Source organism: Dasypus novemcinctus, chromosome 18 (genome assembly GCF_030445035.2).
Source record: "Dasypus novemcinctus isolate mDasNov1 chromosome 18, mDasNov1.1.hap2, whole genome shotgun sequence".
NCBI classification, from domain to species: domain Eukaryota; kingdom Metazoa; phylum Chordata; class Mammalia; order Cingulata; family Dasypodidae; genus Dasypus; species Dasypus novemcinctus.
This window is the reverse complement of record NC_080690.1, coordinates 34,005,026-34,254,711: the sequence shown is the minus strand read 5'-3', so window position 1 is coordinate 34,254,711 and position 249,686 is coordinate 34,005,026. Positions and strand designations below refer to the sequence as shown.

At 45.0% G+C, this 249,686-nt stretch overlaps 2 protein-coding genes across 18 annotated transcripts; both read left to right on the top strand.

The window, feature by feature from the left end:
• The first annotated feature begins 22,069 nt into the window (after nt 1–22,069).
• Nucleotides 22,070–194,361, top strand: NUP93 (nucleoporin 93). 14 transcript variants are annotated; one of them, XM_012524444.4, is made up of 23 exons: nt 22,124–22,205; nt 22,957–22,996; nt 64,904–65,096; nt 97,633–97,750; nt 155,156–155,218; nt 159,846–159,974; nt 170,607–170,681; nt 173,787–173,876; nt 175,354–175,493; nt 179,210–179,342; nt 180,784–180,941; nt 182,082–182,247; nt 182,534–182,627; nt 183,529–183,720; nt 184,295–184,421; nt 184,540–184,612; nt 184,890–184,934; nt 186,491–186,607; nt 187,343–187,461; nt 189,250–189,367; nt 189,812–189,895; nt 191,356–191,484; nt 194,084–194,361. In XM_012524444.4, exons 3-23 carry the CDS (start codon nt 64,918–64,920, stop codon nt 194,192–194,194), a joined length of 2,460 nt encoding a protein of 819 aa, XP_012379898.2. In that variant the 5' UTR covers nt 22,124–22,205; nt 22,957–22,996; nt 64,904–64,917; the 3' UTR covers nt 194,195–194,361. The 14 variants fall into 14 exon arrangements, with proteins under 14 accessions (XP_004456612.2, XP_012379898.2, XP_023444027.2 ...); XM_004456555.4 differs by lacking the exon at nt 22,957–22,996 and having other exon boundaries at nt 22,070–22,205; XM_023588256.3 differs by lacking the exons at nt 22,124–22,205; nt 22,957–22,996 and adding an exon at nt 62,582–62,604.
• A 15,717-nt stretch (nt 194,362–210,078) lies between these two features.
• SLC12A3 (solute carrier family 12 member 3) lies at nt 210,079–249,306 on the top strand. 4 transcript variants are annotated; one of them, XR_011646291.1, is made up of 27 exons: nt 210,079–210,375; nt 211,269–211,412; nt 212,785–212,860; nt 213,521–213,616; nt 213,856–213,995; nt 214,239–214,349; nt 215,296–215,407; nt 215,581–215,711; nt 222,533–222,617; nt 223,580–223,734; nt 224,082–224,189; nt 224,641–224,764; nt 226,412–226,513; nt 227,415–227,570; nt 228,195–228,294; nt 228,723–228,834; nt 229,184–229,324; nt 230,142–230,248; nt 231,692–231,774; nt 232,724–232,795; nt 233,407–233,565; nt 234,474–234,585; nt 237,195–237,281; nt 241,393–241,528; nt 242,767–242,834; nt 246,512–246,715; nt 248,865–248,989. XR_011646291.1 is itself a non-coding variant. In XM_004456551.4 (26 exons), exons 1-26 carry the CDS (start codon nt 210,094–210,096, stop codon nt 249,004–249,006), a joined length of 3,084 nt encoding a protein of 1,027 aa, XP_004456608.1. In that variant the 5' UTR covers nt 210,079–210,093; the 3' UTR covers nt 249,007–249,306. The 4 variants fall into 4 exon arrangements, 3 of the variants coding, with proteins under 3 accessions (XP_004456608.1, XP_004456607.1, XP_004456609.1); XM_004456551.4 differs by lacking the exon at nt 246,512–246,715 and having other exon boundaries at nt 233,464–233,565; nt 248,865–249,306; XM_004456550.4 differs by lacking the exon at nt 246,512–246,715 and having other exon boundaries at nt 248,865–249,306.
• Nucleotides 249,307–249,686: the final 380 nt, after the last annotated feature.

The following is a 249,686-nucleotide window of genomic DNA, read 5'->3' as shown; positions in this document are numbered from 1 at the left end:
TGTCCCCTCACGTCCCTCAGTCATTGGCTGTCCCAGGCATCTTTGGGGGGAGGCAGGAGGTCACAGGTATCAGGTGACAGTCACAGCTTTCCAGCAGCCGGGGGCCAGGTGCACACTCCTCCAGGGGACCTGGGGGGCCAGGAGCACCTACTGTAGAGGGGGGATGCCACATGCCCACACCGTGCATCGGGACCGCTTGCTGAGCCCCGTTTATGAGTCCGGCTTCATAAGGCACATCAATGCGGTGAAGGCAGATCTTCAGGCTCTTTGGATTAAACACAAAGATTTGGGGTTGGAGAGGGAGGAGGCAGGAAATGAATTTCTCCTCTTCTCATATCTGGCTGCGAAGTCGAGCTCAGGCCACGGCTAGATATGGAACGAGATGAAAGATCGGACTACATGATGGCCCAAATGGAAATTAAAAAACAAAAACAAGAGTCAGCTGACAGAAAGGGCGGTGGGGTAGAGGGAGATAGTCCCAGGCCTTGGTAGATGAGCGGGTCTTTGGAAAAAGCTGGCAGGGGGTAAAGGAACCCCTGAGGAGGGGGTGGTTAGTTTCTGGGATGGAGCTCCTCTCTGTCTGGAGGGAGGGGTGCCTGCAGGGAGGGGCAGCACGGGGCCCATCTGAGAGGCAGCCTCCCAACGCTCAGGGCCCATCAACAGTGGAGGGAGGGCTCTTAGAGGTGAAATATCCCCAGCCTTCGAAGGCTGAGGTTTGACTTTTTGAAGGTCACAGCCTGCTGTCAATCCTGCTGCAAAACAACCAGGAAGGAGCAGAGAGCAGATATTGCAATCCAGTGGACCCTGGCCTTCATCACGCCCAGAGACACATTTCCTTTGACTGGAACGCAGGCTTTAGGAATCAAGACCTTCAAAAATCTGGTTTCCCTGACCCTTGTGGGCTCAATGGGTAGATCTGAGTAGTGGCCACCCCCTTTCAACTGTGCTGCCACAGTCCTCACCACTCCCTAGTGTCACTCCCGCCCCTTCTCTGGCTTACAAGACCTGGCTGGCCCTGCAGGGCTGTTGTAAATTCCCACTTGCCAAGATGACAAAGAAGCCCATCCTCAATCATCTCCCCCCACCCCAATTATCTTTTGAGGCTCTACTCTCTACCTGCAGGTACAGCAATTTGTCCAACGTCCAGGAAAGCAAGGACGGGTGGAGGCAGTGGAGGAGGCGACCAGCACAGGGACTGTAAAGGTGCGAGCCCTACCCCGGACGAGCTGCGTGAGCTTGGCAAGTTACTCAGTCCCCCAGGGCCTCAGTGTCTCATCCACAAAATGGGGATGATGAAATGAACACAGGAAAGCTCTCAGCACTTGGTAGGGCTCAGTAAACATCGGCGGTTACGGTCGGTGCCGCGGGCGTCCTCGCGCCTCCTCCTGCTGCCCGGGGCCCTCCCAGGGCCAGGCTTCCACTGGGCATTGCTACAGCAGGCGCCAAGACCCGCTCCCAGCTGCACTCAACACTGAACGCCGTACGCGGTGAGGGGCCCTGCCTGCGCCCCCACAGCCCAGCATTAGGCGCAGCGTCCACGTGCACCCTTAAATTTCTCCCACCCAAGGGTGGCCCCTGGGGCCCCGTGTGCAGGTGTCATGGCCCCGCCCCACCTCCACCCCCACCTCTGTTCCTGCAAATCTCAGGAACCGTCTCCCTCCAGAGACACGTGGCCTCCGCCCGCCTCCCCAGCTGGAGCTGTCCTGCCCGTCGTGCACCCCCTCATCTGAAGACCCTCGGGGCCAGTTCCCGGGCTTCTCACCAAGCCTCATGGGTCAGTCTCTGAGGTCAGGGCTGGCGATTCACACACACACGCGACACACACACGACACACACACAGAAGCACACAGACATACACAGACACAGGCACGCACACGTGACTCAGGCGCACACCCAGGCCTCCACAGACACACTGGCACGCACAGAGACACAAAGACACACACATGACACACAGGCACACACAGACACACAGGAGTACAAAGAGACACAAACAGACACAGGCACAGGCACACACAGACACATATACATGACATAGGCGCACACCCAGGCATCCACAGACACACAAGCACACACAGAGACACAAAGACACACACATACACGACACACAGGCTCATACCTAGGCACACACAGACACACAGAGACACACAGACATAGAAACATACACAGAGAGAGACACAGAGAGTACTTTTTTTTTGGTTAAAGATTTATTTTATTTATTTCTCTCTCCTTCCCCTCCCCCCCAGTTGTCTGTTCTTTGTGTCCATTTGCTGCATGTTCTTGTTTTTGTCCGCTTCTGTTGTTGTCAGTGGCTCAGGAATCTGTGTTTCTTTTTGTTGCGTCATCTTGTTGTGTCAGCTCTCCGTGTGTGCGGCGCCACTCCTGGGCAGGCTGCACTTTCTTTCACGCTGGGCAGCTCTCCTTACGGGGTGCACTCCTTGCGCATGGGGCTCCCCTACGCGGGGGACACCCCTGCGTGGCACGGCACTCCTTGCACACACCAGCACTGCGCATGGGCCAGCTCCACACGGGTCAAGGAGGCCCGGGGTTTGAACTGCCGACCTTCCATGTGGTAGGCGGGTGCCCTATCCACTGGGCCAAGTCTTTTAAACAAATCAATTTTATTGATACATATTAATAAAGCACAAATCCATCCAAAGTGCACAATCAGTGGTATTCACTGTAATCACACATTTGTACATTCATCACTTCAGTCATTCTTTGAGTACTTTCATTTTTCCAATACTAACTACTAATAAACAAAAAACAAAACTCACCTCTCAATCCTCTATGCTTCCCCTGCCGTACATAGCTGCTATTCTTTTTACTTCTCTCTAGTATGTTTGTATTTATATTTTGTGGAAGCACTCTTATGTAAGCAATATCACCATCTTCCTGTTTTACATGAGGTTTTACTCTCTTATACAGTCCTGCGTTACAGTTTTTACCTATTCTCTAGTAATACACATGACCTTAGATTTCCCTTTCAACTACTGTCGTACCCATAAACAGCGCTGTTACAAACTCCTTGATATGCTTTCACCATTTCTATGCCTGTCCAAAGATTTAAAAACAACCTTTTTACCAGTTCTGCAGAGATTAACCCTCAGCTTTCCTTTCCCTACCCTCCTTTTATTTCACACAGAGTTTTTGATGCAAAATTACATTTACATTCAGGAAAATGCACAAATCTTTACTGTACAGTTTGATGAATGTTGACAAATGTACCCTCCTGCCCTGTACATAAATGATACCCTAATTAAGATATAGAGCATGTCCATCACCCTAGAAAGCTCCCTCATGCCTCATGCCCGTCACGCTCCTCTCCCCATCCTTGCCAGGCAACCACTGTTCAGATTTCTATCTCATAGATTAGTTTTGCTTTTTTGTTTTGTTTTGTTTTGTTTAGGTATGGGAGACCAGGGATTGAACCCGGGACCTCTTACATGGGAAGTCGGCACTCAGCCACTGAGCTACATCAGCTCTCCTGAGTCAGGTTGGTTTTTATGTTTGTTTTGCTTACTGTTTGTTTCTGTTTCCCTCTTTTTAAAATTTTATTTTATTTAATCCTCCCCCCATTGTTTGCACTTGCTGTCTGTTCAATGTGTGCCTCTGTGTCTGCTTGTGTTTTTTTTAGGAGGCACTGGGAACCGAACCTGGGACCTCCCATGTGAGAAAGAGGTGCCTAATTGCTTGAACCATCTCTGCTCCCTGCTTATTGTGTCTCTCATTGTATTTCCTTTATGTGTCATCTTGTGGTGTCATCTTGTTGCGTCAGCTCACCACTCCAGCCCGTCATGTCAGCCTGCTGCCTTGCTTGTCTTCTTTAGGAGGCACTGGGAACTGAACCCAGGACCTCCCATGTGGGAAGCAGGTGCTCAACCACTTGAGCCATACCCATTCGCCTTTGCCTGTTCTTGAACTTCACATAAATGGAATCATCCAATGTGTACTTTGTTTTGGCTTCTTTTGCTCACTCTAATGTTTCTGAAATTCATCCATAGTGTCATGTATATCAACAGTTTATACTCTTGAGTAGTATTCTGTTGTATGATGACACCACAGTTTGTTTATACATTCTTCTGTTCATGCACTTTTGGGTTGTTTCCAGTTCTGGGCTATTATGAATAAAGCTGCTATGATTCTTGTGTAAGTCTTTTTCTGAACACATGCTTTCATTTCTCTTGGGTAGAAATCTAGGAGTGGAACTGCTGGGTGTTCATTAGCACTTGATGAACTGCTTGCCAAATGAGTTGTGGCATTTTACACTCCCAACAGCAGAACATGAGAGTGCATTGTTTCAAACTGTAACCATGCTAGTGGGTGTGAAATATTTTTTTTAAAGATTTATTTTATTTTATTTCTTCCCCACCCCTTGTTATTTTGAGCTGTCTGCTCTCTGTGCCTGTTTTTCTTTTTTGTTGTATCCTCGTCTTTTTGGTAGGTACTGGGAACTGAACCTGGGACCTCCCTTGTGATAGGTGGGCACCCAACTGCTTGAGCCAGATCTATTTCCTTCCTTGTGGTTTTAATTTTGATCTCCCTGATGACTTAATGGCGTTGACCATTTTTTCATGTGCTTATTGGCATTTTGATACCCACTTTCATGAAGTACCTATCCAAGGCAAAAGGGCAGAAGCCCATTTTTAAAAATGAGTTGTCTTTTTAATTATTGACTTGTAGAAGTTCTTTAAATATTCTAGATTCATTTCCTTTTTTGTCATACAGACATATTGCAAACATCTCCTTTTGGTCTGTGGCTTGCTCTTTTATTTCCTTAATGATATCTTTTGATGAGAAGAAATTGTTATTTCTGATGGCCATTTTATTGTTCTGAGTTCTGAGACATGCTGCATCATGGATGAACCTTGAAAATATTATTCTCAGTGAAATAAGCAAGGTGCATGAAGACAAATATTGTATGACGTAACTTACATGAGATATCTAGAATTAGTAAATTCCCAGAGGTGGGAAAGTAGGTTAGAAGTTACCAGAGGAAGCAGGGGCTAGGGGAGGGGAAAGTTTTCTTGGTGGGCATACAGTATCTATAAATAAAAAATAATAATAAGGAAAAAGGGATGGGAAGCTCCTTCAGTCCCCATCCCCTTTCCTGTTGGCTGGAACAGGGGCATTATGGCTGGAGCCTAAGCAATCATATTGGACAGTGAGGCAGGATGCTCACTGGGTCATTGATGACAGTCGTGGAGCCACCACACCTGGTCTGGATGGCCTCTTTCCAGAGAGGAGACAGAGAAATAAAGTTCTTCTCTTGTTCAAGCCACTGGGTTGTTGCGATAATTACTGCACAATGAGGGTGAGGCAAGTGAGGTCCTGAGGCTCAACATTTAAGGAGACCCCTCCCCACCACTCAGGTGCTGACCCTGCACTTGCACGACCCTGAGAGTGAGTCTCTCTTTAAGTTTTATGCCTAGCTGCAGTGGATTCTGCAGCTCAACTCTTTCTCTAAAGAGCAGCAGCTTGCTCCTGGTGTCAGTCCTAGAAAGGGAGTGATACAGTGGCAAGACCCCGGGCTGCTGCGTTAGACCGACTTGGGTTCAAAATCCTTTTCTCGTTCCTTAATTACATGACCTTGAGAAGCTTCCTTAACTAAGCTTTCTTCCCACTTCTGAAAAATGGGGATACTTTGAAGATGTCCTGAATGATATTGCAGGGACAGATGCGAGACATTATATATCCTGCCATAACCCACTGAATGGACTGGGAGAGAGTGTAAATTACAATGTAAACTATAATCCATGCTGTGTAGCAGTACTCCAGAATGTATTCATCAAATGCAATGAAAGTGCCACACTGATGAAAGAGGTTGTTGATATGGGAGGAGTGGGGGTGGAGAGTGGGGTATATGGGAACCTCATATTTTTTAATGTAACATTTTGTGTGATCTATGTATCTTTAAAAAAAAGACAAAATATTTTAAAAAATTAAATAGCATATGAAGGCATTGTATTGAGTGAAATAAGTTGGACACATGGGGACAGATATTGTGTGATTCCACTTACAGGAAATAGCTAGAATATGCAACTTGCTAGAGACAAGGGGAGGAGGGTAGAAGGGGAGTTAATGTATAATGGGTGTAGGGTTTCTGTTTGGGCTGATGGAAAAGTCTGGTAATGGATGGTGGTGAGGGTAGCACAATTTAAAAAAAAAGGGGGAGAGGGAGAGAGATTAAAGAGAAGATAACAACTAGAGAGACAACAACATGATCCCAGACTGGATCTAATAATGGAGGAGAAAATGCCCCAAAGGACATTACTGGGACATATGAAAGGACTGGAGTATGGACTGCAGGCTTTAAATCAAGGTTACATTTCTTGAACTTGATAACTGTATTTAAGGTGGTTATGAAAGTGAATATCCTTGTTCTTAGGAAATGTATTAAGTGTACAAGAAACATAATGTGAATACAATGTTTAGGAAATGGATAAATAGATGAATGGAGAGAGAGAACGATACAGCAAACGTGACAAAATGTGAAGTTAGTGGATCTGGGTGTCTGTGTGAAGGGTAGGCTGGAGTTCTCTGAATGGGCTTAGTATTATTTTAGCAACTGTCCTGTGAGTTTGAAATTATTTCAAAATAAAAAGTTCAAAAAAAAGAAAAGAAACAGCGTAGATAACGTGTTTGGCACATGGCGCGCCTTTCCCCTAATTTTCTCTTTATTTTAATAGGGTTCTTCAGTGTTCATTGTCCCAGAGAAGAAAGAAATGGTATTAATTCCATACATATGAATGACTAGCCTTCTGTACCTACAGTAAGTGCTAGTTTAGTCACTAGTAGAGGTAAAACAACCGGACCCTGCCATCCAGTGGGAAGGAGCGGCTTCAGTGGCTCAAACACCCATGCTCCCGGCTTGCTGGATGGATGGCAGGGAGCAAAGAGCTCTGCCTGCAGAAACAGATCGCAGTAGATTCTCCACTGGAGTCTGCCACAGTGAAATGAGCCAATGGGCTAAGACAAGCTCAGTCAAACCCCAGCACAGACGTTATTTCTGTTCTCATTCATTTAACAACATTTATTAAGTACTTATTGTATGATTTGCTAGAAATGAATCTTTATCATTTTATTTCTGGTAACTAATTTCAGGAAAAACAAAACAAAAAAAAAGTTGATTTTTGCCAGGCTAGAATTTACAAAAACACTTAGAGAAAATATTGAGACCATATAGGAATAAACCCTGACCCCGGTTTTAACTGAACCAAGAAACTAAATATTAGACTTCTCATGATACAAATTCAAATGAATCATAGAAAGTAAAGACGCCGTCAAGATGCTTATGGATCAGAAAGGCAAAGAAGCAAACTTTTCCATTAAAAAATTACATCCTTGGTCAGATGGCTAAAGAAAGTTTTTTTCTTGAGTGCTCTATCTCTTTCCTGAAATTTTGCCCGTTTTTTCATATGTATCTTTAAAAAAAAAAAGAAAATGGCATCTAAGATACCTGTTAACCAGGGGGCTGTCGAGGTGTCTGGGTTGGTTTTCAGGAGGGTAAACCACGGTGTCAGTTTGCTGGAGCCAGAGCTCTGTCTGGACCAGCATTGAGCATAGTCAGTCTTATCCCTCAAGGAGGTGAGGTTTGGCCACCACTGTTTCAGGAAGTGCTTTCGGTGTCCAGTAGTACTACAGAAACGCCAAACTGGCTGACCACAGGGATGGGCCACACTTTGGAAGTGGCCATGCCCCACTTATGCCACGCAGGCAAGTATTAATCCCAGTATGGACTGATGCTTTTATTTGAGAAGTTCAGGCTCTGCCTTCAAGCACAGATGATAATTTGGGGAGTTGGAGCCTCCATTCTACATTCTCCTGGGGGATTGTTGGAAGACCTTTTCCAACTAATACTCACTGCGTGCTTCCTGGTGGCTGCAAAGTTGAACATGCCAGAAGGCTCCTTCAATGCCTTCCAGGCTAGCCAAAGTTATGGACAACTGTAATGTCCTGTGATGAGCGAGTGGGAATCAGCAGCCTTGTCCTGGTGGGGCGGGGAAACCTCTCCTCAGTTCTGGAGTGTTATGGCTCCAAGGCCTGGCCAGATAATGAAAACAGTTAACTCTTATGAGCACCCACCTATATGCCAGGCTCTGCTCTAAACTCTAAACATGCATTCATTAATTTAATTCTTATAACAGTCCTTGATGGTAGGTTAACATCCCTACAACAATACCCTCGATGTGAAACAGCTAATTCTCCCAAAGTAAACTGTGGTATTCTGGAATACAAAGAAGGAAGAATGGATGGTGGGAGGCCCCCAAATCACCACTGTCCATTACAGGTCCCCATATTTGTTTGCTGTATTACTTTTTTCCTGAGTTTGCAGAGGATGATGACATCCTTTGATTTCTAAGAGTGATAATAGCTAGAAGTCTGCTCCCATTTCCTACTTTCACTCTCAGGGACATTTTTCTTTTGCCATTTAAGCTTTTGGTGTTTTGTTGTTGTTGTTGTTATTGTTGTTGTTGTTTTCTCCTAAACCTCCAGCTGCAAATACATTTAATAATCAACCACAGCAGAACCCCTGACAGATGGGCCTTGGAACAGATGGTTCCATTGAAAAGCAGCAATTGAAAATGGAGGGTAATTTGGGCCAATCAAGAATATGGGGGGCTCTTGGAGGCAAATTTCTACAGGAACTGAAAGTATATCCCCGAAGCTCCTTTGGCGTATTTTTCATCTGCAGATTGAGCCTTCCTGGGGCTGGATCCAACTTTTTTCAACATCTGGAATGTTGAAAAGGAAGAGATAGAAACACTGGGGCCTTGTCAATCAAATTCACTTTTCCTTTGGCAAATTCAACATCAGTGACAAATTGTGTAATTTGACATAAACAAAGTTGATAGATGTCGGCAAAGCTGTTTTTAAACAGCAGCACTGGAGAGATGAGTGGGATGATTTTTTTTTTCTTCACTCCACAGTCAGTATGTTTAGTAACAAATAAAACAACCAGATGTTTAAAAAGCCCGCCACCTTCACAATGTCATCTGATCATCAGCTGCTGCTGAATAATGAGAGTGTGGGATTTGTTCCAATCCCAAATCAGAAAGTTGGCATTAAGTCCATTTAAAGACTTCGTGGTGCAGCTCCTCATTAGAATTCACAAAGACTTCTAAATTTGCCTCATTTTCTATCTTGGACTAGAAAGCAATGGCCTCAAGGTCAGAAGACTTGAGGATGGGCCCTAGTCTACCACTATTTCCCTATGAGGCCTTGAGAAAGCCATTTAATTCCTCTGGATCTTAAGTTTTCTACAGAAAAGATGATGGTAATGAGGCTAGGTTTGCCTACCCATGAGTTGTTGCAAGGCTCAAGAGGAATAACAGCTGTAAATCACTTTTTCCTTAATTTAAAATTTATTTTATCTTTCTATTAAAAAACTATTTCACCCAGTAAAATGCACAAATCTTAAGTATACAGCTCAGTGAATTTTTACCCAGGGATATACCTATATATTCACCCCGATCAAGAAACTGGATATTTCTGGTGCCCCAGAAGGTTTCCCTGTGCCTTTCCCAGTCAGCACCTACATTCCAAGAGAAACCATTCTCACCTCTATCACCATGGATTAGCTTTGCCTGTTCTTGAACTTGATGTCAATAGAATCACATAGTTTATGTTCTTTTATGTCTGGCTTTCACTTGACATAGTGTTTTTGAGATCTATTTATATTGATACAGGAATAAGTAGTTTGTTGCTTTTCATTGCTGAATAGTATTCCTCTGTATGGTTACCCATGTCGTATAGATAGGCCCCTTGGATGTTTCCAGCTGGGGTTATTATGAATAAAGCAGCTATGAACATTTTTGTACATGTTTTTGTGTAAATGTGTTTTCATTTCTCTTGGGTAAGAATGTAGGAATGGGATGGCTGGGTCTTAGGGTAGGTGTGTGCTGATATTTTTAGAAACTGCCCGTTTTCCAAAGTGGTTTTACCCGTTCGGTCTCTCCGGCAGTGTGGGAGCACTCTAGGTGCTCCCCCTCCTCCCCACGCTTGTCCCTTTAAACCACGGCGCCCTCTACAGTGCAGGGGCAGGACTGCTGCTAGGAGGAGGAGTGTAGAAAGACAGGAGGTCTGGGTCCTGGTGGAACCCTGGTTCTACTTGCCGTATGGTGTTAGGTAAGTTTACCCTTCCAGCTTCATTTTCCACATTGGTAAAATGGAAACATCAACAGCACTGCTAACAAAGAGAGTTAAATGAGATATCTTGTAGTGTCCTTAGTGCAGGGAAATGCAGAGAGTTAGTACACAAAGTTTGCTGTGCTTTTTATTTCTTTATCTACTCTTTCACAGACCACAGTTGGAGAGAATATCTCTAAGTTCCACCCATCTCTGGGGAACACCAACAGAGACCAAGGATTACAATCCTCATTATGGGGCCTCCTTGACCAGAAACAGCATCACTGCCCCAAGATGGGGTCCATCTTAGATAGCAGAGCCGAGAGATGGAAAGCCCCGAGTCCTTGAGACTTTGAGAGCTGCTGCATCAACCAACCTGACACCACCTTCTAGTTAAGCTGGATTATAAATTTCCTTAGTGTGTGAACCTATTTCAGTTGGTTATCTGCAGCTCAAATACCCTGACTGATACACTAAATGATCCCACATCCTGCAACTGAGCCTGGATTTTCCCTCAGCATCCCAAGCACAGGGCTTCTGGCGGGCCCCACCAATTAATTGCCAAGAGCCTAGTGTTCAAGTGGAAACTATTTGCCATCCCTGATAATGTCAACTCACCTTTGTGCAGTTGAAATTAAACCCACCCAAAGAGCAAAGTAAGAAACTTCCCTTTTAAGCTTTAAATGCCTTTCCAAGAACACTGCAGATCACTCAGCCACAGACCACAAAGCCTTATACAATTTGCTGCCACCCACTAAGAACCCCATCTCTGGCAACAGCAGCTCAAGATAAGGGGTAGTCGGTGGAGCTGAATTCTGCCTGTTATTGAAGGAGTATTTCTTGCTTTCCTCTCATGTACCACGTGCTGTGCCTTGTGGGGAATACTAAAGAAGTAAGACGTGGTTCCTGACTGCAGTCAGTAGGAGGGGGAAGGAATATGAATTCTGGGTAGCAACAACAGTTAATATTCCACAGGGAAGCAGAATTCTATTTATTTATTTTACTTTTTTATTGTCACATAATGAATAATATATCCATGGTAAAGTGCATGCATCGTAAATGCGCAACTCAATGAATTTTTAAAAGTGAATACATCCATGTACTTGGCATCCAGATTAAGAAATAGAACATTACCAGACCTCATAAAATTCCCTCATTTCTCTTCCCAGTCAATAACCCCTCCCCCTTATTGGACTTACCCCGGCCAGCTAATAGGGAGGTGAAGAAGGTCAACCACCACACCAGGGAGCCAAGAGTGCCTACAGCTGCAAACAGGAGAATTGCCTCCATCATCCATGTGGAATCTAAACCCCCTCTTGATAGAGAGGAGGAGTGAACATAACCATCCCAGGGTCCACAGGCTGGAGGAATAAAGTATGGATTAGAGTGGACTTACTGATATTCTACTATGGAACTATTGTGATTAGTAATGGAAGAAATTGTAGCATTAATGTGGAGAAAGTGGCCACGGTAGCTGCTGAGGATAGGGAGAGGGAAGAAGAGATATGATGTGGGGGCATTTTCAGGACTTGGAGTTGTCCTGGGTGGTACTGCAGGGACAGATGCTGGACATTGTATGTCCTGCCATGGTCCAATGGGTGGACTGGAGGAGAGTGTAAACTGCAACATAAACCACTATCCATGTGGTGCAGCAGTGCTCCAAAATGTATTCACCAAATGCAATGAATGTCCCACGATGATGAAAGAGGTTGTTGATGTGGGAGGAGTGGGGTGAGGGGCCTGGGGGGTATATGGGGACCTCATATTTTTTAATGTAACATTTAAAAAAAATAAAGAGGGAAAACAAAACAAAACAAAACAAAAACAAACCCTCCCCCATTCAAGATGACCATGATTCTGACATCTACCATGGTGGATTAGTTTTCCCTGATTTGAACTTTATATCAAGGGGCTCGTGCCTCTGTGTTTGGCTTCTTTTGCTCATATTATGTCTGTGAGATTCATTCATGATGTTGTTTGGGGGTATGGCTCATTTTTTTGTAACTGCAGTATTTTGTTTGATGGACACACCATAATTTATTTACCCATTCTTCTCTTACTAGACATTCAGATTGCTTCCTTTTTTGGGCTAGTATACATAATGCTGCTATGAACATTGTTGTACGTGACTTTTGGTGAAAATGCATGTAAATTTATGCTCGAGATAGGTAGGTAGGCAGGTGAGTAGGTAGGTAGATACATGATAGATAGATAGATAGATAGATAGATAGATAGATAGATAGATAGATGATAGATATGTAGATGATAGATAGAGGATAGATGACAGATAAGAAAGAAAGAAAAAGGAAGGAAGGAAGGAGAGAAGGAAGGAAGGTAGGTATGAAGATATTGCTGGGTCACAGTATGAGTATGAGTATATTCAACTTTAACAGACTGCTAGGTTTCCAAAGAGGATGGGCACATTTACAACCCTTCAGCAGTACGCGATGGTTCCAATTGCTCTACATCCTTCTAGCACTTGCTATTGTAAATTTTAAATTGTAGCCACTTCCTCAACAACATAAGTTGTCAGGTAAGTGAAACTTTAACACACAAGGAGATACTTGAAACACCTATTAAGATGACTCATTAAAAAAATACCAACTGTTGGTGAAGATGTGTTGCAACTGGAACTCTTACACATTGCTGATGGGAATGTAAAATGGTACAACCACTTTAGAAAATAATTTGGTAGGTTTTTATAAAGTTAGGTATATATCTATCATATGATCCAGAGCCCATTTTTAATTAGGTCATCTGTCTTTTTCTTATTGATTTATGGGAGTTCTTTATATATTTTGGATATGAGTCTTAGACACATGATTTGAAATATTTTTTCCAGTTTTTGGCTTGCCTTTTCACTTTATCAGTCTATTCCTTATAGCTAATGATTGTTGTGTCTTGTTTAAGAAATGTTCCAACCCCCAGGTCATGAAGATATTCTTACTCCTATCTTTTAGAAGCTTATTATTGCTTCTTTTCACATTCATGTTTATGATCCAGCTGGAATTTATTTTTGGTATACATTATGAGGTACAAATCAATTTTCATTCCTCCTCTGTGTCCAACTAGTAGCCTCAGTACTATTTAAAATATACCATCCTTTCCCCTTCTGAGGCACATAACTTTGGGTCTGTTTCTGGACTCTTTATTCTGTTTCTTTGGTCTATTTGTCTGTCCTTGGGCCAGTATCATCTTTTTATTTTTATTTTTTTTCTTAAATAAAATTTTATTTAAGTAAATCATTCATACATGAATATATGTAAATAATAAGTTTATAGTAAAATTTGTGAATTTACAAAACAAACATGCCTATCATAATACTATGCTTCCATAAATCTCCCCACCACAAACACTTTACATTGTTGTGAAACATTGGTTACATACTATGAAACAACATTTTCACAACATTACTACAAACTATAGCTCATATCTTATATTTGGTGTATTTCCCCCCAACCCACCAAATTATTATCACCCTACATTAGTATTATATATTTGTTATCATTGAGGAGAAAACATTCTCATATTTGTCCTGTTTTTTTAATTAAAAATTTTTTTATTACATTGGTTTTTTTTTTAAAGATACATAGATCACAAAAAAATGTTATATTAAAAAATATAAGCGGTTCCCATATACCCCACCCCCACCCCCCACTTCTCCCACATCAACAACCTCTTTCATCATTACGGCACATTCATTGCATTTGGTGAATACATTTTGGAGCACTGCTGCACCGCATGGAGTGTAGTTTACATTGTAGTTTACACTCTCCCTCAGTACATTCAGTGGGTTATGGCAGGATATATAATGTCCAGCATCAGTCCCAGCAATATCATTTCGGACAACTCTGAGTCCCGAAAATGCCCCCACATCTCATCTCCTCTTCCCTCTCCCTGCCTTCAGCAACTACCTTGGCCACTTTCTCCAGAACAATGCTACAGTTTCTTCCATTACTATTCACAATAGTTCTATAGTAGAATACCAGTAAGTTCACTCTAATCCATATTTTATTCCTCCGTCCTGTGGACCCTCGGATGGTGATGTCCACTCCACCTCTACATCAAGAGGGGGCTTAGATTCTACACGGATGATGGAGGCGATTCTCCTGCTTGCAGTTGTGGGCACTCTTGGCTCCCTGGTGTGGTCAATATCATCCTTTTAAATTACTGTAGCTTTAAATAAATCTGAAGTGTAAGTACCTCCACACACTCTTTGTTTTTCTTCTTTAAGAATGTCTCAAAAGGATATCCTTGGCCTGTTGTATTTTCAGATAAATTTTATAATTAACTTGTCAAATTCCACTGAAATCTTGTTGGGATTATAACTGGAATTGCATTGAATATATAGATCACTTTGGGGAATGTTTTAGTTTCCTAGCTGCTAAACCAAATACCATACAATGGGTTGGCTTACACAATGGGAATTTATTGGCTCACAACTTTGAGGAAAGAAGTCCAAAATCAAGGTGTCAGCAAGGTGATGCTTTCTCCCAGAAGACGGTGGCATTCTGGGGCTGCTACCAGTGATGCTTGGTCCTTGGCTTTTCTGTCACATGGCAGTGCCCATGGCAGCCTCTCCTGGCTTCTCTCACCATCTGACTTTCACGCTGCTTATAAAGGACTCCAGGAATCGGTGGAAAGCCCAACCTGATTCAGTGGGGCCACACCGTACCTGAAGCAGATCTTGAAGAGATCTTATTTACAATGGGTCCACACCCACCCGAATGTGGACCAAGACCAAGAACATGTGCAAACTGGGGTACAGAGTTCAATCCACATCAGGGAGAACTGACATGTTTTTAGTATCGAGTTTTCAACTGAAAAAAATCACGATATATCCTTACATTTATTTTAGTCTCATTTAGTGGCTCTCAGTAATGACTTGTAGTTTTCACTATCAAGTTCTTGCATGTCATTTTTATGCCAAGGTATATGATTTTTATGCTAATGTAAATGGTGGCACTCAAAAATTTTCATTTTCCAATTACTTATTGCTAATATATAGAAATATAATGAAATATGGTATATTGACCTTACAATCTTGCTAAACTCATTGATTAACTTTAATATTTTATCTGTAGATTATTTTAGAGTTCCTTTTTATTTTTTTAAAAATTTATTTCTCTCCCTTTCTCCCCCCACCCCACCCCGGTTGTCTGTTCTCTATGTCTCTTTACTGTGTATTCTTTGTCCGCTTCCGTTGTTGTCAGCAGCACAGGAATCTGTGTTTCTTTTTGTTGCGTCATCTTGTTGTGTCAGCTCTCCGTGTGTGCGGCGACATTCCTGGGCAGGCTACACTTTCTTTCGCGCTGGGCGGCTCTTCTTACCGGGCGCACTCCTTGCGCGTGGGGCTCCCTTACACGGGGGACACCCCTGCGTGGCACGGCACTCCTTGCACGAATCAGCACTGCGCATGGGCCAGCTGTACACGGGTCAAGGAGGCCCGGGGTTTGAACCGCGGACCTCCCATGTGGTAGACGGGCGCCCTAACCACTGGGCCAAGTCCACCACCTAGAGTTCCTTTTTATATAATCATGTCATTTGAATGTGAAAATGAGGGTTTTTTTTCCTTGCTGTATTAAATAGTCAAAGGGGTGCTGATGCAAAATACCAGAAATTGGTTGGTTTTTATAAAGGGTATTTATTTGTGGTAGGAGCTTGCAGATACCAGGCCATAAAGCATAAGTTACTTCCCTCACCAGAGTCTATTTTCATGTGTTGGAGCAAGATGGCTGCTGACATCTGTGAGGGTTCAGGCTTCCTGGGTTACTCTCTTCCTAGGGCTCCAGCTTAAGAGTTCAGCATCAAACTCCAACATCAAAAACCCTTAACTCTGTCCTTTGCCATGCCTTTTATCTCTGAGTCCCCAAACACCAAATGGCACAGAAGTCCCCACCTACCTACTGGCACAAAAGGTTTACATAATTACTTAATCAGTAGCCGATGGATTTGGCCCAGTGGTTAGGCGTCCGTCTACCACATGGGAGGTCCGCGGTTCAAACCCTGGGAATGGCGCCACACACACGGAGAGCTGACACAACAAGATGATGCAACAAAAAGAAACAGATTCCTGTGCCACTGACAACAACAGGAGCGGACAAAGACACAGCAAATAGACACAAAGAAGATGCAGCAAATAGTCACAGAGAACAGATAACCGGGTTGGGAGGAGGGGGAAGGGGAGAGAAATAAATAAATAAATCTTTTTAAAAAATTACTTGATCAAGTAAACCCAATCCAATATAATCTAATATGCCCAGAGGAAAAGATCAGTTTACAAATATAATCCAATATTTATTTTTTGGAATTCATCAATAATATCAAACTGCTACAGTCGCCAACTTTCATACCCAGTATTTCTCTTGTCATAGGGTACTGGCTAAGACATTCAGTGCAATGTTGGATATAAATGGTAATAGTTAACATCAGGAGGAAATGTTTGAATATTTTGTCATTAAGTGTGATGTTTGCTAAAAGTTTTTTGTAGATATCCTGTATCAGATTAAGGAAGTTCCAATCTATTCCTAGTTTCCTAAGAGTTTTTATTTTTTTTTAATTATAAAGGTATGTTGAACTGTATAGTGTTGTTTTTTTGTCTAAGATAAAAACATTTTTTCCCCAATTTTCACAGTTAATGTGTACAATTACAATGATTCTCTAAAGTTAAGATAACCTTGCATTCTTGGCAAAAAAATACATAAAGCCCCCCATTTGAACACTGCATATTACCATGTTGCTATATTGCTATATTGGGTTTGCTAGTATTTTATTTAGGATTTTTTACTTTATGTGCACTATTGCTGTTGATCTGTTTATTTCTTGTTAAGACATTTGGGTATCAAGGTTATAGTGGCCTCATAATTGGGAAGTGTTCTCATTTTTTCTCTTCTCTGGAAGAGTTTGTAAGATTGGTGATATATTGTCCTTAAATATTTGAAAGAATTCACCAGTGAAGCCATCTGGGCTTGGAGTTTTTTGGTTTGTTTGTTTGACTTTGGTGGGAAGTGGAGGGCATGCTTTGAAATCCTGTCTGTCCCAGAAGCCTTGACACTTGCTGATCCCTCACGTCTCCACATGGCTACTTCTTCAGTGATTCAGGGCTCTGCTCAAATGTCACCTCCTCACAGAGGTCCTCCATGACTGCCCCAGCTAAGGTGGTACCCACACCCCCTCAATCATCCTTTCTATTGTTTTCATAGACGCATCACTCTCTGAAATGAATTTTTCAAAAATGTCTTCCTTTGTTTATTGTCTGTCTCTCTGGTTAGAATGTGAGCTCCCTGGAGCAGGAACCCTGTCAATCTGTTCCCTTCTGAATCCCCAGAGCTTGGCATATGGCAGGTACACAATAAATATTTTTTAAGAGACTGAATGAATGAAAGGAAGCCAGATGGAGGTCCTTTCCCACAAAGTCACCAAAAGACAAGAACAATGACGAGAGATACTAACCACTGAGCCTCACTTTTTTTAGTGATAAAAATGGTCTAGGCTTTTAGTAAGACGTATATAGAAACAAAAACCTGCAGTAAGGTCCCTGCCAAGTTACAATATCATTTGGGAACAAAATGTAATCAATATGAAAATAAGACTCCCAGCTTTTTTTTTTTTTTTTTTTTGGGTAAATGGAACTATTTAACGTTATTTTTAAAAAGGTATGAAACAAAAGTGTAATCTGATAATGAAAACATTTTTATTAACATTGTTGAAAGTATCTCCCTATATTACAAGTGAAGGACAAGCACATTTGACTGGGAAAAGCTTAATAAATTCTGATTTATGGACCTTGTAACAAATATGTTAGATGAGCTGCTCCCAGGTTCAAGTAATACATCTTTCAGGATTATTATGATTGAAAGTGACAGAAAACCCAACTGAAATTGAGCAAAAAATGGAATTTTATGGCTCATGCAACAGAACATTCCAGGGATAGTGTTTGCTTCAGGTAGAGTTTGATCCAGGGGCTCACAAGACGTCACTGGAGCCCAGCCTCTCTCCCTGTCACTACATTGCTTTCTTCCATATTGGCCTTATTCCCAGGCAGGGTCTTTCTTCATGGATAATAAACAATTAAACAGGTTTTCAAAGGTTAATTTCAGGGAGTGAATATTTATAGTTCCAATTCCAGCAGAAAAGAGAACCACTGTCAGAGTAGGACATCTTGAATGTGCATTTTGTTGGTTACTCTGCTGGGTTACACCAGCCATTGTGCTGCTGTGCTCATGTCACATGCCTATCAGCTCACTCCTGGCCACCATCGAGAAACAAAGGAACTGAGAGTAGGGTCAGGGTGGGTCCCCAAGGGGGATTCAGGTGGCTAACCAGGCAAATCAGCAGATGTCCACTAGACAACCATTGTCTGGCACTACAGTCTAGGAATGCACATCAATAAATTAATCTAAACACTAAGAATATTTGAAAATGTGGCAATTCAACTAGACAAGAGTACAAGGTTTATATTTGTTTGATAACTTCATTCAGGCCAAAAAACCTGTAGAGTTATATACTTGGCATGGATATAGGATGTGCAAAATCTGTATCATATATTAGGGCTCTACCAAAGGGTTTTTTGAAAAACAGGTTCTGCTGTTAAGGAATGTTTGGAAACCAACCAACAGGACTAAATGGGGGGAAGGTAAGGATTCCCCGTTGTGCCCCACCTGCAATCCCCCCTCCCACCTTTTTTTGAGGTACTGGGGATTGAACCCAGGACCTTGTATGCAGAAGGCCGGCGCTCAACCACTGAGTCATATCAGCTCTTCTGAGTTGACTTCCTCATCTGTTTGCTTGTTGTTGTTGCTCGTTTTCTTTAGGAGGCACCAGGAACCAAACCCAGGACCTCCCATGTGGGAGGTGGGCACTCATTGCTTAAGCCACATCTGCTCCCCCCAATTTCTTTTAAGTCAGAAAGAACCTGCAATTCCCCAACTCAGACAAAAGCGTCAGGCCTCATAGGGAACAATCCTCAGCACAATCTCAGACAAAGGCACTTAGAAAGTTCTGAGCTCAGTTAAAAGTGATGTTCAAGAAAACTCTGTGTGACCAATTAACACACAGTTAGAAACAGCTCCAGCAATCACACTGATACAGACCTTGTCATCAGGAGAAAGAAACTCCTGTCTGTAGCATTTAGGCAAAAAGATGGTTCGTTTTTTTTTTCTGTCCTTGCTTCTTACTGATGGCTGTGCTGGTCCTGCTTCCCAGCATGCCTCATCACCGTGCCTTGCAAAATTGAGGAAATCAAGGACTTTGTGCTCACAGCCATGCAAAAGGTTGTCAAATCTGTGAAGATCAAGAAAGATAAGGATAATGTGAAATTTAAAGTTTGATGTGGCAGATATCTTTATACCTTGGTCATTATAGATAAAGAGAAGGTAGAAAAACTGAAGCAGCCCCTGTCCCCAGGTTCGGCAGTGAAGTAGCTGATATGAACCAGACGTGCTGATTTGAATTGCATTAAATTTTTAAAAATTCTTAAAAAAAAAAAAGTTCAAGGAGTGAGGTTGAAGATAAGTTCAGAATCCTCAAAGGAAATTCTTTGGATTGTATTCCTGGATAAATATTGGGAAGCTGATGTTTGTTATAACTCTCTTGCACACAAAACAAAACAAAAAACCCCCCAAGTTTTGGTGTATTTTTTTCTGGTTATGGAAATAATATACCATCATTTCATTGCAGACATTTTGGAAATGTACTAGCTTTTAAGATTTACCTGTGGTGCTATCATCCAGCAGAAACACTGTCTCTACTTCATTATAATTCTCTCTCCTTTGGGTGTATTTTTTTTTAAGTATACTTTTAAATTTTTTTTTAAAAAGAAACTTAGATTACATAAATGTTACATAAATCATGTATTTTTAACATAGTTAAAATCATAAACTATACTTCTATTCTGCTTTTTCCCTCTTGGGCATTTTTCCTTTATTATTCAAAAATGTTTCTATATTACATATGTATGTAACAATGTAAACTAATATAATGAACACCTGTGAACCACTAACCCAACCCAAGTACTAGAACCTATGCAGCACCTCCTGGTCCTCCCATAGCCTCTCCCATCCTGAGATAACCACAACCTGAAATTTCATACTTATCATTTCAATAATTTTTCAGTTTTATCACAAATATATCTATGCATAAACAATATATCATTTGGTTTTACTTTGTTTTTTAACTCTCTTAAAATTTTGCACTCATCCTATACTATGTATTCTTCAGGTACCTGCTTTTTTCACTTAACATTATGTTTCTAAGATTCATTGGTGGTGTTTGTAGTTGTAGCACATTCATTTTCACTGCACTGTAATATTCCATTGCCATAACACCCCACTCTTTATTTTCCCAGTTTTTTGTTAGTGGACATGTGGCCTGTTTTCTTTTCTTTTTTTTTTTTCTATTATGAAGTATGCTGCTATGAAGATTCTTACTCATGTCTTCCCTTACGCATATGTAAGAGTTCTCTTGGGCATGTCTTTTTAGATGTGGAATCGCTGAATTTTATTATATGGAAATACTCAGCTTTAAGAGATAAATATCCTGATTTTTCATTTGGCAATGTTTCACAAGCATTTGTCTGTCATTAAAAATTCCTTATATGAAGGAAAAAAGCAAGGTAAAAGTTCATGTAAAAATTCTTTACATAAAGGGATAAAAAGCGTTATTCACACGCAAGATGATGTTATTATTTTATGAATATTGTCTGACCACAGCAGGATTTGAATACATATTTAATAGCTTGAGGCCAAGGTCACATTCATACATATTGTCAATCAGCATCAATCATTTATAGAGAACCCACAGGATGTCCAAGAGGAAGGGAATGGGGAGAGTACTATTTCTCTCCTCTCTGCAATGCTTACTCCATTTACCCCATCAGGAAATGCCTCCCCTCACTCTTGCCCCTCCTCATCCTTATGGCTCAGTTAAGGGGCTGCTTACTCCAGGAAGGCCGGCGTGACTGCCTACTTACCACATTAAGCTCCCTTACCATCCTGTGCATAGTTCTGTCATGTACTTACCACATTAAATTGAAATATAATCTATTTACGTACTTGCTCCCTCACTGGATCATAAGGGCTGGGCCTTATTCATTTTTGGTACATTGTGAGCATCTAATGGATGTTGCATGGATGGGTGCTGCACAACCCTAATCTCACAACCCTTTTGCATTAAATGCTGTAGTCTCTTAGCTTCACTTTCCTGCCCGCAGTTCATTCCCTAGTGGCCAGAGAGATCTTGTACAAAGATAAGTCAGCCTCACGCCCCACCACCCCTGCTTCAAACCCTTTAGTGGCTTCCCAGAATAAGGAGTCATTTCGACTAGCTTGCCATGGTTTAAAGCACCTACGCAGTCTGGCCTCAGCCTGCGAGTCTGCTCACTGCTCTCACTCATCGTCTCCCAGCCATTCGCCTCTCCTTTCTATTCATCAAACATTCCGTTGTTTCCCCCTGTGAGCCTTCACTCTTGTTCCCTCCTCTTGGCAAGCTCTGCAGCTAGGACTTTGTAAGGCTGATCCTTTGTCATTATTCATGTTTCAGCTTAGCTGACACCTCCTCAAAGAGGCCTTCCCTGACTACCAGGTGTGCGCTCTCTCCCTTACGCTTTCTTCTTCATAGCCCTTCTTACAATCTGCAGTTATCTATTTATTCATTTATATTTTGTATTCCCCACAGCCTGGGAGCTCCATGTCAGCACGAATATTGCCTGTTATGGCCACTACCTGTGTCCCTAGCACCTAGAACAGTGCCTGGCACATAGCTGGCGCTCAGTAATGGGTAAGAAATTGGCGCAGGAAATGATGGAATCGCTTTCTCCCACCCCAGCGTGTCCTAACTCCGTTGCAGGGCTGGAGCGCTGGCCACTAGGCTGCGGGGCGAGACGGCGCAACCCCAGGCCCCGCCCATGCCCGTGTCCTCCCCCCATCGGTCTCCGTAAAGTTCCTTTGGCGCCGCGCTGCGCCGCGCGGGGGCTTCTGGGAGCGGCCGGCTTCGACCAATCAGGAGGCACGGGCGCGCGGCGCGAGTTGCGGCGGCACGTTCTCGAGCCGGGACCTGAACGGCGGAGACCGCTGCGGCACCTGGTAAGGGCGCCCCGGGCTGCGTCCTTCCGGCGCGGGTCTCGTCCTTGAACCCCGGGTCCCGTGGCTGGGCGGAGCCCCGGCCCCACGCGCCGAGCCTGGCGGCTCACACTTCCCGGTCTCCCCGGCGTCCGGGCACGCCTGACGCCGGCGGCTGAAGGCCCTGTCACATTGCCCCCCGTGACAGCGTCGGGCTGCGCCCTGGAATTTCTCTTCCCCACCCTCTTCCTGAATTCAGAGCTTTGGCGTTCCCGACCTCCCCGCACACGCGTCCCGGTACCGCGCTCTGCGGCGGCGCACGACGCCCAACCCACCGGTTCCTCGCGAGCCCACCCTTGGCTGGATCGGCGCCTCCTCCGCGCCACCACGCCCGGTCTGATCCCTTTTCAGGTCGCGCCCAGCCAGCTCGCTGGCCCCTCGCGGACACATCCTGTCGGGAGGCGTCGCCCCCGAAGGGAAGGGGGTCTTTAGGGCAGAGGGAGACGATCTTGGGAGCCTCTCCCAAATCTTGGCCAATCTCCTGTGCGGGCATCCAGGAGGATGCTTCCCCCCCCATCTAGAGGGATGTTGGTGATTGGAACCCACAGGTAGCCCGCTCTTTCTATGGGCTCACAGCACCCCATCTTCTGCAAAGGCAATCCTTTAGTTTTTTGGATCCCTGCCCCACCTCCCCACCCCATGGCTCCCTCATCTGTTTACTCGTTGTCTGCTGGTTGTTTTCGCTGAGTATCTGCTCCTTGTCTGTTTTCTTTAGGAGGCGCCAGGAACCCATCCCCGGACCTCCTGTGTGGGAGGTGAGCGCTCAACTGCTTGAGCCACATCCGCTCCCCCTGGATCCCTTTTTAAAAGTGGTGGGACTGACTCTAGGGATCTTTGGTCAATGTTTGGACGACCTCTTGGCAGTGCTGGTGGTCAGTGTTCACTCCTCAGCCAGATGTGGGAAGGAGTTTTTTTTTGGCTAAGGTGTCTCAGCACAAGCAAGGGTCACTTTTTATATTCTGTCCTCCAGTGCTGCCAGCAGAACAGTCTTCCTACATCATAGCGTTTCTAATTTGTTTCAACCATTTTTCCTTGTGCATTGCATTTATGTTTGTGACGTTTTCATCTGTCCTTCATGGTACTCTCATCCAGTCTCATAGCTCTAAATACCAGTATTTAATAGCCTAATAAGGCTAGAAGATCCAACATTTATGTCTCCAAACTGGGCCTCTCCCCTGACCTTGATGGAGCTGCCTACTTGGTATCTCCTCTGAGGTGGATGACTGACAATTCAAACTGAACATGCCAGTAGAGTTTGCAAGTGCCACACCATCTCTCCTTCCCTAAACTGCACTCCTTGTGTCTTTCCCATGTGAGTAAAATGAAAGACAAGTCCATTCTTTAGCTGGTCTGACCAATAACCTTTGAGTCATCTTTGACTGCTCTCTTTCCCTCCTATTTCACATCCAGTGCTTGCCGCCCTGGGCCAAGTCACCACTGCCTCTTGCCTGGATTATTGAAATAGCCTTCCAGTGGCTTCTGCCCTAGCCTCTATTCTCAGCCCACCATCTAGAGGGATCCTTTTAAAACATAGGTCAGATCTGCTCCAAAACCCCCAGATGGGTCCCCTTCTTATTAGTAGTAAAAGAAAAACTCCTTACAGTGAGCTCTAAGGCTTTATACAGTCTGACCTATGGTTACTTTTCTGATAACATTTTCTATTAACCACCCCTTACACATGTCAGACATGCTCTGGCCTCAGGCCCTTTGCACTTATAGTACATATCCATGTGGCTTGCTCCCTCCTCTTTAGGACTTAAGGGTCATGTAGTGAGGTTTCCCCTACTTTCTATCTTCCTTCGCTGCTTTAGATGTTCTTAGCACTTATATTTTACTTATTGTGTACTGTTTGTCTTCCTTTCTAGAATGTGAGCTCCTTGAGGGAAGGGATTTTTTTTTTTTTTTAAGATTTATTTATTTCTCCCCCCTCCCTCCATTGTCTGCTGTCTGTGTCCATTTGCTGTGTGTTCTTTTGTATCTGGTTGTATTCTCATCAGGCAGCTCCAGGAACTGATCCTGGCACCTTCTGGAGTGGGAGAGAAGTGATCATTCTCTTGCGCCATCTCAGCTCCCTGGTCTGCTGCATGTCTTATTGTTTCTCTTCTGTCTCTTTTTGTTGCATCGTCTTGCTGCATTGGCTCTCTGCATGGGCCAGCACTCCTGTGCGGGGCAGCACACCTGCGCAGGCCAACCCTCTGCGTGGGCCAGCTTGCCACACGGTCTGGCTTGCCTTCACCAGGAGGCCCTGGGTATTGAACCCTGGACACCTATTTGGTAGATGGGAGCCCAATTGCTTGAGCCACATCTGCTTGAGGGAAGGGTTTTATATCTGTTTTGTTCCCTGATGTATTTTCAGCATTTAGGCAAAGCACATGGTAGAAGCTCAGTAACTGGAAGGAATAAAAGTGCCTGGCACTGTTAAAAGTTTGGGATAGAGTGGTGAGGGAGAGGCCTGCCCTCATCAAACCAATGCTCCCACAGAGGACACCAATAATAAACATAAATATAGAATGCAGAGTCATGGCATGGGCTGCTTTATAAAGTTGGACAGGGATATTTTAACAGAGACCTCATTGAAAAGGTCACTTTAACTTAGCACTTATTTGGTGCCTGTTATGTGCCAAATTTATCAGCTGTTGAAAATTAAGAGTTGAGAAAGCTGTGGACCTTACCCTACAGGAATTCACTGTCTAGAGAGGGAGACAGATGTGGGTACGGGGGTGGGAGGAAGGGAGTAAGAGATGAGGATGGTAAGGGTGGTTAGTGCTTACTCTATGGAGGGTATCCTGTGTAGCTGTGTGAAAGGGTGAGCACTTCTTCCTGTCGGGGAGAAAGATGTCTTTGATAGCTTTAAGACGGGGAAACACTTCAGAAACATCTCTGGCCAGGAGGAGTATGGGTTGGGGGAATGAGAAGGTTTAGACTGTTGAGCAAATCCAGGGGAAAAGAGTCAGAGTAGGGGTAAGAAATGAAGGTCTAGCTTTGCGAAACATTTGGGAGGTAGACCTGGGGATTGACTGGATGTTCAGGAGGTGCAAGGGGCCTGGGATGATGCCCCAGTTGTTTCTGGCCATACTAACAGGTTGCTAATTGTTTCATCAAGAGAGGCACAATCCAGGGTGAGGAAGTGGCTCAGAGGAGAGAGACATGACCAGTTTGGTTTGGGACATATGTAATTTGAGGCACCCTTGGGTCACCCAGGAGTAGCTGTCAAGTGGACAGTTGGAAATATGGGCTGAGGAGAGAGGGCTGTGCTGGACATAGAGATATGAGAGTCACTCTTTGTTTTGATAGATCAGGGTCCTTGCCTGGGCCTAGAGCAGGGGTTCTTAAACTTTTTTGTTCCACGGACCCCTTTGCCAGTCAGGTGAAATGAATGCTACTGTAATTTATTTATTGCATGCAGTCATAAGTGAAGGAAATGTTAGATTTCAGTTAGAGGTCAGAGAAAATAAAGATAGTAAGTTGATTTTTAAAATTGAAGGTCCGCGAACCCCTGGTTAAGAACTCCTGGCCTAGAGAGTCCTCAGAGGTCCTCAGAGGGACTTTCTGGGAAGGGAAGCTGTATCCTGAGTAGAGTGTGTGTACCTGTGTATATGGACGTCAGATTCACAGAGATATCTGTGGCCATCCAGAGGATTAATAGCCACTAGGAGGGATTGTAGTTGAAGCCATGGCTGAGATAGATCTTGTCCAGGAAAAATTGGAGTCCATTGGATTTGGAATTAGGTCATTGGGGGCTGTAGAAGGATTTCAAGGAATAGGTGAGGGGCAAGCAGAAATTAGATTGGAGTGGATGACGAATGAATGAGGGTAAGAAAGTATGGCTGTTTCTTTAAGCAGAGGAAGAGAACATGGGTTTTTAACAATTTTGGAATTGTTTTAGATTTATAGAAAATTTATAAGATCGTACAGAGTTCCTGTATATCCCTCACCCGGTTTCCCCCATTGCTGGAGAATTACTTTAGGAAAGGTATGAACTCTAGGAGAAGGAGCCAGTGAGAGTGGGAATAATAATAGCTGTCACTTCCTGAGCTCTGGCTGTGTACAAGTCCCTGCCGTGGACTTTACTTGTGTGAACTAATTTCACCCTAACAGCAGCTTTCTGATGTCCAAACCTGCTCCTTCCCCAGTCTTCCTTATTTCAGGAAATGGCACCATCAAGGGCCAAGCTGCTCAGGCCTAAAATATTGGCATTGCCCGTGACTTCTTATCTGCTCTCACACTACATCAACAGTTGAAGCTATATGCAATCTATTCCTAAACTATTTACATGACTTGGACCTACTTTGCCTCTTCCACTATGATAACCTTGATGCAAGCCACTCTCGTGTCGCATCTGGTGAGATTGTGGCTTCCTGATGATTTTCTCCTTCCGTTTGCCTTCCCCTGCTTCCAGCCTGTTCACCTTGCAGCACTAGGAATGAGCCTTTGAAAAAGCTCAATCCTTCAATAGCTTCATCACATGTAGACTAAAATCCAAAGTCCCTACCTTGTTGAGTTGGGCTTCATGATCTAGTTCCTGCCAGACCCCTTCTACTGATCCATGATCAGTACTTCTACTGTCCATGATCGTATGCTTCAGTGGTATGGCCTTCCTGCTCTTCAAAATGTGCCAAACACATTTCTGCCTTGATGCCTTAAAAAAATTTTTTTGCTTTATTTATTTTTCATTTTAAAAACAATTGATCGAAGTATGCACGAGCATACACAAGTAATACAAGTGTAGTAAAAGTTGTGAATTTATAAAACTAACATGCATAACATCATACAGGTTCCCATACATCACCCTCCTACAAACACCTTGCATTATTATGAAACACTGTAACAAATTATGAAAAAGCATCGTCAGTATTACTACTAACTATAAATTATATCTTATATTTGGTGTATTTTCCCCCAATCCACCCTATTTTTTTTTTTTTTCTTAAACCATACAGTTATCTCAAGTTTATAATCAGTGGCATTTTGGTATAATCACTGAGTTGTGCATTCATCATTTCAATAAATATTAGAGCATTTTTTTACTCCCCCCCCCCGAAAAAAACCAACAAAGAACAAACTACTATCATACCCATATGTTAACTCTACTAATTTCAAATCCTATGATGTGCTTTCACCATTTCTATCCATTTCCAAACATTTATAAACAGCTTTTTACCAATTATGCACACATTAAACCTTAGCTTTCCATTCTCTAACCCCATTCTTTTCTCTGGTGACTTATATTCGAACTATTAACTCCATGAGTTTGCTCATTATATTTAGTTCATAATAGTGAAGTCATACAATATTTGTCCTCTTGTGTATAACTTGCTTCACTCAACATAATGTCCTTAAGATTCATCCCCGTTGTCTCATGCTTCACAACTTCTTACAGCTGAATAATATTCCATCATGTGTATATACCACAGTTTGTTTATCCATTCATCAGTTGATGGACACCTAGATTGTTTTCCATCTTTTAGCAATTGTGAATAATGTTGCTATGAACATTGATGTGCAGATATCTTTTCATGTCACTGCTCTCAGTTCTTCTGGGTATATACCTGGTAGCAGTATGTATATTGCTGGGTAATGTGGCAGATCTATATCTTACTTCCTTAGGAACCGCCAAATAGAAACCCACAGTAGTTGTACCATTCTGCATTCCCACCAGCAGTGAATAATCATTCCTGTCTCTCCACATCCTCTCCCAACACTTGTAGTTTTCTTGTTGTGTTAATAGTGGCCATTTTAGTAGGAGTGAAATGATATCTCATTGTAGCTTTAATTTGCATTTCCCTAATAGGTAGTGATGCTGAGCATTTTTTCATGTATTTTTTTCACCATTTGTATTTCACATTTAGAAAAATGTCTATTCAGGTCTTTTGCCTATTTTTTAGGCTGATCATTTGTTTTTTTTCACTGTTGATCTCTTTATAAATCATGCATACTAGACCTTATTGTATGTGCGATTTCCAAATATTTTCTCCCATCAAGTAAACTGTCTTTTTATCCTCTTCATGAAGTCCTTTGATGTGCAGAAGTATTTAATTTTTTTTTTTTTTTAATTTTTTTATTTTTTATTGACTTTGTAATATTACATTAAAAATATATATGTGAGGTCCCATTCAACCCCACCCCCCCACCCCCCCCTCTCCCCCCCCCAACAACACTCGTTCCCATCATCATGACACATCCATTGGATTTGGTAAGTACATCTTTGGGCACCTCTGCACCTCATATACATTGGTTCACATCATGGCCCATACTCTCCTCTATTCCATCATGTAGGCCCTGTGAGGATTTACAATGTCCGGTGATTACCTCTGAAGCACCATCCAGGGCAGCTCCATGTCCTGAAGACGCCTCCACCTCTCATCTCTTCCTGCCTTTCCCCATACCCTTTGTCCATTATGTCCAAGAAGTATTTAATTTTGAGGAGGTCCCATTTATTTTTTTCTTTTGTTGTTCGTGCTTTGGGTATAAGGTTTAAGATACCACCACCTACTCCAAGGTCTTGTAGATATTTCCCTATGTTATCTTCTAGGAGTTTTATAGTCCTGGACTTTACATTTAGGTCTTTGATCCATTTTTTTTTTTTTTTACTGTATTTTTTTTTTTTTTTTAAAGATTTATTTATTTATTTAATATCCCCCCCTCCCCTGGTTGTCTGTTCTTGGTGTCTATTTGCTGCGTCTTGTTTCTTTGTCCGCTTCTGTTGTCGTCAGCGGCATGGGAAGTGTGGGCGGCGCCATTCCTGGGCAGGCTGCTCTTTCTTTTTCACGCTGGGCGGCTTTCCTCACGGGCGCACTCCTTGCGCGTGGGGCTCCCCCACGCGGGGACACCCTTGCGTGGCGCGGCACTCCTTGCGCGCATCAGCACTGCGCATGGCCAGCTCCACAGGGGTCAAGGAGGCCCGGGGTTTGAACCGCGGACCTCCCATATGGTAGACGGACGCCCTAACCACTGGGCCAAAGTCCGTTTCCCTTTGATCCATTTTGAGTTGATTCTTGTATAGGGAGTAAGATAGGAGTCCTCTTTCATTCTTTGGTTGTGGATATCCAGTTTTCCTAGCACCATTTATTAAAGAGACTGTTCTGTTCCAGATAAGTGAACTTGTAGGTTTGTCAAAAACCAGTTGGCCTTGGAGGTGAGGTTCTATTTCTGAACTCTCAATTAGAGTCCATTGATCAATGTTTATGTCTTTTTGCCAATACCATGCTGTTTTGACCACTGTAGCTTTATAATACACTTCAAGGTAAGGGACCTTGAGTCTTCTGACTTCGGTCTTTTTTAGGATGTTTTTAGCTATTCAGAACCCCTTTCCCTTCCAAAAATTTTTATAATTGACTTTTCTGTTTCTGTAAAGTAGGCCGTTGCAATTTTGATTGGTATTGCATTGACTGTAAATCAGTTTGGGTAGAATTGACATCTTCATGGTATTTAGTCTTCCAATCCATGAAGATGGAATGCCTTCCCATTTGTTTAGGTCTCCTTTGATTTCTTTTAGCAATGTTTTGTGGTTTTCTGAATACAGATCCTTTATGTTCCTGGTTAAATTAATTCCTAGGTATTTGAGTCTTTTTGTTGCTATTGTAAATGGATTTTTTTCCTTGATTTCCTCCTCAGCTTGCTCATTACTAGTGTATAAATACACTACTGATTTTAAAAAATATATCTTTTTAAAAAGATATTTAGATTACATAAATGTTACATAAAAAATAAGGGGGATTCCCATATGCCCCGCTCCCAACCCCTCCCACATTTCCCCACATTAACAACATCCTTCATTAGTGTGGTACATTTGTTAAAATTGATGAACACATTTTGGAGCATTGCCACTAAGTGTGGATTATAGTTTACCTTGTAGTTTACAGTCTCTCCTGCACAATTTTGTAAGTTATGACAAGATATATAATGACTTGTATCTGTCATTGCAGTGCCATTCAGGACAATTCCCAAGTCCCAAAAATGTCCCCATATTACACCTGTTTTTCTCTCTCCCTCCTCTTAGAACCTTGAGTGGCCACTGCCTCCACATCAATGATAAAAGTTCTTTCATTGCTAGAATTACTGCTACTGATTTTTTGCATGTTGATCTTATATTCTGCCACTTTGCTGAACTTGTTTATTAGATCAGATAGCTTCATTGTAGATATTTTGGGATTTTATAAATATAGGATCATGTCATCTACAATAGTGAGAGTTTTACTTTATTTTTTCCAGTTTGGATGCCTTTTATTTCTTTTTCTTGCCTAATTGCTCTAGCTAGAATTTCTAGCACAGTGTTGAATAACAGTGGTGACAGTGGGCATTCTTGTCTTGTTCCTGATCTTAGAGGGAAAACATTCAACCTCTCTCCATTGAAAAAACCATATTGGCTATGGGTTTTTCATATATGTCCTTTATTATGTTGTGGAACTTTAATTCTATACTTATCTTTTGAAATATTTTTATCAAAAAAGGATGCTGGATTTTGTTGAAGGCCTTCTCTGTCAATTGAGATGATCCATGTGTTTTTTTCCCTTTGATTTGTTAAAGTGGAATATTATGTTAATTGGTCTTCTAATGTTGAAATATCCTTGCATTACCCAGAATAAAACCTACTTGATCGTGATGTAAAATTGTTTTTATATGCTGTTAGATTCTATTTGCCGGTATTTTGTTGAGAATTTTTTGTTCATTGGAGAGATTGGCCTGTGATTTTCTTTTAGTATCTTATTTTAATAATCCAGGACCTCATACGTGGGAAGCAGGCAACCACCGAGCTACATCTGCTTGTCAGTGAGAGTTAGTTTTTTGTTTTTAGGAGGTACTGGGGATCAGACGTGGGACCTCGTACACGGGAAGCAGGTGCTCAACCACTTGTGCTACATCTGCTCCCCTCTTGTAGTATCTTTAGCTGGCTTTGGTATTAGGGTGATGTTGGCTTCATAAAATGGGCTGGGTAATTTTCACTCCCTTTTAATTTTTTGGAAGAGTTTAAGCACAGTTGTTATTAATTTTTCTCAAAATGTTTGGTAAATTCACCTGTGAAGCTGTGTGGTCCTGGACTTTTATTTATTTTTCTTCATTTTTTAAAGAAGTTTTAGCATCTTTTGTAAGTGTGGTACATTTGTTACAATTGATGAACAAATATTGGAGCATTGCTACTAAGCATGGTCTGTAGTTTACATTGTGGTTTACACTTTGCACCGCACAATTTTGTAGGTTTTGACAAAATGTTTAATGGCTTGTATCCATCAGTGCAGTATTATGCAGAACAATTCCATTGTCCCCAGAATGCCCCATGTTACACCTATTCTTCCTTTTCCCTCCCCTCAGAACCTCTGGTGGCCACTGCCTTTATATCAGTGTTACAAGTTCTTCCATTACCAGAATAATAATAAGCCGGACTTTTCTTTGTTGGAAGATGTATGACTGATTCAATCTCTTTGCTTGTGATTGGTTTGTTGAGTTCCTGTATTTCTTGTAAAGTCAGTGTAGGTTGTGTGTGCATTTCTGAGTTTGTCCATTTCATCTAGGTTGTCTAATTACTTGGCATACAGATTCTCATAGTATCCTCTCATGACCCTTTTTATTCCTGTCGGGTCAGTAATAATGTTTCCCCTTTTATTTATTTACATCTCTCTTTTTTTCTTTGTGAGTCTTACTAAGGGTTTGTTGATTTTATTGATTTTTCACAAAGAACCAACATTTGGTTTTGTTGATTTTTTTTCTATTTTTTTCTTTTGTTCTTGTCATTGTTCTCAATTAAATTTATTTCAGCTCTAATCTTTGTTATTTCTTTCTTTCTGCTTGCTTTGGAATAGGTTTGCTGTTTCTTTTTCTGGTTTCTCAGTTCTTTGATTTTAAGCTCGTCTTTTTTTTATTGTTGTATTATTTAATTTTATTTTTTAATTTTTACTTTAAAAGAAGCTTTAGATTACATAAATGTTACCAAAAAATATTGAGAATTCCCATATATCCCACTTCTTCCCCTTTCCACACTTTCCCCCATTAATAACATCTTTCATCAATGTTGTACATTTGTTACCATTGATGAACACATTGAAGCATTGCTACTAAATGTGGTCTATAGCTTTCATTATAGTTTACGCTTTGCTCTGTACAATTTTGTAGGTTTTGACAGAATGTATAATAGCTTTTATCCATCGTTGCAATGTCATGCAGGACAATTCCAATGTCCCCAAAGTGCCCCATGTTACAAATATTCTTCCCTCTCCCTCTCTTCAGAACCTCTGGTGACCACTGCCTTTATATAAATGATACAGGTTCTTCCATTGCTAGAATAATAAGTCTAGTCCATAGTTGCATTCCCCTCTTAAGTTTGTTCATTCCTCAATATTGAGGATTTTGGTATGGTAATGCCCACTCTGTTTCTGATTTAGAGAGGGCTTAGATCCCATGGGGCAGATGGATGGAACTGTCTTGCTTGCAGTTGTGGATACTCTTTGTTTTTTGGGTTAGGTGTTGTTCATCTCATCCTTTCATTGTCCTGGGCGAGTATAGTGAACTGGAAGTAGGTATTGCGACTCTGCTGAGACTCAGGGCTCAACCAGCATATGAACAGACCAAAGATTTAAATCTCTTGACATACATTTAGTAAGTATAGTGCTAATTATAGATTCAAATAAAAGGGACACAAGAGCCATCTATAGGGAAATTGTAAATAAATGAGGTTAACTCTGTTACATTGAGGAGCATATATTCCAAAATAAGGCCCATGGACAGAGTGCAAATTCCTGAAATTGTTTGCCTACTATGGTGTCTAGATGTCTCTAGAGCCCTCAGGAGCTCTGCTATTTGAGGCACTTCTTTTTTAATATAAGCTTTTAGGGCTATAAATTTCCCTCTCAGCACTGCCTTCTCTGTATCCCATAAGGTTTTTTTTTTCCTTTTTTTGAGGTATCAGGGTTAGGAATTGAAGCCTGGACCTTATATGTAGGAAGCCGGTGCTCAATCACTTGCGCTACATCTGCTCTGTGTCCTATAACTTGCTATGTTGTGTTAATTGCTCTCATTTGTCTCGAGCTATCTACTAATTTCTCTTGCAGTTTCTTCTTTTTCTCACTGATTATTTAAGAGCGTGTTGTTTAGCCTTCATATATTTGCAAATTTCCTCCTTCATTGCCTGTTATTTCCAGTTTCATCCCATTATGATTAGAGAGGGTACTGTGTATAATTTCAGTCTTCTTGAATTTCTTGAGACTGTGTTATGGCCCAACAGGTGGTCTATCCTGGAGAAAGATCCATGAGCATTTGAGAAGAATGTATAACCTGTTGATTTGGGATGGACTGGTCTATGTCTGTCAGGTACAACTCATTTATCATAGTTGTTCAAGTTATCTGTTTCCTTGTTGATCATCTGTCTAGTTCTATCTATTGATGTAAGTGGTATGTTGAAGTCTCCAACTCTTACCGTAGAGACGTCTGTTTCTCCTTTCAGTTTTGCCAGAGTTTCTCTTGTATATTTTTGCGGCGGCTTGCTCGGTCGGTAGAGGTGGGGTCTAGCTGCGGACGAGGGGTCAGTCCAGCTCTGGACGAGGGGTCGGTCCCGCTTGGGACGAGGGGTCGGTCCGGCAGCAGACGAGGGGTCGGTCTCACAGGGGTTGCGCGGTTTGGCTGACGGGGTCGCCCAGCGAAGCCGGCGACGAAGGGGTCGCCTGGAGAAGCAGGCGACGAACTGGGGACAAGGGAGGCCAGGCCCTTGTCGGGGGCCCTCAGGACTGGAGGGCGCACGGCAGAAGAACTACCGCGGAGACAAGGTAAACACGCAAGTCCACTTTACTGAGGGAGAGGCAACAGTTTTATAGGGGCTGGGGAAGGCTGATTGGTCGAAGCCATGCCCTGTTCTGATTGGTTGCCGGCGAAAGGTCAGTGGGCGGTACTGGACGGGGGAGGGGTGGTGGTTAGGGATTGGCTGTCGCTGTTGCTGGGGGAAGTGGCAGGGTTTAGGGATTGGTGGCTGCTGTTTCTGGGGTAGAGGGCAGACTTGAGTTTCCCGCCCACGCCTGGCTGTTGCTGCTGTCAGAGGGAGGGAAAAGGGCAGACTGGATTTTTCCGCCCACGCCTGGCTGTTGCTGCTGTCGGGGGAGGGGAAAAGGGCAGACTGGAATTTTCCGCCCTGCGCCTGCACAGGGAGAAAGAAGAAGAAAGGTGCCGCCCCACAGGCATCGTGTGGCGCCATCCGGGAGGAGGGGTGGCCGCGGAAGCATGGCTGCCGAGAAGGAGAGACCCGAGGGCACTCTGCGCCCATGCCGAGCTCCCTTCAGGGGTGGCGGTGGGCCCGACCAACCACCCTATTATGGGGGCAGCGGCTTGGCCTGCCGCGGCTGCTCCCCCGCCAGGCCAGCAAACCACACTTCAGCCCGAGGGGTGACCGCATATTTTGGGGCACCCTGGTTAGGTGGATAGATATTTATAACTGTTACTTCTTCCTGGTGGATTGACTCTTTTATTAATATATAATGGCCTTCTGTATCTTATCACCTTTTTACATTTAAAGTCTGTTTTGTTTGACACCAGTATAGTTACTCCTGCCCTCTTGTTGGTTACTGTTGGCATGAAATATCTTTTTCCAACCTTTCACTTTCAGTCTGTTTGCATCCTTGGATCTAAGGTGAGTCTCCTGCAGACAGCTTATAGAGTGGCTCATGTTTTCTTATCCATTCTGTCTTTTGATTGGGGAGTTCAATCCATTAACATTCAATTTTATTACTGTAAAGGCATTACTTCAACCATTTTATCCTTTGATTTTCCTATGTCCTATCTTTTTGCCCATCTTTTTTTTACCTTTTTTTGTTACCCTTTTGATAGTCTTTACTTCTAAACTCTCCTCCAAGCCTCATTTTCTTGTCTTGTCTGGCTGCAGAATAGCTTTAGTGTTTCCTGTAGAGCTGGATTCTTGTTTATAGAGTCTCTTAGTTTCTTTTTATCTGTGAGTATTTTAAGCTCGCCATCATACTTGAAGGACAATTTTGCTGGATAAAGAATTCTTGGCTGGCAGTTTTCCTCTTTCAGTACTGTATTTGTATCACACCACTGTTTTCCTGCCTCCATGTTTTCTGAAGAGAAATCTACACTTAAGTCTTATTGGACATCCTTGTATGTGCTGTTTTGCTTTTTCTCTTGCTGCTTTCAGAATTTTCTTTGTTTTCTGCATTTGGTTTGTGCATATTATGTGTCTTGGAGTAGGTCTCTTTGGATTTATTCTAATTGGAGTACACTGTGCTTCTAGGACACATGTATTCATGTCTTTCATGAGAGTTGGGGAATTTTTGGCCATTATTCCTCACATATTCTTTCTGTCCCATTTCCCTTCTCATCTCCTTCTGAAATTCCTGTAACACGTATGCTGGTGTGTTTCGTGTTTTCATTCAACTCCCTGAGCCCCTGTTCAATTTTTCCTTTCTTTTCTCTCCCTATTCTTTCTCTTCAGTTTCATTTGTTGTTTCCTCTACATCGCTGTTCTTTCTTCCGTGATTTCAAATCTGCTGTTGTGTGCCTTTCTTGTATTTTTTTCTTAAGATTTATTTTTATTTTTATTTATCCCCTCCTGCCCCCACGGCTTGTTTGCTGTCTGCTCTCTGTGTCCATTCGCTGCACGTTCTTCTGCCTGTCTGCTTGTCTCCCTTTCTTGCGTCATCTTGCTGCGCCAGCTCTCTGCAGGCACAGGTGTCAGCTCTCCGTGGGCGCGGGCCAACTTGCCTTCACAAGGAGGCCCTGGGATGTAAACCCAGGACCTCCCATATGGTAGACAGGAGCCCAATCGATTGAGCCACAGCCGCTTCCCACTTGTATTTTTAATCTCATTTATTTTGTCTTTATTCCCATAAACTGTTATTTTTCTATCCAAGATTTCAAATTTTCCTTTGTGCTCACCCAGTGTCTTCTTAACATCTTTTACTTCTTTATCTGTGTTGTCCTTCAACTCTTTCAAGTCCTGTGTCTAATCTGGTGCTTTGATTTGTTCCTTTGCCTGAGTCATATCTTCCTTTTTCTTTGTATGGCTTGCAACTTTTTACTGATGTCTAGGAATCTGATTCTTTTTTTTTTCTTTATAAATTGATTTATATTTATATTTTATAAAAATGGAAACACTCTATATATTACACAATATATTTATTTTTTAAAGATTTGTTTCTTATTTATTTCTCTTCCCCCCCCCCCAACTTAGTTGTCTGCTCTCTGTGTCCATTCACTGTGGGTTCTTCTGTGACCGCTTCTATCCTTATCAGCGGTATGGGAATCTGTGTTTCTTTTTGTTGCGTCACCTCTTGTGTGTGCGGCCCCATTCTTGGGCAGGCTGCACTTTTCTTTCATGCTGGGTGGCTCTCCTTATGGGATGCACTCCTTGCGCATGGGGCTCCCCTACGCGGGGGACACCCCTGCATGGCAGGGCACTCCTTGCGTGCATCAGCACTGCGCATGTGCCAGCTCCACACGGGTCGAGGAGGCCCAGGGTTTGAACCGTGGACCTCCCATGTGGTAGGCGGACGCCCTATCCATTGGACCAAGTCTGCTTCCCTACACAATATATGTAGGTCACAGTAATGCAGTCATGCAGTATTTGTCCTTTTGTGTCTGGCTTGCTTCACCCAACATAATGTCCTCCAGGTTCATACATGTTGTCATATGCTTTACGACTTCATTTCTTCTTAACAGCTGCATAATGTTCCATTGTATGACTATAGCACAGTTTATCCATTCATTGGTTGATGGGCACCTGGGTTATTTTCAACTTTTGACAGTTGTGAATAATGCCACTATGCACATTGGTGTGCATATGTCTATTTGTGTTACTGCTCTCAGTTCTTCTGGGTATATACCCAGTAGTGATGTTGCAGGGTCACATGGCAAATCTATATTCAACTTCTTTAGGAACTACCAAACAGTTTCTCCACAGTGGCTGTACCATTCATTCCCATCAACAGTGAATAAGTGTCCTATCTCTCCATATCCTCTCCAGCACTTGTAGTTTTCTTATTAATAGTGGCCATTCTGGTAGGTGTGAAATGATAACTCATTGTAGTTTTGATTTGCATTTCCTTAATCATTAGTGATGTTGAACATTTTTTCATGTGTTTTTTTTTTGCCTTTTGTATTTCTCCTTTGGACAAATGCCCATTCAAGTATTTTGCCCATTTTTAAAATTGGGTTGTTTGTCTTTTTATTGTTGAGTTGTAGCAACTTTTTATATATCAAGGATATTAAACCCTTATTGGACTTGTGATTTCCAAATATTTTCTACCATTGAGTTGCCTGCCTTTTCACCCTTTTGATAAAGTCCTGTGAGGTGCAAAAGGTTTAATTTTGAGAAGGTCCCATTTATCTATTTTTTTCTTTTGTTGTGCGTGCTTTGGGTGTAAAGATTTATTTATTTATTTACCCTTCCCCACCGTTGTCTGCTCTGTGTATTCATTTACTGTGTGTTCTGCATTCGCTTGCATTGTCAGGCAGCACTGGGAAACTTCATCTCTTTTTTTGTTGCATCATCTTGCTGTGTCAGCTCTCCATGTGTGCGGGACCACTCCTGGGCGGGCTGCGCTTTTTTCACATGGGGTGGCTCTCCGTGCAGGGCGCACTCCTTGCGTGCAGCAGTAGTGCGCATGGGTCAGTTTACCACACAGGTCAGGAGGCCCTGGGTATCAAACCCTGGACCCTCCACATGGTAGGCAGACACTCTATCCAGTTGAGCCATGTCCACTTCCCATGTCTACTTATTTTTGTCCACAAGGCTCAGAGTCGCCCAGTGCCTACCCTGCTCACACTTGCCCCTGCACTGTCTCTATGGAGCTCAGTGTACTGCAATGGCTTTGACAGTGGGAGCCGGACACTACTGCCTCACTCTCTCCACCCTGTAACCGGATGGGTACTTTAGAAGAATGTATAACCCACTAAGTTTGGGTGCAACATTCTGTGTATGTCTGTTAGGTCTAACTTGTTTATCATATTGTTCACGTTTTCTGTTTCCTTGTTGATCTTCTGTCTAGCTTTTCTATCTAATGATGTGAGTGGTGTGTTGAAATCTCTAACAATTATTATAGAGATGTCTATTTCTCCCTTCAGTTTTGCCAATTTACCTCATGCATTTTAGGGAACCCTGGTTAGGTGTAAGATATTTATGACTTATTTCTTCCTGGTGGGTTGTCCCTTTTATTGATGTGTAATGGCCTTCTGTATCTCATAACATTTTTGCATTTAAACTGTGTTTTCTGATACAGTACAGGTACTCCTGCTCTTTTTAGTTGCTGTTTGCATGGAGTATCTTTTTTTGAACTTTCAGTTTTAGCTGGTTTATATCCCTGAGTCTAACATGAGTCTCTTGTAAGCAGCATAGGGATGGCTCATGTTTTTCAATCCATTCTGTCAGCCTATATGTTTTGATTGGGAAGTTTAGACCATTCATATTTAGTGATTTTACTGTAAATTAATTATTTACTTCCACCATTTTATTCTTTGGTTTTCATATATCATATTGCATTAGTCAGCCAAAGGGATGCTGGTACAAAATAGCAGAAGCCTGCTGGCTTTTATAAAGGGTGTTTATTTGGGGTAGGAGCTTACAGATACCAGGCCGTGAAGCATAAATTACTTCCCTCAACAAAGTCTATTTCTACATGTTGGAGCAAGATGGCTGCCGACGTCTGCCAGTGTTCAGGCTTCCTGGGTTCCTCTCTTCCCAGGTCTTTCTTCTCTCTGGGTTTAGGCTCTCTGTTTTTCTCTACGAGGTCAGCTGTGGACTTTGAGGTTCTCTAGGTTTTGCCTCTCTCCAAACGTCAGCTGTAGACTATCAGGTGAATGGCTCTGTCTCTCTTCCCAGGGTTTCTGCCATGTCTAAGGAGCCGTCTCTATTCCTCTGTGTTTTTCCTGGCTCAGTTCCTCTCTTCCCAGGGCTTGCTTTTCTTTCCTCTGTATGCTTACTTCCTAGGGGGCTCCAGCTCAAGACATCAGCATCAAACTTCAAATCAAAACTCCATCATCAAAATGCCTCCAACTCTGTCCTTGCCATCCGTTTTACCCTACTGGTATGGCCCAGTCAAAGCTCTAATCATAATTTAATCACACCCAGGTATAGACCAGTTTACAAACATAATCTAGTATCTATTTTTGGAATTTATAACTATATCAAACTGCTACACATATCTTATTTTTGTGTATTTTTACTCTATCGGTTATCTTTTCTGCTATTCTTTCTTCGTATTCTATAAGCCTGTCTCTCCTGTCTTTTTCTTTCAAGCTCTAAGGCTTCCTTTAATATTTCCTGCAAAGGTGAATTCTTTTTTGGGAACTCTCTCTTTTTCTGTTTGTGAGTCTTTTATACTCATCTTCATAATTGAAGAACAGTTTTGCTGGATAAAGAATTCTTGGCTGGCGGTTTTTCTCTTTCAGTATCCTAATTGTATCATACCCCTGTCTTCTTTCCTCCATGGTTTCTGATGAGATTCTGCACTAAATCTTACTGGGCATCCCTTGTATATGATGGGTTCCTTCTCCCTTGCTTCTCTTAGAATTTTCTCTTTCTCTCTTTTTTTAAAGATTTATTATTTATTTCTCTCCCCTTTCCCCCCCACCCCTGTTGTCTGCTCTCTGTGTCCATTCGCTATGTGTTCTTCTGTGTCCGTTTGCATTCTTATGAGCAGCACAGGGGATCTGTGTCTCTATTTATTGCATAATCTTGCTGTGTCAACTCACCGTGTGTGCAGCACCACTCCTGGGCAGGCTGCACTTTTTTCACTCGGAGTGGCTCTCCTTGCAGGGCACACTCCTTGCGCATGGGGCTCCCCTACATGGGGGACACCCCTGCATGGCACAGGACTCCTTGTGCATATCAGCACTGCGCCTGGGCCAGCTCACTACACGGGTCAGGAGGCCCTGGGTTTGAACCCTGGACCTTCTATATGTTAGGGGGATGCTCTATCAGTTGAGCCAAATCTGCTTCCCCTTCACTTTATCTTTGGCATTTGACATTCTGAGTAGTATTTTTTTTTTTAAGATTTATTTTATTTATCTCCCGCCCCCCGTTGTTTGCGGTGGCTCTCTGCTCTCTGTGTCCATTTGCTGTGTGTGCTCTCTGTGTGTGCTTAAATTGTCTTTGAGAGGTACCCGGAACTGAACCTGGGACCTCCCATGTGGTAGGCAGAAACCCAGTCACTTGAGCCACATCCGCTTCCCTCAGATGTCTCCTTTTTAAAGAGACTTCCCAGAACACCCCAGCTAAAACAGTCCTGCCTTCCACTCTGCCACCTTTCCCTGTTTACATAGAACTTATCAGTACTTGGTTTGTTTAGGAGTTCATAATCTGTCTCCTAACAGAACGTAAGGTCCTTGAGGCTGGGGACTTTATTTGGTTTGTCCACAGCTCCATCCCTAATTCCTTGAACAAACAGTACCTAGCACGTAGTATATGTTCAGTAAATAATTGTTGAAGGAAGAAAGGAAGATGGGGCTTGTTGGGGATTGAATCATGTTCTCACAAAAGGTCCTAATTCTTGGTCCTATGGGTGTGGACTCATTTGTATATAGGACCTTTGACGATACTGTTAGTGAAGGTGTGCCCAAAGTGAATGCGGGTGGCCTTAATCCAATATGGCTGAAGTCCAAAGGAAATTGGACACAGGGAGAGGGAGCCAGGAGAGCAGACAGAAGCTGGAATTTAATAGAACCTGAAAGAGAAAGGCGCGTACAACACTATATACGTTGCCGTGTGACAGAAAAGCCAAGGAACCCCAAAGATTGCCTGTCAGCCAGAAGATACTGGCCCTGGCAGGCAGTCTTGTAGCCTCTGAAATTGTGAGCCAGTAAATTCCTGTTTTTAAGCCAACCCCACTGTATGGTATTTGCTTTAGCAGCCAAGAAATTAAAATAGTTTTTGGTATCAGAAAAATGGGGTGCTGCTATTGCAAATACCTAAAAATGTAGAAATGACTTTGAGATTGGATAATGGGTTGAGACTGGAAGAATTGTGAGAAAAAGTGTAGAATACTTTGAAGAGACTGTTGGTAGAAATATGGACTCTTAAATTATTTCCAGTAAGGTATTAGAAGGAAATGAATGTGTTATTAGAATCTAGAAGGCAGGCGATTCTTGTTATAAAGTAGCAGAGAGTTTGGTGAAATTGTGTTCTGATATTGGGTGGAAGGCAGAACTTGACAGTAATGAACTTGGATATTTAGTGAGGAGATTTCTAAGCTAAGCGTAGAAGGTACAGCCTGGGTTCTTGTAGCTTATAGTAAAACGAGAGGAAAGAGATAAGCTTAAAATTGAATTCATATGCATAAAAAACCAAAAATTCATCATTTTGATAGCCTATCCAGATATTGTGCTCTGAGAGTAGGGCTAGAAGTGGGTCTATCAGGGACCTCCCAGAGCTTCTGGGGAGTCCCCAGAGAATAGGATTCCATGTGAGTATTTAACCGATCAGCTCTTTGCTAAAGAGAGTATGACTGAACATGGATCCAGCCAGCCATTTCCTTGGCAATCAAGATTAGAATTGCAGTTATCCAGGAAGGATCTGTGGAAAGTTCTATTTTCTAATGGTTTGGACCCACTTGACCTACATGCCAAGCTAACAAGCTCTTTGCAAAATTTGTATGAACTGAAGCAGTGCCTGAAAGGGACAGAGAAGGGATGAATTGAAGGAAGAATGACTTCAAGGGCAGAAACATGGAAGCCAAGGTCTGGACTGAAGAGATCTGGATCGAGAGAGAGGGTCCACTCAGGTGTGTGGAAAGGGCGGGACCATCCCTGTGCTTGGAGGGGGCAGGCCATCTGCCTCAGCACTAGGAGGGGGTGAGGCTTGCACCTGTTGTTCAGAAAGTGCTGCCGCCTCAGTGCTTGGAGATGGTGGCGCCTGTGCCCCATTGTTCATGGAGAGCCTGGCTGCCACACCAATGCTCAGAAACTAAATCAGGGCAATAACTTTTGTGGACCTTACAAGGCCAGTATAGAAATTTAGAAAATCAGGAATCATCAGACATTTTCAGTAGAGTTTGAGGAAAGTAGTTCTGGCAGTCAGCAACTATGTATTGAGAATCTAGTTACTGTTTGAGGGCACTGGTGGAGTTATTAAAAAGTGTAAAGCTATGAAATGCTTATGGGCTCTTTAGAAAAGGAATACTGGTATGAATAACCAATAATATAAAGCAAATAAATGAGTAGAAAAGAATTTAGATGAGGGGATATTTCTCAGGGGTTGGTAGTGAGGAAAACCATTTGGTGGGTAGGACTTGAATTGGTGGTGATGATAATATTATTGTTTATTAAGTGGTTACTTGTGGCCGGTGAGGGAGATACAGTTACTTTCCCATTTCACAGATAAGGCCCAGAGGGAGTAGTTGACTTGCCCAAAGTCACCCAGCTAGAGAGTGTAGGAAATGGTGGGAGCTCAGGAGGGCATGGAAGGTTGGGCAGAGTTCCTGCTTGGGAAAGGTGGCACAAATGAGGGCACAGCAGCACATGTAGGCGGATGGTCAAGATACAGAACAAATCAGGTGACAGGCAGACAGGGTCTATTTTGGGAGGTAGAAAATCAAATGCAGTGCCTCATCTGGATCCCGGTGAGTGGGAGTCATTGAAGGTTTTTGGGAAGGAAGTGGTGTTGGAAAGGGTAAGGTGGTGTTGCAAAGCAGGGTGACGTGGAATGGAAGGAGCTTGAGGAAGGGGGACCATATACTAGTCCCTGGCAAGGACCTGGGCTTTGAGGGGTAGAGGTCTGGCCTAGTGAGACAGTATAGGGGTAGGAAGCAACGTTGGCGGGCACGGCAAAAATAAATACAAATCTGTTTAGATAAAGGGAGTTTGGGTAGCAAGTTTAGAGTGCCGCATTATCTCAATGTGTAGTGTTTGGTTTCCTGAGTTTTGCATAGGGAGTAGCAATAATCTGAATAATGAGGAATACCTACCTGCTTTCTCTCAAAATATTTATCTATGTCTGTTTGGGATCTGAGTCTGGGTGGGATTGGGGTGAGAGATAACCTGTGAATGAACACTCTGAGGCCATACACAGTCAAAGCCAAGGTGAGACAGAACCTGAAAGCAAGAAGCCAGGGGACAGAGGTGGAAGAGTTGAGGGCACCCGGTGTTGGTGGTGATGTTTGGGGGAAGTAATGACTACAGTTTGAGACATACTGGCTGTGACCAGTATGTGGCTCTTGTGTGGAAATGCACAGGCAGGGCTTGGAACCTCCGGGTTGGAGTGTGTGTACACGGGGCAGGGAGAGGTGTGGGTTTGACAGCTATTGCATTGAAGATTCAGGGACAGTGAGGGAACGAGACAAAAACTCTGAAGTAAGGGGGTTAGAGCAGTTTAAAAATGAACTAATTATTAAAAATTGTATAAGGTCCCATATACTCATGGAAAAAAATTCAGAATGACAAAGGAGTATATAATGAAAAGTAAAAATGTCTTCCCAGCCCTTAGCTTGGCTTTCTGGAGGTAATGCTAAGTTAAGCTTCTTGCTATATTAATGTAAAGGATCTTGCTATTCCTTATAGAAACTCTCTGTGAACAAATCTTAAGTGTCCAGTTCAATAAATGTTTACATATGTATCACTTAGGTGACCTCCACCTAGCCTGAGATATAGAACATTTCCAAGACAACAGAACAAAAACTTCTGTTGTGCTCTTTCCCAATTATTTTTTTTTAATTATTTATTATTTTTTTTTAAATTACATTATGAAAAATATGAGGTCCCATTCAACCCCACCGCCCCCGCCCCCCACTCCCCCCACAGCAACACTCTCTCCCATCATCATGACACATCCATTGCACCTGGTAAGTTCATCTCTGAGCATCACTGCACCCCATAGTCAATGGTCCACATCATAGCCCAGACTCTCTCACGTTCCATCCAGTGGGCCCTGGGGGGATCTATAATGTCCCGTAATTGTCCGTGAAGCACTATCCAGGACAACTCCACGTCCCGAAAACGCCTCCACATCTCATCTCTTCCTCCCGTTCCCCACACCCAGCAGCCACCATGGCTACCGTTCCCACACCCATTCCACATTTTCTCTGTGGACATTGGATTGGTTGTGTCCATTGCACATCTATGTCAAGTGAGGGCTTAGATTCCATATGGGTACTGGATGCACTCCTCCCGCTTCCAGTTGTAGACACTCTAGGCTCCATGTTGTGGTGGTTGACCTTCTTCAACTCCATGTTAGCTGAGTGGAGTAAGTCCAATAAATCAAAGTGTAGGAGCTGAAGTCTGTTGAGGCTCTGGGCCTGGGTGTCATATTATCAGTCCAGAGATTCAAATCCCCTACATATATCTTAAACCCAGCACTGACTACAATTCCAATAAAGTAGCATGCAAGTCTTGTGAAAAGAGATCCCCTCTGAGTCCATTTCCATCACGCAGAAACACCAGCTCCAAAGAAGGGCCATCTGTCATGGCAGTGAACCCCTTCTGCCATGACCATAGAACCCGTGGGTCTCTTTATCCCTCAAAAGAACCAATACCTGGGGTTGTATCTACCTTATCTGTCTCTTAGACTCTGTTCAGTTGTACATAGGGGTATTCCTTCTGACAACCTCCAGACTCTTTTTTAGAGACTCACAGCCTTATAATCTCATTTCTCCTTTCCATTTCCCCCTTACATTAGGTCAAACTGCTTCCCGAAGTCATGTTATTATATGTAGACAGGTATATTCTGCTGTTCCGCATTGAATCTTTAATTCAAGGTCATTTTCTAGTTGCTTCTTCAGCTGGTATGTGGTAGTGATCCCTCGGTGCCAGGGAGGCTCATCCCCGGGTGTCGTGTCCCACGCTGGGGGGAATGCATCACATCTACACGCTGAGTTTGGCTGTGAGAGTGGCCACATTTGAGTAACATGAAGGCTGTCAGGAGGAAACCCCCAGGCCTTGTTCTTATTGCAGGTGCATAGGCTCAAAAGTGTAGCCATTAGTATCAAGAGCCCACTGTTGGGCCCTCCTTCCTTCCTGGTTCTTGCCGTTGCACCTGGAGGATTGCCGCTGCTCTCCCAGGGCCCACAACAGTGACCCCCCGGCCAGGAGCCCAGTACCCCCCCAGCTGTTGTTTTTAATTGTTTCCACTATGAGTATATATAGACATTACCATATACCCTGGGCATATGCCCTGTATAACTCCCTGTCAACCATATATATCCTGTCAATAACATCCCATATCAGTATTCCTCCACTGCCATTGTTGAACCACTCTGTGATCCAAAACTTCCCGTAAAGTGAATCCCAACATAATGTCAGCTTCAGAAGAGTCTTAGATCACCAAAATTCATATATACAATATACAGTATTTCCCCAGATCCACCAGAAAACCTTTTCCCTTCCACAGCAATAATCTTTTAACTTATTCATATCATATTTCCTGAAACTGATGTACAGATTCCGAAACTATAGTTTTCAAACAAGGTAACATTTGTGCTTACTATGTGGTCCATACTTTAGGTTGTACAGTTTTCTAAATTTTTTAGTTATCCTATGTTTTGTCTTATGGTTTTCATTATTAGTCTGTCGTCCCCGATATGTTTTTGGTGTAATATTAGCTGTTTTATATTCATCCTCGTGTACTCTCACATAACTCCTCTTTTGCCCCCTTATTTACCTTTGTTCTATCCATTGCACGTCCATTTTCCCCTCCCCTTAGGGCCCACAACGCCTGCCAATCTAATGCCCTGGGAGCCGTCCTTTCTCACGAGAGATACAGTTCTCTCTATTCGACGGCATTAGTCTTCCCCAGGATATGGGTCCACCCCACCCAATGGTAGAACCCACCTTGGCAAAATGAGCCTTCAGCTATTCCCTCCGGAGTCCGTCCCGCATCAGACCATACCCCCTGAGCGTCCTAACCAGGTGACCCTCCTATTTATACTTTGATACGTTTTACTCAACATTTAGTTCTCAACGAACTTCTGGCACTCTCCCATGTTTGTATGTTGCCCCTCCCTCCCACCTATTTCTTGGACCATATTACCCCTCTTCCCATCCCCAGCCCCCCTCAAACCCAGAAAACCCCACCCGAAGGTAACCCCTTGCCCCCATTTTGTCCCTTCTTTGTGCTCATACTTACCCCCAGCTCATCACAGATTCCACCCCTACAGACATTAACTCACATCCTTCCTCCACCCCCTGATTTCCAGTAAGCCACTTTTCCAGACTGTAGCTCTCTGAGGCAGTTAACTTATTTCATATCATTGAGGTCATATAGTATTTGTCCTTCAATGCCTGGGTTGCTTCACTTAACATAAGATTCTCAAGGTTCATCCATGTTATCACGTGCGATTGTAGTGTATTGGTTCTTACAGCTGAGTAGTATTCCATTGTGTCTATATACCACATTTTATTGATCCACTCATCTGTTGATGGACTTTTGGATTGATTCCAACTTTTGGCGATAGTGAACAATGCTGCTATGAACATTGGTGTACATATATCGGTTTGTGTCCTTGTTTTCAGATCTGATGGGTATATACCCAGCAGTGGTATTGCTGGGTCATATGGCAAATCTATGGATAATTTTTTGAGAAACTGCCAAACTGTCCTCCAGAATGGTTGGATCCTTCTGCATTCCCACCAGCAATGGATGAGTGTTCCCCTTTCTTCACATCCTCTCCAGCATTTGTATTCTACTGTTTTTTTCATGGCTGCCAATCTTATGGGAGTAAGATGGTATCTCACTGTAGTTTTGATTTGCATTTCCCTGATAGCTAGGGATTTGGAGCATTTTTTCATGTGCTTTTTAGCCATTTGTATTTCTTCTTTGGAGAAGTGTCTGTTTAAATCTTTTTCCCATTTTTTAAATGGGTTGTTTATCTTTTTGTTTTCGAGATCTATGAGTTCTTTATATATGCAAGTTATAAGTCTCTTATCAGATATATGGTTGCCAAATATTTTCTCCCATTGTGTGGGTTCCCTTTTTACTTTCTTGACAAACTCCTTTGAGGTGCAGAAGGCTTTAATTTTGAGGTAGTCCCATTTATCTATTTGTTCTTTTGCTGCTTGTGCTTTTGGTGTGATATTCATGAAGCCATTTCCTATTACAAGGTCCTGTAGATGTTTCCCTACACTGCTTTCTAAGGTCTTTATGGTCTTGGCTCTTATATTTAGGTCTTTGATCCATCTTGAGTTGATCTTTGTATAAGGTGTGAGATGGTAATCCTCTTTCCTTCTTCTACATATGGCTATCCAGTTCTCCAGGCACCATTTGTTGAATAGGCCATTCTCTCCCAGTTGAGAGGGTTTGGTGGCTTTATCGAATATTATATGGCTATATACATGAGGTTCTATATCTGAACTTTCAATTCGATTCCATTGGTCTGTGTGTCTCTCCTTATGCCAGTACCATGCTGTTTTCACTACTGTAGCTTTGTAGTATGTTTTGAAGTCAGGAAGTGTGATTCCTCCTATTTCGTTTTTCTTTTTCATTATGTCTTTGGCTATTCGGGGCCTCTTTCTATTCCAAATAAATTTCATAGTTAGTTTTTCTAGTTCCTTAAAGAAGGCTGTGTTGATTTTTATTGGGATTGCATTGAATGTTTAGATCAGTTTTGGTAGGATAGACATCTTAATAATATTCAGTCTTCCTATCCATGAACAGGGAATATTCTTCCATTTATTTAGGTCTTCTTTGATTTCCTTGAACAATCTTGTATAGTTCTCGATGTATAAGTTTTTTACCTCTTTAGTTAAATTTATTCCTAAGTATTTGATTTTTTTATTTACTATTGTGAATGGTATTTGTTTCTTGATTTCCTCCTGATCTTGCTCATTATTGGTGTATAGAAATGCTACTGATTTTTGCGCATTGATCTTATAACCTGCGACTTTACTAAACTCATTTATGAGTTCTAGGAGCTTTGTTGTAGATCTCTCAGGGTTTTCTATATATAGGATCATGTCATCTGCAAATAATGAAATTTTGACTTCTTCCCTTCCAATTTGAATGCCTTTTATATCTGGTTCTTGTCTCAGTGCTCGAGCAAGTACTTCCAAGACAATGTTAAATAGAAGCGGAGACAATGGGCATCCTTGTCTTGTTCCTGAGTTTAGAGGGAAGGATTTCAGGATTTCGCCATTGTAAACAATGTTGGCTTTCGGTTTTTCATATATACTCTTTATCATGTTCAAAAAATTTCCTTGTATTCCGATCTTTTGGAGTGTTTTTATCAGGAAGGGGTGCTGTATTTTGTCAAATGCCTTTTCTGCATCTATAGATATAATCATGTGGTTTTTTTCTCTCAATCTGTTTATATGGTGTATTACATTGATTGATTTTCTTATGTTGAACCATCCTTGCATACCTGGAATAAATCCCACTTGGTCATGGTGTATCATTTGTTTAATGTGTTGTTGAATACGATTAGCAAGTATTTTGCTAAGTATTTTTGCGTCTAGGTTCATTAGAGAAATTGGTCTGTAATTTTCCTTTCTTGTGGTGTCTTTGTTTGGCTTTGGTACTAGGGTAATGTTGGCATCATAGAAGGAATTAGGCAGTGTTCCTTCTGTTTCGATTTTTTGGAATAGTTTCAACAGGATTGGTGTTAGTTCTTTCCGGAATGTTTTGTAGAATTCACCTGTGAAGCCGTCTGGCCCTGGGCTCTTCTTAGTTGGGAGATTTTTAATGACTGATTCTATCTCTTTGCTTGTGATTGGTTTGTTAAGATCATCAATTTCTTCTTTCGTCAGTATGGGCTGCTTATGTGTTTCTAGGAATTTGTCCATTTCCTCTAAATTGTCATTTTTGTTGGAATATAGTTTTTCAAAGTATCCTCTTATGATAGTCTTTATTTCTGTGGGGTCAGTGGTGATATCACCTTTCTCATTTCTTATTTTGTGTATTTGCATCTTCTCTCTTTTTTCTTTGTTAGTCTCGCTAAAGGTTTGTCAATTTTGTTGATCTTCTCAAAAAACCAGCTCTTGGTCTTGTTTATCTTTTCAAGTGCTTTCTTATTTTCTATTTCATTTAGTTCTGCTCTTATCTTTGTTATTTCCTTCCTTCTTCTTCCTGTTGGGTTACTTTGTTGTTGTTTTTCTAATTCCTTCAAATGTGCAGTTAGTTCTTCAATTTTTGCTCTTTCTTCTTTTTTGATATATGAATTTATGGCTATAAATTTCCCTCTCAGTACCGCTTTTGCTGCATCCCATAAATTTTGGTATGTTGTGTTATCATTATCATTTGTTTCAAGGTAGTCATTGATTTCTTTTGAGATTTCCTCTTTGACCCACTGTTTTTCTAAGAGTGTGCTGTTTAATTTCCAAATTGTCGTGTGGAGTCTGGGTCTCTGTCCCTTGCAAATTTCCAGCTTCACTCCACTGTGGTCAGAGATATTGTTTTGTATGATTTCGATCTTTCTGAATTCATTAAGCCTTTCTTTGTGGCCTAGCATTTGGTCAATCTTGGAGAATGTTCCATGTGCGCTTGAGAACAATGTATATCCTGCTGTGTTTGGGTGTAATGATCTATATATGTCTATTAGATCCAGCTCTTCTAATATACTGTTCAAATGTTTTGTTTCTTTAGTGATTCTCTTTTGAGATGTTCTGTCCAGAGTTGATAGTGGTGTATTAAAATCCCCCACTATAATTGTAGATGCAGCTATTCTTTCACTTAGTTTTTCCAGCGTTTGCCTCACATATTTAGAGGCGCCCTTGTTAGGAGCATAAATATTTATGATTGTTCGATCTTCTTGACAGATTGTCCCTTTCACTAAAATATAGTATCCTTCTTTGTCTCTCACAATTGTTTCGCATTTAAAGTCTATTTTGTCTGATATTAATATAGCTACTCCTGCCTTTTTTTGGTTGTTGTTTGCTTGTATGATTGTTTTCCAGCCCTTCACTTTCAACCTCCATGAGTCTCTGAGTCTAAGATGTGTCTCTTGTAGACAGCATATAGATGGGTCGTATGTCCTTATCCAGTGTCCCAGTCTGAATCTTTTGATAGGTGAGTTTAGTCCGTTGACATTCAGTGTTATTACGTTTAGAGAGTTATTTATGGTAGCCATATTTTGGTTGGATTTGTGTTTGTTATATTTTGTTTGTATTATTTTATTTTCCCCTTCTATTTTTGTCTTTCTTGTTGCTTTTACACTCTCCTCCATCTCTGACTGCCCTGTTTTTTCCTTTCTTCCTGCAGAACTCCCTTAAGAATTTCTTGAAGGGGAGGTTTCTTGTTGATATACTCTTTCAGTTTCTGTTTATCTGTGAATATTTTGAACTCTCCATCATTTTTGAATGCTAGTTTAGCTGGATAGAGTATTCTTGGTTGGAGATTTTTTTCCTTTAGTACCTTGACTCTATCATACCACTGCCTTCTTGCCTCCATCGTTTCAGATGAGAAATCAGCACTTAATCTTAAGGAGTTTCCCTTGTATGTGATGGTTTTCTTTTCTCTTGCTGCTTTTAGAATTTTTTCTTTGTCTTGAGCATTGGATAATTTGACAAGTATATGTCTTGGGGTGGGCCTGTTGGGGTTTGTGACCAGTGGAGTGCGCTGTGCTTCTTGGATATGTACATCTGTCTCTTTCAGTAGATTTGGGAAGTTTTCAGCCATTATTTCCTGCAACAGTCCTTCTGACCCCTTTCCCTTCTCTTCTCCTTCTGGAATGCCTATAATACGTATGTTTGAGCGTTTTGCGTTATCATTCAGGTCCCCAAGTCCTATCTGGATTTTTTCTACCTTTTTATTGACCACTTCTACTATCTGTTTGATTTCCAATGCACTGTCTTCCACATCACTAATTCTCTGCTCTGCCTCTTCTAGTCTGCTGATATTTGCTGCAAGTGTATTTTTGATTTCTTGAATTGTGGTGTTCATTTCCATCATATCTGTTATTTTTTTGCGCATGTCTGCAATTTCCCCTCCAAGTGTTGTCTTCATGCTGTTAACCTCTTTCATTACTTCATCAAATTTGTCGATGATAAATGTTCTGAGATCTTTCATTGCTTGTGTGAAGTCCTGCCCCCCTTCCTGATTGGATTCAGCCATGTTTTCCTGATTACTGGTTTGGTTTGTAGATTTTTTTGTTGCTGTCTTGTCAACATTTTTTCTTGACGGGTTTAATCAGTTCCTTAGCTTCTTTGTCTAGTCTTGGAGATTAATTAGCTGTTGTTTTTGTGTAAGTGTTATATCTTCTCTTTGTCACTTTGTTCTTCTTATTCCAATTTCTTATTGCTAGTTAAGCTCACTTTAAATGAAAGTATTAGTGCTGGGGAAAGGCAATTGTGTAAGGGAGGAAAAAGTGTGAAGTAGTATTGGTGATATATGTTAACAAAGCAACAATATGAGTTCTGGGAGGATGGAGGTTAGATCATGTAAATTGTGTAGAGTTATAGTAGTAGGAAAGTACCTATAATGAGGTAGACGACTGAATATGGGAGGAATGTGGTACGTACTAAGAGGCTATTGTTTCCGTGAGAGAGGGAAAGAGAAAAGAAACGTAATAGTTTCAGGGACGAATACCAGATGGAAAACTAAACAAAGGTATTAGAAATTAAGAGTTAGACACTTTGTGGATCAAAGAAAGGGAGATGGAATATAGGAGAGATAGCAGATGGTGGAGGATATCAAGTTGTAGGGGAAAGGGGATAGTGTAGATAGGCTAAATCTATTCACAGAGAAATGTGGCAGTGGAGGGTGAGGAAACCCAGCAAATGTGAGGTATTACCTGTAGGACCTATTGTATTGTTAAGATAAAATAGTATAAGAAGAATATTGGGGACAGGAAAGAGAGGATTAAAAAAAAACAACAACAACAACAAAAATAAAATAAAATAAAAAATAAAAAAAAACAAAAAAAAAACAAAAAACAAAGAACAGAAACCCCGCCACCAGGCTCGGCTGGGCTCGGATGGGCTCCGGTCCCCTGCCCTCCGCGGCTTGGCTGGGCTTGGCTGGGCTTGGCTAGGCTTGGCTAGGCTCGGCTGGGCTCGGGTCCTCCGCCCGTCGCGGCTCAGCTGGGCTCGGCTGGGCTCGGCTTTCCCGCCCGCCGCCCGCCGCGGCGCAGCACGGCTCGGCTCTCCTGCCCGGCGTGGCGCGGCTGGGCTCGGCCGAGCTCGTCTGGGCTCGGCTCCCTCGCCCACCGCGGCTCGGCTGGGCTCAGCTGGGCCCGGCTGGGCTCGGCTTCCCTGCCCGCCACCCTCCGCAGCGCAGCGCGACTCGGCTCTCCCGCTCGCCGCCCTCCGCCGCGCGGCTGGGCTCGACCGAGCTCGGCTGGGCTCGGCCCCCTCGCCCTCCGCGGCTCAGCTGGGCTCGGCCCGGCTCGGCTTTGCCGCCCGCCGCCCGCCGCGGCGCAGCTAGGCTCGGCTGGGCTCGGCTCCCTTGCCCGCCGCGGCACAGCGCGGCTCGGCTCTCCCGCCCGCCGCCCGCCGCCCGCCGCAGCTCAGCTGGGCTCGGCTCCCTTGGCCGCCGCCCGCCGCGGCACAGCGCGGCTCGGCTCTCCCGCCCGCCGCCCACCGCGGTGTGGCTCGGATCCCCCGCCCGCTGCCCACCGCGGCCCAGCTAGGCTACCCTGGCCGCCGCCCGCCGGGGCTACGTGCGGTGCTAGCTGCCTCGGCTCTGCCTACCCAAGGAGGGAATCCTCCACACGTAGCTGGGATCTCCGTGTATATTTCACAGACGGATCCTCTCTGTTACCTTCCCTCCAAATCGATGTCCAAACACCTTGGGACCAGGAAAAATCCCGAAACAGCCCGGTCCCAAGGAGTCTCCGACGCCTCCCAGCCGATTCCCTCCAGGAGCTAGTAACCGGGAAGTTCACTCAGCCGCCATCTTGCCTCCTCCACCTCTCTGCTTTTTCTTACTCTCTGACATCCTCTCACTAGAATGACCGACTCTCTCTGGTTGCTCCGGACTTTTCCGGCTCTACCACTGAAAGTCCAGCGTTCCCAGACCCCTCTGTGTCCCAGGCAAACCCATTTGGCGTTCCTCTTTCCCAATTAATTACCACCCCCCACCCAGAGGATATCAAATGTGATTTCCAGCACTGTAGACTATAGTTTTTCCTATTCTTAAAATCCATATAAATAGGATTAGATCATGCCCCCTTTTTTTTTTGTATTTGATTTTTTTAGTTCACCATTCTATCTGTGAGACTCCTCCATGTTCCATAGAGCTGTAGTTCAGTCTTTTACATTGCTGTGTGGTACTCCAGTGTATGAATATACTATAATTTATTTGTCCTAAATAGTTAGGCTTTTTTTTAAAAAAAATGGGATAATTTTGTATATATAGTGGCTTTAAAATTATTTGGGGGTGGGGACTCAGACTATTGTTAGAATCTGATAAAAGTTACAGTGCTCTTTTTACATTAAAAAAAAATGCATCTCCTACTAATTAGTGGTGACACCTAAGTGGAAAGGGTTCTAAGGCTTACTGGTGAGTGAGAAAAACAATTTGCAGAACAATATTCATAGTATAACATTGATAACACACACACTCACACACAAACAGACCCAATATAATATTAGCCTGTAAATGTCTAGAAAAAGGTCTGAAAAGATATTATAAAATTTGAAATAATATAGGCTCTTATGCCACCACACCAGGATGCCAAGAGTGCCTACAGCTGCAAGCAAGGGAATTGCATCCATCATCCATGTGGACTCTAAGCCCACTCTTGATGTAGAGGGCACTGGACATAAGCATCCCAGGGTCCACAGGATGGAGGAATAGAGTATGGATTAAAGTGGACTTACTGGTGGTTTGCTGGGAACTATTGTGATTGGGAAGGGAAAAAATTGTAGTAGTGATGTGGAGAGGGTGGCCATGGTGGCTGCTGATGGTTGGGAGATGGAAGAAGAGCTATGGTGTGGGGGCATTTTAGGATTTGGAATTGGCCCGGGTGGTGCTGCAGGGACGGATGCTGGACGTTGTATGTCCTGTCGTGGCCCACTGGGTGGACTGGGGGAGTGTGTAGACTACAATGTGGGCCACTGTCCATGTTGTGCAGCGGTGCTCCAGAATGTATTTGCCAGGTGCAGCGGATGTGCCGCGATGATGGAAGAGGTTGTTGATGTGGGAGGGGTGGGAGGTATATGGGGACCTCATTTTTTTTAATGTAACATTTAAAAGAAAATGAAGAAACCCCCCCCCCAAAATCAGTTGATTATATAAGCATAGGTATATATCTTATTTTGTTATTCCAGAATCACAATAAATTTGTAGTCATTGGTACTGAATTTACAGGAAAAAAAAACATTGAAATAGTATTCCCCTGTAAGATTAAGGGATTTTAATAGGAAGGAGTGCTGTCAGAGAATATTTTAGTGTTACCTGTAATATATATTTTTTTCATGTTGAGAATGCAATACAGCAATGTACTACTTAATGTTGTAAAAATTGGTAAAATATATGATGCTAAAAATGACCAAAAAAAAAAAAAAGAAGTGCAGAAAACCTTGTGCATGTAGTTCTGGGGGTTCCTAGTGCCCCTGATGGTGGGGTCATGGCCTGCAGTACAAGAAACCTGGGTTTATAGCAGGGTCTCTCAACCTGGCACTATTGACATTTTGGGCTGGATAATTCTTTGTTGTGGCCACTGCCCTGTCCATTGTAGGATGTTTGGCAGCATCCCTGGCCTCCTCCCTCCAGATGCCAGTCGTACCCTTCCCCCAGTTTGTGACAACCAAAAGCGTCTGAAGACATTGGCGGATGTTCCTAGGGGGGCAAAACTGCCTTTGGTTAAGAACCACTGATGTGGAGAGAAGAGCCAGAGCATTTTAGGGGTAAGCTTGGTGATCTGCCTCTGTTTATGCCAGTCATAAGATGAGGCCACAGTCATTCCTGCACTGATGTTTTTTATACAGATAATATCCTCACCACTAAAATAGGGCTATTCCTTCCAAAGGAAGCATAAAGTGAGTTTAAGGACTGAATTAAAATTTTCCACAGTTGTAGATCTTCGTGGTGGGTAGGCCCTTAGAAATCACCAGAGCTAACCTCTGGTCTCATTGGTGGTAGAACTGGGATCAGAGAGAGAGGTAGGGCCAGCCCCAGGGTCAGAGGGCTGGGGGGGCGGGGCCAGGCTGGAACTCACAGCTCTTCTATCCCACGCCTGGCTTCTACAGATAGCTGAGAGTTCTCAGACAGGTCCCTATGTGGACAATTTATGTGTCTCTCTGATGCCAGATCTCTTCTCTTTGCTCATTGAAGATGAAATAATACAAAGTGATCTAAGTGTGATATTTTATATATCAAGAAAGCTGATACTACACATCCTTACTTTAATTTCTTTTCCATCTAGGTTAATTTATTTTAGTTCTTTGTTTTCTCCAGAAGTCTACCTTCTGAATAATGATTAGGTCTAACTCTCTTTTACTTAATCTTGCAAACTATAAAGAATTATTCCACAACAAATTTTATACCGTTCTCTTTCTCCCTCCTCCAGAGACATTTGAAACAACAGATGCCTGTCAAAATATAATTTTCATTTTGGTTGTTGTCGTAATTGACAGCTGACAGATACAGTAAAAAGTGGAATGCTGTTGTCATCTAACCATGGTTTATGTGTTCATATCACGAGAGGAGAGCAGTACTAGTCTTAAACTTTTTATATCTCAAGTGAAGCGTTTCTCCTTAATCTTTGGTATTGAATGTGAAACACTGTTCTTGTGCCTTAATCCTATTACAGTCTAATTATTAATAAAGTTTGAAGACAAAATTTTCACTTGGAATTAAATGCTAAATTTCTTTTGAATCACACCATCATTCTGGAAATTTAGGTTTTTAATAAAAGCCATATTTGGTAGTGGAGTATATAGCATATGTATAAAACTTGTAACTGCCTTCCCAAAGTACTTACTGAATGATAGAAAGTTATGACTAAATAAGTTAGAATTTAGGATCAAATATTTTCTGGAAGATGTTTTAAAACAGAGATATTTATAATTAAGTGATAAAACGATGCCAAATTGGCAGCTTTGGAACAAAGCTAAAATAATATTTTACAATAATATAAATCAGCAGGGTTTATAAAGTATTTTCTGTGTATCACCAATCCCAAGAAGTAGGTAGGGTTTATCATCTCTTTTTTATAGATGAGGAAATCGAGATGGAGAGATTTGGATCTTATTCCAGGGATAAATCAATCCACCTCTGTGAGCAAGTGAATTATCTAGCCTCAAACCAGATGTTGGGTTCAAAGTTTGGTTTTCCATTTCATGTTTAAGTATGCTTTTGGAATTTATTTTACTGTAATATCAAAACTTTTAAAAATAATAGAAGAAAGGAAGAAAATTGTTAGTTGCACATTTTAAAGAAAAAGGTATAAGTAGCAACAGCAGTCATTTCCTCTGATGTACGTAAAGTCCATCCTCTCTGACAACATCCAAAAAATATAGCAGTGCTAACTGTGCATTTGTTAGATTGTAGGATCTTTGTAGTTGAAAGAGATGATATTTGGGTACATGGTAAAACTAGAATTCCACAGTAAGTGGTAATAGGTATTTGATTATATGGAAATTCTGCAGGGAAGTTTCATGGAGTGACTAGAGAGAGGTTTCTTTAACACTGAGGAAAAGACAGATGGCATTCTCTTTAATCTTTTCATCCCTTTCCCTCAGCCCTTAGTGTTTTTTGGGTAACTGGGCTATTTGGATTGTAGGTGATAAGGGAAAGGGAAAATTTACTTGGGTTTAATGTGTTGCATTGCACTGTGCTGTACTCTAGCATCCAGTGCCTTAGGGCAAAAGAACATTTACGGATGGATTTCATTACAGATTTCTTCCCCCAAATATACTGTCCAAATAAACAGCTTAAAGAGTTTGGAAAAAGGGAATTACAGCCGACCTGTTGTGTCACTCATTTACTCTTTTTTTTTCCCCTTCCCCGCCCAGCTGTTTTTGCTGTGTCTGTTCACTCTGTGATACTCTGTATCTATTTCTCTTTTGTCTTCTCTTCTCATCTTTCTCCTTTAGGATTCACTGGGATTCGATCCTGGGGACCTCTGATGTGGAGAGAGGTTCTCTGTCACTTGTGCCACCTCAGTTCCTGGGTTCTGTTGCACCTCACCTTGACTTTCCCCTTTGTCTCTCTTTTGTTGTGTCGTCATCTTGCTGCGATTCACTTGTGTGGACATTGGCTTGCCTCAGGGGCATACTTTTTTTTACTAGGAGGCCCCAGAGATCAAACCCGGGTCCTCCCATGTGGTAGGCAGAAGCCCAATCACTTGAGTCACATCCACTTCCCTCATTTACTCTTTTTTTAAAAGATTTATTTATTTTCCCCACCTTCCACCCCTTTGCTTGCTCTCTATGTCCGTTTGCTGTGTGTTCTTCTGTGTCCACTTGTATTCTCATCCGGTGGTGCTGGGGATTTGTGTCTTTTTTTGTTGTTTTTGCATCATCTTGCTGCGTCAGCTCTCCGTGTGTGTGGCACCACTCCTGGACAGGCTGCGGTTTCACGCGGGGCGGCTCTTCTTGCGCAGGGGCCATTCCTTGCGCAGGGGGCACCCTTACACATGGGGGCATCCCTGCGTGGGCCGGCATTTCTTGCTCACAGCAGCACTGCACGTGGGCCAGCTCACCACACGAGCCAGGAGGCCCTGGGTATCAAATCCCTGGACCTCCTATATGGTAGGAGGATGCTTTATCTGTTGAGCCACATCCGCTTCCCCCTCACTTAGTCTTTATAACAGCGTTTTCACTGCTGAGGCCTAGTGAGGATAGCTTTGCCTGGGGCGTGTAGCTATTAGGTTCTTGCAAATTAATGGTGGTTTTGCATTGTTGAAATTTGCTGTTTTATATTGGCATGCATTCTTAAATGTGGTTTTGTTATATATCATTTTAATGTGCACTTCTCGCTTTATGTTTTTTGCTAATGACTTATTACTTGCTGTTTATTTATTTTAGACTATGGAAATGATGTTAGACAAAAAAGGCAAATTTGAGTGATTTTCTTATTTGAGTTCAAAATGGGTTGTAACGCAGTGGAGACAACTTGCAACATCAACAACACATTTGCCCCAGGAACTGCTAACGAACACACAGTGCAGTGGTGGTTCAAGAAGTTTTGCAAAGGAGACAAGAGCCTTGAAGATGAGGAGCATAGTGGCCAGCCATCGGAAGTTGACAATGACCAGTTGAGAGCGGTCATTGAAGGTGATCTTAAACTACACGAGAAGTCGCTGAAGAACTCAGTGTTGACCATCCTACAGTCATATGGCATTTGAAGCAAATTGGAAAAGTGAAAAAGTTTGATAAGTAGGTGCCTCATGAGCTGACCGAAAATTTTTTAAAAATCGTCTTTTGAAGTATCGTGTTCTCTTATTTTATACAACAATGAACCATTTCTTGATTAGATTGTGATATACGATGAACAGTATTTTATACTTTTATACGATTTTATACGACAGCTGGCCACGACCAGCTCAGTGGTTGGACTGAGAAGAAGCTCCAAAGCATTTCCCAAAGCCAAACTTGCACACAAAAAAAGGCATGGTCACTATTTGGTGGTCTGCTGCTAGTCTGATCCACTACAGCTTTCTGAATCCTGGCAAAACCATTACATCTGAGAAATATGCTCAGCAAATCAATGAGATTTCTAGTCTGATCCACTACAGCTTTCTGAATCCCGGCAAAACCATTACATCTGAGAAATATGCTCAGCAAATCAATGAGATGCACCGAAAACTGCAACACCTACAGCTGGCATTGGTCAGTAGGGCCCAGTTCTTCTCCACAACAACACCCAACCACACATTGCACAACCAACCCTTCAAAAGTTGAACAAATTGGGCTACGAAGTTTTGCCTCATCTGCCACATTCATCTGACCTCTAGCCAACCGACTACTACTTCTTCAAGCATCTCGACAACTTTTTGCAGGGAAAATACTTCTACGCCAGCAGGATACGGAAAATGCTTTCCAAGAGTTCATTGAATCCTGAAGCACAGATTTTTATGCTACAGGAATAAACAAACTTATTTCTCATTGGCAAAAATGTGTTGATTGTAAGGGCTCATACTTTGATTAATAAAGATGTGTTTGAGACTAGTTATAATGATTTAAAATTTACGGTCCAATACCACAATTCCTTTTGCACCAACCTAATAGTAAGCACTGATCCAGTATTGACTTATCAGCTCTAGCTCAGATAACCTAGGCCAGGGGTTGGCAAACTATGGCCTGCAGGGCAAATAAGCTAAAAATGGTTTTTACATCTTTAAATGGCTCAAAAAAAATCCACATGATGTGGAAATTGTGTGAAATTCAAGTTTCAGTGTCTATAATTAAAATTTTATTGGAGTACAGCCAAGCTAATTTGTTTATATATTACCTGTGGCTGCTTTCAGACTATACTGGCAGAGTTGAGTAGTTGACTGACCTGCAAAGCCTGAAATCTTTATTCTCCAACCCTTTTCAGGAAAAGTTTGCTGATCCTGCTCTAGGCCACCGTCTCCAGGACTAGAAACCAGGAGATAGTATGGTCTACAGGGCTAGCATGGATGGCTGGGGGGCACTGCCGTCTTTTTTGTCAGCTTTGAGACTCTGAAGGCTCTAACTTTCTAGACTATATCTTAGAAGTATTAAAAACATAAGTGTAAGTCAAGAGAACTAGTGAGTAACAGCCATTTCTGGAATGACCCCATAAAAACAGTCTTTAAAGTGGTCCCCCAGTTTGGGAATCCATGAAGCCCTGTTCAAATGAAAAGACAATTCTACTTGGGGCTAATGCTTTAAGAGAAAAGAAACTAATGAACTAATAATTAATGCCAGAAAATGGATATGTAGACATTAAATACAATAAATGTGAATATTATAAGAGACCATAGTTCTAACCACCTGTGGAATCCTGGAGGCATACTAATTTAAAACGGTCTAGAAGTCCTCAGTAGTTTGACTATTTAAGTATTTACTCTTTTCTGACTCTGTTAAATATTTACTGTGGTTATATTGAAAATATGGAAATGACTGTATTTCTCCTGATTAACTCACATGTTAATAACAAGTGAACTAAAATTATCTGATGCATTTTACTCTTTTTTTATGTTTAGTTCATCTCACCTTATATGCAATTTGAGGCTCCCCCCCAAATTTAAGAATGGTATGCTCCAAAGGGACATTTTTTTTTTCTTTTTGACCTTGAATGTCAGGTGAATGCAGAATGAGGAAATGGAAGTCTAGCCAGACCTTTGTTTTAGCTCTAGATAGAAGCTGTCTCTAAAACTGGGCTTGAATTTTTTCCTCGAGTTAATCCACTTAGCATCTTCTAAGTGTGGTGAGAAGGTCTGAACCCCGGAAATTTCTTAAGGACATTTCTTAGTTTTAACATAGTGGGGTGCCCTCCTTCAGCCTAGGAAAAGCAATGAGCCATTGTCATTTGTTTTTTTGGGGGAACTTTTTTGTTAATTTTAACAATCAAAAAAGTGCACACATCCTAAGAGTCTACCTCAGTGAGTTTTCTCAAAGTGAAAACACTGTTAACCAGCATCCAGATCAAGAAATAGAAAATTGCTATCCCCTCATGCCACTTCTGTCACTCCCCCACTCACCCCTCAAAGTAACCAATATCCTCCTGCCTTCTAACAATGGCGGTAAGTTTGTCCTTCAGTTTTAGACTTTCAGTTGCTTGAATAGTTGAGGAGGTCTATGAAGTCTCAGTAGGACTTCTGCTAAGCAGCAGGGGAGAGCAGTTAGGTGCGCAGAGGCTGGGTACCCTGTGATACACCTGTTTCTTACCATCACACTCAGAGGCTCAGGGTCCTTGCCAAGTCTATCCTCTAGCCTTTTCCTGTCCAGCTGTTTTGCTGTGTGGGCTGCTCCATATCCTGTTTCCTGAGGGTCCCCAGTATGGCTTCTTCCTGGTCCCATCCTTCATAGGTCCCTACCAGTGCAGCTGGCATCCTGTCTCTGCACTTGTCCTGGCCAGATTTTTCCAACATAAAGCTTTGACTTCAGTTTGCTTCCCCTAGATGATTTTAATTCTCTCTATTGGATAAAGCTAATAAGGTTATTTTCATGATTAGTTTTCAGTATATTGGGTCAAATTAATTAAGTGGCTTACCCTTATATTTTATGGCTAAATTGATATTTTCTGGAAGGGATAAAAAATTGTTCTTATATTTATGAAATCAAAAATAAACTATAAATTTTAATAAAATGGAATGATGACTACAGTCAAAGTGTAGATTTGGAAACTTTAATAAAACTTTTTTGTAAATTAATTGACTTGTAATGCAAGATAGATCCAGTTTTTCTTAAGTATGGTATTGTATACATGTCATCTCTCTTTCTCTCAAGTGGATGTGAAAAACTTACTATCTTTTTACCCCTACCCTGGAGTTGTATTGCAAAATTCTTTCTATATATATGCATTTATTCTTTTGGTTTGGAATTCTGTTCTACCTGAAAATTTGATGGTTGCTTCTAAAATACCACTGGTTTTTGTCTGGATATTTAGAGAAAAAGCACTAGCCTGTGTTGAGTGTGACCTGAATTCATGCCATCTATATACTGTTACTGCCTTCTGCTATGCTGCCTCATAAAGATTAGGTTTCAGTTGGTAGTTGGAAAGGAAAGTTATGCTCTGGTCTCCGCTTGTCAATGGATACCAACTTGACGAAGGAGTACAGGAAGCCTCCAAGAAGGAAAGACACTCAACACATAAGAATAAGACCCCTCCTAGTCTTTTTTTTTTTTTTTTGAGATTTATTTTATTTATTTCTCTCCCCTTCCTCCCCCCTCCCCCCCATTGTTTGCTCTCTTGTGTCCATTTGCTGTGCATTCCTCTGTCTGCCTGCATTCTCCGTGGCACTGGGAATCTGTGTCTTTTTTCTTGAATCATCTTGCTGCGTCACCTCTCCGTGTGTGTGACTCCACTCCTGGGTGGGCTGTGCTTTTCGCATGGGGCGGCTCTCCTTGTGGGGCACACTCCTTGAGCATGGGGCTGCCCTACGCAGGGGGCATCCCTGCGTGGCATGGCACTCCCTGCGTATGGCAGCACCGCACATGGGCCAGCTCACCACACGGGCCAGGAGGTCCTGGGTTTGAACCCTGGACCTCCTATATAGTGGGCAGATGCTCTGTCAGTTGAACCACATCTGTATCCCCCTCCTAGTCTTTTAACAAATGAGCACCTACTGTCGGCCTGGCATTGTTCTAGTGAACAAACCAGACAAGAATCCCTGACCTTGTATGGCTGACCTTGTAGGGCTTACCTTCTAGCAGGAGGAGATAAACAAAAAGGGAAAAGGCACAGTGCTGGGCGTAGGTGTGATTTGCAATTTAAAGAACATGTTCTAGGTAAGTCTGAAAGATAAGGTGGCAGAGGTGTAAACATGAGAGGTAGGGAATCAGCCTTGAGCATGTCTGGGCAAGGGAAAGAAGGGGTGTGTCTCAGGTAGAGAAAACAAAGACTCTAAGGCAGGACTGTGTCTGACCCTTCAGGGGTCTGGTAAGTAGACCCCAGGGTACCTGGAGCCCAGAGAGGGAGAGGGGAATGGGGCTGGAGATGGATCTGAGGGGTAAGGGAGGGAGAGTGGGATCAATTATCTCGGCTTTATTTTGTACAAAGGGCTTAAGCAGAAAGGTTGCTGGGTTGAGAAGCAGGAAGGCCAGGGAGGAAGCTGCTGATGTCCAGGAGAGTGGCTTGGATATGGGGAGGTGGTTAGGTGGCAGTGGTGAAATGACAGATTTTGGATGTATTTTGAAGTTAGATTTGAAAGGCTTTGCTGGACAATTGGATGTGGGTTTTGTGTCATGGAGGCCTTCAAGGATTTCTTTTCTCTCTCTCTTTTTAACAGAAAAGTTTTGTCATTTCTTTTATAGGGAGTGCTAAAGTTTTCCTTATGAAAGAAAAAAAATTTCCTTTTTCTTGACTCAGAGAAATTATTTTTATCTTAGAGTACAAGAAGCAAAATGGAGAGAAGAGGCAGTGTATTGCTTTCTTTCCTCTTTCTGGTGAGTGATTATATTTCTGGTAGTTAGTAGCATGTTAGTAGCCCTGTAGGTTTCTGAGGAAAAGCATTTCTTCACCAGGCAAGAGCAGTTGCTTAAAAATACTCTTCTGTTCCTTTCATCATCTGTCCCTGAAAATACTTTCCCAGTTCTGCCATTCCCATTTTTCCACATGTAGAGCTTGCCAGGTACAGCCTGATTGTGTTAGGTTAAAAAAAAAATTATGGTAAATATCTGTAAGATTTAAGTAAAGAGTTATTGTTTATATGAATCTTTGCCTGAAGATGAAAGTCAGCTTGGAACTAAAGAACACCAAAGTGTTTTCATATTTACTCCATCTGAGCTGTTTTTGTTTTAACCTTGTACTTTTGCCTTTAAAGTGAATGCTCTCTAATGCTCATTTTAAAAAGTCCTTCTACTGTGCAATTTTGGTGGTAACAGTGCCCTTTTAACAGTAACCCATGCTTCATAGCTGAGAGATAATTTTACATTACATGAACATTATAACTACAATCTTAGATCGTGGGATTTCAAAAGTAAAGTGCAAGTCGTGTTTAAAACAAAAGAATGTAACATTTGTTCAATCTAAGTATCTTTTAAAAAATAAATTTAAAAAACAGAGGAAGAAAAGTATTATCCAAAAGGGCTACTGTTTAATTTTTTTTTTTTTAAGGAGGTACTGGGCATTGAACCTTGGACCTTGCACATGGGAAGCAGGTGCTCAACCACTTGAACTACATCTGCACCCTCCCTGTTCTTTTTTTAATAAATAATTTTGTTCTTAACCTTTCAGCAATGTAAAATATTTATGATGGTGATCCTTTTAGCCTTCTATATGATTTAAAAACTTGTTCTTGGTCAAGATCCTTATGCAAGATGGTACAGTGTATATGAGATTGATAAATGCATGACGTGTGTTAAATATCAGAACTGTTAAAAGGAGTTTTCTCTATCAGTTGTTGGAGAAACAGGTGGTCTTGCTAATCGTATTCCCAGTCTGAAAGTCAGCTGCTATTTATATCAGTATAATTAACAGTAGTAATTGTATTCTAAAAAGTAGTAGGGATAGGAACAATTAAGTCTAATATCATGAATGTCATATATAACAAGCACACATGAATCTCTACCCTCAGTAACCTTGTAAGCTAAAGAAAGTGAATGGAAACCTAGACATGAATAAAAAGTGCTGTCTTTTATGTTGGTGAAGGAGCAACCTGTGTTGCTCCTCTGTCTTTTAGTCTCAGTGCAGCCACATTGCAGCAGAATATTCTGGGCACATAACTGACCTTATGTAGACTGGACTGCCTCCTCTATCAGGAACCTCACAGAAATGTTGTAGGAATCTTATGAGATAAGGGCCTTATAAATTGTCCAACACTCTGTGGATGGTGGTGTCTTTCTGAGTTGGATGGAGGAATCAGAGGGTAGGGGTGATTGCTCTTTAAGTATCATAGAGGTTGCCACCATAGCTTCCATTTCCTTGTCTGCCTTGGGTCTGTGGAAAGAGTCAGGAATTCTGGTCTGTGGCTTAATATCTTTGCGTTTGTTCTGATGGCAGAAATCAATTTTTAGGGGCTGTCAATATGTACAGAAGTGATTCTGTTTCTTCACAGTCTGACTCATTTTCTCTACCAGACCTGTTCTTGGGCTATGTTCAGGAACAAATCCTGCTTGTTGATGAGCTGTCTCTGTTTACAAAAAGTCCTAGCGTTTCATTAGTTTTTAACAGATTCAGGCAGCATTTGAAGCCTATCTTTCGCTTGATTTAGGTTTCTTCTTTTCTCTCCCCCATCAAGGATCTGCATCTCTGATGGATACTGAGGGGTTTGGTGAGCTTCTTCAGCAAGCTGAACAGCTTGCTGCTGAGACCGAGGGCATCTCAGAGCTTCCCCATGTGGAACGGAACTTACAGGAGATCCAGCAGGCGGGCGAGCGCCTGCGTTCCCGAACCCTCACACGCACGTCCCAGGAGACAGCAGATGTCAAGGCGTGAGTACTGGTGGGGAGGCAGCATTGGTACTGTGTGGTTTGGGGGCAGGATCCATTTCTTCTTTCCTGCTTGAATTTGGATTCTGTCCGTGAATAACAGAACAAGTGAGATTCTCGGGAACACAGGGAGGTTTTATAAACAGCAGCCTTGCTTTGTCTCCCTTCCTCTCAGATTTTCAGCTTTGTCTTCCTGATCAACCTATGAGCCCATATCACAGGCAGAGATGATCGGGGTGGGAGTGGGCAGAAGAGCTTTGTCATGCAGAAGCTGGTCGCAGTGGTTCCTGCTTGGGTTTGCTGAGTGTTGGGTCATAAATGGCTCCCATAAGTATGTTAGTAAATGTGGGCCACGCAGATAAGTGTTACCTTTGAAGCCAGAGAGCACTCTGTTTTTAAGAGCTCTTGGAAGAAATTGATGAGCACTCAGTGATGAGAAGCCATGTGAGTGAGGAGTGATTCTGTCTGCTTATTGTCAGGCTGCCTCAGAGAGACCTCGGAAATACAGTGCCTGCTAGTTGATTGTAGAACAGGAAAGTGGGCAAGCCCCAAGAGAGTGCAGCTGGAGAAAAGTGCTGACTGACTGTCCAGCCAGCGGCGGCGGCTGCCACATATCGATTAAACTGTTGGTTCTACAAATATATGTTTAGAGTCTCTACTGTGCCAGGCCTGTGCCACCTCTGGGACTAAAACCATAAATTAGACATGGCTCTTGCCCTTAAGGAGCTTATAATTGGGAGTGGGGCTGGGATGGGAAAAAACCATACTGCTTTCCATAGGAAATGTGATTTACTGATTCTTTCTGTGTATCAGAAACTCGGCTAGATTTAAGATTTTGCTTAATCCTTACAGTCACACTCGATGTTGCAGTCGAGAAACTTAGGCTCAGAGAGGGCAAGTAACTTGGCCATATCACACAGCTGGTGAGTGGTTTGCCAGGATTTAAACTCAGCTGACTCCAGAGTGCATGTTCCTATAACCCTGATGGAAGGGCCGTGGGAGTATGGGAGAGGAAGTTGTTGTACCCTTGGTGGATCTGGAAAGTCATGGAGATTCTGGGCAGGGGATGTGAGAGACTGTCAGTCACCTCCTCAGTCCTCATTCCTTTGAACTTGACAAGACCCAAGTGCTGGTGTTAGTGTGGGGACTTTGTTTTGGGCACTTAGTAAGTGTCACAGAAGTGAGTGTAAAGGCTACATTCTTTGCCATCTAATCTTGAAAGCTGAATATTTTGGCTGCACTGCCGAGTCAGTAAGGGTATTTGTGGAAATTCTTCTTTTAGGCCTCCCCAGCATGTTTTTTAAAAAATACTCACTGGTTTGCATTCTTTTGGCATTGTAAGCTAAGTTAGAGAATACCTGGCAGGGATTTTTAACTATCCAGCCTTGCAGCTATGTGCAACGAACTGTGCCTGCACCCTGTTTCCCAACACCCCCAGGCAACTTTTAGACATTTCTGCTAACTTGCCCCTCCTGCAGGCTCCTCAGCCACTGCTCCTGGCTGCCTGCAGTTACACTTAGTCTGGAGCATGCAGGTGCTGTACAGGGATGCTGCTGGAGTGAACAGACTATGATGCCAGCTGAGTTGCTATAGTTATAATTTAATTGCATCAGCTTTACAGCCTATTAAGAGCAAGAAGGGAAAATGTTTTCTTGGTAACAATTATCAGTCATGCTCTCTTTCTTGTAAATTTCCATTCTTCCTCATCTCTTTCTACCTTAAATTCATTATTGAGAGAATGGGTAAAGGGTGGGGCAAGGGCTTAAAAAGAAACCAAAGGGCTGATGCCTGTATTTTTCCATCTTCTTGATAGGCAGAGACATGAAGTGTGATGTGAATATTTAGTACAAGATGAGGGTGGAAGAGAAAACTGAGTAGGAAAAATTTTTTTATGTGAAATAAGTTTTGAAATAAAATTCTTTGAGATTTTAGTTAAGATTTGGTTGTAGATTTAAGATTGAATTATTTTATGCTTGGGTCATCTATTTGCTTAAATATACCTTGTTGGATTTTTCTTTATAGGGAATAGATTTGATAGCTTTAAAAAATTAAAAAAAAATTTTTTTTGAATTTTATCACTCACACATAAACATACATAAACAATAAGTGTATAGTAATAGTTGTGAACTTATAAAACAAACATACATAGCATCATACAGGACTCTCATTACTCATCCTACCACCAATACCTTGCATTGTTGTTAAACATTTTAAACTAATGGTTAAAGAGCATTGTCAAAATATTACTACTAACCAAAGTATTTTCCCCCAACCCATCCTATTATTAATATTGTCTTTATATCATTTGTATATGAACATATAAACAATAAGTGTATAGTAAAAGATGTGGTCTTACAAAGCCAACATGCATAACATTATACAGAGGTCCTATACATCAACCCTCCACCAACACCTTGCATTGTTGTGAACATTTGTTACAGATTATGAAAGAATATTGTCAAAATCTTACTACTAATTATAATCCTTATCTTATATTTGGTGTATTTTTCCCCCAACCCACCCTATTATTATTTTTTAAATATATATTTTTTTATGACAGAAGGTGTAAACTTATAAAACAGTCATGCACAAGTGCAGAATTCCTGACCAACATCCATCTATCAGCACACCACACTGTCATGGAACATTTGTTACAGATAAAATAATATCATCTGATTGTTCCCACATCCATAGTGTACATTTGGCACACATTCTCCATACTGCTGCATTATCAACGCAATACATCTTTGGCGTAGATGCAAGCATATTACATTATTACTGTTGTTGTTTTTTTTTTTTTTTAAAGATTTATTTTTATTTATTTAATTCCCCTCCCCTCCCCCGGTTGTCTGTTTTCTGTGTCTATTTGCTGCGTCTTGTTTCTTTGTCCGCTTCTGTTGTCGTCAGCGGCACGGGAAGTGTGGGCAGCGCCATTCCTCGGCAGGCTGCTCCCTCCTTCGCACTGGGCGGCTCTCCTTGTGGGTGCACTCCTTGCACGTGGGGCTCCCCTACGCGGGGGACACCCCTATGTGGCACGGCACTCCTTGCGCGCATCAGCACTGCGCATGGGCTAGCTCCACACGGGTCAAGGAGGCCCGGGGCTTGAACCACGGACCTCCCATGTGGTAGACGGATGCCCTAACCACTGGGCCAAAGTCCGTTTCCCTACATTATTACTGTTAACCACACTCCATAGGTCACTCCAATTGTATTTTCCCCATGCTCCTCCACATTCCCACAACCCTGCTATAGTGATGTACATTTGCTCTAGCTCACAAAGGGCACTTGCATCTGTACCATCAGCCACAGTTTTCATTCACCTCTTGGTTTACTGTGCTATTCAGTTCCTAGATTATTCTCTAGCATTCTGTCAATTGGCATTTACATCCCTAGACTACCATTTTCAGCCACGCTCATTTATTGTTGTTACTCACTGTTTGTTACCATCCACTCTGTACATTTCCACACTTTTACCTTAAAGCTAATTAAAACTTCTACATACATTAAACATCAGTAGTCCATCTCAGTCCTCCTCTTATCTCCTCTAAGAATCTACCACCTACCACCAGGACTTGAAGATATTTTCCTACAATTTCTTCTAGAAGCTTCATGGTTCTTGCTTTTATATTTAGGTTTTTTGATCCATTTTGAGTTAATTTTTGAATTAGGTATGAGATAGAGGTCCTCTTTCCTTCTTTTGGCTATGGATATCCAGTTCTTTCAGCTCCATTTGTGGAATGAACTGTTCTGCCTGAGCTTTTGGGGTTTGACAGGCTAGTCAAAAATCACTTAACCGTGCATGTGAGGTCTGATTCTGAACCATAAATTTAGTTCCATTGGTCTATGTGTCTGTCTTAATGCAAGTACCATGTGGTTTTTCCAGTATAGCTAGGTAATATAATTTAAAGTCTGGAGATGAGAGTTCACTTACCCTTTTTAAGATGTTTCTGGCTATTCAGGACCCCTTATCCTTTCAAATAAATTTGATAATCATGTTTTCAATTTTTAAAAAATGCTGGTGGAATTTTTATTGGGATTGCATTGAATCTGTATATCAATTTGAGTAGAATTGATGTCTTTAGGATATTTAGTCTTCCAGTCCATGAGCATGAAATGTTCTTCCAGTTGTTTAGGGCTTTTTTGATTTCTTTTAACATTTCATTGCAGTGTTCTGAGTACAAGTGCTTTACATCGTTGGTTAAGTTTATTCCTATTTGAGTTTTATCTGTCATATTTTCTCCACTCTTTTGACACTTTTGGTTACTTTTATTGATATACTCTTCATTTCTAGACTCTCTTCCAGGCCTCTCTGCTGTGTTTTATTTTCAGGCTCTAGCACCCCTTTAGTATTTCTTGAAAATCTGGTCTCTTGCTTAGAAATTCTCTCAGTTTCTGTTTATCTGTGAATATTCTAATCTTGCTCTCATTTTTGAAAGACAGTCTTGCTGGATATAAGTTTATCTCTTGTAGTATCTTAAATATATCAGACCACTGTCCTCTTGCCTCCATGGTTTCTGGTGAGAAATCAGCATTTAATCTTATTGGGTCTCCCTTATACATTATGCATTGCTTTTCTCAGGATTCTCTCTTTGTCTTTGGCATTTGACATTCTGAATAGTATGTGTCTCAGAGTTGGTCTTTTAGGATTTTTTTGGATGGGAGTACGTTGTGTTTCTTGGGCATGGATATCTAGGACCTTCAATAGGGTTGGGAAATTTTCTACCATTATTTCTTCAAATATTCCTTCTGCCCCTTTTCCCTTCTCCTTCTGGGACACCCATGACACATATGTTTGCATGTCTTTTGCTGTCTTTAAGTTCTCTGAGACCTTGTTCAATTTTTTTCCATTCTTTTCTTCATCTTTTCTTTTGTATGTTCACTTTCAGAGGCCATTTCTTCAAGGTCACCAATTCTTTCTTCTGCCTCTTCAAATCTGGTATTATATGATTCCAGTGTCTTTTGTTTTTGTTTTTATCCTTCCCCCCTTTGTGGCTTTTTGCGTGCTGTCTGCTCTCTGTGTCTGTTTGCTGTGCATTCTTCTGTGTCTGTATTTGTTTATTTTTATTTCCCCTCCCCTCTTGCGGCTTGCTTGCTGTCTGCGCTCTGTGTCCATTTGCTGCGTGGTTGTCTGTGTTTTTGCTTGTCTCCCTTTTTTATTGTTGCGTCACTTTGCTGAGTCGGCTCTCCATGGTACTTGTAGGCTGGGCGGCATTCCGCAGCGTGCGTGCAAGCCCGCCTGCACAAGGAGGCCCCAGGACACAAACCCAGGGCCTCCCATATGGTAGACGGGAGCCCAACTGATTGAGCCACAGCTGCTTTCCCCAATGTTTGTTTTTTTTTTTAAAGATTTATTTTTTATTTCTCTTCTTTTCCCTGCCCCCTCCCCCCCAGTTGTCTGCTCTCTGTGTCCATTCACTGTGTGTTCTTCTGTGTCCACTTGTATTCTTGTCAGCAGCACTGGGAATCTGTGTCTCTTTTTGTTGTATCATCTTGCTGTGTCAGCTCTCCGTGTGTGCGGCGCCACTCCTGGGCAGGCTGTGCTTTTTTCATACTGGGCAGCTCTCCTTATGGGGAGTACTCCTTGTGTGATGGGCTTTCCTACGCAGGGCCACCCCTGCATGGCACAGCACTTGTTGTATGCATCAGTACTGCATACTTGTATGACTTATCACACAGGTCAGGAGGCCCTGGGTTTGAACCCTGGACCTCCCATGTGGTAGGTAGATGCTCTATCCATTGAGCCAAATCCACTTCCTCCAATGTTTTGTTTTTTTAAAAATTTCATTTATTGTGCCTTTCATTTCCATAAGATCTGTTATTTTTCTATGTGTGCTTTCAAATTCTTCTTTGTGCTTATCCAGTGTGTTCTTTAATATCCTTAATCTCTTTAGCCTTCTCATTGAGATTTGTTCTCAAGGAGATTTGTTTGAACATCTGTGATTGCTTTTCTCAACTCATTTATGTCATCTGGAGGCTTGTCTTGTTCCTTTAACTGGGCCATAGCTTCCTGTTTCTTGGTGTGGATTGTAATTTTCTGTTGGTGTCTTGGCATCTGGTTTACTAGAGTATTTATTCTGGGTGCAGTTTTTCTCTTTAGTTTAGGGCTTCCTCCCCTTTCTCCCTTCCTGGTTGTGCAGTAGGAACCAAGCATATAGTTGGTGCTGTAAGCTGTGGAGGCTCAAGCTGCCCTCATTGCCCCAGGGACTGATGAAGCTTCTCCCAACTTTATCCTTTGCCAGGGGTAGGACAGAGTCACAGCTGTGTAGAATAATCCAAGTTGTGCAGACCTAGACTGTAGTTGCCCAAAGAGACTGATGAAGCTTTACACCCCTTTCTCCACTGCCTGGGGCGGGGATGGAGTTGCAGGTATGGGCAGCAATCCGTGCAGTGTGGGTCCAAGATGACCGCATTTGCCCCAGTATACTTCCGATTATTCAGTCTGTACCAGCCAAAGGTATCTGCAGTTAGCTGGATAGGCTGGTACAGGGCCTGCCAGCCTCCTCGCTGCCAGAGATGGGGCTAAAGCCTAGGCTAGGGCTGCAGGCTGATCTGAGTGGAAGAAACTGGTTCCTACTGTTGCTGTGACTTTTGATTCTGGCTTCCCCTCAGGCTGGGGGTGAAGTCAAAATGGCGGCTATTGGCCTCTTTCCAACTTGGACAGGTTCACACCCCAGCTGTTCCTAGGGTTATACCTTAGCCAGTAGAGTCTGCTAATCAGTGGCCGAAATCAGTGGCCAACTGTCTCTTTCTCCCCTGTTTTTTGGAAACAGAGCTTCCGATTCCAGCCACAGAATAGCTCCTGGGGCAGCTTGCACTGCCAGTGTAGGAAGTCTCCGCCTTTGAAGCTTGGCTGGTAATTTCCTGGATAGGCTAGTGCAGGTCTCCCCAGCTTCCTCCCTCCCAGAGGTGGGGCTGGGACTTAGGCTAGACCGGCAATCTGATCTGGATGGAAAGAAGCAGGTCCGTACCAGCACTAGGATTTTCAGTCCGCCCCACTTCCCCTTGTTCCAGGTGCAGAGTTAAGATGGCAGCTCCTGGCCTCTTTCTGACTTGGACAGGCTCAAACTTTAGCTGTTCTCAGGATTATACTTTAACCCGCTGAATTTACTCATCGGTAGCTGAATTTGGTGCCTAACTGTCTCTTCCTCCCTCATTTTGTGGAAGTGGAACTTTCAATTCTAGCCATGGAACAGCTCCCAAGGCAGCTTGTGCCTCCAGTGGAGAATGGGCACTGGCCTCTGTGGCGTGGAGTGCTCTACTTACAAATCTTCTCTGCAGTTGGGCAGTCTCCTCCTTCCATTCCTTCAAGGATGTGGCAGGATGCTCTTCTGGTCTCCTGGAGTCCCCAAGCAGGTGCTTCAGCTACCTCCAGATAGGTCTGGGTGTTTACTAACTGACTACAGGAGCTCCTTACTCCAGTGCCATCTTGCTGGTTGTCCTTGATAGCTTTTTTGCATGTGTGTATTTGATATTTCAGATTGCTAATTTTTTTCATACATGAAGAATCTACATAGCATGTGTGAACTATGGCCCATGGGCCAAACTCAGCCTCCTGTCTGTTAAAAGTTTTATTGCACACAGTCACACTTATTTATGTATTGTCTCTGGCTGCTTTCATAATACAATAACAGAGTTGAGTAGTCGTAACAGAGGCTTGCAAAGCCTGAAATACTTACTGTCTGGCTTTGTACAAACTTTGCCGACTCCTGGTGTACATAATAATAAAATGAATGAATGCCCATGTGCACATTGCACAGTTAAGACATAGAATATTATCAGTAGCTGTGGAGCCCTACCTGGGTGCCCATCATCGATTGCGACCCCCCTGTCTTCCCATCAGAAATGCCTCATTGGATTTTTCCATTCAAACTCAGAAACCGAATAACCTAGAGGTGTATAAAGAAAAAGCCAGCAGTCACTCTTTCTCCCTAACTTTTTCTCCAAGGTAACCAGTGTTTTCATTTGAGAACTTTTACACTTTCCCATGTTCACGCAAATCATATAAAAACATTTATTTGCTCAAAGTTATATAGCAGATTATAATTTTACTACTAAGCACTTATTTTGTCAGGCACTGTGCCAAGTCCTTGACGTGCTCTTTATACTTTCTTCTTAAAATAACCCTGTGAAAAAATAACTTATCACTTTTTTTATAATTGAGGAAACTCAGATAGCAAATGATCAACCCAGAATCAAATCCATCCTTGGTCAGTAAGAATTTCCCACATTCCTATGGCACGGTTCAATTCTCAAAGGATTTTCACAGGTGTTCTGCAGACTGGCCTAGCAAGCCCAAGAGGTGGGGGAGGCAGGGATTTTTCTCCACGTTTACCAGAGGAGAACACTGAAACTTGGAAAAATGATGTATCCAAGATTTTTAGTCAGTAAGTAACACGTGGGATTTGAACCCAGGTCTCCCCCATGTTTACCAGGAGCAGCTTTTGTCCTCCCACTCTCCTGGAACTGCATTGTTTGACTTCAGCCTCTGTGACTTTCTGTTCAGGGAGGCTGTGTAGTTTATGGGAATTGGGGCAAGTAAGGGGCAAGGGACCTTTGGATTTTTTCACCTTAGAAGCTGAGAGTTTCTGGTACAGCCTTTATTTGTAAACCATCCCTACCCTCACTTCCCTGCTTCTTTCATCAGTCCTCCTTCCTCGCCCCCATTAGGGCTTCTGCATATGTGCTGCACTAGCCTTGTGTTGCACAGTTCCAGCAGGTACCACCCCCCCAGATGACCCTTCCTTTCTAATAATTCTAATAGTTGATTTTTAAATTCTGATGTTCTCAACCCTGATACACATTAAACTACCCAAACATTGAGTGCATGCTCACACGTAACAGTGCCTGTGGAGCAGAATTCGGCAATATCTAGTAAAATTTATTTGTTTATTTCTTTTTATTTTAGGAGGCACTGGAGATTGAACCCAGGACCTTGTACATGGGAAGCATGCGCTCAGCCACTGAGCTTCATTTGCTCCCCTCTAGTGAAATTTATCCTTGACCCAGCAACTTGAGTTCCAGGGATGTATCCCAGAGATACACTGGCAAAAATAAAAAAAGATGTGTGCATAAGGATATTCACTGTGGCATTATTTGTATTAGCAAAAATGGAAACAACTCACATGTCCATCAGTAAGGAACTGGTTGAATAAATGTGGTCCATACCCACAATGGGGTGCTTTGAAGTTGTACAAAGGGATGAAAATATGTACTACTATGGAACGATCCCAGGTCATAATGTTAAGTAAAAAATGCAAGACAGAAAAAAGTATAGGGTACTCTTATTTATTTAAGAAAACAGGTGAAAGGCATCAAATCCCATGTTCATAGATCAAAAGCCTAAATATTATTAAGACTGCAGTACTCCCCAAATTGATCTACAGGTTCCGTGCAAAAACCTCAGTTGGCTTTTTTTTTTTTTTTTTTTTGACAAGCTGATCCAAAAACCTATATGGAAATGCAAGGGACCTGTGATAGGCAAAACAATCTCAAAACAGCAAAAGAAAGTTGGAAGACATACTACTATTTTCAAAATTTACCACAAACCTACAGTAATCAAGACATAGTGGTACTGGCATAGGGATAGACATACAGATGAATGGAATAGAATTGAGAGTCTGCGTCTCTGTGATCAAATGATTTTTGATGAATATCAAGATCATTTAATGGAGAAAGAATGGTCTTTTCATAAAATGGTGCTGGGTAAGCGGACTTGGCCCAATGGATTGGGCATCCGCCTACCATATGGGAGGTCCGTGGTTCAAACCCTGGGCCTCTTTGACCCATGTGGAGCTGGCCCATGCACAGTGCTGATGTGTGCAAGAAGTACCCTGCCACGCAGGGGTATCCCCCACATTGGGGAGCCACACACACAAGGAGTGCACCCCATAAGGAGAGCCGCCCAGCACGAAAGAAAGTGCAGCCTGTCCAAGAATGGCAGTGCACACACGGAAAGCTGACGCAGCAAGATGACGCAACAAAAAGAAACACAGATTCCTGGTGCTGCTGATAAGGATAGAAGCGGTCATAGAAGAACATACAGCAAATGAACACAGAGACCAGACAACTGAGGGGGGAGTAGAGAAATAAATAAAAATAAATAAATCTTTATAAAAAACAACAACAACACATTAAATGAATGTTTTTTAAAAAAAGTGGTGCTGGGACAACTGAGTATCCACATGCCAAAGAATGAAGTTGGACCCCTACCTCACACCATACATAAATATTAACTCCAAATGAACCACAGGCTAAGAGGTAAAAACTAGAAAACTCTTAGAGAAAAACATAGGTATAAATCTTCCTCACCTTGGGTTAGGCAGAGCTTTCTTAGATATGATTCCAAAAGCACGCATGACAAAAGGAAAATAGATAAATTAGATTTCATCAGAATTAGAAACTTGTGCTCCAAAGAACACTGTCAAGAAAGTGAAAAGACAACCCACAAAATGGGAAAAAAATATTTGCAAATGACATGTCTTGTAGGGATTTGTATTTAGATTATTTAAATAACTCTTACAATTTAATAATAAAAAGACTAATAACCCAATTTAAAAGTGAGTAAAGGATCTGGATAGACATTTTCCCAAAGAAGAGTGGCCAGTACCCAAATGGAAAGATGCTCAACATCATTAGCCACCAGGGAAATGGATATCAAAACCACATTGAAGTAGAGCAGTTGCAGCCCAGTAGTTGAGCACGCTACGTGCATGAGGTTCCAGGTTCAATCCCCAGTACTTCCTAAAACAACAACAAAAACAAAAAACACTTCATACCCACCAGAAAGACTGTAATAAAAAAGACATATAATAACAAGTGTTGGTGAGGATATGGAGAAATTGGAACCCTCATACACTGTTGGTGGGACTGTAGAGAGATACAACTGCTTTGGAAAACAGTCCAGCAGTTCCTCAAAAGTTTAAACAGAGTTACCATATGACCCAGCAGTTCCTCTTTTAGGTATATATAACCAAGAGAAGTGAGAACATGTCTACACAAAAACTTATACATGAATGTTCCATTCTTTATAATAACCCCAAAGTGGAAACAGCCTAAATGTCTATCAAGTCATGTATGGCTAAATTAAATATGGTATATCCATATAATGGACTACTATTCAGCAATAAAAGAGTGAAGTACTGATACATGCTATACCAGGGATAAACCTTGAAAACATTATGCTAAGTGAAAGAAGCCAGTCATAAAAGACTCATATTATGTGATTCCTTTTATACAAAATATCCAGGATAGGCAGATCTGTATTGTCAGAAAGTAGCTTAGTGGTTGCCAAGGGCTGGAGGTGGGTGGATGAAGGGATATGGGGAGCAGCTTATTTTTGGAATGAGGAAAATATTCTAAAATTGATTCTGGGGATGATTGCTCAAGTCTGAATATACCAAAACCATTGAGTTGTATACTTTATATCTTAATAAAGCTGCTAAGAGCAGATGATACAAATGTATATGTATTTAAATTAAAAAACAACAACAAAGAAAGTTATTTTTTTAAAAAAGCTTACCTTCAGGAAAAGGGAGGGGACAGGGAAGAGAGAATAAGAACCTTATTTTATAGGTTTGACTTTGGAACTGTAAATATCTTACATGTTTTTTTTTTTTTTGGCTAAGATTTATTTATTTCTCTCCCTTCCCCTCCCCCCCAGTTGTCTGCACTCTGTGTCCATTCACTATGTGTTCTTCTGTGACTCCTTCTATCCTTATCAGTGGCACTGGGAATCTGTGTTTCTTTTAGTTGTCATCTTGTTGTGTCATTTCTCCATGTGTGTGGCACCATTCCTGGGCAGGCTGCACTTTATTTCACACTGGGCAGCTCTCCTTATGGGGCACACTCCTTGCACATGGGGCTCCCCTACGCGGGGGACACCCCTGCGTGGCACAGCACTCCTTGCGTGCATCACTGCACATGGGTCAGTTCCACATGGGTCAAAGAGGCCCAGGGTTTGAACTGCGGACCTCCCATGTGGTAGGTGGACGCCCTATCCATTGGACCAAGTCCTCTTCCCTATCTTACATGATTTTAAAACAAAGTTAAATTTCCCAAAAAAAAAAAATCCCTGAAAATTAAAAATAAAACAAATGTATTAGTCAGCCAAAGGAGTACTGATGCAAAATACCAGAAGCCCACTGGCTTTTATAAAGGGAATTTATTTGGGGTAGGAGCTTACAGATACCAAGCCATAAAGTATAAGTTACTTCCCTCGACAAAGTCTTATTTCCATGTGTTGGAACAAGATGACTGCCAACATCTGCCAGGTTTCAGGCTTCCTGGGTTCCTCTCTTCCCAGGTCTTGCTTCTTTCCGTGCTCACGTCCTCTGTTTTCTCCACAAGGCTAACTATAGACTATCAGGCAAATGGCTCTGTCTCTTTCCCCACGGTTTCTGCTGTGTCCAAGGAGCCGTCTCTATTCCTCTGTGTTCTTCTCCTTGCTCAGGTCCTCTCTTCCTGGGGCTTGCTTCCCTGTACTTTGTGTGCTTACTTCCCAGGACTCTAGCTCAAGACTCCAGCATCAACCTCCAAATCATAACTCCAACATCAAAATCCTCCAGCATCAAAAAGCTCCCAACTCTGTCCTTTGCCATGCCTTTTATCTGTGAGTCCCCACCCACCAAGGGTTAGAGACTCAAAGCCCTACTTGACATGGCCCAATCAAAAACAATAATTAAAATATAATCATGCCCAGGTAGAGACCAGTTTACAAACAACCCAGTATCTCTTTTTGGGGTTCATAACTATATCAAACTGCTACAACACCTAAATCTTCATCCAGTTGGTGACAACCATACAGAGAAACAGTTCTAAGCCATATCTTCTTATGTCTTCAGTAATTATATATTTTTGGTGAAAGGGTTGTTATTGCCATTTTGAGACTGTTGCATGTACAGTGTAGGATAAAGCAAATAAGCAATTATGTTGATGATGTTGACAGCTAGGATTTTTGGTGTGAGAGAAAAGATACAGATGAAAAATCTCTGCAGTTAACTAAAGATCCTGTGTTTTAGACTTTGAATTGGAAATATCAGTATGAACTCATGATGTAATTTATCTTAAGAAAACTAAAACAAAAGTTCTTCCTGTTGGAAAGACCTAGAAACAATGTAGAAATGAGCATTTCTAGTACCCAGATAGTTGTCTCTCAAAACCATTTCCAAATTAATGTAACCAGGACTCTTCAGAGAAGAGTTGGCTGATTCCAGGTCTGGAGCAGGAAATATGTAAGATGAGCATGAAACATCTTGTCATAACAGGTAGAAGGAAATTATCAAGGCCTACTTGAGTCATGTCAAAATAACTCAGAAACCAACTTGAAGAGGCTTCTACTAGAGGCCAAAGATGAGATGATAGAGTATCAATAGAGATAATAACTGTAATGGATTGAAACACATCAAATATGTTTACATTCATGAGTTCATGGTGATACTAAAACAAATTCATTGACCACCTTTGGAGGATGCTAGAGAACCAACTCATTATTATTCAGGGTAACCAAATAATTGATGAGGGAAGTTTCTCTGATAGAAGTATTCCAGCTAATAAAGATGAATTGATAAATTAAAATACCACCATTTTGCAATCCCTAATGAATTAATGGATCTAAGTATTAATCATCTGTCTTCTAATGGCCTCAAAAGAGAGATAAGCAATGTTTAGTTTCCTAGACTGCTTAAAACAAATATCATGAAATGGTGGCTTGAACAATGGAAATTTATTAGCTTACAGTTTTGAGGCCCAGAAAATGTCCATATCAAGGCAATTGCATTCTTCTCAAAAACTGGCTGCCACATGGCAAGGCACATGGCAGCATCTATAGGTTTCTCCCTTTTTATGGGTTTCATTGCTTTTAGTTTCTAGCTTCTGTGGCTTTCTCTCTCTTCCATTTATAAAGGACTCAAGAAATAGGATTAAGACCTGTTCTGAATGAGGTGGGTCATACCTTAATTAAAGTAGCGTCGTCAAAATGTTCTACTTCCAATGGGTCCATACCCACAAGAATGGATTAGATTTAAGAACATGTTTTTCTGGGGTATGTACAGCTTCAAACACCACAAGCAGACATTACATACATTTTGATGTAAGTATGAAATAATCTTGTCCCTTTTTGGAGTAATGAGAACATTCTAAAATTGAGGTGATGACAGCACAACTCTGTGATGAAAATGAGAGCCACTGAGTGTACACTTAAAATGGATTTTACAAAGCATGGGACTACATAACACTGTAAATACAGTGGAAGAAGATGCACTGATTTTTTCCAAAAGTAAGAAGCCCATAGCCCTTTATACCCCCCAATTGTTGTCCTTTAGAATTGATATACTATCTTCTTTGCCAATGCTGAAAAATATTAAAATATTACTATTAACTATTGTCCATAAGTTACATTAGTTATAATTTTCCCATGTATCACCATATTTCTAATACTTTGTAAAAGAACATTCTTATACTACTAACTACAATCTTCATTGACCACCAAAATCACTATGTTATACATTCCCTAAATTATTCTCTAGCTTCCTATCAATTGAAATTTACATCCACAGACTATACCATTCAGCCACAATCACATTTATAAATTAGTGTTAGTTATACTCACTATCATGTGTTACTATCAAATCTATTCAGTTCCACACTTTTACAATAAACCTTACCAAAAATTCTACATACATTAAGCATCAGTTCCCATTCTCAATCCACATTCCATCTCCTAGTAACCTGTACTCTAAACTTTACCTCCATGACTTTTCTCATTGTATTAGTTCATATTAGTGAGACCATGCAATATGTGTCCCTTTATGTCTGACTTTCACTCAACATAATACTCTTAAGGTTCATCCGTGTTATCATATGCAACCCGATTTCATTTATTCTTACAACTTAATAGCATTCCATTATATGTATATACCACATTTTGTTTATTCTTTGGTTGATGGACACTTGTTTTTTTTCCCGTATTTTAGCAGTTGTGAATAATGCTACATGAACTTCAGTGTGCAAATGTGAGTTTGTGTCCTTGCTTTCAGTTCTTCTGAATATATTCCTAGTAATGCTAGGATATGCTGGATTATGCAGCAGTTTATATATATATATATTATATATATATACACACATACACACACATAAGTGTTTTGTTTTGTTTTGTTTTGTTAGGAGGAGACTGTTCTTCTCCAGCTGGGTGGGCTTAATTAGCAGCCTTGTCAAAAGTCACTTGACTGTAGATGTGAAGGTCTATTTTTGAATCATCGGTTCATCCCATCAGTCTATATGTCTGTCTTTATGCCAGTACCATGCTGTTTTTACCACTGTAACTAGGTAATATAATTTAAAGTCAGGAAGTGAAAATCCTCCAACTTCATTCTTCCTTTTTAAGATGTTTCTGGCTATTGAAGCCCTTTGCCCTTCCAAATATGTTGATAATTGTGTTTTCCAGTTCTTTAAAAGAGCTCTTGGAATTATCAGGATTGCATTGAATCTGCATATAAATTTGGGTAGAATTCACTTTTTTTTTTTTTTAAAGGAGATATTGGGGCTTTTTTAAAGGATATATTGGAGCTTGAACCCAGGACCTCACACATGGGAAGCAGGCACTCAACCACTGAGCTACATTCGCTTCCCAATGAGAGTTGGTTTTTTCATTTTTTTTTTTTTAGGAGGTACCAGGGACCGAACCCGGGACCTCATACATGGGAAGCAGGAGCCCACTTGAGCTACATCTACTCCCCAAATTGTCATCTTAACAATATTTTTTCTTCATAACCGTGAATACAGAATGTCCTTCCACTTAGCTTTGTTATAAATTTTCAAGACTTTCAAGATATAGGATCATATCATTAGTGAATAGCTAAAGTTTTACTTCTTCCTTTTCCTATTTGGGTGCCTTTTATTTCTTTTTCTTGCCTAATTGCTCTAGCTAGAACTTCTAGCCCAATATTGAATAACAGTTGTGACAGTGGGCATCCTTGTCTTGTTCCAATCTCAGTGGAAAAGCTTTCAGTCTTTCAATGTTTAGTACAAAACTAGATGTATGCTTTTCATATTTGCACTTTACCATGCTGAAAAACTTCCATTTATTCCTATCTTTTGGAGTGTTTTTATAAAGAAAACATGCTATATTTTGTCAAATGCCTTTTCTCTGTCAATTGAAAGGATCATATGTTTTTTCTTCTTCGATTTCTTAATCTGGTTTATTGCACTAATTGATTTTCTTTTGTTGAATCACCCTTGCATACCTGGGATAAACCCACTTGATTGTGGTGTATGATTATTTTAATGTGCTTTTGGATTCTGTTTGCAAGTATTTTATTGAGGATTTTTACATCTATATTTATTAGAGAAATTGGTCCATAATTTTCTTTTCTGTGGTGTATTTATCTGGCTTAAAAATTTTTTTTCTTTATTTAGGAGCATTAGATAACATAAATGTTATATTGAAAATATAGGGGATTCCCATATATCCCACTCCTTCCCCTCCCACACTTTTCCCCATTAACATCATCTTTCCTTAGTGTGGTACATTTGTTACAATTGATGAACACATATTGAAGCATAGCTACTAAGCATGGTCTGTAGTTTACATTATGGTTTACACTTTGACTGCCCGATTTTATAGGTTTTGACAAAATGTATAACTGCTTGTATCTGTCATTGTAGTACCATGCAGAACAATTCCAATGTCCAAAAATGCCCAATGTTACACCTATTCTTCCCTCTCCCTCCCCTCAGAACCTCTGGCGACTACTGTTTTTATATCAATGTTACAGGTTCTTCCATTGCTAGAATAATAATACTACATTAGTCCATGGTTGCACTCCCCCCTTTTATTTCTTTGTTCCTTAATCTTGAGGATTTTAGGATTGTGATGCTCACTCTGCTTCTCATTGGGAGGGGGTTCATCTGGTTTTGGTATTAGAGTGATGCCTTCATAGAAGGAGTTTGGTAGCTTTATTTCCTGTTCAATGGTTTGGAAGAGCTTTAGGAAGATTGGTATTAGATCTTCTTTGAATGATTGGTAGATTTCATCTATGAAGCCATCTGGTCCTGGACTTTTCATTTTTCAGAGTTGTTTGATGACTGTTTTCAATCTCTACTTGTGGTTAGTTTGTTTAGGTCTTTCATTTCTTCTAAGTCGGTGTAGTTTGTTCATGTGTATCTGCGAATCTGTTCATTCTGTCTGTGTTGTTTCATTTGTTGACGTACAAATGTTCACAGCATCCTCTTATGATCTCTCGTATATCTGTGGGGTCATGATAATGTTTTCCCCTCTCATTTCTGATATTATTTATTTGCGTATTCTCCTTTTTTTCTTTGTCATCCTAGCTAAGAGTTTGTCGATTTTGTTGAACCAACTTTTGCTTTTGTCAATTCTCTCTATTGTTTTTTGTTCTCAGTTTCATTTATTTCTGCTCTGATCTTTATTATGTCTTTCCTTTGGCTTAGTTTAGGATTAGTTAGCTATTCTTGTTCTAGTTCCTCCAAGTGTGCAGTTAGGTCTTTGATTTTAGCCCTTTCTTCTTTTTTAATGTAAGAATTGAGGGCTATACTTTTCTCTCTCAGCATTGCCTTTGCTGTATCCCACAGGTTTTGATATGTTGTGTTTCCATTTTCATTAGTCACATTTACTAATTTCTCTTGCAGTTTCTTCTTTGACTCACTGATTATTTAAGAGTGAGTTATTTAATCTCCATATGTTTGTGAATTTTCCCTTTTTCCATCCATTATTGATTTCCAGCTTCATTCCATTATGACCAGAGAAAGTGCTTTTTATAATTCCAGTCTTTTTAAATTTATTGAAACCTGTCTTTTTGACCTAGCATATGTTCTATCCTGGAGAAGGATCCATGAGCACTTGAGAGGAATATATATCCTGCTGTTTCATGGTGTAATGCTCTGTAAATGTCAGTTAGGTCTAGCTCATTTACCATATTATTCATGCTCTCTGTTTCCTTATTTATCTTCTGTCCACATGTTCTATTTAATATTGAGAGTGGTATTTTGAAGTCTCCAGCTATTATTGTAGAGACATCTATTTCTTCCTTCAGTTTTGCAGTGTGTGCCTCATGTGTCTTGGGGCACCCAGGTTAGGTACATAAATATTTAGTATAGTTATTTCCTCTTGGTGAATTGCTCCTTTTATCAATATATAAGACCTTCTTCATCTCATAAGAGTTTTGCATTTAAAATCTATTTTAGCTGATATTAGTGTTGCTACTCAGGTTTTTTTAAGTTACTATTTGCATGGAATATCTTTGTCCCACCTTTCAGTTTTAATCTGATTGGGTCCTGTAACAGTTTGATATAGTTTTGAATTCCAAAAATAGATATTGGATTATGTTTGTGAACTGGTCTGTACCTGGGTGTGATTAGATTATGATTAGGGCTTTGATTGGGCCATGTCAGTAGGATGTTGAGTCCCTGCCCCTGAGTGGGTGGGGACTCACAGATAAAAGACATGGCAAAGGACAGGGTTGGAGATTTTGATGTTGGAGTTTTGATTTGGGGTTTGATGCTGGAGTCTTGAGCTAGAACCCTGGGAAGTAAGCACACAGAGGAAAGAGAAGCAAGCCCCAGGAAGAGATGACCTGAGCCAGGAGGAGAACACAGAGGAATAGAAACAGCTCCTTCAACACAATTGAAAGTCTGGGGAGAGAGACAGAGCTGTTTGCCTGATAGTCCTCAGCTGACCTTGTGGAGAGAGGCAAAGCCTAGAAAGCCTCATAGTCTACAGCTGACCTTGTGGAGAAAACAAAAGACCTGAGCCTGGAGAAAGAGAAGCAAGACCTGGGAACAGAGGAACCCAGGAAGCCTGAACCATGGCAGATGTCAGCAGCCGTCTTGCTCCAATACATGAAAATAGACTTTGGTGAAGGAAATAACTTACGCTTTATGGCCTGTTATCTGTAAGCTCCTATCCCAAATAAACACCCTTTATAAAAATCAACCGATTTCTGGCATTTTGCGTCAGCACTCCTTTATATATGTCCTTACATCCGAGATGAGTCTTTTGTAGAAAGCATATAGTGCTTGATCCACAGTACTTCCCTGGATATGGGTATTTATGTCTTTCATAAGAGCTGGAAAGTTTTTGGACATTATTTCCTCAAATATTCTTTCTGTCCCTTTTCTTTCTTTTCTCTTCTGGGACACCAGTAATGCATATGTCTGTGCATTTTGCATTGCCATTCAATTCCCTGAGACCCTGTTCTATTTTTACCATTGTTTTCTCTTTCTCTTCTGTCTATTCAAGTTCAGATGCTTGATTTTCCAATTCCACTAATACTGTCTTCCATCAATTCAAATCTGCTGGCATATGACTAATGTATTTTCTTTTTTGGAGGTAGAGGGGAGGTGCCAGGGATTGAACCTGGGACCTCATACATGGGAAGCAGGCACTTAACCTCTAAGCTATACCCATTCCCCTCTAGTGTTTTTTTTTTTTTAATTTAAAAAAATGTTATTGAAGTACATCATTCATACATGGACATACATAAATAATAAGTGTATAGTAAAAGTTGTGAACTTAAAAAACAAACATGCCTAACATCAAACGGGTCCCAAATATCAACCCACGACCACCTTGCATTGTTGTGAGACTTTTGCTATAAATTATTAAAGAATATCATTAAAATCTTACTCCTAACTATGGTCTATATCTTATATTTGGTATATTTTTCCCCTCACCCACCCTATTATTTTTTTTAAATATATTTTTTTACAGAAGTTGTGAACTTACAGAACAGTCATGCACATGTGTAGAATTCCCATGCAACACTTTTCATTAACACACACCATGGTTGAACATTTGTTACAGATTATGAGATAATATCATCAGACAATTAACCATGGTCCATAGTATACATTTGACACACTTTTTCAATACTCCTCCATTATCAATACAGTATATCTTTGGGATAGATGCGTGAATATTACAATATTGCTGTTAACCCAGTCCATTGCCGCACCAGTTATATTTTTCCCATGCTTCTCCACATTCCCACCACTCTGCAATAGTGACAAACATCTGCTTTAGCTCTCAGAAGGACGTTCTTGCTTCTGTACCATCAACCACAATTCTCATCCACCTCTGGGTTCACTGTGTTATTCAGTTGGCATTTATATCCCTAGACTACCCTTTCCAGCCACATTCCCATTTACAAACTAGCTGCTACTCACTATAATGTGTTACCATCAACTCCATACGTTTCCACACTTTTACAGTAAAGTTAATCAAAACTTCTATATAGATTAAGCATTAGTAGACCTTCTCAGCCCAACTCTTATCTCCTTCAAGAATCACTACCTACCACCTGGCTTTTGAAGCTGTTTTCCTACATTTTCCTCTAGGAGCTTTATGGTGCTTCCCTTTATATTTAGGTCTTTGATCCAATTTGAGTTGATTTTTGTATAAGATGTGAGATTGGGGTCCTCTTGCTTTCTTTTGGCTATGGATATCCATTTCTCCCAGCACCATTTGTTGATTAGACTGTTCTGCCCAAGCCGAATTGGTTTGACAGGTTTGTCAAAAATCACTTGATGTATGAAAATTGAGAGAGAGACTTCAGTATCATCACACTCTCTTGCACATTCAAACCAGGCTTTCCATGTACTGCATTGTGCCTCTCCAGTTGAGTTATTGGCTAGGTTGGTCACTGACCCTTAAAACAATGAAGGTATTTACTATATCTCTGGTTATGCTCCTGAAATGGATGGAGAGTACGTTGTAGTTTCAGACTCCTGAACCAGCCAGTGATGGCTCAATATGGCCAGATGTACAATGGACATTGCCTCCAGACTATTTCATAGTGCCAAAGGGTGCTATGCACCAGGCCAGTGAAATACTGGAACCTTACCTTCCTAGTTTCTCTCTAGGGCTAACAGTGCTGCAGCATGGTGGCTGTATGAAGGGCATACATACCAGTGGAGCAACAATTACTAGAGTGATGTAAGTAGAACTTAAACACAATTGGAGTTATGGACTGCTCCCATGGAGAGAACATGTATGGTATTACAACCCGGAGCTTAGATCTATTAATTGCAGCTCAAAGAGGAACTTGTGCATTGATTAGTATTAAGCAATGCCTGATGAATATGATGATATCTTTTCTATTCTAGATCATATGCAGAGGAATATCAAATATGTTAAAAGTACTGGTAAATTTAATTCATTTTCTAAGTAGTTAATGAACATGTCTGTAAGACAGAAGAATGGCTCCCTTAAGTACTATCTTTATTTTGCTTGCCATGTGCCTATCTTACTATTGCCGATACTGTTGTTGTGAGTTATGTCTAGAGCAGTGCCTCTCCACCTCTCCTAGATGTGCGAAGCGTAACCACTGCTGTGGGACTGGGATTGGCAGTTTATACCTAAACCCAGCAGGTCTGCTACAGTCTCTCCCTACAGTTAACCAATAGCATAAAAAAATTCAAGGAGGATGCGGCCTCTGAAGGCGCTTGTCCTTTTTGGGCCTCCTTACCACCATTTTCTATCCTTTAGTGGGACCCTGTATCTTCAACATTCTAATTAAGTTTATTTCTTAAAGAATCAACGCCTTTTTAATTATGTGGGGATTCATCCAGTTCCAACCAGGGTGCTGGACTCGTCTTCCCTCAACCTCAATAGAACAGCCAGAGAGGTTTACGCCCTGTTAGACAGGGACTACTGCCCTGACCAACATGAAGCAACCACAGAAGAATGACCATTGCCCCTCAGAACCCCCTTAAAAATAAGGGCGTAAACTATCTGATGGGGGAGTTGAGGCAGGTTAGTATAGTGAAAGGGGGAAGGTGACTGGCTTGGCAGATGACATGGCTGGCAGACAACATAACTAACAATGGGACCGACTTTGACCCTGACCTTGAGATTCCAGTTAACTCTTTTTGGGACTTGCCCTTGGCTCCAGATATTCCAAACAGTCCTTACCATTGGCCCTCACCATTGGTGGGGTAGCCAGTAACAGCTGGGGCCCCTCCTCTTAGCATTAGCAAGGGGGAGGAATAATTAGTAGTTTAAAAGTTAATCACACAAGGCATAGCTTGCTTTCTCTGCTTAGAGGAGCCTGCACCAAATCTCAGTGAATATTTCTGTCCTTCTCAAACTCTGTTCTTTCCCCCCATTTTCCAGTAAATTCATTTTACTGGCTTTAAAAAAAAATCACTTGACATAGATGTAAGGGTCTGTTTCTGAACTATCAGGTTGGTTTCATTGGTCTATGTGTCTGTCTTTATGCCAGTACCATGTTTACACTGTAGCTAGGTAATATGATTTAGAGTCCTCCAACTTTGCTTTTCCTTTTTTAAGTTTCTGGCTATTTGGGACCCCTTACCCTTCCAAATAGATTTGATAATGATGTTTTCCAATTGTTTAAAAAATGCTGGTGGAATTTTTATCAGGATTGGATTGAATCTGTATATCAATTTGGGTAGAATTGACATATTAATGATATTTAGTCTTCCAATCCATGAGCATGGCATATTCTTCAATTATTTAGGGCTTTTTTGATTTCTTTTAATAATGCCTTGTAGTTTTCTGAATACAAGTGTTTTACATCCTTGGTTAAGTTTATTCCTAAATATTTGATTCTTTTAGTCGCTATTGTAAATGGAATTTTTTTCTCTGACTTCCTCCTCAGATTGCACATTACTAGTGTCTTTTAAAGTCTGTTTCATCTGATGTAAGTATAGCTATTCCGGCTTTTTGTTTGTTTGTTACTGCATGTGTGGACTCTCTAGCCTTTCACTTTCAATCTGTTTGTACCTTGGGTCTAATGTGAATCTTTTGTAGAAAGGATATAGATGGCTCACGTTTTCTTATCCATTCCACCAACCTGTGTCTTTTGACTGGGGAGCTTAATCCATTAACATTCCATGTTATTACTGTAAAGGCAGTTCTTATTTCACCCATTTTGACCTTTGGATTTTATCTGTCATATATTTTTTTAAAGATTTATTTTGTTTATTTATCCTCCCCCTACACCCCCCCCCCCCCATTGTTTACACTCGCTGTCTGCACATCTTCTCTTTAGGAGGCTCTGGGAACCGAACCTGGGTGTGGGAGATAGGTGCTCAGTCACTTGAGCCACTTCAGCTCAACAGCTTTGTTGTATGTCTCATTGTCTTTCCTCTTTGTGTCTCTTTATCATGTCATCTTGTTGCATCAGCTTGCCTTCTCCAGGAGGCCCCAGGAACTGAACCTGGCACTCCCATGTGGTAGGCAGGAGCTCAGTCACTTTAGCCACATCTGCCTCCCTGTCATTTTATTTTCACCATTCTTTTGAAACTCTTAGTTACTTTTATTGATATAATCTTCATTTCTAGACTCTCTTCCAAGCTTCTCTCTCCTGTTTTTCCTTTTCAGACTGTAGCACACCCTTTAGTATTTCCTGCAAATCTGGTCTCTTTGTTATAGACTCTCCCCATTTCTGTGAATATTCTAAACTTGCCCTCGTTTTAGAAAGACTGTCTTACCAGATGTAAGATTCTTGGCTGGAATTTTTTCTCTTGCAGTATTTTAAATATATCATTCCACTGCCTTCTTGCCACCATGGTTGCTGATGAGACATTGGTTCTTAATCTTATTGGGTGTAGCACTTTGATATGGTTATGAATTCCAAAAATAGATACTGGATTATATTTATAATCTGGTCTGCAAGGGGTGGGGACTCACAGATAAAAGGCGTGGCAAAGGACAGAGATGAAGATTTTTGATATTGGAGTTTTGATGTTGGAATCTGATGCTAAAGCCTTAAGCTGGAGCCCCAGGAAGTAAGCTCACAGAAGAAAGAGAAGCAAGCCCCAGCAAGAGAGGAACGCTGAGCCCAGGAAGAAGCAAGCCCTGGGAAGAAAGGAACCTTGAACCCACAGAGAAACAAGACCATGGAATGGAGGAACCCAGGAAGTCTGAACCCTCGCAGCCATCTTGCCCCAATATGTGAAAATAGACTTTGGTGAGGGAAGTAACTTATGCTTTATGGCCTGATATCTGTAAGCTCCTACCCCAAAAAATACCCTTTATTAAAACCAACCAATTTCTGGTATTTTGCATCAGCACCCCTTTGGCTGACTAATATAGAGTTTGGTACCAGGAGTGGGGTAATGCTTTTGCAATTACCGAATGCTGGAGTGGTTTTATAAATGGGAAAGGGGTATTTTTGGGAGGAATTGTGAGATGCTTGATGGAAAGGCCTAGATCGCTTTGAAGAGACTGTGAATAGCGAAATGGATGCTAAAGAGATTTTTTTTTTTATGCTTTAGAGGTAAATGAAGAAACTGTTATTGGAAACTGGAGGAAAGGTGATCTGTGTTTGAAAGTTACAGAGAAATTAGCAAGATTAACTCCTGGTGTTTCATGGAAGGCAGAATTTGAAAATGGCAAGCCTGGGCATGTAGCTGAAGAAATTTCCAAAGTAAACCCGGAGAATGTGGCTTGGCTTCTGCTTGCAGCTTATAGCAAAATGCTAGATGAGAGAGATATGCTGAGGACTGAACTGTCGGGTATAAAGAAAACAGAAATTAATTCTGGAAATTCCAAGCCTCTGGAAATCAAGCTCCCAGATGAAAGTGCCCCATTGGAGGACTTAACTAAACTTGAAACTTGTAAATCAGGATTGAAGATGCAGCTATCTCAGAAACACTTGTGGAAAGTCTTACTGTCTGATGGCTTGGATCCCTGCTGCTTGCATGCTAAACCAATGAAGTTTTTGAGAGAACTGTATGAACAAACCACTGTCAGCTTGGACTAAAATGGAAATGGAAAGGAGATATTGAAGGAGAAACAGCTTTAAGAGGAAAACCATGGAAGCTGCGATCTGGAATTAAGACATCACCTTGGACCAAGAGAGACACCCCACCCATGTGTATAGAGAGGGTGAGTTTGCCCCAGCAGTTGAAGAGGGTGGATGTTCCTGTCAGATGTTCTGAAAGAGTTTTGCTACCCTGGGGTACAAAGGTGGTCGAACACATTCCCCAAAGATTAGGGTGGTTAAGGTCAGCACCCCACATGTCTGAGAGGGGTGGACCTGTCCCCCAAAAGTTAGGGAAGGCTAGGTGGTCAACTTGTTGCTCTGAGAAGGTTGAGCCTTTATGCCAAAGGTTAGGGAAGGCTGGGCAGTCAACTCCGTGCTCTGACAGGGTTGAGCCTGTATGCCAAAGTTTAAGGGGGAATGTTGTCTTCATGTCGCTGAATGAGGAGGGTTAAGACTCTAACTGAAAGATTGGGTGAAGCGTGGCAATCACCCCAACACTCTTGGAGGGAGAAGTCTGGAGCTTGGTCGACACCCAGATGCTTGATGAGGGTGGAACCAAGAAAATGGTCGTTGGGCAAACTGGTGGAAAGAGTGGGTCCCCATATGGCCCCAAGGAGAAGAAACCATTATCTTAAGAATGACTCTCAGACTGAAATTGAATGGAGGATGCCCTGCAGGTTTACTGAAATGTAGAGAATCCATGACTCATGTTTGTTTCTCAGTTTCTCCTTATTATAATGAAAATGTTTATCCTTTCTCTGTCCATTGGTGTATTGGAAACAGATAAATTGTTTTGTAAGTTTCAGAGGTCTATAGCAGGGAGGACTTTGCCCCAAGATAAACTGTATTTCTTTAAATTGATTGTGATATGATTTATTACTTGCATTGTTATAGATTTAAAGTTTTTTCAAATATTATAATGTATTTTTGGAACTCAGGGTGGAGTGTAGCAGTTTGATATGGTTATGAATTCCAAAAATAGATATTGGATTATGTTTGTAATCTGGTCTGTACCTGGGCGTGATTGAGTTATAGATTAGGGCTTTAATTGTGCCACATCATTAGGGCATTGAGTCCCTTGGTGGGGTATCCCTTCTATGTTATGCATTGCTTTTCTCTTGCTGCTCTCAGAATTCTCTCTTTGTCTCTGGCATTTGACATTCTGCTTAGTATGTGTCTCAGAGTTGGTCAATTTGGATTTATTTGAATGTGAGAAGGTTGTGCTTCTTGAACACAGATATCTCCATCCTTCAGTAGGCCTGGGAAATTTTCTACCATTATTTCTTCAGATATTCCTTCTGCCCCTTTTCCCTTCTCCTTCTGGGACACCCATGACACGTATGTTTGCACATCTCTTGCTGTCGTTTAGTTCTCTGAGATCTTGTTCAGTTTTTTCCATCCGTTGTTTTGTATGTTTGCTTTCAGAGGCCATGTCTTCAAGCCCAGTGATTCTTTCTTCTGCCTCCTCAAATCTACAGAAATACACTGACCCCAGTGTATTTTTTATTTCATTTATTGCACTCTCATTCCCATATGATCTGCTATTTTTCTGTGTATGCTTTCAAATTCTTCTTTGTGCTCATCCAATGTCTTAATAGCCTTAATCTCTTTAGCCTGCTCAGTGAATTTAAGATTTGTTCAAACATCTCTTTTAGTTGTCTCAACTCCTTTATATCATCAGGAGGCTTATCTTGTACAATTAACTGGACCATATCTTCCTGTTTCTTGATATGGATTGTAATTTTTTCTTGGTGTCTTGGCATCTGGCTTACTAGATGTATTTATTCTGGGTGCAGTTTCTCTCTTTAGGGCTTTCTTGTCCTTTCTCCCTTCCTGGTTGTGTAGTAAGAGCTGAGGATTTAGTTGGTGCTGTAAGGTGTGGAGGCTGAAGCTGCCTGTGTTGCCCCAGGGACCGATGAAGCTTCTCCCACCTTTCTCCTTTGTCAGGGAAAGGGACAGAGCCACTGCCATGTATAATAATACAAGTCATGCAGGCCAAGACTATCTGTAGTTGCCGAGAGAGACTGATGAAGCTTCATTCCCCTTCTTCCCTTGCCTGGGGTGAGGATGCATCTGTAGGTATGGGCAGCAATCTGCCATGCGGGTTCAAAATGACTACAGTTGCCCAGGTATACTGATGTAGCAACAGTCCCCCCTCCCTGCCAGGGGTGGGTATGGATCCTCTGGACAGCCCAACATTCTAACTCGTGTGGGCTGAATGTTTCTGCAGTTGCCCTGAGGGCCTGAGAGAGTACTGTCTTTTCTGCTCTAAGTGGTGGGAATGGAACCACCGACACCCAACAATTCAATCTGTGTAGGCTGAGTGCCTGTTGTTGCCCAGAGAGGCCGAGGAAACAGTAGCACCCTTCTATCCTATTGGGTGGTGGGGATGGATCCATAGGTGCCCAACAGGACAGTTCCTGTAGGCCAAGATACCTGCTATTGCCTGGAGAGGCTGAAGGTACACCATCCCCCTCCTATCCTTTTGGGGAGTGGGAGTGGATCCACAGGAACCCACCAGTCCAGGCCATGAAGGCCAAAAGTGCCTGCTGTTGTCTAGAAAGGCTGAGGAAACACAGCTCCCCTTCTCCTTTACTTGGGGTCAGGGGATGGAGCTATAGGTGTCTGACTCTTAAGTCTGTGTGGGCTAAAAGCACCTGCTGTTACCCAGAAAGGCTGAGGAAACAGCTCCCTTCTTATCCTGTTGGGGGGTGGGGGTGGAGCTACAGGTGCCGGAGTATCCAGTCTTTGTGGGCTGAAAGCACCTGCAGTTTCACCAAGAGGCTGAAGAACCCCCAGGCCCCTCCTATCCTATGGGGTTGGAAGGGTGGAGATGGAAGTGAAGTTGCTCAACAAATCAGTTTGTGTGGGCTGAAAGTGCTTGCAGTTGCCCGGAGAGAAACACTGCTCCTCTCCTATCGTAGTGGGGTGCAGGAATGGAACCCCCAGTGTCTGACTATTCAGTCTGTGTTGGCTAAATGTACCCACAGTTACCTGGAGAGGCTGGTGCAGGTCCCACCAGCTTCCTCCCTGCTGGAGGTGGGGCTGGGGTTTAGGCTAGGGCCACAGACCAATCTGGGGGGAAGAAGCCGGTCCCTACCATCACTGTGATTTTCAGTCTGCCCTGTTTCCCCTCATGCTGGGGTGGAGTTAAAATGGTGGCTATCAGCCTCTTTCTGACTTGGGCAGTTAGAATTATACTTTGGCCAGCTGAATTTACTAATTAGTAGCTGAAGCTGGTACCCAACTGTGTCTTCCTCCCCCGTTTTTGGGAATGGAGCTTCCAATTCCAGCCATGAAATATCTCCTGAGGCGACTTTTGCCACCAGTGGAGGATGGACACCAGCCTCCTTGGCATGGTGTGCTCTACACAAGAATCTTCTCTGCAGATGGGCTGTTTCCTCCTTCCATTCTTTCAAGAATGCTACAGGATGCTCTTCTTGTCCCCTGGAGCCTCCAGACAGGTACTTTAGATAGCTTTGAGTGATTACTAACTGTCCTGTAACACGAGCTGATTCTTGGAGCTCCTTATTCTGTTGCCATCTTGCTGGTTGTCTTCCCTCTAGTGTATTTTTAATCTCATCCACTGTGTCTTTCATCCCGTTAACAAACTCTTACTTTTCTTTGCGGACTTTCAAATTGTTTTGTTTTTTGCTTTTTGTTTTTTTAGGAGGTGTGGGGAATAAACTCAGGACCTCCTACATTGAAGAAGGCATTCAACCACTAAGTTAGAGCTGCTCCCCCCAAATTGTTCTTCATGCCCACCCAGTGTCTTCTTTTTTTTTTTTATTTAAAAAATTTTTTTTTAAATTATTTATTTAATTTATTTCTCTCCCCTTCCCACCCCCCTGCCCTGGTTGTCTGTTCTCTGTGTCTATTTGCGTGTCTTCTTTGTCTGCTTCTGTTGTTTTCAGTGGCACGGGAATCTGTGTTTCTTTTTGTTGTGTCAGCTCTCCATGTGGGCGGCGCCATTCTTAGGCAGGCTGCACTTTCTTTCGCGCTGGGCGGCTCTCCTTACGGGGTGCACTCCTTGCGCACCCCGTAAGGTGGGGCTCCCCTACGTGGGGGACAACTGTGCGTGGCATGGCACTCCTTGCGCACATCAGCACTGCGCATGGGCCAGCTCCACATGGGTCAAGGAGGCCCGGGGTTTGAATCGCAGACTTCCCATGTGGTAGACGGATGCCCTAACCACTGGGCCAAGCCTGCTTCCCCCCAGTGTCTTCTTAATATCCTTTATCTCTTTAGTGATATATATTTTTTTAAGATTTATTTTTATTCCCCCTCCCCATTGTTTTGAGCTCACTATGTGTAGTCACTGTGCTCATTTGCTTTGTGCTCTCTGTGTCTGCTCATCCTCTTTTTAGAAGGCACCAGGAACCAAACCTGGAGTCCACATGGGAGAGAGATGATCAATCTCTAGAGCCACCTCAGCTCCCTGCTTTGTTGTGTCTCTCATTGTCTTTCCTCTTTGTGTGTCCTTGTTGTGTCATCTTGCCTCATCAGCTCACCATGCCTGCCCATCATACCAGCTCACTGTCTTGCTTGTTTTCTCCAGGAGGCACTGGGAACGAAACCTGGGACCTCCCTGGTAGGCAGGAGCTCAATCGTTTGAGGCACATCTGCTTCCCATCTTTAGTAATATTTTCATTGAACTCTGAATTGAGTAGGAGATTTGTGTGATTATCATTGATTTGTTGTCTTAATCATGTGTTTTGTCAAGAATTTTAATTTGTTCCTTTGGCTCGGCCATTTCTTCTTCTTAGTATGTCTTGTAATTTTTTGCTCATGTCTAGGCATCTGGATATGTTTGTGACTTTACTTTGATGGTCAGTTTGTCTCTTGCCTAGTGTTTTTGTTTCATGGTTCTTCTTTGATTTTTGGTTCAACTTATTCTAAGTCTTTAAATTTGTCCAGATTAAGTTATCACAATAGGACCAGGGACTCACTAATGGGGTGCAGTTCTGCTCTATGGGATCTGGGATGAGAGATTCCTAAAAGCAGTTTTTCTCCTTGCAGTTTCCCAGCTGGCCAGCAGATGGTGATCTTTGGTGACTCTTTCTACGGGGGTGTCTCTTTCAACCTCCACTTGCCAGTGATTCTGGTCTGGCCAGAGTAGAGATTCAGAGTGAGCTCTGCTGGCCAAATATACTGAAGACAAACTATTCTTCGCCCTCCCCACACCCTCCCTCTTCTGAGGGAGGAAGACAGCTGTTCCCTTCTCATTTGGCTGCAGTGAGCCACAGGTTTTATCCAGGCTGTTCTCAAAGAGAACAGCGATGCGGGCTGTTTCTCGTTGCGGAGGTTAATAATGCACAATTTTCGTTTTAACTTCATTGTCTCTCTGTCCCTCATGCTCCAAGAGGCTGTATAGAACTTTCCTGGTCTGCAGCTCCCCAGAGCAGCTCCCTCAGATACCTTTTTGCCCTGCCTGCCTACTCAGATGCCATCTTCTCAGAAGTCTCCCCTCAACGGCATTTTTTTTAGGAGGTACCAGGGATTGAACCCAGGACCTCATACATGGGAAGTTGGTGCTCAGCCACTGTACTGCATCTCTTCCCCAATGAGAGTTGGCTTTTTTGTTTGCTTTTAGGTGTTACCAGGGATTGAATTCAGAACCTCATACATGGGAAGCAGATGCTCAACCACTGAGCTACAGCTGCTCTCCAGCATTTTTCATGATAGCTAAAAAGTAGAAACACTCAACTGTATATAATCTGATTAATAGATAAATAAAATGTATTAGTTCTGTATAGTAAATCCTCTTCAGCAATAGATAACATATTGTTTGATTCTATTTGTATGAAATGTCTGTAATAGTCAAATGTAGAGGGAGAGACAGATTAGTAATTGCCAGGGGCTGGGGCAGGGAGATGTTCTGGGGTACAAGAGAGTGACTGCTAATGGGTGAAGAGTTTCTTTTGGGAGGGTTGATGAAAATGTTCTAAAATTGAATGTGGTGATGTGACTATATTAAAAAACCATTGATTTAACACTTGAAATGCCTGAGTATAATGGTGTGTGAATTATATCTCAGTAAAGCAGTTATTAAAAGGGGAAAGGGGGGGGGGTTGTTCATTAACAGCTCTGCTCTAAGCTCCGTTCCAGACTAATCTAATCATAATCTTTGAGAGGAATGTAATATGCAACCAGGGTTGAAAGTCACTGTGTTTAGTAAGTTAGCTGTTAGGGTTGTTGCAAGAAAGTGGCAGAATTGTCTTTCTGACATGGTAGACTGGAGAGCAAGCCTGGGGGTGACATCATAGCTTACCTGTCTACATGAAGGAAATAAGCTACAGGGAGGATCCCTTTGGGTGTGTATCACTAGTTCTGTGGTACTTAATAGAATAGAACTAAGCATGGAAATTCCTTTCTCCTCTCTTAATAAATCTGTTATTAATAGTTGAGGATTGAAAACTTTAGAAGTTACTCCTGTGGGTGTTGGGGTTCCTTGTTCTGCCAAGTGCTTTGGCTTCTTCTGAATTAATCATACCAAACACACTTTTTCTATGGGATTTTTTTTTAAGATTTTAAAATTTCCTTTTTTTAAAAAAAATTTATCCTCTATCCCCCAGATGGTTCTCCTGTCTGTCTGCTCATTGTTTGCTCACCTTCTCCAGGAGGCACCAGGAACCAAACTGGGGACCTCCCACAAGGGAGGTTAATGCCCAGTGGTCTGAGCCACGTCTCCCCACGTGCTGCGGCATCTACTGGCTTGTGGCATTTGCTTGTTGAGACATCTGCTCATTGTGGTGGGTGTGGTGTCTGCTTTTCTTCATTAGGAGGCACCCAAGATGTGAACCCGACCTCCCATCTGGTAGGTGGGTGCCCAACTGATTGAGCCACATCTGCCTCCCATGTCAGTGGGATTTTTGGTACTAAATCATAATCCCAAATCAACAATCTAAAATAATTAATCCATTTACCCTAAATTTCTTTCTTCCAGAAAATATTATAGATATTAGTGAAACACTGTGATTTTTCCTCCTCCATTGTCACATTGTTCCAGATGAGTGGAAATAACCTGGCTGTATTATTTCCATTTCTGTTCAGAAGCATTTGTCAGGTGACTGCCTCCTGTATTATTGGGCTGGGCAGTAGAGATGGTACTTAAAGACATAGCATTTGACTTTTGAAGAGGATCTCAGTAAGATAGTAGGAGAAAGACTGGCCTGGGTTTCAGGAAATGTGAATTCTGGTATGACTGTCCTTGGGCAAATCATTGACAACCCTGGACTTTTAGTTTCCCCAAATAAGTAATAAAATTTGGTCTGAATGACTCCTGAAGCTTCTAAAACTCACTCTTTCTTACAGAGGCTAACTGTATGGGGTGGTGGTTAAGAGTTTGTGGTCTGGAGCCAGATGACATGGGTTCACATCCTGACTCTGTGACCTTGGACAAACTGGTAAACCTCTTTGCACCTTAATTCCCCCATCTTTAAAATGGAAATTAGTCACAGTATCTACCTCTTGGGTATTTTTACTATAAAGTATTTGAAGCAGGCTGGCCTATGATTATATATCATCTTGTTCTAGGTAAGTCACTCACTCTAATTCAGACATGATCAGAACTTGTATCCCTGTATGTTTCTTACTACTAAATTCAGTGTATGCCTATTATTCCAGGTGATAGACTTGTGTGGAAAAGTAAAAAACAGACATATAAAGTATCTGGATAGAATATAGGAAGTTTTCAATGTAAGAAATGCTTTCCAGCATTTTATGAAGCACATTAGATGTCCTAATTCTATGTTCTTCCTCACTTTGTCTCTCTGTCCTGTACCCCCATATAGGTCAGTTCTCCTTGGGTCTCGAGGACTTGACATATCCCACATCTCACAACGGTTGGAAAGTCTGAGTGCAGCCACCACCTTTGAGCCTCTCGAGCCTGTGAAGGACACAGACATTCAGGTAAGGGCTGCCAGTTTCTGGGAATGGGGCAGGTGGAGCCCTGGCTGAGCGTGTGACCTGGGCTAAAGTTCCTGGCACTTTGTTGACCAGCCAGTTTGGGAATTCTGGTGTTCTTTGTTAATTTTCTTCCTCATGTTAAGGGAATGGGAGGCTCAGCTTTGGAGTTATAATGGGAAAATAATGGGGTTATTTTCAGAGCACTCTGTGAGGCTGAATTTAAAAAAGCAATTCTGACCTTACTTTTTATATTATGATTATAAGAACAGATTTCTCCTTCTTCCTTGGGCTTAATCCAAGGCACACAGACATTAATTGTAAATTTCTCTTTCTTTCTTTACTAGAACTCAAATAAATTTACTGTTCATCTTCCATATTTCTTTTCTACTTCTTGCTTGTATTATTGGTTGGCAGAGAGCTGGGGAAAACTTAAGTACTATTTATTGAAACCTACTCATCGATTTCTAGGAAATATTTGGCTGCATTAATGATACCTGGAAATGGTCTAATAGAACATTACAGATGGTCCAATAGAACATTTCAGGCTCTTCTAACCAAACATGCCACCAGCACAATTGATAACTTTTTTAATCTCATAAAAAACTGATATATTGCTAAGGAAAAAACTTTGGTCCGTTCAGTATTGAAGAATTGGGACACCTCATTTGTGCTAAAGGGTACAGGGGGCCACCATTTTAGCATTGAAATGAAAGGATCCAAGTTCCTGCAAAGGCAAATCCTAATAGAAGTAGGGAATAATTATGTTATTTTGGCTCAGTTCGAATTAATACTTTTCACCTCACTACTTCCCAAGAATGATTTTAGCCCATCTGTTCTTCACTATTGTACTGTATTATTGCAACTCAGAAATGTAAAACCTTATTCTTTGAATTGAGCATTGTTTAATTATAGGTTTTCATTATTTTTCCTGTCATTGATGTATTACTAAAGTATAGAAATTTAGTTTTTATATTCACCTGTCAACTTAAAGTGCCTTCTCATTTCTACATAATAATAAAATGGCATGCATACTTCTTTATCTTTCTTTTAGTCCCTCCCTCCCTCACCAAAAACTTATAACAGGGATCAGGTATGGAGTGAATGGGACAAGATTCAAGTAATTTGAATAATCACTGTATATTTTGGGGAGTAGTCCTAGTAGTTTGGAAAGTAATGACACTTGCTGAAACATTGTTTAGTTTTTTTTAATATTAAAAATACCAGGGAAGCAGATGTGGCTCAAGTGATAAGGTCTCCACCTACCATATGGGAGGACCCGGATTTGATCCCTGGGACCTCCTGGTGAAAAAGAAGCAGAGAAAGCATGCCTTCGTGGCAAGCCAGTGCCTGTGTGGCGAGACGAGTGCCCGTGTGGCGAGCCAAGTGCCCGTGTGGGTGCTCGCGCAGCAAGCCGAGTGCCCATGCAGGTGTTCGCATAATGAGCCAGTGCTCATGCAAGTGAGAGCCCTCATGGTGAGACAGTACCTGCGCAGTAAGCCAGTGCCCACATAGTGAGCCGAGTGCCCACGCAGTAAGCCAGTGCTCATGCAAGTGAGTCCCGCAGCAAGATAATGATGCAGCAAAAGAGAGACAAAGGGGAGAGGTCAAGGTGAAGCGCAGTAGAGACCAAGTACTGAGGTGGCACAATTGACAGGGAACCTCTCTCCACATCCGAGGTCCCTAGGATTGAATCCCGGTGAATCCTAGAGGAGAAAGACAGGAAGAGAAGACAAAAAGAGATATAGATACAGACGATCACACAGTGAATGGACACAGACAACAAAAACAGCAAAGCGGGGGAGGGGAAGAGGAAGGAAAAAAAAACAACCAAAGAAGCTAATTATTTTAAGGAATAACTGCGTTTTAAATTTCTTTAGCATACTTGACATACATATTTGGAATATTCAGTAACAGTGATACATTTCATGCATTCCACTAATGTGGTATTCCAGTTTTACTTTAAGATATTCATGATAAATTTATAAATGTATTAGTCACAGTGATCATCTATGCTAACCCTCTATTTAATGTATGAACACCCTGCTTCAATACTCCAATTAGATGGCTTCCTAGCAATGTATGCTCAGTCATTTCAAAGTGAATTTCTTAATTTGAAATGGGCATTGCTAAGATTTGTGTTCCACTGGGATGTCTTTAGCTTCAAAAAATGCAAATGGTCAATCCAAGACAATTTCTGATTAATTGGGAATTGATTATTTAGACCTGAATTAAAGGTTTAGGACTTACTATTTTTTTTTTTGTTTTTTTGGTTTTTTTTGGTCTTGTTTAGTTTTCCTTTTATTAGAGAAATTGTATGTTTGCAAAACAATCATGCATAAATACAGGATTCCCATATACCACCCTATTATTAACACTTTGCAGTGGTGTGGAGGGACTTCCTAGTTTTGAATTGAGTCATCTGTGGAGCAAAGGCTTAAAGTAGAAGGCTTAGCTTTGGTCTCAAGGCCTAAGGCTTAGCCTGATCTGAGATGCTGTCATTTATTTACAGGATTGGAGTGTTTTAAGTTGTGTTGTGTGGCTTAAAACTTCCTTAAGCCCCAGTAATATCATGTGCTTGCCTGTCTTCTTGTTTGACAGACAAGTATAAGAGCCAGGCAAGCTAGCACACTTAGCAAGGAGTCACCTTTTTTTTCTCCCAAGTAAAAATGTTTTTTCTTAGTTTGTTTCATCAATAAAAGCTGACATTTTTGTGAAAAAGGTGTTATGCTTTTGAAATGAACTCTTAATTCATTGTAAATAATTGTATTATATCAGTATGTTATCACGAAAATTAGAAATCACTTCCCACAGAATCATGTTTTTTGCTTCCTCAGCACTGTTTCAATTAAAAGTAATTTGAATGAAGTGCATCTCATTACTAACATACAGTAGATGGAGCTTGAATAATTTTTATATTTATTTTTCATGGATGGCTGTTCTGTTGTTTTTTTAAATTTAATGTTTTATTTATTTCTCTCCCATTCCCCCCCGGCCCCCCCCCCATTGTCTGCTCTCTGTGTCCTTCACTGTGTTCTTCTGTGTCTGCTTGCATTCTTGTCAGTGGCATGGGAATCTGTCTCTTTTTATTACGTCACCTTGCTGCATCAGCTCTCCATGTGTGTGGCACCACTCTTGGGCAGGTTGTGCTTTTTTTTGTGAGAGGTGACTCTCCTTATGGGTCACACTCCTTATGCATGGGGCCTCCCTACTTGGGGGACACCCCTACGTGGCACAGCACCCCTTCAGCGCATCAGAACTGCATGTGGACCAGCTAACCACCCAGGTCAGGAGGAGGCCCTGGGTTTGAACCCTGGACCTCCCATATGGTAGGCAGACGCTCTATCAGTTGAGCCAAATATGCTTCCCCATGGATGGCTATTAAATTTCTTATTCTATCTATCCAAATTTTATAAAATAAATTGTTTTAATACATTTTTTGGGGCAATGAATTTATTTTTGTAAAAGCTAGGCATCTGAATATTTTGTAATATGCATAAAGCTCTGTTAACACACTTATATAAAAAGTAGCTGCCATACTTTTTATTTAATTTGCATACTTTATTTACTTTCTGACAGGTTCTTCTCTTTGCATTTTTATTTAATACCAAAAATGTCTTTTCAGATAGGTTAACTAAAACTTTACTGTATAATTTAAAACTCCATAAAATGTTTAATGTACTGTATAGTTTTGTATGAATTTTTAGGTTGATGGTACAGGATTTTGGAAATTTTTCACCACTGATACCTATGTAATAACAACATATTTCTTAAATATCATGGGAGAGTATTTTTTTTTTTAATCTTTCTATTACAATTTAATTCAGAGTTTATGTAATAACAGTAAGAAGGAAACAACAATAACAATGATACTAGAAAGCAACAGTAACACCAAGCATCTGACCTGTTCTCCAGTGCAGAATCCCAGGCATACTGCTGAATGCAGGGGCTCTTCTCCCAGCAGAGGCAATGTTACTCTCCTGGGAGAGGGGGAAAAGAGCAAAATGGGGTCAACTGAACTCTAAGGAAAAGCTTCTAAATCAAGGGTCAGACGTCATAATGCTTTTATAGAAGTCTTAACGTTATTTGGGACTGTCCACAGACTTGCCTTTGAATAGAATGATGACACTACCTCAGAGAAGTTTCCTGGGCATGAGAACTGCAGGAAAGACTTACTGTTTTAGCCATGTGGGTGGTATCGACTTTCTTTGGTTCCCTAGCAGCTTACATTACCCTGAGTTATGGCACTGTGGGTGGCCTTGAGTCAACACCAATATAGGTCTGGAGGGGTTCCCTCAGATAAAGCCAGTCCCTGGATTCACTTTTGGTTTACCACCATCATTATTAGTTTAGCTGCATGTATATATATGTCCTAGATTTGGGGCAATAATTCCAATTTTAAACTCTGTCCTGGGTTAGACCATAAATCAGGCTGTGTATCCTGGTGGTTTTAGTTCTAAATATTCTCATCATAATGATATATGGTTCCAATTGTACTTCCAAGAGGTTTTTTGTTTGTTTTGTTTGTTTTTACTTAAAAAGCTTTCCGTTATAAAAATAATATACTGACATTAAAATTTCGAAAATTAGGAAGGAAAACATGTCATCTGTAATACCACAATCCTAAGACAATCATTGTTAGCATTTGGGTGTATACTTTTCCAGCTTATTACCAAAATAAGTACACAATTTTTTTTACCTTCTTTGCCATTGCTGCAAAAATACTACATTATTACTGTTAACTATAGTCTATAACTTAAATTAGTTGTATTTTCTGATGTATCACCATATTCTTAACACCTTGTAATAAAGGAATGTTCTTGTATTTGCACTATTAACCGCAATCCTTATCCACCACCGAAATCATGATGTACAGTCCATGGATTATCCTCTAGCTTTCTTTCAATTGATGTTAACTTCCCTAGACTACCCCTTTCAGCCACAATCACACTTATGAATCAGCAGTGTTAGTTATACTTAATAATGATGTGTTATCAACGTTATCCATTTTCACACATTTAAAAAATCAACCTTATTAAACATTCTATATACATTCAGTATCAGCTCCTACGTTCTGTCTCCTAGTCACCTATACTCTGTAGTTTAATTTCCTGAGTTTGTTCAACATATTAGAAATATTAGTGAGACCATATAATATTTGTCCTTTTGTTATCTGGTTTATTTCACTAAACATAGTGTCCTCAAGGTGCATCCATTTTGCCATGTGCATCCCAACTTCATTTCTTCTTACAGCTAAATAGTATTCATTGTATGTATATACCACATTTTGTTTATCCATTCATTGCCTGATGGACACTTGAGTTTCCCTCTTTTAGCAATAACAAATAATGCCACTGTGAACATTGGTGTGCAAATATCTGTTCATGTCCTTGCTTTCAGTTCTTCGAATATATTCTAAGTAACAGGCTTGCTGGATCATACAGCAGATCAATATTTAGCTTCCTGAGGAATTGCCAAATGTCTTCCACAGAGGCTACACTGTTTTACATTCCCATCAACAGTGAAGAAGTGTCCCATTTCTCTACATCCTTTCCAGCATTTGTTCTGTTTTTTAAATAATGGCCATTCTGTAAGGCGTGAAGTGATATCTCATTGTAGTTTTGATATACGTTTCCCTAATAGCTCCTGATGTTGAGCATCTTTTCTTGTGCTTTTTGACTATTTGTATTTCATCTTTGGAGAAATGTTTGTTCAAGTGTTGCCCATTTTTAAATTGGGTTGCTTGTCTTTTTATTTTTGAGTTGTATGATTTCTTTATGTGTCATGGAAATCAAACTCTTATTGGGTATGTGGTTTCCAAATATTTTCTCCCATTGAGTAGGCTGCCTTTTCACTTTCTTAACAGTCATTTGAAACACAAAAGTATCTAATTTTGAGGAGGTTGCATTTATCGTTTTTTTTTTTCTTTCATTGCTTATGATTTGAGTGTAAGGTATAAGAAACCACCACCTATCACAAGATCTTTAAGATGTTTCCCTACATTTTCTTCTAGGAATTTTATGGTTCTCACTTTTCTGTTTAGATCTTTGATCCATTTTGAGGTAATTTTTGCATAAAGTGTGAGACTGGGGTACTCTTTCTTTCTTTTGGATATGTATATCCAATTCTCCCTGCACCTTTTGTTGAGTAGGCTGTTCTGACACGGGTGGGTTTGGCAGCTTTGTCAAAAATAATTTGACCATAGATGTGAGGGTCTATTTCTGGTGACCCTCCTTTTTAATTCTAAAATTGCTGGAAAAGGTACTAGTTTCCCATCAATGGTTGATTATCCAAGAAGAGTTAATGTGAACATTTTCCTTGATTTGTTTTCAGGAAAGCCAGGTGTACTATCTGATGGACTTTTTTCTTTTTTAAGTTTAACAGCGTTATTGAGATATAAGGCACATACATATATCCAACTGACTTTTCTAAATCAACTTCTGTGTTTTGAACAGTGCATTTTTTGAAATGAGAATGCACCCATGTGCTGAGTGTCAGCCAGGGTGAATTTATTATGTCAATTTATAGCACCCTTAAAGTACTATTCAAAAAGGAAATGCTGATGTATCCTTTAAGAGATGTTGCCCAGGACTTTTCTGCTAGTCATTGTTTGCATTACTTATAAGTATAAAAAGACATTTTCCCATGTATAGATTGTCCTTTTCTATTTGGTAAACATTGATTATTATATTTCCTTCTGTTTCTAATGGAGGTTGAAATTAATATGGGTATTTCGTTTCTCTCTCGTGTGTAATAATCAGTAATGTTGGTATGCATTGAAATTGCGTTTTTAAAAATTTGCTGTGGCCAGCAAAGATAACATATTTAAAAAATCCATTTAAAGATACATATGGATGATGCTAGTAGATTTTTTAAAAAATGTTTATCGATTTTGATTTTTGGAAATAGTCATAAAAAATGCCTACAAATTAATGTAATAGAGGTAAATAGCAATATCTGTGAATAGGACAGGATACCAAAATGACTGCACTGATCTGCTCCAAATGACTTTGTGGTGCTTTGGAGTGCAAGTCCTCTCGTAGAGATCTACTTGTTAACTTCTGTCTTTGGGGAAAAAATATTCAGGGCAGATTGCATATCTTTACTGTGATCTGAACAGACCTAACATACCATGGGTAATGTGTATTAATGTAATAATAAAGTACAAGTTTACATACTTCAGTTATATCCTGGGTTTTTCCACTAGGCTGCCTATATATTTCAAGACAGCTGTGCAGAAATAGCCTGAGTTGGCCATAAAAATGGTGGCTGCAGTTTCCCAGCATGAGGCTATAATATTTCCAAATGGCAATAGACCAAAGCAATAATATTGTTGTTAAACTTACTGTATTTTATTTTGTAGAGTCGCTGCAACAAATTACCACAAACTTGTGGTTTAAAACAATAAGAATTTATTTCTTCACAGTTTTAGAAACCAGAAATATGAAATCCAGGTGTCAGCAGAGCTGCACTCCCTCTGAAGGCTCTAAGGGGAGAAACTTTCCTTGCTTCTTCTTGCTTCTGGTGGCTCCTGGTATTGCATGGCAGCATGACTCCAGTCTCTGCCTCTGTCTTCACATGAACTTCTTCCCTGAGCATGTCAAACCTCCCTCTCCTTTCTTTTTTGAGGATACCAGTCACTGGATTTGGAGCCAAAATCTAAGATAGTCACATTTGAGGATCTTGACTTAATGACATCTGCAAAGACCCTGTTTCCAAATAAAGTTGTAGTCACAGGCAGTGGAGTTTAAGACTTGGACATACCTTTTTTGAAGAAACAGTTCAAACTACTATACTTTTAGTGGCAGAGTTTTATTGTAATTAATGAAACATCTTTAGATCTAACACCATTTCACAGCCTCATGGAGTGTTGGGATTAGGCATATATCACCAGTCATTTCAGTGACTGCAAACCTTGACCAATCAATGTTGGGGATTGAATTATGTATCCCCAAAAAAGACATGTCCAAATCTTAATCCATCTTTCTGTGGAGGGCCTATTTATAAATAATACCTTTGAATAGGTTAAGGTGAGTCAGGGTATGGGCTCGCTTGTGGATAGGGTCTTTGAAGATCCTATTTAGATGAGGCCAATTGAGTCAGAGTGGATCTTAATCCATATGACTGGAGGTCTATATGAAGTATATATAGAAGGGATTCACGTGCAGTCAGAGAAGTCAGGGGGTTACCATAAGCATGACTATTTCCAGTAGAAGGGCCCGCCCAATTTGGCACCACAAAGGAGAAATAACATTTTCCCAGTGGGAAAGTGATTTATTGTGAGTATACAAGCATGGACTAGAGGAATCTTCCCCAAAACATTTCAAAGTGAGAAGGGAGCTAGGGTTTTTATAGGCAAAGAAAAGTGGTAGGGGAGAAGAAAAACAAGTTTTTTTAAAAAGGGAAAAAAAAAAAACAAGTATGCTTCCAGGAGTCTTGTGAGGAGGGTACATGCACTTTCTCAGTCCTGCTTTATCTCAAGCACATCAAACTTGTCCTTGGTTTCAGCAACTAATAAGCTATAGGTGAGATATTGCTGTGCAGGTGCAGGGTCTTCATGACTCCCTTGCTCAGCCAACCATTCGAGGATATCAAGCTTTTTGTCTCTGATCCAGATTTACTGGGTCATAAGGTACTCCTGACACCATTCTGTCTGGTTGTGCTTTGAGGCATTGTCTTATTCCTGAAGGAAAACTGAGACAGTCTGGTTAATATCCTTCCGGAAACTAAGTATGACGAGTAAATATCTAAAATTAATTTTAAAAATCAGCTCAATTAGTATATTAGAATTTTCAGAGCTGCTTAAGTGAAGAAATTTTAATAAGTGTATTTTCTAGCTATCAAGGGAAAGCCCAGGAAGAGAAAGCTAGATCGTCATGTGATGGAGGCAGAGATGCATGCTGAGGAATCCCAAGAATTGCAGCAAGCCAGCACCAGAATGCTACAGACTCTGGAGATAAAGCATGGTCTATTAAGTCTTGATTTAGACTTGTAGCCTCCAAAACTATGAGTATAAATTTCCGTTGTTTAAGTCAAACCAGTTTGTCATATTTGTCATAGCAACCCTGGCAAACTAAGATAAACAAGTATCTGATTTTATACTTAAAATCCTCTCTTAGACCTGACCTTTGGGAAATGAGGCTGCCTACGCATGTCTGATCCCAGAATTCAATGGTAGTTACTTTGTCTAGAAAGGCTAACAATCAGTAATGTGTTTGAGAGATGTCTATAGAAACACTTTTTGACTAGAAACAGTTTGCTTTTCAAAGTACTAAATTTTCTTTAGGATAATATAGGAGGATCAAATAGTGAGTTTTCCAAAGATAAGAAGAGCTACATAGTGTGTGTGTGTATGTTTGTATACACACATATTTATACACACATATACACCCTGTGTTTCAGTAAGCCAGGATGCCTAACCCTTTTTCTTTTATACTCTAGGCTTTTACTCACCATTTTCCTTTAACCAGGAATAGCACCTATGGATTGTCCCAAGCCTAATTTGAATCTAAGAGTAAGGTTTTCCTTAGATGTGACCTCTTCCATAATCTTCTGACCACTTCCAAATATAGTGTATTGGCTTTACTGCTTAGGAAAAAAACAAACAAAAATTTTCCTGAATGCTCCCCCACAAAGTAACAAGAATCTAGATTATTCTGTTGAAATTTACTTAACAGCCAATTCTAATCTCAGATAAGTGAAAATTTAGCCTTCTACCAAAAAAAAAAAAAAAGAAGAAGAAAAAGACCATATTCTGAAGGTCTTCATAAGCTGCCTGAATCTCCAGATGAATGGAGGATAACTATAAGAAATTTAGAGCCAGGAAAACAGATCTGTCACTTATAAGACTAATGTTGCAATGATAATTGACTTTCTAAAAATTTGTATTGCTTTCCACACTGTAACTATAATAAAATATTCATTATTTCCTTCCTTTTTCTGTCCTTGGCCTTGGAAATGTACAGTATGCTCAAACCACTCTTAGCTTATCTTTTAAATAGAAGAAACAAAATGGCTTTGGTAAGTATAAAAATGAACCACAGTGGGGGTGATGGGGAGTGCGGGTATATGAGATCCTCTTATATTTTTTAATGTAATATTTTGTATGATCTATGTATCTTTAAAATTTTAAAAAATCTATTAAGTAAAATGAATCACTGTAAAATTTATCACCTAAATTGTTATTTTCATAGTTTATCTATTCATTTTATTTCTTCAGAATTAAGATATTGTTGCTTAAATGCAACTGTATATGACAGCTAAGGGGGAAAGTGGTTGTGTTGCTTGCTAATTGTTTGTAGTACTGGCAGGTTATTGGTGGGGAATAGGTTCCAGGCAGACTGCGGCAGTTGGAAGATGCGTCAGACTTGCCTAGAATGATAGTGACTTAATAACTCTTTGGGAATATTACCAGCAAAATATTAATACTGAGGAAAAGGTGCAGAAAAATTTCCCTGCTTTGAATAGTTGAGGGCAAGTGCAGTCTGAATGGGTAAACACTATGTATCTTAATTTTAGGACTACTTTTAAAGAAATACAGTTGTCATTTTCATCTGTTTTTAGAAATTGAAACTGCTAAACTTGAGATCTTACCTGATCTGCTTTAGGAAATCTATGGCAGAGATGAAGTTCGTTCTTAAGAGTTCTATTTGCATACTGATAAACTTTATAGGAATTCTGAGAAATGGCTTAAATCAGCAAAAAATATCTATCTTCCATCTCGTTTATGCTCTTAATCTGCTTGCGAAGGCTCTTCTGCACATATTGGTGTTGCCCAAACTAGCCCAACTTCGATGATCAGAAATTTTGAATTGATGGACCCTGAAGGAATGAGGCTTTGCTCTTTAAATGTTTTTGTATAATATAAAAACATGAGAGACTTCTCCATGGAATATAATAGTGTTAAGGTTTTCGTTAAGCATTTGTGTTTATTGATCTCCTTTGTTAAATTCGGCTTGCCCCGGGAAGTGGACTTGGCCCAGTGGATAGGGCATCCGTCTACCACATGGGAGGTCTGTGGTTCAAACCCTGGACCTCATTGACCCGTATGGAGCTGGCCCACGTGCAGTGCTGATGCACGCAAGGAGTGCCGTGCCACACAGGAGTGTCCCCTGCGTAGGGGAGCCTCATGCGCAAGGAGTGCGCCCTGTAAGGAGAGCTGCCCAGCGCGAAAGAATGGCACCACACACACACGGAGAGCTGACACAAGAGATGATGCAACAAAAAGAAACACAGATTCCCATGCCACTGACAACAACAGAAGTGAACAAAAAGAACACGCAGCAAATGGACACAGAGAACAGACACCTGGGGTGGGGGCGGGGGTGGAGAAGGGGAGAGAAATAAATAAATCTTAAAAAAAAAATTCTGCTTGCCCCTTAGAGAGTCAATTGGAAGTTCTCAGCGATGTTTCTTTTGAGTTTTTTAGAGGACTTTAATGGGTACTTGAATCTTGTCCTTTCCCAGCTTGTAACAGCCGCCTTGCGTGGACTTTAAACAGTTTATAATTAATGCTCTTGGGTTCACTACCAAATGAATCTGATGATCACTAGATTCAAAGCCTCTTAAAACGGAGAGAAGCCCTTTCCTGGAATACCAGGTACATTTTAGGCCAAGATTCAGGTGTAGTGGCTGTACTGCATGTGGAGAAACACACACACCTTTCACAGTGCCCTATATTCTGATTTAAGGACAGTTGTGCCAGACTCTTTCCCTTGTGAACATGGCAGGTGTCTACATTACCCCTGCTTAATAGACATATTTGCTGTTTTTTGTCACTAAACCCTGACCCAGTGTAAATCTCAGAGCTGGTAAAAAAAAACAACAACAATAAACCTGTAAAATTGTATCTTCACAGATGCCAGGCTAATGTGCCATCCTGTTTTGTGTTTATAATTAGGTAGCCTAATTCTGATTGCTGTGGTAAGTACTGAAATGATTTACTTTCTTCTGCCTGTTTGTGATAAGGGAAAAGGGTAGGCATTGTGGTCAGGTGAGAAAATTTGCAATTACATGAAAATATCCTTCGAATGGAATTAAAAATGGTGACTTTGGAATAGAAATGGGTATTAAGGGTACCGTCTGTGAAAAACATGAAGAATTGCTTTTTATGTGAGCCCAGGATATAAGATTTCAGCCTTTTTATTTATCCATTCATACTTAACTCCTGAATGCAGGGCTTTCAGAACAAGCAAGTAAATGGATGCTGAATGCATTCTGAGCAAGCAGGAAATGACAGCCTTTTTTGTCTTCTCAGAAGTTTCTTATATCCCGCAGTGTGCAAGGGAATATCAATTACCAACTTGAAGAAAAAAGAAAGAAGTTGGAATGATTCTGTTAAGTGTGTTTTTAAACAAGCCCATGGCTAAAATATTTATCTTAACATTTTAATAGCACATTTCAAATATTAACCAGGTCATGGTGCCTTAAACTGGAGCTGAATCTTCCCGCCCCTCTTTGATGAGCCACCTCTTAGTCTGCCAATATCTATTGATGCCCTAGCATTCTGTAGATGGGAAACAATATTGTCATCTTCAGTCTGGCGCTGTTGAATTGGTTGGTTTCAGAAAAAGAAATGAGCATGTCTTTTTATCTGCTGAACTATTTGATACTGGAATGTATGTGATTTAAATGGGGGTTAAAACCTCTTTGAATATTGAAAGCATTACTGTAGACCAGTCCATCATTCCTTGACCCAGTGTGCCACTTTGATCTGCTTGCTGCAATACTCTGTGATCTCTTATTTCCATTTTTGGAATATTCTATCCAAAGCTTTTCAAGTCTGGGACCCAGGTTACTGGTTTCGCCACTAAAACACATTTTGTGAAGGAACAGAGAGAGATTGGGGAGACTTAGTTTTGCATCTTTTTGCTTATTTGTTGAGGACCAGGAAAAGAATCTGAGAGACAAGTTAGGTTACATCCTCTGCTGACAAAGACCTGGACTTAGAATTTTCTTTTGCTATAGGGCTATTGGAAAAAATGTATATTTCTTTCTATTTAGCCTTTTCCTGTTTCCCAAATGCTTGTCTACCATTTTGTACTTCAGATATGTAGAGGTTGAGTGGGTTCCCTAAGCTCAGGTTCCTGGCAGCCGAGTGGGGCTAAGGCCCTCTCTTCTCACAGTTGCTGGTCTGCAAACTAACGATCAGCAACAGTGTGCGTGCCACTTTAATTATCTTGGAGGACAGAAGGATGAGTCCTTGCTTTGCACTGTGGAATGACTGTGAGGCTAAGATGCCATCAGCAAAATCCTGCCTGTGCTTTTCAGAAAACTGCAGCACTTGAAGCATTGCAGCAGAATCTGCTGAGCCGGGCTGGGTGTGACACAGCTTCCAAGAAATTTTACAGAAAGAATCCTTGTCTTATAAAACATATTTACAACTAGAACTGGTCCATTCATTTAATTTACAAAACAAAGGGAAGATTAGGTCAGCAGAATGTGAGAGTGTGAATTTACAGGGTAATTTTTATTGTTACCACCTAATTTGGTTTATTACTTTAAATGGCATGAGTAAAAGGATATGGGGGGGTGTTTCCTCCATTCTTCCCCTTCAAAAAAAAAAGGTCTATTTTAAAATTCTGTTTGTTGCCTGGGGACAGGTAGAAACAGACATGGATGTTTGTGATATGCTTGATTTGCTCAAGGTACCAAAATGCAGTGGTGTAATGGTTTCTGCTAGTACTCTCCCCTCTCTGAAGAGTGTTTATGAGGTTCTCTCTTATCCATGATTTGAATTTCAGTCTGTCTCAGTAAGACCACTTTCTCAATGAGCAGGGTCTGGCAGATCCAAAGATTTACAGGCATTCATGGTAGTGTTTGGTTCTGTGATGAGCTCCCAAACTGTCTTAGGGTTGAAGGAATAAAGTGCTGGGTGTTGTGTATTGAAAAGGCACTCACTGAATCAGTGCTTCTCAAATTATTTGTGTGTGTGTGTGTGTGTAATTTCCTACCCATTACAGAGCTACTTATATACAAAATACAATAAAAATGAATTACTGAAAAAAGTGAAATAAAAGACATGTAAATACAAGCCCTAATTTTTTTTATTAGATTCAACAGACATATAATTATTCAATCAGATTGCTATAAAGTTCCTAAATGCTTATTCTCAATGTTTGTATTTATCTGTTGCAGACATGGAACAAACTGTTTGTAGGCTGGCACTTTTTAGACCCTACTTTGAGTAGCACTAATCTAGTTATGTTTCTCTTTTCTTTTTTTTAAGTGATCCCCACTTGTGCCATGAAACATGTACCAAAGACAAATTCAAACTCCTATCTTCTCTTTTACCCCATATAGAATTGGAAGGCAAAATTAAGATTTATTAAACAATTATTGTTTCAAGACAGTATACTGAGCACTTTCTGGGCTTCCTCATTTAATCTTCCCAGCAGTCATCTAAGGCAGATACTCTTGTTAATCCCATCTCACAGATGAACTTGAGGCCTACAGAGGCTAGGTAGGCCAAACTTAACTCCCAGACTTTTAGAAAACAAGTGAATTTTCAGGGTGTATCTGAAGGAGGAAGAATAGTGGAAGTATGAAATTAAAGTAGAATTAATTGTTCATTTTAGAAACAGGGGTTCTTAACAAGGCATCTGTGAACTTGAAATTCAAAAAAACATTATTCTTGTGGGGATGCGTTGGTGTGGATGTGATATATTTGTTAAATAATACACAGTATAGTGTACACTTAGTCAGGGTCCATGGTTTTCACCTGACTGGCAAAGGGGTCTATGAAACAAAAAAGGTTAAGAACCCTTGATTTAGAACAAATAAGGAGTTAGAAAGCCCACAATGCCAGAAAAAGCTATACCAGCTTTTGAATGGATGTTATGGACATTGTTCTTATTTACATAAGCTTACTAATAAAATAATGTTGATTGGAGGAGAAACTTGAACTTGCTTTCTAAATCTTGATACAGACTCCTGCTGGTTTTGGGGGGAGATGGGTTTTGCAGGAAGGCCAAATCTTCTTCATCCATTTATCCCCATGTGCTTGCTTTTCTGCCGTAGTTTTCTGCTTGCTGAGCTGTCAGTGTAATTTACTGTCCAAAGCTCAGCCTATTGTTTCTCAGGTTTGCTGCCCTACAGGTACATTGTAGAGGATTTCTGTGAAATCCTAGAACAATTTTTAGTTTTGAAATGCCAATGCTTTGTGCTTGTGAAAATAGGTTGTATTCAGAACCTTCTTGATCATCTTTGTTTTGTTTGCTTTTGAGGCCAAGCTTGAGTTAGAAGGATGATGCTAGAAGCAATTTAAAGGGCACATCAAATTTTTACTGTAATACTGAACTATTGATTGTTGGCTTATTTGTAGGTTTAATGCAGACCCATTTCCTTACTTAGCATCTGACTGGCCATTAAGCTCTGGCAGTGTGCCGGAATGTTGAAATCTTGTGTTGTATAATATGATTTGACTGTCTAAGGATATTATGTGTGTTTGGTTTTTAAAGACACAGACAAAGCCCTTAACTTTGTATGTGTAGTTCAGAATACAAGAAAGCATTTCTCTATAGAAAAATTATTCACGTCTAAGAGATAGCATAAAAGGGAAGAGCTGACATTCAGCAGAACATTAACACCTGAAGTCATGCAGATTGGCACCCTTTGGGTCAACTGGCTCTGATAATAAGTACAAGCTAATATAACAGAATCATGAAGAGGAGACAGGCAGGGAACCGAAAAGGTATGGCAGTGAGTGTGCAGAGTGGGTCACAGTTAAGCACCACTGTCCCTGAGCCCTGGCCTGGTGCACCTCTCCTTGCCTGGAGTGGAAATTAGAACTTAGCTGAAGCCTTGTTCAGGGACTCAAAGAACTGGGCAGGGACTTACAGTGGAGGTAGATGGAGTCATTGCTTCACTCTCTTCTTTCATAATCTGACACCTCTTGACTGGAATTGAGGGTTTGCCTTTATCTGTGGAAACATTAGGTCTGGGATTTTGAGAGTGTGAGTGAGACTGGATGGCTTTAAGAGGGGAAGTTCACCTTTCCCTCCGATTACAAAAGTAAGATGTGCTTAATTCAGAAAAACAGAAAACAGAAAATCACAAAGAGAGAAGGCATGATTCACCTGCCCAGAGGAAAATCACTATAAACATTTTTTTTTTAAGATTTATTTTATTTATTTCTCTCGCCTTCCTACCCACCCTGCCCCAGTTGTCTGTTCTCTGTGTCCATTTGTTGCGTGTTCTTCTTTTTGTCCACTTCTGTTGTCAGCGGCCTGGGAATCTGTGTTTCTTTTTGATGCGTCACCTTGCTGCATCAGCTCTCCTTGTGTGTGGCACCATTCCTGGGAAGGCTGCACTTTCTTTCGCGCTGGGCAACTCTCCTTACGGGGTGCACTCCTTGGGCGCAGGGTTCCCCTACATGGGGGGGCACCCCTGCGTGGCACTGCATTCCTTGTGCGCATCAGCACTGCATGTGGGCCAGCTCCACACAGGTCAAGGAGGCCCGGGGTTTGAACCGCAGACCTCCCATGTGGTAGATGGATGCCCTAACCACTGGGCCAAGTCCACTTCCCCACTATAAACATTTTGATACTTCTTACTTGTTGGCCTCCGCTGCGGCACTGCAGGCGGGTCACTGCAGGCGAGTCGCTGCCGGGGATCGGGCCTACGCCACGGCCTGACCGGGGCGGCAGCGGGCGGCTCAAGGCTTGGGGGACGCGCGGTTCGATGGAGGAAAAACCACGGAGACGAGGTCCATGCGCAGGTCTGATTTTATTCGGGAAGTACATGGGGTTTTATAGTGTCATGGAGGCGGGGAGGTTGTGGGAGGGGCATGTCCGCGGGGCAGCTGAGGATTGGCTGCAGAGGCAAGGGCGGACCTGCGGTTTATGACGTAAGCCATTGATGGCAGAGGGGGTTGTTTCCGAGGTTGTGCCGGGGCGGATACGGGATGAGGGCGGTTGAAATGAGGCGGGGAGAACAGCGATCGGCTGGGAGGGGGAAGATAACAGTGGCTGGGAGGAGGGGCAGAGGGAGGTAGCAGCACAAACTGCTGCTGAGAAGGGCCATAATACAGGGAGGTTACGAGGAACAGGCGGGCAAAGTGTAAGGAAGCGAAAGGCAGGGTGGGAGCAGGGGACAATTGCTCCCTCTTTCGAAAATAAGAACGTACAGGTTTTGTGGGATTGACATTTTGTGGGGAGGAAAGATGAGGGGGGTGAGAGGAGGGGAAATAGGAGAGAAAGGAACGAGGAGGGGCTACCGGCAGGGGGCGTGGGGGCACGAGGGGGGCGTGAGCAGAGGGGAGGGCGGCTGAAATGCCCGATTCCCCATGCGGAGGGCAGAGAACCTGTACCCGCAGCTCGAGGTGGCCACGATGGGCCCTATCGATGGCCGCCTCCTGCCACCTCCGTGAGCCACACCTGGGCGTGCCGGGCCTCCTCGGGAAGGGGATGGCTTTGGGAGAGGACTCGGACAGCTGTGGAAAGGTTGGTGACGAACTGCAAGGCGTCGAGGGGAATAGGGATGGAGACATTTGGCAACGACGAGGAGACAGGAAGGGCGAGGGGGTCGCAGCTTTCTGGGAGGAAGTCGCAGTTGGGGGAGTACATGGTGGGGAAGGTGGGGGAGTGAGGGGAGAGAAAGAGGAAACCAGGCGGTTGAAGAAGGGCGGCCCAAAGGGGCGTGGCCTGGGCTGAGGAGGCTAAGAGCATAATGATGAGAAGGTGTAGGAGGGGGGGGGTGGTAGGAGGGCGCGGGGCAGGGGAGGCGCGAGCACGACGGAGAAGCTGGAGAATTTGCTGCTCGATGGAGGCATCTTCGAGGGAGAGACGGCTCAAGCGGCGGACAAGAAGACGACGTCGACGTCGCTCGCGGCAGGAGAGAGCTGGCGTGGTCCCTGCGGGTGATGGTGCAGGAGGGGCAGACTCAGGCGGGCTCGACTGGGCGACTGGAGGCGTCATCTGCAATGACAAGAGGAGAAAAACCTCACGGGGGGGGGTGAGGTGTGGAGAGGGGCCATCATTATGGCAGGGGGGAATCATCAGGGGGAAGGGGGTCGGGAGGTGGAAGGTCGGCAGGGCCGTGTGGAGTGAAGGGCTTAACAAGACGAGCAGGGATCCAGACAGGCTGGGGTGCAGATTCCGGGAAGACGCAGGCAAATCCTCGCCCTTGGGTGAGAAGGGGCGCTGGTCCGGTCCACTTGCTAGTGAGCGGGTCGCGCCAGAGGACGAGAGGGGCCGGAGTGGGCCAGTAAGAGGGCCCCCAGTGCTTGTGGACGGGCGAAAGCCCCTCAGAGTCAAAGGTCATCAGGTTGTGCTGGATGAGCACTTGCGTGACTGTTTCACGTGGGGTGAGGCGGGGTTGAGTCTCTCTAGTCTTCTGGACGAGGATCTTGAGGATTTGGTGAATTCTTTCAACAAGTCCTTGGCCTTGCGGGTTGTATGCGATGCCGAAGTGGTGGGTGATGTTGTAGAGCTTCACAAACTCGGCAAAGGCGGCGCTGCGGTAGGCGGGGCCATTATCTGTCTTTATGTCCCAAGGGACTCCCATGAAGAGGATGGCTTCCCGGAGCGCTTGAGTGGCATACTTGGCAGACTCTCCCGGGAGGGCGACGGCGTAGCAGAGGTGCGAAAACGTATCGATGGCAACATGAAGGAACTTCCATCGGCCAAAGGAAGCGACATGTGTGACATCTAATTGCCATCTAGAGTTGGGCCGCAATCCGCGCGGGTTGACACCCTGGGGCTGGAGTGGCCCCAGGGGCAGCAAAGGTGCGCAGGAGCAGCACGCACGCACCAGATGTTTGCATGTCTCGATGGGAAGTTCTGGGAGGAGTCAATGGAGGGCGGGCGCACCAAGATGGAAGCGCGCATGCAAGGTCTTTGCCTGGTTGATAATGTCTCCTACGGCAGCTGCGGGGCTAAGGGCATTGATGGAAGCACCTTGGGCGGCCTGGTCAGCGAGATGGTTGCCGTGAGCCAAGGGGCCTGGGAGGCCTGAGTGGCTCCTAACATGGGCAATGAACCAGGGTTGTCGCCGCCTCTCTAAGAGGAGTTGAAGGTCAGCTAAGGCCACGTTGATGTCCCAGTTGCCGATGCTAGCAGGCGGCAGGAAGGCCGCAAAGGCAAGGATACGAGAGACCTGCAGGCAGTAGAGACTGTCCGTGGAGATATTTACTGGCTGGTCCTGGAGGTATTGGAGAGCCAGAGTGACGGCTTTCAATTCGGCCACTTGGACAGAGCTGTGTCGGCGGGTGTGGCAGAGGGGTTGTGTGGAGTTTGGCTTGTAGAGGACTATAGCAAGGCAGTGCTTGGAGGCATCAGTGAAGGCGATGGCGGCGTTGGGGAGTGGCTTGGAGGACGGGAACGGGAAATGGTCAGGAGCTGCGATGGGGAGCGTGCTGAGGCCTTGTATGAGGCGGTGCTGGGGGAAGTGATTATGGAATGGGCCGGAGAATAGGAGGAACAGTGCCTGCATATCTATGGAGTCCTTTAGCAAGTGAGTGACCTGCTGAGTTGTAAGGGGCCAAATGATGACATCTGGATGACGCCCGTAATGGTGGGTGGAGCGCTCAACAAGGGCGATGGCGAGCTGCGCGAACAGGACGGATTGGGGGGTGATTTTGCGAAGCTTGCTTTTGGCTAAATGGACCCACAGGAGTGGACCGTCCTGCCAGATGAGGCCAGTGGGGGTCCCACGGGTGGGAAGGACAAGTCCTGCGAATGGCTTGTCTGGGTCTATTCGCTGGAGCAAGCAGTCCATTAGGGCAGAGTTGACACAGCTCAGGGCGCACTCTGCTTCATACGACAGGGTGACCCTCTTTGTGGGTGCCTGTGATGGTGGGCCAGTGGTCTGAAGGAGCTGGAACAGAGGCTGCAGCTGATGTGTGGTGACTGGCAGCGACGGGCGCAGCCAGTTGAGCTGGCCACAAAGCTGTTGGAGATCATGGAGCGTCATGGTTTTGGGGACGTTTATAAGCGGCGCCATGGGCGTGACCGTTTCCGAGATTTCAAAGCCCAAGAATTGAAACGGTGGGTGGAAAACGGCTTTCTCTATGTTGATCTGAAGACCGATATCTTTCAGATTGGAGAGAAGACTGGCAACTATAGCTTGTAGTTTTGGCTCGCTCGGATGGGCTACAAGGATGTCATCCATGTAATGCACGATAGTGGCCTCGGAGGTTAAGGGCTCAATAGCAGTAGCCACAAACAGCTGGCAGATGGCAGGGCTGTTCTTCATGCCTTGGGGGAGGACTTTCCACTGATACCGTTTGGCAGGCCGGCGGTGGTTGGGCTGGGGAACAGTAAAGGCGAACCGTGGGCGGTCATCCGTGTGCAGGGGGATAGAGAAGAAGCAGTCCTTGATGTCGAGGACTGCCACATACCAATCTCGCGGGAAGGCTGACGGGTGAGGCATGCCGGGCTGAGGAGAGCCCATGGGTTTGATGTGCTTGTTAACCTCTCGCAGGTCGTGGAGGAGGCGTGGCTTGCCAGATTTTTTGATGATGAAAAAAATGGGAGTATTGTATGGACTGGTGGAGGGCTCAACATGGCCAGCACGGAGCTGCTCTTCCACGAGGTCCTGAAGAATGGCTAGTTTCGGGGCAGTCATAGGCCATTGCTCCACCCAAATGGGTTCCTCTGTGTCCCATTGCAGAGGAACGGGTGCTGGAGGTCGAACGCGAGCAACGGCCAAAACTATTGGGGGGGCAGCGATGGCTGTGAAGTAAAAAGAACGGCGCCTGACTGGTGAAGAATGTCGCGCCCCCAAAGGACTTGCTTGATATCCCTGAGAACCAGGGGACGGAAGAACCCTGACCGTCCATCGGTGTCATGCCAGGCAAGATCTTCAGCCGCCTGTTGCGAGGAGGACTGGCCTGTGGCGCCTACGATGACGGGTCCGGCTGTGAGTGGGAAGTCACGAGCTTGGGAGAGTGGGATGCAGGAGATTTCGGCGCCGGTGTCAAGAAGGCCGTCCATCCACTTTCCATTGACCTTGATGGTGAGGCGCGGCTGCGAAGCGGGCGACATGGGAACGGACCAGTGGATGCCTACGGGCGGGGCTGGCGCGGGGCGATTGGAGCCTCTTGGTGGCGGGGCTGAGGCTTGCCCCGCTGCCCGTTTAAAGGCTGTCTCAGAACACGGCAATCGCGAGCCCAATGATACCCTTTTCCACAGCGCGGGCAGGGGGTGGAGGGCGGCCGGGCGGCAGGAACAGGGCGCGGTGGTGGCACCATAGGCTGGACTACGGGTTGCGGCGGAGCCGGAAGGTTGGGGCACTCCCGAGCGAAGTGGCCCAATTCGCCGCAGCGGAAGCAGGTGTTGGTTGTTTGGACTGCCGCGACAATAGCCGCTGCAAGCGCAGATGCTTGCCCAGAAACTCCGGAGCATGCGAGGACCCAGTCTTGGAGCGGCTTGTCACGAAGGGGACGAATGATGGCTTTGCAAGCTGGGTTAGCCCCCTCCTGCAGGATGTCCTTAACGAAGGACTCGCGGGCTGCATTGCCGACAACTCGCCTCTCTGCAGCGGCCTGCACACGAGCTACGAACTCATTAAACGGCTCCTCGGGTTTTTGGAAAAGCTTCACGAGGGGCTCTGGGGCGGCCGCGGCGCACGAACGGAAGGCTCGAAAAACACAGTCACGGAGCTGGATGAAAAACCCAGGCGGGGTGGCAGTGTAGGCGCTGGGATCGCCGTAAGGGCCGAACCCGAGAAATGGGTTTGCAGGGTAATGCACACCCTGACGAGCATTGTCGGCAATCTGATTGTCGATCAGGACACCGAGATGGGCTCGCCAGTCAATGAATTGCCCGGGGGAGAGAACCGCTCGGGCTAGGGAGATCCAGTCGTAAGGGATGCAGCGAGGGATGGCCATACGCTCGAGAAGGTCTTGGGCATGAGGGCTGGCAAGGCCATCCTCTTTTATCGCGTTGCGGAGCATTTGGATGTCTTTGGGGGAAAAGGGGACCCACGCTTGTGGGCTCTGCGGAGTGCGAGCGGGATTGAGGGGGAACATCTGAGCCAGAGGCGGAGTGGGGGAGGTGAGAAAGGCGGTGTCGTACGCTGGTGGAGGAGGATTCCCGATGCTCCCGCTATTGCTGGGGCAGGCGGGAGGTGAAGCGGGCCATGGAGGTGAGGCATGGGCGGTGCCACCGGGCGCCGGCCAGGAGGGCGCGGCGGCAACAGTGTTCCTGATTGGCCAAGATGGCGGCACGGTGACGTCACGCCTGACATCACTTCTGGCCTCGGGCCAAGATGGAGGAGTGGCCACGTCATTTCCAGGTACAGGCCAAGATGGCACCGGAGGCTCTGCCGGTTTAGCCGAAAATGGCGATCGGCAGGCATCCGGGATGGGACCGGATGGCGACGAGACAGGAAGAGGTGGGTAAAGGCGGGAAGAGGGCGCCGAGGAAGAAGAAGGAGGAGGTGCGCCATGTTGGCATTGTTTGCAGGACGCGGTGGGGGGGGGAGAAGGCGGGGGGTCGCCATGTTGGTTGGGGTCCGGATCGGAGGCTGTGGGGGCATCCAGTTCGAGCGCGGCCTCTAGCTGGGCGGACAGAGAACGAGCATCGTCGTCTCCATCAGGATCGCAGGTGAGAGGGTGGCTAGGCTCACAGGCGAGAGCGGAGGCAGGGGAGGGCACACCTTGGAGACAGGCGCGGATAGCGACGAGGGTCGGGATAAGGCCGGGGGGAAACTGCTTGCGATCGTGCTCCATAGCGGACGTCACCCGCTGAATTAAACGTTCGTAGGTCTCTGGGCTCCAGAGAGCACAGGTGACGAGCCAAGGGTTAAAGGGTAGGAGAAGGTCCCAATACTGCTGTAGCTGACGGAGAGAGACCTTCACGTGGTGAGTCTCTAAGAGGGCAGCGAGCAGGTGGACTTGAGGAACCTGACGGGATGAGAGGGAGGCCCCCATCGCGGCAGAGGGCTCAGGAGGGGGGTGAAGGGAGCAACGCCGGAGAGTCCCTACCTTGAGCGGCGGCACGGGAGGACGGCGATGGGTCCCGTGCGAGGGGTCAGCAGCGGGCTGGCCAGACAAGGGGCCGTAGCTGGGGTCCCTGTTCGGGCGCCACCTGTTGGCCTCCGCTGCGGCACTGCAGGCGGGTCACTGCAGGCGAGTCGCTGCCGGGGATCGGGCCTACGCCACGGCCTGACCGGGGCGGCAGCGGGCGGCTCAAGGCTTGGGGGACGCGCGGTTCGATGGAGGAAAAACCACGGAGACGAGGTCCATGCGCAGGTCTGATTTTATTCGGGAAGTACATGGGGTTTTATAGTGTCATGGAGGCGGGGAGGTTGTGGGAGGGGCATGTCCGCGGGGCAGCTGAGGATTGGCTGCAGAGGCAAGGGCGGACCTGCGGTTTATGACGTAAGCCATTGATGGCAGAGGGGGTTGTTTCCGAGGTTGTGCCGGGGCGGATACGGGATGAGGGCGGTTGAAATGAGGCGGGGAGAACAGCGATCGGCTGGGAGGGGGAAGATAACAGTGGCTGGGAGGAGGGGCAGAGGGAGGCAGCAGCACAAACTGCTGCTGAGAAGGGCCATAATACAGGGAGGTTACGAGGAACAGGCGGGCAAAGTGTAAGGAAGTGAAAGGCAGGGTGGGAGCAGGGGACACTTACTTTAGTCTTTTATCCATGCCACAGAATAAACACAAATATTCATTCAACAAATAATTGTTGAGTGCCAGTTATATGCTAGGAGAAGACAGACGAGGCCATTCTCTCAAGGAGCTCACATGGGGATGGGGGAGATGGATAATAAACATGTCACTTCACCATGAAGTGCAGCGATGCTCAGAGATGTATTCACCAAGTGCAATGAATGTCTCATGATGATGGAGGAAAATGTTGCTATGGGGGAAGTAGTGGGGTGAGGGGGGTGGGGGGGTATATGGGGACGTCATATTTTTTTAATGTAATATTTAAAAAATGAATAAAGACAAAAAATAAAAAAATTTTAAAAAACATGTCACTTCGGTCCAGTGGTTTGAGATAGTGATGAGGAAATAAAGTAGGGGATATCCAGACAGTGATGGGATGGTGGGAGGAGGGGCGGTGGGATCTCCTTTGTTTCGTGTGGTTGTCAGTTACATCGGTGACCCCCAGTGAGCCCCAATTTGTGCCCTGTGCTGTCCCCATATCTTGAATCTTTAAGAATACAATATGGTGGAAGTGCTACCATGACAGTTCAGGGCCTAAGCCTTAGAGGGGCTGGGAGCTTCCATTTTTGCCGTCTTGGAAGTCCTGTGAGATGTCCATCTACCCTGCTGGAGAGGTTCTACTCCAGGAGAGGGAGGGACCCTGGGATGAGAAAGCCCCACATTTGTGACCCCTGTAAAGCTGTTTGAGCCACTCCCCAGCCAACTGTTAGAGAGTTATTTTAGCTGAGGTGCTAGACAGGTTTAAGAAGCCATTCTTTTTTTTCTTTTTTATAATAATATATTTTTTATTTATTTTTAAAGTATACGGAAGCCATTCTTGAAGTTCCAGCCCCAGCAGACAAAACATGGAGCAGAGACAAACTGTCTCTTCTATGCCCTGCTGGAATTCCTGTCTCATGATTTATTATGCAGCACTAGAGAACCAAAACAGGTGGCTAAGGAAAGCTTCTTTGAAGTGGTAATGTTTGAGCTAAGACAAGAATGATGACAAGAAGCCAGCCTTGCAAAGATCTGGAAGCTGAGCTTTTCAGGCAGAGGGAATAGTCATTGCAAAGGCCCATACGTGTATATTTTACCCAAGCGATATTCTGTAAGTAACTTTTGTGGCATGCGTTTTGCTTTTTTTATACTTGGTGTTAATAACATTTTTCTGTGCCAACAAGCATTCATCTACAACATGAGTTTTTGTGCCTAGGTAGGGTTCTATGAAATGGATGTACCCTTCTTCATCTAGATAATTCTCATCTTCTCTGTTGGCATCTCAAGCGTCTTTTACACAGGGAGGCCCCTCTGGCTTTTGCAAGTAGTTCATATCTCTCTGTTATGTGCTGCCTTAGCACCCTGCACTTCTTTATAGCACTTACCACTTCTGTGGTTTTATATTGTCCAAGTCACTGGCCCAGGGTCACAGGTGATAGATCTGAGGCTCAAACCCTGGCCACTGACTCTGTAGTGAGGTCTCTTGACTGCTTTACTGCCCTTCAGAGTTGTCAGGACAGCTTCCATTTGGGGAGTGTTAAATTGTTTGATCAGGTTCTTGAGATTGCAGAACATCTTCTGTTTGAAATGACAAGGAAAATTGATTTATTTTAACAGAGAGGTGGGGAATTAGTATATGAAGCATGTGAAAGAGACAGAATATAAAACCACTCTCTTAGCTTAGAACCAGTCAATTTCAGTAAAATGATGTATAGCCTTTTCGTTTAGTCTGTAGTGGAAAAGTTTCCTAATGTGTGAAAAGGGATCTGAGACATGCAGATTTCATGACCAGCCATTACATCATTTCATTATCCCTCTCAAACCCTTTAGAAAGCTGCTTCTGTGACTTTGTCCTAATTTGGAAGATTTAGGGGAGAAGTGGCAGGCCAGGAATTTATATGGACTTTGAGGGGCATATCATAATAATCCTTCCATTTGTATATTACTTCTCAGTGGACTCTCCCTCACCTCCCTTGTGCCCTGCTGCAGTGTTTGAGGTGGGTTGAATGGGTGTTGTCATCATCTTTATTTAGGAGGGGAAGAAATTGAGACCAAGATACAGAGATTAATTACTATCAAAGGTAGAACTTGAATCTAGATAATTTTTGTACTTGTCTTGAATTTTTATCATACCTTGCTGAGAAGGAAGGCATCAAGAGTTGAACTGGTTGGATAAATTCCATTATTTCTTTTCTGCAAAGATAAGACAGGTTTTTGGTTTGGTGTTTTTTATTTTGTTTTGTATTTTTCTGTCTGGTCAAGTTTCTTAATGTTTTCAGCCCTGTCTTTCCCCTGGACCTTTTCTTATCTGTTTTCTTTGGAATGATATTTCCATTTATTCCTTTCTATGTGAAAGATTTGCTGGTTAATTAAATCGATTGTAGGGATGAAAATACTACTTAGAAGAGTAATTTGGTACTTTGATTTCTATGGACTATATACTAAGTAGTGATAAACCTCATTTTTTTCATCTGATTTACTTTGGAGCAACAAGTGATACTAATGTTACTGCTGCTGACAGTTTATAAATGCGCTTTATGTGAAGGGCTCAGAGATTTGTCCCCTAGTGCCTATCAGCTAAGCTTATGCTCTCTCTGCCTAGATCAGTGCTGCCAAGCACCTGCAAAGTGGCACACCAGAGTAAGTGCTGTATTGGAATTTTAGGTAGAGTAGACTGTCAGGGTTAGTGCAGATGGGGGAGAGGTTTTTTTTTTGTTTTTTGTTTTTGGTTTAGTTTTGTTTTTGTTTTCTATTTTCCCTCTCTCCCTGTCTTTTCCTGTATCCTCCGTCCTTCCATTCTTTTTGGTCTGTTCTTTCTGTTTGTTTTTTCTTGCTCATTTCCTGTCCTTTGTGTCCCTCCCTTTCTCTGCCTGTCCCCTCCCTCCCCCCTGCCCAGACCCCTGGCCTTTTAAGACTGTCTGTCATCCTGGAGCTGCCATTGCTAATGGGGTGTACCAGATCCCTCAGTTGTATTAGAGGAGAGGGAGGGGAGAGGCAGTGAAAAGGTGGAGACCCACTGTTGTGTAGGATTTTATTCTTTCTTCAGATCAAGTGTTAGCTGTGAAATCATGTTTGCTAGAATGGCCCGCATAGCCTGCAGTGTGCACCCACTGAGGCTGCTGTGCTGCTTAGAATGTGGGAGTCTGCCCTCCTGGCTGCCACGACAGGCCTCTGTCTTGTTTCCCCCTGCCCCTTGTGCTCTCTTTACTTGTGTTTTCTCATTTTGCAAACCTCAAAGAAGTGGATTTCAGTTTATCCATCTAGCTAATCTGCTCATGGTTAGCTCTTTTAATGGGTGCCCTGAAGTGCATTTCCTTATTTTTGGCTCTTGCCAAAAGCCTCTGCTAATTTTCTACTTTCAAGTTTTGCTGCCTGACTCAGCTTGGTATTGAGAGTCTGTAGGAATTTTCTGATACAGTACATAGCAAACTGGGGCTTTGGGTGGGGCTGTTCCAATGTACTCATTTTTTGAGGATTGATTATATATAAAAGCCAAATCCTAAGTAGAAGGGAGGATAGGGAAGAAAATGATCAAGGAAGAGGGGACATTTAATTGTTTCTCACATGTCAGGAATGAAGTTGTAAATTAATCTAGCTCCAACCTCATAGATACCATTTGTTCATGTTTACCCTACTATCTCTTTTGGGAGAAGGTATTATGGGATGGGGTTTATTTTAGAGCTGCAAACATTTTGGAAAGCCCTTTAGACCATGTAGGTTTTTTATTGGGGGTTGGGAAGGGAAAGGATCCACAAATCTCATCTCTCTAGGTCTTTTGCATTAGCCTTCTAATTCAGGTTGGTTTTAATTTCCTCATCCATGCTCTCATGGCCAGAATACCTTTGGCAACTGGCAAGAAACTTTTGGTGGTTCCAAAGTGTAATATTTAGACCAGCAGTACCAGCATCACCTGGGAACTTATTAGAAAACGCAAATTCTCAGGCCCCACCCCAGACCTACTGAATCAAAACTCTGGGGATAGAGTCAGAATCTGTGTATTTTGTTTTTTAAAAAACAAATATACCATACCTAATAAACATACCCGATAAATGTACACACCCCACCCACTCCCCACAGAATCTGTCTTTTGACAAGCCCTCCTAGGCTTGTATTGACCTACTCTTCAAGTTTAAGATCCACTGGGTTAAATGACTATGAAAGTCTAGTGTAGGTAAACCCTGGTTTTCAAGGGGACTCTACCAATTTAAAAACTCAGTCCATCTGTGGACCTGCACGGATTCCTAGTGAATTTTCACTAAACAAATTAACACTAGCCTGTGAAGCAGTGTTTTTAGCTTTAAAGTGTCTGAGGCTTTAAAGAATTTGTAACCACCCTTGTTTTTATCTTTGCTTCATCAAGGACACACTGGTCAATGAAAGATATGTTAAAAATGTATATATTATAAAACTTACGGCTTACAATTGGTCAGTTATTATTTTTTCACCATGGAGGATTGCATCTGATACTGAGGCTGTAGCTCCGAATATACTGCCCAAAAAGCAGTCAGAGCCCAGAGGGGAATGAGGAAGAGAAGGAGATAGGAAAGGGAAGTGGGGGATTAATAATCCCATCTTCGTTAATCATCATTATCCTCTTTGATTGCTACAAGTGGATGTGCTACTGCTTCTACAAAAGTTAATAATTCATGGATGGACTATGCCAAAGGGAGGCCTTAAATCTGGGCTCTCAGCAGATTAAATACACCGTCTGCTATCAATTGGAGCCAGGAGGGATGAAAAATGGACTTGTTTTTATTCATTAACCTGATTTCCTCTGCCTAACTCCCCAGCTCCTCTCATTCCCTTCATTTTGTTTACCTTTTCCTTTGCTTCTCTCTGTCCCCCTGCATTAAATGAGTGCTGGGGATCTAATGACATTAGATTTTACTTTTCTGTAGCTGCTAGTAACAACAGATGCCATGAAAGAAAGCAGAGTGGCAGAATAAGTTTTTCCTTGGAAATGTCTAAATCAGTCTGCATATTTGAAAAATGTATTAAAATGTACAACTTGTGTTTTAGAAATCAGCTGAGATGGCTTCTCTTTGCTCTTAAAGTAATTCTATTGTATAAGGAGTTGAAAGTATACATAATGTTCTTACTTCATATAGGACATAGTATTTTCCCATTTTACAGGTGAGGAAACTAAGACATGAGAGGTGAATGACTTGTGTAGGGTTACCTAGAACCGGTTACCTTGAAACCAGTTCTTTTGACTCCAACTTTAGTACTTTCCCCCTAGATTTAATTACCTCTTGATTTTAGAAATCATATATAGGTAGCCTTACTGAACACTTCACCAGATTTAGTTCTACATATAAGCTTTCACAGTCTAAAAAGATTGTTGTTTTTTAGTTGTATAGTCTGCATTTATATAGACACTTGTAGAGCTTCTGAATATCAACCCTGAGCAACTTGTAGATGAATCAGTAGTAGGTATGTGTTGAGCATTTTTTCTGTGCCTGGTTCCTGGTTAAGCACCCTAAGTGGTTAAAATATAATCCCCATCCTTCCTACATATTCAATATTTTAAGTCTGCCTGAGGGGATTTGGTTACTTGAAATGTCCTGAGTATATCTACTTGAGGATGTGAGATGGATGGCAAAGTAGTAGAGCTGAAAACGTTTTGGTCTCTTCAGTAGTTTGCCAAAGGACATGGTGGAAAGAGGCATGTTAATAAAATTGGACTGCTGCTTTTACAATGATTTCCACTGGTATCACTGATGAAAGACTGGTGGGGAGCAGAAACGTGCAGGAAAGGGGTGAAAAGCAAATTGTAAAAATAAACCTAATTTTAAAAATGTTTGAGAATTACAGATCTGTGTCTCTGTTTTGGAGTTGAGAAGAGGTGTAGTACAGGGCTGAAAACATGGCAAGATATTGTATAGAGCAGTGGGAAGTGACTAAATGGGACCTCAAGTTCCTGGAGCGTAGGCAGGGGCGCCCCTCTTTCTCGCCTTGTCTGTCTGTCATGTTCGGATGAATTGGATGATGAAAGGAAGGTGCTTCTCTCACCTTCCCACTCCTTCTTGTAGGGCCAGATCTGACTGGTCACCACCATATTTGGTATTTCACTACCATATTTGCTATTTTGAGTTCATTTTTATTGTTATTTCCAATAGAATTTTTACTCTGGTTATTTTCTTTTTTGTTTTTTGTTTTTTCCCTTAAGATTTGCATCCTTGAATATAATTTTATTACATCTTGGTGCCAAATTTTACTTGTTATTTTGAGAATTTTAAAATAGGGATTAATGAGAAAACAGAAACTTGCTTACAATTTTCCTTCACAGAAAAATTTCAGGAACCTCTATTTTGTATGTCAGTTAATGTAAAACGTTGAGCAGATAACAAAATAAATACAATTGGTTTTTCCTTGTTTAAATCATTGAGGGCTGGATAATTTTAAAGATGCTTTTATTTTCATTGAGGAGTCTTATTTTATTAATATCTGGCCTCATCAGTGTTTTCCAGCTAACAGCAGAAAACTGTCAAGTATTTGCATAAAAATTACATTAAAATTAAGGTTTTTGTGTCTTTTAATAATTATATGATAGACTCTAATAAGCAAATCTAAACTCTGAAAATCTGCATTTATAAAAGTAATCTTGGGTGATGTTTAGCTTTAGTATCCTTCAAATAACAGCTTCCCTACTGAATTTAAAATAGGATATGTTTAAAAGAATTCTATTTACAATCAACCTGGCAAGTAATACATCTGTTGTGTAAAGTACATTGGTAAAAAGAATTAGCAAGCTAGAAGCTGTTCTTTTGCAACTACCATTATCCCACTTGTAATAACTTAAAATTACATGAAATCTGGGGTTCAGTAGAAGACTTAAGCACATGCTGGAACAGGTTTTTTTTGGTGCAGTGTCCCATGAGTGCTGTGCAAAGAGCTCTGTAAAAAGCAAGAAACCCTGGTCCTAGGCCGCTGTGTGACCTTGGCCGGAATCTAAGTTTCTGTGTGCCTTACTTTTTATATTTGTGGTACAAGGGAAAAATGAATTGCTTCTGAAACTTTATGGCTGTGAGCCTTATGAGTCTTCATATACTTTATTTCATTAATTTTTTATGGCGGTAGAACTTATTCAAATTCTTGCCAAAAGTTTCATTTGTTCCCTCTATCTAGAGACTAAGGCCTGATAGATGCTGTGAGTATGTGTGTATGAGAGGGGAATGAAGGGGGATAGAGGCGGAGGGAGGGAGGGAGAGAGAGAGAGACAGGCAGATAGATGTGGAAGAGAGCTTTCCTTGATACAGTTTCTGAGGCCTGGGAAGCTGTAGTGCAGTGCCTGGAGGATTATTTCAGGAGGGGCCCTTCCTTCTGCTTTAGCCTGCGCCTGTTAGTGACTGCTTAGTTACTGGGGAAGCTACTCATTGAAAACATGTTTAAAGTGGAAATCGTACTTCTAAGATGCCTTTCACCCTTCTCGTGGATTAACACCCCAGTATGTTGAGTTTCCAGCCCACCTCTGAACCCTGCTTCCATCTGTGGGCCGCAGGAACTCAGCAGCTTCTCTCAATGCCCATCTCATCCCAATGCCCAATGCCGAGAGTGTTTATTTTTCTTTTTATTTCTCTCCTCTTCCCTGCCCACACCCCTCCCCCCAGTTGTCTGCTCTCTGTTTTCATTCACTGTGTATTCTTCTGGGTCCACTTCTATCATTATCAGCAGCACTGGGAATCTGTGTTTCTGTTTGTTGCGTCGTCTTGTTGTGTCAGCTCTCCGTGTGTGCGGCGCCATTCCTGGGCAGGCTGTACTTTCTTTTGCACTGGGCGGCTCTTCTTAGGGGGCACACTCATTGTGTGTGGGGCTCCCCTACGTGGGGGACACCCCTGCATGGCACAGCACTCCTTGTGTGCATCAGCACTGCGCATGGGCCAACTCCATACGGGTCAGGAGGCCCTGGGTTTGAATCCTGGACCTCCCATGTGGTAGGTAGACGCCCTATCCATTGGGTCAAGTCCGCTTCCCGAGAGTGTTTTCTTGTCTCTACTGTTTCTTGACCCCTGCGCAGACAAACAAATTTACCTATGATTAAAAATAAACACTTGCAGAACTTTTTATTGCCTGCCTAAATCTAGTTTGCGCACTTAAGAACAATACTCAGGATGAAATGCCCATGATAAATTTTGTATTCTCAGCTGATTTAAAAGGGCAGATCAACTGTGAATGCAACATCACTGACTTTGGCCCAGGACCTTCTCATTTTTCCCTGAACCTCCTTGGCTCTGGGCACAGTTGAGAAGGAAGCTGGCTTTGGGGAATTGAAACTGTCGGGAACGATGCTTAGTCACTAAGAAGGGTTGGCTGCCTCTGCACATTGGCCAAGAATCACCTCAGCATCTGTCTTACTACTTAAGGCTGGAATTATCCCAGGGAACTGGAGAGATTTGAAAGTATGAACAATAAGCAAAGTAATATTCAGATCCCCTTTAAGTAGTTGCCTACATTTACCTGGGTGGGGCCTGGTGGACACAAATAAAAATCAATGAAGTGGTTTTGTTGAGTGCCCATTAATGTCAGCTGCACTGTGTAGGCACTGATGGTAATTAGAAGAAACAAATTCTGGGTACTGCCTTCTGGAAGCTCATTGTCTTCTACCAGGGAGTGAAGACTATTATTCCTGCAACAGGATCCAACTGTCCAAGACAGTGTAAAGTGATGGGCAAAATTGTATAGGAATGACGTGAGTTTCTAAATGCCATGGGAGTGCAGAGGAAAGGAAGGGCATAATGATGAGTGAATTCTGGGGTAGTCGGGGAAGGCCCCCTGGAATAGGTCCCAAATGGGCCTTGAAAGATGAAATGGTGTAGTTTACAGTAAGTGAAAGAAGGGAATGTGAGAGTGATAGCCTGACCAAAGCCAAGGAGGTAAGAGCAGAAGTTAGGTGTTGAGAAGTAAAATCTGTCGTAGAGGGGGGATCAAAGTGAAAGACTGTCTTACAAACAGTGGAGTTTAGGTGATAGGTGCTCCTGAAAGTTTTGGAACATGTAAATGCCAAGAAGAAAGGAGGGAGGGTATGGCAATGCTTGTGGAGGTGGGCATGATGTACCAAAAGATACCTACTGATATTTGAAGCAATTATCCCAGCCACAAGGGCCAGGCTCAGGATGGTGGTGGAGAAAACAGAGAGGAACAGATGTGGGAGAGACATTTGGAATAAAACATCTGCCACACTTGGTGCTTGGTGTGCTTAAGAAGGATATTCAGAAATAACAGAAGGTTTGGAGCAAAAAGGATTCATGCTATTGGTTGAGGCTGAGAAATTGGGAAGATTAACAAGATTCAGAGTTGAGATTTTATTTCAGTTTTTGACGTTCCAGCAAGACATCACTGTTGAAATGCCCCTGAAACATTTAGAGTCAGGGTAAGAAATATAGCTCGGTAAACAGCTCCAGACAGAATTTTCCAGAGCCATTGGCCTGGAGGTAAGAATTGTGGCAGTAAAAATGAATATACTGGAGGGGGAAGTATAGCTTGGGGCATAGGTCCAAAGTCTCAGTGAGGAGAGAGGAGCCAGGAGGCTGGTGAAGGCTGCCTGGACAGAGAACTGGGATCCAGCTATGCCTCAGAAGATGGGGGATGGGGGGGCATGGGTGTGTGTGGACACAATGATAATCGCCCACCTCACATGGGCTCTCCTTTTTTACTGTTATGAGCATTTACCCATCAGTGATGTTACTTGATCCTCCCAGCAGCCCTGTGAAACTGGCAGAGGCAGAACAACCCACCATGGGATCTGTACAAGTTTGATTTCTGGGTAAAGCGCTGCATTATGGTCATTGTACCTTAGGGCTTTACAGTTGTTTTGAATGTGACAATTTTACCTGGCAATTATTATAATTCTGCTTTAACAACAGAATTTAAATAATCTCCTTTTTAAATTCTATAATCTTTTTTATTAATGGTAACAGGTTTGTTTTTTTGTTTTTTTTTAAAGGAATACTAAATGCCGTGTCTTCAAAAATGTCTCTTTATTCCTTGGAATTTTTCAAATAGGGATCTAAAAAAAGTGGAACTACCCTCCTCCCCCTCTTTTTTCCCTACTTTGAAATCTTTCAAACCAATGAACTATGAGGGAAAGGCTGAGATTCTCTGGAATCTGAACATCTTAACTTGAATGCAGTGTTCCTAATTTTTTAGAAAAAAATCTTTCTTTCTTGGTCAGGTTGCTATACTCTGGTAAGAAGTTCTTTACTGGATTAGTTGGACAGATCTGTAGAGAGATGGACATAGAAATAAGGTACACTTGATATTTTTTTGTTAAAGGTTCTCATTACTAAGGGGCCATCACAACGTGTGCTTTGTTGGAATTTTGTATGGAATACTGTTTGAAATTTCAAGGCCTCACCTGAAATTTGGAGTACTTCCAAGTAAATTACACAATGACTTCAATGATGGTAGTCAGGGTAGTAGTGTAATTCACCCTGTTTTTACACTTTTGAATGTCCAGATTTTTATGTAGAAGGTGCAGGTTAGCTGTTGCTGTGGTTCTGAAAGGTGCACAGAGAGGACTTGACAAAATGGGGCCCATCACCTCATAAAAAGGATTTGATGTCATCTCTCCATTAGTGTAAATGAGCCCACTTTTCTCCCTTACATTCATAAATGCTGGACCCACTTGCTTTCTACTCTTTTCTCTTTGTTTTAGTTTTTGGTGCTTATGGCTATGTAAAGCTGAAACACAAAAATAAACAATGGGCTGCAAGATAGTCATTTAAGAACAAATCACTATATGTTCAATTAGTGATAAAACAAGAGAAGCACATTCTTTCTGAGGTGTCTTTTTATGACCTTGGTAGGCAATTTAGTTAACACATCCCTGCTCTGAGTCCTTTGCAACCAGAGTATTTTGGGACTCCAAGCTAGTCTCTTACTTGATTTTCTTGGGATATACATAGATTGTGGGACACGGGGGATCTGAACTGGTTTAGGGTTTATTCTCAGCATAAAAAGGATATACTCTTAATTTGTTAGCAGTACTGAAGGAGAAAGATGTCTTAATAGTGACTCATTGACTATTTTTTTTCTTTAGTAATTAAAGAGTGTTTTCTCACTCCCCTGTAGTGAACTTCAGATGTCTCCTCAGGAAGAGATTTTAACCATCAGTGAAACGATTTGACTTTAACCACACTGGGGTCTTTGGGTTGCTTTTTTTCTTGCCCCTTCCATCCCCAGGCGGAGACTCCTAAGGCTGCATATCCACTGTGCTCCAGTTCAGTATTTATTTGATCAGAAACAAAAGAGTTTGCTTCTTGCACTGGTTCAGAGAAAGGTCCCCCAGGATTGTCTTTTGTTCAGTAATTGGAGCATAAACTGAGCCTGGTTAATTTCAAAGCTACCCCAATACACACACATTCTCTCTTTCCCTTCTTGTGCCGTTTCGGAGCTGTCAGTGGTACCCTAAGTATTGGGTCTAGAACAAAAAAAGCTTGAATTGTTGAGTGTTAGCAACAACTACTGTGACATCTGCTGTGGCACCAAATAGCACTGTTGGTGCAGTTAATTTTGAGTTAGGGTAAGAAGGAAAACTAGAAATCTCTTCAGCTTCATAGTACTTGTTAACACATGCACCTCCAGATTATGCATTTGGTGCTATCACAGTGAATAAAACAAAGGAAATCATGAATTGATTTTTATGTTAGTAACATAAGTTCTTTCATTGTTATTCACTGTTCAGACATCAGTGTGCGCCTATGTTCATGTTTTTTAGTTTAGTTTTTGTGTGTTTTGGGGTTTTTTTAAAATAAAGTAGAGCACTGGAAACAGCTGTGGGCATTTAATTCATAAAAGTCCTGATCTAAAAAAAATATGTAAGTGAATTTTAATAGTTGTTTTTCTTTTAAAGCAATGGAATCTGTAACTTGGTTCTATTCCTTGAAATGCAAAAATGAGGATGGTAGATGGCTAAGAATCTTAAGTAGCTAATTCTAATGTTAAATAACCAAGCTGATATTTTTATTAAAATATGTTATGGAATTGGCAAATAGCATGCATCTTTCATGTTCGTCAGTATAGTTGTTGGTTTTGCAGCCCACAGATTGCAGTCTTTAGGGTTTGTGGTTTTTGGAGATGGAATGGTCTTTTTCTAGATTTTTCTTTTTCATCTGCCCTGTAATGATGGCCTCATCACCTGACTAGCCTGACTTTAATCATCGGGTGCCTGGTTTTTAGTGTGGTCTCATCTTTGCCTTTTTTTTTTTAATTTCTTAAAAAAGCTTTCCTGTGATTGTACAGTTGTTTGCTGCATTGAATTTCTTTTAGTGACAATGAAAAACGCTTGTAGTGTTTTGATACCTTTAATTTTTCAGGTTATACATTAAAACATTGAGGAAAAAAAAATCCCTTTCTGAGGAGCACTTGTAAAATCGTTGTGGTAGAATGAGAATATTCATTACTTACACGTCATATATTTTTCCCTAAATGTTGTACAAAGAAGTGGCAGTTGAGCTGAGCATATGTTAATAAAGGGTCTGCATTTTCCTGTGCCACTGACAGTTTCATTGGCTGTATATTCCTGAAATGCAAATAACCTCTGTTCTGTTCAAAGCTATAATTAATCTGAATGGTTATTTAAACAGTATCAAAATCTTTTAACTACTAAGGGGCCAGACATTTAAGATACTGAATTTACCATGCTCTTTGAAGGACAGTGAAACTGACAAGGGCACAGTGTACTGAGATGCTTGTGTATGTTGGAGCTACACATTCTGTAAGACTAAAATGGCAGATTCTGTCTGCTTCTATATAAAATCTTTTAACTACCATTTATTTTAGCATCATGGCATGTGCAAATTCCTGCTGCTCAGTTAAGGGACCAGCTTCACAACTGGTGTTACAATCTGTGGCCACAGCACTGCATCACAATGCAGCAAATGCATTTTCCACATTAACCAAACATGACAGCTAAAGCAATTATTAACCATGCAAGATGTCGGAAGTCATCAAAAATTCACATTAGAGTAATTGCAGTGGCTGGGGTTGAAAAAAAAAGTATCATAGCATTCCTTGCCTACATGTTTTCTCTCCCCCCTCTTAAATCTTAACTTGGTACAGTCCGTTAACAATAAAATACCCTTCTGTAACCTATAAACTGTTACTCCCATCAGTTTGTCCTTTCAAACTGATGTCTGACTTCTCTGAATTTGCATACAGCAGCATAAATGACGATGCTCTACCTCCGGAGCTGCAGTGCACCTTTTTAAGAGCACCCTGCAAGCTCATTGTCTAATTGGACTCTAGTTCTTCAGTCATATCAGCACTTGCAGGATGTTCTTTCTTCTTCCTCCTCCTCCTCCTCGTCTTCCTCCTCCTCCTCCTCCTCCTCCTCCTCCTCCTCTTCTTCCTCTTCTTCTTCCCCTCTCTCTCTCTTTCTCTCTCTCTCTCAATTCAGGCAGTTTGGGATGGGAAAACTTGATCGCTGGTTCTGACCAAGCACAACCCACAGAGAAGGTATGGAAGAGCTTCAGTGACCAGCAGCATCATCTGGTCTGTAACTGCATAAATTTCAGAGCTCCAGGTAGGATCGCCTATGTTTTGTAAAGAAAATAAGATAAATGCACCGTGGTACATAGAGTGACAGCATGTTGTTGCAATACCTCTGAAAGACAAGGTCATGGATTGCTTTAAAATTTTGAGATAAATATGGAAGCAGTTAACTCATTTCATAGAAAAAGAACTTGATTCTCCTGAGAATTGTTCATATCTGTGCCTTGCTATTCTAATATTTTTCTTTAAAACAAAACAAAACAAAATCAAACCTATTGGGTAGAGCAGAGAGTTATTGCTTTAAGATTTGAATAGTTGGTTATTTAGGATTTTATGGACTTCATCTTTAAATAATAAATAGTGTGGATTTTCCTTATGATTTTTGGAAAAGATGCAGAATTCTTGTATGAGGTGAACTATTAAAATAGAATCTTTTTTCTTTGCTAAATCTCTTTTCTTTGAGATTGTGAGTGTATCTCCGTGTGTGTCTGTGTGTGTGTTGGTATATCTGTGTCCATGTGTGTGTAGGATGCCTTACCAAGGAATTTAGTTATTTGTATTTGGTGACTAGGAAAGAAAAGTACTATTAGAGGTTTTCAGAATTATCTCATAGGAAATGTTTTAGCATGAGGCTTTGAATGAGAATAAATAGTAATACTGAAGATATGGATTCTTCAGTATTATCAGGTGTTGGCAATTTAAGATAGTAACTTTTTATTTCTTAAATTCCACCTCAGAGAACTATTATATGAGTCCTTAAATGATATTTTCAATTTTTGGTTTAGAGAGAATGATTTGTGTAAGTGAAATGGAAAACTTCCTAAGTCATGTAAACATTATCTGAAGGGAAATAAAATTATAAATGTTGCCTGTAACACTTTTTTTTAACAACACTTTTAATACTTTAATAGGAGACAAAATTATTTTAATTTATTGTTAAAAAACAGTTTGCTTACAGTTGTCCCTTAAAGACAACAAAAAAAAAAGATGATGATGTGTAGCTTTTTATCCCAAGGAATGTATTTGCATAGTAGGACCTGTAGGGTCTGGACTTCTTTCTGAACATGGACTTGGAAATTGTTCACCTAGTTAAGGGATTTCGCTCCAGAGGTGTGGGACTTTACTTCTAACAATAGGGAAGCTTGAGAAGCTGTCAAGTAGGGAATGGAGGAGAACTGGTCAGGGGAGAGAGAGGAACTATAAGAATTTGGCCAAGAATTCCTTTAAAACTCTGACCCAGTACAGGGTTTCTGAGCTGAGACAATGAGCTGTGGTTTGCATTTTGTAAAGATGGAGGAAACCTTTAACACTGACCCTGGGTGAGAGATGACTCAATTATCTGTGCCTTGGTACAGTTGCAAATTATTTTTCCTTTGTCTGATGTGGGTGGGTGCCAGCGCCTTCATCAGAGCTCCTTAATTCAATGTATGGAAAATGTCTCAGCCACCATTTTCAACAATTAGCTGTATCATGGTCGAGGTGAGCTGAGTTCTGAAGGCAGCTGCAGGGCCATTTCATTTACATTAGGTGCTATGGCATGAGAGCTTTGTTACTGTAAAACTAAGAAAATGAAATTGCACACTGCTTAGAAGAGTTCTCTGAGAGGGTAGGGAACATTCTCTGAAAGAAAATGGAATCCTTTTGTCTACAGTAAGTAATTTTTCCTACTCATATAACGGTGAGTGGTTGAAAATTTGCCTTTGGTTGAATGGACAAAATAGACTTTAAAATGAACGCTGCAAATATGAAAGGTGTAACATGGAGGTTCTTAGGTACATTTTTCTTTACATATGTGTTCGAAAGCAAGCATGATATATATGTAAGTGAAATATGGGTTTTAACAAATAATTTTAGCAAATGCTTTTTATTAATTATTCATTAGTAATTTGAGTAATGAGAAGAATGAATTTATCACTAGTCAAGGATAGAAATGAACTTGAGAGAAAAAAGAAATCTAAATATGGTATGTTTTTAAAGAGTTCAGGCTTTTCACTGCTTTTACAAACAGCTTGCTTTCCTAAAGAGAATTGATGCACTGTTTTGTGGGGTTTTTTTTCCAATTTTTCAATTTTTTATGTTTTTATTTTAAGAAAATATTTCCATGTTAATAATGATCTATAATAGTTGCCTAAAATATACAAGAAAAAAATGTTTTAAAAATCAAGTTTTTTTCATAAAAGATCAGTAAATTGAGGCTTTCACTCTCACTCAAAAGGATAATTTTTAGTGCCTTCTGCTTGATTAATAGTTGTAACTTCAAAGCTACCTGTGCAAAACTCTTGTTTATCATTGTAAGCTTATAAATCTTGATTCTTAAAATTAATTGGATTTAACTTGGCTTATTCCTGTGTTCTGTTAAGCTATCACTGAAAGGAAACAGTGGATTTTAATTTGATTTGTATGTTTATCTTTTTAGAGGCACTTAACCCTGAAGAATTTATTGTAAGTGCATTTTGCAGTAAACTAGACCATGAGAATTTGTTCAGAATGCTTTAGTTGCTCTTTCAGGAGTTGGCTCTTCCACAGAACTGGGTATCTGAAAATCCTTTTAACTTGATATCAAATTTGTAATGTCAGCTGTTTTTTCCATTTCTTGTTGCACTAGCTGCTATTCATCATAGTCACTGAACGCTATTTTTTCTAATTAATACATGTTTGAAACTAGGAGAGAGAATGATTTTTCACATCATCCTTTTCATTGAAATAAAAAGGTTGTCCTAAACCCTGGTTAGAATCCTACAAATATTCCACATATCTATGGCCCTCTTATTAGCTTGCAACATAAGAACCTAGATCTCAATATAATTTTTTTCCTTAGAGGCAAAACATTTAATGTATTCATTATTCAGATAATTGGTAGAATGCAAAAGGATTCTTTTCTCCTTAATTTTACAAGGCTTGCACCATGAAATAAAATAGTGTTAAGGGTTGCAAATAAGAACTCAATTTTAACTGCAGCTTTGCAAGCATAAAGTGTTTCATTTGATGGCATGAGAGGATGTCACAAAACCTTCCTGTGAAAATGTTAAAATAAAATTAGTTGAAGATTTTGGTCTTACTTTCTTTTCTGGCTTTTAGTAAGCTACATACTAAGTACCCTTTTAGGTATGCTGGGCAGGAGGCAGAGACTCAGTTGCTTCCCATTTTCTTTGCTTCCACCATGGTCTACTCAAGTTTGGCTGCTGAGAAGAGGCTCTTCTTCCTGGTACTTACAGGGCATTCTGAATCTTTTCAATCTGAAAGCTCTTCAGTTTTCACCTGAAATTTTAGCCTGGTTGTAAGAAAGAGTCAGGGACTGGTGGTGCTTTTTGCTACCAAAAAATGTATCCGTATCAAATCTTTGATTGCTATGGCAGTTCCATAATATAAATAAGTAAGCACGTCAACCAGCCCGCTAGGAAACATTATGTGGCACTAAGATGGCAGTGAGGAAGGGTAAAATGGCGCCTTGAGAAACAGTGTGATAAGAGTTTGACGGCAAGAGTTATTTTCCTTCAGTCATGTTTGGAGAACACCTTTGGTAGCTCTGCTTTGCCAGTTTACAGTTACTTTTTATTGTGTTAGAAGATAGAAATCTTGAGCTTTTCCTGAAGTAAAGTCTTGATTAATACCATATCTAGATAGCTTCCGAATGTTGCTTTCAAGAAATTGATGGCAAATATGAGTAGAATAAAATTTCAAATAGATTATTTTGTATTAACATTTCTAAAATTCCTTGCTTTGTGCTTTATTTTTATTTTAATATAGAAACTTCCTCCCATGTAGGACAGATTTTCAGAAAACGGAGGACAGTGTGCTTCTTTATGGCAAGATGAAACCAGTATTCCTAAGAAAATATTTTGACTTTGATTCTGATTTTCATTTTAGCTTTTTGTGGATTTTGGTTATTTTACATATAAGTATATATCTAGGCTGACTTCAAAATCAAAGTTCATTTTATTTCTTTGGACTCAAAGTATGCATTATTTTGGAAGTAGATAGTAGTCATAGTGGTAATGATAATGCTAATTTTTCACCTGTTACCACCTCTCACAGAGTTGGAATTTCTAGAGCTGGAAGTGGCCTTGTAGTTCATGTTATGCCATCACCTCCTCCTGTAGTTAAGTAAAGCAAGGTTAACTGCTGTTAAATAACATTCTCAAGGTCATACATCTGGGAAACAGCTGATTTTGCCCTAAATCCATGCCACCTGGCTCCTGATCTGTGCTGTGCTGCATCTCTTTCTGCAATTGACTTGGTTTCTTCCTGTCTGTGGGCCGATGGACCTAATAGATTGAAGCTAACAGCCAAGTCTGTCTTTAGCTAAGCAACCTAACTCACAGAGATGTTCCTTTTCAGTTGTGCCAGAAATGGCTTACCAACCTGTCCATGGAGTCTTCCTGCACTTGTGTTGCAGATGATGTGCTTTTATAAGTTTGTCATTTATAAACAAACATTTGAAAATGACACATCCTACAAGTCAAGCTTTTAAGGCTAATATGTTGCCTTGGCATGGAGGGTAAAGTGTCTGTCTCCTGGGATGGAAAACGGCATCATCTATCTGCTGTGAGCTGGAATGGAGTCGGGCATTCTGACACGTCGTCCCAGCAGGTCATTCCTTTCACTGTAGGTATAAGGGGTCTCACAATGCAGGGTCATCCCTTCTCCTCTGAGTCTGGATGGGCTGGATGAAAGATTTTAGCTCCGTCTGTTTCTGGTAATTGTGTTTGAAAAATGGTCTTGCCTTCCATTGTTGCTTGTATTTGCCACTCCAGTTAAGCAGTATTTCATGTTTTCTCTACCTGTGGTGACAATGGTGAGTCGTGCAGCCAGATCTGACAGGGTGAAGTCAAAACCTTTCCAAATTTAATTAAGGTTTTAGGGAAAGTGTGAAATCACAAATACTGTTAGCAAAGATTGCCTTGACAATTTCTATTTGAGACAACTTGAAGTTATAAAATGGAAGGTCTCTTGTTTTAGTGGCCCCAAACATTTTTGAAAAAGAATTCTAAATAAGAAGAAACTGCAGGAAAGCCAAGGCTCTCTTTTCTGACAGCGTGGTGACTGGTGCTCCCATCCCATCAGCATAAGCAGTGCTGTATAGCAGGAGGAGCTGTGATTTTCGACTGCAGTATAAGTGACTGACACCGAGTACCAGCAGGGAATTAATGTGAGACGTGGTCCCCAAACATCTTCACTAACAGCTCCTTATGCTTGCTAAGTAGAACTCAGAAGCTTAATCCTGAGTGCTGTAGAAACCAGCCTGGCAAAAACTGCTCAGTTCCCACCTGACAGTCTCAGAGACACACCCTCTGCTATCCGTTCCTTCTCATGGCCCCAAATTCTTGCTTTTATGTCCTTTTTCCAAAGAGAAAAAAAGATGCTAGATCTAACAAAGCTGTTGATCTTCGTTTTGATATGGTTCAGGGTTGCTTTAAAGTGTTCTTTTATGGTAGGCTTGGGGGCCAGTGGATGGGGATGCTAGCCATGATAATGGCCATTATTGATGCATTCCAATTTTATACTGCAGTGCGGTTGTAGTACCCGAAGTTCTCTGGATGTGGACTAATCCATCTCCAAGATGGAAATCAAGTTCCCCAAAGATATATTAAAACATTTTTATTGCCTCTTAATGTATTCTTCTTATCTTCCCATTACTTTAGAGTGACTATGGGATTAATTTTTTTAGTTTTTATTTTAAAAATCAATTCATAAACCAAAGCTAGATTGAAAAAGTTTTCTCTTCAGAGTCCTCCCTTTGCTTGTGTCTCAAAAGGTCAGCCCCAGCAAGTGTGCTGGGGTTTTTTGTTTTGTTTTGTTTTTGTGTGTATGTGGGGGGGGGGGTGTTATGAAGTGCTGTCCTTGGTTTCTCCTGCGGGGCCAAGTCTGCAGTCTGAGAGCATTTGGCCAACTGCCCTTCCTTCCTGGGCTTCTAGCTCTGCTGCTGCCCCCACCCCCGGATGGCCAGCAGGGCCCCGGCCTCTGCAGTGGGCACACCCTGCTGCACCCAACCCCTCTCACTAAGATGCAGGCTCTGGCAGTCAACAGTGAGTCAGTCACATCCTTTTCCAGGGCTCTCTTGTGACTTAGAGAGGAAAGTTGCATACAAAACCCTGAAAAATTATTGCAGGATATTGCTGGACTCGGGTGTGGGTGGGTGGGTTGGTTGTGCTGAAAAGTACCTTTTTTCCCCACTGGTACCCGAATGGCCAATTATTATTTTCTTTATATATGCCCTTAGTACTTGCTTCCCCCTTATCCGGTATCTCCAGAGTCATCTATAACTGAGCTGGACGGATTACTTTCCTTTTCTGGATGGCGAGAGAGAGAGGCAACAGATAACAAGAATGTTCTGGACCCCCTAAAAAGGGTAGAACGGGCTTTGCAGCCATAGCACAGAGAAGATTTAAATGGCCCTCACAGGATGTAGTCCTTAGAGGAGTCATCTGCTAATTTCTTTGCCTATACTTTGTTGACAAGGGAGGTGAACCACACACCCTTCATACATTGCCATAGGAACTGCATGGATCCATTCTCGCTAATGACTTCTCCACAGCTCTCCCTTCTGTGCCATGGTGAATCTCACCTCTTATTTTCTTTGCCCAATACTGAAAATCTTGCAAGTTGGGTTTTTATTGTCTGGTGGTGATTTTTTTCTCTCTTCCTCCTCTTCCTTTTAGATAAAGGGGAGAGATTCCTAAGGCCATGTGGCATTCCCTCGAGATATAGGAGAAGATGGGCTTAAATCATGGCTGTGTTGGCTTGCCTTGGAAGAGACCAGCATGCCAGGACATTTAGGTCAAAATACTGTCAATTAGACCCTTCACAGGTCTGGGAGGAGGCATTGCCTATAGCATCCTCCAGTTTAGAACCTCTTTGCACACAGTGAGTTATATCTTGATCCTGTGCGAATTTGTAGAATATTCCAACAACCAGTTTGAATTATGGGGACAAGTAATTAGTTTTGCCTTAATGGACCCAAATCCATCACATAATTGCGTGACCCTTCTTTAGCCCAGTAGCAGAGACCTTGTACAAAATGAGACCCAGCAGCCTGACAGTGACAGATGGTCTGGTGCCTGCTCAGCGCCATGTCATAGTGCCAAGGTCTGCCACCTGTGGCTCCAGAGCTGCCTGCAACACCGATGGATCTGCAGAGCTAGCAAATGCGGAACTCCACTGCCCCTCTTACAGTATCTGCTGCCACCTGCTGAACAAGAGCAGCTAGGCTTTTGCCTAAAAGCATAGCAAGAAATCATGTAATGGCATTAAGAATATATTACAGCTTAGCAGTTTAGCACTGCTTTCTGTAAGGGTGTTTTTGAAGATCTGTATATGTGTATATATGTGTACATATATATATGAGATATGTATATATATATTTAGTTATGTACATATGGGTGTGTGTATATATAATGCAGACTGAACAAATGATTCAAAGTCTTAAAAATAAGCAGTGGGACTTTAAATATCTGAGTTAGAGAATAAAGCCAGGACTTGCTATTTAGATCTAATCTATATCCTTGTAGGAGATCCAGACTCTCATGGGCTTTTGGGGCTGACATTTTATGTATTCTCCTTTTATTACATTAAATGTTGGTCTAATAAAATAATTGAACATGCTCTAAAACCCTATGAAAGCACCCCAAATCTTGAAAATGCCCAAATTTTAAAATTTCCCTCCTGATTGTTGGGGTTTTATCAATAATGAAAATCTCTTTGCACTTGAAAAATTCTTTAGAGGTATTCTCCATGAAGCCACCATAAAGGGAGCTAATGAAAAGCGTGTCCACACCATCTGATAAGCCCAGCGGCTCTCTGGCTCTCTGGTTCTCTGTGTACTGACAGAGTTTCTGTTGTGCTCATCTGAAATTAGGATCCTTCATCCTTCCTCACTTTCTCCTTAAGTAGGTGTTCTACCTTTGTAAAAATTTCACCCAAGAGAAGGTTTCAGAAGAGGTCATCTGTTTGCACTCAAAGTTCTAAAATAGAAATTGGGAAGAAGTTAAATTTGGGAGTTTAGGGACAAAGACTAGGTATATATTAATAAACTGAAGAGAAATAATGGGTACAACTCACTCCTGTCTTTATAGAAAGTGGAAACTCTCCATTTCACTAACGAAAGTTCTAACTAATGCTTACAGTGCTTTATTGGATCTCTTGTCTGATCTTGGAGCAGACCCTATCGTGATTATTCTATTTTTTAAGTTTATTTTTTGATCTCTGTTTTCCCCTTCCTTTTTCACTATCTTTCTGTTTACCTCTGTCTTGGCAATGTTTTTCTCAATCACTCTGACCACTCCTAAGGTCATTGCTCACCCTATGTTAATATTTTTTTGTTTTTTGTTTTTTAACATTTGTTTTCTTTATTCCCCCCCCCCCCCCCGCCTGCACTCACTGTCTGCTCTCTGTGTCCTCTCACATACATTCCCAGTGTCTTTAGGAGGCACTGGGAACTGATCCTGGAACCTCTGATGTGGGAGAGAGGCACTCTATCACTCTATCGCTTTGAACAAACCTCAGCTCCCTGGTTTGTTGTGTTTCTCATTGCCTTTCCTCATTGTCTTTCCTCTGTGTCGCTTTTGTTGCATCATCCTGTTGCATCAGCTTGCAGCACAGGCCCTCTCTCCACAGCACAGGCCAGCTTGTCTTCACCAGGAGGCTCCAGGAACTGAACCCAGGACCCCCCCATATGGTAAATGGAAGCGCCCAATCGCTTGAGGCACGCTTGCTTCCCTGTTAATATTATTTTGGTTTGGAATGTTGTTTTGTAGATTTCTTATTAATTTATGCATATTCTATGTATTAAATGAGAGAAGGTATAACATTTTTATAGCACTTACCATGTATTTTCATGTATGGGATACCTTCTGGTGAATGTCCAGTAGGAGTTAGCTTCCACTTGTATTCTGAGGCCCAGAGTCTACGTGGTGATTATAAATAGCCACATTTCATGCCTCATCTTTCTCAGCCTGAGCCATTCAAGAGCCAGGTAGGCAGGCCTCTGGGTCCTTGAGATGTGAACACAGGTTTAATAGGAGAATCAGCTTACCTCATTGTGGTTACATTCTGGGTTATTCTTGGCTAATGTACATTGCAAGGCAGCACACTTCTGCTGAAAATGAAGCACATGGCTAGAGCTGCTGCTTGGGCAGATATACAGTGTTTATTGTTCCACAGCAATAATAGTACTTTGGAACTTTATAAAGAATTATTGAAGGGCAGAGACAACAAATGCTAAGTTGGTGGCATTCCTTTGGAATAACAGTGTTTTCCAAAAAGTGGCTCAGAACCCATAATTGGGTTATAAAAATCAACCAGCATTTTTAAAATGGCCATCTTTTTAGTTTTTTAATTCCAGTGAGCTGTTTGTTTTCCTTTGAGGTGTGTGTGCTTTAAAAGAAACTGCCACTAGATGGCACACAGACCTCAGCACTATCCTGATTGTATAATTTATTATTTTAAAGATTCTTTTCAAAAGATAGGCTTCTAATACATTGCTCTATGAAAATAAAATGATGTGCCACCTGTTTAGCATTTTGTTTTAGAAAGGAATAAAGGATGGGCTATTTATTAAATTCAAAATCTCTTTTGAGGGGTTTAGTTTATGCTATAGAGAAAACCCAGTTTTTGGGGTGCATAATGGTTAATGACCTTTGTTCATATGTGAGTGATGTCTCAAGTCTGCATCTCATGTACAAATGTACAGATGCTTCGTTTGATTTATTTTGCAAGATTTTTGAAATGTAGCTTTATAATGGATATTTTAAAGAGGAGTATAATCTACGTCAAAAAGCAATATCTTTTTCTTAACCATTACTTGAAATTTCACGTCTTAGAAATTCGGGGATTGTGTTTCTTGCAGAATATTATGTTGCTTTTAAACAAATGCTTCTGATGATTGCTCTGCATTTATGTCTTATGTGTGCATGTTATATATGGATGTGGGTGCAGTTAAATGAATGGGATGGGCTCGTCATTAACAGGAAAAGGTTGAGGAAGCCCAGAGAAGGGGATATAGAAGTGGGATACAGAATATCCCACTTAACCTTGTCTTCTCCAGCCCCCAAGTTGTATGACTGAAATCTGCTTCTAGTCCCCCTTCTCCAACAAAAAAGATAAAATGAGACCAGGCCTTGCCAGACAGTAGTTATCATACCCCTGCTCCCTGCACCCCCCCCCCCAACAAACACACGGTGGCTTGTTTAGACAATCAGCCTCCAATAGCAGCAGCATCAAGATATGCCTATGCTTTATTTGGAAACAGCAATCTATATAGTTCCTTAGCTTTGTTTATAAACATGACACTAAAACCCTTAGCTTCAGCTATTGAAGATCCTTCAGTCAAGTCAAAGCAATGACAGAGAATTCATAATAAGCATTTGTTGGCTTGATGTAATCATTTGCTGTGAAGAGTATGAACAAAACCCTTGCCACCATCTCCTGTCTGGCTTTGCTGGTCAAAGTTCAGGCAGGCACATGGTGACAAGCTGCCCGCTTCTGAATGGAACACTTGGGGTCCTAGCTTTATGTGTTCTGGTTTATTGAGGCCATTGATTACTAGGCAAGTGGCTGATGCCTCTCCCCAATCCCAATTAATACATCCAATACAATTTCAACAACATATTTTGTGAAGAGAGTGGGTCTTCTGTATCAACTGCTGATTTCTTTTCTCTGAAGACTGAAGCAGTGCATTGGACACATTGTGTCCTCAGAGCCATAATGAAGACTGCCTTGGAGGAGTCTTTGCAAGGGAACTGTTTCCTGGGCTGCTAGCCACTGGCCCTGTCTATCAGTGCATGGCCCAGCCTGGGGTGTGACAGCACATGAGGGGGGATTATGGACCAGTACGTAAGGGATCTGTGGGAATCTATGAAGATTGGTAATATTTTTTTTTTTTGAGGCAGACACAAACTGTATCTTTATTTATTTTTAATTGATTTTGTAAAAATGCTACATTAAAAAAAAAATATATATATATATATATGAGGTCCCATTCAGCCCCACCACTCCCCCCCCAGCAACACTCACTCCCCTCATCATGACACATCCATTGCACCCGGCAAGTACATCTCTGGGCATCTCTGCACCTCATGGTCAATGGTCCACATCATGGCCCATACTCTCCCACATTCCATCCAGTGGGCCCTGGGAGGATTTACAATGTCCGGTGATTGCCCCTGAAGCACCATCCAGGGCAACTCCAAGTCCCAAAGTCGCCTCCACATCTCATCTCTTCCTGCCACTCCCCATATCCATCAGCCACCATGTCCATTTTTCCTACTCCAATGCCACCTTTTCTCTGTGGGCCTTGGATTGGTTGTGTCCGTTGCACCTCTATGTCAGGAGGAGGCTCAGATTCCACATGGATACTGGATGCAATCCTCCCGCTTTCAGTTGTAGGCACTCTAGGCTCCATGGTGTGGTGGTTGTCCTTCTTCAACGCCATCTTAGCTGAGTGAGATGAGTCCAATAAATCAGATTGTAGGAGCTGGAGTCTCTTGACGCTCAGGACCTGGCTATCATATTGTCAGTCCAGAGATTCAAATCCCCTAAATATATCTTAAACCCCAACACCAACTACAATTCCAGTAAAGTAGGATGAAAGTCTTATGAAAAGAGATCCCATCTGAGTCCAGTTCCATCACGCAGAAACCCCAGCTCCAAAGAAGGACCATCTGACATGGCAGTGAACCCCATCTGCCATGACCATAGTACCCGTGGGTCTCTTTAGCCCTCAAAGGAACCAGTACCTGGGGATTGTATCTACTTTATCTGTCTCTTAGACTCTGCTCAGTTATGCATAAGGGCAATCCTTCTGACAGCCTCCAGACTCTTTTTTAGAGACTCGTAGCCATATAAACTCATTTCTGCTTTCCATTTCCCCCTTACATTAGGTCAAACAGCATTTTAAAGTCATGTTATTATATGTAGACAGGGATATTCTGCTGATCCGCATTGAACCTTTAATTCAAGGTCATTTTCTAGTTCCATCTTCAGCTGGTATTTGGTAGTGATCCTTCGGTGCCAGGGAGGCTCATCCCCGGGTGTCATGTCCCACGCTGGGGGGAATGCACTGCATCTACATGCTGAGTTTGGCTTCGAGACTGGCCACATTTGAGTAACATGAAGGCTGTCAGGAGGAAATTCCCAGGCACAGTGCTGCTCTAGGCCTTGTTCTTATTTCAGGCATATAGGCTCACAAGCATAGTCATTAGTATCATGCTCTCACTGTTGGACCCTCATTCCTTCCTGGTCCTTACCGTTGCACCTGGGGGACTGCCGCTGTTCCCCTAGGGACCACGACAGAGCACCTCCGGCCAAGAACTCAGTACCCCCCCCCCCAGCTGTAGTTTTTAATTGTTGCCACTATGAGTATATCCAAACATTACCATGCACCCTGGGCATATGCCCTGTACAGCTCGCTGTCAGCCATATATCACCTGTCAATAGTATCCTATACCAGTATTCCTCCGCTGCCATTGTTGAACCACTCTGTGATCCAAAACTTCCTGAAAATTGAAGTCCAGTATAATGTCAGGGTCCCTTACTAGTAAAATGGCATATAGCAATGGGTTTAAAGGTTAGATATAGAATACGTGTTGACTTGGAAAAATTCTACATCCTATCTTTTTTTTCTCCCCCTAATTATTGAACTTCTCTTCACAAGAGCCCTAGACCACAGTAATTCATATATACAATATACAGTACTCCCCCACATCTACCATTAAACCTTTTCCCTTCCACAGCGATATTCTTATAACTTATTCATATCATATTTACTTAAAGTGATGTACAGACTCTGAGACAATAGCTTTCAAACAAGGTGACATCTGTGCTTACATTGTGTTCCATACTTTAGGATATACTGTTTTCTAAATTTTTAGTTATCCTATGTTTTACATTATGGTTTACTTTATTAGTCTGTTGTCCCCTATATGTTTATGGTGTAATATTACATGTTTTATATCCATCCTTGTGTACTCTCGTGAAAGTCCTCTCTTACCCCACATTTACTTTGTTTCCACACATTTAACATCCATTTTCCCATCCCCTTGGTGCCCACAGTGACAGCCAGCCTCCGTTTCTCGAGGAGCCCCGTCCAGAGACACTTGCAACATTGTTCAGGGCCTAACTTGGTCAATTACCCCAATGCCCTGGGAGCCACCCTTTCTCTTGAGAGATACAGTTCCCTCTATCTGATGGCATTAGTCTTCCCCAGGATGTGGGTCCACCCCCACTCTCATTACTTGGGTCTCTACCCAATGGTACCACCCACTCTGGCAAAATGAGCATTCAGACATTCCCCAGGAGCCCGTCCTTCATCCGACCATCCCCTCCGAGCATCCTAAACAGGTAACCCTCTTAATTATATTTTGATATGATTTTCTCAGCATTTTACTCTCGACCAACACCTGACCTGACACTCCTATGTTCGTAAGCTACCCTTCCCTCCCCCCACTTTTTGGGCAATATTACCCATCCGCCCATCCCCAGCCCCCTCAAACCCGCAAAGCCCCACCCAAAGGCAACCCCTTACCCCCATTTTATCTCTTCTTTGTGTTCATACTTACTGCCAGCTCATCATAAATTCCATCCCTGCAGACGTCGGCTCACATCCTTCCTCCACCCCCCGATTTCCTGTAAGCCTATCGTTCAGTCTCCAGCTCTCTGAGGCAGCTTTCTTATTTCATATCATTGAGTTTATGTAGTATTTGTCCTTCAATGCCTGGGTTGCTTCACTCAACATAAGGTTCTCAAGATTCATCCATGTTATCATGTGTGTTTGTAGTGTATTTGTTCTTACAGCCGAGTAGTATTCCATTGTGTGTATATACCACATTTTATTGATCCACTCATCTGTTGATGGGCATTTGGGTTGATTCCAACTTTTGGCGATAGTGAACAATGCTGCTATGAACATTGGTGTACATATATCGGTTTGTGTCCTTGTTTTCAATTCTGCTGGGTATATACCCAGCAGTGGTATTGGTGGGTCATATGGCAAATCTATGGTTAGTTTTTTGAGAAACCACCAAACTGTCCTCCAGAATGGTTGGATCCTTCTGCATTCCCACCAGCAGTGGATGAGTGTTCCCCTTTCTTCACATCCTCTCCAGCATTTATATTCTTCTGTTTTTTTCATAGCTGCCAATCTTATGGGAGTAAGATGGTATCTCATTGTAGTTTTGATTTGCATTTCCCTGATAGCTAGTGATTTGGAGCATTTTTTCATGTGCTTTTTAGCCATTTGTATTTCTTCTTTGGAGAAGTGTCTGTTTAAATCTTTTTCCCATTTTTTAAATGGGTTGTTTATCTTTTTATTTTCAAGATATAGAAGTTCTTTATATATGCAAGTTATAAGTTTCTTATCAGATATATGGTTGCCAAATATTTTCTCCCACTGTGTTGGCTCCCTTTTTACTTTCTTGACAAACTCCTTTGAGGTGCAGAAGGATTTAATTTTGAGGAAGTCCCATTTATCTATTAGTTCTTTTGCTGCTCGTGCTTTTGGTGTGATATTCATGAATCCATTTCCTATTACAAGGTCCTGTAGATGTTTCCCTACACTGCTTTCCAAGGTTTTTATGGTCTTGGCTCTTATATTTAGGTCTTTGCTCCATCTTTTTTTTTTTTTTTTTTTTTTTTTAAAGATTTATTTATTTATTTATTTAATTCCCCCCCCTCCCCTGGTTGTCTGTTCTTGGTGTCTATTTGCTGCGTCTTGTTTCTTTGTCCGCTTCTGTTGTCGTCAGCGGCTCAGCGGCACGGGAAGTGTGGGCGGCGCCATTCCTCGGCAGGCTGCTCTTTCTTTTCACGCTGGGCGACTTTCCTCACGGGCGCACTCCTTGCGCGTGGGGCTCCCCCACGCGGGGGACACCCTTGCGTGGCAGGGCACTCCTTGCGTGCATCAGCACTGCGCATGGGCCAGCTCCACATGGGTCAAGGAGGCCCGGGGTTTGAACCGCGGACCTCCCATATGGTAGACGGACGCCCTAACCACTGGGCCAAAGTCCGTTTCCCTCTTTGCTCCATCTTGAGTTGATCTTTGTATAAGGTGTGAGATGGTAATCCTCTTTCATTCTTCTACATATGGCTATCCAGTTCTCCAGGCACCATTTGTCGAATAGGCCACTCTCTCCCAGTTGAGAGGGTTTGATGGCTTTATCGAATATTATATGGCTATATATGTGAGGTTCTATATCTGAGCTTTCAATTCGATTCCATTGGTCTGTGTGTCTCTCCTTATGCCAATACCATGCTGTTTTCACTATTGTAGCTTTGTAGTATGTTTTGAAGTCAGGTAGTGTGATTCCTCCAATTTCGTTTTTCTTTTTCAGTATGTCTTTGGCTATTCGGGGTCTCTTTCCTTTCCAAATAAATTTCATAGTTAGTTTTTCTAGTTCCTTAAAGAAGGCTGTGTTGATTTTTATTGGGATTGCATTGAATGTGTAGATCAGTTTTGGTAGGATAGACATCTTAATAATATTCAGTCTTCCTATCTATGAACAGGGAATATTCTTCCATTTATTTAGGTCTTCTTTGATTTCCTAATCAGTCTTGTATAGTTCTCGGTGTATAAGTTTTTTACCTCTTTAGTTAAATTTATTCCTAAGTATTTGATTTTTTTATTTACTATTGTGAATGGTATTTGTTTCTTGATTTCCTCCTGATCTTGCTCATTATTGGTGTACAGAAATGCTACTGATTTTTGCACATTGATCTTATAACCTGCGACTTTACTAAACTCATTTATGAGTTCTAGAAGCTTTGTTGTAGATCTCTCAGGGTTTTCTATATATAGGATCATGTATGTCATCTGCAAATAATGAAATTTTGACTTCTTCCCTTCCAATTTGAATGCCTTTTATATCTGGTTCTTGTCTCAGTGCTCGAGCCAGTACTTCCAAGACAATGTTAAATAGGAGCGGAGACAATGGGCATCCTTGTCTTGTTCCTGAGTTTAGAGGGAAGGATTTTAGGATTTCTCCATTGTAAACAATGTTGGCTTTAGGTTTTTCGTATATACTCTTTATCATATTCAAAAAATTTCCTTGTATTCCAATCTTTTGGAGTGTTTTTATCAAGAAAGGGTGCTGTATTTTGTCAAATGCTTTTTCTGCATCTATAGATATAATCATGTGATTTTTTTCCTTCAATCTGTTTCTATGGTGTATTACGTTGATTGATTTTCTTAGGTTGAACCATCCTTGCATACCTGGAATAAATCCCACTTGGTCGTGGTGTATAATTCGTTTAATGTGTTGTTGGATACGATTAGCAAGTATTTTGTTAAGTATTTTTGCGTCTAGGTTCATTAGAGAAATTGGTCTGTAATTTTCCTTTCTTGTGGTGTCTTTATTTGGCTTTGGTACTAGGGTAATGTTGGCGTCATAGAAGGAGTTCGGCAATGTTCCTTCTGTTTCGATTTTTTTGAATAGTTTCAGCAGGATTGGTGTTAGTTCTTTCCGGAATGTTTTGTAGAATTCACCTGTGAAGCCATCTGGCCCTGGGCTCTTCTTAGTTGGGAGATTTTTAATGACTGATTCTATCTCTCTGCTTGTGATTGGTTTGTTAAGATCATCAATTTCTTCTTTCGTCAATATGGGTTGCTTATGTGTTTCTAGGAATTTGTCCATTTCCTCTAAATTGTCATTTTTGTTGGAATATAGTTTTTCAAAGTATCCTCTCATGATAGTCTTTATTTCTGTGGGGTCAGTGGTGATATCGCCTTTCTCATTTCTTATTTTGTGTATTTGCATCTTCTCTCTTTTTTCTTTGTTAGTCTCGCTAAAGGTTTGTCAATTTTGTTGATCTTCTCAAAAAACCAGCTCTTGGTCTTGTTTTTCTTTTCAAGTGCTTTCTTATTTTCTATTTCATTTAGTTCTGCTCTTATCTTTGTTATTTCCTTCCTTCTTCTTCCTGTTGGGTTACTTTGTTGTTGTTTTTCTAATTCCTTCAAATGTGCAGTTAGTTCTTCAATTTTTGCTCTTTCTTCTTTTTTGATATATGAATTTATGGCTATAAATTTCCCTCTCAGTACTGCTTTTGCTTCATCCCATAAATTTTGGTATGTTGTGTTATCATTATCATTTGTTTCAAGGTAGTCATTGATTTCTTTTGAGATTTCCTCTTTGACCCACTGTTTTTCTAAGATTGTGCTGTTTAATTTCCACATCTTGGTGTGAAACCTGGGCCTCTGTCCCTTGCAAATTTCCAGCTTGACTCCACTGTGGTCAGAGATATTGTTTTGTATGATTTCAATCTTTCTGAATTCATTAAGCTTTTCTTTGTGGCCTAGCATATGGTCTATCTTGGAGAATGATTCATATGCGCTTGAGAAAAATGTATATCCTGCTGTGTTTGGGTGTAATGATCTATATATGTCTATTAGATCCAGCTCCTCTAATATACTGTTCAAATGTTTTGTTTCTTTAGTGATTCTCTTTTGTGATGTTCTGTCCAAGGTAGATAGTGGTGTATTAAAATCCCCCACTATAATTGTAGATGCATCTATTGTTTCACTTAGTTTTTCCAGTGTTTGCCTCACGTATTTAGAGGTACCCTTGTTAGGAGCATAAATATTTATGATTGTTCGATCTTCTTGACAGATTTTCCCTTTCACTAAAATGTAGTTTCCTTCTTTGTCTCTCACAATTGTTTCACATTTAAAGTCTATTTTGTCTGATATTAATATAGCTACTCCTGCCCTTTTTTTGGTTACTGTTTGCTTGTATGATTGTTTTCCAGCCATTCACTTTCAATCTCCATGTGTCTCTGGGTCTAAGATGTGTCTCTTGTAGACAGCATATGGATGGGTCATATTTCCTTATCCAATGACCCAGTCTGAATCTTTTGATAGGTGAGTTTAATCCGTTGACATTCAGTGTTATTACTTTCAAGGAATTATTTGTGTTAGCCATATTTTGATTGGATTTGTGTTTGTCATATTTTGTTTGTATTTTTTTTCTTCTATTTTTTTCTCTTTTTGTTGCTCTTATACTCTCCTCCAACTCTGCCTGTCCTGTTTTTTCCTTTCTTCCTGCAGAGCTCCCTTTAGAATTTCTTGAAGGGGAGGTTTCTTGTTGGTATACTCTTTCAGTTTCTGTTTATCTGTGAATATTTTGAACTCTCCATCATGTTTGAATGCTAGTTTAGCTGGATAGAGCATTCTTGGTTGGAAATTTTTTTCCTTTAGTACTTTGATTATATCATACCACTGCCTTCTTGCCTCCATGGTTTCAGATGAGAAATCAGCACTTAATCTTATGGAGCTTCCCTTGTATGTGATGGTTTTCTTTTCTCTTGCTGCTTTTAGGATTTTCTCTTTGTCTTGAGCATTGGATAATTTGACAAGTATGTGTCTTGGGGTGGGCCTGTTGGGGTTTATGACTAGTGGAGTGCTCTGTGCTTCTTGGATATGTACATCTGTCTCTTTCAGTAGATTTGGGAAGTTTTCAGCCATTATTTCCTGCAACACTCCTTCTGACCCCTTTCCCTTCTCTTCTCCTTCTGGAATGTCTATAATACGTATGTTTGAGCGTTTTGTATTGTTGTTCAGGTCCCTAAGTCCTAGCTGGATTTTTCTTTTTATCGACCCCTTCTACTATCTGTTTGATTTCTGATGTACTGTCTTCCACATCACTAATTCTCTGCTCTGCCTCTTCTAGTCTGCTGATATTTGCTGCAAGTGTATTTTTGATTTCTTGATCTGTGGTGTTCATTCTCATCATATCTGTTATCTTGGTAATATTTTATTTTTAAAGCTATTTCCCCGGTCTTATCCCCCATCCCATCCCCACCCCCATTTTTTTTTTTTAAAGAAACAGTAGCCTCATATCTGGGACTGTTTGAATATAATATCAAAACATTAAAATTATTAAAATATACATTATCAAAAACTATGACATTAGATTTCAAATACGAAGAAAAACTGTTAGATAATGTGTTTTAACATGTCTTTGCAAAAGCTTTAACTTAATTCTATTTGGTATTTTATTCCCCCAAAGACCTCCTTAAAAAAAAGAAAAGAAACATAATTCAGGGAAAACAAAAGCCAAAACAAATCAAAAAACCTGAGTCATTTAGGACTTATATAAATGCAACAGTAGTGATTGACACACATGCTACATACATTCCAGAAGATGGGTGGCTCCTGATGTACAGGGCAATTTGAATTACTACAAATAAGACTATGATCTCTCCTTGTTATTAAAGGGTCATATTCCTTATCCCTACTTGACCCCCAGGCCCCAAAGTGCGGAAAAGATGCTTCTCCTGTGTCTGAAGGGCAAGCTGCTGCCACAGAGACGGGCATAAAAGCCCACCCTGTTGGTCTGCCTGCAACTGTGGCCATCTGTCAGGCACTGTTTTCCCCTCCTCAGGATTGCAGCCCAAACACATTAGGGCAATGAACAGCAACAAGGGGTCACTGTGAGCATCTCTTTTTTTTAATGTCACCAGCAGATCTAAATGTAATCAGTTCTAATAATAGAGCTGTATTTATCGAGCCTTGGTCCAAGAACTTGGCTACATCATATCATTTAATATTCGTTTTACACATGAGCAAGCTGAGGCTCAGAGAATTGGGGTGACTTGACTAAAGTCATGCCATTTAGTAAATGGATATATCAGGATTTGAAACTTGGGTCTGCCATACTCCAAAGCCTGTGTTCTTGCCACAGTGTTGTTATGGAGTTGCATTTTGTGGGCCATTAACCTGTGCATGTTCAACTAGACTTATGGACCATCTCTTCTTCACCCTACCTGTATTAAATAAGCAGTGGGTGCCATCAGGCCTGAAATAGGCAGTACACATCGACAAACCCTGGAAGAAATGTATACATAAATGATTTTTAGGGTTTCTTCACCATTGACAGATAAGTCAAAAACACCCAGACGAGTAGGTCATGTTGGCTTCCTCAATGTTAGGAAGAAAGTAAAGAACTAATTGAAAGCAACAGAAATATAGTCTAAAGAATAGCGAGACGTGACCAGCTACGTAGCCAAGACCTCTATCTACAATATGTGCCATTTAGGAATTTTGAAGGGCGGTTTTGACTCTGTTAACTTCTCACATGTTTAGGGAGAACTCTCCCCTCCTGCATCAAGAGTTCCTTACCTTTTAACAATTATCATGTGCTCCTATAATGAAAGAAACTGGAAAACATCTGTAAAAAGCACCTATTTTGATATTTTCAAGTTGAGAGAATGTTGTGGGGGTTGGAAGTGGGCATTTTTTTTCCTATAGCATACTTTTATCTGAAGTAATTAAAAAATTGCACTTTTTATTTGAATATTAATTTTAACCTAAAAGTATGTCATTTTCTCCGCCCTTTTCATAGGGCTTCTTAAAGAATGAGAAGGACAATGCCCTGCTGTCTGCCATTGAAGAGTCCCGGAAGAGGGTAAGAAAATGAACCAACCAGTAGATGAATACATTTGTGAGGTCAGCATGTACTTTAGAGGAATGTCTCAGGCCCAGCTCTCTCCTAGTTAGTTCACCAGAGGGTGTTTTTGCAGGAACCATTTTTGAGAAAAATGGCATGCTTGTGACTATGTGTACTTAGTGACTAAAATGCATCTGAGACACTGGACTGGACAATTTATATTAATCTTAAAATGGAAGTACTAGAAAGTTCTTAGGTTTCATTTTTGTAAATGTTATTTTGGTTTCTACTAGATCTGCAGTTTGGCATAGCTATTATGATCACTGATAATTTTTCTCAGTTATTGTTTCCTTTTATCACACAATTCGACTTTCTATATCACCTTTCAAGCTCTGAAGAAACTATAATTAGCTTGGCACTTGAAAAGATGGTAAATAAGCCAGCTAGAGCAGCCATTATATGTGCAATGATATTTTGTAACAAGCATTCCCTTAAGATGCTCTAAGATCACTTACTGACATATGAGTTTTTCCATTCATTTTGGAGAAGGATCAAACAATCGAAACCTTTCAAGCATCCCATTTGAGGGTAAGAGATTTTTAGGCAGCCGGAATCTTTGGGGAGGAAGGGAAAAGTTAGCTCTTGAATGGAGTTGGTCGTAAAATGCAGCTTTCCCCAGGAAGGAGGCTGGAAGGGTACACACTAGTCTGCCAGCATTGGCTTGCTCTGCAAAGGAGAGTAGGGATGAAGGGAGAACTCTTTGTTTACTTCTAAATTATTTAACCCTTATATCAAGTGAACATGAGTTTATATGTTACCTGTGCAGTTAAAAACTGCTTCTCAGTGTGCTTTTTAGAAAATATTCTGTGAGGGTGAAAATGTCTCATTCTGTGAGCTAGGGCAGCAGAATGGCTTTCCAGTTCTAATTTTTAAGAAAATGTTCCAAAGGCATTATTTAAATGGCTGATATGTTTAATTATCAGAGTAAAATTCCTTAAATTTTATTAATTATATTTTTGCCAGTAGTACTTCTAGAAATACAGAAAATCACTTGATTCAGATTTGAAAATAGAAAAAAATTTGTTCATACTTTGATTTACTTACCGCTAGCATCTATTCTCCTGCTGTAAAGGACCAATGAAATTAAATTAGGATTGTCGAATGCCACTGAGCCTTATTAATCCATTTATCCTGTGGAATGCATTTCTGGAATTGGCAGTCTCTGAACAGTGTGCCATATTGAGACTAAATGTGCAGCCAGCCAAAACATTTAAGTGATATACCACAGTGCAAAATGTGTGCATATGTGTTTGTGAGGGAGACATTCCCATGTTGGGAACTGGTGGGGGACGGTGGGCCTTTGACCCCTCTGGACATGGGGAGACTGCTGCTGAGGAAGAGTCACTTACAAACAAAGGGTGAGCACCACCTGGCATTTTTGGTGGCAGTTTCCTATTTGAATAACTTGCCAATGTCCTGCTGAAATGCCAAGAAAACAGGCGAACAAGCTACAGAACTACAAATGTGTCCTATCTTTTCCCATTTGGTGCATCCCAGCAAAAACAGAACAACATTATCAGAACATATGTAGAGTTTCTAAAAGCCAGCAACATCTCAATAATAAGTGGGTGTGAAGTCAAAGCATATTGCCTTCTTCCCTTTATGAAAATGGGGTTCAAGTGCTCCCCACCTGTTCCTAATTCAGTTGTCTGGTTCTCTCTATGCATCCCTTTTTCTTAATTGTGCTTAAAGAAAAAAATTTCCACACATAATAACTTGAAGTATTTGGATTTGATTTCTGATAGCTTCTTCACTGCTTTGCTATTTGCTGTGATTTGTCTTTTTACTCACAAGCCCTTGCCTTCCCTTTAATTTTTAGACTGTTAGTGCCCTTTCAGTTTATCCCTTTGCTCTCTTCCCCTGGATTTCTTTTCTTCTTGTCAGTGCTAGTCCCTACCTCCTACCTTTCCTCAGACCCTCCAGGTTCTCCTCTTTACTTCTTAGTTGAGGAGCTATTTTGATTCTCTCTCATCAGCACCTCTAGTTGACATTCTTCTTTGTATCTAATCCAATAGGTTGGTTGTTCCCACGTCAGTGTAAAAGGAATAGGTTGAAATAGGGCAGATGTGTGGCTGATCATTCCTGATTAGTCCACAAATTGGATGCTCCCTTATCTCTAATGTAACTAAAATTAGCGGAGAGGGGTGGACATCACAAGTCACGTGGTCAAGGGAAGACCATTTTACTGCTGGGCCATTTTCGTTTTGTTTTTTAGAAGGTATGGGGTGGCGGGGGCATCAAACCTGGGGCCTCACACATGGGAAGCAGGCGCTCAACCACTGAGCTACAGCTGCTCCCCAGATGGGCCATTTTTATCCGAATCTCCTTATCACCCTAGTGATGAGTGGACCACAGTGTCACCCATTCAGGTTGTAGGGCTTTTTCTAAGTGAGAAACCTGGCACAATTCTCAGATAGAGCTGAAGATTTGTGTCCCAAAAGCTGCCTGTTTCCAAGGTACTTCCTGTGACAGTGAAGCAAGAGTTCTTGGAATGCAGGTGGGTGACCTAATTTATAGGAGATTTCTAAATCCCTCTATTTAGTTCTTTTTTTTTTTTTAAAGATTTATTTATTTCTCTCCCCTTCCCCACGCCATTGTCTGCTGTCTGTGTCCACTCGCTGTGTGTTCTTCTGTGTCCGCTTACACCCTTGGTGGCACCAGGAAACTGCATCTTTTTTTTGTTGCATCATCTTGCTGCATCGGCTCTCCATGTGTGCGGCACCACTCCTGGGCAGGCTGCGCTTTTTTCAAGGAGAGCAGGGTGGCTCTCCTTGCAGGGCACACTCCTTGCGTGTGGGGCACCCCCACACGGAGGCGCCTCTGCGTGACACAATACTCCTTGCACGCGGCAGCTCTGCACATGGGCCAGCTCACCACATGGGTCAGGAGGCCCTGGGTATCGAACCCTGGACCCTCCCATATGGTAGGCGAATGCTCCATCAGTTGAGCCAAGTCTGCTTCCCTCTATTGTAGCTCTGACCTTTATGTGATATTGGAAGTCTGCCCTCACTGTCCTTATCTGGGTGATGTGTTGTCTGTTTTCTTCCATTGCCTTTGCTATTCTGCCATTCTTTATTAGCCATTGTCCTTAAGACACACTGCAGTGACAAATTAAGTGGCCACTTTTGTGGTGTCCTGGGTCAGTGCCACAGCTTAGTCTGGGTATCACTTCCCGTTGCAAGCTCGGAAAGCTGCATACACAGTCCACCAGTCCACTTGGCCTCCTTATTTCTACCCACCCGGATCCTGGTACCACATGGCCCTCCATTTTCCCTTACTGTGAGAAATTCAAGGCTGCGGCGGCAGTTGGTTTGACCTCTAAGTAGGAAGAATTTTGGAAGAAATTGTGGTTCACTGTGAAGTATTTTCTGGATAGCTTTTGGGGAAACTAACCCTCCCTCCGGCACCCCAACTTTCTGTTCCCAAATCCTTCTGTCTATTCAATTGTGTAGTTTGCATATTTAGTTCCACTGACGTGAATAAAAGGCAAGAATTTTTCTGATTATTTTTTAACACAAGCTAACTGGCTGGAATGGTCCCTTCTGCCTGATTATCAGTGGAAACTATTTTTAAAGTTTGTGATTGTCATTAGAAAAGGGACCCATTCATTAATAGATGGATCAAAATCAAACTTGCAAGATGTGCATGCTTTTGCATCTTTCACATTTGATCCAAATTCAATATTCCTACAAACATCCCATTCGTAAGAAGAGTATGGTGATTTTTTCAGTTTCCCAAAGCTCATGTATATGGATATTATCAGTATAAATTATCTGCATTGCCAAAAATAAAGCAGGCATTACTAATACTCATTCCCTTGGTGCTGCCTAATTAGATGCCAATCTGATTATAAATGAAATGGCTTTTTGAAAAGTGGGCTTAAGCTGACGGGAAACCTAGTCTACCAATTAAAGAATAATAAGCTGTGCATGTTGGTTTAATTTCCTCCTTAGAGTTTTCTTTCTTTTCTCTCTTTTTCCCTTCCCTTTCTTCCTTCCCTCTTTCCCTCTTCCCTTTCTTCTTTCCTTCCCTCTTCCCTTTTCTCCTCTTCTCTTCTCCCTCTGTTTTGGCAACTGCTCCGCTGTCTCACCAGTAGATAGCCCTGAAGTTTGCCCGATTTTTCAAGGGTGACTGTGAGTAGACTGATAGGAAACTAAATCTTAAGAAGGCTCTTTGTTTTCCTTCCACTAATTTGTCTCCTCCTATGAAAATGTTAGTGTTTCTTAAATAAAATCACTGGGAGAATCTTTTGTCTTTGTCTTTTCTTAATCTTAGGTACTTAATCTTAAAATACCGTTGATTTTATAATCTATCATTATGTACTACAAATTTAAAATACTGCAATTTAGACTATGGTATGCTATCAATTGTAATAGGCAGATGGATTTTAGAGGTTTTAAAAGCATGTTTGTCTTAGAAACAAGCAAAGAGTATATGTTGCAAACAGTTATCGGTAAATTCTTTAAGGATAATTTTTAAAAACAGATTGCTTTTGCTTTACATGTGGAGACCCGTTAGGTCTTGGGGAGCTTTTCATTTCTCTTTGCCTTTAAAGGAAACCATAGCCCTCTGCTCCTCTTGACAGACCTTCGGCATGGCTGAGGAGTACCATCGAGAGTCAATGCTCGTCGAGTGGGAGCAGGTAAAACAGCGAATTCTCCACACCCTGCTGGCCTCAGGGGAAGATGCTCTTGACTTCACTCAAGAAAGTGAGGTAGGTTAAGTCTAAAAGATATATGATTATTAGTAGAACTGTGAGGTCAAAGAATAACTTTACCTGACTACCAGCAGTCTTGACACAGATGATCACTACCTCTCTCTTGAAATTCTTTGTGTGCTTGCTTCCAGGACACCCACATTCACCTGGATTTCCTCCAGTGTGTCTGGCTGCTTCTGCTTAGCCTCCTTTGCTGAATTTTCCTCAAATTCCCTAACCTCTGAGTGTTTGTGTGTCCCAGGGATCAGACTTTGGTCTCTTCTGTTTTCTTTTTCTTGCCCTGTGATTCTCATCTGGGCTTGCTACTCTAAATACCATCTATATAGCTGAAGAGTCTCAGATTTACACTGGTAGCTCTGAACCCCATGCTTACATATCCAGTTGATTTCTTGCCTTCATTTGTATGTCTAATAGCCATCTCAGGCTCAGTGTGTCCAGAATTGAGTCTCGTTAGCACGCCTGCACACACATACATACCCTTAGCCTTTTCAGAGGGTTCCTCATCTTTATAAATGGCAATTCTGGTCTTTCACTTGGGAAAAAAAGCTCAGATTCAATTTTGTCCTCTCCTTCACACCCATCTCACACCCAGTCTTTCTCATATGTTGGCAAATCTGGTTAGCCCTGCCCTTAAAATATATTGAGAATCCAACCACTCCTTACCACCTCCACTGTTAGTGCCCTGGTCCACATCCTCTCTTGCTTGGATTATTGAACTAGCCTTCTAACTGGTTGTTTCAGTTATCTAGTCACCTAGGTGGCTGCAAACAAGCCTGTATCATACCATAGTTTCTGTGGATCAAGAATTTGGGAGCTGCTCAGCTCAGCTGGATTGTTCAGGCTCAAGGTCTCATGAGGCTATAGACACCTTAAGGCTCAAGTCAGGAAGGATCCACTTCCACACTCACTCATGTGGCTGCTGAGAAGTCTGATGTCCTCTCTGGCTTTTGGCTGGAGACATCTTTTCCTCGTCATGTGGGCCTCTCCTCTGGGCTGTTCACAACATGGTGGCTTGCTTCCCCTAGAGTGAGCAAGGGATCTGAGAAATGGAAACCACAGTCTTTTTTTTATAACTTTTATAATTGCTAAAATTGAGTCACTAAATACAGCCTACACTCTCAAAGAGAGCAAATTACATAAGGGCTTGACTTCCAGGAGGTGGGGGCCGGGGGGGCCATCCTAGTATCAGTACCATTCTGGTCTTGTCTGTGTCTGCCCTTGTACCCTCCGACAGTCTCTCAACACAGCAGCCAGAGTGATACTATTAAAGCACAAGTTAGACCATGTTGCTCTTCTGCTCAAAACCTTCTAGTGGCACTTGCCTCACTTAGAATGAAAGCCAGTCTTCCCCATGACCTCTGAGTCTCTGTATGACCTAGTCTTGTTGCCTCCCTGAGCTTATCCTGTACTCTTCTCCCCTTTACCCTGGCCGAATAGCCTCCTTGCTGTTCTTTGAACAAGCATGAGGGCTCCTTCTGCCTCCAGTTTACTGTACTTGCTGCTGCTTCTACCTCAAATGTTTTTTCCCCAGGTATCTGCATGGCTGTCTCTCTTACTTCCTTCAAATATTTACCCTATGTTACCTCCGTGAGGCCTTCCACAAGCCAGTTATCTGAACTCTAAGCTCCCCACTCAACTCTTCCTATATCGTCTTTGCTTGCTTTATTTTTCTTTTTCGTGATTCCTCCCACCAGCTATAGGGTGGTTTATGTCTTTACCTTATCTGTTTTCTTATCTCTCACATTGAAATATAAACTTCATGAAGGTAAGGGTTTTGTTTTGTTTATTCCTACATCTCCAGTCCCTAGAAGAATGCCTGTAACATAGTAGATGCTTAGGAAATGTTTGTTAAGTGAATGACTTAACTATAGCTAACTTTGTGCTAACTGAAGTACAGGGATATGTTGAAACAGCTTGGTTTTTAAAAATAGACTTTGTCTTAATTGCCAGTGCTAATTGACTGGTAGTAATAAGTTGAGGATTTTCTCATCATTTAGAAAATTAATTAAAAAAAAGGGCGGGGGCACTGGGTATAGCTTAGTGGCTGAGTGCCTCCTTCCCGTGTATGAGGTCCCGGCTTCAGTCACCAGTACCTCCTAAAAATAAGAAATAAGGCAACATAGGTATATAATTCAAGAATTAAAGCCCCATATTCCCAACTACCCCATTCTCTGTTTGCTACCTCCAAAGGTAATCACCGTTATTAGTTGCTTGTGAATATTTCTAGTGTTTCTTTATACAAATATATGTATATGAGATTGTATATTGTAATTCCCCTTTCTTGTTACATAAATGTTAGGTAACTATGTGCCCTGCTCTGCATCTTGCCTTTCCCCCTTATTATATCCTAGAGAGCTTTCCCAGGAGGGATTTTGAGGCTGCATCTTGTGATCTGTAGGGAAGAGTGCCATGATTCATTAGCGATGTCTGTCATTGTTCCAGAAGCAGCTGTGGCTTGCCACCCATTTACCACCCCTGTAGGGGTTGGAGAGAACAGCCCTGGGGCTCATGTCCTAATTTCAGTACTGACTAGTTCTGACACTACTTTGCCTAAATTATTTAACCCTGGAGACCCTCAGTTTCTTTACTGGTGAAATGGGATTATTGGGAAGATTAGTGATAATGTAAATAAAGCATCTGACCCATAATAACCATTCCTTACTGTGTATTTTTTTATAAATTGGGTTTTTGCGTATTTTATTTCTTTCAATTCTATTTATTTACTTATTACTTATACATACATACATACACGCACACACGCTTACATTCATACATACGTACGTACATACATGCGTACTGGGAGCCGGGGATTGAACCTGGGACCTTGTATGTGGGAAGCCAGCACTCAACCACTGAGCCACATAGGCTTCCCTTTTTCATTTTTTTTGTTTGTTGTTTTTTTTTTTGTTTTATCAGGAGGCACTGGGAACTGAACCTGGGCCCTCCCCTGTGGGAAGCAGGAGCTCAATTGCTTGAGCCACATCTGCTCCCCCTTACTTTGTTTTTAAAAAATATAGTTTCAGTTAATTTGGAGGTGAAGATTAAAAATTATATTACATCTTCAATTTGGGTTTTCAAGTAATATTACCAATGCTTCCTGACAAGTCTTTTTCCCAGCAGCTCTGTTTCATGAATAGCGAGCATTCTTTTCCCACATCAAGATAGGGAAAACTGATACTTTCTCGACATTCACTCTATTAAAGTCTGGGTCAGGGATGGGTAGCTAGGTAACTTGTACATCCCATGTCTATAAATCTGCCCCTGATTTAAAAACCAGTTTTTCTATTAAATTTGCCCCAAAATAAACAAGTGCTGAAGTTATGTGTCTTAGGAAATTGCCTATTAATAACCCTATTCCATGTTTCCTAGTGAAATTGTATCTCAAGCTAAATCAGAATCTTTGGGAAGGAAGGATTAATATATAAAATCCTTGCCTAGCCTAATGTTTCTTTCTAATTTCTTTGTGAAACTGGGCAAATAGCTACAACAGCTTATCGTTTTATAAACTTGATTTTTTTAAAAATGGTGTTAATAGGTTATAGTCTGTATTGGGATTTGGAAGTAATTAAAAATTGCTAATGAGATCTTCTTTCTTAATCGCTCTCCTTTTAAAAATAGCCTAGTTTATTTAGTAGACTCTTACCTGACCTTAGGAGTCCCCTTGGAAGAAAGTTATCAATGCTTTAGCTATTCTCTGTTTTGACACCTGGCAGAGTGAACAGCTTTTCTGTAAAAGCTGAGAACTGGTACAAATGGTTCTTTCTTTAGATTATCCAGGGAATTGCCCTTTTCTGAAATCTTATAAATTTGGTTTGTTGGTTTTTTTTTAACTTTTCTCCTGAAGTGCTATTTTCACATATATGCAGAAAAGTGCACAAGTCATAAGTATATAGCTCAATGAATTATCACACAGAACACATGTATGGAACCCAGCACCCAGATAAAGAAATAGAACAAAACTGGCATTCCCTTGTGTCCCTTTGCAATTGCCACCCCCTTCACATACACACAAAGGATGCATTATTCTGACTTTGAGCATCATAGATCCATCTTGCCTGTTTTTTAACTTTATGTAAATGAAGTCATACAATATGTACTTTCTTATTTCTGGCTTCATTTCTTAACATTCTGTATATTTTTGCATGTAGTGGTAAGGTTATTCATTCTCATGGCTGTACAGTATTTCATTATGTGAATAACTACAATCTGTTTTTCCATTCTAGTGTTGATGGACATTTGGGTAGTTTCCAGTTCTTGGCTTTTATAAATAGTGCTATTGTGAGCATTCTTGTATGTGTTCTTTGGTGAACATATGTTTGCTTTTCTGTGGGGTACACCTAAAAGGGGAATTGCTAGGTCTAGGGTATGCATATGTTCAGTTTTGGTAGATACTGAGAAACGGTTTTCCATAATGGCTGTCCAATGCACCCTCCCACCAGCAGGATGTGAGAATTCCAGTTTCATATCCTCATCACACTTGGTATTTTCTGTCTTTTTTAATTTAGCCATTCTGGTGGGTATATGGAACCATGTGTTTTTTACAGACTTTTCCATATAATTTCTTTCAAAATGATGGAAAGGTGCTATTATTTCCTCTTGGACAGGCACTTTCTCCACCCTCTTTACAGGAGACCACATAGTGTGAAGGCGAGAAGACAGGTGTTAGAATTCAGCAGGCCTGGCTTTCCTCATTTTAGAATGCCTCTCTTACAGAACTGTCGAAAGGAATGTAGATGACATGTTTATTGCCTAGCCCAGAGCCTGGCATAGAATGCACACTCATCAGTATCTGTGGTAGATGGTATTATTTAGCAGGCTACAGATAATTAACTTTAACCATTTAAGATGGGTCTTTCCCTTTTTAGTGTTTCCCCTGATTTATAAGATATCACTAGAAATGAAAAAAGCTTTGGGCAAATGGAAGAAATGATTAAAGAAGTATGATCGAGATCTAAAGTATTCTTCTCTGAATACCTTGTTATCAGGAATAAAATTTTTGGAATCTGAAGAGTCATTAGGAAGGAGCCTTCAGATCATTTTTAGCTGAACTTACCTTTGAAGGAAAATGTCCAAATTTGTATAATTTTAATATAAAAAGGGACTCAAGGCTTTTTTTCTTATTTTAATTTAAGGACAAATGAGCTAAGATATGATGGTTCCTGAAACATTTTCCCCCCAAGCCTTCCTATAACAGAAAAACAAGGGGACACTGGTAATATCTGTTCCTAGCAAGTTTTAATAAAAGAATTGATACTTCAGCAGCATAAAGTCAGTTTGGGAAATTGATTTCCTTAAGATACCATTGAAGAAAGATACAATTCCTAGTGGAAGGTAGGCAATTTGAAGGGTTGTGGTCTGAATGAAAGTGATGTGCTTTGAAGCAGGAAAGAAACTCCTGGCTTCGAACCTTGTGACCCAGGCCTTGTGTTGGTGAGTGGGAGGCAGAGCCCCTCCAGCCCACCCCTGGGCTGCGCTGTGTGCACAAGTGTTACTTCAGCAATGTTGGCAATCCTTAACGTATCTTAGCCAGCTTTAAAACACCGGTTAAAGGGGGTGGGGGTGGGGGGTGGACAGTGGGGTATGTGGAAACCTCTTATGTTTTTTAACGTAACATTTTGGTGATCTATTTTTTTGTTTTAAAAGACAATTTTTAAAAAACACTAGGTAAAGATAAATTTAACTTCAGTGTAGTCCTAGTTGCCATCTGTGCATTAGACATTCTATCAGTGTTCCCTTAAGTCCATCTGGGAAAGGACTTCACCTTGTAAGCATCGGGCTGGCTAGAGAAGCTCAACTGTAGCTTAATAATGATAGAAAAGGATGGTAGTATTCTATACTGTGGTATGTGTTCAGTGTATGTGGAACAAAGCCTTTCATTTTGATAATACCATTATAATACCATATATTAATACCATATATCATCAATTCCCAGTCACACATCTTTTCCACATTTTAACATCTCTGAAATCAGGATATGTCTTTAATTCAGTACTGTATCATAGTTTCATTGACAGCAGTTTTTCTTTCCCAGTGGTACATAAAATAACATAATGTCTTAACAATAGATGGTGTACTCAAGTCAATGAAATAAAATAAAATATAGATTGTCAGAGTTTGAGTTTGAAAACCTCAGACCAGATTCCAAACTGCATTTTGTGGCTCCCTGACAGTTTTCTGGGGTTGAGAGGGTGGCTGATCTGCATGGGCCTGTTTCATAGTTGGAGTTTGAGTGGGATTGCAAATACAGAAAGGGCTCTGCAGCTCTTTCAGAAAGAGCTTAGAAAAAATAGAACTTATCAGGCCTTTCATTTTCTTGTCATGATAGATCTCAAGTAGTTCACAAACACTTCCTTCTGACACTTTATTCAGATGATAGAGGGATATAGATCCATGTGTGAAAACAGTGCTGTTCTTCTCCCCACACTAAAGGCAACTGCTGTCAGTGGTGCACACCCGTCCACTTCTCTCTTAAGTATTGATGAGAACCTTCATGCATATATGCATATCTTATCAATGTGTTTTCAAATTATTCTATAAATGATATCATCCTATTTATTAGGTCCTATAATTTAGCATTACATTTTATTTATTTGTTTGTTGCATAATACATTTTAGAGCTGTTTCTAGGTTAGTTTATATAGGTTTCTGTCATATTTTAGTGGCAGTAATAGTGGGCCTAGGTATTCTTCTTGCTTTACCCATGAGAAAAGAGGCTCCAGAGAAGTTAGATGTTATTACCCACATCATTAGTTGGGTAGCATCTAGAACCCAGGTCTTCTGGTTCCCAGTGGGTTTATCCCTCATGTCCTGGGCTTCTGTGTACAGATTTTATAGCCAGCTGTTGTAAATCGCTTTCGATCCATAAGCCAAAACGTTCCTCCCAGAAATTAAATTCTCTTCCTTCTGTACTGCCATCTTATATATTTTTTAAATTATACACTTGTTTTGCTAGGAGTGCTAGGTGCATTTCATTTCCCATAACTAGAATGTAAACTCCTTGGGAAAAGAGTTTTCTTCATCTCTGGATTTGCTTTGCACAATTGTAGGTGCTTAATAAAAGTTTGTAAAACTGAAAGAGAAACATTACAGCCCCCTTTTGCCACTCTCCAACCATGTCCTACCTGTTTCAGAATGTTCTCTGAGGATGGCTGTTTTGGGGACACCATCTACCCTGAGAAGACCTTTCTCATGTCTGTGCTTCCAGAGGCTGCTATTTCTCCACGTATCTCCAGCCTCCTGGGTGAGCCCCTGCTCTCCTCTCCAGCCTTACCCTCCAGTCTTCACTGCCTATCTGGTCTCTGTTTCCCTGTCCTGTTTGCTGCCCACTATGGCTTGATCAAGCCCCAGTGCAGAGCAACCTGGAGGTAGAAGGAGTTTAAAACAGTGTTCCCATGCAGCCTGCTGGCAACCGCTTTCCCAGCCTTTAAGCAGCCCCTTGCTTTGATATTCCAACTGAATGTTTGCTCGGTCCTCTGCTCAGGAATGTGCCGATGGATAATCCACTTTGTGTGTGGTGAAACAGACGTGGCTAAGGGCAAATGAAGGAGAAGTACTTTTGAAAACAAGAACATCAGGCAAAATTAATTTAAATGGAAATTGAAAGGCTGAAAAGCAACTACTTTTTAAATGGATTATTTTTAAAATTGGGTTTTTAGTACTGGAAAATATTTCTCAAGGCTCTTCAAGTATATTTAGCTGACACAACCGTGTCCTAGCAGAAATGCTTTAGTGTTATTCCCCCTTTCATTCTTTTATTTACGCCCCCCTTCCCCGCCAAACACACACATACTAGTTTCCTGGAAGTAACAGGCTCATTGCTCTGTTCTTTAAAAAACTGGGATCTTCAGCTTCCAAGTTATTCTGTTCCAGAAAGGTGCTGTCTTATAAAATAGTCCTCAATTAATTGTTACTGAGAATACTCAGAATTAGTCCAGAAGTAGAAAATACACTGGTGGTGGTGATGGTGGTGGTTCTTTTCAAACAAGGAATGCGTGCTTCATTGTAGAAAAAAGATGAGGATTTTTAGCCAGCCCAAAGTAAAATAGTTTAGATCATATTTCTGTAACATCCATTTCTAACAATGTTGTTAAACATAGGATTTGTTCCTATGTTCATTTTGCTTTATTTTTGTTTATAAAAGTAATAATAACAGCATTTATTAAGTGTCGGCCATGTGCTGGGCACTGTGCTGAACCCTTCTACTGACTCCTCACAACAATTAAATTCTCCCCATTTAATCTTCATCATAAACCTATGTTGTGGGCACCTACACTATTGCCATTTTACACCTGAAGAAGCTGAGGCTCAGAAAAAGTAATGTGTTCAAGATTACATGCCAGGATTTCTTTCCTCTCCGCCTTTGTCCTGTGATGTGTGTCCTTGGGATATTGCTCGGGCTGCCCTGGAACACACTTTAGAGTGGTGGCTAAGGGTGCAAAGTGTGACACCAGAGTGTGGATCGAAACCACAGCTCCACCGCTTCCTGTCGGAGTGACCTTGGGCAAGTTGCTTCACATTTCTGTGTGCCTTGTTGTCTTCATCTGTAAAATGGGGATAATAAGAGTACCTATCTCATAGGATTATTGGGACATGGAAACTAAGACAGTGCTTGCCACATAATTAAGTGCCCAATAAGTGTAGTTTTCAGTAATTCTGTGAGTGTTTCAGTTAAGAATGCCTTCAGTTGTAACACAAAACCAGCCTTTGAATGGCTGGAGTGGAGGGTTATTTTTCTCAAGTAACAAGAAGCCTGGAAGTGCAGAGAATATTGGCCTTAGTTCAGTTGGTGCAGAGTGCCCTTCAGGCCCAAAGCCTTTCTGTCTTTGTATACCACCATCCTTAGCACAGAACTTACTGTAGGTTCACAGGATGGCTGCTGTGGCTCTATACATCACACTTGCATTTAAAGCATAAAGAAGGAGAAAAGACTGAAAGGCTACGCCCTTTATGAGGAAAAGCAGAAGCTGTCCCCAAAACGTGCAAGCAGACTTGTTTTTTCATCTCATTGACTAGAACTAGGGCACATGGCCATTCCTAGCTGCAGTAGAGACTTGGAAAAGGACATAGTCAGTGGGTTGTAGGGGCCAATTCTTAACGCCCTATTGTTAAATTTTCAGGAAATTTACAATCTAGTTGATATGACCTTGGATAACTTAAAATTTGCTACAGTAGGAGTATTTACACCAGCCAACATTACACCTCAGGAGCCTGTTGGTGAACATTTACCAGCATGCCTTTGGGTATATTTAGCTCTGTAATGCTAGCATCTCTAATGAAAGGGGGCAGGGACTGGAAGTGAGAGGTAGGGACTGGGAGTAGCCCTCCGGTCAACCAGCCAGCAACACCTACCAAGGTCAGTAAACTGTTTATGGCTCTATTAGTACCGATGGTGGCAGGAACTTGGAGCTGAGGAGGACCTCCTGAGATGGTCTAGGACAGCCCCCTTCATTTGACTGACAGGAACCTGAGGCTCCAAGAGAATGTGCTTTGCCCAAGACCCCAAAGCCAGGGGCTGAAGTGACCCTCCTGGAACCCAGGTGTCCAAACAGTCCAGTGTTGTTTCTCTAGAACCTGCAAGTGTATAACCCACCTTTCTGCCTCTCGACCCTCTCTCTCCCCTCCCCGTCCCCAGTGCATGCTCCTTTTACCACCTCTGGTAGTGCTGGGAAGTTTTGCTGCTATCTTCCATTGGTTTCTCAGGAAGCCTCCTTTAAACTGCTTTGTTTAGATTTTAGATAACAGTGCATTGATTTTTAATGAGTTAAGCTTAAAGAATTTGATCTTTGCTAAGCACAGCACAAAGAAATTTAAGAATACACCTAATAAGCATTATTTTGTTTACCCTAAGGGATAACAAAAGAATAGCTTTTGTCTCTCTACACCTAAGAAGCATTATTTTGTTTACACTAAGGGATAACAAAAAAAATAGCTTTTGTCTCTCTAGTGAAAAACTAATAATGAACTTTTTCATATATTTGTGTCTAACTCTTCCCATCAGATGGTAAACTCTTTGGGGATAGGCACTGTGGCTTGTTTGCATTCCTTGGGGATGAATTGCACATGGCTTTGTATGGGCAGGCACTTAAATATTTACTGAATTAATATGTGACTCCCCAACTTGGACTAGTTTCATGTCCTCAGATGCCAAAAATCAAGCAGCAGCTGTCATTTGAGTGTGGTCTCCAAATTGGAAATATCTGAATCCTGGTGTTGTGACACTGTTAACTCCATTCGCCCAGCTACCTGGAATGATCGATGGTAACAGGAGCCCCACACGTGAAAACGATGGCCTCACTGGTGTGAAAAATGGGGAAGGAGTTTGAAGTGGAGGATGTTAGGGATTGAAACTTAATCTTGGAAATGTGTGCATTTCTAAAACAGTTATTGTGGCATTTCCAGAAACAGTCATTGTGGCTTGTATGTTTTAGTTATGCAAGTCCCAGGCCTGCTCTCTTACGTGTACATGGTAAGGGAGTTGCATTTTATTGAAACTCTTGAAATCATCTTGTTTAAGTCTGACTAGGAAACAGTGTCCCAACAGTTTTGTTTAAGACAAGGATATGTTCGTGATTTTTTTTTCTTTAGATGACTACTGTTCTTAACCAGTTCTGAATGTGTCTTTATTGGCAGCCCAGTTACATCAGTGATCTGGGGCCCCCTGGACGCAGCTCCCTGGACAGCGTCGAGATGGCCTATGCCCGGCAGGTGAGTGTGCTCTCAGGAAGATTTAATCTAGGAACAACTTTTGCGAGCCCTCCGGGGAACAAAAGGGAACAAAAACTTCATATGAAAGTCAAGCCCTGAAGCAAGCTGGTTATTGAAAGAAGTTCAGAGGACTGGTTAATATTTTACTTCAGAGGAGTGAGTTCTATCAAATAGGATGGTCGAATGCCTCTGTTTTGATTTGGGAAATTGAGATCTGCCCGCTACACTGACCAGAACCTCTCATTTTGCATTTTGGCAATGGCCCATGTTCCCTGGAGCCTTGAGTGACTGCACTGCTTAGCAAATGGAGTTCTGTATTAACTGAATTACCTGGTAACTGACTGATACTATCAGAAATCCTTCTTTCACCCCTTGTTGTGGAGAGAAATTTTCTAAGTGCTTTTCTGTCTTGGTAAGCACAGTGCATTCAGTGTTACTTAATATCATTATTGTCTTGGAGAAACTCGTGGGATTTTGGGGTTCGTGGTTCTGGTCATATATCATGCCCACACAGAAGTATGGACGTGGATGGAGATGCTCTGAGGAAAGCTGGGCTCTTCTCGATGAAACTGCCCTGAGGACTGTATGTACTCAAGATTAATTCTGAATAAAGCAGTGCCAGCCAACTATGTATTTTACTGTCTTTTGCCACTTCTCCCCACAAAGTATCCAGAAGGGAGAACATATCTGTTTTTTATATTGAGGGTGGTGGATTTCCATCCCCTGAAGATTGCCCTGCAACAGCAGTAGCCAAAGAATATCTGCGCAGTCATCACTAACTCCCATGGTCCTTGGGGGGAGCACTTTAGTACCACTTGTGACCCTCAACATTTCCCATTTCCTTCCTTCCCTCCAACCTGGAGTGGGGTGATTGGAGGCAAAACAGATGGCAGCTGGAGCAGGGGGCAGTGAGAAACTGTTACACTCTGTACTCTTTAGCACAAGTCTCCAGCTTCAGCTGCCAATTAATTAGCAAATGGAGTTCTGCATTAACTGAATTGCCTGCTGGGCTGATGGTATTATCAGAAATCCCTTTCAACCCTTGTTGCTGGAGAGAAATTTTCTAAATGCTTTTTTGAAGTCTCTCCCTTTGGTATACCAGTCCTACTGCATACTCTAGACAGCTGAAGCCAGCCTCAGCAGCTTCCCCACAGATAAGTCCCCCTCCAGCCACTCCCTCATGTCCTGCTCCTGGGCCTTCGTTCATTTCCCTCTGCTCCAGTTTTTAGATCTCTTTCTTCCCTACTCCCCATCCATATCTACATCCTTTAAATTTTACCTTCATTATATCTCTGACTCCCTCCATTGCCACTGTCACCACCCAGAGTTCAGGCCTAATTAAATTGTAAGCGTCTTAGGAGAGAAATGAAGTATCTTATGCATTAGTAAGGACCGAACTTCATAAAATCAATGTTTTATAGCATTAGGACAATATAATGTCATGTTACATGGCTCTCTTCTCCCCCTGAAAGTGAATATATCCTGTGTTGAACACTGTTCCTAGCGAAAGAAGGGCCCTTAATTAATGCTCATAGCCTGAATAAAATAAACACCACCTTATAGTTTAAAAACCATTTTATTTAATCTTTGTGATAGCCCTGCAAGTTGCATGATATTGTCTCCCATTTAAAGTAGAGGAGACTAAGGTTTGCCTTTTTCAGTACTTGGTGGAGCAAGTACTTCAAATATAAAGTAAAATCTTCCACAAGAGTAGATTAGGGGAAGCGGACTTGGCCCAGTGGTTAAGGTGTCCGCCTACCACATGGGAGGTCTGCGGTTCAAACCCCGGGCCTCCTTGTCCCTTGTGGAGCTGGCCCATGTGCAGTGCTGATGCACGTAAGGAGTGCCATGCTGCACAGGGGTGTCCCCCATGTAGGGGTGTCCCCTGCATAGGGGAGCCCCATGCACAAGGAATGTGCCCCATAAGGAGAGCCGCCCCACATGAAAGAGAAAGTGCAGCCTGCTCAGGGATGGCACCGCACACACGGAGAGCTGACACAGCAAGATGACACAACAAAAAGAGACAGATTCCCGGTGCTGCTGCTAAGGATGGAAGCGGTCACAGGAGAACACACAGCAAATGGACACAGAGAGCAGACAACTTGCGGGGGGAGGGTAAGAAAGAAATAAAAAATAAATCTTTTAAAAAAAAAGAGTAGATTCTTACCATCATGATTTTAGTTCCTTTAAAATAAAATCCAAAGGAATAGTGGTTTTCTCATATACTAAGCATCCCATAGTTCCTTTTTATTGAGAAAATTTTACGTCAAAAACAAAGATTCTTTCCAGATTTACAGCAACTGCTATTCTAACACATATGGAGGGCTGTGATCTGATACTCCAGACTCAATCTATGAGGCCTGGAACAGGGGCCATTCAGTTTTTTCCCAGAAAGCTTTCCAAACTTTCCTGGGTTGTTGGGGAGCAGCAGTGGGAGTCCTTCCATTGTCCCAAATTCCCCTTTGGTTCTTGTTTGCTGGGACTAAGGCTTTGCTGGACAGATAAGTGGCAGAACTGCTCATGGCACTCATCCCCCAGGACCAGCCGGTTCCTATTCTTTCGGAGCTGGGCACATCTGGGGTAGCACTAAGCTAGAGGGGAAAGCCTAGGTGTATTGCCCTCCAGGCAGGGCGGGGAGCTAGGCTACTCTGAGCAAGTCAAGGTAGAAGGAAGTTTCTGCTGATCTGTTGGCCTCCAAAATGCCTTCAGAGGTTTTATATGCTTTTTTTTTTTTTAAGATTTATTTATTTATTTAATGCCCCCGGTTGTCTGTTCTCTGTGTCCATTTGCTGTGTCTTGTTTCTTTGTCTGCTTCTGTTGTCGTCAGCGGCACGGGAAGTGTGGACGGCGCCATTCCTGGGCAGGCTGCACTTTTCTTTAGCGCTGGGCGGCTCTCCTTACGGGTGCACTCCTTGCGCGCATCAGCACTGCACATGGGCCAGCTCCACACGGGTCAAGGAGGCCCGGGGTTTGAACTGCGGACCTCCCATGTGGTAGACGGACGCCCTAACCACTGGGCCAAGTCCGTTTCCCGTCTTCAGAGGTTTTAAAAAGAAAAAGTTAAAATAGCAATTGTGCTGTCCACTTTGCTCTTCATCATTTCAGATTTATATCTATAACGAGAAGATTGTAAACGGGCACCTGCAGCCTAACCTTGTGGACCTCTGTGCTGCGGTTGCAGAACTGGATGATAAGGTACCATCCTGGAGCTGCCCAAGTAGCAGCATGGGGCCCAGTGTTCAGATGGGGTTAGGCGTTTGCCTATGTGGCTGAAGGAGAAGAGGGACTGTTCTGTGGAGCGTAATATTAACTATTCTTCAGAGTTTCATTTTAAATCATTTTGTGGTAGTTTTTGATGAGGCACTCTGTATGTTTTTAATGAATCTTCAGAAGGCCCAGCCATCATCAATTAATGGTCACAAGCGTTCTCCTCCAGTCGTATTTGCTTTGAAGTCCTGTCGGCTCTGGCTCACTGTCCGTTTCCCTTCCTTAGACACAGATTAATGGGTTCTGTAATGAGAGCTGAATTGTAAAGGCCCCCTTCGAATGATGCTAGTTATGTTCTTCTCTAAGGTCCCATCTTTTCCCCCTCCCTCTGCTCCTATCCCTGGCCAGTTTTCTCCCCATAGGAGGAGAAAGATGGCTGAATGGGTGGGTGTTCAGGAGAAAGGGGGAAAGGAGGGAAGGATATTGCAGAGCCAAGTCCCCATACATGGATTTGTGTGTGTGTGTCTTTTCAAAAATGCATCTAGTTTCACTTATTTATGTATTTATTTAAAAAGTAAAATATAAAGCTATGCAAACAAGTCTAAAGAAGAAACTAAGAATTCGCCAGTCATCCTACCACTGAGAAAGAATCACGTTTTGCTGGATATTCTACAGTTTTAACTTTTGAGAGAGACAATGAAAACATGATATTCTCTTTTCCTTTGGAAAAAGTAAACCTGCTTTTTCTCCAATTGGTGCTATCTTCCAAGTATTCTTAACTGTAGAATATTGCCAAGGATTTGAAGAACACATTTAAAGAGAGATTTACAGCTAGCAGGATTCTGGGAGAGGGAGTCCCAGCTGTGCGGTGGTACCGCAAAGGAAGGAACGCCTCTCCTTTCCTGGGAGGGGTCTTTTGAGGGCAGTGAGTGGGAAAGAAAATGGGAGGTTGTGACGCTCACAAAATGGGGTAAGAGCAGTGGCTGTGGAGAGTCTCTGGGAGGACAAAACCTGTATTATTTAGGTTCGACTCTTATTTTAAGCTTTAAGCAACTCAAATGACCTTGTAAGGACTGAAATGCAGCTACTTGAGTTTAAGCTCCTAGAGCTTTGGGTGATTATAAATGTATTCACTCTCTTATAAGGGATAACCCACTGAGATTCAGTGTTCTTGTTGCTTTTATGTGGTCTTAATTATGTAGGTGGTTATGTCAGACCTGGAATAGTAATTGATTTGAACACCAACTGGGGGGGCATGGGGGTGGCACTCATTGGCAGTGGAACTGTGGCAGCAGGCAGGGGCTGAGGTGCACTGTCCATCCTGAGCTCATGCCTGAGGGTCTTAGAAGACATTAAACTCACCCCCCTCCTCATCCTGCCTGCCTTTGAGATCAGAGAGCCACAAAGAACCACGCAATGTCTCTAGCCCTGCAGCATTGTAACATGCCATGTCACTTATGTGCAGAACATCTCTGACATGTGGACCATGGTAAAACAAATGACAGACGTGTTGTTGGTGCCGGTGACTGATGTCCTGAAGAGCCGTAGCAGTGTGGAGGTGTGCATGGAGTTTGTCAGGCAGGCCCTGGGGTACCTCGAGCAGAGGTAAGGCAGCAACAGCCCAGAGGGGCTGACTTACAAGGCCCTGCAGTCAGCCATTTCTCACGTCTGTGTAATCCGTGGACTAAGTGCTGTGTATACCGAGCTGGTATAATTTAAACAAGAGGGGTAAACATTTCTCGAGCACAACTTTCTTCAGTGGTATAAAGTCATACTTACAAAATCATGGTAAGTGGTAGTGCTAGTAGACTTCTTTTTCTCTCTTTCTCCACTCTCTGTCCCTTTATACGGAGACGTGGTTGTTAGGCCCATCAGTGCCTTAGGTCAGAATCCTATTTCCTGATGTGGTTCAGCCATTACTCCTTAGACCCTTTTGTTTTCTCATAATGTTCTAACTTTTATAACTAACCCCAGTAATGTTACTGCCTTCAAACCATAAGAAGGCTCCTTCACTCTTTATTTTCCTTCTAGCACTACTCGGTTAATCCCTTTGAGTCTGGGTCCTTCCCAGCTGCTAATTCCCGTGATTTGTGCCTGGGTTTCTTTGCCACCTCCTCACTAATCAGAGTTGGTTGCTGAGGGATTTGTGTCTGGGCCCTTGTGTCCTGACTATTGTCCCCTTCATTAGTAGGGCCCGTGCCATTCATTCCTCCCTGCGGCCTCTCCTTCTAGCTCTGAATGCGCCGGCAGGGGTTGTCATGAGTGTGCAACAGACCCTCTTTATTTCAGAGACAAGATGCTGGGTCTCTCCCTGCTGGCTCGAGAAAAGAAAGCCAAGTTGAATACATTTGCTGAATTGCAGCCCGCTGCCACTGAGCCTCTGCAGCTGCCAGTAGCCTTGTAGCACAGTTGCTCTTTGTCAACAAAATAATGCTTTATTAGGAAGTCATAAGATTTCCTTGTTTGTAACTGAGGTAATTCAGACTTGGTACACCAGAGAATAGGTTTTGATACCAAGTACTGTATTATGCAGTAGCTACATGAGATGAACACATCAGACATATTAAACTCACTAGACTCCATTCTTCTGTTAAGAAAGATCTGGAACTCCAAGTGAATTTTTATTCCTTCTACTATAGGTACAAAATAGTCTATAAAATATTTTATCAGCTTTTGGCTAAATTTTTATCACGCAAGTTTGGGGTGTATTGCTCTTCAGCCATAAAGAAGCAATTGTATATGGTAGTGTTTATTTGCTATGTCAGCATTTTTTACAGTATATAAGAACCTTCAGGACTTTTTTTAAAAATGAGTGTAAGTATATGACTGCTTCTGACTGCTTTTTCCTCGATAAACCAAATCTTTAACATTAGTGCTGGACTTCACCAGTGGTACCAGACTGTTCTGTTCCTTGGTATGATATCTCTTATAAGACATCCCATTTCTTACTTGAGTGTTTTATTTTTAATTGTCTATCTCCATTAATTCCTTTAGCAGCACAGGAGCCATTTGGGAGTTTCCTGCCCAAAGTTATTTTAACCATTTTCCATTCTGTTGTTTGTTTTTTCCAGTGGCATCCTTTTGAAGAATTCATTATCACCTTTTGGTAAAGGGGATATTTTAGAATAATTGTACATACTCAATTTTAGCATTTTTTTGCTGGTGCTAATCCACTGATAGTATATATATAATATTTCAAGTGATGTAATGCACCAGATGGCAAAGGAGATCCATTCCCAAATAACTTTGCATGTATCAGGGCTGAAAGTGTAGCGATAATGTAGGGTTCCCTTCCACACTTCAAGATTTGAAGCAGGATATGTATTTCTTAGTCCTCAAGGAATTTAGGCTGCTGCTTCAACTTAACACCTCTACCAGAAATGAGGTGTCTTAATTCAAGTTGGAAAGACCACAGTGGGCATCTGTTTGTTCTGGCTACTACAGGATTCTTTTCTGAGATTTCTTATCCAACCTCTGCTTTTAAATACTTCTAGTGATGGAAAATATTTGTTTGCTAAATTAAATTGTTTATATTTCATTATAAAAATGATACATGCTACATGTTTAAAATGGGAAAGTTTGAGTTGCATATTTGATACTACAATTAAATGTTTGAAAAGTTTAAAATACGCTTATTTTAAAATAAAGATGCTAAAAGCAGACCTGTAAACAAGGGGGGGCAGTCCCCAATACCCTACATCCAGAGGCTCCTGTTAACTTGTTATACTTCCTTTTTTCCTTACTTTGATATAGGGATATTTTGTTTGATTTTATTTTTCTAAGTTATTATTCAAATGTATATAATACATGGTTTTATTTAGTTGTTTTTTAAATTCTTTGTCAGTATCTGAAAAAGTACTTTGTAAAGTTTTTTTGCCAGTCAATTTTCTGTAATTGATATTTGTTTTTGTTTTTTTCCTCTCTCTGTTATTATATTTAAACCATTGTTGAACATCTTTGTGTCTATGGAGTGCCTGACTTTTTGAGGCAGTCCATTTCATTTTGGACTAAGAAACATATATATAAAGTTCTTCATTATATTAACACCTTGTTTAGATGTCTGTAACTTTGATCATTTGATCCAAGTATGGGAGCACTTTAAAGACACTAGAGGACTTTTCAGAAACATGCCACTAATAAATGAAATGGAAATGATAGAAAATCATCATTTTACAACTACCAGTGTAATAATACATTCAGCAGAGATCATGAATGGAAACTAAAACCACTGGGTGAACATTTGTTGGTGAACAGAATATTCCACATGGTTTCTGAGTATTACCTCACAGATAACTTACTAGTTATAAAGAGGAAAGTTACTTTACAATGGAGAAATCTGGCGAGCAACACCTTTTAACCAAGTGATCAAACCTGGTATTACTAGTAGTGGGGCAAACGGACATTACCTACTTTCTAATGTGATTCATTGGGAAGTTTCCGCATCAGCTGAGTGGGATTCTTGGCAAAAAAGGTTGAACCTGAATCAAATTACATATCCAGATTGTGGGAGATGCTACCTCACAGCTGGTCTGGATTCTTCCAACTATGTCAATGTCATGAAAGACAAAAATGGTTAGTAGATTTATCCCAGATTAAGGGAAATTGAAGTGGTATGAGAACTAAGTGCCATGCATTTCCTTGATGAGATCCTGGATTAAAACACACACACACACACATATGACAATTATTAGAGAATATTGAACATGGATTATATTTTAGATACTATTAATGTTAAAAAGCTTCCACTGGGAAGTAGGTGTGGCTCAAGCAATTGGGCTTCCATCTACCATACGGAAGGACCTGGGTTCGATAGATGCAGCAGAAACCAGGAACTGAGGTGGCACAAGCAACAGGGAACCTCACTCCCACATCAGAGGTCCCCGGGATCAAATCCCAGTAAAGCCTAGAAGAGAAAAAAGAGAAGACAAAAAAAAAAAAAAAATGAGACAGTCACAGAAGATCACATAGCAATTGGACACAGACAGCGAAACAACAGGGGTAGGAAGGGGTGGGGGGAAGCTCCCACTAGAGCTTTAAATCTGAATGATTATTATTTTGCACATTTGCCCTTAGTGCATTTGAAATCCACAGTTGTGTTCCTCGAAGGATTCTTTTGAGTTCTGCAGTGATGAAAACTCTGTTCTGCCCATTGAATAAACAATATATTTCACTTCATTAAGCATGTACTGCTCCTCCTGTGGTCGGGTTGAAGTCTAGTCCCTGCCTTGCACAATTCACAATCTAATGTTATGGATAGATTCATAGATGTGGGTGATGTGTATTTTCAACTTCCCCCATTTTTTCCCCTTTAATGTTTCCAGTTATAAGAATTACACTCTTGTGACTGTCTTTGGAAATTTGCATCAGGCCCAGCTGGGCGGGGTGCCCGGCACTTACCAGTTGGTTCGAAGTTTCCTGAATATTAAACTTCCAGCTCCTTTGCCCGGACTTCAGGTACTGTCAGCTTTCTCCATGTGGTCAGTTACAGTCTTTCTCTCACATAGGCATTTTCAGTTCAAATGAGGTTATATGTGGAGACTGCTATGGAGAAGAGACCAAGAGGGGAAGAGGGTAGAAGCTGGGAGACCTCTGAGGAGGCTAGTGGTGGCAGGAATCCAGGCGAGTGATGGTAGTATAGTGGCTCAGCCCAGGGTGAAGGGAGTAAGTGGGGGTAGGGGTATGGGGCATATGTTGTCAGGTTCTAGAAGTGTTTTCAAAGTAGTGCCAACAGGACTTATTGAAGAGCGTGGGTGTTGGTGTTGGGCAGAGTCAGGAATGACTTCTGAGATTGTTGGCCCAAATAACTAGAAGAATGGCACTGGACATGCTTTCTAGGATGTGGCCCCTCTTCTCAGCTCACAATCCAGTTCGGGGAATTATGTAGTCAGTTATCATACAGTGTAAAAAGTGCTAGACTCTAGTTTTGTACCAAGGGTGGTGGGATACTGAGGACGCTGGCTTCATAAAGGAGGTGAGGTTCACACCTGCTCCTGAAGACTAGGGGTTCACCAGCCTGAGATCCTGGAAAAGGGTATTCCATAGGGAGGGAGCCACAGGAACAAATGAAGAATGTGAGCTTCGGGTGTGTGGTGGGGCTTGGCAAGCATGGGTTCAGGTGGTGAAGGCCTTGTGCAGTAGGCTGAGCCCTTTGGGCTTAAACAGCACTAAGGGGTTTAGGTGGGGAAGTGACGTGGTCAGGGTTTTGACGGAGTCTTTCAGAGGTGAGGGAAGGGTGTCAGGGTCAAGAAAGGAGATCTGTAGCCCACTGCTCTGGAGAAGTTGGGGAAAAGTAGAAGGAAGAGGGTAACTGCAGGCTCGCTGTGCAGACAGGTTAGAATCAGCTATAGTACTCAGGAGAGTGGAACAGAGCTACCTTCTCTGATCCCTAGTGCCTAGCACAGGGTCTGGAAGGGTGCTGGGTAAGCGTTTGAATGAGCAATGAACAAATATTCATTTAACTAATCATTAATAGTATTTTATAAACTCAAGTATGGTAATAGTCTCTTATTGGTCAGTGAATGCCTTTAGCCATTGCTTGTGGAGGCTGCAGGAGGGCAGGCCTGTAAGTTATCCCAGAACATGTCACTCCTTTACTGTAGGCCACTAGATTCCAAGGAAAAACTATAGGGCTGGCTTTGAATCAAGTAATCAAATGGGGTAGCATAGCACTTAAGAAGAAAAGCTCTAGAGCCAGACTGCCACTTACTAGCTTACCTTGGACAAATTACTTACTCCTCATGCCCCAGTTTCCTTACTTGTAAAACAGGAGAGAGAAGGCTGTTAATGGTCCCCACTTTATAGTGTTGTGAGGATTAAGTGATTTAATCATGGGAAGGGGCACATAAGAAAGCAATCAGCTTTTGTTTGCTTATTTTGAGCATCTTTCCTCTTTCAGGATGGAGAGGTAGAAGGCCATCCTGTGTGGGCCTTAATTTATTACTGCATGCGCTGTGGAGACCTGCTGGCTGCTTCACAGGTGGTAAATCGAGCCCAGCACCAGCTTGGAGAGTTTAAAACCTGGTTCCAGGAGTACATGAACAGCAAGGATAGAAGGTACAGTGAGAGAGGTGATGTGTCCGGAAGAAGCCACACAGAATCAACAAGGTGGCCTCAAATGGAATTGTTCTTATTTCCCTGTGCCTGGTTCCAAGTAGGTTTCTGCCTGGAAAAAAAAAATGAGGTTTAGAAAGCAAGTAGAACTATTGTGGGAATAACAGTTGAAAACGCTGGAAGAGTCCCATTCTGACGTTGATATCTAGACATGCATGCATCTGTACTTGGGGATTTTTCTGTTCCAGTGGGCCTTGATTGGGACGTAATTTGATTTATTTTCTCAACCCATGACACATCAAGGATGCTTTATAAAATGGGACTTTGTTGTATTGCACTTTGCTTGTTAACACTCATTACTTCATGGGTCTGTACAATGTGGAAATATGTCATCATGCACTTCATAGCTCACAGGCTCAAATTAGAAGTTATTAACCTTGAACTATATTCACAGAATTAGTTCACTAAGGTTTTCAGCTCTCTTGCATTAAGGAATTGCTAAGTGTTCGTTTTCCTCTGGGTTTTGTTAATGTAATTAGACTTAAGTTCATATTAGAACCCAGCTTAAATATATATAGTGTATGTAGACGAAGTGGTGGCTACCCTAGTTACATCTGTGAAAAATTAGGGCTTCTTTTCTTGGCAGTGTTATTAATGCCCTGTCCAAGAGGTTGTCTTAAAGCACATGCCCCGCCCCCCCATTCTTATTCATATTAGACAGTTCAAGGTAGGGTTAATGCTTAGGGTTCCCCCTCAAGGATCTGAGTGCCAGTAGTTTATTTGGGAGGCGACAGCTTATGGATAAGGGGGTTAAGGCAGTTAAGAGAAGGCCTCACTCTTGGCAATCACTGGTTGAGGGCTTCTGGGGTGTGGGGTGGAATATTAATTCCCCAGCATTTCTGACCTGCCCCTGCAGGCAGAGCAGGCCTCAAGAACCAGAGAAAACTGGCGGGCCCAGAGATGGAGGCGTTGGTAGTTAAGTCAGGCTGAAGCGCTCGTACTGCAGGGATATGGGTAGAGACAGTCTGTTACTCTTGAGGAAGGTAGGCTCCATAACTCTCTAGCTAGGACCTGGGGTGCTTTCCCTTGCTTTTGAAGGTCTTTAGTGAGTGTCTGTGTCTGTCTTTTCCCTTGTGTCTTTAGATTGTCCCCAGCTATGGAAAACAAGCTCCGGCTGCATTATCGCCGGGCTCTCAGGAACAACACAGACCCCTACAAGCGGGCCGTGTACTGTATCATTGGCAGATGTGACGTAACTGACAACCAGAGCGAAGTGGCTGACAAAACTGAGGACTACCTGTGGCTTAAGGCAGGCGCTGCTTCCCTTGCCCATCCAGGGCTCTAGCCCCCTTCCCCTGTTCATGCTGGCGCACAGCTTCTTGCTGCTTAATGCATGATGCAAATAAGGTGATAAGAGCCAAGGGATTTCCCGTTTCCTGGCCCTGTTTCTTTACTGTGTAATTCCCAGCCAATACCCACAGATATTAGTGCAGCCTCCAGCTTCACCAAGCCTGGCTGCTGAGCAGCTACAACTCTGCGTGTCCTGGCTCAGGAAGTCATTTGTACCAATGCACATGTTTCTTTTGGGGATTTAGTTGAATCAAGTGTGTTTCGATGACGATGGCACCAGCTCCCCACAGGACAGGCTCACTCTCTCACAGTTCCAGAAACAGTTGTTGGAAGACTATGGTAAGAGATCCTGAACGTAACTACCTTCTCTTTTCTTTCCCCTAAGGTGGCTACTTAGTTTTCCTCTGGGAAAATCCTTCGTTTCTGAATTTAGTCTATCCTTCAGAACCCCTGAACCCCTGAGACTCTTAAAAACAAACCAAAACAAAAAAAGGATTTAATTTGAAATCAAAAAAACAAAAAAAGGATTTAATTTGAGTAGAGGCTGTGTGGCCTAAAGAAATTTATATAACTTATATGGTCATATACACTAAACTGTTTTCTCTAATTCTTGCACTGCCCTTGTAGATATTGGAGAGAGATGCAGAGAGGACTTAGCTGTTGCTTCCTAGAAGATCTTGCCAATGACTCTATCTTTTATGATATATATAGAGAGAGACAGACAGACAGACAATGACTGTAAAATGAAGGATAAATTTTTTGATAGTTTTTTTTAACCTCCCTCTGTTTAAAATTTCTGGGGGAAAAAAAGAGGATTCTAACTAATTGTCAGCAATTGTGGAATTCAGATTTCTGTGAATATGAGTGAACTAAAGCATCTTTGAAATCTTTACTCCCCTCCTTATTGAGTGACTTTTTTCAGAGTAAAGATGTTAAACATCTCCTTTGTAGTCTGTTTTAAGTCCCTTCATTCTATTTCTCTCCTGCCTAATGGAAACCAGTTGGATTGTACACCATAACCCTGATGTGCCAGTTGTACTGTGAGGTCTAGAGAAGGTCACAGTCTGAGTATTGCTTCACACAGCAACTTGCCAGGTCTGGGGCCCCTGGATTAAGACTGCCTCGTGCTGGTGCTTCTCTTGCACCCAGCAAGTCCTTTGAGCACAGGGCTGCTGCTAGGGACTCGGGGCTGCCACTAGGCAGCTTCTTTCTGAGTGGACTTTATCTCCTGCCCCTCCAGGTGAGTCCCACTTCACAGTGAACCAGCAGCCCTTCCTCTACTTCCAAGTACTGTTCCTGACAGCGCAGTTTGAAGCTGCAATTGCCTTTCTCTTCCGCATGGAGCGGCTGCGCTGCCATGCTGTCCATGTGGCACTGGTGCTGTTTGAGATGAAGCTGCTCTTAAAATCCTCTGGACAGAGCGCTCAGCTCCGTGAGTATTCATGGGGGGCTTGGCCTGTGGTGTAACAGCATATTACCCATCAGTTGGCAGTGGACACATACTGCAACCAATAAGGGTTTGGACAAACAGTACCAACCATTTTAGACCACTGTCAGCCAATGGGGCAAAGAAGCCTCTAGAGTCGTGAGCCTGGATCCCATTAAGGCTCTGGCTTAATGGCATTGGAAACTGCAGTCATCTTATGTGCCTACCTGCATGGGGGCAGGAGGAGTGGAGGTAAATGTGGTTGAGTGGCTGCAGGATCCCTAATAGTGCCGCACAGTCACCCCAGAGCTTGTGCTGTCTGGTTGGTAGTTGCCGTCTTTTCATTCAGAGATCAGCATACCAGTAATTTACTACACAATGCCGTTTTCCTCACTCTGTATGTGGAAATAAATTGAGGACAGAGTGAGGAAGAGGATTGACCAAAGCTTTCACTGGCAAGCCTTGGCTGGGCTGCGGGTCTAGATGCTGCGGCATCTTTGGCTTCAGCTTCATGGTTCCTGGGGCTGCATGGGTCACAGGGGCAGTGTGACTGTGACTCATTCTGTCCCCCACGGTGCAGTCAGCCATGAGCCTGGTGACCCTCCCTGCATGCGGCGGCTGAACTTTGTGCGGCTACTCATGCTCTACACCCGGAAGTTTGAGTCCACGGATCCAAGGGAGGCCCTTCAGTACTTTTACTTCCTCAGGTAAAACTTGCTTTTGAGTATTTACTGTAACTGGTTTGATTTCTGCCATTCTGAGATGACTATTCAAAACTTCGCTTGAGTTTATAACAGAAACTAAGTAGCTTTTGTCCCCTTACAGGGACGAGAAAGATAGTCAAGGAGAAAACATGTTTCTGCGCTGTGTGAGTGAGCTTGTAATAGAAAGTCGAGAGGTATGTCAGAGTCCTTTTCTCTCCCACCCACAAGGTCTAGTCCACGTTTTTATGCCAGTGCCGACCTGCCTGTTTGTCTTCATATGGCCATGGCGGATGTGGCCTAGGGGACTTGGGGATTCTAACAGTGAAAGTGTTGATTTCAGTCTTACTCTTTTCTAGTATGTGTGAGAGTTCTCCCACCTTCCCTCTTTTCTTCCAGTTTTGTCTCAGAAAAATGTGGCTTATGTGTATATCCTTGTCCAGGAAATTAAATAAACTTTTTTTGTCTCCACAGTTTGATATGATTCTTGGGAAACTAGAAAACGACGGAAGTAGAAAGGTGGGTTAAATGCACACTGAGAGAAGTGGTAGTTTGCAATTGGGGATTTATAATTATAAAAAGAAAACAATTAGATTTTAGGATTCAAGGTTGCTGAAGATGCACGTCTTAATGAAGGTGCTTAGTGGAAAAAAAAAAAAAACGCGGAATGAAATTACAGGCCCAAAATGATGGCCTTGATTTTACTCACATTTTCTTAGAATATGCAAATTTGTGTTTAGATCTCTCTTCTAATGATGTTCAGAACACACTTGTCTGTTTACACCTGCCATTTTTTTGAGCTGAGAAGGCTACATATCCTGCCATTCTCAGCGTGGAGAATAGGCAAGAAAAAGGGACTGATTCTTGTACCTACTCTCCCCAGATGGAAATGTGGATATGCACTTGACCTCCCTCAGAAGGTACTTTTGAGCACTGAGCCCAGAAATGCAGCTACTCCTGTGAGCTTCAGGGATTCCCCAGAGACTCATAGTGCCATTGGGCGGTATCGCTGAAGGGGTGGAGACCCTGGCTTCGGAGACCAGGATCCTGACCCCAACTCAGGCAGCCCCTTGGCCTTGGGAAAGTCATTTGCCCTCTGAGGGACTCACTTTTCTCATTCATAAAAATGAGTGGCTTAGACTCAATGATCTTGAGAAGCGCTTAAACTGCTCACTACATCTTAAGCTCTGAAGTGAGGACAATGACAGTGCCAATGATGATGGCTTGCACTTACTAAGCAATGATAGTTTCTAGCCACTGTGCTTAGTGCTTTACATGCCTTTTTATTTACTACAGTAACCCAGCTAGGTGGGAATCGTTATTCTGTTTTCCTTATGAGGAAATGGAGATAAGAGAGGTTAAATACTTTCTCCAAAATCACACAGCTTGTGAGAAGGGGAGATGGGATTTGAACCCCACCTTCTGTCCTAGGCCCAGACCTTTACTTATCTCCTGTGCTGCCTCCAGGGTGCCAGCGCTGAGCGAGGCTCAGAATGGCCTGACAGAATCATCTTGTGATCTACCTTAGCTTGTCCGTTGTTTCTAAGGCCTGTCTCATACTTCCCTGACCACTCAGTTGCTATTGAGTGGTGATGGTGATTTTTGTTGTTTTTTAATATCCTGACACCATTTGCCATGTATTTTTCAGCACTGAGTTTCTTTTACCATCTGTCTTAGCAAATCCAAAATCTTTCAGATATTTTCTCTAAGCCTCCTTACTTTTCCCCAAGTGCCTGCTCATCAGCAAACTTAAACTCACTGATGATTTCACCCATTCTCTCTGGATCATTCTAAAAAATTAGAAAGCACAAATGTCTTATTGCTGTCTCCTCTGTTTCTGGGGAGCCTGCCCCTTCAAATGTAATTTACTTGGTCCCTTTCATATTTTTAATAGGTCCTTATATTGTCAAGAAAGCCAGAGTCCAGCTTATGAAATATATGCATTGCCCAGGGCAAGCATTTTCAGTTAAAGTGTTTTTTTTTGGATCCCAGTTGCTTCTCTGTGTTCAAAATAACAGCTCTTTGCACTTGACCCTCTTTCTCTCTTCCTCCCCCTCCATTGTTTGTCTTGTCAGCCTGGAGTCATAGATAAGTTTACTAGTGACACCAAACCTATTATCAATAAAGTTGCTTCCGTGGCAGAAAATAAAGGACTGTTTGAAGAAGCAGCAAAGCTTTATGACCTTGCCAAGGTAAAATATGCCCCTTTCCTTCTTCTGCACTTAACAGATCTGTCAGCGTTTCCTGCATTAAATGCACAAACATTCTGACCAGGCCATTATTGTATCACACTCCCTGCTGAAACATTTTCTCCTTCTACTTAAGCAGTTAATGGTCCAATCAGGGTGAAATTCCCATTTTACAGAATTATTTTTGCCTATAAGGTATTTCTGACCAAATATATTAAAAGGATATCCTGCAGGTATTGAGCTGTGGTCTCATTTGGCAGCAGAATAATCTTCCATCACATTTAGATGGTGAAGCTGCTGGTGAAAATGCCATTGTACTTACCTTCTGGGCAGCCACAGATACACTGGATTCATCTTAGAGGATAATAGAACAGCTGAGACATTTTGAGAGAATTGGAATGAATATTTCCACATAGCGGCTGGTGATTGTATGACCTGAAAAAAAGAATGCATTCTCTCCTTTTACCAGCTGAGAAAAATGAGCAGGAAGAGGTTTATAATTCATATGTTCTTTTCATTTAAAAAATGTTTTGATTGAAGTACAATTAATAAACGAAAGTATACAGCTCTTCAGTGGACAGCTTGATGAATTTCATATATGTGTCTATATAACAACCCCTTAGATCAAGATACAGAACATTTCCATATATCACCCCACCAATTTCCCTCTTTTGATTTGGTTATTTAGTTTCTTTTTCTTTCTACTGATTATTTCCTTAATTTTTGTAAATTGAACAGAATCCTGACAAGGTGCTCGAGCTGATGAACAAACTGCTCAGCCCTGTTGTCCCTCAGATCAGCGCTCCACAGTCCAACAAAGAGAGACTGAAGAATATGGCGCTCTCCATTGCTGAACGGTAAGGCTGGGAGCTGTTCTGGGGAGCCTTGCAGGGCCCTCGCAGGCCTGCTGGGGTCCACTCTTCTGCATTTGATTCTGGTATAGCTGAACTAGAACAGTGGTGGAAAGTGTTTCTGAAAACACTGGTATGAGGGTTTGATTTTAGTACTGTCTCAAAACAATAACCTTAGTAAGAGCAAATATGTAAATCATGCTTATACTGAACCACTGATCCTCACAACAACTCTTATCTCTGCTTCCTCCTTTTCCTACTGGATGTCAAAACATCCTTTCATGGGTTCTTAAGGGTCTGCCCAGCACTTGGGCACTCTTGGTGTGAATACAGAACTAAACCCTATTATAGAAAACTTCACAGATTTTTCAGATCATTTAGTGATACTGGAATTTTCCTGAATTGGTTCATTAGGTGGGGCTCTGAAATATTTCCATTATAGAGGAATCTGCCTTGCAGCGGACTTTCCTATGTTGGGATTTGACCTATGTTAATAAATGACAATGTTCCTGATAGGCTTATTCTTTTCCCTCTCTGCCGCCCTACTCCCACCTCAACCCAGACAGCCACAGGCATGACTGTGTTTATGTATTCAGTCCATGTTCTTATGCTTTTACTATATATGTACATGTCCATAATCAGAATATAACATTGTTTGATGTGTGTGCTTTGAATTTACATAAATGTATCATTACTGAGTATAACATTCTGCCATCTGTTCTTTTCCCTCAATATTATTTTTGAGGTCTAGCCATGTTGATACATTTGTTTTTATTTTCAACTGCAATTTATTGTTCCTTCTTCTGAATATTCCCTAACTTTGTCACCTGGCTCAGTACTGATAGAACTTCTGGTCACACTAGCAATGCTCCTGTGAACATCCTCCTCTTTTTCTTTTTACACATGTACAAGAGTTTCTCCAATAGTGGACTTACAGAAGGGCAAGGCACAAATGCTTGTTCAGCTTACATGGGAACATCAAACAATTTTCCAAAGTGGTTCTACTAATTTACTATCCTCCCAGCAGTATATGAGAGTTTCTATTTCCTTGCATCATTACCATTACTTGGTACTGTCAGATTTTTAAAATTTTTGCCAAAGAGGTGGGTAGGAAAAACTGTCTCAAAATTTTAATTGTGCAAATTAGATTTAATTCTAGGCATTGTGTGCCCCTCTATACTGTCATGTCAGATGTACTTTGAGCCATTGCAGAGGTGTTTTAGAAAAAGCTAATGATGAATGGATAGGGGAATTCTTAGAGTTGGAATAGCCAGTGCCACTCTCCTCCCCAGTGAGGGGGAAGGAGAAGCATTTTCGTTGTTAACTGAGTTAATCAGCCTAACTTCCAGCCTGAGACAAAAAGTGTTACTTTTTACACAGCCTTCAGCTACCCCTCATAAAGTGACCTAGAGAAAACTCTGCATTGGGTTGTTTTCCTGGGGTAACCCAAAAGAACACTCTTTTGCAAATGAGATATTCCCATTTAGCAAACAATCCCATTAGGACCTCCTACCCTTCCTGGAGATTTGGATGTTGAAATGGTAGCTGAGGCTGCAAAACCATGCTTTGTATAAAATATTTTTAAGTGGGTTTATACCAGGTTCATCATCAAACTCTTAGACATTTCAAAGTGGACATTTCAAAATAAGCACTATTTTCCACACCTTAATTCCCCTCACCAAGAGAGTTCAAGAAGTTTTGATGCTTTTCACATTCTATCCTTTAGTTATGGATTGCATGGAAATTCATATTATGCTCCAACCTCCCCCCCCCCCCCCTTTTTTTTTTTTTCAGGTACAGGGCTCAGGGAATCAGTGCAAATAAATTTGTGGACTCCACATTCTATCTTCTATTGGACTTGATTACCTTTTTTGACGAGTATCACAGTGGTCATATTGACAGAGCCTTTGATGTAAGTTTCAGGAGGGGTGTTTGAAATATAGGTTAATGTTTGCCTTTGAAAATTCAAAACACTTCATAGAATTCATTTAAAGCAAAGGAAATGTTGCCAATGTGCCTATTAAATGAGGAAGAAAAAGTTCAGTCCTGGGAACTTAAAGTGCATTTTTGTGTGTTTGGTTTCTTTTTTCTTTCTTTTTTCTATTCCTTTTCCCAGAGAAGTTTCTCAGAGTAATTTGAAATCCCTGAAATTTAAAGTTGTTCAGAAAATGAAGATAAGAATGTTAGCCAGCAAGTTGGAATCAAAGCCTTTGTGCATATTGGGGACAGAAATGCTTTCTGTCAAGGAACCCTTTGTGCACATGTTAGATGATGGCTGGATGTTTAGGGAAATGGAGCGGTTATGGTGGTTTGTGTTAAAAGGAGCTGGTGGTATTTCGGCTTTTGTTTTAAACAGATAATTGATCGTTTGAAGCTCGTGCCCCTGAATCAGGAAAGTGTGGAAGAAAGAGTGGCTGCCTTTAGAAATTTCAGTGATGAAGTGAGTCTTTTTTTTTCTTCCTGAGTTATGGAATTCTTTCCCCCCACTTCTCTTGAAAGTTTTTCATTTTGATGTGGCTGATAACTTCATGAGTTCTAGTTACCATAATCATACAGACTGGGATTTCCATGTCTGGTTCAATTTCTTATCTCATAGGCTGGTATTTCTGTGAGTGTATGTATGCCTATCAGATGTCCTGAGTCAGAAAATACAGTTGCTTTAGTGATGATACATGCTCTTGGGAAAAACGGGTTTCTGGTTGATCCCGTGAAGCCTGGATTAACTCTTTTATTATCCACTTGTTCTAAAGGATATTTTAGTGCTTATTACTGATCTTCTTAAAGGATTTCCGTTGGGTGCATGAAACACACATCATGATTCACTGCCATCCTTCCCCTCCCTGAACTATTTTGTCTTAAGAACCAGGTGTAGTCATTATGGACTAACTGACCATGCCACAAGTCCCAGAACCACCGTCTGCAAAGATGCTATCACATGCCTGGGCATGTCTAGCCCAGGAGTGCTCAGTTGGGCTGCATACCGGAATCACCAGAGAACGTAAAAAAATCCCCCTGCCCAGGCCCCACACCTAGAAATTCTAGTTTCCCTCATCTGGGTTGTGTCCTGAGCTTCCCCCAGTCATTACCATGTGCAGCCTGGGTAGGACTTTTTCTCTAGAATCACAGACACCCAGGCCAGCTACCTGGTTCTGGAATGTCACTAGTGGTGTTTTGACATAAAATTGTTTTTCATTAAATAAATATCTTTTATAAAATATGTTTCTATTTTAGAGGGAGAAGGAGGGCCAGATTCTACACATATGGAGGGGCAGTTGCTTGCTGTTGTACATACAGTTCAAAGATTTTGCGCCTCACTGACCTTCCCTCCGACACCTCATTCTACCCCTGACACTTGTTCCTTTGTTAGTTTTTGCCTTCCTCTGGCTACATCGTTCTTGACATCTTGGCCTGACATAGTGGGCCAGGACCTGCCCGGTAGATGCTCCCCAAAGACCCAGCTAGAGTTTGCAAACTCAGGCCTTGAAGTCCACAGGTGACGGTCTAATGGTCAGGGATGGTGGGGAGTAGTGGGCTCTGGGAGAAGAAGCGTGTGCATCCTCACCTTCTGACTTTCAAATCTCAATTTTTTTGGTAATCACTCTGTTGGCCAGCCCAAGCCTATGTGCTGGCCTGATACGGTCAGCATGCTTTTTGCTCACTGCTGTACCCCTAAGTGGAATGGCATAAAGGAGCAAGCAGGAAAAGTGAGTATACCACCCCATCCCACTGTACCCCGAGCAACATTGCCTGCCATTGCAGGCATCGAGGCTCTCAACCCAGCGGCTGTGGGGATGTGGTATGAGCAGGCCCACCTGGCAGCAGCCCACCTTCCCGCCACCTTGTTGACCCCCCAGGGCCTTGGTTCTTTTTCCTTAACTCCATGTGTTTCTCTCTGTGTAGATCAGACACAACCTCTCAGAAGTGCTTCTTGCCACCATGAACATCTTGTTCACTCAGTTTAAGAGGCTCAAGGGGACGAGTCCATCCTCGGCATCCAGGCCCCAGCGAGTCATTGAAGATCGCGACTCTGTAAGATCCCCGTGCTCTTGAGAAATCTTGCTGAGAGCCACCTTTCTGGTTTGCTGCCATTGCACTCGCAGAGATCACGTGACCAGAAACTGCTCTTTTCCCTTAATACGTGGCAATTCGGTAAATTTTTATCATGAGGCTCCCAGAGGAAGTTGAACACTTGTGGGCCTGCTGCTCTCTCAAGCTGAAGAAAAAGACGTGCTGGGTCTGTGGGTCTGTGATTGTCATATCTTTTTTTTTTTTTTTTAATCAAACAATGCTATTTTGATTTCATGAGAAGTTCTTGCTCATTTTAAAATAGGTTATTTTGTGAGTCTCAGGCTCTTCGGTGAGCACTGTCATCAAAGCCATACTTCTGGGTGACATGTTAATTTCATGCAGACCCTTGCTGCTACTCTCATCTGAGCCTCACAGTGTGTCTACAGAAGTAACCAGGGCAGGTATTGTTATCCCCATTTTACCCCTGAAGAAACTGAAGCATGGAGGCAGGAAGTATCTGCTTTTGTGGACCCTCAGGTTGTAGGTGAAGGAGTCATATGAGAGGTTGGGTCTGCTTGACACCTGGGCCAGTCCCCTTTCTGTTGCCTGTGGACCTCCCACAGTGCACAGGCCAAGCACAGTAGATCAGTCTCTGGGATGCACGTGGCATGCGTCATCCAGTTGATTTGACAAAAGGATAAAGGTGTTTGACCCGATTAAAGCATAAGGAAGGACAATCACATGCTGGTTTTTAATTACCTTTCCCTTAATTTTTCCACTTAATTTTGATGAGGATCTCAGGATGGAATGTAATAGCCAAACCTGATTTTGGCAGTCAAGAAACTGGACCCTTCAAGTCCTGTGTTCTGCCTCTAAGGATATCTGTGGGCTCTGCCTACCCTGCTCCCCACAGCATTGTCACTGGCAAAACTTCTGCTTAGTGAAAGAGGGTGGAAAATTTCACTTTCAGGAACGTGAGTAGCAGTGCTCAAGAGTGTCCCCTGAAGTGGTAGGCCTGTCCATGCGTGCCTCAGAGGCAGGTGCTGAACTGCTGTCTGCCCTGGCTCAGGCGAGAACCTACACAACAGAAAAAATTAATGTCAGGAAGGTGCCAGTGGTGGGCCCACTGTGCACAGGCCTCAGCAGGAGCCTCTTTTTAGAATGAAAGAAATCCATCACTGTGATGTTTGTACCTGCCAGTCGTTGAAATAGTGGGCATTTCCTGATGCTCTGTGCTGCAGGTCAGGGACGGGCTTGCCCACAGAGAGACATGCTGGTGGCCTGGCCAGCCATTTCCCGCATCTGAAGGGAGCGGTGTGAAGACCAGCTAAACTGCATCTTCTCTCGTTTTTTAGACAGTTTTTACATATCATGAGTAAACCATTCTCCTGTCTTTCTCCTACCCACCACTTGCCTTTTTCTCTCTTTTTCTGAAAGGCAGGATGGGTAGGGCCAAGGAAAGACTTAGGTGAAAAAGTTGCCTGTCCAAGAAGTTTAAAGTAATGTGCTGCCCAGTAAGGGGATGGATCTCTTTGCTTGAACATCCCTAGAGCTCATTTAAGGTAACTTTGTCAGGCATAAGAGCCGTGCATTTTTATATACAGTTTTAAAAGAAAATCTGATGGGTACCCTCATGACAAAGTAAGGATTTCTTTTGGTTTGGACATGGGTAAGGACATACACTTGCTGATTTATTTCACATAACAGGTAAAAACATTTGCCTTTCATTTTTCTTCTTGGAAGGAAGGTCCTTAAGTATTCAGTAAGCTTAGTAAATGACCCTCAAATTTTCCTTAAGTCTTATTTCTGGTCCAGAAGTGTTTGTAGACTCTCTGTTCCAGATACAGTTTACTTTCTTGCTGGTATAAACCTCTAACACACCTCAATATGGGGAAACCTGAGACTCCAGGTCCCAAATCTTTTTTGTGGTGATGATCTAAAGTTGTCCCCCTAAATTTCTTTACTCTTTATTGAGTAATTTACCACTTAAAATCAGAGTGAAGGGGATCTTTTGTTCTGTTCTGGGAAATGCCCGGATTTTAATTCCTAGGGACATCCTTTCCTCTCTTAGAACAGTCCAGGAATTTCTTAAATATAATTGCATGAGAAAAGAGAGCCAGGCACTTACATCAGGAAAGGAGAAAACAGAAGGAATGAAAGAAGGTAAAAGGAAGAAGCAGGGGAGAAGAGCTGGACTGGAACTGTACCCAGTCACAGCCGTTGCCTCGGGTATTGGCATGTGCTTTGTGGGGACCCTAGAAGTTCAGATCCTGGGGAACAGAAAACAGACAGGAGAGAGGGAGAGCCAGAGAAAGTGGGGCAGGCAATTCTGAAGAGCAGGGCTGTGTCAGGAGCTAGTCAAAAGTGTTGAGGCAAAGCTGCTTGCTTGGCAAATCCATGGGCAGTTTGCTTAGTAGAAGGGCTGGACGCCCTGTGGGGGAGCCTTGTTAACTCTGCACCATGTTGGAGGAATACAACACTGGAGGGTAAGACTGTCACCCACGCACCAGGAATCTGCCCGACACCAAGGGTAGAGAACAGAAGAGCCTGGTGGTCATTCTCAGTACATTGCCCTGACTTGAAGGTTAACCTATTTTCTCCTCCTTCCCCTTTCTCTCAGCAACTCCGAAGTCAAGCCCGAGCCCTGATTACCTTTGCTGGGATGATACCCTACCGGACTTCTGGAGACACCAATGCGAGGCTGGTGCAGATGGAGGTCCTCATGAACTAAGTGCAGTGTGTTGGGCGGCTGCCGGGACTGCGCGCTGTCAGTACATCAGGCGCACGGGCCTGTGGTGGTGGAGGGTGGGGGTCTGGTTTCGTTTCTGTTTTGTTTTTCGTTTTGTTTTGTTAGTATTATGTATTTTTGTCAATACCAATAAATTCCTTTGATTTGTATTTCTTTTAAACATCCTTTATTTTACGTTTTGTTTTTTATTTTTCATTTGATAAATTTGTTTAGATTTTCATTTGTGTATTGGGGAGAAATGCCTTCACTAGTTCTTGGGTCAGAGAATGATAAGCTATATAAGCATTTGTGACATGGTTAAAATTGACCGTAAAGTGATTAAAAATTCACCCAAATTGAGCAAGGAAATGAAGCGTGTGGGAGTTACTTTTATTTAGATAGGATATTCAATGTAGCAGGCTGATGGTTCATTTTTCATATTATTTGAATGTGGAAGCCAACTTCAACCTTAGGTGAGTTGAGATTTGTGTGTGAAGCATGGAGCTCTCTGTGGCCTCCCTCTTCTCTAATGTGTCTTTGGTCCAGGTGCTCTAAGACCTCCCCAGATCATCTGCTCTGAGCCAAGGATTAACAAGATTTCTTTTCTCTTGAAATCCCACTGCATGGACAGGACTGAAAAAAGATAGCTTAAGGGAATGGTGAACATCACTGCTGCCCCACTGAGAGTCAACTGTTCATGCTATGAAAGCCTCTTCTAACGCATTTCTAAACCCTTCTTCCTTTCTCTGGTGGTCGCATCCTCTGCTTGGACACCATCTGCCCCACTTGTGAAACTGATTGGCTGGGCAAGCTCATGGGTTGCATTCTGAGTGTCCAACACACTGTAGCTTTAGCACTGTGGACTTTTGGTGCCTGAGCAGAGTCCGTTCCTGTCATTGGCTCTTCTCCTAGCACCAGTCCCAAAGCCCTGGACTAAATTCTGGAGAAGAAACGAGGGCAAGTGTTTGTCCCTGAATGGGCTGACTGGGCCACAAGAAAGTGGGCAGCTGTCCGCTGTTTGGGTTTTATGGACGTTTCTGAGGCTGGCTCTTTTCCAGGAGCATGTTAAGATCTCCAAATGGAGTCTCCAAAGGTGCTTTTTGCTCCTAGGGAGAAATCCTTTTAACACAGGATATGCTTACTCTTGCCATCCTTCAGTTGTTAAAATAATTGTTACCTTTCCTTTTGGGATCACTTTTTAAAGAGAAATTGCTCATTTATAGGTAATGGGACCATCATTTATCTCTTCATTGTTCGGCTTCCACATTCCATCAAGGATTTTGTCCAAAGGTCAGCAGGGCTGTGTCTGGTCCATCATCCTTTAGTCTTCTCTGTTCACCCTGGAGCACTCACCTTCTGTGTTAAGCTTTACCAGAAAGTCTCAAAAGACGAGCCCTGCAAGGGGACTTGATTTAGTGAGTTGTTCCCTGCTTATATGATTTATATTTTAAATCAAATGATTTGTTTGAATAGTGCTTTAAAAACAGTCCTCTGTGGACTTTTCATGAAGTGTGACTCACCGTTTAGGTTTTTAATAGATCTTACCTGCAGATAGAACTAGAATAGTGCCACGCCTGTTCCAAATAGGAAAATGGCACACAAGCCCTGGATGGGGAATGAGGTCCACCCCCACTTTGACCAATTGATGAAACATAAAATCCCAAGGGAGAGAAAAGCAACAAGACCTGTAGCTGCCCTGATGGAAGTGCCCATTGGTTGGCAGTTGAGGATGCTCAGAGTGAGGTCTTTGTAGTGAAATAAGACAACTAAGTTCTTACTGGATGGGCCAGGCCTCCCGGAGCAAATCCCAGTACTTGTCCTACGAGCTAGATTCTGTGGTAAAGCATGGCCCTGCTAGATCTGTGCAGAGACTGAGGCCGCGTTTCCAAGGCCATGGTATCAACAGGTTCCCATGTTCCCATGGTTACTGCTTGTGCCCAGACATCTTCACCTCGTGAAAGATTGTTAGCTTAAAATATCATCCTAGCTCTCCCATTTGGGAAACTAAATCCTTTCCCTAGATATTGATTCCCAATTCCACCATTTACCCAGGGAAGCGGAGAAAGTGGCACCTGGAGTCTTGTCTTCTGGGGATGAGATTCCAATCTTCCTAATGAAATCAAGTCACTTGGAGACTGACAGGGTTAGCAGCTGCCTCCAAGTGGCGTATAATAAACTCACCCAGACACTCATAGGAAAGTACTGAATTCATCTGGATGCTTCTCAGAGGCCTCAAGAGTTGATTTCAAGGATTCCATTCCTTTTATGTATTTACTTTTAATTCTTTTAAAACAACTCTGGCTACCCAACTTCAAAGGGAAAACTGAAGTAGAACTTGTTTGAGCTCTCTCAGAGCATATCCTTTGGTTTTATGACTGGTGAACCGATGGTCTCATCAAAAAGCAGGAAGTACCTATTTCCAGCTGGGGCCAGAATGTAAACCTAGTTCCTGCCCTCCAAGAACTTATAGTCTAGATACTTTTAATGGCAGTCCAGCAGCCACTGTTGTTATTCTCTTGATGTATCATTTAAATCCTAGGGTTAAAGTTACTTTAAGCAGGGAGCTATAGAATCCCTCCTGCAGTGTCCAGCATTTGCTGATTAAACAAAGAAAAAATGAGGACTGTTCTTTGCTCCTTGGATTCTCACCCCTGCCTGCTTTATTTGAGTAAACTCCTGGCTAAAACCCTTGATCTTAAATTCTGCGATTATATGCACATGTGCCAGTGCCCTACTGCTTAAGACTATCTCCACAATCCTTGTTTCTCCTTAGGCATCAGAGCCTTTGTCCAGCCCGATAGGTAGTTCACATCGCTTGCCAGCTTTCCATCATGCCGCTCAGGAAATGATTCGAGGATGCTTAATATCAAGTTAGAGAATAAAGCCCTAGGCTGGCCCCTTGCCACAGGCCTGGACTCTCACTCAGGCTCAGTCATCCACAGAGGTGATTGAACCCTGTCCAGAAAATTGGGAGAAGCGTTGCCTATAAAAACCCTAATGGAAATGTGCATTTTAGGATGTCATTCAAGGTGCACATTTTAATTCAGTGAAATGCTCTAGCATTTCGATAATACCAAGTCAGTAATTTGATGAAGAGGAACTGTGTAGAACTTTGGGCAATAGTGAGGTTGTTTTGGGGGCCCTGAATGTCCCCGATTCTTTGTTCTTCGAGGTGGAATCAGAAGTCACCCACCTCCAGATATCTTTTGCCAGTTTCCTGATATTTTAGATTTCCTCACAGGGCAGGGAGAGGACGGAAATAAATGTCTTCCTGCCACTTGTTTCTAACTAGAAAATCAGTGGAAATAAACTTAGAACCACCAGATGAAACATTCTAAAACTTTGCAGTGCCCTGTGCTTTTAGCCTTGTTATACGTGTAACTTGTGACCGCTGTGGTCCACAGCCTGCTAAGCAGGCCCCGTACACTCTGTGTGTCAGCAAAGTTCAGTTCTGCAGACGTTAACAGAGTACCTGTCAGGAGCTAGCCACGCTAGGGAGCTGGGTAAATCCCCCACCCTAGAGCTGTACAGAAGACTAAGAAAATAAGCTTTCTCTTCTATTCCTCTTTTTACCAGGATCACCTAACTGGAAATACTTGTGTTTGAAAGCTGCTAACCCAGGGAAGGAGGAACATTTTCCCACAAGAAATGGCTCAACAGCCATTTAAATGAGCAACAATTCTTTGCTTTGGCACCTCCCCACACCCTCTACCAGCTCCATGGTCCTGGATTCAGACTCATCCCTGTTTCCTCTCAAGGGCCCTTAGGAGGTATTCAATATGAAAGAAGGTGGGACAGAGGAATGTCTCCTGGGGTCAGATAAAACAGGGCTGACCCTTCAAAGGAAGCTTGCAAAGCTGCTGTCAGCAGGGTAACATTGAGGGGAAGGGAGTGAAGATTTGATTTAGAAAGGTGGGGGGCAGAGGGAGAACACTGGCAGTAGTCCAGCATTGCATGGGCATACTGTACCCTCAGCATTGCCCCTGTCCTTGGAGTCCTTGAGAATCTTTCTTGGGGATGGCAAGAGTGAAAAAGTTGGCCTCAGGCAGTGGCAGTGAAGAGTCAGTGATCCCAGAGGGGGCTTTTAGCTGCTGAAGCACGTGCTGGGTCCCTTTGGCAGTCCCGGGAGAGTCAGCCTGGACAGACCTTCTGGGGGCATCCAGGGCCGTGTGACTTCTAGCTATGGCCCCTTTATCCAGGCCAGACTTAGCAAATGAACATACAGGATGCCCAGTTAAATCTGAATTTCAGATAAACAACAAGCTTTTAGCGTAAGTATGCCCCCATTTTATCTGGCTTCCCTAACTGGGCTTGGCAACTGCTGGCACTAGCTGTTAGGGGTCTTCGGGCCTGCACAGGCTGCTAGGAGCTCTCCAGCTAAATTGGATTGCCCTGATTTGTTACACTGTTTGCACTTCTCTGAGCAGCAGAAATGACAGATATGAAGTCCCTTGAGAGAGGGCAGTAGCTGGCATTCAGTATTGCAGAACCAGGAGACAAAGTGAGTGGGATAATTGGCCCCAGTTGACCTTGCTGCTTCATTTACTGAGTGTTTTTCCACCAGGAATTTCAAATATTGTGCATTTTATAAAGAGGAGAAGGAGGCAAAGTACAGCTTGTCCTCACTTGATCGGTAACTCTCCTTAGAAACATCGTGGTGGGGGGAGTTCTTTATTCAATTGGTTGATTGTTTTCCTTTCTTTTGTCTTTGCTTCTCTGATGTTGTCAAGTCTCTGTGGTGTTTGTGGATAGCGAGGAGGGCTGAGGAGAGTCAGTGTATATGTTCTCTGTTTAAGATGGTTTCTTCACTACCACCCTTTTCTGTAGCCAGTAAATGTCTGGAATGTGCCACCTTTGTTCAGTCCTTCAGCAGAGTGGAAACCTTTCTCAGGCCTCCTTTCCTGGGAGGGTCTTTAGCTGAGGCACAGCCTGGTAAAGCCCTGCAGCCCAGCCTGTGGGCTCCTCAGAGGGCAGTGGAAGAGCCTCTTCCAAGCCTCCGGGTAAATAAGCCAGACCTCTTCTCCGCTCCCTGTGAGGAGGGCTCAGAGGCTACTCTGTGCCTGCATCTGGGAAGTCCCCAGAGTCTCTGCAAGTACTGAACTCTGGGCTCCGAAATCTTGCTGTCCCCTCACTAGCGTCAGAATTCAGTCGCCTGGCCAGGGTACTATTCTGGAGGGTCTCTGAAAGGTCAGGGTCTGGCTCGAGGTGTGCTGGGATGATTAACCAAGAGCATTTTGGTGAACACAGCATGTGGTATGCATTCTGGGGCTGGGAGTGGTTAAAATCAATGCTAGCTTGTTTTAGACCCTCAATGGAAAGCATTGAAACGAGGGTTGAAAGCCAGTTACTGGCTTTGGGGAAGGGGCGGCAGGATGGGGAGCTCTGTTTTGGCTGACTAGTGGGAGAGGCTTGGGCCCTATCATGGGACAGATGTGTGCTCTTGGACAGTGTCTGCTTGTGTTGCTGAGCAGGAGGGACACGGTCTGAATCATGTGATTTTGGTTGGGGATGTGCACATGGCCAGGGTGGTGGTGGTAGTGGTGGGAAGAGTGTTCAGATCTCTCACTTGGGGAACTTGCCCTAATGCGAAGCCCTGACGTGACCTGGCTCATCTGCTCGGGTGGTCTGAGTGGACTCTGCCAGCAGAGGCTACATGGGAGAGTTTCAGCCCATTCCCACTGCAGGGGGGCCCTTGGCTTGTTCTGGCCCCTGGGACCTCTGAGAGGCCATTTCCTGATGCATTACTGAGATTCTGACCCTCATACCATGCCACATGCCCCATCACAGGGCTTAATGATTTCTTTGGGATCCTACAGCACCTTCTGGAGCACGGGCTGAGTCTCTGGATGGCCGAGGGGAACCTGTTGACAAGGAATCTGTTGACGGGCAGGAGGCATATGGGGAGGGGGCTGCTGGGGGAAAGGCTATCCCTGTTTGTTCAGCTCTCTTAGACCTGGAGACTTTTCTGAGGAGTAAAATGGCACCCAGATGCCAAGGAAAGAGGCCAAGGTTAGGGCCATCAGCCACCCCAACATAAGGCACACCTAATATGTTCCCTGGAAGTGGCCAGATTTCAGTGGGAGCCCTGGGAAACAGACTCCCCCAAAAAGTGTGAGGACTTAGAGTGGGAAGGGAGGCCCCTGGAGCCCGGGAAAGCTCCACGTTGGCGGTGCTGCTGCAGAGGGAGGACACCTTGGCTGGTTGGGGGAAGGAGGAAGGGCAGCTGGCAATTCCTTTTCTCAGTTGCCCCAAATGCCTCTCTCCCAAACAGCACCAGCCCAGAGGCATCCCCTCACCACCTGCTCATCCTCCCACACTTGGCGTGGGTCTCTGGAGTGAGCCTCTTTGCTGATCAGCTGATGGATCAGCTGGCTTGTATTTTTAGGAAAATTAAAACCAAACCAAAAATGCACTTTATTTCCTCAAATACAAGGAATGTATTTGGGATGTGGCCCTCTGGTGGCTGGCAGTGGTCATTAGCTTTAGAAAGCACAAACTCCCAGGAAGGGTTTCAGAAACTTCTTTGAAAACTGCTTTTGGAAAGTAAAGAGCTCACCAACGATGGCGGCGGGGTGAGAGACCAGGTGGTAGTATTGGGAAACGGCCTCAAGACCCAAGGCAGGTCCTAGCTGGGCAGCAGTCCCACAAGACTTCAGGGCCTGGCACAGGAGCACATGCTTTGGAGTCAGAACGAAAGTTGGGTTAAAATCCCTTCTTCACCACTGATAGGTGTGACTGAGGGCAAGTCACTCTTCCTCTCTGCAGCTAGTTTGCTCGTGTGTAAAGTGGGGACACCAATTCCTACTATGTCAGCCTTTTGGGAAGGTTAAGTTAATTTGACTGCATCACCTGCCTAATGCCTGTCACACAGCGGGCCCTCAATATTGGCTCATTTTCGCCACTCTGCCCCCAGCCTCACCTAGATGGGTCTCTAAGATATGTCCTTTATCATTTGGTTTCAGCCTTTCAGCAGTAGGTTTCACACAGGTGCAGGGTAGAATCAGTCACCCCGACCCCAGGCAGAGCTACTTTGATGCAAGAGACGAGACTAGGCCAAAAAGTTTGCTATTAGGGGACAGACACTGACAAGCCAGATTCAACCTGTGGTTTCTCTTTATTCAGCAACTGCTAAATGAGAATGCAGTCAACAGATGTTTGAGTGCCTACTCTGTGCCAGACATTTTCTTAGGCCCTGGGGTCACAGTGGTGAACCAGACTGAGGTCCCTGCTCTTCAGGAGCTTATGTTTTACAGGGGCCTCTTCTATAAAAGTGGCTCTCCCCACACTGACTAGAAAGCTTCATTCACTCACCAGGGGCCTCATGCCTGAGGACTATGGGGACCGAGACACAGTCCCCACTTTCTTAAGCTCACAGTCTGGTTGGGGAACAGCGACAAGCAGCTGTAGGTGTGTGTGTGCATGGACACACCATGATAAAATAGGAAGAATTAAGAAATGCTCTGAGAAAGGGGCAGATGAAGTAGGAGCCCAAAGGCAGGATTCCCTGCAGCTGGGGGTTGGGAGAACCATCTGCAAGTGACGAAGATTGGGACCTGCAGAGATGGGGGCACGCCATGTGGGTGTGGCTGGCATGCCTGGAGATCACCCTGCTCACCCAGGATGCACTGAACCCCAGCTCCCCTCTTGGCCCAGCCTCAGCTGGCCCGCTTCTCACACTCCAGCGGTGTTAGCCAGCTGCTCATCTCTCCTACCACCTTGGAGCAGAAGAAGCTGCAGGACTCCGGTGAGTTGAGGGGCCCTGGGGCCAGGTGAAGACCTGCCAGGCCTCATGTTCAGCCCTTCCCCCAGCCAGGCAGCAACCTGACTATAGACATCTGCCTTATTCAAGAGGTGGGGGCTGGGGGGCAGCCCATGGGCCAGGTGGTCAGGGGAGGGTCTGATTTGGGAGCATGCACTTGCTTGTACAAAATAACGATAATAAGGCTGCCTTATCTTGGGCAAAACCCAATGAATCCAGCAAAGGGCTGATGGCCAGCTTATATATTAATGTGTGTTCCCAGGAGGAGAAAGCTCTTTAAAAACCTTTTACAATGTAAAAAATAATTTTTAAAACTCTGTATCAGCATTAGCTCTATTGATAAGAGGGAGATTCTGTGCTGCACACAGCTTTAGTCAACTTGCCTTCCTTCCGCCAAGACAGCATTTATAATAAGCTCCAGCTCTGCAGTTCTCAACCCTGCCCACATATTAGAATCATGTGGCAAGCTCTGCAAACTACTGATTTCTAAGCACCTGCTCCCAGAGCTACTGATTTAATTGTCCTAGGCACTGACTGATATTTTTTTTAAAGTTCCCCAAGTCATTTTCATGCCTTGCCAGGGTCAGAACCCTTGTCCTGACTGAAAAGCAGGGAGTGAGGAAGTAGGCCTTGGGCCTCTCTAAATGTGAAGCCCCATCCCCACAAGCACAGGTTTTCAATGAACAATAGGATGTCTGAGATGCACTAATAGGAAGATGCAAGCTTCTACCTAATGGTTAGGGGGGGAAATGCATGGCAAGCTCTGTGCCTTGTGCCTGGGCCCACTGGGTCAGCTTGTCTCTGTGCACCCACAAGATCAAAGCCAGCTGTCCGCATGGTTTCTGATGTGAGTTGGCCAACCAGCAAAAAGAGCATCAGTTGAGGAGCATCATGATGTATGTGGTGATAGTGGTGAGGCACATTTTCCAGAAGATCACAAGAGAACAAATACCTGACAACTCTGACCTCAGCCAGGCCCTGGTTGATTCCCTGTCCATCAGAGATGTTCTTTCCCAGTGTCCACCTCCCTCAGCCTTCCTGGGTCCACCACCGTCAGGCACATGCCTTGACTGGGGAGCTCCCAAGGGGAAGACCGTCAAACTTCCTGCTGTGGGGCTCCACGCCCCATGGGACCTGCCCCAGCCAGAGTCCCAAGGTCCACTGTGGACCCAGGCCTGGAATGAGAGTTCCTCTTACATCCAGCCCCTCTCTGCTTGAGTACAAATGCAGCCCGAGTGCCAAGTGTCATCTTGCACCAAACCTTGGGGGTGCTGGGTGACCACTGGCCGAAGATTCTTTGGAACTTGGCTTTGGCATAATAAGGAGGTAAGGGGCAACCAACTGAGGTGGGAGGGCCTCTCCGTCTCTGGGCTCATAGAATTCTGAGTTGTCCTGCTTTTTTATGCCTGGCTTGTGTCACAAGCCTGTGTGCTGATGACTGCAAACAGCTGGAGTCACCTCTGGATTTCTGCTTTCTGATCCTCTCCTTCCCCCCACTTATCTTTTGCTTGTTTTATAATAGATGAACTTTAGCAGCTGTCTTTCCCAGAATTACTATTTATACAGTTGGGAATGAGTTGGTTTGTTGGTTTTCCCACTTGTCTTTTCTGGTAGCTAAGGCCTGGGGCAAACCAACTAAATAAAAGCATCGTTTATATTTGCAGAGCATCATTAATGTCCTCCAAAGTGCTTCTTTTCCAAGCTCCCTCCCTTGATCATCAAAAACTCATTGACTGGGTGGAATTATCTCCATTTGGTGGACGATGAAGCAGGCACACAGGGACAGGCCTGAGGTCATAAGGTAGGTGGTACAGAACTGGGACCGGGTCCCAGGACTCCGTTGGCTCACATCCTTCCGGCTCCTTCTATATGTCCATGGCTGGGCCCAGCTTGGGGTAGGGTCGGGAGCTGAGCTCTTCAAAGCACCTCTGCAATTTCAGACCCCCTGGTACCTGCTGCTGGAGCAACTCAGAGGCTCCCAGTCTCCAAAAAGCCCATTAAAGAGTGTTCTGATTAGAAATACACTGTGGAATGTAAAAATCAAGCAAAATGGCCAAGCAAAAAAAAAAAAAAAAGCTAAAGGTGTATTTAAAGATCAAAGATTTGGGGGTCAAGGGGTCATCCTTGGCCATTTGAGAGAGAGAAAGCACATTGGCATGGTTATCGGGGTGGAGGAATACTTAGTTATTTCTGTTATTGCCAGACTGAACTTTTGTTAGAATTACTGCTTCCATTTGCATTGATGTACTTGGCCCCAAGCTCAGGCCACTCCTTACTGGAAGTCTTCTTGGCTAAGTCTGGTTGGAGGGGCAAAGGGTTGATGGAGATTTAGTTTTTTTTATGAGAAGAGGAGGAGGGAAAAGTTAAATCTCTCTTTTGTCAGATAGTAACTACTGATCATGATTCCCATTTTTGCCTTGGCTGTCAGGAAGCTCCAAGCTAACATAGGGCTCTTTCCTCCCTTAAATGATGACCTGTCTCTTCTTGCCTTTATTCTAACTGTGCTGTTTCATAAACCCCACTCTACCCTTGACCCCAGCCAGAAGAAATCATCCCTTCTCTGAACCCGTGTCACATTTTATCTAGAAATGTGCCACTTCATCCTTGGGTTGTGACTATTGTCTTACCTCCTCTGGTGGACCTTGAGATGTGCTCTTTGAGGACAGCAATGATGCCTCATCCTTCTGTGTCTCTTCCAAAGCACCCAGATTATAGCTATTACATTCTCTCAGTTCCCCATGGAACAAGTGTTGGATCAATAGGTTTTAAAAATCAAGTCTGACCAGGAAGGAAAAAACCATGAGTCCTTCCGTTAACAATGAAAATGAATTATCTTAAATGCATGTTTCCCTTTTTGCTTTAGCTGCCAGTAGCTTCAAGTTATTTTAGTGTGCAACTGCTATAATATTGTCTAGGTAGAAGGACAGGATTGCCGTAGAAACACTACGTGCTCTGCAAGGCTCTGGGAAGCCCAGCTCCTTAGTCTTGGTTAGTGGAGAGCTGGCAGTCCAGCCTCTGGTCTCCCCAGCCTCCCAGTGTTGGGCGCCCCCACCATCCCTCTGCTCCCCCTGCACCGTTTGGGCTTTCATGTCTGCTTCCCTTTCCCCCCTAATATCCAGTCTGTGAGCCCCTGGCGGGCAGGGACCCAACCTCCGTCGTTCACAGCCCTAGACCCTGGCCTGGCACTGGCCCAGAGCGGCCGTTGGTCAGCGAGGAAGTTTGCACCATCCGTCCTGAGAGCCGCGGAGTGACACCGGGAGGAGGAAGCCGCCCGAGTTCTGGTATCGGTGCTGCAGCTGGTGTTGTGAATCAGGCCGACGAGCAGCGCATCCTCTTACCCGGCTATTTCACGACACCAGGGTTGCATCATACCTATCCTCTCCAGGCGAGCCTCGAGGGACTACCGGACGCACGGTCGCGGGTGCGGGGCAGGGTCTGTGTGTGAGATTGTTCCCTTTAGCCACTGGATTCCTGCCTCCTCCTCAGAATCACCTGGGGAGCTTTTTTTTTTTTAGGAGGTACCAGAGATTGAACTCAGGACCTGTACATGGGAAGCAGGTGCTCAACCACTGAGCTACATCCACTTCTGGGGAGCTTTTAAAAGCTATTGACGCCCCCCCCCCCCCCTTCCCAGCCCACTTCCCACCCCCAGGCTCATGGACCTCCAGGTGTGGGGCTGCGGCTTCCGGCTTCCGCAGCTGTCAGAGTGCCCCCAGGTGATGCGCGGTTTCAACTGCACAGGCAGGGGCGAGCCCTAAAGCGCTCAGCTGGGGCTGCGCTTGCCTGACTGCCGCCATAGCTGCCTCCCGGCCCTCCCGACCTTATTGCCACCACACCACTGTCACCCGACCAGCTTTCCAGAACCAGATGTCACCTGGTCCCCCCACAGCAAGGCCTAAGCTCCATAGCCTGGCATTCAAGGCTCTTTCTGCCAGGCTTCCCAGCTCAGAAAAGGCACCACCCCTGCCCCACACGCATCCATCTGCTGCTTCTGCTGGCTTGGCCTTCAGAATACAGTAGAGCCCCAGCACAGCCCAGCACCCGGCCACACCCACAGCTACTCCCCTGGCCCAGCTCTTGCGCCCACAGTGGCCCCTGACTGGTCTTGCCTTGTCTCTCAGCCAGTGATCTTGAAAACTATAACTGGGCCATGATGCTTAGAATAGAGTGAAACTCCTGACCTGCTGTGCTCCCGCCACACTGGCTCCTTGCTGCTCTGGAAGCCCCAAGCACAGAGCCAGAGGGTCTCTGCCCCTGCTGGTCCCCCTCCCTGTTGCCACACTGCACCCAGTGGCTCCTCCTCGGAGCTCAGCTCAAATCTCTCACCCTCCCTGCACCCACTGTCGTCTGCTCTGCTTTGTTTTCTTGACAGCGCTCATCACGCAGTGTTATTGTAACAACTAAACAATGCTTGTTTATTGTCTGTCTCTCCCACTAGAATGTGAGCTCCAGGGGGGCAGGGCCTTTGTCTTGTTCCCTGCTGTGCCTCCACTGCCTGGCACAGGGCCTGGTGTTCAGGAGGCGCTCAATAAATGTGTGGAATAAAAAAACAGTCTGTCCCTTTCAGCCTCCTCCCCCACCGTGTCTTCCCTCCTTCCTGCTCCCACAGCAACCCATGCTCCAACCCCACCCACTGCGTCCCTGGCGCTAAATGCCCTTTCCACACTCCATGCCCCACACATGCCATTCCTTCCACCAGAATCCCCTCCACCCATCCTTCCCTCACCCACACCACCACCGATTCCCTCTCCCTCTCGGGGGCAGCCTTCCTCCTCTGCTCCTGCCCACTGGTTGCCATTATCTCTCAGCAGCTCTGCCTGCCAGGCGAGGCTGTGCATTCCAGCGCCTGGTACACAGGAGGTGCGCCTAAGTGCTGGGATGCCTCTGCGGCCGTGCAGACAGGAGGCCCTACTGTCCTTGCCATTTCAGCACCTCTCTCCAGGGTTTCGAGTCTGTCCATTCCTTTTACTGCCCCTGTCCACCCTCCTGCAAAGCCGGAGATGCAGGGCCCCCAGCCATTCAGTCCACCTTTACCTGGGTCCAGGGCTGACCCTGGAGAGATGAGAAGTTACTGACGCTGCTGCAGGTAACATGTCCACTTCACAGACAAGGAAACCAAGGCTCACAGACATTAGGTGACTTGCTCAAAGTCACAGAAATGGACAGACGTGAGATGCTTTGCTCAAGGTACATGTCGTTCTGAGTCCTCAGCCCTGACCTGAAGGCCTCTGGGGGCCACCTGGCCGGGTTCTTCTGGAGGTGCAGGCCTGGGAGGTGGCCGCACGTGTGACCCACAGCCTCCCCACCCCACAGGAAGAACGCCTCTGGGGCATTTCTGAAACTGGCTGAATTCCCAACCAAGTACAAGAATCCCCCTCTGACAATCCCTTCCACTTGTTCCATTTGTAAGCCCTACGAGGAAGTCTACTTCAACCCCATCCCACCCCAGAAAAGTGCCACGGGAAGGAGAAAGCTGCTTGAAGCAGCAAGTGTTCCCCCCCAGGCTGGAAGAGACCCTGCAGCTGACTCGGCCGAAGTGTGGCAGAGAGAAATGAAGTGACTTGCCCAGGCCCCCCAGCAAATTCATGACCCCTCACTCTGCTCGGGACGCCTGTGCTGCTGCGAATCGCCCCTGGGTGACTGGCCCCTTCCAGCCCCTTCTCTCAAGATCTTAATCAGGAATTTTCCGAAGTGGCCCAGGGACAGGGTGTATAGGAGTGGCATAAAGGATGTTGGGCAGGAGGGGCAATTTAAGAGCAGAGGGTGATAAGATCTGCCTCGTGCGTCCCATCGGAGGGAATGAGTAACTCAGCAACCCACCGCCCCCCCAAAACAGGGATGGGGGGCTGTAGGGCAGGTGGAAAATTGACCATGGCTGGGGGGCCTTGGTCTGGACTTCTCACCTTCACCCCCACTGGCAGCTGGCCCTGTATGGGGGCCACACTCCTGTGGGTGCCTCTGTTAGGAGGGGATGGAAATGCAGAGAACAGGTAGGTACAGCTGAGCCTCGGGGAACATTCTTTTTAAAAAGTTAATGCATATGTTAAATATTTGAACCGTGAGAAAAGGTGCACCGGGCAAGGAGAAGCTGCCATCCAAGGCAGAATCCTGGACTGGGAGAACCCCACAGCTCCCCTTTCACCCCCCCCCCACCTTCCCCTCCCAGTAAATCTGTCCGCCAAGGGTTTCCGTGGCAGCAGCTCTTTGCCCTCTTTCATTTCAGGTCCTTTCTGTTACTCATTCTACAGGCATTTATGGAGCACCTACTAAATGGTGTTTTGTCACTGGGATTATCAGAGGACAAAACAGGCCCCGATCCCTGCCCTGGTGGGCGTACATTCCAGCAAGGTGGATGAGAGCCAGGGTCCACACCCCAGAAGAAGGCACTTAGGTGTGGAAACAGGTCCACGATGCACCTCGGTTCCATCACCTTCGTTTCAGGGGGCCACCCCCTCTTGCCACCCGGGAATACTGTCTGAGCGTTTCCACCTGCCCCTTTGCTGCCTGTCCTGGGCCCCTCCGGGCGGCAGGAGCCAGCGGGCCGCCTGGGGCTTCTCTATCACCGGTGGGGCCCTGAGTGAGCTCTCAGAGCCCAGGCCTGCAGAGGCAGGGCTGGGGACAGAGGAGAGACGTGTCCCTCCATGTCCTGCCCGAGAAGGACTGAAGCCTGAGCACAAGCCAAGCTCCGATGCCCAAGGCTGGCCGTGGCCTCGAGACCACTGAGGGTGCCCTCCTCATCCTCCAGGACTCAGGCCAGGGCCCCCTCCTCCAGGAAGCCTTCCCTGTCTGTGCCCACCCTGACCCACCCCCAGGGGCATCTCTCTCACCACTGCCCTGAGCACACGCTGGGCTGGACTGTTCCCATGGCATTTCCCCACTAACTTGGCAGCACCGTGACGGCAGGCACAGCAGCTGCCGCCCTGTGCCTGGCCCCTGCGGCCACCCGTGGCAGGGTGGGCTCCCAATAGAGGTGTCAGGTGACTGAAAGAAGAGTCTCAGCAGAGGTGACAGAGACCAGAGACTTGCTTGTGGCCCCCAGGCAGCCCCATCCCCAGAGGTCACAGGTTTTGTGCCCAGGGGCAGACTGACCCTCAGGAGAGTGTGGACGTTCCTCAGAGGGCTAGGGGCTGGGAGGGCCCTTCAGAGCTGGGGGAGGGGACCAGGCGTTCTCCCTACCACCATCAGGCATTGGCTGCCGCCTCGGGGGTGGGGAGGGCGGAGGCCGTGGCCGGGGCTGGCCCAGAGTCCTGGCCGCAGTGGGGGGATGTCCTTCTCCCCTGCAGGGGCGTCGGGCAGCATGGCCCAACTCAGCTCTCCAAATCCTGGCCCACCTCTGTTTATTCTCCCCCCAACTCAGATCCCCCCCACACCTGGCACTGGAAGGGCCCAGCAGCCCCCAGTGCTGAGCGCCTTGCCCCCGCCACCCTGAGCACTCAAGGCACCGCTGCTCGGCCCCCAGCCACATGGGCCCCACCCGGCCCGCCCGCGGGGGCCGCGGAGCTCTGCTGAGACGGCTTGGAAGGGAGGCAGCGGAGCCCTGGGCTTTATGACCCGGTGGCCCTGCAGGCAAGGCCAGGGGAGCGAGGCCGGGGTGCAGGCTGAGAGCCCAGGGTCCACATCTCAGACCTGCTGAGCTCGGGTTCGGGGGCCCAGGCACCCACGGCTGGAGATACGGGAGGTCTCTGTAAAGACACACACAGTGCGGGGCAGAGGACGGAGGAAGAGAGACTAATGTGGATATGTAGCCACCTGTCATTTATCTCTTCAAAAAATACCGGCCCATGTACTAAAACGAGACCACCGTGGAGCGGCGGCGTCCCTGGGGCCCCTCTGGGGATTCTGCTCCTTCCCGGGCCCTTGGCTGGGCAACGCTGCTGGGCCCGACTCAGAAGAGCCCCCGAGGACCTGGGCTGGCCCCCCACGCCCGCCCTGAGTCCGGCTCCCTCCCTGTGCCAAGTGGGCCACGATCTCAGCCATCAAACGGGCAGGACAGCACCGGGCACGCGCTCCCGCCCCCCACCCTGCTCGCCAGCCGCGGGCGGTTTGGGCCAGCCTCCTGCCTCCCCCTGCCGCGGGCCCAGCCTATAAAGCCTCCCCGCGCGTCCCTGCCGACCCGGGCCCTCCCCTGACACCCAGTGCCACCATGGCAGAGCCGGCGGCGCCCGAGACGCCCGGAGCCCCGGCGCTGTGCAGCGGGCGCTTCACCATCAGCACGCTGCTGGGGAGCGACGAGCCCCCGCCCCCCGCGACCTACGACAGCAGCCACCCCAGCCACCTGACCCACGGCAGCACCTTCTACATGCGCACCTTTGGCTACAACACCATCGACGTGGTGCCCGCCTACGAGCACTATGCCAGCAGCGCCCTGCCCGGCGAGCCCCGCAAGGCCCGGCCCACGCTGGCCGACCTGCACTCCTTCCTCAAGGTAAGCCACGGTGCAGAAGACTTGCCAGTCCCTTGCTGTGCAGCTTTGGCTCAGTTACCAAACCCCTCTGAGCCTCGGCTCTGTCACTTGTGTCATGGGAACAAGTGTCTTCCTCGTGGTTCCAGAGGCCCGAATGAAACTAAAGCTCTAAGCATGTGTTGTCCTGTGTATCATCTAGTCACAGACAAACCAAAGGTAGAACAGGCCGCCTAGAGAGGTAATGAGCTCCCAATCAGTGGAGGTATGCAATTAGAGGTATATGTACCTGATAGAAATGAGAAAGGGGTCAGGAGCGTCTGCCTCAGAGAAGGGCTCTCTGGGTTTGCTGCTGGAGGAAGGTGGAATGTGGAGGGTGGTGGGCTGGGAGCAGGATCATCATGGCACCTCTCCGGGCCTTGCTTTTCCCATCTGACAATTGGGCAGAATCATTCTTGGTTCTGGGAAAGAAACCGGCTAAAATTCACAGGACTCTTCTCCCCCCTGGAACAACCCCCTACTCCACGGGCCAAAAGAGGCCCTTTGCCCCACACAGTAACAAAGCCCTCGAGGGGGCACCCGTCACTTCAAGCCCAAACCAGGAGTCCCAGTGGTGAGGCCAGGGACCCACGGTGTGGCCTTGGGTGAATGCCTCACCTCTCGGGGGTGCAGTGATGCTGCACGTTGTGCAAGCGCCTGGCCAGCTCCTCAGGGATGGGGTGCTATGAACAAGGGAGCCCAGAACCCCAGCCTCCCACAGCGTCAGTCCCCGCTGCGGTTGTGGGGCCCCTTAAAAACCCCTCCAGTTGCCCAGAATCCAGCAAGGCCGCGGGGCCTGGGGGCTGCCTGGTATGGGGACCAGTCCCCGGCACCCCGCACGCCCACCTGCCGACCTGTGGCCTCTGGGCTGCCCGCAGGAAGGCAGCCACCTGCACGCCCTGGCGTTTGACGGCCGGCCCAGCCGTGAGATGACCGACGGGCTGGTGGAGGACGAGGCGGGCGCCAACAGCGAGAAGGAGCCTGCGGAGCCCGTGCGCTTCGGCTGGGTCAAGGGGGTGATGGTGAGTGGGCGTGGAGGGGCAGGTGATGCCCGGGAGACGGGGTGGGGAGGCTCGACTCTGACCCTCAGGGCCTAGTGGCTGGGCAGACTCAGGGCCTCAGTTTCCCCATCTGCATAGTAACCTCTGCCTGAACCCACGTCTACCTCCAGTCTGAGACCTGGCCTGGGGCAGTGTCCAGGAGCCTCCCTCCATCCCTGCAGGCCTTTCCTGAAAAGCCACGGATTCTGGCAGCAAAACCCCTCCTTGACCTTTCTGTGCCTCAGTTTCCTCATCTGAGAAACTGAAGTAATAATAGCACTTGCTCACAGGACTGTGATGAGCATTAAATGAGTTAATTGATGCAAAGTGCTTGGGTCACCGCCTGCCGGTCAATTAGAAGAAATTGTTTCCACAAGAAGCCACCAGGGGGCAGCACTAAACACACAAATCCACAAATGTGTTTTTCTCATTTCCCTTCGTGATGGGAAGGGGAAGTTTTGCTGTAGTGTCTGTCGAGCAAAAATAAGTCCCCAAACAATAAAGAATCAAGTGGACTTGACTTTGGAAGGCATTATGGGATTTTACAGAGAGGACCACATGGGATGTAGCAGAAAGCTTTAGCCCTGCTCTAAGAAGCAGGCCTGGGTTCTGATCTTAATTGCTGTCCAGTGCCTTTTCCTTGGTTTCCCCATCTGAACAGCGAGCCTTTCCCCTGCCCCTAGAGGCTCCTTTCCAGAGTCAGGTTTTCCTCCCGGATTGTGCTGTCCAGAGCCTGGCGTGGCCCCGTGTAGAGTCTCAGAGCACATCGGGGGCCTTAGAAGCCCTCCAGGTTGTGAGGGCGACATGCCCCTGCCCCTCCACAAAGTAGCTGGGGCCAAAGACCAGCCTCTCCCACCCAGAAACCGAGGCTTCAACCTGGGCCTCTGGCTTTGCTTTAAATTTGGAAGCTGAAGTCACAGCTGCCCGAGCTCTAATTTCTGCTCGTATGTGGGGCATTGGTTCAGCTGGCACTTGCTGAGCTCTCCCTAAATGCCAGGCCCTGGGCCAACAGCTGCCCATGCGGCACTGGGGCTGGGGCTGGCAGACCCAGGACCAGGGGCTTGGAAGGGGGACGACGGGGGAGAATGTTTGCAGTCCGTCCTCAGGCTTTGATGGGAGGGTCGGAGAAGGGCTGGGAGGGCCAGGCAGGTCTCCAGGCACCCCCTACCCACCTGCCCCACAGAACCAGAGGCCCAGAGCCTGCGGATGTGGGCAAAACAAAGAAGGGACACGGGTGTCCCCGAGGCCCGGGCACCCGACGCCATGCCAAGCCATCACTGGGGACAGGGACTCATGTGCATAGGCGTGGGGCGTCTGGCCTGCCCGGGTAGCTCTGACCCCTCTCTCCCCCCAGATCCGTTGCATGCTCAACATCTGGGGCGTGATCCTCTACCTGCGCCTCCCCTGGATTACAGCCCAGGCGGGCATTGGTGAGTGCCACCGCCTGGCAGGGAGGGACGATGCTCGAGTCCTGGCCCTCCAAGGCCCCATGGAACAGGCTTGAACTTGGGCTGCAGAGACCATGGGCCAGGCCTGCTCCTTCCCAGCTCAGCCTAAGCCTCTCTAGTGGCAGAGGTCAGGGTGGTAGCCAAGGAGCACTGGATGTGGAGTCAGCAGGCCTAGGGACTCTCTCTGGCTCTGTTTGCCCTGGATTAAGTCACTTAGCCTCTTTGAGCCAGCGTCAATGAGGATCAGGGTTAGGGACTTGTACTCTAGACAAGCCAGTGTTCAGATGCTAGCTCAGCACCATACTGTGTGACCTTGGGCAAGTGTCTCAACCTCTCTGAACCTTAGATTCCTTGTCAGAAAAATGGGGGTAATAATAGTACCTACCTCACCGAGCTATTGTGGGGTTTACATGACGCACTCCGCACAGGGTTTGGTAGCCAGAGGTGTTCATAAGTGGCAGCTATTAATTTTTCATTATTAGTTAAACTGAGGCTCAGAGAGGGGAAGTGGCTTAAGGCACACAGTGAATTTGAAGCCAGGCTCAGGTTGCCAGCTCCCAGTTTGTGGCTGCTCGTGTGAGCCCCTCCAACCTGGGAAACGCCCTTCTGAGTTTTGGGGTGACCAAGCCCCCGCCCCCACAGTGCTGACCTGGATCATCATCCTGCTCTCGGTCACGGTGACTTCCATCACAGGCCTGTCCATCTCGGCCATCTCCACCAATGGCAAGGTCAAGTCGGGTGAGCCCCACTCCGCCCCGCCCCAGGTCCCCCTCCCCGGCCTGGGCCACCCCCGGCTGCCGCCGCCGCTGGCCGGTGAGGGCTCCGGCCGGCTCGCCACACCCCCGGATGGCCCCTCCGCTCTCTCCTGCCCCGGGGGCCCCGTGGCCGCCCTTCCCCAGCCTCGGCCGCCGCCTGCCCCACGCCCACCCCAGCCGGCCGACCCTCTGGTCTCCTGCTCGGGGCCCTGGCCCTGCTAGGAGGCACCTACTTCCTCATTTCCCGGAGCCTCGGCCCGGAGCTGGGGGGCTCCATCGGCCTCATCTTCGCTTTCGCCAACGCCGTGGCTGTGGCCATGCACACTGTGGGCTTTGCCGAGACCGTGCGGGACCTGATCCAGGTGAGAGCCCGGGCAGCCCACCCCCCTCCCACCCCCTGCCCGAGTGCAGCCATCGGGTTCCTCGGCGGCTGAAGGCCCTTTCAGGAGCGCGTGTTGCCCCTAGAGCCAAATCGCCCGGGCCCCTGCAGTGGCCCGCAGAGCAGGGCAGGTGTGTGGGTTTTCCGGTCAGAGGGCACCTAGAAATGAGGTGGTTTGGGGAGAGACGGGGTCCGCACACAGCCTGACCTACGTCCCCGCCCCCAGGAGTCCGGCACACCCATCGTGGACCCCACCAATGACATCCGCATCATTGGCGTGGTCACTGTCACCGTGCTGCTGGCCATCTCCCTGGCAGGCATGGAGTGGGAGTCCAAGGTAAGGAGGTGCCAGGGGACAGGGGCTGGAGTGGGTGGTCATGGGGAGAAAGAGAAGTCAGGAGGCCTGGTCCTGGTCCTGGCACTGCCTTTCTAGTGTGCCTTAGTAAGGCTTTATGTTCTGCTGCTGTGACAAAGAGGCCCTAAGCTTAAAGAGGCTTAAACAAGCGAGACATGTGTTCCCCTCCCATGTCACAGCCTAGGAGTCCACAGTCCAGAGGAGGCACTTGTGGTTCAGGATGTCAGGCCCCCAGCCCCTTCCATCCTTGGAGCGTGGCCCTCACCCTCCTGTGCCATGGTGGATACCGCCACCATGCCCACAGTCCAATTGGCAGGAAGGGGAGAAGGGATGAAAGGGAGGGGATCCCTTCCAGGCCCAGCCTTGAAGTTGCCTTTATCGCTTCTGCTCACGTCCTGTTGGCCAGAACATGGTCCCCTGGATGCACCTAGCTGCAAGGGAGGCTGCAGAAGTGTGCTCTTTCACTGAGCCAAGGATCAGAGGTGTTTTCCTAAAAACCAAGGGAAGAAGAGATGCCGGGCTCCAGCCGGCAGACTTGGCCAGGCATAGCCAACACGCTGGCCAGGGTCTCGTCCGCCGTCTCCCAGCACCCCCTCCCCGCTCCCCTCCAGCCTCGCTGGCCCCTCGCTGTTCCCTGAGCGTGCGTGCCCAGTGTGCTGCCCCAGACCACTCTGCGTTGCCTCCTCCTCCTCCTTCCATTCCCACTCACAGGTCTCCCCAGAGACCCCTTCCCTGGCCGCTCTGCTAATGGAGCCCCCCTCGCAGCCCCCACCTGCCCACCCCATTTCACGTCTGTGCTGCACCCCCTCGTCGGCCTTGGCCATCCTATTCACGGAGCCTGGGGCCGAGCGCGTGGGGGGATTGAATGGGAGGGGGGGGGCTTGGGCAGGTGCCCCGGCGGCAGCCTGACCTCCGAGGCCCCCCCCAGGCCCAGGTGCTGTTCTTCCTGGTCATCATGGTCTCCTTTGCCAACTACTTAGTGGGGACTCTCATCCCCCCATCTGAGGACAAGGCCTCCAAAGGCTTCTTCAGCTACCGGGGTATGTGCGGGGCCCCACGGGGGTTGGGACCCTTCCCACGGCCCTGGGGACAGGGACAGGCTGCCCACAGGTCTGACCCATTCTGTGGGGACTGGGAGGATGGACTTCCCGATGGACTTCCACGGCCAAGCCCCCCCCCCCAGGGTGGCCCAACTCAGGCCTTGGTTTCCCAGGGGACATTTTTGTTCAGAACTTGGTCCCTGCCTGGCGGGGCACGGACGGCAGCTTCTTTGGAATGTTCTCCATCTTCTTCCCCTCGGCCACGGGCATCTTGGCAGGGGCCAACATCTCCGGGGACCTCAAGGTGAGCAGATGCCCTCCCACCTCCTGGCGCTGCTGGCTCTCAGCGGAATTTCGGCCCCTGCCCTGACAGACCCTCGTGCTGGCCGCAGAGCTTGGCCCTGAGATGGGGAAGGGGCTTCTGCAATCCAGCCCAGTTCCGGCCGATCCACCTTCGATTGGTACCCCTGTGCGCTAGGGCCCGAGAGGCTTCCAAAGCGGGCAAGTCTCCACTCCCAGCCTGAGGGCAACGCTGGCACGGCTGTGACCTTCCAGAGCCCAGGCTCGGCTTGCCCGTCTTTGCCGGGCAGACGTTCTCCCAGGGCCCTGCACGGCCTCAGCGCAGGCAGGCTCCTTGGCTCGGCCTTCGAGGCCCCAGCCCCGACCACTACCTGCGTCCCCCTGACCCTGTGCCACCTTGAGGAGCTCTCACCTGCCCACATCACCCTGTCATCCTGCCACCGTCTGTGCTGTACTCTCTGCCTGGGTCTTCTAGCCCTTTCTCCTTTACCCCGCAAAGTTCTGTTCTCCTGTAAATGTCACCTTCCTCCTTACATCTCTCCCAGCCCTTTCCGCCAGGGTCATGTTGCCCCTAGCAGCTTATCCCAAAATGATTTTGGGCTCTGCAGGTGTTTGTTCTCCCTGCATCTTTTTTTTTTTTTTTAAAGATTTATTTATTTATTTCTCTCCCTTTCCCTCCCCACCCGGTTGTCTGTTCTCTCTGTCTATTTGCTGCGTCTTCTTTGTCCACTTCTGTTGTTGTCAGCGGCACGGGAATCTGTGTTTCTTTTTGTTGCATCATCTTGTTGTGTCAGCTCTCCGTGTGGGCGGCGCCATTCCTGGGCAGGCTGCACTTTCTTTTGCGCTGGGCAGCTCTCCTTACAGGGCGCACTCCTTGCGCGTGGGGCTCCCCTACGTGGGGACACCCCTGCGTGGCAGGGCACTCCTTGCGCGCATCAGCACTGCGCATGGGCCAGCTCCACACGGGTCAAGGAGGCCCAGGGCTTGAACCGCGGACCTCCCATATGGTAGACGGACGCCCTAACCACTGGGCCAAGTCCGCCGCCTCCCCTGCACCTTGAGAACAAAGACTTTCAGGTACATCTCTGTTCCTGATTTGATGTGACACACATCAGGTGCTCCACGTGTTTGTTGAGTGCGTAGTGATGAAATGCAGTGAATGCGAAGCAGAGCAGGGGTATAAGTGGTGTAAAGCAGAGGTACAAGTGGGGCAAAGAGAGACTGATGCTGGCTGGGGGCTCCGGCAGAACTTCTGGGGTTGGAGCTGAAAGACGAGGGAGCCAGTGTAAGTCCTGAGAGGTGGGAGGATCCTGGGGTGCCCCTAGGGGTGAATGGAGAGGAGCCGGGCCTTGTGCTGAAAATCACGAGTGACCTCTCCCCAAATCCCCCGCCCCCTCCACAGGTGCGTCTCGATGCATTTTTCTTGAGTGAGTTAAAGAGTGTGCGTTGCAGGCCGACGGGAAGCCGGGCCCTCCTCTAGCTGGGTATGCCCAGGGTGCTGCCCAGCTGGGCTGGAAGTCAGAGAGCGAGCGGCGTGTTTGTCCATCCCCTCTCCCTTCCCTGGCAACAGGCGGCAGAGGCCTGGACTGCCTGCCCCGGACACTGCAGAGCTCGGGCTGTGCTGCTACGTCCTGGTTCCCCTCCGAGATCCATTATAGCTCGTAGCCTGGGGATTTACTGAGACGCCTCCTGCAGGCGCCTGGGCCAGGCCGCCTCATTGCTGGGTGAGGCAGACACCTATGCTTGTCCTCGGTGTCCTCAAGCCCTAAAGGGGTCCTGGCCCCCTGGAGCAGGCCCTCTGCCCGGCCTTCCCTGGTGCCCATAGATTCAAGCAGTGTCCTTGACACAAGAGCCGCTCCTGCTCGTGGAGCCCATGCAGTGAGACTTTGGGCAAGTCCCTTAAACCCTCTCTGGGCCTCAGCTTCCCCAACTGTAAAATGGGACCGACACAGGGCGGTGGTGAGGGTTCAATGAGCTAATCCACATGAAGTGCTTAGCGCGCCTGGGGCGGAGGAAGTGCTGAGAGCCAGCTAGTTCGCGTCGTCGTTTTTCCACTTACATTTATAGTGACTGCTGATGATGCAGGACTTTCTTCTGTCACTTTACTCTTTGGTCTTTGTAAGTTGTATGCCTTTTTTTTTTTTTTTAAGATTTATTTATTTATTTAATTTCCCCCCCTCCCCTGGTTGTCTGTTCTTGGTGTCTATTTGCTGTGTCTTGTTTCTTTGTCCGCTTCTGTGGTCGTCAGCGGCACGGGAAGTGTGGGCGGCGCCATTCCTGGGCAGGCTGCACTTTCTTTCGTGCCGGGCGGCTCTCCTTACGGGGTGCACTCCTTGTGCGTGGGGCTCGCCTACGCAGGGGACACCCCTGCGTGGCAGGGCACTCCTTGCACGCATCAGCACTGCGCATGGCCAGGTCCACACGGGTCAAGGAGGCCCGGGGTTTGAACCGCGAACCTCCCATGTGGTAGACGGACGCCCTAACCACTGGGCCAAGTCCGTTTCCCTGTATGCCTTTTTGACCCTCAGTTCTTCTGTTAGTGCCTGCTTTCATATTTATTTGATTTTTTGTAATGTACCATTTCTCATTTCCTTCTATTAATATATATATTTTTCAGGCATTTTCTTTGCGGTCACCATGGGCTTAAATTTAACACCCCAAATTTGTAACCATCACTTTTGATTTGATACCAACTTACTTCAACAGCGTACACGAACACCGTCCCTATGCCCATCTCCTGTCCCCCACTGTTTTGTTGTACTGGTTTCAAATGATATCTTTAGACATTGGTAAGTCCAAAACCATAAGTTTATCATTACATTTTATGCATTTGCCTCTTAGAACCTGTAAGCAGTAAGGAGTGGAGTGACATACCAGAAAGGATAATGCAAGTGAACTGGCATTTACAATTACCCGTATCATTCCCTTTACCAGAGCTTCTTATTTCTTTATGCCACTTTGATCCACATAACTCCTCTTAGCATGGCTTGTAGGCAGGTCTAGTAGTGATGAAACTCCGTCAGCTTTTGTGTATTTCAGAATGTCTTAAACTCTCCCACATTTTTGAAAGACATCCTCACTGGATATAAAATTCTTGGTTGGCAATTATTTTCTTTCAGCACTTGAAATGTTTCATCTCACTGCCTTCTTGCCTCCATGGTTTCCGAGGAGCAACTGGCACTTAATCTTATTGGTACTCCCTTGTTCTAACATGTCGCTTTTCTCTTGCAGCTTTCAGAACTCTCTCCTTGTCTCTTCAAGTTTAGCCTGTTTGGAGTTGGTTGGGATTCTTGAATGTGTTTGTTCATGTCCTTTGTTAACTTGGGGAAGTGTTCTGCCATTATTTCTTTGAGTATATTCCTTCTGCCCCTTTCTTCTTCTGGGACTCCCAAAATGTAAGTAATGACATGTTTGATGGTATCCCACAGGTCTCTATGGCTCTGTCCAATTTTTTCATCTTCTCCTCAGCTTGAATTGTTTCAATTGTCTTGTCTTCAACTTCATTGATTCTTTTCCTTCTGCTAGTTTCAACCTGAAACCCTCTAGGGAATTTTTTATTTAAGATATTGTGGTCTTCAGCTCCAGTATTTCTGTTTGGTTTCTTTTTAAAAAATTTCTGTCTCTGTTTTGAGATCCTATTGTTCATTCATCAATTTCCTAATATCCTCTAGTTCTTTCTCTGACAAGCTCTTTGGGCATATTGAAGATTATTTATTTCTAGGTCTTTGTCTGTTATGTCCAAGTGTCTCTTCGTTGATGGCTTCTGAAGTTTCATCTTGTTCTCTGGATGGTTTATTTTTTTGTCTTTTATCTTTTCTGGCACACCGGCCATGTTAACATTTTAAAGCGTTAACTCTGGGATTTAGTCTCTGAGCTCTCTGTTCCTTAAATTTGTATTCAGCTTCTGATATAATAGAGATTTTGTTACCCAAGACTAACAAAAACAAACAAGCAAATTCGAAAACAAAACAAGACAAAGAAACACCATTCACAGTCTTTGCAAACTGGCTTAGTTATGGTGTTGCTCTGCCTCAGAGTTTAGCCCTCCTATCAAGATCAGCCCAATGTGAAAATGCAGAGTTCTCATCATTTTTTCTAGATTGCATCTTGTCCTGAGCTTGTGCTTGCGTGTGGCTTCATGAATTCCCTTTTTTATGGGAATCCAATGGCCTCTCTACCTCCTGTGGACTCTATTGTATTTCTTACAGCCAATGGTCCTTTGACCCAGGTCACTTTGATATAACCGTTCCTTACACACCTTTAGCTGTGGGAAGCTGCTTCTGCCCGCAGGGCAACTTCTGGGAGGCGGAGCCGGAGATGAATATCCTGGTTCAGTCCTCAGGCTGCCAGCCGTTAGATTAGCACCGACCTCCCGCCCCCAGCATGCACGCGGGGGTGACCGTCCTCCCTCCACAACAGGGTCAGGCACCCATGATCAGCGGCATGCAGGCTGCTCAAGTCAGGGAGGGAGAGGGGGAGGCGCCCGCAAGGGTGCTTTAAGCTTCTTGTCCCTTTCTAAAGTTGAGTTTTCTTGATTCATCCCTTGCCCAGTTACTGCAAACTTTTAACTCTTTTCCAGAGTTTTGAGAAAGATGGCTCTGTTGGTTTATTTAAAGTTGTTCAAAGGTTCTGTGGGGGAACAGAACCATGGAGCCATCTTGGTTGACCAGAAGTATCTTCCTCATTTTTGTCATGTAGGCCACATGGTGCTGACAGCCTTACAAGCATTATCCTTGGGACACCTGAGATTTCATATCACCGTTACCCCCATATTATAGGCACTCAAGCCCAGCTAAGAGAAGCTTGGGGGCTTGCCCGGGGCCACAGCTGAGGAGCAGGAAAGCACTTCTAGAACAAAGGGGCATCAACTTTATCAAATTCACTCAACGAATATTTTCTGAGCACCTACTTTGTGCCAGTCTCTTGTGGATACGGCAGGGAACAAATCAGACATAAATTCCAGCCCTTGAGGAATTAAAGCTCCCGTGGGACAGACAGAGCACAAACAGAGCCTTAGGTAAAATGTGCTGTTTAGCAGATGCAGGTAAGTGACGGGGAGAGAAATAAAGCAGGGAAAGGGGTGAGAAGGAAGAATGGGATGCAGATTTTGGCTAGGTGGCCAGAGACCTCACCAAGAAAGGAGCACTCGAGCTGCAAACTAAAGGGGGTGATGAACGTTCTTGTTGCTCCTGCTAATCCCTCACCTTTCCCCAACACTCCAGCGTTTACAGGACACCCCCCGAGTCCCTGCTCATGTGGGTCTGATCCTGCAGCACCACCCCATGCTATGGGCAGGGACGGCATCAGTAGCTCAGCGAGGGGATTCTGAGCCTTAGAAACAAGAGACAAGGGAGCTGCTCGTAGCTCACCTGCTCCCAGCCCCCACCCCAACAGCTCACATTTATGGGGCACTTGCTATGTGCAGGGAGGTCACGGGGTTTGTCCCGGGCCACCCAACTCGGAGGGATGCAGCTGCCCAACTCGGGAGGCTGGCTCTGAGTTCGCAGACCAAGATGTGGGTGGCGGGGTGAGGGCCGAGGGGTGGGGTGGGAGGCTGGCCTGGCCTGCTGACGAGCGGCCAGGGACTGCATGTGCTTGCCCGGCCGAGTCACCCTGGCACGCAGGGCAGGGCTGGCCTGAGCGTGGCTGTGACCGTGGCCTCAGAGCAGAGTTCCCAGCAGCCCTGGGTGCGCGTGAGACTCAGCCACCCTCCAGCTCTGAGCCAGTGCTCCCACGCTCTGGCCCGCCGCACCCTGCCTCCCCGGTACCCTGACAGCCCCACTCAGTGCCATCAAAGCCACCTCCAGGTGACCTCTCCATCCTGAGACCTCCCCGGGTTTCCCGGCAGCATTTTCTCTCCCCTAATTCGCCAGCACGCCGTGGCCCTCACTGTGGCACGGCCAACTGTCCCGCGCTGGCAGGACCCCACCTGTGCCTCCTCTCTGGGCCGGGGGTCCTCAAGGGCAGGGCCGGGGGCCCGGTCATCCCTGGCTGACCGTCAGCTCCGACTCAGGCCTGGCCCTCGGAGGCCCCCGAGGGTGTGGGGCAGAGAGCTGAGTCATCACCAGCTTGTTTAGGACTCGTTTGTGAAGCCGAGTAATTGTCACGGTCCGGTCAAGCTGGGTAATTTTGCGGTTCTACCTGCCAGCTGGTGGTGAGCAGAACAGCCCCGGGGAAATCCGGGGAGGTCTATAAATTCACTTCCTGGCAGCGACTTCCCCTCTGGGGCAGGGTCTGTGCCTGGAGGTGCAGCGGGTCTTGAACGTGCTATAAAAATCCCAGACTGTGTGTGGTGTGCTTCAGCATTGGCCCCAGGAGCCTGAGGCTGTAAACCTCGAGGTAGCCAGGCTCTCCTCACAACGCCCTGCCTCAGTTTCCCCACCAGCTGAGTGGGGAGCCCCTAGTCACTCCACAGGAAATTACGTTTGAGAAAATGTCTAGAAGAGCGGAACAAAGTAAAGGTTTGCTGTTACTGTTAGGAAAATACGAGCAGAGATTTCTTTCCACCTATCCCAGAGGGAAAGAGAGAATTTGGGCCTTCTCTGCTCCTACATCTTACGGTTGTGGAACCGGAAAAGACAATCGCCGCGCTCTAACGATTGCCGGGCAGTGGGCGCTGGCTGTGAGCCGTCCTGCTCGGCCCTGCTCCCAGGGCCTCACCGTGGGCAGGGGCCGCCCCGAGCTTCCTGGGGCTCCTTCCTCTCTGTGCTGGAAGGGGCGCCGAGCGGCCAAGGCCAGGGGCTGCTGCCCCTTCCCCGCCCTGGCCTCATCAAGGGGCAGGCTTCTGGAAGCAGGCCAGAGGCTGCCTGACTCCTCCCTCCCCAGGACCCTGCAGTAGCCATCCCCAAGGGAACGCTCATGGCCATTTTCTGGACCACCATCTCCTACCTGGCCATCTCGGCCACTATCGGTACGTAGCCGGGCCCGGGGGCAGGGGCGGGGGCGGGACTCGGCTTCCACCCCATGGTGCCACGTGGCACAGCCCGGTTCTGTGTCCTATGGTGGGGGGACCTGGACCACTGGAGGGAAGTCACAGAGTGGGGCTCAGCTGGCCAGGAGGGCACGGTGGCCTGAGGAAGCTGAGCCGGCACCCTGTCCTGGGGGCCCTTGGTGGTGACTAGAGGGGGGAGAGCTCTTGTTGAGGGGCTGGTGCCAGACAAGGCGCCTCTGCTCTCTTCAACCCTCAGGTTCTACATTCATGGGTGTGAAAGTCCTACAGGGCAAATCATGCTCTGGCCCTAGGAATACTTGTGTTACTATTAAGTATGATCATTGCAACAGACCTGCCGCTGGCCCAGACTTTCCATCTCATTTGTTGGCACTTGCATTCCCCCCATGTTATGGAGGGATGGTGGGGACCCAGAGAGGCTAAGAGCACACAGCCAGTGCGTGGTGGAGGCAGGATTCGAACCCAGGGCTGGGCTGTAAGCACCTGTCGCTCCATGATCCTCCCCAGTGCATCGATCCAAATAGCCACCTTGTGGGACAAGCTTTTCACAGAAGCCCCAGGGACTCGCCCCGCCCAGGGCATGGCCAGTCAGGGCTTGGGACCCAGCTCTCCACTTTCCGGAGGCCATTGGGAGCTCGGCCGGTCCCTGAAGCTCTCTGTGCCTCTGTAAATTGGGACCAACCACAAAAAGAATCAAAATACCTGCCACCAGGGTTGTTGTAAAGTATGGAGCACAGCGCCTGGTGCGTCAGGAGCGCGCCTACGAATTAGCTATTATTCTTATCATTTCTATTGTTGTTATTACCTGATAAAGGAAGCGCTGACCCAGCAGCAGCGTCTTGCCCTCTGCAGAAGTGGCCAGCATGTGGGGGGCGGGGGGAGAGGAGGCGGGGGAGGTCCCACGCCCTCCGTCCTGCTCTCAGGTTCCTGCGTGGTGCGTGACGCCTCCGGGGACCTCAACGACACCGTGGCCTCCGGCCTGGGCACCTGCGAGGGGCTGGCCTGCGGCTACGGCTGGAACTTTACCGAGTGCACCCAGAGGCAGAGCTGCCGCTACGGCCTCATCAACTACTACCAGGTACCACCACGGGGGGGTGGGGCCTGCCTCCTCTGCGCCTCGGCGCCCGCCCAGGGGACCCTTCACTCCAGGCACAGGGAGGGGTGCAGTGGAAGCTGGAGACCCACGCTATGCGGAAACACGCTGATGTAGTTTGGGGGGCCGGGCCCCCTGGCCGGGGGTCTGTGCTCAGGTGGGAGCTTCTAGGGCCAGGGTCTGCCCGTGGTGGCCCCTGGATCCCAGGCAATGGGCGCAGGCTCCACTGGAGCTCCAGCGCCCCGCGTGCAGTGGGGACTGCGGTGCTGCAGGTGGGGGCTCCAGGCCAGCCCCCGCCATGGGAGGCCTGACCCCCAGCCCCTCCCCCCCAGACCATGAGCATGGTGTCAGGCTTTGCGCCCCTGATCACAGCCGGCATCTTCGGGGCCACCCTCTCCTCCGCCCTGGCCTGCCTCGTCTCCGCGGCCAAGGTCTTCCAGGTAAGGTCCTGGGAAGAGGCCAGGTGGGCGGGGGTGGGAGGCCTCGGCTGGAGGCCCAGGTGGAGGGGTCCCGGGTGACTGCGACAAAGGCGGGAACAGAGGAACAGGTGGGCACGGAGTCAGGGACCAGGGCATCCAGGCTGAAGGGAAAAGGGACCTGCGTCCCCCCACCCCTCCCCTGTGCAGGCCGCCTCCAGGCCTGAAATCCCACCCCCGGGTGCCTCAGGGTCCCTCTGTTTCTTGCCCGTTCTGTCTTGGTGGGCTTTCCTGGTCTCTGGTGAGGCGCTGAGTGTGCTTCGGAAGATCACCCCCATTTGGCAGAAGCAAGTTCTGTGACCCAGATTGGGGGGTGCCCAGCAGAGGGCACGGCAGGGCCGAGCAGGCGGGAGCCCAGGTGACATGCCCCAGCCGGGGTGCGCAAGCCGCCCCTGCCCTTGTCCTGTGCCCGCAGTGCCTGTGTGAGGACCAGCTGTACCCCCTGATCGGCTTCTTTGGCAAAGGCTACGGCAAGAACAAGGAGCCGGTGCGCGGCTACCTGCTGGCCTACGCCATTGCCGTGGCCTTCATCATCATCGGTAAGAGGCCGCCGGGCTGCGGGGGGTCCTCGTCGGGCCAGGACCCTCTCTGGGTCTGCGCCCCAGGACCCCGCTGGCCTGACAGTCAGCGGGCACTCAGTGAATAGCTCGAGTGGGTGACGCCTGGTTTGGGAGGAGACTTTGGGGGCCATGTGTTTCCACCTCCTCCAGACAGGATGGCTCCCAAATTCCACCAGGCAGGGGAACCATTCTCTTTTGTTACAGGGGGCCCTGCCACTTTTCTCTGGTTCCACATTCCAGGGCTGGGACACCCCCAGGTCTAAGTTTTGGGGCATGGGCCAAGCTGACTGGTTCCTCACTGGGAGCTGATGCATGGCTGGGTCAGTTTCTCCATAGGTGTGTAAACTAGGCAAACCCAGTTTCTCAGACCGGAGGGTTCTAGACCCCAGTTGGGGCATGGGGGATGCCTCAGGAGAAAGAGCCCAAGCTTAGGGTTAGTCAGACTGACTCTCTATCCTGGCTTTACCATGTGCCAGCTGTGTGACCTTGGACCGGTCACTTTGCCTCTCTGAGTCTCATTTTCCTCATCTGCAAAGTGGGAACCATAGTGCATAGCGGGTGGGCCAGAGATGGGCAGAAAGGGATTTTGTGTGTGTGCACACGTGCATGCACACGTCCTCATGGACACCCCCATCCACGTGCTCCCACACTATGCACTGCACACACACATGCTCACACACAGGCTCACACACACGCACCCATCCCCATGGACACTGGACGCACCACACTATGCACTGCACACACGCACAAGCAAGGATTCAGCTGGGCGACAGCCGAGCGCCTTGGCGCGGTGCTCCTGGCCCCCGGCCCCGTGCAGGCGGGGTCTGCCGCTGGTGAACCTCTCCAGGCTGGCAGGCGCCTTCCGCCCAGCTGAACCCTCCTGCTCAGGCCGCCTCGCCAGTCCGAGGCTTACCCTCACGGTTTAGTCACTTTCACTGAAGGGAACATTCCAGGCTCTGGACCATCCTGGGTCTTGAACCACACGGAGAGGCCACACCCAGGCCTGTGTTCCCTGGACCGTCTCCGCTTCCAGCTCACCAGGGTCCCCGGGTTCCTGCAGGCCACGCCTGGCTCACGGTCGGTGTCCTTCCCTCTGGGTGTTTTGGCCCGAGGACCATGGCATCGCACCTCTGGGGCAGCGTTCTGGGAGAAGGACCTGAAACCACGTAGACGAGGGCCTGCACCCACGTGGTGCTGGTCTCGTCTTGAGCTCCCCGAAAGCAGGCCCCGAGACAAGGATTCACGAGGGGTAGATAATCTTGGGGAGCAGGGCAGTGAGACAGGAAGGGAAGGAGCCGGCTCTCGAGCGGGTCACCGTGGGGGCAGCATCCCGACGTGGGGTTTCGGGTGAAAGACGCCGCGTGTCTCGGTCACGTTGTAAAACGTACTTCACTGTACCGCGCGGTCCTGAAAGCATGCCGGCCCGTGCCCTCCGCCCTCTTGCCAGCTCCCTTTAAAGACGCAGTTTAGAGTTTACGAACCGATGGGCGCGTTTCGCAGATGAGGAGGCTGAGCCTCGCTGAGCCTCGGGGGCCTGTCTGGGGCCCCCACCCTGTGAGGGAGGAGATCCGGGGGCTCCTTGGTGGCGCTGCCCCACGGCTGTCCTCTCTTCCCGGGTCCCTGAAGCTGAGCTCAACACCATTGCCCCCATCATCTCCAACTTCTTCCTGTGCTCCTACGCCCTCATCAACTTCAGCTGCTTCCACGCCTCCATCACCAACTCGCCCGGTAAGGCGCCTCTCACCCCTCGAAGGGAGGAGGCACCAGGGGGTAGGGCACGGGAGGTGTGGGTGACGGGGGCAGACCACTTCCCAAACTGAAACCAGGTGAAGAGAGCATTCGTATAATAATAACAATAGTAATAATAATAGCTCTCCTTTATCAAGCACTTAGAGTACGCACTTTATGTGGATTCGTCTGCTGGTGACAGCCTGCAGAGCTTTTTCTAGCCCCTTACCTCACAGGTTTTACAGGATTCAGGTGCTCTGATTCCCAGAAAGGAAAGGGACTCGCCCCAAATCAAACCCGGGGTTGGCATGTGGTGCGGCAGGTTGGGCAGCACCTGCAGGGGGCGCCATTCTTACTAGATTTGTGTGTTTATTATGAACGTTTCCTGGCAGAGAGTCGTAAAGAGTCCTGAGGAAGAAGCATCTTTTCCTAATTAACCCCAAATCGCCAAAGGGCTGGCAGCTGGGCCGCCTCTTATATAGACCCCAGTGTGCACGGCTCCCCCTGGAGCTGTACCACGGGGCAGCTGTCCGCACTGGGCACGGGGCATGGCCTGAACCGGGGGATCCCCGTCCCAGGTCCCGTCCTTTCCCTTCCATCTCACCCCCTTTGCTCTACGGGAGCCGGAGCTGTTGCTGCCGTTGGAGGTCCTGGGGCCGTGTTGGTCCCGAGCTGGACTCCTCTCGTGTGGCATAGCCTGTCGACGTGGTGGCCTGCTGGCCAGGGTGGCCGGGTGCCCTCCCCAGGACCCTCCAGGCCAGCCCAGGAGGCAGCGGGTGGTGCCCTGGGTGTGGATGGCCGGTGGGCACGGGCTGGGTGCCCAGCTGCAGGCCCTGCTGGCCCCGCAGCCCAGGCTCGGCTGGACGTGCTGGGTGAGCCGCGGCCCCGTGCTCCGGCCCAGGGTGGAGACCGTCGTTCCGGTTCTACAGCAAGTGGGCGGCACTGTTTGGAGCCACCATCTCCGTGGTCATCATGTTCCTTCTCACCTGGTGGGCAGCCCTCATCGCCATCGGCGTCGTCCTCTTCCTCCTGCTCTACGTGCTATACAAGAAGCCAGGTGAGGCGGCTCGGGCTGCCTGGGGGGCTGCAGGGGCTCGGCTCCTTGCCCCCGGCAGCCAGGAGGCCCACCCTGCCTCCCGCCAGCGGGCCCCATCCCTCCCACCGGGAGAGGAGCCTAAGGGGGCTGCGCCCACCCAGAGCCCATGAGTTCCCTGCCCAGTCGGCCCTGGGTCGGCAGCAAGGCCTGCGCGGGTGCGCCCCTACTGGAGCGTGTTTGGACCTGAGGAGTGGCCAAGGGGTGGCCATTTGAAGAGCGTGTGGACAGAGCTCAGCCGCTGGGCTGGGGTGTCCACCCCATGGGGACAAGGATCCCAGAGCGGCACAACTCCCGGAAAGCCTAGAATTCTAAATCTGAACTTGGTCCATGGGGTCATGGTCTGCCGAGGTAGGGGGCTATTTTGTAGAGTTCACTACCTTGGTGTATAACTTCTAGACGTGTAGTCCTGAGGTGTGGGGCCCCTGGCCCCCCGACTTTAGGAACAGATCTGCAGGCCTTTGACCTGCCTGGCCGCCGTGCTCCGGTGGGGAGGCTGGCGTCCCACCCTCCCTCACTCCCCCTGTGCCCCCTCTTCGAGTCTGGTGTCTACCGTGATTTTCGCCCTCACCCCTCGCCCGTCCTCAGAGGTGAACTGGGGGTCCTCGGTGCAGGCTGGCTCCTACAACCTGGCCCTGAGCCACGCGGTGGGCCTCAACGACGTGGAGGAGCACATCAAGAACTACCGGTGAGCAGAGCTCTGGGACCCCAGCCCAGGACCCGCGGGCCGAGACCTGTCACCAACATCTCGGAGGGTAGCAGAAGAGGAGGGGCACCGCCCGGGAGTCGGGAGACCTGGGCGGACAGTGCCCGATGGGGGCCAAGCAAGCCGAGGGGCTCCTCTGAGCTCGGGATCCAAGCTGAACGAGCTCTGCAAACTCAAAGGGCCAGATGAGGGACAGCCGGCATGGTGGCTGCTGAGGGCCTGGGAGCTGAAAGGGCCCAAAGTCCCCTTGAGTCCCAGCTGGGAGGACGAAGCCACTTTCCTGAGGTCTGCCCCGTCCAAGCGGGGGAGACCAGAGAGGGGGGCGGGGCTCCTGGGGTGCCTGCTGTTAGGGTCCCCACCTCGTGCGCCCTCTCCTTATGGCTCGTTCCCTTTCTCCTGCCTCTTCTCAGCCCCCAGTGCCTGGTGCTCACGGGGCCCCCCAACTTCCGCCCGGCCCTGGTGGACTTTGTGGGCACCTTCACCCGGAACGTCAGCCTGATGATCTGTGGCCACGTGCTCATCGTGAGTCCCCCTGGGGGCAGGGCAGCACCTACTCCTCAGGGGGGCCTGGGTGCAACGCCCACCCACGGGGGTTGGGAGCAGAGGGCAGGGGAGCTGGCAGAGCCAGCCAGGCCCGCGGCGGGGCCCGCCACGTCCTGCCCTCCCTGCCTCCCACGGCTCTGCCTCCCGCGGCTCCCTCCATCTTCCTCCCTTCACGTCCCCCTCTTCTTTCCCTCCCTTAACACTGTGAGCAAAGCGGGCACCTCTGGGTGCTGCGGAAAGCATGGGGAAGCCTCCAGGGCAGGGGAGGGGCTGGACCTCGCGCCTGAGGGTGAGGGCAGCCCCCGACGCCACCCCCACTGGCCCGCAGGGACCCCGCAAACAGAGGATGCCTGAGCTGCAGCTCATCGCCAATGGGCACACCAGGTGGCTGACCAAGAGGAAGATCAAGGCCTTCTACTCGGACGTCATCGCCGAGGACCTGCGAAGCGGTGTCCAGACCCTCCTGCAGGTGCCGGCTCGGGCTGCCCCGTGGGACGGGCCGTGGTGCGGCGACCTGGCGGGCAGCAGGCTGAGGGCCCCGCCTGGAGCCCTGCGGCGGCCGCTGATTCAGCCACTTTTGGGAAAACCCGCTCGGAAGCCCGTGGCAGCTGCTTGGGGCAATTCTTTTCTTTTTTTTTTTTTAAAGATGTAATTTACAGACAGGAAAGTGGCAAAAACATGAAGTATTCAGTTTGATACGTTTTACACAGTGTATAAATATCACTTGGATCGAATTCTAGGATGTTCCAGTAGTCAATTCATTTAACTGCTCGGTTTTCTCATCTGTAAAATGGGAGGCGTAAAATAATAATAGTCGTTCATTCTGTGTGACTCCTTTTCAATAATTTTTAATATTTCTCAAACTTAAAAAAAAAAGAATTATAAAAGGTGTGTACGGCGAGCCAATGTGGCTTAGTGCTTGAGTGCCAGCTTCCTGCATATGAGGTCCCAGGTTCAATCCCTGGTACTGGCACATCAAAAAAAAAAAAAAAAGATGTGTTGATTAGACAACCCAGGAATACTTAAAGTTTGGCATCCAAGTCTTTTGCTATGAGAAATAATTTCTTAGAGAAGCAGAAGGTGGAGTAATCCAGAACTAACGGTCAGCCCGGCTGCTGGCCCAGGCCTAGAGAAGCTGCGTGGGCTAACTTTGGCTGCAGCTTTGCCTTTCCCGTGGGTGTGCCCAGGTGGAGAGGACATGCATTTCCTGAGCCCTTCCTGCATGGAGGGGAAGCTGGTTGGGGACCCTCTGATCCCCTACCCCCCCAACCTGCAATGTCTTGCAGGCTGCAGGTCTCGGGAGAATGAAACCTAACATCCTGGTGGTCGGATTCAAGAAGAACTGGCAGTCAGCTCACCCAGCGACCGTGGAAGACTACATAGGCATCCTGCAGTGAGTGGGGGGGCAGGGGAGGCGGCAGCCTGGGGTCTGTGGATTTGGGCCTTCCAGGTTTCCTGGGTCTTGAAAACTGGATGGGAAACAGCGGGTGCTGTAGGAAGCTGGGGTCCATTGCCTCAAAGGTGAGGACGAAACAGGCAGGCCGAGGGTTCCCCACCCTAGCCTACGGGTCAGCAGGCGTGTAGCACAGAGTGAGGTGGGCCAAGTGTGGGACAATAGAGAGTGGCGGGGACTCTGGTGAGCTGGAGCGAGCAGCTGCTCCTTGGCTCCAGCCAACTGTGGTTATGCAGAAATGTGGGCCCAGCATTGCCAGATCTTCCCATTTTTCAGAGAAGCTGAAGATGTGGGTTTTAAGTGAAAATTTTCTGCCCATCTGTGGGCTGTAGAAGGCCTACAGGTAGCCAGATCATGAGCTCCAAGGCAGTGCCACTGAGCAGAACCATGACAACCAGGCCCCCAGGGAGGCGACAAGCTTGAGAAGGGGGCCAAGGGGACGAATGCCCTGGAGATGTTCAAGGTTCATCCGTAATCTTTCCCCTTTAGCTCTTGCTGCACCAGGTCCAGTAAGCGCCTGCCTGAGTTGTGTTTCTGCGTTCATGTCGTACAGAAAGCAGGGCGCATTAGCATTTTAGTTACATGTGCTTCCGGGTGTGCTGTGAACCAGCTGGCGATCCTGAGCAGGGGGTCTCAGCTGCCTCTACCAAAATTACAACAGGAGGTGGTGAACTATCTGGGTGCCCAAACTCCAAGACTCCAAAATGCTGGGGACTGACGTGTGCAATTAAGGGAGCCCAGAGAGGACAACGCTTGGCCTGTTAGAGCCAACCCTGAGGGTGCACTTTTGGGTACTGTCAGCGAGGCAGTAAATACTTTTGGGGGCAGGAGTCTTCCAGATAATAGACAGCCTCCATGAGTGAGGGCATTGCTAGGTGTCTGCCTGCTCTCCAGGCTTTCCTCAGTTATTAGAAAGAGCCCGCATGCTACAGCAGAAGGAGCCCAGCCGAGCTTTGGAACTCAAGAGATTGGGATTGTAAACCCAGTTGACCACTTTCGTAGTTGTGTGATCACGGCCAGTTGCTCCTCAAATCTCCATTTATGAATCTGTGAAATGGGGATACTAATTCCCACCTCTGTTGGCAGGGCTGGGAGGATTATCCAGGTAAAGCAGGAAGATAGGATCATGCTCAAAGATGGGCTGACTTGGTTTCCCCTAAAGGCAGGCTCCACAGAATCCCCAGCGCCACTGACTAGTGCTAGCAGAGGTCCTGGGAGACTCTCCAGGCCTGACTGCCCATTATACAGATGGAGAAACTGAGGCCCAGAGAGAGGAAGGGACATGGTGGGAGGCAGGGCCAACTCCAGGCATCTCGACTCCTGGGGAGATCCCACGGGGGGCCGAGGCCAGGAGGAGCGTGAGCCCACCTCCTCTCTTTGCAGCGATGCTTTCGATTTCAACTACGGCGTCTGTGTCATGAGGATGCGAGAGGGGCTCAACATCTCGGAGGTGATGCAGGCACACAGTGAGTACACACTGCGCGTGCTCAGCACCCGCTCCTCCAACAGCAGAACAGGTTCCCAGGAGGTTCTAGAATTTAAAACATTCACGTGGTGGGAGAAAAAGGGAAAAGTTAGTACAGAATCAAGTCACAGACATCTAGAAAGGAAATCCTTGATGGGCCCTTGGAGGTCATCAGGTTTCCAAATGGGGAAACTGAGGTCCAGAAAGGGGAAGTGACCTGTTTAAGGCCAAGTGCGCATTTCCAGCTGGGGGTGGGACCAGGGCTAGAACTCAGTGCTCCAAATCATGGTCAGTTATTTTGTAACCAGGTGGGATGGGAGGGATCTAACAGAAATGGGGGGTGTGCATATAGAAACCTACATCTGAAAATACCCACAGAAGGCTGGGAAGCTGGGCACTTTGTTCTGGAAGATTGTCTTTGGGGCACAGAGTAGGGCAGTGTTTTCATTTTAAAGTCATTTGAATAGACAGACTCTGAACTAGTCATCTTTACAGTTGTGAAAGAAATAAAATATACTAAAACATGGGGTGGGGGGACTGCGTGTCCTGGGGGGCCTGGAAGGTGTGGCCTGTGTCCTCAGGCAGGGGCTGGACCACATCCACCGTGGGCCAAGGGTACAGAGCGGTGGTTCGACAAATCTGCTCAGAAGGCGGAGGAGGAGCCAGCCACGGAGAGGCCGGGGAGAGAGCTCCAGCCCTGGGGAGCCCCACCGCCGAGTGGGATGAGCTTGGCGTGTTTGAGGAGCGGGCGGGAGGCGGGAGTGGGGGGTGTGATGACGGGCAGGGCCAGGATGACGGAGGCAGGGGCTGGGCCAGGGCTCCGAGGCCAGGCAGGGGCCGGGACTCTTCCCGTGTAAGGGGAACCCCGGGGGTAGAGGAGGCGCCCCGCAGCACCCCAGCCTACGAGAGCCTGTGAACACCCCCCACCCATTTTTTTTTTTTTTTTGCAGTTAACCCTGTGTTTGACCCTGCGGAGGATGGCAAGGGAGCGGGCGCCCACGGGGCCAGGCCTTCTGTCTCTGGTGTGTGTCAGTCCCTGCCCCGCTCTGGCTCCGTGAACTCTCACCTTGGGGGCAGCGGGTGGCAGGCCACATGGGGACTCGGGCAAGGGCAGAAGGTTTTTCCTCGAGACCCTGGGGTCGGGTAACTGGGGGCTGGGCCTGGATTAAACATTGCCGGGGCCGAACCAGCCAGGAGGGAGAATTCAGCGTCCAGCCACTCCGGGAACCCACCCGGTGGGCTCTGGGGCCTGGGTCCCACCCCCTCCAAGGCCCTTCTGACCATGCTGGGATGATATAGGCAAGGGGGCCACGGGGCGTGGGCATGGGGCTCCCCTTTAGTCCCGTCCACCAAAGGTCTGGGGAGCAGGGGAACCCCTCATCGCAGGAGCTGGGGACTCCTGCAGGCGCGACGCAGTCTTTAAAAGAACGGGAAGCCACGGAAGGCATGCTTGCTCTGCCATGGGCTGCCCCAGACGGCTCCGGGGGCACCCCCGCCCATACCCACGGGCGAGGGCAGTCGGCTGCCAGGGGAGGGGGTGCCTCCCAGCACCGCCCTCGCGCCTCCTGCTCCCGGGCGGCCTGCCGGGAAGCCAAGGCTCCGGTCAGTCCTGACCCACTGGCTGTCCCGGCAGGAGGCTCCTCCTCGCAGGGCACCCGCGCTGCTCTGACCTGCCCCTCCACCCCTGCAGTGCACCCCGAGGCCCTGGCGCAGGAGGAGCAGGCCAGCACCATCTTCCAGTCGGAGCAGGGCAAGAAGACTATTGACATCTACTGGCTGTTCGACGACGGAGGTCAGGGCCCGCCCTCCCCACCGCTTCCAGCCAGGCCTCCGTCCTCTCTTGGCCGCCGTCCTGGCTTCTGGTGGGACAGCAGAGGAGAATAGGGGTCCCTGGGCCCACCACTGAGCTCAGGGGAGCCTGGCTGGGCTGCTCTCCTGACCGCCAGTTTAAGGGAGACGCTGAGGTCAACAGGGGCCAGAACCCGCAGACCGGACAGCATAGCAGGGCCACTGGCCCGTGGCATAAATGGGGAGATGGGCTGGTGCACAGGAAAGCTGCAAAGAGTTCTTCACTTCACCGAGATATATGCTGTCTCCCATTTTTCTCAAAACATATGACCCTCAGGCTTTGATTGTTCCCACTTTCGATAGTGTCATAGATAGAAAATATCTCTGCCCTGGCAGAATGGATCCTGGTCGCCATAGCTGGTGTGTGCTGACACCTCCCAAATGCCCGACACTGGGAGTTCTGCATGCGTTAACCTAAGGCAGTCCCCAAGAGGAACTTTTATTATTCACCCCTCTTTACAAATAAGGAAACTGAGGCACAGAGCAGTGAAGTCCCGGATTATGCAGTGATAAATGACAGCTGGCCCTTGACCTTGTGTGGAGATGGGAGGGCAAGGGGGCATGGGGGTCTTACAGGGTCCAACTTTCAAGACATACCAGAAATCTAGAATTCCCTGCCAGCTTGTTTATCTAAAAGCAGTGTGCAGGTCAGATAAAGCCAGCCCACAGAGCGCCACGTGGGCCTCCGGTTTAGTCCAGCGTGCTCATGAGACAGATGGGAAAACAGAGGCCCAGAGCAGGGGAGGCGCTGCCGGCGGCAGAGCGGGGCGGGAACCCGGGGAGTCTGCCCCACTCCATGTGCCTTGTCCTGCACGTGTTTCCCTGTTGCCTCCTGGGGACCCTCCTTGCCAGGCCTCACCCTCCTCATCCCCTACCTCCTGGGCCGCAAGAAGAGGTGGAGCAAATGCAGGGTCCGCGTGTTCGTCGGGGGCCAGATCAACAGGATGGACCAGGAGAGAAAGGCGTAAGTTGGGGGGAAGAGGAGAGGGCACGGGGTGGGGGGTGGCACTCTCCCCCCCACCACAGCCGGGGGGCCCTGGGATTGTCCCAAAGCCCGGGGCTCAGCTCTGTCTGGGTCACAGCAGCGGCGAGCGGAGCCGTCGCTGCAGCGGTTCTGGTTTCCTGTCCCCCTTGAATAAAAAGGTACAGTGCCGGCCATGGCCAAGACTGGGGGCCGTGTGGCATCTTAAAGCCCCAAATCCCCTTGAGAAGAAAGCGGGGCGAAATGAAGAAGGGAGGAGGTCGTCCTCCTGAGGAAGGAGTGGAGTGAGAACCCTCGAGGGCAAGCCTCCTAGGAGCTTGGGGCCCGTCTCTGCGGCCAGGGGGCTGGTCGCAAAGACCACCGAATCTCTTGGTGCCGAGTTATCCCCTCTTATGCTCTTTCCATTCTGTGGATTATTCATGTTGCCTGCCTCTCTGCTTGGCAGCCGTGGCTCATCTCCCTTTTTAAGCAGGAGCGAGCAGGCCAGGCTCGGAGGTGGGGCAGGCAACGCGTCTGACCCTTTGGTTGCACTGGTTTATTAACATGGGTTTATTGTCCCCTCTTTCTGGCAAGATCTCTTGGCTTTCTGTTTAAATTGTGTTCTAAAACTTTCCTTTTGAAATTTACCTAAGAATTTGAGTTAATTCAGTTTAAAATGAGCAAAGAGCTGGGCCGGTGAGAGTAGGCAGGTGGCGTGTGTGTGGCGAAAGCAGGCAGCTGCCGCTGTACAGCAAGGTCAAGTGAGGCCCAAGGTCACAGAATGGAGGAAGGTCAGACCTGCAGATGCCACTGGTGGGAAGCATGAGGTGGCTTGCCAAGGCCACTCAGCTAATCAGCAAAAGCAAAGGAACTTATTGTTACCTTTGCAGGGGTCCCAGGATTCAGGCTGTGGCCCCTGGGCTGGAGGGGGCCGTGCAGCTCCCAGCGCTCCCCTGACCCAAGTCCCATGTCAAGATTACATCCCCAGTAGCTCTTGTCTAGTCACCCCCCTTTTGAGTTATGCTGTCCTGGGCAACCTTGTCTCTTTGTCCCCACCCCCATTTCAAACCTGGCCATCCGGAAAGCCCCTTCTCGGCAGGAAGGTGAGGCTTGGGGAAAGCAGCCGCTGGCATCTCTGCGAGCTCCAGAGTAAATAAACCACGAAGCCTCTTTGCATGCTCGATTTCCTGTCCCAGCTCCGAATCGAAGCTTGGTTCAGTAGGTTGAGTTTCGCTCGAGGCTGTGGCCCTGCTGGGGAATGCCGCGTCCTTCATGTGGAGGTGGTGAAAACGCCAGCGCCACCTCCTCGGCCTCCCAAGCAACCCAGGACGGGCCACGTCCTCTGCTGTCCTCATGGTCAGCAAAGCTGGGCCGACGCTGCCTTCTGCCCAGGCACTGCCCAGGCCTGCTGAGCCCCTCTGCACTCATCGTTTCACTTCCCAAGTTCAGGGACCAGCCCGGCTTGACAGCTAACCGCTGCCCGAGCCGGCGCCAAGCTGGCCGCTCGATGGCTGTGCAGGCCTGTGCCGGACCCCAGCCGGACCCCTCAGGCTTATCTCCCTCCTTCCTGGGCTGCAGCCCAGCCAGCCCCTCTCTGCTGCCTACACCCCATGCTTTTGTTCACATGGGCTCCTCTTCTGGGGCTGCCCCCCTTCCCCTAGCCCAGTGGTCCTTAACCAAGCAGGCACATCAGCATCACCAGGGCATTACAAAAATGTCACCTGCCCAGGGATTCTGATTCAGTGGATGGGCTAAGGCCAGGGCAGGTGTATTTCTTGAAGGCTGTTTGGGTGATACTCAGCTGGACTCCCACCTGTCCCACCCCCTTTGGCCTCTGACTAGCTTACCCACATGCCCCATCCAGTCAGAATCACTGCCTCCTCTGGGAAGTCTTCCATGATTGCTGAAAACTGCAGTTGACTTCTCCCCTGTTGGACTGGATGCAAAGTCAGCACCATCTGACTTGCTATTTATGGCTCTTTGTTCTCTTTGTGTGCCTTCTTTGTTTCCTTTATTGTTTTTTTTTTTTTCTTTTGAGTACTGGGGGCCAGGGACTGAACCCAGGTCCTTGTATGTGGGAAGCTGGCACTCAACCACTGAGCCACGTCAGCTCCCCTGAGTTGGTTTTTCATTTGTTTTGCTTATTGTTTTTTTTGTTTTGTTTTGTTTTTTCCAGCAGGCACCGGGAACCAAACCTGGGACTCCCCATGTGGGAAACAGGTGCTCACCTGCTTGAGCTACATCTGCTCCCCTGTAAATTCCTTTATTCTGTTCAAAGCGTGGCCCAGGGACAGGCCCCAGCCCAGACCCACTGAATCAGAATCTGCATTGTGACAAGACACCCACAGGATGTACAGACGTATTAAATTTAAGGCACATTAGTACAGCCCTGGCCCCCAGATTCTCAGGAGATACGGATCAATTATTTTTCCTCATGGCAATTATCATGTGACCTACTTTTTCAGTATTCATTGGTTCGTCATCTGTCCGTCCTCTTCCCCCATGTTAGAATGTGAACTCCACGAGGGCAGGGTTAGATCTGGTTTGCTTAGCAGACCTCCAGTCTCTTGAATGGATGAATATATTTTTAAAAATCTCGATCTGTCTTCCAGGATCATTTCTCTGCTGAGCAAGTTCCGGCTGGGATTCCATGAAGTTCACATTCTCCCCGACATCAACCAGAAGCCACGGGCTGAGCAGTGAGTTTTCTGTTTTGGGGATTCTGAGCAGAAGGGCCAGCTCTGTGTCCTGCAGACACCTCAGCCTTCCACCCATGTTCCCTGGTGAACCCAGAGCTAAGGGGCCCTGCTTCCAGCCGGTGGGGAAAGAAAGAGGAAGAGAGAGTAGGAGTTTGCAGCTAGTTATTTTCGTGTTTGGGTTTCCTTCACCCTGCCCTGCTGGCCTTTGCCAGAAATACACCTGGCCTTGGCAGGTGATGAATGCTCACGTACCTTTCTTAGATCCGGTTTTTGGGTGTTTTTTTTTAAGATTTATTTTATTGATTTATTTCTCCCCACCTCCTTGTTGTTTGCATTTGCTGTGTCTGTTTGCTGTGTGTTCATCTTCTTTTCAGGAGGCATCAGGAACCAAACCTGGGACTTCCCAAGTGGGAGGGAGGTGCCTAATTGCTTGAGCCACCACCACTCCCTGCTTTGTTGTATCTCTCAGTATGTTTTCCTCTGTGTATCTCTTCTTGTGCCATCTTCTTGTGTAAGCTCACAGCGCCTGCCCGTAGTGTCAGCATGCTGTCTTGCTTGTCTTCTTTAGGAGGCACTGGGAACTGAACCTGGGACCTCCCAAGTGGTAGGCAGGAGCTCAATCTCTTGAGCCACATCTGCTTCCCAGATCCAGTTTCTTTAAGTTCTTACTGGGTGGCAGGTGGTGGCTCAGTTCCAACACTTGAGCAGATGCCAGCTCAAGGATTCCCCACCCCCTGCCACACCCACATTTCTAGGGGTCAGGGGAGTTACTGGCTTCACACTGCACAAGCCCCGGCTGCTTGCTTCTCATGAAAGCCTGATCTGACCTATGAAGGTGATGAGTTTTCTACATTTCTCTGAGCCCTTAGCTTCTCCATAAAGCTGTGTGGGCATCAGAATCACCTGAAGAGCTTGTGGAGCCCAGGTTGCTGGGCCCCTGTCCCAGACAGGCCACCTGGGCAGAGCTGAGGTGGGGCCTGAGAGTCTGCATCTCCAACAAGCTCTCGGGTGATGCCTGAGCTGCTGGCCCGGGGACCCCACATGAGAACCACTGTCTCAGAGCGGATCCCTGTCCCGTGATTCACAGAAGCCAGTGACGGGGCTTCTGAACCCCCACACCTTGACCTTTCCTTGCAGTTCCAGCTCCACTGTAAATGGCCTCCTTCTCGGGTGCCGCCTAATTAGAACTGCTGAAAAAGGGACCACGACCCTCCCAGGTCTCCCCTTTCTGCCGGGCCGAGGTTGCGGTTCCCAAGCAGGCTCTGCCTCGTCTACCTTTGGTCCATCGGCTGTGGTCAGGGGTGGCAGAGTCCCAGGCCCTGGATCAGGCCGTGGAGGGTGGCTCCTTCTTGGGCCCACGGCAGAGGCCCTTGCCTCCCAGCGCCTCTCCGGATACGGCAGCTGCAGAACGCAGCGGCATGTTAACACACTGGAGCTGGGAGCAGGGAAAAAGTTGGACATTGTGCCGTTTGGGCAACCACGTCCCTCCTCCCTCCGTGCAACAGCAGTTGAGCAGACTTGAAGCAAACGCCTATGTGAATTTGAAGCAAGGATCAATGGTAGGGTCAGAAGGGATTATGTGCTTTACTAAATGATTCCATTTCATGTTCTTAAAATAAGACATGTAGCGTAGGATTTGCTTCCTGTAAATCGATTTCCATGAGGTTTTCCTGGACTCTATCTCCTTTATAAAGTCAGGTCCAGCCTGACCGCCTAGCCCTTCCTTCTCCTTGTTCCCGTCTCCAAGCAGTGACCTAGAGAGGGAGGGAATTCGAGATGTGGAGAAAAAGAAGTAAAAAACAAAGGGAAGGATGAACGGCAGTGCCCTGTGGCTGGGGCAGTATCGGCTCCTGCCCTTCAGGCGGCACTGGGTTGCAGGCCTTGCTCTCCAGCATTCGCCCGGCTTTGGTGCAGGCTGCAGGAAGTCGAGCACAACCACGATGCTGCAGAGATGGGCCAGAAACCAAAAGAGAAAAGGGTTGTTTCTGGAGGTGGAGGAGCAAAGCAGCCTTTCAGAAAGGCCTCTAGGAACAGAGAGGTGGGGGAGACGTTCCAGTGGCGAGGGCAGCGTGAGCATGCATGCAGACCCCATCGAGCCTCTCTCTTTAAAACCCCTTGTATTAGCCACAGGGGTGCTGATGCAAGAAACCAGAAATCGGTTGGTTTTTATAAAGGGTATTTGTCGGGGTAGAAGCTTACAGTTACCAGGCCATAGAGCATAAGTTACTTCCTCACCAAAGTCTTTTGCCACGTGTTGGAGCAAGATGTCTGCCGATGTCTGCAGGGTTCAGGCTTCCTGGGTTCCTCCCTTCCCAGGGCTGGCTTCTCTTTCCTCACAACACTGTACTTACTTCCCAGGGCTTCAGCTCGAAACTCCAGCATCAAAACTCCAACATTGTCCTTCGCCATGTCTTTTTCTTTTTTTTTAAAGACATATTTATTTATTTCTCTCCCCTTCCATCCTGCCCCCCACCCCCACCCCGTGTCTGCTCTCTGTGACCATTCGCTGTGTGTTCTTCTGTGACCACTTCTATCCTTATCAGCAGCACCCGGAATCTGTGTTTCTTTTTGTTGCATCGTCTTGTTGTGTCAGCTCTCCGTGTGTGCGGCACCATTCTTGGGCAGGCTGTAGTTTCTTTCGCGCTGGGTGGCTCTCTTTACGGGGCACATTCCTTGCGCATGGGGCTCCCCTATGCGGGGGACACCCCGACGTGGCACGGCACTCCTTGCGCACATCAGCACTGCGCATGGGCCAGCTCCACACGGGTCAAGGAGGCCCGGGGTTTGAACCACAGACCTCCCATGTGGTAGGCAGATGCCCTATCCATTGGGCCAAGTCCGCTTCCCTGCCATGTCTTTTATCACCCTACTGACATGGCCCAATCAAAGCCCTAATCATAATTTAGTCACACTTAGGTACAGACCAGTTTACAAACATAATCCAGTATCCCTTGTTGGAACTAATAACCATATAAAACTGCTACACCCCTACTTTGACAGACCCTTCCCCTGTCTCCAGCTCCTAGGCCATTTCCCTCCTCCCTGCACAAACTTGTCCTCTAAAGAGCTTTTTGGGCTGCCGGCCTCTACTTCCTCTCTCCCCATTCTCGTGACTTCCATCCCCACCTCTCCTCCCTCTCAAACCACTCTTATCGGTACCATCAGCAATTTCCTGCTGCTAAATCCACCGTTTCTTTCCTCTCCGCTGCATTTGACACAGCAGTCCTTCTTGAGACATATCCTCCTTCGGGCTTCCTAAAGCCGCACCCTCTAATACCCTGTGGTCCTTCTTTCTCCATTTCCTTTGGGGTCCTTCCTCCTTTATTGATTTACATTTGCAGCCATCCCTGGGGTTCAGTCCAGGGCCCTACGCCCTTCTCTTTCTTTACCGTCTCCCCAGCTCATCCATCCAGAGGTTTCAGGCGCCTTCATCTGAATGCTGACCAGTCCTAAATTCCTACCCTTGAAAATGTCCATCAGACCACACAGAAGACCCTCCAACAGCTTCCCGTCGCACCAGGCCTTGGATCTGGCCCGTCACTGCCTCTCTCTCCTCACCTCCTCCCACTCCCCACTGCATTCACTGACCCCTTTGTTGCTCCTGGGGCAGGCCAAACACATTCCTGCCCCAGGGCCTTTGCACCTTCAGTTCTGTTTGCTGAGAACCCCCAGCCCTGCGCACAGCTGGCTGTAGAAAGGCAAGCATTCTTCAGGCCCCAGAGGGGCCTTCCCCATCCCTGTTGTTCTCTGCCCCAGGACTCGGTTTGTACCTTCATAAAATTCCCCGTTTGTATATATCTGCCTATTTATTTATCACCCAGCAGACTGTGCTTCAGGAGGACGCAGGACACGTCTGATTCCCTCACTCTTGTGCTCTCAGGGTGCCCGGGAAATCTCAGCTGAATGAACGGGTGGGGAGGGTGGACCTAATCAGGGGCTTGGAGGACCTGCGGAAGTTGGCTGGAACGTCAGGCCCTCCCGCCCGCGCGCTGACGGAAATACCTGTGTCAGGATGGGCTTCCGCCTGAGAAGGACGTCCCTGGGCCACCACCTCCATCTCCCTGGAAACGGAGCCCTCCGGCCCCTTCTCACCTCCTCGCTCTGTCCCCAGCACCAAGCGCTTTGAGGACATGGTTGCGCCCTTCCGCCTGAATGACGGCTTCAAAGACGAGGCCACCGTCGCCGAGATGAGGCGGGACTGCCCCTGGAAGATCTCGGACGAGGAGGTGAACAGAAACAGAGTCAAGGTGCGCTGGAGGGGCGCCTAAGGTCAGGGAGACTGAGGGCGGGGGGCATCGTCCCGGAGTGGCCGGGCTCTGCCTGGAGCGGGACTCGCCAGCTGGTGCTTTCTCAAAAGGTCTCCCCTAAAGCCACGTCCTGGGCCTCCCCTCGCGCCTCCCTCAGGGCTCTAGTGAGGGCGGAGGCAGGGCGTTCGTGGGGAGGCAGGGGCGCGGGTGGGGAGGCGCGTCTTAAAAGGGCCGCTGTGGCCGCGGGGGGCAGGTGAGCCGCTGCGGGAAGGCGGGGAGGGAAGGAACCCCTCTGCTCCCCGTGGGCCTGCGGGGAGGGGGCCGCCCCCGGGAGATACTTGGCTGCAGTACAGGGGCGGGGTCCCTGCTTTCCAGTAGGTAGAGGCCAGGGGTGCTGGGCCCTCCGAGGCCCAGGACAGTCCCCACGAAAAAGAATGTTCTGGCCCAAAACGTCAGTAGTGTGGAGGTTGAGAAACCCTGTCTAGGTCAATTCACTTCCTCTGGGTTTCCCGTCTCTTAAATCGGGGTGACCACCCACCATCAGACCCTGAGAGCAAATCTTTCCTGAACAGCTTGGAGACAGGCCTTAGGGTGGGGGGGCTCCCCACGCCCCAGCCCCGCACTCAGGCCTTGGAGGGGTGTCTGATGTCTGCCCGGGACACGCTGCCCCAAAGGGCTCACGTGCAGCTCTTTGGAAAATGCTAAACAAGCTGCCGTGTCCAAAGGAGACTCTTGTGTGCTCCGTTAAAGAGGAAGTGGCTTGTCCAGCCCCCACTCCCAGTCCCCTGCCTCTTCCCCCCGGCTTGCTGCTTTCGCAGACATTACCTCATTGACTCCTCCCCAGATTCCCGGGGGGAGGGCGTTACTCTTCCCAGTGTACAAACGGAGCTGGTCGCCCAAGTAACTTGCTCCGGTTCTCTCTACTATGAAATATCAGGGCTGAGATTTGAGCTATTGCCTCCAGCATGAAGTCCAAGCACCCCCTCTCTCTGCACTCTCCCAGGAGACACAGTAATAAAATCAGACAAGGAAAAGCCAAGGAAGGCTTCTTGGAGGAGGTGAGCTTGGCATTCACCTCCTATGAGGCCCCCCTTCCTTCCTGGAGGGGACAGTCTATAATAATTGAAGGGGAATGAGTCATGTATCTGGTTCAAAATGTAAAAAGAGGCACCTGGGCTTGGCAGGAGGGATGCTCAGGAGAAGGTCGGAAATGACCACTGGGCTTTTCTTCGCCCCAGTCCCTTCGCCAGGTGAGGCTGAATGAGATCCTGCTGGATTACTCCCGAGACGCCGCTCTCGTCGTCATGTGAGTAGTATCAGGCAGTAGGAGAGGCTTGTCATGGAGGTGAAGGGGGTCAGCTCTGGAAAGGGCCCAGGAGGTGGATACTAGCTGAGGAGCAAAACTTCCCAGGGAGGCGGAAGGGCCGGCGCGCCTGTGCACAGCTCGGCTGGGTCCTCAGCACGCAGCGGGGCCTGCAGTCTGCCCTGCACCCCTCGCCTGGGTGCCAGCCAGACTGGCTGCCTCCGGTCCAAGGTTCGAGCCCTCACATGCCCGAGGCATCACCGACTCCCCTCTTGTCACTGCTTTCCCCTTGTTTGCCACCACTTCCGGCCAAATTCCTCTTGGCGGAGCCCACCCAGCCTATTCCAGAAGGAACTCCATTCCTGGCTGTCTGGGAACCGCCCAGCCTTCCCTGGCCATTTTCTACCCTCACTGGAGGTGGGTGCCACTTCCACCGGCCCTCGGGCCATAGCTGCTGCCCACATCCCATTGTGAGCAGCCTCTGGCGGGTGCTGGCTGTGTGAGGGGGAGGCGAGGTGGAAGGTGACGATGGCACAGAGAGGGTCACAGCGCGAGTCTGCTCTGTCTGCGGCCAGCAGGAAGCACATGGCTGGTCAAGTCCCCGAGCCCCCTGCTCAGTGCCTCTGGGAGAGAGGTCCAGCTCAGAGGGAAAGCAGGGTTGCCTTTCAGTTCCTGAGAGCTGACCTGGCAATTCTGCAGGACAGCCAAGAAGCCTGCCCAACATATTTTTTCATACACAGTGTGCGGGGCCCCTTGTCCAAAAATTATAAAGACTTTCACGATGGTGGTGACAGCACAGCATTAAACCAAGCATGGGTCTTTCTAAAGACCACAGCAGTTGGCCACCGATGAAGCTGGCTCTGCCAGCAACCGTGCTTCCCAGGGTTTCGAGGGAAGTCATTTTCTGTACAAAGAAAGTGCCCTGTGTTTTCTTTGATGTAAGAACCGTGACAGAAAGGGGTTTGGGTTTATCTCTAAGCTTTTGCCCAACCTCTGGCAGGGAATGTTCCTAGGGAAGGTTGGCCCAGGCTGGGAGCCGGGTCGGAGTAGAAGATGGTGAAAATGGCTGTGTCCTGGGATGGCTCTCTGGAACTTTCCTGGGCATGGCACCAGTGATGGTAGGGTTAGGTGTGCCAAACCCCGGCTTACTATGTGCTGCCTCTGTAGAGACGGGTTTGCACCCCGTCTTTGCCTTTAGCTCCACTGTGTGCCCTTGGGCAAGTAACTCCACTCTCTCTGAGTCTCAGTTTCCCTAATTACATATAAAAAAAAGAGTTAAACTAAAATTTTTCCAAGATTCACTTTCGCTCCACATACCATGATTTGCCATTTAATTGAGTCAGTCTCCCAAACCATTAGAAGAAGAATTTCATCATGGGAGGTGACCCCCTCCCAACTCCCCCTCCACCGTACTTCGTGGAGGAAAACCAATCCTCCACGCCTGCCTCTGTGGAATTAGCTGATGCAAATAATGATTATAGTCACCGTAGAGAAGCCACCTGCCCAAGGCGTCACACCCCACGGCGGCAGCTACAGCTGTTGCCCCAAAGGCCCGGCTGTCAGGCCAGCTCCCAAAGAGGACACAGCAGCTGCAGCTTAGCCTGACTAGGCCCCCTCACCAAAACCACGGGAGGAGCACAGAAAATGCAAATTCCTCCATTCTTTCCAGATCAGGGTCTGGGGTGGAGCCCAGAAATTCTAAGGAAGAAAAAGGCCCCCCAAACCTTGGCAAAATGACAAAGCCACATTGTCCAGGGTTTCTGAGAACACACTGGAACCATTTTCTAGAACCGGTTTGAGGCCGCACCTGGTTGTGGGCCGTCGGTTGACAGGCAGTGTACCTGATTAACGGCTGTGCTTGCCTCCAGCTTAGCCTGCGCAGCTCACCGAAGCGCCACACCCTGTAAACCAGCCTTCCGAGCAGCCCAGCAGCCTTTGGCTGCACTAACAGCCTGTTCCTGATCGAACTGTCGGGTTCAGACTCCTCTTTTTTCTATAGACTACCCCCTCAAAGTGAAGTCCTTTGCCGTAGTCTAAATAAACCCCTGACCACCGTCAGTTCCTCTGAAAAATGGGTTTGAACAGCCACAGGCGCCTCGCAGGCACGTTGGAGAGCTGGTGTCCCAGGGCTGCCAGATGACCGGGCTCTCACGTGCATTCGTTCAACACGGGTCCCAGTCTGCGCCCCTGAGGCGTCTAGTTTTATGGATCTGGGTAGGGCCCTGGAAACCGAATGTTAAACAAACACTCCCAGGTGAGTCTTCCGTCCAGGTAGAGTGAACCACCCAGCCCCTCCTTGAGCCCTACACAGGTCCCACCACAGCGACCCACCCCTAAACCCCAATTATGGGGTTAGCCTGAAGGCGTCTGACATGATCCACCCCTGCCCTCAACGTTCCAGTTGTTTCTAAAAGGACTCGGGACCGGGTTTCCCCCTTGATTACCTGCTCTCCTCTCTTTCTGGCCCCAGACATCTATATGGCTGGCTACCTGCGAAGGACAGGGACTGTGGCTAACCCCATCTTACAACAAAGTCAACCCTGACTTTCCATTCTTTTTTTCATTTTATTTTATTTTTAAAATTTATTTCTCTCCCCTTTTCCTGCCCTGCCCCCCTGTTGTCTCCTCTCTCTCTTTGCTGTGTGTTCTTCTGTGTCCGCTTCTATTCTTTGTCAGTGGCACCAGGAATCTGTGTCTCTTTTTGTTGCGTCATCTTGCTGCATCAGTTTTCTGTGTGTGCAGCACCACTCCTGGGCAGGCTGCACTTTTTTTGTGCAGGGCAGCTCTCCTTGAGTGGCACGCTTCTTGCACGTGGGGCTCCCCTACTTGGGGGACACCCCTGCGTGGCAGGGCACTCCCTGCGCTCATCAGCACTGCACATGGGCCAGCTCACCACATGGGTCAGGAGGTCCTGGGTTTGAACCCTGGACCTCCCATGTGGTAGGCGGACGCCCTATCAGTTGAGCCAAATCCACTTCCTATGATTTTCCATTCTTAGGGGCCCTGTTCCCTTCTTTTGACAAAAAACACCAAATTACAAAATTATGTTTATTTAGTGCTTAATGTCAAGCTTCAAAAAGCAATATACAGGATTTTACATCTGATAGGAATCCAGCTAGGTTAAAAAGTGTATATACAAAGGAAGTAAAACAAAGATGGAAAAAATGCTCTAAAGCATTCCTAGTGCTTGGGTTTGATGATGGGGTTATGGATAGTTTTAGCTAGTTTTTTCCTACTTTTTAATTTATATTTCTCCTGTTTTCTTTCATGAATTTGTACTGCTTTTGTCATGGAAAAATACTCTTGCTGGGACAAAATACCAAGATAACGAGACAAAATAATCAGCACTGCATTTTACTGATGAAGTGTTTCTTATGATACTCAAGGCATTGGGATTTATCCATTTTCAAAACTCTATGACATGGGAGCAGATGTAGCTCAGTGGTTGACTGCCTGCTTCCCATATACAAGGTCCCAGGCTAAACCCTCAGGATCTTCTGAAAACAAACGAACAAACAACAACAACAACAAAACCAACTCTCACTGGGGAATGGATGTAGCTCAGTGGTTGAGCTCCTGCTTCCCATGTACAAAGTCCTGGGTTCAATCCCTGGTATCGCCTAAAAAAGACAAACAAACCCTAGGCACGCTTCTATTATCATCCCTCTCTCCACTTTCAGAAACAAAGAAACTGAGCCTCAGAGATGTCAAGCAAATGGGTCAGGATCTCTAAGTGGGGACTGAATCTCGGAGCCTGTGACTTGGGCTTTGTCAAATGATCGTGGCGCAGCTAGGTCGGATCGGAGGCCACCCTTCTTTATGGCTAAGAGATGGAATTAGGAACAAAAAGTTCCTTTGTACCCGCAGCACCTTCCTTTGGAAAGGTTAATAGCTTAAGCATGTCCGCTCCTGGGTTACGCTAGGGAAAGTGGGGTTCTTTGCTGCTAGGGCACTCCCCCCCAGCCCCGTTCCCTCGAGACCTCTGAAGTTTTAGAGTTCAGCCTTGAAAATGATGTAGTATTCCTGCAGGGTGTTTTCAGCCTCGGATGTAACTGTTAAATTAGGGAAGTTTGGTATTAATGTCCCCACTTCCTTTTCCCCAGAAAGTCAGCAGGCAGACAAATTCCAAGATGACTATAGCTTAATGAAATGCCCTTGTTCCCACCCACCTCCCCCCGTCCTGGGGAACTTGCTTTTCAAATGAGGGTAGTGTGTTGTCCAAGTGAAGTGTCCATGATGGAATGTGAAATATGGAGCAGCTGTTTGGGGACCCCAGCTGGCGTTCTCGGCCTTCTCAGTGGGGGGGGGGGGGGGTTGGTGCAGTGAGCAGAGACAGCTGGGGTGGGAAGACTGCAAGACACGGGTTCCAGTCCCAGCTCTGCCCCTCACCAGCCTGGACGCTTCACGCTGGTTAACAATGGCTGATAATAATAGCTGCTGCAGCTGTGAAGTGCTTACCACCACAGTGATGCCACTGGGCCCCTCCCTTCGCATACTTTGTATTCTTTAGAGCTCCTACACATCCCATAAGGGAGGCATTGGTGCTTTCACTTGAAGGAAGAGAAAATGGAGGCTCAGGGCCAGAGAGCCTCTTGCCCAAAGCCTCATGGCTGAGGAGGTGCAGCGCCGCGGCTCGGACATGGCTTCTCTGGCACCAGCACCTGTGCTTTGCACCCCAGGCTTGCACAGCATCCTCTTTCTGCCCAGGTCCCTCAGCTGTGAATGAGGGGGCGGTGGTGGTGCTGTGCGCCCTACCCATTTCCCTGGGTCATTTTGAGGTTTAGATGAAATAATGGCTGGGGATGTGCTTTGGGAAAACAAACCATAGAGTGCAGACCCATATAAGCTGCTGGTACCCTCAACTTCATGGAACTCTAGCTGGGTCTCCATGAGGCTGCCTTCTCCAAGAGCAGGGCGGCTGTGGCCATCCCAGTGGTTTTGCAATTCTCAAGATTGTAGAAAGACCATTTCATGGAATAGCCATGAAAATGCAGCTGAGCAGCATTCCCAGGGCATCTTGGTATTTGCTCAGTCTTGCACAGTTCAGACAAGGGAGCGCTGCAAAGGCAGTGGGCTCCCAGGGCCCTCCAGGTGGGGCAGGAGGCAGGAGGAGACCCTCAACTGAACCACGGAAGCACACCATGTGGCCGCAGCAGTGTGTGTGACTAGGAGGCGAGGCTAGCATGACACAAGTCGACTGCTAGTGGGGGAGGCCGGGATGCCACCTCCTAAGGGTGTGCACTGAGGCCACTGCATCAGGCTGTGTTCTAGGCACAGGGAGGGGGTGGAGAGCAAGACAGACCTGGCCTTTTCTTGAGTGAACTCAGATTCTAGTGGCAGGAGGAAGAAAGAAAGGAAAAGAAAGAGAGAGAGAGGGAGGGAGGGAGGGAGGAAGGAAGGAAGGAAGGAAGGAAGGAAGGAAGGAAGGAAGGAAGGAAGGAAGGAAGGAAGGAAGGAAGGAAGGAAGGGAGGGAGGGAGGAAGGAAGGAAGGAAGGAAGGAAGGAAGGAAGGAAGGAAGGAAGCTATGGCTTTGAGAGTGCAAAGTGCTATGAAGCAATAAAAAAAGGTGACATGATAAAAAGAGATGGGAGGGCTGCTTTGGAGAGGGTTGTCAGGGAAAGAGGTGGCGTTTGAGCTGAGACTGTCTTGATACGGAAGAGCCAACCAGGTGAAGAGTGGAGCACCACCTTCCTGGTGGGGAGAAGAGGAAGTGCAAAGGCCCAGCAGGAGCAAGCTTAGTGTTTATTTCTGGATGGGAAGAAAGCCTTTGTGGCTAAGAGGTATGAGCCAGGCAGAGAGGATGGTGGGAGATGAGGTCCTGGGGGTTGGTAGGGCTGCGTGGGTCTTGCAGGCCATGGCTTGGACTAGAAATGCTTCATGATACATTTTATGCAAGGTTTTTTTTAAGGAGTGCAGGGAGGTCATTGTTAGGGTAGATGGGAAGGAGAAGCTCTGCAGGGAACAATAAACAAACCTTGTGTGGGGAAGACCTGCTAATCATTTCTCTTCTGCTGCTTCTTCCTACCTGGCAGCACCTTACCCATAGGGAGGAAGGGCAAGTGCCCGAGCTCGCTGTACATGGCCTGGCTGGAGACCCTGTCCCAGGACCTCAGACCTCCGGTCATCCTGATCCGAGGAAACCAGGAAAACGTGCTCACATTTTACTGCCAGTGACTGCAGCCTGACCACCCCTGCCCAAAGCCAAGGTTGTGTGGAATGCACTGGAACCTGGCCGGCTCCATTCCAGAGACTGGACTCATGTTATGTTGCATTTTAAGTGGTAGCATCTGGTGATCGACGGAAGACGCTGACAGATTTCCAAACTTTGGCTGGATCCCTTGCACTGGACAAGTCCCCTGGGCTTTGATTTTATGGACTGGAGAAGTAGCAGATGGAGATGCAGGGAAGGCTCTCAAAGATCCATACTCCTTTCGAGTTTTCTTTTGGTCTTGATTACAACTAATTAAGATTTCAGCTTTTTATTTGTATGTGAATTTGAGTCAGAGTGCTGGGTCTGAATCTCACAGTTTCTACAGACCTTCCCTGGTAGTCACCCCCAAACTGGGCCCCCTTCCTCCAAGAGTTGGGAAAGTGGGAGTCTGTAACTGTGTGACTTCCAGGAGCTCTGAGGAAGGCAAAGCCTTTTGAGCCTCCGTAATAATGCAGGTCTCTTTAACCACCCTCACTCCCTTCACCTTCAGTAGCCGGGTCTTCAGTGACTTGGATCATTCTTTTTTAAAAAAATTTTTTGTTTTTTTTTGAAGATACATAGATAACAAAAAATGTTACATTAAAAAATATAAGAGGTTCCCATGTACTCCCCATCCCACTCCCCCCACTCCTTCCACATCAAC

Coding starts and splice junctions, on each gene's coding strand:
- NUP93 (XM_004456555.4), top strand. CDS start 64,918: ATGGATACTGAGGGGTTTGGTGAGCTTCTTCAGCAAGCTGAACAGCTT. Junction 97,751..155,155: donor TGAAGGACACAGACATTCAG/GTAAGGGCTGCC, acceptor CCCTTTTCATAG/GGCTTCTTAAAGAATGAGAA. Junction 189,368..189,811: donor ATATTGACAGAGCCTTTGAT/GTAAGTTTCAGG, acceptor TGTTTTAAACAG/ATAATTGATCGTTTGAAGCT.
- SLC12A3 (XM_004456550.4), top strand. CDS start 210,094: ATGGCAGAGCCGGCGGCGCCCGAGACGCCCGGAGCCCCGGCGCTGTGC. Junction 212,861..213,520: donor TACAGCCCAGGCGGGCATTG/GTGAGTGCCACC, acceptor CCGCCCCCACAG/TGCTGACCTGGATCATCATC. Junction 226,514..227,414: donor CTCCATCACCAACTCGCCCG/GTAAGGCGCCTC, acceptor GCTCCGGCCCAG/GGTGGAGACCGTCGTTCCGG.